This window comes from Schistocerca nitens, chromosome 9 (assembly GCF_023898315.1).
Source record: "Schistocerca nitens isolate TAMUIC-IGC-003100 chromosome 9, iqSchNite1.1, whole genome shotgun sequence".
Lineage (NCBI taxonomy): Eukaryota > Metazoa > Arthropoda > Insecta > Orthoptera > Acrididae > Schistocerca > Schistocerca nitens.
The window spans coordinates 259,639,155-259,882,947 of NC_064622.1; the positions used below are offsets into that span (position 1 = coordinate 259,639,155).

Consider the following 243,793-nt stretch of genomic DNA (forward strand, 5'->3'; position numbering starts at 1 on the left):
CGCAGCAGCTAGAAAATTTGATAAAGTCCTCTTGCATCCTCCTAGAGTCACTCAAAGATGACACCTTCCCATACGCCACAGCATCATCAGCGGACAAACTGCTGCAAGCTACATTCATTTGAACCTGCTTTACTGTATTCATCCCTTGGTCTCCATCGACAATCTGTCTTCTCCCCCCTCCCCGCCGTCCACCTGCTTCCCCTTCCTTTCACAAACCATACGTACTGATACTTTCCTCCGTTACCAAACTGGCGATAGATTAATGCTGCTGAATGTTTGCTACCAAGTGGTCCCTTCTTTTAGTCAAGTGATTCCTTTTTTCTCCTCATTTCTATGCAGAATCGTTAGTTACTGCATCTACGCGTGTAATCTGCAGCATTCTTCTGTAGCACAATATGTAAAGACCTTTTATTCTCTTCTTGTCTCAACCGCTAATTTTTCATGTTTCACTTCTCTGAAAGGCTACACTCCATACAAATTTCTTCAGAAAATACTTCATAATGCACAAATTTATGTTACATAAAAAAGTCCTCCCTTTCGTCAGTGCTTTACTTGCTGTAGCCAGTCTGCATTGTATATCCTCCCTACTTCGACCATAATCAGATGTGTAGCTACCCAAATAACGAACCTCATGTTCTCTCTTTACTGTGTCATTTCCTAATCTAATTCCCTCAGCATGAAGTACAAAATTCTGTTGACTACATCTGTGTGTTAATTCTCTGGAAAGTAATAACCATCGTCAGGAAAAAAGGAAATGAGGAGCACGAACAGAAAAACTGTACTGTTATTTCCCGAAATTGAATTGAAACAAATTGTACGAATACGGTATTTTAAGGGTAATTTCGTAAATAATTCAACCGATTCCGGCGAATAATGCGTAGTAATGCAGTGTGAGTTCAAATGTGTCGCGTATCTTTTTTTTTTTTTTTTTTAAGTACAGTAAATTTTAGACTCCGCCGAAAACATTAGTATCTTGCGATTGTTTGTGCATTTCGATAATCACTGCAATCTCAGGTCCGCATTAAACATTGTAATAGGGAGTTTGCTATAGTACAAACTTCATAAAAAGGTCGGTATTAAAAATATCCGCATTAAAAAAAATCTGCGTAGAAAATACTGAGTGAAAGTACCAAAATGATGTGAATCAAAACTATCCCATTTACATAAAGAGAGATACTGTTTCTTCTGAGTAAAACAAAAAAACCAGCATGAATAGACCAGACCAAACCGTGCATAATTTCACCTCATAAAAAAACTGTGCGCACAGCGCAATCCTGCACAAATAAACACTAAATTGCCAGATCTACAGAAGGAAATGATTCGTAAGTAAAGCCATTACCATACTATTTTATCCAAAATAAGGTTACGCAGGACCAGCCACACTAGCCGCTGACCAGAAATTGCATCACACTGGTAATTGTCGCAAGAACGTTAAAGTGCATTCTTTATTCACTTAAAAGATGCAGAACACACCCTCCTACACCTGGGGTTTTCAGGATATCCTACCACGCCGTACGTCATTGGTAGCGCGGAGACTTGACTCTGAACTGAACTATGCTTGAGGGTAGGAGACATGCTGCAGCTGACACCCTTAATTCCCACGTAAACAATAGCTTACGGATTACTTTTCGCTCATTACACTGGTCAGCCTTTCTCATTTTAATGCTTCCTCCGTTTAAGGACATCCTTTTACTCTGCTACGCGAGTCTATCTCAGTTCCAATTTGTCTCTGCCTGTAGGAACCGTGTTTGTGGTGCAGTCTTAAAAATAAAAGCATCTGCAGATGCAGTTGACATCATTTTCACTGAGCAACATAATCTTACGCAAAGTGATCGCTTTCCGCACTGTTATTCGTTATTCATGGCTGCTTCTGTGCTCACGGACACTGGACTTTTGTCTTCTTGCGGACCGCCTGCGTTTACTGCATTTGAGATTCTGTGTGTGCGGCCTTTGTTCGGTTGCGGCGAAGGTACAAGCGTATGTGACACGAAATCTGAAGTCTTAGCTTACTGACGAAAGGATCTGAACCCCTCGGCACGGCCTCTATTCTTACAAGAAAAGACAAAGAGGAGGAAAGTCTAGGGGTTTAATGTCCCGTCGACGACGAGGTCATTAGACCCAGAACACAAGCTCGAATTTGAGGGAAATGTGGGACACGTTCTTTTTCAGGGGAACCATCCAGGGGTTTTCTTTGAGTGGATTAAGGAAACCACGGCAACCACAAAATTTGGACGGGAATTAGAACCACGCTCTCCCCCATACGCAAGTCCAGTGTGTTAACCACTGCGCAAAGTAGCGTCGCGTGTCAGCTCACGTCGCCAAGACTGACAAAGAATAATAGGTCCTCATACATATTGGCTGTTGTGATTTAATTTAAACCTTTCTTACATTTTCACCATCTTTTCAAACCTTTTAATGATATTAATGTAGTTATCGAACTATATTGCCGACAGCTGAACAGTGATTTAAAATTATGTTACCGTACACTTACTTATCAGTATATATAAATAATTAAATCTGAAATGATGCCAGCTGTGTACAGAATGGAACATAAATAAAAACTCATTGGAGGTTCGAATACATACGCTTGAAGATTAAAGTATTGCGCTAATCACTGAGTGAATAACAAATTTCGTAAATTACTATCTCACATAACAGAAGAAGTGGATTCGACAGAGTGAAACAGGAGCACTTGTCCAAAGAGCACCTTCATTTCACAAGGTTTTGTGGCAAGCAGATTTGCTATGCTTCGAAGAAACTGCAGGAAAACGGAAGTGATTTACATTTCCTTCCTTCCGACAGCCGCAGAAAGGGATTATCCTTCATGCCTATCCGATGTAAGTGGGAGGGAGTTTGGTTAAACTCTAAGCAACATTTGTTTGTGTTTCAAATATTATCAAGGCACAAGACTAAAATTGTGAATCGCACAGCAAAATGCGAGCTCTGGGCAGCTGTAGTGGAGTCCCCGCAACAATACACTGTGTAAATGTACTCCAAAATTCCGAAGCACAAGATACAGTAGAATCAACGCAGTGAACAAATTTAAGTACTTACAGTAAATAATACAGCCACATGGTTTAGATAAAGAAGCAAATAAAAATGCAGCCCAGAGAATGGAAATGACTTGTCAGTTAACGGAGGATATTTACAATTAAAAATCACTCCCAGTGAAAACAAAAAATCCAACGCTACAACATACATAAATTTGGAGTGCCTTTCTGGAGCGGAATGTTCGGTCCTCAAAAAAATCTTAATCTAAGAGTTAGAGAAAAACAATAGAAAGTTACTACGAAAAATATTCGGTCCAAGAAAAGTTGATGACGGGAAGTAATGAAGAAATATACATCCAAACTGAAATACTATATGATACTCCTGAGGAAAAGCAGAATTTCGTTTTATGGTCAGTTGGTTCTCATGAGGCGGAAAAGACTGACTAAAAAGTATTTGACCGTTTCGACAGAAATCCCAAAATACAAATCAGTTGGCCCTGGACGGTGAAAAAGGACTTTGCAGAAATAAACGTTGCTAAAGCAGAAATTCTAGTTAGGCCAGTTTTTCGAATCAATATAAGAAAGTATGAGGGTTTTCAGGCAAAGATCGGAAAGCGCTTCGCTGTATGGACGGAAGAAAGTAGAAAAGAACACAGTGAAACAACGAAGAAATATTGGAAAGAATGAAAATCAGGAAAGAAGACCTCATAAGAAAGTTAACTTCACGTGCTGCATAGATGGACGAAGTCGGAGAAAGAAAATACACCCAAGTATTCTGTTACAATACAATTAAATATGGAACTGAAATACAGTGGAGAGTACATTCTTCAGTGTGCTCACCTTGTTTCTTAGCGGCAATTCGTACAGATTTTGTTAAAACTGAGTCAAACACTTAGCTATGTTAGTATATTGAAGGGTGTCTTAGCCAGTGCTACATCTTTCCTAAGGGCAGTGACATTTAACATTAAACATGATTCAGACAGGGACATTTGTTATCACAAAAATTAGTCCCATTAGCCCTAGAGGAAATTTTGAGATTCCTGAACGGAGAAGGTATTCGTGTTAATTTAACAGCCGGCCGGAGTGGCCGAGCGGTTCTAGGCGCTACACTCTGGAACCGCACGACCGCTACGGTCGCAGGTTCGAATCCTGCCTCGGGCATGGATGTGTGTGATGTCCTTAGGTTAGTTAGGTTTAAGTAGTTCTTAGTTCTAGGGGACTGATGACCTCAGAAGTCAAGTCCCGTAGTGCTCAGAGCCATTTAATTTAACATACATTAACCTTTCGTTTTCGAGGATGTCATTATATTTGCAGGTGAACTTTTAGCATCGAATGGAAGCGCTCTATAGAGAAACTTTGAATGAAGACGTATAAAACAGTTGTAATACGAGTAAAATACTGTAAAATCAATATATCGAAAAGAAAACAGCGAAACATAGAACTAGTTATTAATTTTTATTTTTTAAGGGAATTGTATCTTACGGCTGGTTGGGCAGAATAAGAAAGTAACAACAATAATGACATGGAGTGCTTTCCAGATTAAAAAGAATTTCCAAAACTTAAGATTCCGACATATCTAAAGCGTGAAGTTTAGTGTCTGGGCGTGTTGCCGTTTGTGTCTTAAGGGCAGTGAGAAAACGATTTAACTGGCGGTTAGTCGGCGAGTGATAGATACTTGCGTGTTGGATCACAAGAGGCGATAGGAAGAGAAACAAACAGATCAGGGACAGATTGGGTCTGAAGACTTAATTATGATTATCATGAAGTTAAATAGGAGGTGGGTGAAACGTGCAGCCGTGGAGTATACATGGTAGATCCACTAGCGATATTTCCAGTGAATCGCATGACTGAGCCAACTATCTAATGTCTAGAGAGTAGATGGCAACAAATTGGTTGAGCATATACCTGTTTGGTTAGTTGATTTGGGGGAAGGGGACCAAACAGCGAGGTCATCGGCCCCAATCGGATTAGGTAAGGATGGGGAAGAAAGTCGGCCGTGTCCTTTCAAAGGAACCAACCCGCCATTTGCCTGAAGCGATTTTGAGAAATCACGGTAAACCTACATCAAGATGGTCGGACGCTGGTTTGAACCGTCGTCCTCCCGGATGCGAGTCCAGTGTGCCAACCACTGTCCCACCACGCACTGTAATGCATATACCTGAATACCGTAATGCATGGTTGTGTCCAGCAGGGGCGTGAAAGGACTTTTGCTGCTGCTGCTGTTGCTGGTAATGATTATCAAATTTTCGGAAATCAGCTCTGGAAAAACTTAGCCCTAATGCCTATAAATTCGAAACATGATTTTATGTAACAGAAACCAATAAATGTTTAAAAGACGAGGTACAACGATGAAAAAAATGAAAACGGCAGATCATGCAAACACAAAGCAAGTAACAGAACACGAAAAAATACCGAAAGTTCCTTTAGAATAAAAAATGAATTTCTCACTTAAGGCGAAACTTCCCCTTGTAACCTCCCCACAAAAATGTAATAAATAATATGAATATGATTCTAATAAAGTGTAACCTCCCCACAAAATTCATTTACATTTAATCTCCCCACAAAATTCTTTCTGATTTAATCTAAGCTCAAAATTCATTCACATTTAGCGTAACCTCTAAACAGAAAAATTCCTAAACCTCTCAACAGTAAAAATTATAATTATGTCGGTCACATTCAGTGTAACGTCCCAATAAAAAAATAAATTCAGTAACCTGGTAATAAAACAATGTAACTAACCTCTCAATTAAATTGTCGCTCACTTATGATTTTTCAATAATTCACTGTGAATTTAACCTGGTAAATTTTGGACGACAGCAGTGCTGCGTCATGGCCCTGAAAGATCATTCTGAATAAAAAAAGGAAAAAATTCTTACCTCAATGAAGTCGCCGGATATATCTGCTCTTACAATAAATTTTTCCGGCACAGCTCTGTGCAATGCTGGCCGACCTATCTGTCATTTATGAAAGGAAGCAACTGATTTTTTCTATTGCAATAATCGGGATGATCATGGATGGGAGAAATTAGTAAATTCTTTAAATTGAAATAAATGGTTGTTAAAAGTTACTTTTTATGAGGAAGATGATTATTACGAGAGTTTTAAAACATTTACATGCGACTTGAGATAACATTACTACCTATGCGCGAGGCTGCTTTTCACCTTCTACAATAATACTCAGGCTCCGACATCGCTGCACCGCGACCGGGCCAGCCAACATGATACAACAGACCAGACCAGACCAGACTCCCGACTAGCAACAACTTACTGCTACAGCTACACAGTTCCTACTGCAGTCAACACTGCTCTCTGGTCAGAGATTCTCTTATACCTTGCCTATTGCAGGCAGCGCATGAGCAATACATCGAAATTACATCTGCTCGGACCTCTTACACCCTTTGTATGTAAAGAATGACAGTGCTGGAAAAACTCTTACGTTATTTGATTTTCAAACAGCTGAGCAAAGCTGAACGTACTCGGACAGTTCTCTCTTTACTTATTCTGATCATCACTAAACTGACACACAATATTTTTAGCGCAATATGCAGTCTGACTTTCAATATTCCCTACAAAAGAATGGCCCTGACTAACAATAGCCTATACCTTTCATGAATCACTTACCTCAAAAAAATCTTCGTTACTCGAACTACTGCAGTACAGCGAGCGCCAATACTGCCAGCTAAATAAGAGATTCTACCTACTGAAGGCACTAACTACTGATAGGCATAGTTAGCAAATGAAAGATTTTGATAGAGAACAAACAATTATTTACCTTAATAGTGTTCAAAAAATTATATATAATCAGTTCATGACATCCAGTCTTACAAATTTCCTTTTTCTGACGGACACATAGAGCACTACGTGGCGTTACCAACATAAAAACCTAAACAGCCTACTTACAAAGGTTTGCGGGATTAGATAAGTTGGTAAGAATGGTGCTCCTGAAAGATAAGTATTATGTTTCAGTGCCCAATCCGGCTCTGCAGTTTTATCTGGCAGGAAATTTCGGGTTCAACATGTTTCTACAATACGAATATATTTTGCAATGGAAGTAATACATGCCCCCCCCCCTTTTTTTTAATTCTACCGGTTTACGGCACTGTAGCATTAGAAATATCTGATGGTTCCAAAATAATTCGTATGTTAACAACGAACCGCTGCCGAACGATTTTTACTACAAAAGTTTCTTCTATCCTGAAATTCTAAAATGCCACACACGTAGTGATAATTGAAGATAAATTTCATGAGAAATTATTTTTTTTCGTGTGACCAACTAAGAAAGAATTCCCTGCCAGAAATCTGCCGATATTTCGTAGCATGGATATCACGACGGTTACTCCCTTTCTATTTCCAGTAGCAAATGTAACGCTTAAAGCTCGAGGACTAAGGGGCGGTTTAATGCTGTCCAAGGAGCAGCACGTAGGCCGTCTGAACAGCCCAATAAAACGCGGCTGGGGCGGTGCCGTATATAGGCCAGAACAGCCCCGGCGTGGCCTAAGCGTGCATAATGAGCCGGCGTCGTGCGGCACTGCCGCCGACCCACCTGTACGCCCACTGGGCTGAGGCACGTGCATCACGCGAATGTGTTGCTGCCGCCACTTGGCAGAAATCTCCACCTTTGAACACACTGGTTCTTCGCATGCCACCACAGAAGTTAGCACTGCGAGATGCGTACTGAAGTGGAAGTGACGACGGCGAAGGTGGCGCAGCGGTAACAGGCTGGAATGCTATAAGCAGGGATCGTGACTTGAATTCATGAGCTCATGCGCCGGTCCAGGTATCATACAGTTTGTCTTTGTCAGTTGTATCGAGTACCTGAATAAATTCGTAAGCTAGTCGAGCAACGATTGTTTTCTATTGTAACAAGCGAAGCTTTCGCATTCCATGAAACGGAACAGGGCTAAATGTTCAATTCTAGGTAATTTTCTTACTTCAGAAGTAGGTGATGTATATTCTTATGTAGAATTTCGCTGGACCATTTCTGAGCTTATATAGTAGGCTTTTCACAATAGTGAATTACACAGAAGCGCCAAAGAAACTGGTATAGGCATGCGTATTCAAATACAGATATATGTAAACAGGCAGAATACGGCACCGCGGACGGCAATGCCTATGTAAGACAGCGAGTGTCAATTGTTAGATCGGTTACTGCTGCTACAATAGCAAGTTATCAACTTTTACAAGCGATGGGTCACAGCATCTCCGAGGTAGCGACGAAGTAGGGATTTTCCCATACGACCTTTTCAAACGAGTGTGCCGGGAATATCAGGAATCCGGTAAAACATAAAATCTCAGACATCGATGCGGCCGGAGAAAGATACTACAGGAACGGGACCAACGACGACTGAAGAGAATCGTTCAACGTGAGAGAAGTGCAATCCTTTCGTAAATCGCTGCAATTTTCTCTTCTTTTATCGATTACGCTCTCATTTGACCTCGCGATACTGAGTGGGCCCCATTCCATTTTTTCCCACCGTAGAAAAATCGGAGATAGTAACCCGGAATGGAACACTTGTTTCCCGCATTCGTGTGTAGCAATCTAATCCGTAGATGATGTAGACGGTGGTGGTGGTGGTGGTGGTGGTGGTGGTGGTATTGTGGGGGATGGGCGCGACTTACCACTGCACAAGGGGATGATTTCCTTTCACCTATTGCTTTTTGAAGCCATTTCGCACCAGATGTGTCCCCAGCCCATGTGCAAGCATGAATACTTTCTTTTGTCGGCATCGTTAAACCCTTTCATGGATAAAATTCATTTTTTACAGATTTTTAAAATATTAAGCTGATAAGTTTCTTTTCAGTCCCATTATTATATTTTCACCACCAAAATATTTTTTAAGTTCTCCATTTTTTTACAACAGGAAGTGGGACACACATGTCCCATGAACCAACGCAAGATACCTTTTCTGCTGACTGACTGATTTTGTAATTTTTTTTTTAGCCATAAACAGGAATTTGCGGAGAATAAAATAACTACAAATTATACATGCATGTAATCTTTTTATTTGTGTAGAGCCAGTGTAAAAAAATAGTCATTACATTTCAGTTCTCATGATACATGATCAATACTTACAAAACTTTACATGCCATGAAACTTGGAAAAACATGGTGTGGCACAGATTGGTACACCACAAGCAGTGCAAACAACTTTTGTTCTCTTCTCTTTAGAGTTCGTGCTGCAGAATCTGCATCGCTTCCTAGTGCCACTGTCTTTCGCTACATGTTTGCCTACGTTCACGAGCCGGACGTCATCTGGCACACTAGAGACTCCTCTCTTTGCTGCGAAGAAAGTGGGCATTGATCCCCTCTTTTTTCCTGGATGAATACCCATTAATCAATTGTCTTGCTAATCTTTACAAATAATGTCTGCTGGGACACATGTGTCCCACTAATTTTATTTCGATTATAAGATAGTACAGTCGCTGAGAAGTACATTCCACAATGTATTTGTACTAAAAAATGATTATTAAGTTAATAATAAGATGAATTACTTACTTCAGACATCGCTGGAAAGTGAGAAATGATGAAAACTGAAGAATGACACAAGCAAGTGGCGTTGCAGCGACCATATACAAACATTCAACAGAAGTAGTCACCGCTTCTCTATTGCCTTTGCAGTGCTCAAATGGTTCAAATGGCTCTGAGCACTATGGGACTCAACTACTGAGGTCATTAGTCCCCTAGAACTTAGAACTAGTTAAACCTAACTAACCTAAGGACATCACAAACATCCATGCCCGAGGCAGGATTCGAACCTGCGACCGTAGCGGTCTTGCGGTTCCAGACTGCAGCGCCTTTAACCGCACGGCCACTTCGGCCGGCCTTTGCAGTGCAGTCCCGATTTTTTTTCTTAGGTTCAGTACAGTCGTCTCTAGATGGCAGCACCGTGCAGAGCTGTGTAACATATATCCCGACACTCGAGCTGGCGCTCAAAGTTAGTGGGACATATATGACCCATCAACCACGAAAGGGTTAACAGATGGAGTCCAATTCTCTAAATAGTGTGGTTTAGCGCTTGGGGTAGGTAAGGTTCCGAATTTCGGAAGAGCTTTTGGGATAGCCTGAAATTAAGAGAAATGTCAGTAACGTAATGGGAACACTTCTGCATACTCAAACGAAAAAAATGAGAAATTTGTCAGGACGTAGCACCAAGCAGAAAGAGAGAATTAGTGGAAAAAATGAGACAGAACCAATGGGACTAAGTATTACTGAACCAAAAACCTATTCAGTAACCTCATTACTTACTGACTCGCAAGGAACTCCTTGAATGAATGTGAAGTCGCGAAAGGCCAATGATGATTATAGTATTCGAAGCCGCACATATTGTGTAACGTGCAACCACAATATTGACTGCTAATGGCAACAGGGGTCGAGCCGGAGTTACCTGATGGTGAGCACGTCATCAGGTTATGAAGCGTTGTTGAACTGCTTAGTCGTTGAGTGACTCACAAGTGTACTGTTCTAGTGGTGTTGATACTAAGCAGAACAATGACAACGGCGAGAAAGAAATGGCAGGTGAAATATTAGCGTTTCTAAAAGATGAGTGAGTAGAATGTGTGGTTCGTATACGCTCGTGTGTGCGGACAATGTACATGAGGAGTGCACTGATGACGATACTTTACATCCTTAGGGAGTGAAAATGTGCTCTATACAGTTTGTAGCATGTACATAATAGTGACCTATTGCGTTATGCACAGCAAACTGCGCGTAACATAGGTTGCAGTAATTTCAAGGAAAGCAGTGGATGGTTACATAACTCCAAACAGTGCTACAGAATTGGAGCACGTAAGGTAACGAAATTTCAAACAGAGCGTCAAGGTGACGATGCACAGCAAACTGCGATATCAGCCTGAAAATTTGTAGGTGAGATAAACAAACTTATCCCATCGTTCAGTAAGGAATTTTAAACAACTCCGACCAATCGAGATTTGAAGTGAAGTGGAAATGCCTATGAAAGGAATCCTGCAAATTAGAGGTACCAAGATAGTCGTTACAAGATCAACTAACATCAATGCCTTGACGCATCCGTATTTAGTTATGCCGACTATTAATCCGGCAAATTGGCTGCGTGCTGCGAGAAGTTGGAGATGCTCTGCCCCTACGATTCTTTCTCGCGTGCGTAATCTTGCAAGGACCGTAGGGAATGTGTACGTCACAGCAAGCGAGAGTGAGAAAATGGGCGTAAGAGAACCACAGCTATGGTATGAGCACTGCTTTTGACCAATAGCTGATCAAAATAGCTTGGTTTTGCTGATTGCCGGTTTGCGTATAAAAGAGCAAACTATCCCACCTGAAAAACTTGTGACGTTGCAATTCGTACCATCTGGAACAACCGGACAAATTCAGCCCCTAGATGCTTTTTTCCGTGCCTATAAAACATATTATCGCTCTAACTGCAGCTACACCTTAAAAGACAGACAATTCCACCATAAGCTTCGCGACAGACGGTTTCGCATTCGGTTGCGTGCCATTATATTCCATCAGTTCTCATCACCTCTTTATAGCAATATGCATTCTGTAAGAGTAGATACCTAGCTGAACGTTCTGCACGCTTTGTAACTCCCAAGGAATTCACCTTCGATCTTGATGCTGCGAACCTTTCTGATCACTTGGCGCGCTATTTTTCATTCAGTGTTCGTGGTGCAAATTTGTTTTGAATATATCGTGAATGTTGACGATGTCTATTTTGGGAAATGTAATACATACATTCCATAAAATGTTGGCCTCTGCACCTGTCGCTCTCCTGATGCACATGGTGAGTCATTTGCCTTACTAAAGATTAGACGTGCGATCTTGTATTCAGGGGGTCCCTTGACAGAAGTCAAATGTTTAAGCTGGGCAAATAGAGATTACAGAACTACTTTTTGTTGTGTTTTATAATGACGTTTTATATACGAACTTTCTTTTTGTTGCAGGTAAGTGATCTCGAAACAGAAGATCTGTGTTTAATGTAAAGAGGGGAAGAACGTCTAACCCCAGAAGTAATGGTAATGAAGGTAACAGGTAAGTTTTACAATAAGGTATACGATTCAGCGGTTTCTTCATTTGTAGCCATTGGTTTTGTTATTGATTGAAAAATGTATAACAATGAAAATACTTAGATTAGGGGCACAATATGTAAAAAAATAAGGACATAATAAAAAGGTCGGATATCGGAAGTAATTCGTGTACTCGCAAATTTTTGTACAGTGGTAGGAGGATGTGCGATGAACAATGTACTAAAAATGCTGACCAGTGTGGGATGAGTGCGAGAGATAGGGGCTGGGAAGGGAGGGGATATTGAAAAATGTAGCGCGACGCGCATACACTGTAGCGTAGGCGGTTTCGCAGGCCGATTTGGGATGATTGGCCGTCTTGACAGACCGCAAGTAAAATTGGAAATTTGTGGTAAGATCTTAAGGGACCAAACTGCTGAGGTCATCTGTCGCAAAGCTTACACACTACTTAATCTAACTCGAACTAACTTACGCTAAGGACAACACACACGCACACACACCGACACACACACCCACGCCCCGGGAGGATTCGAACCGCCGACGGGGGAGGCCGCAGATGTTTTATATCAAATTGTTCGTCTCCACTTCTTCTACGCCACTGCTGTATGTAGTAAACAATTACCGTTTACATCCTCTGTACTGCACAAGCCGAACTACAAATTATTCGGGTGCTTTGTGTCCCACTGCTTGCTCCAGTCGCGGAAGGTTTGCGGAAAGAACGACTGCTGGTAGCCCTCTGTGTGAGATTGAATCTATTAAATATCATCTTTATGGTATTTTTGCGAGATGTACGGGGGAGGAAGCAGTATATTGGTTGGCTCTTTTAGGAGGTTACAACTTTAGTGTTAAAGCACACCGTAATGCAAAATGCGTCTTCTGCTGCGTCTGCCATTGATGTTGACTGAGAATCTCCGTAATAATTTGACGTTTACTAAATGAACCTGTAACGAAACGCGCTTCTCCTCTCTGGATCTTCTCTAATTCCCCTAGCAACCGCATTTGGTCGAGATGCCAGATTGCCAAGCGACGTTCAGGTATTGACAGAAAGAATGTTTTACAAACTACTTCCTCTGTGGGTGGACTAAAATTCATGAGGATTTGTCCAATGAAATCTCAGTCTTGACATCTGCCTTACCTGCGATTGCTTATATGTGGTCGTTCCATTTTAAATCGCTCCTAGATACACTATATGATCAAAAGAATCCGGACACCCCCAAAGTCGTACGTTTTTCGTATTAGGTGCTTTGTGCTGCCCCCTACTGCCAGGTACTCCGTATCAGCGACCACAGTAGTCATTAGACATCGTGAGAGAGCGGAAAGGGGCGCTCTGCGGAACTAACGGACTTCGAACGTGGTCAGGTGATTGGGTGTCACTTGTGTCATACGTCTGTACGCGAGATTTCCACAAACCTCCCTAGGTCCACTGTTTCTGATGTGATAGTGAAGTGGAAACGTGAAGGGACACGCACAGCACAAAAGCGTACAGGCTGACCTCGTCTATTGAATGACAGGGACCACGTACAGTTGAAGAGGGTCGTAATGTGTAATTTGGCAGATGTCTATCCAGACCATCACACAGGAATTCCAAACTACATCAGGGTCCACTGCAAGTACTATGACAGTTGGAGGTGAGAAAACTTGTATTTCATGGTCGAGCGGCTGCTCATAAGCCACACATCACGCCGGTAAATGCCAAACGACGCCTCGCTTGGTTTAAGGAGCGTAAACATTGGACGATTGAACAGTGGAAAAACGTTGTGTGGAGTGACGTATCACGGTACACAATGTGACGATCCGATGGCAGGATGTGGGTATGGTGAATGCCCGGTGAACTTCATCTGCCAGCGTGTGTAGTGCCAACATAAAATTCGGAGGCGGTAAGTGTTATGGTGTGGTCGTGTTTTTCACGGAGGGAGCTTGCACCCCTTGTTGTTTTGCGTGGCACTATCACAGCACAGGTCTACATTGATGTTTTAAGCACCTTCTTGCTTCCCACTATTGAACAGCAATTCGGAGATGGCGATTGCATCTTTCAACATGATCGAGCACCTGTTCATAATGCACGGCCTGTGGCAGAGTGGTTACACGACAGTAACATTCTTGTAATGGGCTGCCCTTCACAGATCCTCAATCCTATAGAACACGTTTGCGATGTTTTGGAACGCCGACATCGTGCCAGGCCTCACCGACCGACATCGATACCTTCAGATGGTTCAAATGGCTCTGAGCACTATGGGACTTAATTTCGGAGGTCATCAGTCCCCTAGAACTTAAAACTACTTAAACCTAACTAACCTAAGGACATCACACACATCCATGCCCGAGGCAGGATTCGAACCTGTGACCGTAGCGGTCGGGCGGTTCCAGACTGTAGTGCCTAGAACCGCTCGGCCACCCCAGCCGGCACATCGATACCTCTCCTCAGTGCAGCACTCCGTGAAGAATGGGCTGCCATTCCGCAAGAAACCTTCCAGCACCTGATTGAAGGTGTACCTGCGAGAGTGGAAGCTGTCATCAAGGTTAAGGCTGGTCCGAGACCATAATTAATTCCAGCATTACTGATGGAGGGCGCCACGAACTTGTAAGTCATTTTCAGCCAGGTCTTCGGATACTTTTGATCACATAGTGTATTTTATGGACGTGACTGTTTCGAGTGATCGTTCTCCAGTCGTGTAATCATCCAATAGTGGGTGTTACGCCTGCTTATGCGCAATACTTTAACATCTGAAGATTTCTCTCCGTTGGAATAGACATACTGTATCCTGTTTGGTATAAACTTTACAGTCCTGTCAGACAGCTGACCTGATATTGCGTACGCCCGTGTTTCATTCTGGTGGTGGCGGTACGAAACTGTATCAAACGTCATGCAAAAGTTAGTACACATGGTATGAACTTGGGCGCCGGTATCTATTGCTTTCTGGTATCTATTGCTTTCTGGTATCTATTGCTTTCTGGTATCTATTGCTTTCTGGTATCTATTGCTTTCTGGTATCTATTGCTTTCTGGTATCTATTGCTTTCTGGTATCTATTGCTTTCTGGTATCTATTGCTTTCTGGTATCTATTGCTTTCTGGTATCTATTGCTTTCTGGTATCTATTGCTTTCTGGTATCTATTGCTTTCTGGTATCTATTGCTTTCTGGTATCTATTGCTTTCTGGTATCTATTGCTTTCTGGTATCTATTGCTTTCTGGTATCTATTGCTTTCTGGTATCTACTGCTTTCCGGCCCTCCGGTACGAACAGAAACAGAGATGTTTTCGGAACCCATTTTAATTTCTACAAAGGAGATTCTTGGTTTCCAGAAATGTCATAACACGCGACCATAAAACATGTTCCAAAATTCTGCGACAGATCGACGTCAGAGATACAGGCCTATAGGCCTTTAGGTCTGTTGGACGACCCTTCTTGAAAACGAGAATGTCCTGTGGCTTTTCCCAATCAGTAGGAACGATTCATTCCTCTAGCGACGCGCAGTACACTACTGGTAGGAGAGGGGCAAGTTCTTTCGGACAAACTGTAGAATCGAAGTCGTATCCCCTCAGGCCCAGTTGCCTTTCCTCTGTTCAGCGATTTCAGTTGCTTTTCTCTGTTCCATTCTCGCTTATTTTGATAAATCATTTTGGTGTTTTTGTGACGATATAAAGGAAGAACTACGGTACGATCTTGCTCAGTGGAACGATTATGGAAAGAAGACGTTTAGAATTGAGGCTTGCTTGTGTCATCCTCTGTTTTAGTGGGATTATGGGTACAGTATCTGTGGGTAGAGGGCGTCAATCGGCTACTGATTTGACGTTAAGAGCAAACTACTAGCATTTTCTTTCAAGGCGGTAGACATAACTTTACTTTTGAATTGGTTGAACGCTTCACGCACAGCTAAAAAACAAGACAAATTCTTCTTTCAGTTTTTGTTGCCTATGAGGCTGTGGCTATATTTATATTTCCAGCGAAGCTTTCTTTTCACACTTAGCCTTGTTGAACACTGGTTCTTGCTCAAGTCGCCATGCAACACCGCCTTAGGTGGGTAGTTAAATCGATCCAGTAGTCATGTACTGTGCGACTGGTCCCGGCGGAAGTTCGAGTCCTCCGTCGGGCATGGGTGCGTGCGTTTGTCCTTAGGATAATTTAAGTTAAATAGTGTATAAGCTTAGCGACTGATGACCTTACCAGTTAAAACCCATAAGATCTCACACACATTTGAACATTTTTTGATCCAGCAGTGTCGCAGGCCGAATACAGTTGAGACGTGCTGTGTAGAAGCCACTGTAGTGGAAAGACAATCTATCACCCAAAGGAGACGCCGTCGCCTACAGCTACTCTTAGAGCCCGCGCGGCCACTGTCCGATCCACAAGGCGCCGCTTGTGCTGCGCACGCACAGTAAAGTCAGCCGAGCAAGAAGTGCGGCGGCGTGATCGGCGCACAAAAACCGGCGCCGGGCCGCCGCCGCCGCCGCCGCCGCCGCCGCCCATTACATGTAGCGCCGCCCCTGAACGCCGCTCTGTGTGTGCCGCCCCTGTCCGCCGATCCCGGCGTGGCGCTGCCGCCGCTCAATGAAAGCGCTTGTCTCCTGTCCCGGGAGGCTACCGCCCTAATCTGGCCGAATCGCATGCCGAATGCCGCTCACACTCCTCTATCTTCTGCCGCAGTCGGACATACACAGTCGCGCCATGCTCTGCTGTGACAGTCTCTGCTGTTACCGTCTCTCAGTTGGACAGACACTAGCGCCCCTAGCGGCGAGAAAGCCGACCGTTACTTACGGGGGGACGTTCATGAAACTGAACGAGAATGTCCGTTTGCAATTTATTTTTTATTTATTAGTACAATTCATGCTCGTTGAATTCCCAAATTTTCGATAATGAAATCCCTTCCGAAGTGCCTGAAAAATAATTAAATGTGTGACGCGACCTTCCTGCCCTGCACTTTTGAAAACAACACTTCAATACTAGCACGGTGAACAACGATTTCGTGGATTGCGCTGTTCAACCAGAACACTATGACCACCAACCTACTATAGATACAAAACCGTCCAGGCGATAGCAGCGTCACCTAGCGAGGAATGACTACTAGTCAGACACGCGCGCGGTGCACGTACGTGGTACCAGTGAGCGTGGTGTGCGTGTGTTGTGATGGACCAGAGGCTCGCCACGAACATTTCGGAAATTGCACGGCTTGTCGGGTGTTCGAGGAGTGCTGTGGTGTCTTCAAGAAGTGGCGAAACCTAGGTGAAACCACGTCCATACGTCGTGTGGTTGGGCGGCCAGGCCTCATTACAGATGTCGGACGTCGAAGGCTGGGCAGACTCTTAAAACAGGACAGGCGGCGAACTGTGGAGGAAGTAACATCACACGTTAATGCTGGCCAGAGTGCAAGTGTGTTTGAACACACAGTCACCGAACACTCCTAAAGCTGTCGGCACACGGACCGTGCATCCGAGCGTTGAGCGTGCCGAGTTTCTGACGTCATAGCGTGGAATAGCACGCTTGGGAGTCTTTCCGAACGTGCAGAGCAATATCTGGCATGTCAGATATTCTGAGCGTCCGTGTGAGCGTTGACCAATGAGATGGCACAACGCCACCTACGTCACAAACACACCGTCTCCCTTCAGTACAGAGTTGTGAGGCGCCATATTGGCATTCATTTCAAGCCTATATGTATGCCTTTTCTGAGCACCAGCAAATTGAGTATCACTGGAAAACACGATTGTTAACTCTGTGATTCGTTCCAATAAAACACTGAAGATCCACCCAAAACGCAATGTCCTTGGTACAATTTGTTACAATTAAATTTCAGTTAGTAACATATCTACGATTAAGGTTTCCAGGAAGGGTAAGATAATATGCTTAGAGCGTGATGTTGGTTTAGCGTAAAGAGTAGCGACACTGTCCTGTATAGAGTTGCTAGTTGGGGCGGTGGTTCGCGTCTACGTACAACCAAATTTTTTTCCCTAACATTCGCGTTTTTATTAGGTTTTGATACTTTATTATTAGTTTAATATAAATATATACTTTAGTATTTGATGTTATGTAAACCTTTTTTTGAGGGGTGACTTTGTTCGATTGGCTTAATCTACAGGACAGCTTGCGCTATTTGTATAAGAATATTTTGTTCCTTTTTCTTTTACGCTTCGTAATTCACATGTTGCAAAGATTCTGCTACAGTGATCAAGTAAGGCTGACCTTGGGGTTTTATTAAAATGTGGGAATGGTGAAATAATGGTTATCTTATGCGGAGAAATATTCCAAATTTGTAATGCGCTGTTTGCAATGGAACTTTTATTAGCCTGTGTCCTTATTGACTGGACATGGTACTTTCATTTTCGTGGACGGTGGAGGAAATGTGCGTTTTAATTGAGCTAGCGTGGGAATTTTACGCGCGCCCGTTGAGTAAACAGTATGGTGTACGAACTAGAAGCATCCCTCAACTGCCGCTGCAGTGCGTTGCGATCGTCTATACCACGTTGGGGCCCACGTACCGTATGTTCAAGTCGCATCGTTCCTGAGCGTTCAGCAGCACGTTGAACTTGGCACGCTCAACGTTAACGTTCGACAGCACGATCCGTGTGCCGACGGATTAACGATGGGCGTCCGCAGCCGACGACCCATGCATGTGCCAATGTTAACACCACGACATCGGCAACTACGACTGAAATGAGCACGTGACCATCGGCATTGGGCGTTGGCGTGGTGGCAGAGCGTTGCATCGTCTCGTCTGATAAATTCCGGTACGCCCTTCATCATGTAGATGCGAGGGCGCCAATCCGTCGTTCTTCCAGTGGAACAGCTCCTTAATACCTGTACTGCGGGACGGAGACAAACTGGTGGCGAGACCATTATGCTCTGGGGAACATTCCCGTGGACATCCATGGGTCCAGTGGAGCTTGTACTAGGCACCATGACGGCCAAGGAGGTTGCAGGTTACAGACCACGTATAGCTCTTCATGACGATCATGTTTCCCGACGGCAGTGGCATTTTTTCAACAAGATAATGCGCCATGTCACAAGGCCAGGAGTATGATGGAGTGGTTAGAGGAACACACTGACGAGTTTCAATTGATGTGCTGGTTCCTCGGCTCGTCAGATCTGAACCGCGTCGAACACATGTGGGACGTGATTGGACTTGTGTCAGAGCTCATCGCCACCTTCCCAGAACCTAAGGGAATTCGGCGACTTGTGTGTGCAGATGTGGTGCCAACTCCATCCAGCGACCTACCAAGGCCACATTGCTTCCATGTCACGACGCATCGACACTGTTATCCGTGCCAAAGCTGGAAGGCGGACATACCAGCTATTAGGTAGGTGGTCATAATGTTCTAGTTGATCAGTGTGCTTTCACAAGAAGAGGCTTCCAGACTGTATCGTGGATGTTTCGAAGCCCACTTACAGGTTTCTGACCGATCCTGAACTTCTAACAAAGTGTGTTCATGGCAAAAGCGAGAATCCATATGAGTCTAATTTTCACTCACGTGGGAGCGAGCCCTGAAACATCATTTTCATCTGCTACGTTGTCAGCATTGAAACTTATGATGCAGTTCTTGTTTTTAATGATGGGAAGGTAGGGAGGATGAAGGTATTAGAGAGAATGGGAAGATACGAAATTTCACTCAAGACATCAGAGAAAAATTAATTTACAGCGTCTCTTTGCAACTGAAAAGTCTGGTGAACACACAGGAAAGAAAAGAAGGAAGAAAACAAGAAACGACAAGAGAAGCCTTGAAGCGAAAGAGGAACCTGAGTACAAATCTGTGGCCTTCTGAAGAGTTGACATAAGAAAGAACGTTTGGTTGTAATTTTAATTGAATTTCCTAGAAATGTTTTTTTTTTAAGTTTATGTACCTCCTTCTCCTTTATTTCTATAGGCTCGTTAAATGTTCTCAAGAGTAAATTTTGAAATTCTGAGTGTAAGCTGAGATATGAGGCAAAGTGCTTCGAATTTTGCATCAATTTTATGTTATACTTACAGAATTATAATTAAAAATTTTAAAAATTCGTGTATTCTATATATTCAAAAAATCTCATCAGAGAAGGTTGCTATATGTAAAGAGATTAAACAGAGAAAATTTCGTAGTAATCTCTCGAACAGTTTCTGAGAAAGAAATGTATATATTTTTTTAAATAAAACTTTCAGTTCCATAATATATTTTCCAAGGAATTCAACAGTAGATGTGTTAATTTCATATAAATTACGGTACAAAATTTCATTGCCGTATCTTCAAAATTGTGGATTTGGTGCATGTTTTGAATAGTGTGTTTTTCATGAACGTCCCCCCTTAACGTCTTGCGTCTCATAAGATTAATACTTGTCTATCATTCTTTTTCTACTTAATTTACGAAATCGTTGCTATACAGGATTACTATAAAAATTCATTCGCTTTCAAAGTTCTATTTTCTCCAAAGTATTGCATGTACAAATACGGCTGATGCATGAACGCGACCGTAAACTCACTAAGTTTGCATTGTGCCACCAGTTGGCGTTATACGAGTGCAGTTGCTTTACAAAATTGCTACAAAGCAAGGAAGAGAGTTTTTTTGTTTATTTATTTTCAAAATGTTCCCTTACAAAAACTAGAACACTAGATGTTTGTATTGCCTGTGTGTGTTTGTAGAGGAGAGGAGTGGAGTCTAATGTGCGCGTTGTATGATCTTCATGATGATGAGAGAAGGGGGAGAGTGAAACTAGGTGCCGGCACATAGCTTACTTCTAGCTAGTAGCACGAAGGGGACCGCCAAGCTTAATGTCCTCTCTCCCCCCCCCCCCCCCCCCCAAGTGACAGATCAACATCAACAGTCTCGCATGCCCTCACTTGATGAGACACTGCGGAGAGGTTTGGTTTGTAAACCAGGACATGGGCGCAAAGTCTGGTGGTCAGGAACCTTGTACCAGTACCTCTACTCCCCTTGCCGGCCAAATACTGGCAGAGAAAATTTTTTCCAGTACCAGGATTCGCACCGGCTTACTCCCGGGTCGAGCCCCACCGCACAAACATGCGTGTGGGACATCGGCCACGGAGATGGGTGAAAAAAGTGTTTTTGTGTTGGAATATACATTAGTCATATTCGGACATGGAATACTTTGGAGAATTTAGAGCTTTGAAAATGAATGAGTCATTTATAGTAGGCCTGTATTTTTGCGTCACACTTGTTATGGAAATTGAGAGTCATCAACGATCGTAAAATAAATTTAAATCGAACCAAAACACTAGAATGAATGAACTGGCATTAGCTACAATGTCTTGATTAAGAAATATTCTCGAAATTGCACAAAACGGCAACTTAACGCTGCTGAGACAAAGACAATATAAACACGGTATTTCTAGCATAAGAAGCATACATTACTGTTGCTGACTGCTCGGGGTAGCCACTTCTTTAACACACCACATTTCTACACTGAATTCTGAGTACGACTGACACTTGCAACGTATTGAGGGTCCTGCACAGGTGCCGTTCCTGGTCAGATACAAAAGCGCAACATCCGTGCCTGATTAGCATATCCATTTATGTTCAAGCGTACATTTCTCGAGGGGTTTCCGTATTTTTGTCCAACCCTAGCAATAGATCCTGTTTTCTGTTATTTATGATCCATATGGTTCAAATGGCTCTTAACACTATGGGACTTAACTTCTAAGGTCATCAGTTGCCTACAACTTAGAACTAATTAAACCTAACTAACCTAAGGACATCACACACATCCATGCCCGAGGCAGGATTCGAACCTGCGACCGTAGCGGTCTCGCGGTTCCAGACTGTAGCGCCTAGAACCGCTCGGCCACCCCGGCCGGCTTTATGATCCATTTCTTATTCTTAAAAATAACGTTATTCCATAGTAAATTGTGTGTGCCACAAGAGAATCGTAACTAAACAGTCGCATAATGTTCTGTTCGCATCTGTCATGGGCCTTGTAGAATGTCAGCTGTGTGTGTGTGTGTGTGGTTTATTTATGTATTTATTTCTCCTACAGTTTATTGCGATACGTACGCTCTCTGTTGTACAAACCACGTTACAAATCAATATGAACGATAGTATTCGCATTCATTGTGTGTCGTCGCATTGTTCAGTGCAGCTTACTGGCCGTTGGCGCGATTCTTTCGCCAGTATGTAGCAGAAATAAGCAGGAGTGTCACGAGTCTACGTGTTAAAGCTAGTGTTTTAAAATTTCAGGAGGCTACCATGGCCTGTCACACGTACGCATGGACTAATTAGTTGTCGTGGTAGCTTTGGCCGGTTAGGGTCATACCTGGGTTACCTGTACGTTAGGTGTGTTGCATAACGAGTGGGCGTTACCTCATAGCGATCGCTTCCTTTACGTATGCAGTCAGTCTTACTAGATTCCTCAAGAAACCGAAACCGGAGAACCGTCAAGAAACTGAGTGAGAATATACAAACTGCTGCGCCATCTACGGAACATTTTTGTTCCACGTGGTTAACCTCCCGTCTGCTACTTAAAATAAACAGTATTTATAGCAAAATTGGAAATGCCAAGTGTTTCATTCAAGTTTTATTCAAAAATTGATTTGTGACATCGATCACTAGTACGTCGTAGTAAAAAACAAAGCCGGCCGGGGTGGCCGATCGGTTCTAGGCGCTACAAAATGGTTCAAATGGCTCTGAGCACTATGGGACTCAACTGCTGTGGTCATCAGTCCCCTAGAACTTAGAACTACTTAAACCTAACTAACCTAAGGACATCACACACATCCATGCCCGAGGCAGGATTCGAACCTGCGACCGTAGCAGTCGCACGGTTCCTGACTGCGCGCCTAGAACCGCGAGACCACCGCGTCTTGGCGCTACAGTCTGGAACCGCGCGACCGCTACGGTCGCAGGTTCGAATCCTGCCTAGGGCATGGATGTTTGTGATGTCCTTAGGTTAGTTAGGTTTAACTAGTTCTAAGTTCTAGGGGACTAATGACCTCAGCAGTTGAGTCCCATAGTGCTCAGAGCCATTTGAACCGGCGGCCGAACTTCCCCCGACGGGGCTTCCCGGCCAACAAGGCCACACGATTATTTTATTTCATTTCACAGCGTCACTTATGTCCTCGGCCAAAATATCAAACCGTTGTTTTGATAAAGCGCAAGTTTAGTGAAACACTGTGCTTCTTCTCTCGCCAGCAGGTTAGCAATTACTCGAGACGCAGCTCGCACCTACGGCGCGCGCATGCGCAAGGGCGTGTGTTTTATTTTGCAGACGTTTTCTTCTGGTGCAGCCGGCGTGCTGCTGATTTATAATCTCGGCCAGGCGGTACCGGCGCCGCCTCTCTTACGGAGCGCGTGTTTACAGCGCTCTGTAGCAAGCAGCAGCAGCAGCAGTAGCCGCCGCCTCGAGAGCGCCTCGGCGGTGTCGGCGATTCTTCTTCCTCTTCTTGTGCGCGTGCGCGCGCCCGCTCGCATTCCCCAGCGGCTCTTCTCGCCCTCGCTTGATGGCCGCCACGATCGCCCCGTTTCGAACGCCTGGAGCGTTGCCCTCTTAGTCCGGATGAACGTGCTAACTAATGAAGCCTCCATCAACTCACGTATTCCGGGCGAGTCGAAAAATAGAGCAGCAGCTACGATTGTGACTGGAGCGTCACGAAAATAAGGACGCACTTCACTGCCGGCTATGTTACGCACTTTTTTTAATTTCTTAGCTTTTATTTTTTCACTATTTTTGTGACCGATGAAAGTACTCTCGTGAATTTTTCTTCGTTTTGTAATAAATGTGAACGTATGTCTTGGGCCAGCAATCTCATTCCCAGCATACAGGACACTGCGAATAATACGGAGTGAGGCCAAACTCTACCGACTAAATTTTGGAAGTTGTTGAACTATATTTTATGAGTATTTTGGCAGAAGCAGACGCGGATCCAAAGCGGGAGCGGCGAGGTGCCTCACGAAGGTCATGACCACCCCTCCCTCAAACAGTGGTTCACGCAAAGCATTGATACTTTAATATTTCAGCCAACTTTCGAAGATAAATTAAGTAGCTTGAATACTGTGGTCATCAAAAATGACAAGGGATATGGAAAGACTACAAGTAGAACATTTAGTAAGATAGTCTAAGCGAGAAAGGGAAAAGCCCTACAGTAACAAAAAATGCCAAGTCTGACTTACCAAAAATACGTGTAAGACCGAAAGAAACAGCACTCCTTTCCATTCACGCGTTCGTTTAGACCTACTCAGCAGACTTGTATCCACAACCGTAGCACTAATTGGAAAAGCATGTAACACTGAGTGCACACTTCTATTTTACGTTATGTAAACTATCAGATCCTCAGAGTTATGCGAGTTCGTTGATGTTACAGTTCTTAAAGCACCTGATGATTGCAGTATGCTGCTGAAACCCGACGTTGCAAAATGCTACGTGCGTTTGAAATTGTTAACCTGACTCAGAAAGTTAATTGGGGGCCCAGACACACCTTTAAGATCCAAGCTGAGCTACTGTGCGCAGATTAACTAACACGATGAAATGTTACGGCCCTGGTTGTGGGTTCTGAAGTGGAGAATTGCATAATATCGAAAATCAGATTAATTAGAGGTGTCAACAGAAACCGGTTTTAATTGAACACATTAATTTGTACAACTGAAACACAAACATTATACGCATCCAACTATCTGCAGTACTAAGTTAGTAATACAAAATTTCACTATATTGTTCACACTAAATGAACCTGCTGATTCCCAGAGTTATTAGAAGGTTTCAGAACGTGCCACATAAAAGCAGCTGACATTCTAAAATGACACGCGCGTTTCTAACTAAAGGAACACATTGATTGTTAGCATGAGTGTTAAACTGAGAAACGCATGCATCTACCATGCACTGGTGGACGTAGAACAGATAAATGCTATGACCGTAAATTCGCTCCAAGGATTGTCCTAAGGTGCAGTGCTCCAAATAATGCTCGTCATAAACTAGCAGCGGGAGACGTGCCGAGTGTTGACGTCGTGAATGGTTCTCTAAAGTGCTGGGTGCGGGTCGTGCTTTCGTCGACACGAACTCTCGACCCCCCGGTGGAGACCACAGCCTACACGGGGGAAGGCTTGCATCGTGTATTGATGTGTGTGTTTGCGCACCCTTTACTATGAGGTGGGTATTTCATTTGGTCTGAATTTGTTACCATATACTCCTATAAGGGGCGTTCAAAAAGAAATGAGCCAGAGTCTGGAATGCGCAAACCGGTGACAGGAGGGTAAGACCTTGGCGTGTGTAACGAGGTGCGCTTCCGATCAGAGCGTCGAAGTTCACATCCCGTCGCTAGAGAGCACGCGTGCACGTCACGTGACTGTACAGAGCTAGCAGCAGCATGCATCAATCGTCCAACGCTGCCGGTCGCATTGCTAACAGTGACATTGAGGCGTCAAAAGAAGAGCAAAGAGGTGGTGCTCGTTTTCTGACAGCAGAAGGTGTAGGAGGAACGGACATACATCGACGAATGTCACAAGTGTACGGCGAACACTGCATGTCCCTTGCAAGGGTCAAGGCGTGGCAGAAGCGCTTCAGGGAAGGACTGGTGTCGCTAGCCGATGATGCACGGTCTGGAGCACCACACCGCATTAGCGATGACGTCGTCCAGCTGGTGGATGCACTCATTACCCAGTACCGCCGAGTGACAGTGAAATCCATAGCCGCCGTGGTCTGATTGAGCGTCGGAAGGGTTCAGACCATGATGAACGAACGACTGCACATGCGCAAAGTGTGCGCCCAATGGGTTCCCCACAGTCTTCAACCACACCAGGAAGAATGTCTAACGGCGTACTGTCTTGCTCATCTGCAGCGCTATGCTCGGGAAGGGAATGCGTTCCTGGCACGAGTGGTGGCTGGAGATGAGTCATGGTGTCATCACTTCGAACCAGAATCAAAACGACAAAGGCTCCAGTGGAAGCATCCAGGGTCACCACCACCAAAAAAAGCCAAGGCCATTCACACGAGTGCAGCAAAGGTTAGGCTGACGTTCTTCTTTGACCAAGCTGGGCCCCCTTCTGATTCACTTCCTGCAGCTCGGGACAACAGTGAATGCCCAGCGTTACACGCAAACCTTGACCACACTTCGCCAAGCGATCAAATCAAATCAAAACGACCAGGCAATCACACCTGTGGGGTCATTCTGTTCCATAAAAATGCAAAGCCTCATACGGCCAACACAGTCGCAGCACTCCTGCAGAAATTCAAATAGGAGGTTCTCGGCCACCCTCCCTCCATACAGTCCGGACCTCTCTCCCTGTGATTACACCATTTTTGGTCCCCTTAAAAAGGCTGAGGGGCAAACGATTCGCCTCGGACGACGACGTCGAACTGTACGTTGCGGAACCGGTTAAAAAAAAGTTCAAATGTGTGTGAAATCTTACGGGACTTAACTGCTAAGGTCATCAGTCCCTAAGCTTACACACTACTGAACCTAAATTATCATAAGGACAAACACACACACCCATGCCCGAGGGAGGACTCGAACCGGTTAACATCGCAGCCCCAGCAATTCTATGAGACAGCCATTCACCGCCTTGTGTCACAGTGAGGCAAGTGTCTCAACAGCCAGGGTCAGTACTTCTAATATACAGGTACTGGTTGCTGTAATTATGCCTCGGCTCGTTTCTTTTGGAACACCCCTTATACAATGGTGAACTACTTGCCACACCACTTGTCAATACACTGAGGTCACAAAAGTCATCGAATAGCCATATGCGCTCATCCCGATAGCGGTAGTATCGCATACACAAGGTATAAAAGGGCATTGCGTTGGCGGAGCTGTCATTTCTACTCAGGTGGTTTATGCGGAAACGTTTTCGGCGTGATTATGGTCGCAAGATGGGAATCAACACACTTTGAACGCGGAATGGTAATTCTAGCTACACGCATGGGACATTCCATTTCGGAAATCGTTGGGGAATTCAATCGTCTGAGATGCACAGCGTCAAGAGTGTGCCGAAAATACCACTTTTCAGGCATTACCTCTTACCTCGTCCGCCTGCTTAGCTGGGTGGCAACGTGCTCGCCTCCCATGCAAGCGGGCCCGGGTTCGATTCCCGGCTGCGGCGGAGATTTTCTCCGCTCAAGGACTGGGTGTTGTGTTGTCATCATCATTTCATCCTCGTCACAGCTGCGCAAGTCCCCCAATGTGGCGTCGAATGAAATAAGACTTGCACCTGGCGGCCGAACTTCCCCGAATAGGGGCCTCCGGGCCAACGATGCTATACGCTCAGTTTTTTACCTCTTACCTCGGACAACGCAGTGGCCAACGGCATTCACTTAACGACCGACAACTGCAACGTTTGTGTAGAGCTGTCAGTGCTAACACACAAGCAACCACAGAAATCAATGTGGAACGTACGACAAACGTGTCCGTTAGGACAGTGCGATGGAATTTGGCGTTTATGGGATACGGCAGCAAACGGCCCCCGTGAGTGCCTTTGCAAACAGCACAACCTCGCCTGCAGCGCATCTCCTGAGCTCGTGACCACATCGGTTGGACCCTATACGACTGGAAAACCGTGGCCTGGTCAGGTGTTCCCGATTTCAGTCGGTAAAAGTTGATGGTCAAGTGTGGCGCAGACCGCACGAAGCCATGGACCCAAGTTGTCAACAAGGCACAGTGCAAGCTGGTTCAAATGGCTCTGAGCACTATGCGACTTAACTTCTGAGGTCATCAGTCGCCTAGAACTTAGAACTAATTAAACCTAACTAACCTAAGGACATCACACACATCCATGTCCGAGGCAGGATTCGAACCTGCGACCGTAGCGGTCGCTCGGTTCCAGACTGCAGCGCCTAGAACCGCACGGCCACTCCGGCCGGAAAGCTGGTGTTGGCTCCATAATGGTGTGGGCTGCGTGTACTTGGAATGGACTGATTTCTCTATACGTTCAGCTTCTTGGACACTATTTGCAACCTTTCATGGACTTAACGTTCCCAAACAACGATTGACTTACGACTGACAATGTGCCAAGTCACCGGGCGACAATTGTTCACGATTGGTTTGAAAAAACATTCTGGACCGTTCGAGCGAATGATTTCGTTACCCATATCGCCCGACATGTATGTCTTCGAACGTTTAAGGGATGTAATGAGAGGTCAGTTCGTGCCAAAAATCCTGCACCGACAACGATTTCGTAATTAACGACCGCTATACAGGCAGCATGGCTCGGTATTTCTGTAGGGTTCTTCTAGCGACTTGTTGAGTCCATGCCACGTCTAGTTGCTGACTACACCGGGCAGAAGGAGGTGCGACACGATATAGAAGTATTCCTCGATTTTTGTTATCTCAATGTGTGCTCCTACAGTGATGAATTACCTGTAACATCAATAAAATGGTCTTGTACATGATTGTGTTGTATTTTCTATTTCCGGCAGTGTATGTGAGTGCTCGCACCTGGTGAGTGAAACCTGTCAAATAAATTAAATGATACCCGACCTGTGACGATTTACCTGTACATTAATTACAAGATCGCTGTCTTCCCTTGAGGCGATGTCGGCATTTGCCAAAAAATATCAAGTATCTCCAACAGAATGACCTCTATGCTAACCAGGATGGATTCGGAAAACTTCGCTCCTGCTAAACCCAAAACCCAACTTGCACCCTTTTTTTCCCCCACGGCATCCTGGAAGCCATAGATTAAGGCAGGTAGTCAAATTCATTATTTCTTGACTTTCGAATGGCATTAGACTTTGTACCAAACCAACCCTTATTAACGGAACTACGACCAAGAGCTTTATTTACAGGGATTCGAAGTCTGCTCCTTCAGAATGCGAGAGCCTTAACAAAGCAAAACGTCGCTTATTCAGTAAGCGTAAGGATCTCGGCATTGAAATTCCAGTGTTACTTTATCTAGACAACAATTATTTGTTTACAAAGTGTAAGTACCTCAGTAAATTGTTGGCTATGACGGACCATTATAAACTGATTAATAATATGCAAAATGTGCAGTGGTCTCCTTCGTATTTCCTTACTTCTTTTCGTACGTAATAATAAACTATAATTACGGAATGCAATTTGATCCTAGCGTTGGAGAGAGCTACCCCTCAGTAAATGGGATAAAATATTGGATACAAGAGTACCGTTCTAGTAATTAGTAAAAATAATGTATCGAGTGGTTAGTAAATTATTTACATCCCTGCATTTGATTCAGCCTTTAAAAGTATTGTGTGTTCGGTAGCGATCTGTAGTTTAAATACGATACCACACGAAGAAAATGTTGTAAAATTTTTATTCTTGTGAATATAATTCTTCAAATAACCGCATTTGAATATAATAATACAATAATCATAATAGAGAATAAACACTAGAAAAATCCAAGGGCCCAAAAAGCAGGAGAAGGCTACAAGTGCGGAGTAGACAAGAGACCGAACAGATATCTAATATAGCACATGGTATGAATAAACGTCGATAGAAGTTTTAAGGACATATCAAGAGAAAGCCGGAACCCGACAAAGTAAACAAATCTTTAAGAACACATATAACATTAAGAAAATGAAGTGGATCACCGAAGTCGGAGAAAAACCTGAAGGATGCTGCGACAACAGATTCAAATACAAGACACAAGCATTCATCCACGAAGTACTCTAGTTGGAATTGACCCTTTAAGATCAATAAATTCGAGTGGAAAAACTTGGCCGGGAAAAAAGAAGAAAATGTATAGTGAGAAGATGAAAGAAGTGTGGAGCCTGAGAAAATCTCACAGTAATAATAATGAAATGTATTAAAATCTGTTTTATATTTTGCAGTATGTTTATTATCTACTTTAAAGCACAAAGAAGAAATAAATACGTGTAGGGAAAGAACTACATTTAAAAGTAGACGCAAGTTTCTTGTAAATGGAGCGTTTCACATTAGTGTAGTAAAGATTAGTCTCCAAGTTACTTATTTCACGAAAAATGATGTAAAAACGTTATAAAGCGGCCAGAATCTTGAGTTCTTAGTGTGAATTGTGCTTATATAAGCTGTTACTAGACGTTGATATCAAAAGTTCTATGTCGCTGTTATATTTTGAGATGTAAAACTTGAATTGTCCACAAAAAATTTATTTACCTTTATGTCGATATATTGGACTTCAATTAATGATACGATGGTACAGTTATTACATCACGGCTATGAATCTGCTGAATAGCAGCATACATTGTTAAGTCAACTGTCGTTCTCTGAATATCGGTATGTAAGTAGATGTAAGAGGTACTACATTACGCTTGGAACAACACAGAAAACGTTCAAGATGACGTGGGTTTCGAGTCTTTCCTGCGGAAGCAGCTGCTATCCGGACGGACAATGCTGATTATGTTGTCGGTCGACGCTCCTACCCAACTTTATTGTGCCACCATCCTTCACCTATTTACGCTTTCCGTTGGCGTTGCTTCCTTTTGTATCCTTGCGTTCCATCGTTAAAACCCTGGTGTTATTTGCAGTTTTCTCCATTTGGAGAAATCGGCAGTTAACACTGTGATAGAATGATGTGTAGATGTAAGGGGCGTGTATTCGGTATCAGTGTCAGACAGGTGCTTACATTACTCGTAAACGTACGATATCTCTCCCTACATTCTAATCACTTCCTGAGCATGATCCCTGTCTTTAAAGCATTGTCGGCGGTGTTTAATATCGTCAACAAAAGAATTGCATAGTAAATGAGCATAAAGTTCGGCAAAATTTTTTAGATGTTCGTTCGTCTAGGATGAATAAAAATGATAGCTGGCCGGGGTGGCCGAGCGGTTCTAGGCGCTATAGTCCGGAACCACGCGACAGCTACGGCCGCAGGTTCGAATCCTGCCTCGGGCATGGATGTACGTATGTGATGTCCTTACGGTTAGTTAGGTTTACGTAGTTCTAAGTTCTAGGGGATTGATGACCTCAGCAGTTAAGTCCCATAGTGCTCAGAGCCATTTGAACCAATAAAAATAATAATGGACATTCTTATGTGTTATGAACAGTTAGGTTTCGAATTTAATGCATTCACGCCGATAAAACACACGAGATTCTTGTTTAGACGTGACTCTTGGTTTCTCTACAGGTATTTTCGGATCGTAGGTCTCGCATATAGTCACTCACTCTTTGCAAGTTGCCTGGGAGAGGGAGGGGTGAATAATGTTTTGTGGCGTATGCTTATTTGCAAGGGTCAGATTAATTTATATTTACGTAGTAGATGTAACCATCTTCCGCACAACTTCGAGTGTCATTTTCTGCGAACATAAAAAAGATTTGTACTGCTGTATCCTGGTTACTAGATGCTATGAATCGTTATCTTAGTATCCCGGTAGATAAAGAAGTTAACTGTCTTACGACTGAGTACTCGCCCCCCTTTTTCTTAATATTTCCTATTGAACACCTCGTTTCGTTATGTAAATATCGCCAAAGAGCTGCCTGCGTACTGTGCTACGTTTTGATTGAATTATAACAACTCAGATGAACACGCAAGCGATTCTATCGTGGTATAAAAAGAGATACAGAAATTGACTTGTTAAATTATCTACAACATTCTTGTCACCGACTGGTTGTTGCCACCTGAAAGCCGTGACGTTTGGTTTCTGTGGAGATATTTCCGGATTCCATGTAGTCTGTCACTCACTGCAAGTTGTCTTCATAGTCTGCCAAAACTGCTTAACTGTCCCTAAAGTGCTGGGGAGGGAAAGTCAGCGTGCTCTGGATGGATAGCTTGCTCAGGCAGTGTATCATGACTGCGGTCTCTCTCTCTCTCTCTCTCTGCTAGGCGGACTGTCATGCGTTATAAGCGTCTCCACCTGTGGTGACAGCATTCGTCCCTCTCGAATGCCATGTTGACACGTCATAAGGGTGCTGACGACCATGCTGTTCAGCGCTCCACGTCCATCATCATCATCATTATCGGCGTCATCATCAAAACTCCTGTAGCCAGTTACGGAGTTTCTGTTAAGTTTTATCAGTGTTAGCCGTTGCTTTATAGCAGTGTTTCCCAGCGTTTCTGAAACCATTTTCCTTGAGTGTAATCAGATATCAGATAAGGCCTCCCGCCACCTTCCTCAACATTAGCCCGTAACTTAACTTTAGAACGGAAAAGAATTTTCTTGGAACACTTTCATTTCTAAAATGACGAAAGACAAATGATACCTGCTCTTATTTATTGCGGCTGTTATATTAAAACATGAGCTAATGAGTCAGACCACTGGTACTGTTATTTTTATTTTTTTCCGTAGAATGATGAAGCAGGTCTAAGAGCGTTGCGAGTATTTCCTTCAGCTACCCCTCAGAAAAGGAAGCTAACTCCTCACAATGGGGTAGACACTTACTATAAATCTGCAATACTTCTCTCCTCAGCGGAATTTGCTTCAACACCACTTGCACTCAAGTTTAAAATGCGTGCGCATTTCTCAGACCTTGTGTTCGTAAATCACGTGACTGATGGACTTCATACATTCGCAGAAATTGGAAGGCTTCCGGCTGATAATGTATAATAATAATAATAATAATAATAATAATAATAATAATAATAATAATAAAACAGTGTAGGCTCTACAATAGTGTTAGGCCCCACCAATTACATAGTTACGGTTGGGTTGTGGTGTCAGTTCTTTTTTTGTGCGAAGTGAATTATGACGTAATTTCTGGTCAACTGCGAGAACTACCAACAATTCGGATAAGGTATTTTCATGAGTTATTTAAGCGTATGTTATGTACGTTTATCTTTCAGTTTTGATGTCATAAATGCATGGTCAAAGTATGTGTTTATTCGGTGGACTATGTGAGGAAGATGTTCATGCATTAGTTTCATGATGTGACCTCCACCACATTATGCCAAGTATTAATGACAGTATTTTTAAAAAAATATTGGTAACTTCAGCAGTCAGTATTGCGGCCTTACGAAATAGTGATAAGAACAATGATATTTTCAAAATAATTTAGTTTCTTGAATTATACACGATTGAACCTTTTGGTTTTTACCCCTCAAAAAATTACATCGTATCCCTTAGTGGGTAATTACTGCAAAGATTGGGGCGACTGCTTGATAGCGTCTTGTTAGTACGTAGTCCATGTAAATGTAAAAAAGTCTCGGTGATAAATGACGTTAGTTATTATTTCTTTCGATATACTCGACTGGTTTTGAGTCAGGGTCCTTGTCCTTTGATAGTCTCTTTCTTGCTGCTACTAGATGTTTTGGGTACATTCCTGTCTAGTACCTCGGGAAGTTTTTTCTTATTTAGATTGTTGAATGCTTATCTGTAAGAGCTAAGATGTTTTCAGCACTGTATTCTCTCTCCTCTCAAAATCGTTTCAGTGGCGAGTTTATTGCCTGTAAAAGATTCGCCCTTCATGAAACCAGTCTTTTCGTCTGATGTTAACGCATCAGCACATAAGCAGTGGAGATTAAAAAAAGAAAACAAACGATCCTCCTACAACCATTTCTTTCTTAGAACTGTGGTCAACAGCATTTATAAAATTATCGACTTAATTTTTTACAGAGTGGGTTGTATTTTTACTATTTGCTGATTTGGGCTTTTATGACTACTATCAAGTGATCAGTGTGTGTGACCAGATAGCTGCCTCACTGACATCTGTTCATTAGTTTAAGTTTTTAATGAATACGAAAATGCATTATTTACTGGTTAAATAAACTTAAGGTTTAGGTGCGAGTAACTGATTTCATTTGGTTTTTACGCACGATTTTTGTGAATTATCCGTACAATATTGAACATTTGATTATGCACATCGAGGCCTAAATCATGATAAGCTTTATAGACAAATAAAAACAAATAGGGGAAAATATTGTGTTACTTAATGGTTTCTTGCTGAGAAAGAAGGTAGCACCCTAAGAGGAGCTTACGCGCTTGCCCGTCAGCGAACCGTTACGCAGGAGAAGCGTAGAGTGAAGCGTCAGTGGCCTCGAGAGGCAAGCAGACCACAAGTATTGCGCCACATCCAAGTCTTCCGGCTCAGCTTCCGCCACTTTTAGCTGCCGGCTGAATCCCATCCGCATTACCCTTAGGCGTGTAACTGTACCATCCGGTGGAGAGCATCTGCTCTCTCTCTCTCTCTCTCTCTCTCTCTCTCTCTCTCTCTCTCCCCTCTCCCTCTCCCTGTCCCTCCTCTCAAGATAACGGCATTGTTTTTTTTTTTTTTTTTTTTTTTTTTTTTTTTTACCAGCATTCTCTTTTCTTGTGAGTTTAACATCTGCAGAGTGCAGGACGTGGAGCTTCCCTCTGCACTAACTCTTGCTTCTTTTGCATGTTAGTAGTTGGGCAAAATTACATATACAGGGTGAACCTAAAACCGCCTCGTTTCGGTGGCTGTTCAGTAATATTTTCTAACAAGGCCAGGCCACGACGTTGGAATCATAGATTTACTTCGAATTTTGTACACCTTTACTAGACCATTAAAACAATATCATGTGCAAGTAGTATAGTGCACTACTTGGGCAATTCCAAGAAAAACGAGAGAAGTTTTACGAGTCTTATGTAACTGAAGTATCTATGCGAAGGTGCCGGCAGTAAGTAGCCATTGTGAACAAGCTGTTAACGTTCGACGTTTGCATTGTGAAACATCTACATCATACTCCGCAAACCACCTAATGGTGTGTGGCGGAGGGTACTTACGGTACCACTATCTGATCCCTCCAACCCTGTTCCACTCGCGAATAGTGAATGGGAAGAATGATTGTCGGTAAGCCTCTGTACTGGCTCTAATTTGTTGATTTTTCTCCTCGTGGCCAATACGCGAGATGTATGCGGGGAAGTGATATGACTCCTCCTGAAGTGTCGTTCCGAAATTTCCGTAGTAAATCTCGCCGTGATGCACAACGTCTCTCTTGTAACGTCTGCCAGTGGAGTTTGTTTATCATCTCCGTAACGCTCTCTCCCCAGCTAAACGACCCCGTTACGATAAGCGTCGCTCTTCGTTTGATCTTCTCTATCTCATCTATCAGTCCTACCTGATACGGGTCACCGATAGATCAATAATAATCAAGAATCGGACGAACAAGTGCCGTGTAAGCCACTTCCTACGCGAATGAGTTACATTTCTTTAAGATTCTTCCGATTAATCTGAGTCTGGTGTCTGATTTTTCCAGTGTCTGTTTTATATGGTCATTCCACTTAAGGTCGCTCTAGATAGTTACGCCTAAATATTTTACGGCACACGCTGTTTGTCATCAATACTGTAGCTGTACCGTAGTGGAATTCTTTTCCTATGTATGTGCAATATATTACATTTATTTACGTTCAGAGTTAACTGCCAGAGTCTGCACTATTCATCAATTCTCTGGATGACGTTCTGCAAATTCTATGTATCTTCTGGCGTTGCTACTTTGGTATAGACAACTACACCATCCGCGAATAGCCTTAAAGAGCATCGGACGCTTTCTACTAGATCATTTATATATATATTGCGAACAGCAACAGTCCTATCACACTTCCCTGTGGTACTCCGGCCTGAGTGGCCGAGCGGTTCTATGCGCTTCAGTCTGGAACCGCGCGACCGCTACGGTCGCAGGTTCGAATCCTGCCTCGGGCGTGGATGTGTGTGATGTCCTTAGGTTCGTTGGGTTTAAGTAGTTCTAAGTTCTAGGGGACTGATGACCTCAGATGTTAAGTCCCATAGTGCTCAGAGCCATTTTTTTGTGGTACTCCGGATATCACATCTATCGATTTTGTTCCGTTAAAAGCGACGTGTTGAGTTCTGTCTGCTATAAAGTCTTGAATCCAGTCGCAGGTCTGCTCCGATACTTCGTAAGTTCGTTTTTTTTCTTCATTTAACGGCAATGCTGGACGATATCAAATACCTTACTGAAATCAAGGAACACGGCATCAACCGGAGCGCCGTTGTCCACTGCGCTGTGGATCTCATGGAGGAACAGAGCGAGCTGAGCTTCGCAGGAGCTCTGTTTGCGGAATCCATGTTGATTTTTATAGAGGAGCTGTTCATTTTCCAAGAGCATAAAACATGTTCCATAGTTCTACAACAGATTGACGTTAACGATATACGAGTAGGTCTGTAATTGTATGGATCTGTCTTACGGCCTTTCTTAAAAACGGGAGTGACCTGCGCTTTTTTTCCAGTCGTTAGGTACTTCGTTGCTCAAGCGATCTACGATAAATTACCGCTAGAAGGGGAGCAATTTCTTTCGCATAATCTTTATAGAATCTTGTAGGTATCTCATCTGGTCCTGAAGCCCATCCACTACTAAGCGATTGTAGCTGCTTTTCAGTTCCGCGATCTGTTATCTCAATATCTGCCATTTCGACGTTCGCACGACGATAGAAAGGAGGGACAGTGTTACGATCTTCCACGGTGAAACAACTTCGGAAGACGGCATTCAGTATTTCGGCCTTCTCTCTGTTGTCTTCCATTTCGGTGCCGGTTTGGTCACTGAAAGAATGAATAGATGGTTTTGACCCACTTACTGATTTTACATACGACCAAAACCTCTTAGGGTTTTTGCTCAGGTCGGTTGAAAACGTCTTACTTTCAAAATCATTGAACGCTTCTCTCATTGCTCTCCTTACGCTCATTTTCGCTTGGTTCAGCTTTTGTTTGTCAGTTACGTTTTTACTTCTCTTGAATATGAAATGAAGTGCTCTTTGTTTACGTAGCGCTTTCCCAACACGGCTATTAAACCAAGGTGGATCTTTCCCATCCCTTAAAACATTACTCTGAGCATATTTGTCTAGGGCTTATTGAACGAGCCCTTTGAATTTTTTTTCCATTTTTTCTCCACATCTTCGACCTCATTACCGAATATTTGATGCTGACTGCTGAGATACTCTGAAATTTGTATCCTGTCACCCTTGCTGAGCAACTATATTTTCCTACCTTTTTCAACATTCCTTGTACGACCCGTCGTCATAGATGCTGTCACAGCCTTATCATCACTGATACCGTCCTCTACGTTAACTGGTTCGATAAGTTCAGGTCTGTTTGTTGCCAGGAGGTCTAAGACGTTACCCTCACGTGTTGGTTCTCTGTCTGCTCAAGGTAATTTTCGGACAAGACATCCATAACAATTCCACATGATTCCCTGTCTCTGGCACTAGTTTTGATAGCCTAACACTCCCAATCTATACCTGGCAAGTTGCTGTCACCCCCTATTACAACGGCATGATCAGGAAAATTACTAACGATATTCTGCGAGCTCTGTCTGAAGCGTTCTACAACTACAGGTCCTGACCCAGGAGGTACATAGAAGCATCCGATCCCCCCCCCCTTTTTTTACTGTTCTTTGATACTCAATTTCATCCAGATTAATTCACATTCGGAATCCGTGATTACCTCGCTAGATTTTATCGAACTTTTCACTGCAATAAACACGCTGCCACCATTAGCGATTAACCTATCCTTACGATAAACATTCCAGTCTGAACGTAGGGTTTCGTTGTCATTGACGTCTGGCTTCAACCAGCTTTCTGTTCGCAATACTATCTGTGCATTATAACCTTCAATAAGCGGTACTAATTCTGGGACCTTTCCTTGGATGCTCCTGTAGTTTACTAAAATCGTATTAATCTTTTCTATCTCTGATCTGCGAAGACCGAGATTCTCTGAGGTCACTGTGGCTTTTTTAACAGACAAATCGTGTTTGCTCCCAAGGTAGGGGTCCTCCAACCTAAAAAATCTCCATGTACACGCCACACGTCCTCCGCTACCCTAGTAGCCGCTTCCTGCGTGTAGTGCACGCCTGACCCTATTAAGGGGAATCCTGCTGAACAATCAGGGCGGTTCACAAACAACTCAAGTACGCATGTTATTCCAAAACGTTATCGTGGAAGTAGGGGCCAGGAAGTAGACAACATTCCATTGGAACTACTGACAGCATTGGGAGAGCCAGTCCTGACAAAACTCTACCATCTGGTGAGCAAGATGTATGAGACAGGCGAAATACCCTCAGACTTCAAGAAGATTATAATAATTCCAATCCCAAACAAAGCAGGTGTTGACAAATGTGAAAATTACCGAACTATCAGTTTAATAAGTCACGGATGCAAAATACTAACACGGATTCTTTACAGACGAATGGAAAAACTGGTAGAAGCCAACCTCGGCGAAGATCAGTTTGGATTCCGCAGAAATATTGGAACACGTGAGGCAATACAGACCATACGACTTTTCTTAGAAAGTAGATTAAGGAAAGGCAAACCTTCATTTCTAGCATTTGTAGACTTAGAGAAAGCTTTTGACAATGTTGACTGGAATACTCTCTTTCAAATTCTGAAGGTGGCAGGGGTAAAATACAGGGAGCGAAAGACTATTTGCAATTTGACCAGGAACCAGATGGCAGTTATAAGAGTCGAGGGACATGAAAGGGAAGCAGTGGTTGGGAAAGGAGTGAGACAGGGTTGTAGCCTCTCCCCAATGTTGTTCAATCTGTATATTGAGCAAGCAGTAAAGGAAACAAAAGAAAAATTCGGAGTAGGTATTAAAGTCCATGGAGAAGAAATAAAAACGTTGAGGTTCGCCGATGACATTGTAATTCTGTCAGAGACAGCAAAGGACTTGGAAGAGCAGTTGAACGGAATGGACAGTGTCTTGAAAGGAGGATATAAGATGAACATCAACAAAAGCAAAACGAGGATAATGGAATGTAGTCGAATTAAGTCGGGTGATGTTGAGGGTGTTAGATTAGGAAATGAGACACTTAAAGTAGTAAATGAGTTCTGCTATTTGTTGAGCAAAATAACTGATGATGGTCGAAGTAGAGAGGATATAAAATGTAGACTGGCAATGGCAAGGAAAGCGTTTCTGAAGAAGAGAAATTTGTTAACATCGAGTATAGTTTTAAGTGGCAGGAAGTCGTTTCTGAAAGTATTTGTATGGAGTGTAGCCATGTATGGAAGTGAAACATGGACGATAAATAGTTTGGACAAGAAGAGAATAGAAGCTTTCGAAATATGGTGCTACAGAAGAATGCTGAAGATTAGATGGGTAGATCACATAACTAATGAGGAGGTATTGAATAGAATTGGGGAGAAGAGGAGTTAGTGGCACAGCTTGACAAAAAGAAGGGACCGGTTGGTAGGACATGTTCTGAGGCATCAAGGGATCACAAATTTAGCATTGGAGGGCACCGTGGAGGGTAAAAATCGTAGAGGGAGACCAAGAGATGAATACACTAAGCAGATTCAGAAGGATGTAGGTTGCAGTAAGTACTGGGAGATGAAGAAGCTTGCACAGGATAGAGTAGCATGGAGAGCTGCATCAAACCAGTCTCAGGACTGAAGACAACATCAACAACAACAACAACAACAACGGCCAGGAGGTGCTGGTGAAGTACCACACACTGCTAAAGATACCTTTTCATTTTAAAAACTTTCTGAATAATAAATTTTTAAGCGTGGCATTTTAAAAAAATTTCGAAAAAAATTTCCAATAGGTGACAAATGTTCTTTATGAAAAGGAGACTTCAAGGTATGACGTTAACAACTTCCCAATAATAAGATTTTAAACTTGACATTATATATATTATATAAAAGACAACAATTCAAAAAAAACTCTTAAAATAGCTCTATGTAAAGGCTGTTGCAAAGTTTGACGTTAACAATAAGAAGATTGTAAAGTTGTTATATAAAAAACGGAACAATTCCAAAAAAAAAAAAAAAACTTTAAGTAGCTTGCTTTTACTAAGCAAAAATAGATGTTTCGACAGTTACACAACTTATATTTGTTACAAGCGGCACACAAACCTTCACATTACAGGCAGTACCACGCTCTCCCCCCCCCCCCCCCCAAAAAAAAAAATCCTTAGCTCGGTGAGGGAGTGACATGTGTAAGGGGGCCCAAATCACAATAGGCGGAATAGTTACTGGTGGTCGACAGGGCCATAGCAGATCACACCTAAAACTTCCATTACAAACCCCACCTCCCCGAGTTACTCAAAACCAGAAGATGTAACAAGGGCAGTGCGTGCACAGACACCGAACCACAGAGAGCCGCGACACCGATCCTTAATCACCCAATCGAGATGTGAATGAAAATGGTCCGACCAAGAAGCAATTACCACATACCCGCGGACAGGCAAACGACAACTGTGGTGGGACGACCCCAACAAAACCACTGGTGAAGAAACTCAAATACTTCGCTAGAACTTGACAACCTTGTTACAAAAAGGTACGGCCAAACATTCAGGAAACATTCCTCACACACAAATAAAGAAAAGATGTTATGTGGACATGTGTCCGGAAACGCTTAATTTCCATGTTAGAGCTCATTTTAGTTTCGTCAATATGTACTGTACTTTCTCGATTCACCGCCATGATTTCATACGGGATACTCTACCCGAGCTGCTAGAACATGTGCCTTTACAAGTACGACACAACATGTGCTTCATGCACGATGGAGCTCCTGCACATTTCAGTCGAAGTGTTCGTACGCTTCTCAACAACAGATTCGGTGACCGATGGATTGGTAGAGGCGGACCAATTCCATGGCCTCCACGCTCTCCTGACCTCAACCCTCATGACTTTCATTTATGGGGGCATTTGAAAGCTCTTGTCTACGCAACCCCGGTACCAAATGTAGAGACTCTTCGTACTCTTATTGTGGACGGTTGTGATACAATACGCCATTCTGCAGGGCTGCATCAGCGCATCAGGGATTCCATGCGACGGAGGGTGGATGCATGTATCCTCGCTAACGGAGGATATTTTGAACATTTCCTGTAAGAAAGTGTTTGAAGTCACGCTGGTACGTTCTGTTGCTGTGTGTTTCCATTCCATGATTATGTGATTTGAAGAGAAGTAATAAAATGAGCTCTAACATGGAAAGTAAGCGTTTCCGGACACACGTCCACATAACATATTTTCTTTCTTTGTGTGTGAGGAATGTTTCCTGAAAGTTTGGCCGTACCTTTTCGTAATACCCTATATATATATATATATATATACACTCTGTTACATAAAACAGTACTCAACTTCTCACACACCACCCCAGCGCCGGGAACACGTCGCACTTCCAAATGCTCGTCAGAGCCAACCGCTGCCAGCGGCCGATAAGACGACAGAACGGTCAAACGCGCTGATCTCCTGCACCACGGCTTCTAAGCTTTATAATCCACGTACATGCGGGTAAGGCAGACTTAGCCCCTGACAGCCAAGAGGTCGGCCAAAGCCCGTGGCGAACAGTTGACGACCCCCAACAGCAGGGCCCCGTTCGCGCCACCACCTCTCTCGGTCACCGCCCAGTGCGTACTCCACGATTGTCACGCGACCGTCCACTTGCTCCACCTCCCGCCAGAGGGCGGTAGCGATCCAAACAGCGCGCCAACCGAAAGCGCCACCACATACTAGACACGAAGCGAAAGTACTCCGCCTGGCGCGCTTTTCGAAGACCCGGGCACAACTACGGCTCACTTACAATTCTGCACGCGATAACGGAGGTCGAGAAATCCGCATCCGATACCGTCGCAGAGCCGTCTGAGCCTCTGGTTTAGACCTTCCACTCTGCTCCAAACCAGAGGACCGCGATCAACCCTGGGTACGATGCTGCAAATATACAGCTTAACCTGCACCTCGCATGCGTTTGCTAGTTGCCTTCACCATATCAGCTAGCCGCCGAAAGGAGCCGAGGATTGCTTCAGAACCCAAGCAGTAGGTGTCATTCTTGCCGACATGTGCCACTACAGGCAGCCGGTTGCACCCACTGCGCTCGATAACCGCCGGCAGGGCCACTTCATATCATGGATGCGATCTCCCAGCAAACATAGCGAATGTACACTGGAATTATTTCCCGCCTTGCCTGCTATCTCCCTGAGGGGCTCCATCACCCGCCTAACATTGGAGCTCCCAATGACTAGCATAACCACCCTCTGTACTTTTCCGCGCTGGGCAGGAAAATCGACACCGCTGGCCCAACAGGAGAAGCATCCCGCGCTGTCTGAGAGTTGTCATCATCACTGGGAAGCACTTCGTAGCTGTTGCTAAGACGTCTGGAGCTTGCCGCACGGCCTGCTCCCTCTTTCGCCTTTCGCCTTCCGCCCAGTGACACGCGAACCCACCACTGTCTGCCACCCACTCTGGAGTGAGGACGGACGGGTAAGATGTTGCGTATCGGAAGCCGGAGCGCCGTCGGGGCCACCAGGGGATTCCAGTGGCACCAAAGTTGTCGAAGGTCTCGTCACTGGCGCCCCGACGTTACCACAACTTCGAGCGTTAGGTAGAAGCTTGTCGACGGTAGCCAACGCAGCTTCCAGCTGTTGACGGACAGCAGCTAGCTCTCCTTGTGTCCGCTTACAACAAGCGCAGTCCGTCGCCATATCTTACTGTGTATAAAACAGACATAATGTCTCAAAATGCGCTACTGAGTTTGAAAATATACCAAAGGAGAATAAAGTAACACTAAAATTTGGTGTGCAGATTTCTCACTGAACTCTGGGACCGCAAGCTATTAAACAGAAATAAATTTCTCTGCACGGAAAATTTACACTAGAGAGCCGCCCTACAAGAGGATATTCACAAGATTTACGCAAAAAGAAAGACTATGATTATACACACCTACAGTTAACCTCTTTGCAGAAGGACGTGAACAAAATATAATAATACATTACTCTTGTGGGTTGGCACATTGTGACTTACTATATTACTGCTAGTGAATAACGTCATTCACATAATTATTTATCGAGGTTTGACTCGAGCTTTCCAAGCCTGTCCTTCGTCCTTGAACATTTAATAACAAATAGTAAATAGTCACGTAACATATGACATTCGCTACAACTTCGTGAAAATGGACATGTTTTCTTGTTGTCGCCACTGCTGCCAACGGCACAATTACTCCCGTGAAAACGAGCAGGAAGATCGCCTCCGCCGGACTATGCATTTTGAAGTTACTGTGACGAAGTGTAACGCGTGACGCTCGCAGCTAACGTTACGCGCATCTGGCTGGAGGCTTCTCCATGGCGCACACCGACTACGTGAGCTGCGCGGCGAGTGGAGGGTTGCTCGCCGCTCGGGCACGTCTGCTCACTGTCTGATAAACTGTAAATTAATTTAGTCTTTGCTTTTTGTTCATTATAAATATAAATATAAATTCGTTGGATGTGCTCTCGACATCACACGTTGCAGGATGGTAGGGGAACTCTGGGCGGAACGGGATACTTAATGTTTAAGAATGTGTATAAAATAAGGGAACACAAGGAAACACTTCTTAAAGTTATAAAAAAACACCTTGTAGTGTAACCTAATGTACCTTATTTTAAAATCACTTAAAAAAATACATTTTGCATTTTTTACAATTTTTCAAAGAAAGTCTTGCATATTTCCTGTTCCGCCCCACCCACGGGGCAGAGTGGGATAAGGCTATTTTTGTTAAATTATTGCATAAACGTTGAATTTGAATTACGAATATCGTATTAAACTATGATAAAATGTTGTGTAAAAGGCAATTTAGACTAAGGAATGTGTAATTTAAACAACTGAAAAGTCATTCTGCAAAATAAGAAAATATTTTAATGACATTCTGAAAAATGTACAATACTTAATAACCACCAAACCACTAACTACTAGTCCTTTCGACGATAGTCACAAATCAGTGTTTTCTCTTCATCTTCACTGTCGATGCCAACACATGAATTGTGTGCCCACTCTGGCATGCGACACAGCCCTCATTAGAAACGGAGTACAAGTCCCCACAGTAGAGACACTCAGCACCCTCTCTCTCTCTGATTCTCTATTCTCCATCATCTACTTCCTTTTATTTTTCTTAAGGTCTTTGGTGTCCTCTTTTTTTTGGGGGGGGGGGTGTACAGTTTGATATTTTTGCCTTAAGCTGCATTGCACCTGACGTCTCTGTTCTGACATTGTTGATATTTGTGCATCCTCATCCTTTCTGTAGGCCTACTGTACGTGCGACAGCATTCTGCAGTTCCTTCTTATAACGAGGATCTGTTAATACGACGGTTTTTTCTTTTCGTCTTGTAGTCCGCCGAGTATTTTGACAGATTACTGGCATTGGAATGACAGCCTCGAGCGATATCTGGAAAGCTGAGTTGCTCGGCGAACATAGCTGATTGGGAGAGTTAAACTGTGAAAATGCTCCTTTGTTGAATCCCATTGCTCGAGCACCAGAAGTATTTTCTGGCTTGCTAATAGTGTAGGATGCCTAGTAATAAATCCTTTAACCCAGTCTTGTCCAGCTAGACAAGTTTGTCAAATCTGTGTGGTAAGCCATTTCTTTTGGCTAGTTGATAGGCTAGTGATCTGAGATCTTTCATTGTTAGACCAAAAAGTCTGCTTTGCATTGACTTCAGATATGTTACCAGCTCATGTTCTTGTTCTGCAGTGAACACCTTTTTAAATGTTCCATCTGATTTGTCAATTATTCGTAGCTTTAGGAACATATCTTTCCAATGTTGATTTCGGTACGTTGAACTGCTTAGATGCTTTTAAAAATCCCATTTGGGAAGATGAAACGGCTGAAACTGCCATTTCCATCGCTTTTACGTCCGATTGCTGTCTATCAGTCTTTTTCATGTACGTTAGCACCATCTGGAACAGCAAGGGGGAAAGAAAAATGAATACAGTTTGCTTTCTACTTGCATCAAAATATGACGGGACAGAACGGGACACTATCCCATTCTGCCCCGTCCCGTTCCGCCCCAAGAGCACTTTTGAGGTTAACAACTTTTATGGAGTGTAATAACTGAACTATTTAAACGCATTAAATAACTAAAGTATAACAAATGCCATGCAATTTAAGGGAATGTGTCATTTTAGGGTATACAATTAACGATTAACAGCTTACCTGGCGTTGAAATTCACCAAACATTAGAACAACGCAAGCGGTAACGTGACGGACAACAATTCACTTATATCTCGCACTTCAAACTAAATAAAAATGGCTGCCTTAACTTCCCTTCCATTCGGAGAAATAATTACATGCCCATACAACAGGTTGCAGCACTGTGTAGTCTAGACAAGAGCAATTTCCCATTGTGCCCCGCTATCCCGTTCTGCCCTGAGTTCCCTTATTTTTCATACAGACATGGGAAAATAACTGAAATTTCATTCAAATATTTCATGCAAATACGCGTGTTTTTTTCATTGTAATACCTCTCAAATGTCATAGAAATTAAATATGACCAGTGATGGGAAAACGTAGATTTCTAATTCAGTTTGAGGGGGAGTCGAGCCGTCGCCGCATACACGTTCATCTTACAAAGCTCGAATGCTAATGCCTTGACCACCATGAACTCCAACGTCCGACACCCAAGCACTGATACGTAAGCCACATAATAGACACGTAAAATTCCTCTTGCGATTTTCTCGAAACTGCCACAGGAGCGCACCTTACTATTTGTACATTATGTTCTTTCAATCGCCTACTAAAGGTGTACAAAGGTTGAAGTAAATCGATGATCCCAAAGTCGTGGCCTCCCCTTGTGTTTTGATATATGGAACCCGTGGTCTCCGGTGCACCATTGCAGAGTAATCGAATTTAGGTTGATTTCTTACCGCCATTTTCTTTGTATCTGTATTGCACTGATCGTATCTGCACAGTATTGCAAACACCGATTGTATGCGCTGTGTGTCTTGTTGGGGAACAAACTTACTCCCTTCTTTTACGGTACTTGCTGTTGAAAACAATAGTGTCCACTTCACTCTTCGTTTTCAAGCTGGTATTCAGTACTGCACGGTTCTGTCTCTGGTGTGTTTTTCCGGCGGTGTTAGTTTTCGTCAACAGTGGTACACAGCAGTGTGGATAGCTTTGCTGATGGAGTTTTGCCCGATATACACCTCTTCTATGGGTACACTAAATGCAGTGGTACAGCTCTACAACGACGCTACGCTATGCTCGACGTTCCCGTACCGACAGAAACCACATCACAGTTCTTCTGCATCTGAGGGTTGGGTGTTTTGTGGTGTACGTTCTGATGATTGCGTATTACGGACTTTGCACTGTAGTGGCCGTATTTTTTACAGAAACACAGGTAACTGGTGTAACAAATAGGATAAATCATGATATTGCGAGGCCGCGCTGAAAAGTAATGTCTCCGAATTTTGTGTGAAAACTCTTCAACGCTCTTTAAGTGAAACACATGTTTATTTTTCACGAATGCATATATATTTCTCAGCATGGTCACTCTGGCGACAAACACATTGCTCCCAACGAGAGACCAGTTTCCTGATACCGTCACTGTAGAATGTTCGTTGACGGAGCCACAACCTCACATCTACGTGCACCACTTCACCACTATCAAAGTTATTTGCACCATTCTTCACTATCGAAATGAAGTCCTCGAAAGTGCTCATTAAGTCTTGGAAAAAGATGAAAATGGGATGGTAACAAGTCGGGACAGTATTGAGGATGATCGATTCAGTGAACCTAAGGCGTGCGTCGTATGTTGCAGATGTCGCCTCGCTCAGGTGTGGTCTGGAATTTTCACGCTGATGGCGAGGGTGCTCCTTGTGTGGACGAAATCTTCAAATTCGAAACTCGATAACAGCACCCTGTTTTTGACGCGCCGACATTGTTACGTTACACACCGCCTTGTTGTTATACGCTAAAATTCGGAGCCCTTTAGCAGCAGAGGTTTGCAATTTGCGTCAGCGAGGCGGAAAATCGACCGAATAATATGCAAGACATGTGATACCTCAACCGATATTGAGGACAGAATAAAAAATTCGGAGGCATTACTTTTCAGGACGCTTATTTATTTATTTACTCGTTCGGCATCACAGAGGCATAATTTACAATATTCTTATGACTATATACTAAAACAGAAAACAATATAATTCTACACTATATTAGATATGTTTTTGAGCCACTGTATGGCTGAGTCACTGAGTCTATGTATGTCCATGAGTTCACCACCATAGCCATACACTTTGCACACGAGTAGATGGTCCATTGTCTGTATTTCTCCGCACTCACATACAGCGCTGTCTGCCAGGCCCCACTTGTTCATCAGGTGTTTACATCTCCCAACACTCGTTCTGACCCGGTTTAGAGCTGTCCACACTCTTCTTGGTAGGTTGAAGCCATCAATCTTCTTGTTCGGATCGTGTACTAAATTTTTGTTCTTAAATTCACTTGCCGACCATACTTCGTTCCAGGCCGTTCTCGGCTCAAAGGCTTGTAGTTCTTCACCGATTTTCCAAAAGGGTGATCTGGATTTAAGCCTGTTTGTCGGTGTCAGATCTTGGTGGATAGGGAGGTCCGGGTTGTCTATAATTTTCCTGTAGGTTTTTAGGGCTAGCTGTGATCGCCTGATTTCTGGAGGCTCTATGTTCGCTAGTACAGGAAGCCATGCACAGGGGGTGGCCCTGAGTGTTCCGGAGATTATTCGCATTGTCTCCCTCAGCTGGACATCCACTTTAGATACGTGTGCACTTCTCCTCCAGACTGGTGAACAGTATTCAGCTACACTGTAGACAAGGGCTAGTGCTGAAGTTCTCAAAGTGCTCGCTCCACATCCCCATGTTGTTCCAGCCAGTTTTGAAAGGATAGCATTGCGGGATTTTAGTTTTTGCTTTGTGTCTTCGAGGTGTGAGCTGTACGTTAGGGTCCGGTCTAGTTTCACTCCCAAATATTTAGGCTTAATCTCATGTCTTATGCTTTGGCCATTCGAAAAGATCTGTAATTTTCTGTGTGTCTCTCTGTTGTTGAGGTGCATTATAGTGCTGGTTGTTTTGTTAGGGTTGGGAAGTAGTTGCCACTTGGAGTAATAGGTGTTCAGGACTTCAAGGTCTGCATTCAGTGTTTCGTTGAGATCGTTGTAGTTTTTACTCTGATATGCGATGGCCAGGTCATCTGCATATGCAAATTTGCGTGATTTAGTTTCTGGCAAGTCAGCTATGTATAGATTGAAGAGAGCGGGTGCTAGTGCTGAACCCTGTGGCAGACCATTATTCAGAACCATGCTCTTACTGTTCGTGCCATGGAGTGAGACCTTGATTTTCCTGTTCGTTAGTATGTTCTTGAGTAGTTTGTAAGTCTGCTTGCAATTTATGATTCTAGTTAGCTTAAGCAGTAACCCTTCAATCCATACTGTGTCGTAAGCTGATGTGAGGTCTATGAGGACCAGGCCAGTTTTCATCTTGTTCTGGAAGCCTTTCTCAATATAGGTTGTGAGGGACAGCACTTGATCGCAGCAGTTTCTACCTGCTCGGAAACCCGCTTGGTATGTTGGGAGGTTGGCTTCGATGTATGGAGTTAATCTAGTCAGCAATATTCTCTCGAATAATTTATAGGAGGTACATAGCAGGGATATTGGTCTGTAATTCCTAGGATTATCTCCAGTCTTTCCGGGTTTCAGCACTGCGATGACTTTTGCTTCTTTCCATTCCTTCGGCACAACCCCCGTGCTTATGCATTCCGTACAAAGTTTGGCCAGCCACCTTCTTCCTAAAGTTCCCAATTCCTTTAAGAATTCTGGTAGGATGTTGTCAGGTCCGGCTGCTTTTCCTGTCTTCATTAGCTTCAAGGCCTGGGATATCTCTTCTGTCTCCACTTCTTTTACAATGCCCATGTTGGTTGGGTTATTAAGCAATAAACCGCTTAGCTCTTGGGAAATTTATCTCTTTTCGGCTGTTTTTAGCTGGATTTTGGAGGTCTGTTTCAGGACAGCTGCAATCTCAGATGCGCTGGTTCCAAGAGTCGGCCTGTTAGGCGCTGTGGCACCGCCTAATTTCCTCAGCAGGCCCCAGCTCTTCCTGCTGGAGTGGGTAAAATCTAGATTCTCCATCGCCTCCTTCCATCTACTCCTACGATCCTCATTCATGGCGTTGACCAGTTGGTCTGCAGTCTCCTCGTCCCCGGTCTTCTCATATTCCTCCAGTAGTGTTTCACACTCTTTCGTCCAGCAGGGGGTGTATTCCTTTCTCGATCCTCGTGGAATTGCATTTAGGGCCGCTTTTTGTACTAAGTTTACGAATCTTTTGTAGTTATCGGGTTTTGGTGGTATCCGGTTTATCGTTTTCTCAACATAGGATCGGTATTTATTCCAGTCAGCTTTCCTCAGGTTCCACCGGGGGATTGGGGGGCTTTTTATGACTGGGATTGATAGTCCGATCTCCACTATTACTGGATTGTGCTGGCTTCGGGGGAACGCCTCGAGGACCCTTCTTATAGCTCGCACGGGTGTACCTGTTGCTCCACGTGTGACGAAGGTCAGGTCAGGTGTTGACGTTGTGCCCCACGCCTTTGATTTGAAGGTCGCTGTGTCCTTGGGGTCGAAAAGGAGGTGTAGGTCCTGGTTGTCTGCCCAGTCACTTAGTCCAGTCCCTTCAGCTGTGGATCTCGGGTATCCCCATCTGGTGTGCTGAGAGTTAAAATCGCCAGCGTAAACTGCTGGGTGCTTAGCCTCGGGTAGGATACCTGTGGGCCATTTCTGTGATGGAGGTTTGTAGACATTATACAGTGTCATCTCTCCCAGTTTTATGCCTATCGCATGCTCTGCTGGTACCACATTGGTGTCCAAATTCCTTAGGAGTTCGTTCTTCACTAGGGTGGCTATGCCATGTTTGTCGTGTCCAGTGTAGCTCACAGCTGTAAATCCTGGTATTCTGAGTCGATTGATGGTTTCATCTGTGAGGTGGGTCTCTTGTAGGAGTACGACACTTACTCGTTCTCTCGTTAAGATCTTTTCGAGGATTTCTCTCTTGGTCCTCGTGTAGCCTTCTATGTTGAACTGGCATACGTTCAGCTTCTTCATGCTAAGACTCTGCTCTATTTGCCTCCGTGTGGGCCGGGAGGCATTGTCGCGTCCGGCCGCCGTGGATGTGTAGACTTTTCGCCGCTGTGCCATGTTACAGCGTTGCCCGGGGTACACCATCTAGGAGGTTGTCTACACTTCGTACCCCTTCAGGACGCTGTCGTACGTTAATACTCCGCAACGTAGCGCCGGAAACAAAGGGTCCGTCATATCAAAGTGGCTCTTGACAGGCAGCGAAATTTAGTCAGTGTATTTCGGTTTCAACCTGTTTGCAGTAACATAGCTACAAATTTTACAATTAAAAATATCGTACTACTGTAGCACCTCATATTTACAAATCTATGGCGGGATAGTAGCTAACAGCTTGAGCTTTAGCTTCCGTAGTAACAGCCCATTTTCGGGATACTTTTTGTTGGATGGACTGATGTGCTCGTCTTTTCCGATATTGCAGTTCTGGATTTGACGTTGTGTATCTGGAGCATATTTATGTGGCACCAAATCTTCAAGAATAGTCTCAGGCTTTGTAAGTGATACTGTGCGGTATTCGTTATCATTGAAAGGAAAGCTACGTTCGATTTCCATTTCTCTTTTCATACTTCCTCCAGCAGAAAGGGCCGACGCTGCAACTGGGCATTTTCTTTCAAGGAGTGGAATACCAACAAATTTTCCGTTGCAGATGAAGTCGATTACTGTATTTTAACGCACGTTGGAGTTGATGAGGTTTTAAAGTGGTGGTACAGAGATGAAAAGGGTCTGCAAGAGATGATCGCCGCTTCAAGACATATTTTATACCATACAGTCGCCGTCAGCTTCCGTAGGGTTGCTCGAAATCAAGCTGGTGGCCGCGGCTGGAATCCATGCTCTCTCGTTGATATGCAGCGCCTCTCTTGTCGATATGCATGGCCTACCACAAATTAAGTGACGTACTTCTCCACAGATTTAATTGGAAACGTTAATTGGTGAATGTAGATTATCTGCACTGTTACACATGTAAAATCATTTTAAGCGACGCTCGGCAGCCTCGCTTTGACCCGCGAAACAGAGCTACGTTTCTCACAATTCCATACTCAAGAAATAAAAGCTCTGTAGCTGTCTAAATACATCAAGAAAAAATTCCTAAATTCTTCCGCTAGCCTGGAATGTGTTCACCTCAAACTGTTCCGTACACCATCGGCACTTGGTTTCTATGATATCTCGCCCATAATCACCGCAAAAAAGACATGAATGTAGTTCAAAGTCAATAGGGAAAGACTCACACAAAAACGTGACACTCAGATTTGCAGGGGAGCATATAATTTTCATAATTCCAACAGTGTGTTGGTACTTAGGATTCCATCTGAGTTGAAAATAGTATTTTCAGTAGTGATTAGTTTAGAGCAGGGCTTCCCAACCTTTTCAACTGGCGGACCCCTTCTTCAGTCGAAAATCCACGGCGGACCCCTAGTCAGTCAAGAGCACAGTAACTTTAAATTTCAGAGCGAAAGCCATGGGAACTGGAAACTTCTTAATGCAAGTGCCATGTTCCAAATGACCCCCCCCCCCCCCCCGAATTATCAATAGTCTTCGGTTTAGAGATGAATGGAAAGAACTTGAAGGTCAAAAATCGACTTATGAAATAGGTAGTGCACTGGCAAAGCAAGTTTAACATTTAATGGTGCCTGGAGCACTGTGATTAGTCGACAAAGCTCGCTCCGCTCATGCGTAAAAGGTTTCAGCGCATCAAGCGCCGTGAGCCGGCGCGCAACGACCCCCATATTGTTGCGAAACAGTCGATCAGAGAAGCCGCATTCTCCGGCGCTAAACTGTGTATGCGTGCTCACTTAGGAACCGCAAAGGCTGCTTGGGAATACGACCTGAAGTAAAAGTACACATGTTTTTCACACGAAAAAGTGATTAATTTGGTTTTCACATTTTTATTCAATAATTTCACTCATTATTTTACACGATTTGGTGAAAGGTGGCCGCGGATCCCTTAGAAAGAGCCGGCGGACCCCGAAGGGGTCCGCCGACCACACGTTGGGAAGCCCTGGTTTAGAGCATTTTCTTTCATTCTCAAACTGTTGCCTATATTAGAGATTACGATGTTATCAACAAAACATGAAATACAGCGTTTCAAATATTTAGTGTGCACAGATCACGGAAGTGCAATAAATATTTTATGACACAACCGCATTTGTAATATATCCCTTTACATAATACATTTTTTACATCACATCAGCATAGAAATTATACAAGTGGCACCTAAAGAAACGAAGTTACACATACTTGAGGAATGGGAAATATATAAACAGTAGTTAAAGGAGCCGAACAAATTGATAAACAGTCCGAATTTAAATATAATAATTTTTTCGGTTTTTTATAAGGTTTCGTGCTTCATCGGTAATCTATAAAATAAAATCTCGAGAGAATATGAACACACAAAAAAAACGTAGGCGCCTGTCGCGTTTTTATGCATAAACAATTAAAGACACCTATGGCATTTTGAATGTATCAGGATATGGGAAAAACAATTTGTCTAAGGATTTAAATGCTTATACTGCAGTTGAAACTGACCACACATTTTTACAGCACGGCACGGTTTCCTTTTCTCGTTGTCAGTTTCAACAGATCCGGTAAGTTCTACCACACCAAGTGATTGGCCCTGTGCCTTGTTGATACAGCGAATGCAAGCCGCATGGGGAACTGCAGTCCCTTTAAATCGAAGGACATATTTCAATCACTGGGTGCCAACGGAATGCGTTAAACGAATACGTCTTCGCCTGTGGCATTCATAAAAATCCGATTCTAGGCTTCCGGTTCTGACTTTCGCAAATGTACACCAATTTCAAACCAAAAGTCTAGTAACAACAATTATATCATAGATTATGCCCTGATTCCATTTTAAATTACAAATTAAAATAATTTATCTGTAATGCGTAATGTACTTTAAAGATCTTTGGTAAGAACGTCTCTCCTTTGTACACTCATGTTCAGAAAAACCAGAACACCTTGAGCGACTAGAGATACGACGTTCATATTCACAGGATATGTGCATTAGTATGTTATGCAGAAATGATAAGCATTTCAGTCACCTCGGTTAGCGTGTGTCCTGTTGCCTAGCAGGGACAGGGTTCAAATTTTAGACAGTTGATAGTGGGTTCACAACCACAACCAAGTATACTGAGATAAGGAACCAATAGCCGCAAATGCATATTTGTTGTATTATGGACATACACCGCACAACAACAAGTAGCTCGTGGTAATTATTGTTGAAAGTGACGACCGCCACTCTTAATACATGTATTACAATGGCGCATCAGGCAGCAGGTGATCACGGCGTACATACTGACCTCCTGACAGATATACTGTACACAACTCAGTTCAAAAGACATGTGACGACCGCATGCATCGCACCGGCGCATTAACCTGTGCCGCGCGCGCACCACTATCTGTGGTGTCAGTTGTCTATTGCATCAGACAGCTTATGATGTGCCCATGTGGAGGTGTGATACTGTGTACAGTGCATGACTAGTCGTTAAATATGGAACGTTACTCAACACGATAGTTCGTAGACCTGAATTTAATGTACAGTGTGGCAGGATGTAACGCCCAAAAAGCAGCACGAATGTACGTAGAGTGTTTTCCCAACAGGCGTCATCCTAATTGGAAGTTGTTGTTAAGCGTTGTACGCTGTGTATGTACATAACAAAATAAATATGCATTTCCGGCCATAGTTCCTTATCTCAATGTAATCCATTGTGAACCCACGATCACTTGTTTCAATTTGACTCAAAAAGTTTGAGACACCCTGCACGAGGGAGCCACCTGCGCTTTTTTCCAGTCGCTTGGGACTTTGCACTGAGCAACTGATATATGTTATAAATGCAAGCTAAGTAAGTGGCGAATGCCGTAGGGTACTCTCTTAAAACCGGGCTGGGATTCCATCCGGAACTGGCGACTTATTTGTTTTCAACTCTTTTAGTTGTTTCTCTGCGCCAGGGATGCCTACAATGGGAGTCTGTGCGATGTTCGGTAGATGGTATCTGTATACGGTTCGTCCTGCGTGAATGATGTCTTAAACGCGAAATTTAAAAGTTCAGTTTTCCTTTTGCTGCCTCTTGCTGCCATACAAGATTGGCCGACGAGTGACTGGATACAAGCCTTCGATCGGCTTAGTGATTTTTAGTTGAGTCGCTTGATTCCAAAACATCTAGTAGAACAGCCTGGTCTCTCCTCCGAAAAGTAGGTTGAACTATCACATCATAACTGTCTAGGTATTTCTGCAAATAGGATTGCAGCTCACATACAGGCTACATCCGGGGCTCCAAGGGACAGAAACCACACAAGAACAATATGCTGTGAACTTAGTGCCCTTAAGAGTGCCCTTAAGACAAGCAGCACATCTTCGCATCAATATTCTTCCAAATTTACCACTGCTGAAATCAGAGACGTGCTGAAGAACGTCAAGGCAGGAAAGGCACCTGAACCGGATGTAATACACCCAAATTTTCTTCTTCACTGTGGGAAGTATTGCACAAAATGGCTTGCAGAATTTTATACAACTGTAAGGACAACAGGGAACATACCACAGAAAATGAAGAACTCAAAGATAATCGCACTGGTTAAGGCGGGAAAACCAAGCGACCAGACAAAGAGCTATAGACCAATCACACTACTCAGTGTCTTATGTAAGTTGCTTCAGAGACTCGTACATAACAGACTGAGTTCAAAAATACTGGAATCAGTTCCAGGCGAACAAGCAGGATTCCGAGTTAATAGAAGCTGCACGGATTAAGTGCTTTCCCTGACAACCAATATAGACCCAGGATATCAGAAAAAGAAAGAAAAAAAAACATGAACTGCATTCATAGATCTGGGCGCATCCTATGACACTGTCTGGAACAACGGCTGTTGTACAAATTAATTAAGATAAATCCATGCAGTAATACTATCAGACTGATCGATAACATGTCTGCTGTGAGAGGTTTTGAAGTGTTCACTGGAGAAGAAAAGAGCTCCAGTAACGGGATACAACAAAGGGATACGACAGGGCCCAGTTCTAGCCCCCCCCCCCCCCCCTGTTACTGTCTTTACATTCCAAACACACAATCAAGGAAGTTTGGCTACACGGACGACTGGGCCCTAGCTGTACAACACGGATCATTTGAGACCACTGAAAACATCGTGTGCTCCGATCGGAAATCGTTGTCTGGCTACTTTCGCAAATGGAGACTTCAGCCGAGTCCGCAACTCGGCAAGAAGAGACCTCAATGTTATGTGTGAAGGGAACGCCTTAACAATAACAACTACCCCAAATATTTAGAAGTTACGCTGGACAGGGTGCTGTCTCAAAAGGAGCCCTGAGAAACACTGCAGACAAAACGAAAACAACAAACATCATATCATCCATAAACTGTGCGGCACTACTCGGGGCTGTACAGCAAACACACTCCTCACATTACAGATGGGCTTGTGTACTCAGTGCCAAAATACTGCGTTCCAGTATGTGCACTATGTAATCAAAAGTATCCGCACATCCCCAAAAACATACGTTTTTCATATTAGGTGCATTGTGCTGCCACCTACTGCCAGGTACTCCATATCAGCGACCTCAGTAGTCATTAGACATCGTGAGAGAGCAGAATGGGGCGCTCCGCGGAACTCACGTACTTGGAAAGTGGTTCGGTGATTGGGTGTCATTTGTGTCATACGGCTGTACGCGAGATTTCCGCAGTACTAAACATCCCTAGGTCCTCTGTTATCCGATGTGATAGTGAAGTGGAAAGGTGAAGGGACACGTACAGCACAAAAGCGTTCAGGCCGACCTCGTCTGTTGACTGACAGAGACCGCCGACAGTTGAAGAGGGTCGTAATCTGTAATAGGTAGACATCTATCCAGACCATCTAACAGGAATTCCAAACTGTATCAGGACGCACTGCAAGTACTATGACAGTTAGGCGGGAGGTGAGAAAACTTTGATTGCGTGGTCGAGCGGCTGCTCAAAGTCACACATCACGCCGGTAAATACCAAACGACGCCTCGCTTGCTGTAAGGAGCGTAAACATTGGACGATTGAACAGTGGAAAAATGTTGTGTGGAGTGACGAATCACGGTACACAATGTAGCGATCCGATCGCAGAGTGTGGGTATGGCGAATGCCTGGTGAACGTCATTTGCCAGCTTGTGTAGTGCGAACAGTACAATTCGGAGGCGGTGGTGTTATGGTGTGGTCAGCCGGCCGCGGTGGTCTAGCGGTTCTGGCGCTGCAGTCCGGAACCGCGGGACTGCTACGGTCGCAGGTTCGAATCCTGCCTCGGGCATGGATGTGTGTGATGTCCTTAGGTTAGTTAGGTTTAAGTAGTTCTAAGTTCAAAATGGTTCAAATGGCTCTGAGCACTATGGGACTCAACTGCTGAGGTCATTAGTCCCCTAGAACTTAGAACTAGTTAAACCTAACTAACCTAAGGACATCACAAACATCCATGCCCGAGGCAGGATTCGAACCTGCGACCGTAGCGGTCTTGCGGTTCCAGACTGCAGCGCCTTTAACCGCACGGCCACTTCGGCCGGCGTAGTTCTAAGTTCTAGGGGACTTATGACCTAAGATGTTGAGTCCCATAGTGCTCAGAGCCATTTGAACCATTTTTTTATGGTGTGGTCATGTTTTTCATGGAGTGGGCTTGCACCCCTTATTGTTTTGCGTGGCACTATCACAGCACAGGCCTACATTGATATTTTAAGCACCTTCTTGCTTCCCACTGTTGGAGAGCAATTCGGGGATGGCGATTGCATCCTTCAACACCATCGAGCACCTGTTCATAATGCACGGCCTGTGGTGGAGTGGTTCACGAAAATAACATCCCTGTAATGGACTGTCCTGCACGGAGTCCTGACCTGAATCCTATAGAACACCTTTGGGATGGTTTGGAACGCCGACTGCGTGCCATGCCTCAACGACCGACATCGGTACCAACACGATATTGAATTCCAGCATTACCAATGGATGGCGCCAAGAATTTGTAAGTCATTTTCAGCCAGGTGTCTGGATACTTTTGATCATATAGTTCATTAATAGACCGCAGACAAACAGGATCGATGTGGTCTTAAAGGTCACCAGGCGCATCATCTGTGGCACAATGAAATCTACTCCTACCGTATGGCTGCCAACTCTGAGCCATATACCACCATGAGAGGTACGGCGGAAAAATGCTCCCCTCAGAGAACAAAACAAAATTATTAATAACCTTCAGCTGCTCGTATATAATGATACAGCTGACCCTGGAGCGCAGAAGGCTTAAATCGACAAGACCGCCACTACTCCAGCTTTGATATAAATGAAAAACCGCCCGGCTTCAATCAGTCACGGAAAATGTGGACAACGTTAAACTGAATACGCATTGGCCACGGAAGAAGTGCTAACGCCCTCTGCAAGTACGGAAAGATACCAACTCCGAATTGCGACTGCTGTGCTGAAAAACTAACAATCCAGCACATAGTGGGAGAATGGCCAGTTCGAGCTCAAAAGTGAACATTATCGATTTCCTAGCTGCAACAGAGGAGGCTATCGATTATATTCTCTGTCTGGATGTCAGTTTGTAATTGAATTGTATATAAAGCGTATAAGAATGGCGATGTATGTGATACGGTAAATTGATAAATAAGAACATAAATACGCGATTTTACCTAGGACCAGAATTTTTCTCGGGTTCTCGGCAAGATTGTTCGCTAAGGCATGACCGTGAAAGGGTTTAAACGCCGGTATGTCATTACGTGACATTTACTTACAAGAAATCGTACCAAAAATGTTCATGCTCCTTTTCTTTGAAACGGTCTAATTTCGTAACTCGTAAGTTACAGTTCAAATACGAGAAGCCTTTAACCATCGATACGTCGTTTCCCATCATTTTATTATAATAAACCATAGAAAAAAGGACACGTTTTAGAGTGTCCCTCGCTGTGCCGTGCTTTGGAACGGCATTCATTTGCAGCTTGTGAGTTATAATGTAGAAACCACCAAATAAAGCTGAAACTGCAGAGGACGTAATCCAAATATAGCATCTGCTGAGTTCTGCTTGTGACGTAAAGGAGATCTTACCTCTCATTAGCCACGGTACTCTCCATGTCGCAAAAATGTGACGCGTCTTATTCTGCCTTTCACGCTTGCAATGCTCCGTAACGTGAAATACCATATAGTGCTGCCACAAAAATAGCCCAGTTTCACATCCACGCCCACGTCCTCGTCGGCCTTCGCGTCCCTTGTGAGGGCGGCTCGAAAGAGTCACCTCGCCGCTGTCGGTCGCTGAATGCGACGCTGGTGCTGAAGGGCAGCTGGGATAGAGAAGGAAGCGGAGGAGGCGGGCAGTGGCAAGGCGGGCGCGCCCTGGCTTGAATAGCCAGACACGTCCTCTCCTCCTCTCATTGTCGGAGCGCTGCGTCAGCCGGGCCGGTCGATCGCCGATCGATAGCTGCAGCGACAGGGCCACCACGCCGAGCTATCGCGTTACGTAGAAAGCAGCCTCTCGCGGAGGCATCGAGCAACGATGCACTATGTCTGAAATTACTATTGTCAACCAGTAAGTGAAAACCATAACTGGTTGGAGCTTTATAGCCAGTCGCTGAGTGAGTCTGAAATACGTAATCGTAGTGCCCATGTATAAAAGTTTTGACAATGTTAACTGGAATACACGTTTTGAAAATCTGAAGGTATCAGGGATAAAATGTAGGCAGCCAAAGGCTATCTAAAACCTGTACAGAAACCAGACTGCAATTCTAATTGTCGGAGGACGGAAGGGAAGCTGTAGTTGAGAAGGGAGTGAGACACGGGTGTAGCCTATCGCCGATGTTGTTCAATCTGTTCATCAAACAAGTAGTAGAAGAGACTAAGGAGAAATCCGGAAAGGGAGAAGAAATAAAAACTATGAGACTTGTCCAAGACGCTGTAATTCCATCAGAGGTGGCAGATTATTTGGAAGAGCAGCTGAACGGAATGGGATAGTGTCTTGAAAAGTGGTTATATGTTGAGCATCAACAAAACAGAACGAAGGTATTGGAATGATTCGAAATTAATTAGGCAGTGTTGAGGGAACTGGATAAGGAAATGAGACACTAAAAGTAATGATGAGTTTTTATATTCGGGTAGCAAAATAACTGATAATGGCGGGACTAGAGAAGAAGTAAAATGCAGACTGGCAGTGGTAAGAAATGCACATCTGAGAAAGAGAAATTTGTGAAGATCGAATATAAATTTAAGTATTAGGGAGTCTTTTTCTGAAGGTAGTTGCCTGGAGTGTAGAATTGTACAGATTTGAAACGTAGGCGATAAATAGTTTGGACAAGGAGAGAATAGCAACTTTTGAAATGCAGCGTTACAGAAAAATACTGAATATTAGATGGGTGGATCTTATAACTAGCGAGATAGTGGATCTTAGTGAGTATAAATGTAATTTATGGCACAACTGGAATGAAAGGAGGACTCAGCTGATGGGTTCGTAATGGATGGTACTGTAGCCATTGTAAGCAAATTCAAATGGATGTAAATTGCAGTAATTACATAGTGACGAAGAAGCTTGCACGGGATAGACTATTGTGAACGGTAGCATCAACCATCCTTCAGACTGAAGAAGTTGACGACAGCATGAAAGAGGAGTCAAACAAATGACTGCGAATTATGTACTCATCTGCTTCCTGTACATATTCTTGGCCATTTTTGAAAAGATGGCTGCTAAGAGAATATTCATCCACTATAAACAGTTCTTGTGTGAAGAAGGTGCATGTTGTTGTTTCTTGTGCGTTGCCAGTACAACTCTCTCTCTCTCTCTCTCTCTCTCTCTCTCTCTCTCTTTCAAGGTGTTTTGAAGACAGGTATTTTCTAAGTGGATTATGTCTCCTTGTGTAATGATTCCTGCATTTGGGTATTCTGTTACTGAAATCTCAATATTTCTCTATTCTTCAGATTCCTTGTTTGGTCTTTTCCCCTTTTGTCTTTTGTCGGAGCTCCATTCACTTTCATCATATCGGTTGTATAATAAATTTTTGCTATTTTAATTCCAAGACAATTTGTTAGCGCTTGTTTACAAATTATAATGTTTTCTGTACTTACATATAGGCTATATTGTACGCTGATAGTTCTTTTTTTATGTGGACTAGCTGCATAACACGTCTTCGGTGTCAAAATGAAATGATCGTATGGCATTGTTAGCCGGGAGGTGCCAGTCGGTTTCGGCCACCAAGTAGAAGTCTAATTTCAGTCGGCGCCACATTGGGCGACTTGCGGCCGATGATGATGATGATGATGATGATGATGATGAGCACGACAACACAATACGCAGTTCCTGAGGGGAGAAAATCTCCAACCCGGCCCAGAATCGAACTCGGGCCCAATGCATGGGAGGCAAGCACGTTACCACCCAGCTAAGCAGGCGGACAGGTGACAAGAGAACAATGCATTTAGAGACAAGTAATCTCCAAGCAGTGGCGTCAGGAAGGCTGTCATATTGAAGTCGGATTTTGGAACTCGCGTATTGTTGAATGTTGAAGCATTTCTTCGAGCAGTTACATCGTTTATCTCCTTTACTTCCAGAAACATGCCTTCCTTTGTAGTCGATGTACATCTTTCCTTCTCTACGATTCATTGCTTGTTTGTTCCTGTCGCATGGTGATTCATTATGCTTATGCTTTCTTCATTTTTCTTTAGATGTTCTCTCACCTGAAATTAATATGGAAAATAGAATGTAATCTTATTATATTTTGCTGCTAGTGATGACACGGTACGCACCTTTGATTATGTTAATTGAAACAGTGGATTTCACAATAAATAAATTCTTATGTTTATCGAATTAATAATATAATTCAATATTTAAAACCCAGAGTAGATTACCTGGTTAATTTGGTTCCGCTGACACTGAAAAGTCAAGCTTTCTTGTAGCAGAAAATTTGTTGTTATTTTGTTAAGCAATTTCCTGAGGTTCTCGCACAAGCTGATGCGTAATTACAAATACACAGAACTACTAGTGGCCTCTGTGGAGTGAAAATGGAAACAGATGTGAACTATGTTATTTAGCAAATGATAACAGATGGCATTAGCAGCTACTCATTAGTGTTAACCCATTTTCTTAGAAAATGTGGGTTATCGGTTTCATACACCAGGCTACAGAATTATCTTTCAACAGTAGTTCAGTTTTGCCTCTGTTAGTAATTCTGTGCGTAGACGGAAATACATCTCTCTCACATGCCTGAAACAAGTAAACAAGGAAAATAGCCTTTTGTTGTTTTTTTTTGTGCTTTCGCTAAGTTATTCCCTGTACAGATCATAAATTCTATCAGGGAAACTAAAATTGTATCGCTTTAAAGGTATTCGCGTTGCATAACTGGAGTCATACGTTAGCAATAGAAAACAGAGTAACATTAACAAGTGGTACGACAGGAATAATACTAAATTCGAAGTTGGGAAAGATTGCATACGGCATGCTGGAAGATTCGGTGCTTGGCTTCCACCTGAATACTGAGCAGAATTAGTTGTATTTTCTGGAGCAAAACTGTATGATACGTTACCGGCACACACCAGGCAGGAAAAGAAAATGCCCAGCTATCCAAGAACTTAGGAATATCTCGTTAGTCATTCCTCCTACAATTTTTCAGACTATTTAGACTCAGGAATGTAGATTCAGAGTAACTCTTTTATATAAAATAAGCCTTGACTTTTCCAGAGTATAGACAGCTGATAGTGTAGTTACGTAAATGCTATGAAGTAGTAGAAAAAAACGCAGCTTACGGAATAAGATGTGTGATTTAATGAAAGAGTGCCAGCCTGGAAATTCATTATAGTCTTTCTCGGGAAGGTCAGCATCTATGAGTACTTCAGAAGGACTGTTTAATACATGGCGGACGCTGTTTCTTATCAATGTTAGTTACGTCTCACTCGGTTAAATTTTCACGTACGGAGCAAGTACGCTCCCTGAATTCTCTTACACTAGTCTTTTTGATCCCTGTGAGAGATAAACGACAGAGATAAATAGAACTACTTTTTATCATTCAGTAGCGGGGTAAAATGACCTTAAAAAAAAAAAAAAAGATTTTGAAGATCGGTTCATCAGTACCGTCTCCATTGGTTAAATTGATCGAAAGAAGGCGTTTTATATCCCTTCAGACGTCGAAATGGAATGATGTTCTTCCCTCATCCTGATCTTGGAAGACGGAATCAGTCTTTTCGAATTCGAATGCGCCGACGTTACGTAATACATCATGTTAAAGATGGCGACCAGTGTTCAGCATGGCGCCGCTTCCTCTCAAGGAAGGTCACTATGTTCAAAGTTACATGCTCCAGGATCCCGTAAAATGGATACTTCTGCAAAATTTTCCGGGATTTATTTTTTTCAAGGCGTAGTGCACTGCGCGCACTCAGCCAGTCGCCTAGCTTGATTTGCTGCACTGGAGATGCAGTGTATGTTAGCCTAAGGTAGAGGGTATTTGGGCCCCCATTGCTCTAGATAGTAATGATTCATCATATGCGGTAATGTTGTTTTTATGATTGAGGCCATTCTGGTGAAATGAAACGAAATGAAATGTCGTGTGGCTGGGGCCTCCCGTCGGACAGACCGGTCGCCTGGTGCAAGTCTTTCTAGTTGACGCTACTTCGGCGACTTGCACGTCGATGGGGAGGAGATGATGATGATGATGATGATGATGATGATGATGATGATGATGATGATGATGATGATGATGATGATGAAGACAACACAACACGGAGTCCCTGAGCGGAAAAACCTCCGACCAAGCCGGAATCGAACCCGGGCCCCTTTGCATGGCATTCTGTCGCGCTGACCATTCAGCTATCTAGGCGGACCTTTCTGATGAATTGTACATCTATATGCATATTCTGCAAGCCTCCGTGTGATGTGTAGTGGAGAGTCCCTTGCATCACTACTACTCATCTCATCTCCTTTCCTGTTCTTCCCGCAAATTGAGCGAGGTTCGCAGGATATCATGTGAAGAAAGGGCAGGCTGAGTTTTGCACGTGAAATGCTTTCTCGATGCGCGCTGGTTTTTGGACAGAATCTTTTCTGTATCTAGGAATTTTGTTATATTCGAGCTTAGAATATGATCAAAAATTCTGCAGCAAACCGATGTTAAGGATGTTGGTTTGTAATTTTGCGGGTCAGTTCTTTACCATTATTATACACGGGAGAAACCTGCTCTTTTTAAGAGAGTCTGCACCTCAGTCGGTAGAAACGGGACCCTTATAGGATCACTTTGTTGTCAGTCAGTCGGTCAGTCCGTCCGTCTGTTAAAAACCTTTTTTCTCACGAAAGGGTCGACGTGTGAACTTGAAATTTGTCACTTACTAAGACCTATGCTCCTTTGATGGTGTAAAAAATTTGAACCTTCTAAGCCAATGCAATCAAAAGATAGGGCCATTTATGTCACGTGTTTTGGTACTCGCAAACTCACTTATTGTAACCTATAGGGTTGTCCCAGACTCATGAAATTTGGCAAGAAGAAAGATTTCACATTACAAGTAAGCGAAAAAATCCGGAAAGTACTGTTTTGTAATTCTATCACAAGAAAAATATTTCTTTCGTCATTTATCATATTTTGGTTAAAACGTTCTTGAAAATATTGGAATCCCTGGGATCGATATCTTGCCAGTCGCAATGTCAGTAACAGGCAAAAAATTTCCGAAATTCTCGGTTCCCGGACTGGGTGAACTGTCTGTATACATAATTAAGTTTGTATGGAACCCTCAGTGCGCAAGTCGTACTAGCACCTGGCCAGTTTCGTTCAGTCCATAGAGACTTCGCTCTGAGCGAGAGATTGGCAACAAATGCAAGCTATATTAGTGCTATTAGATGAAGAGATCTACAAGACCTGGCGGGATGGTTCCTGCTAAAAGGCCACGGGCGAATACCTCTCCCATATTTGCCCAACTAGACCTGAAAAAATGTCACACACACACACACACACACACACACACACACACACAAAGAGAGAGAGAGAGAGAGCGAGCTCGTTCTTAAATTGTAATACCATGACGTCTCAAATATCCTTGTGAAAGTGCTCCACGGATTAATAAACAACAATTACTACTACTACAACTACATTTTACTATTACTTCTACATACAGTAATGAAAAGTGGTTATACCCTGTGCTTGTGGTGGATTAGAGACTTCGGCCGTTCTTCAGAGTGTCGACCTGACAATCACAGCGGAAAGACGTCACTTTTTCGTGCGTCTCTGTTCCGCGACAGCCTCTCCATTTTGGAAGTTTCAGTGCCCGTTATTTCTGCCGAACAGGGGACTGCAGTATTTCCACTGACGTCTTCCCCCACCGGTCGACCCACTTGGCAATGGTTATGCCGCCACTCGCAGTTGTCTGTTAAAGTCTGTCGTGTTTCCATGTGTGTTGGAAAGAAGACTTATTTTGCTGTCTTGAAATTTCAAATTACCTTCAGCTACATTTCTCGTTCATACAGAGTAATTTTCTTTCTTCCAAACTTGGACATACAGCTTTCTTGACGGAGAAACGAGGCACACAATGGAAGGTACTCGTGGTAAAAAGAAAGGTTTGTTGGGAATTACTGAATAGTTAGTGAGCATATGCGGCTGTGGATTCGGAGTTCGTAGACTTTCGAAAATGCTGACGGGTACTAAGGAAGAACACTAGTGTGGGATTTGCAGCGAGGTTTGTGACCGGATTCAGATCCTTTTGACACGTTGTACACAGCGCATTACCAGCGAAGGAGAGTGATCGTCAGATGCAAAAGTACTTCAACAACTCCATCTGTACTTCGCAGGTCACCGTACGAAGTACGGTGGAGGGACATCGTCCAATCAAAATTATTTATTTATTTATTTATTTATGCATTTATTTTACCTGGCAAGATTAGGGCCTTCAGGCCCTCTCTTACACCTAACCAGGCATACTCAGATTCAACAAATTTCAGTTTCTACAGAACATTAAGGACATATAACATGTTATACAGTATTTATGTTAAAGAAAAAATAGAGATTATAAACGTACTACAGTGATAATTACAACAATCAAAAATAATTATAACAATCAAGAATAATAATAATAATAATAATAATAGTAGTGACTATGTATATGAAAGTAAACATATTTTTCTTTTATGAATGTCAGTCCTATTGCTAGTTGGGAATTTTCTCGTTATATTCTTGCAGCTTGTGAGTTATTCTCATCAAGCAGAGTCGTAAGACGATAGAATGGGGTGAAAGAGATATAGAAGAGGTAGATAGGTTAGAGGAAGAGAAATAGAGTGGTAAAATTCGAAGCTATGATGGAGAGGAGAAAGAAAGAGATGAGAGGGGCACAACAATGGTGGCTATACCGTCCCTAATATGTAAGTCTTGAGTTCCCTCTTGAATGTTGAGTGGTTCTGGATAAGACGCAGATCACAGGGGAGCGCGTTTCATAGTCTTACGGCTGAGATGGAGAATGACACGGAGAAAGATTTTGTGTTATGTAAAGGTACAGCCAAGATGCTAGACGTATCCGATCTGGTATTGCGGTTGTGGAATGATGATAGGTATTTAATGTGAGAAGATAAGTATTGGGGGCACCAGCGGCTAAGCCTTTCTCATTCACAGAAAAAGTTTTCACTGCTCCCCTGTGCATATCGGAATTTTCTCATTTTGTCCTCGTGGTCATTACACTATATACACCTGGGTTGTCAGAATAAGTTTCTTGAGTCATACTGGAATGTGACGTGGTCTTACTTATTTTTTTTGTTAAGGCCCTCCACGATTCATAGCACTTCTCTCGTATTGTTCCCTACAGCAATGTTTTAGCATTTTTGTGCCGCGCGTGCACTGAGTTAACTAGCCCCGTGCCGAAGTGGCAAATATTGTCTTTGATTCTTCTCTGCCTCATCTGTTAATCCTAGTCGGTTGGTTAGCACCCCAAATCGACAACGACAAAAACGACTAAAGAGTTCATTGAACGACGGATTTGTAAGTGAATTGCGATTCTTTCAAGAAATCAGGGTCAGGTACATACACGGGTTCGACAAAAAATACGGAAACATCGTGAGCCGTTGAATTTTTCCACGAACTGCACCGGTGCATTGTCCTCAATACGATAAAAGTGTGAGCAGTGCTCAGAACACTGTTCTGCTCGGTTGTGAGTGTGTACAATGTTTGGTTCTTGTGCAGTAAATAATTGAAAGTGTTCCCGGACTTTATGTACACCCTGTATTTGATGCCTGAAAAAGGTATCGTGTCGAAATTTATACGGCTTACAGGGAATAAGGAGAATCATCTTTCGCTATGTCAGAACGCAAACGAAAATGTGTGTTGAGTGATTGTGACAGACGATAATTGAGGGGAATTGTGACATTTACAAAGAAGAAGAAGAAGAAGAAGAAGAAGAAGAAGACAACTGTAACAGTCACTGCAGAGCTGAATGTCGCACTCGCGAACCATGTCAGCACCAAAACAACACCAAGGGAGCTCCATAAGCTGGGAATTGTAGAGAGAGTGTGAATTCCAAAACCATACGTCAGTAACTCGGATGCCCGTAAAAGGAAGCCGAAGCCATAAACGTTTATTGTGGAGCAATGGAAGAACGTAATGTGACTTGATGAATCTTCTTTCACGCTGTTTTCAACTTCTGACCCAATCTGTCTGCTGTAAGCCACCCCAAGTCTACGATGCAGACTGCTTCGTGCCAAGTCTTAAACATGACGGGGGTTCGCTGATTATTTGAGAAGTGATATCGTGGTATTCCAAGATTGCACTGATGACATCGAGCGAGGTGGCGCAGTGGTTATCACACTGGACTCGCTTTCGGGAGGACGACGGTTCAAACCCGCGTCCGGCCATCCTGATTTAGGTTTTCCGTGAAAATGAAGTGTCGTGTGGCTAGGGCCTCCCATCGGGTAGACCGTTCGCCTGGTGCAAGTCTTTCGATTTGACGCCACTTCGGCGACTTGCGCGTCGATGGGGATGAAATGATGATGATTAGGACAACACAACACCCAGTCCCTGAGCGCAGAAAATCTTCGACCCAGCCGGGACCACTCAGCTACCGGGGGCGAACTAGGTTTTCCGTGATTTCCCTAAATGGCTTCAGGCAAATGCCGGGATAATTCCTCTGAAAGGACACGGCCGATTTTCTTCCCCACCCTTCCCTAATCCGATGGTACCGATGACTTCTCTGTTTGTCTCCCTCCCCCCTTCCCCCCCCCCCCCCGAAAAATCAAAATCAACCAACCAACCAATCATCACTGCGAAGGATTATGTGAACATTTTGGCGGATCAGGTCCATCTAATTTTACAATGTTTGTTCCTCAACGATGATTTGTTCCAAGACAGTAGGGTCCCTGTTCACACAGCTTGGCATCTTTCCTGGACTAATTTTGTGAGCACTAGGATGAATTGTCGCATCTTCCCCGGCCACCACAATCATCATTTCTCAAAATTATTGAGCTTTTGTCATAAGGGTGCGTGGTCGCCATCCATCTGAATTTGCCACTATTTTGCAGGAAGAATGGTTTTAAGAAACATACAGGACCTATATTTATTCATTCTGAGACGGCTGCCAGCTGTTCTGAACGCCAATGGTTTTCCTACACCGTATTAGGCATGGTAATGTCTTGCGTTTTTGGTGCATCCATACCTGGCTATAGAAAGAGATCCCGTTGACTAGTCGCATACTCAAAAAATATCGGATGTTTTCGGCTATTTTTGCGCATTACATAACACATATTTGTGGGCTGGTTGGATCTACCGATATCGTGCATCGGCTATGAGTTGTGACATAAGGGCGGTTTGACGTCATTCGTGCCCTAAGATAGAACGTCAAAACTCATGAATCACAGTCAGCTGTTTCCGAAAACCCGTATTATTGCTGCTGTTTTCGATTATTACTGATTATTAGGCACGAGAATTGTTTCCGTTACAGTAGACACGCGCATGACTTTCCATCCGACGCTACATAATGTCAAAAGCACGAAGTCGAAGTTCGTGATCTTGACGTTATGCAGAGTCGGATGGGTAGTCGTGTGCGTATCCACACAGATATTGTGATTGAATTATTCTTGTGCGTAAAAACTGGTAATAATCGAACCCAATAACAATGATAGAGTTTTCGTAACAGCTGACGATAACACAACACGGTACTTGGTACATATCTGCAAGGTGTGGGGCATCAAGTGCTGAAGAGAGACAGTTAGCAGTATTTATTTTGCTCCTGTATTAGTTGTTCGGAATGTATATTCTGATGACAAACTGATAAGTGGTGTAGACTGACGTCTAGGCTACAGTGGAAAATGAAAGTGATTTGGTGAAGCCAATAATCTGAATGCGTAATCTCAGATGTGGTGGCATACTGATATGATGTGAGAAAATTTTCGATTTTCATTATATATAATCATTACATTACATTACGGGTTTAGCATATCTGAACACGGTTTGTACTGATGCAATTTCATGTCGTTACATCTTCACCGATTCCATCCCCATTGATCCTCCGATTTCATTTAGGGCATTTTATTAATTTTATACATACTGATCTCTAGCATAGCTGTAGATCTAGGTCGTGAGTTCGTGAAGCTAGCAAATGTGAGGCCATGAGAGTAACTACACTACTTGTATGGCGCGTCTTGTGCGCATATTGCATGTCTGCCTTCTTGATAACGATTATGAGTCAAAGCAGATTGTCACACTCCTTATTTATATTGAGTTGCCTACGATGATCATCTTGAAGACATCATTCCTTTCGTAACGATATTCTAATGAGGTAACTTTACTCCTTGGGATCCATAGCACTGAAGACAACGGCGCTCAGTTTAATGCCGTGTTCCTTGACTGCAGGAAGGCATTTGACACCGTCCCACGCTGCCGGTTAGTTGAATAAATACGAACTTACGGCGTATCGGACCAGATTTGCTTCTGGACTCAAGACTTTGTTCCAGATAGAACTCAACACGTAGCTCGTAACGGAACAAAATCGACAGATGTACAGGTAATTTCCGAAGTACCCCAACGCATTGTTATGGGACATTTTCTGTTTACAGTGTATGTAAGTGGTCTACCAGAAAGTATCGGAAGCTCTTTGACTCTTAGCAGATGATGCTGTTGTCCATATGAAGGAAACAACGCCGGAAGAGTGTACCTATTTGCAGAATAACCTGCAGAGGAGTGATGAATGGACCATGTTTTGCCAGTTGACCCTGAACATAAATAAATGTAACATATTGGGCATACATAGGATAAGAAATCCACTACTGTACAACAACACTGTTGATGATAAACTGTTGGAAGCAATATAACCGTAAAATATCTTGAGTAACTGTACAGAGCGACGTTAAGTGGAATGATCACATAAAATAAATATTAGGAAAAGTGGATGGTAGACTGAGATTCACAGGAAGAATTTTAAGGGAATGTAACTCGTCCACGAAGGAAGTAGCTTACAAGGCGCTCGTTCGAGTTTCAAGTAGCGTTCGTCAACATGGGACCCTTGCGTGGTAGGTCTGATAGAAAAGAGAGAAAAAAAATTCAACGACGAGCGGTGCGTTTCGTCACTGGATCGTTTAGTCGACGCGAGAGCGTTACATGGTTGCTCAACAAACTCCAGTGACTGACACTGCAAGAGTGGCGTTGTGCATCACGGAGAAGTTTACTATTGAAATTTCGAAAGAGCACTTTCCGTAAAGAGTCTGACAACGTGTCGCTTCCTCCAACATACACCTCGCGAAATGACCACGACGAGAAAATTCGACAAATTAGAGTTAATGCAGAGGCTTACCAACATTCGTTCCTCCCACGGGCCATTCGCAAGTGCAGCAGGATAGGAGGATCAGTTAGTGATACTAGAAGTACCCTCCGCCACACACCGTTAGGTGGTTTGTGGAGTATGAGGTAGATGTACTGCGTATACCCATACTATCTGAGAACGATGTTAGCGACAAGAAGCTTTTATGTGCTATATACAACGTGAACTGAAAGTAACTCGGGATGTAACCAAGGCAAATGTGTTTGGGCTGTCATTATTCACTTTAGAGAATGTTATCCGATAAAAGGTGCAGGAATAGCCAAGTAGATCAAGAAAGAAGTTCTGTCCGATTCAGATGTTGACGATAGTCTTGATAAATCGTGCAGCTCCCGGTACGATAAATATTATAAACTAATAAAGGTGAAATTATGTCAGTTGTGTCCTGCAAGTATCGGGGAGTAACAATGTGTGACTATATAACGATATGAAATAGAACGACCACATGATCTCAGCTGTAGGTAAACAAAATGGAACATCACAATTCATTAGTAGAATAGTGGGATACTGCAGGTTTTGTAGCTAACAAATTGATTTATGGAATGTATGTATGACATTTATTGGGATTCTGATGTGTGTGGGATACATATAAGGTCAAAGTAACGAGAAACATCATAGATAACATTTAGATAAAATTATACAAGAAGCAATCTCATACAGCGACAAACAGTCCCGTTTGTCAACATCCGTCCTTTCGTGGTAGGAAAAAAGGAAGAAAAGAAAAAGAAAGTACCCTCTGCCGCGCAGTTGACATTGATTCGCCGATTTACGTATTACAGTGCTCGGGGTCCGCAAAATGAACTGAAACTGATTCACGTACATCTTTTATTTATCAGAAAGGAGGTCTAGTCGACAATCAAATACACGAAACACTGACTCAGTTTGAAAGGACATAAAAAAAAAGACTTCGTGGCCTTGTTGAATAAAGCATCACATTTGACGTCGGGGAGATACGGAAGAAGTAAATCATAATGGGCGAATGGGAATACTTTACCACTGTGGCGCATGGATCCGCTGTTGCTAGAAAGTGACCTAGCTGAAATGACCACAAATACCACCCAGCTTTTAGTTATTCCGTTCACTTAAGGAGAGCGTTTGAAAATCAGCTATATATTCCAAAGTGCTGGCTGCTTCCCTCACTGCGAATCACATCCGGAATTAACGTTCCGCGAAAACTCATCTCCTGCGAGTAGGGAGCACAGCCAGTTCTGCGTTCTCAGCTTCTCTCCGGCAGAGTTATGTGATCCCCCTGCGATGTGGCTCACCTCATACAAACGCGACCGCTGCAGACCGTGATGAATGCTGTAGAGTGAATTCTGCATATTTCAAGCGAACGTTCTTTGAAACTGCTTCGCTGATAATTGCGTCGCGCTAAGTGGCTGCAAAATGTGAATGGACAAAAGTTTATTCGAATAAGACCCAGCCGTTGTTTGGACATCGCCCTCCACATGAAAGACTTATAAAATGTTTCCTCACACCCTCCTGTGCTCGGTTGGACAACAGTGCGTCACTTCCTGAAGCAAGCCACGGCAAAATATCTCGCATAGTGGCCGGTGTCTCCTGAGTAACAATATCTATTTCTCTTGAGACATTGTATTGACGTATCTAATGATAAAAAAAATGGTTCAAATGGCTCTGAGCACTATGGGACTTAACATCTATGGTCATCAGTCCCCTAGAACTTAGAACTACTTAAACCTAACTAACCTAAGGACAGCACACAACACCCAGCCATCACGAGGCAGAGAAAATCCCTGACCCCGCCGGGAATCGAACCCGGGAACCCGGGCGTGGGAAGCGAGAACGCTACCGCACGACCACGAGATGCGGGCTATCTAATGATAACATCGAGGAATCCACCCTTAGGTGCATGGCAGTGTGTGCATAGAACCAATTCCAGACTATTTTTCTACTATTCCTCTCTCTAAAAAGCACATACGAAAAATTAAAATCCAAATCTTTACATGCAAACTGTAATTTCTCTTAATTTGTCACGATAGTTATTATTTCGGTGGCAGTCGACAAAATATTTTGGTATTTGATATTTTGTGAAAAAATGTCGCCACATCAAAAATCCTCTTTGTTTTAATTATTGCCCCCCCCCCCCCCCCCCCCAACTCGCTTATCATATGCGTGACTATCTCTCATGTTCGCGATAATACGAAATGAGCTGCTCTTCTTTGAACTTTTTAGACGCATACCGTCAATCCTATCTGGTAAGGATTCGATACCGCACACCAGCACTCTTGAAAAGAACAGAAACGTATAGGGTGGGCAGTCTCTTTGGTGGATTTGTTGCCCCTTATTAGTGGTCTGCCAATAAAACACAGTTTCCTGTTCCCTCCCTCCAAAACAATTCCTCTTTCATGATTCCAGTTTCAGTTGCTAGTAATTGTAATCTCTAGGTATTTTTCAAGACGATAACCTTTAAATTCGTGTGATTTATCGTGGAACCGAAATTTAAGGGAACCTTTTTAGTACTCATGTGGAGAACGTCACACTTTTTATGTTTAGGTTCAGTTGCCACTTTTTGCACCATTAGATTTCTTGCTGAATCGCTTTGCAATTCTTTTTGACCTTCTGATGACTTTACTAGACGTCAAATGACAGCGTCATCTGCAAACAATTTAAGAGGACTTCGCGGATAGTGTCCTAAATCTTTTACGCTCGTATATAGATTGGCAGCGTCAGAGAGCCTTTGGAGAACCTAGATATCATTTCAGTTTCACTAGATGCCTCCCTGTGTATTATTACGATCTCTGACGTCTGTGACAGGAAATCTAGTCCAGCCACACAGCTGAGTCGATACACCATGACGTAAAGGGTTTTCGGGAGAAACGGTTAAACTTGCATAAGCGAGAATCAAGGTAGCTACGAATTGTACCTGGTTGGCTAATCAATATCAGTCGAAAATTAGAAACAATCTGTGGTTTGTCTCAAAACTTCTTAATTAATTCGTCTGTTCGCAACCAAAACGCTTGAAATACACTGCAGTTCCCAAGGCATGTCTAAATAATGAAATCTCTCTTTACTTGAATGCGCAAGTGTAGAACAATAGACATATACCTAAAAATATTTAAAAATTCGGAACTTCGAAGGTAGAATATCTTCACATTTGTACTCCTTACCCGAGAGTTTAAGAATTTATCTGATTCTTTATAAATACTTACGATCAACATTCCCATATGTCTGATTAATTTGCAGCTTAACACCTACCGATAGAGACGACTTACCTTAAGATCATTTTAAACTGCTTTTATACACATAATTTTCTGATGTACTTTCTTTTATGGAGACATGTGTTTATATGTCTTTAAGAGTTTATACGTTTTCTTAAACAAGCGCAAGGTGTTTCTAAGGCAATAATGATTTTAAGACTTTGTAGCATTTTGTACATTCGACTTAACATTATAAATAATACATCAAATGAAAGAGCAACTGAAATAGTTTTTCTTAAGTGTTCAACGTGAGTACCATTTTCGTTACACATCGAACCAATAAGCAAGTTCTTCCCGATTCTTGATCATAGTGTCTGGGTCAGTTGTTCCAACAATACTCTTTCTAAACTCGGGTGGATCAGGTAATAGTGGCAGCATATACACATGATCATTTCTGAAACCCCAGAGCAAGAATTCGAATAGCGTCAGATCGTATGTGAATGTGGAGGTCATATAAAACAAGATCCGTCATCCAGCCCCTTGCGGCCAATCCAGTGGTCAGGTACAACGAACCAATTACGTACTGAGCTATGCCAACGAGATGACGCACCATCTTGTTGCCAAATAAAATTCTGTGGTTGATCTGCTTCCAATTGAGGGTTGAACCATAGTTCTTATGCATCAAGATAAGAAACACGTGTTACATTTGTGTCACCGAAAAAGAAAGGCCCCTAAACTTTCCGCCGGGATGCGGCCGCAAAAAAAAATTCAAGTTTAGGGGTGTCTCGTTGTAAACTGTATCATCTCCCCCAGATACGCACTTCATGTGTGTTCACATTTCCACTTAAGTGAAATGTCGATTCATCACTGAAGTCGACATGATCCAGAAAATCTTCGTCATGCTGCAACACTTCTTTTCCAAAGTTGGCACGGAAACCGTAGTATGTAGGCGTTAGAGCTTGTAACAACTGCAAAGAATAAGGACGTAACTGTAAGCTTCCTCATAGATTTCCACAAAGATTTCAGTGGAATTGCTAATTCACGACAAGCCTTCCGAACTGAATTCTTGGAGCTAAGCGTGAAAATCTCACTCATTCAACACGTTCTTCAGTCACTTGCGGTCGTTCCATACTCTCCTCATTCCGCATAGATATACAAACGAATCTGTTTGAGTTACTCTTTCATTTGACGTATTATTTATAATTACAAGCCGACGAAGTGGCCGTGCGGTTCTAGGCGCTGCAGTCTGGAACCGCGAGACCGCTACGGCCGCAGGTTCGAATCCTGCCTCGGGCATGGATGTGTGTGATGTCCTTAGGTTAGTTAGGTTTAACTAGTTCTAAGTTCTAGGGGACTAATGACCTCAGAAGTTGAGTCCCATAGTGCTCAGAGACATTTGAACCATTTTATAATTATAAGCTGAATGTATTAAATGCTACAAAGCCTTAAAATGCGTATATTCATTTTTAAACACTTTATTTAAACCCGTTACGCTGAGCATTTTTCCTTATCTGTTAGCGAATGACTCCTTGTGAGAAAACAAATTTCAGGATACACATTTTATCTGATACGTGACAACTGTGAATTCTCATGAGCTTTTTTACTGTGAATGGCGGGGGACGGAGGGGCCGGGAATAAAAGACACATTTCGCATCAAAACAACTTCGGCGTTGAATACTCTGTTTTCATTGTAATGGAGTTTGTATAGGTCCCGCGCCATGCTGATCGTGTTGCATGTCTCGTATTGATCGAGTGACTGAAAGCAGTTCACTTTTGAGCACAAGTCGTTATACATGGCTGCGGCTCCATTGTTAGCCACCGCCGGCTATTGTGATGTTGCTGCCATTCGTCCTGTCCCTAGGACCGCATTGCGGACTGGCTTATTATTAGAAAACAGCGCTTTAGAAACAGTGGCATTTAACGGAAAATCAGCTGCAGGTAGCGCAGTGGAATTGCAGAAGCTATCAATTTCTCATACAGGCGTTTCTCGATAGCATCAGCTGTTCTCTAGTACATACGGAGAAAGAACTTGAGTCTCCTTTTAAACACGAAATAAGTTTGCCTGTCGTATCGTATCTCTAGAGCGCATTTCGGAAGAGTCCGTCACCTTTCCCCAGTCGTCGTCGGATCCTCTTCTTTAGGGTAGCAGTCTCGAAGAGTGATGTCTTCAAACACGAGTAATTACGTATTATTGTATACATGTTAAGTCGGAACGTTCGATGTCCCCTTTTGTTTCGCGACTTACCGGGGGAGGGGAGTGGCATTATTTGCACTGGCGAGCTATATAGATTAGACGTGATTGCTTCTCAGCGTAACCTCGACTACTGCTATGTAACTTTCTTCTCACATGTTGACGCCAGAAACACTTTTTTTACACAGACTACGTAGTAAACAAGGATACACGTTCCAGGGAAGAAAAGGTGCCAGGCAACACAAGCTTAAACTTAGCTATTCGTTTTCGATTGAACACGAACTTACAAAGAAAGACAGTAGAAGTATTCAACGTTAACAGCAGCAGGCGTAGGTGCATGGCACTGCAACATACCGGGTTCTTCGTGCGTCTGTGATTACTTATTAGGGGCCGAGAAATAAAACAAAAAAATATAACACATCATCGCACCCCTTAATTTACGTTACAATTGTCATGACTCAAGTCAGTGCGTATGAATGCACCCTTACACTATTTGATGCGTTTGAACCCGATAACATTGTGTGGGAAGCCCATATTGTTCATTTGATATGGTCCTGCTGAAGGTGGTACGACATTACCTTCTTCGGAATTGCGGATCATGAATCAGATGTGTAACGGAATTCTGTGGATACCAGTGGGTATTCATGGAGTTTTGTGGAATCTGATATCGACACGCAGCCTGCTCCTCACGAATAGCAGGGAGATGATAGTCGAGCGCAATGTTATCCTCGGACGAACGTATCACAGTATCGTGTCACAATGACTTTGACCTGTGAGTGTACCGTGGTCAAATAAGTGGTCAGTACGCCCATGCAAGATTATGCCTCCCCAGACAGTAACATCTAGACGGCCGAAATGATCATATTCGACAGTGTTCCTGGATGCATCACGCGTTCCACCTCTCGCCATATGAGGCTACGTCCAACACGTTATCGTGACGCCGTACCCCTTCCCCAGGTGCGTCTTTCGAGGGATGCAGTCCACTCTTTCAGTTTAACGGATGACAGCGCGCGACTGCATCGAACAGCGCAGTGGAGCAGTGCTTTGAACGAGAGGATATTCGGCGAATGGACTGCTCTTCCCGTTCCCCGGACTTAAATCCCATGGAATACGTGTGGGATGCTTTGGGGGAACATTACAGCACGTCCACGTACACCAATGACCATCCAGCTGCTGGCGGAGGAATGAAACGTCCTACCACAAGAACGTGTAACCAAGCTTGTGGCCAGGATGGGAGCACGTTGCACGGCACGTATTGGCGTCCGTGGTGATCATACACCCTATTAAAAACGATGTCTTCCCTTTAGTAATATCCAGATGTGATTTCAGTGTAATTATTGAGTTTAAATAAAAGTGTCATTTCTGTTCGTCACATTGCGTATTTCTTTCAGTTATCTTGTGTACTGTATTATAGCAGTTCTTTCTGCGTATGGGCAAAGTTTCACTGATCTATGTTACTTGGCAGTGACAAGTCATGCGAAAGTTACTTTCGTTCGTAAGTTTTACCCACCAGTTTGTTTACAAGACAGCGGTTAGAGCAGGGTTAAGAATGTTGGACCATGCGCAAATCAGACGAACGGAAGCTCCCGTTTACGAGAACAACGGTGCTGCGCTGTCCTTGAGGAGCGGCCCTGAAAAACAGTAAGAAACGACCATATCCGTGGCTCGTTGCAGGTAGCAAACATAGCAGAAAGGCTTCCGGAAAATAGCCTCTGCTGGTACTGGCTAACCACGTGCTGTGGACCTGACCATATGACAAGAACAATTGACGTAAAATGACCGAAAAGAGGCCATTGGTGGTCAATGAATACATGAATTAGAACCTTAAATAATGATGTGAAATTACGCACATACGTTCATGATGATGACGTAACAACACTAGGAGGGCCGTCCCCCAAGAGACTTGGTAAATAAGGCGCGGAAGGAGAGGAGCTAGTTGCGACATCTGTTCAGTTCCGGTTAACATCAGGAACCGCCCATAACAGCTTGCTGGAGGCTGCCTAATACACTCATGAGCCAAAACATTATGACCACCTTTTTAATAGCGTATTGTTCCAATTTTCAAACACAGTTCGACAGCGGTTATGCTTAGTCCTTGACAGCATTTCAGAAGTATGTAGCACCGGATGTCTACACACATGTCAAGAAATTCCTACAAATTACGGGGTGGTGGTTTGTGGACACGCAGTTGGTGCCCGGTATGTGTTCCAGTCGGTGCAGATCAGGCACACTTCTGGCCAAGACGTCAGTGTGAGTCACTACAGTGCCCCTAAAACTTGCGTAGCACGATTCTGACCTTGCAACACGACAGTTATCCTGGTGGAAGATTGCATCGCCATAGGATGAGACTTCAAGCTTGAAGCGATACAGAAAGTCCGCAGTAATGTTCACGTAGTTCACTGCTGTCGTGATGCATGAGATTACCACCGCAGATGGCATGGAAACCCAACTCAATGTACTCCACTGCATAATTCCTTCTCACCGGCCTGCATCTGTGGCGCGGTGCACGTTTCAAGCAGCCATTCGCTTGGAATACGGCGTGTAATGACACAACCATCGATCTGGTACAACAAGAAATTCGATTCAGGCGACACGTTTCTATTGATCCATGGTGAAAACTCAGTGATGCCGTGTCCATTGCAATCGTAACCGACGATATCGTTGGGTCAACACAGGAACACGTAGGGGTGTGATGTTGAGCTCGCATGTTCAACAATGGCCTTTGAACAGTGTGCTCCGGAACACTTGTGCCGGCAGCAACATTGTACTCTGACGTCAGATCTGCCACAGATCACTGCCTGTCCTGGATTGCATTGTGGGTGATTCTCTCACCTCTACGTTTGTGATGAGACGTGGTCGTCTAATACCATATGGCGTTCTCGTTATTTCACCATCCTTCAACCAATTTGCGTAGGTGCTCACGACAGTAACACAACAGCAGGCGACCAGCTTCACCGTTTCAGAGATTCTCAATTCCAGCGCCACAACGATGCGTCGTTTATCAAAACCGCTTATATCAGTGGGTTTCTGCATTTGCCGCAAGTATCTTCGCTATAATGAGTAACCATTCGTCTCCCTTCCGCTTACATTCTTCTTTCCTTACTGCGTCACGTGCCCGTAGCAGCACCAGGAGGCGTTCAGTTTCGTGGTGGGCAGTGTGTATGATGTTTTGTCTCGTCAGTGTATTAGTGTCACATTATTCTGATAGTCTCGCCATATACTGATCGTCTCGTATTCGACAGAGGCTCTCTGCATCCATCATGCGCGGAGGTCCCTCGGGCTGCTTCTAAAGGAGACGGCCACCCGTGCGGTCTTCGGACTCGGTGGCGAGGCAATAAAAGAAAAAGGATACTCGAAAGACGGCAGGGTCGGTGAAAGAAGAGAACGAGGAGTCCGACAGTGGACGTGCCGTAGATGGAGTCGACTGTATCGGATTGCATCTGCGGTTCCCGAATTGATATCTTGCCTATGGCTGAGGCAACTGGTACCTACAGATAGACCGCCGGATACGTGCCGTGTGTAGCACATTGGATTCCCCCGAAAACGATAATGAAACGACACAGGGGTCGTACCTCGTTTCTGGAATTAGTTGCGCCTTTCGATATTGCTGCCTTGTGCCTATGGCCAAAGTTGCTTACGTTTGTGCCAGATGGGTTGGTAATTTGTCTAGAAAACCTGCAATTATGAGAGAAAGAGATTTGCTTTAAGAAGTCAGGGTGATCAAGACTCCAGAAGTCGTGAAAAATTCCGATCAGTGCACGGTCCCAATTGGAGGTTGGTTGTCTAACGACTTCCAGAGAAAACAGAAATTTGATTTTCAGTATTTCGTATACTTATTGACCAAATTTAAAATTTAAATTTTTTATGATCTTCCCGTTAACAAGTACAATATTCCGTTGAAATTTTAACAAAATAAGTATTAATGTTACAAACGGTGTCTGTCGTCGGGCACTGTAACTCATGCCGCGCAAATTATCCAGACCATATTCGTCCAGTATTTGCGAACAGAACACTTATCGACTTCCAGCAAACCTTAAACATAATTTCAAACCTTCTAGAATATTTTATCGCCGAAACTACTCCTAAATAATGAAAGGAGAACAGTTTATCGCTTACTATATTTCCGCTGTTCATGTAGTAAAACTGCAGGCTCGGGCACGACGTTTTGATTCAGTACTTCTAACTCTGTTCACAACACATTTTGCACACAGTAGCCACGTATACGTACGTGCGAAAATATATCATCGTACGGCACGTAGTTCATGAGATATCACGTTTGATACATGGGAGTTGGATTCTTTAAAGAATCACGCTGGAGGGCTTACAGGTTTGAATTGTTCCCTGATTGAAACCGATATATTGAGTAGTTTTATTACAAATGACTTGGTCAGATTTATCGTTGCAGAACTGTCAGTTACGGAATCGTCACGTAAATAACGACGTAAGCATTGCAGTGCGTTTTGTTTTGTTGCTCACTCGAAGCATCCTCCATGCATTCATCCTACCTTGGAAGTCTTTGTTATTGTCCGTAGATTGTAGGGCTGCGTTGACACTTCACTGCTTTAGCTGGGTTTGATACGGGAGGGAATCTGTCATATAACTGCGATCGTGAATACTATGATTTTGTTTGTATGCAACTGTGTTACCGTTGCCGAAAGACTGCCATATACTGAATGACGAAATATTGCGTATTGTATCTCTAATTTGAGTTTTCACAATGGAAATATTATTTACTGTATTACAAAGAAATTTTAAGTTTTCTGCAATAATTTCGTCACCAATTCTTGCGACAGAACATTATTTTTTGAACAACAAAAGTAACCTGTTTCCAAGATGGAAGCTGAAATGTCAGTAATAAATGGGAATTCAAATGTGTTAAAAAATAAAAAATTGCGGCGGTGACCTCTCACATGCAACAAAAATCGTTTCACAGAAATTTGTGTTCATGGCCTGGAGGAACCCAAAAATCTTTAAAAATGACTTGTTATGTTTAACTTTTTGTGTTGTGGCTTAATAAAAGATTGTGGATTCACACATTTATCGATGCGTTTTTGTCTTATCAGCTCAATCATGCAGACTGAGTGCTATTTATCATGGTGCAGAAACCTGGACATTGAGGAAGGAAGATTAAAGAAGATTGAAGGCACTAGAGATGTGGATATGGAGAAGAATGGAAAAAGTGAAATGGGGAGACCGATTAAGGAATGAAGAAGTATTAAGAAGAGTTGGAGAAGAAAGAAACACTCTGAATGTCATCAGAAAGAGAAAACGGAACTGGATTGGACGTTGTTTGAGGAGGGACTGTTTATTGAAGGAAGGAATAGAAGGGATGGTGGAAGGAAAAAGGGGAAGAGGAAAAAGAAGATATCAAATGCTGGACAATATCAAAGGAGGCAAATATTCAGAAATGAAAAGACTGGCTATGGACAGACAAAAGTGGAAGAGGCTTAACCCATGACAAGGCCTGCCGTAAGGCAGAATACCATACTACCACTACTATCATGCCTTCACTTTGGCTCGCTATAGTTAAATTCAGTGTTTATTATTTATATGACCTGTTATTTTCTTTTGCGGTCGATTTTAATAATTATTTCGCCTTTTTAAATACATGTGGCTCATGAGCCATCATTGGTTCCTTATAGATCTGACGCAAATAAAGAAAAATACAGTAGCTTTGCATTTTTAGCTGTGACACCTTGTCATAAAGATCTGTATGACCTAAATTTCAAAATAGATTTACAATAAGATACGTATTGAATTTTATAGAGCTCCCAGCGCCATGAGGTGCAGCATACGCTTCTAATTTCGAGGAGAACAGAAATCTTGTGACCAAACAAATAAGATGATAAACCAGCAAATGGTGACTGTGAAACTCTCAAGTTTCGTAATGGTGGTACCTTCATAAGTTGTTATAACGTGATGGTAGATTATTACCAAATATTTATAACAGATATGGTTATGCTATACAAACGGCGTAATGTATTTGAATCGTAAAGCATATGGGTAATTGAGATATTTCGTGTGGCTGCTGTTTCCAGTGTAAGCAAACGCTTTTCCGCGAGGAATATCATATGTAACGAGCAAACAGGTGCTGTAGTAATACATTGGGCTTAAGTTCTGGACGACGACGACGGTTCGAATCCCCGCCTGCCCATTCAGAGTTAGATTTTCTTTGATTTCCAAAAGAAAGCCCTTATTTCGAATGTAATTCGAGGTTCATCTGCATCTGCGAGTACATAGATAATACGCAAACCGCTCTGCGGTGACTACTAGCCCTTTCCTTTCTTGCTGCACTAGCAAATACAGCGATGGAAAAAGGACTGCGTGTAAGCCTCCGTACGAGCTCTAATTTTGTCGCATCTCATCTTCGTGGGCCTTACATGAAATCTATGTTGATGGCAGTTTAATGGTTCTGCAGTCTGCCTCAAATGCAGGTTCTCTTAATTTCCGCGATAGTGCCTCGCGAAAAGGGCGTCGACTTTCCCCCAGAGATTCCCATTTCAGTTCACGAAGCATCTCTGTAATACTTGCGTAGTTATAGAATCTACCAATAACAAATCTTGTAGCACACCAAAATGCTTCAGTATCTTCCTTTAATCCGACCTGGTGGGAATCCCAAACGCTCGAGCTGTATTCAAGAATAAGTCGCACTAGCATCTTATACGCCGGCTTCTTTACAGATGAGCTACATTTTTGCGAAATCCTCCCAATGAAACAAAGTCGAGCATATCGCTTTGTAATGTTACGTCTAGGTATACAGCCGATGTGACTGTGTCAAGCAGCACACTGCTAACGCTGTATTCGAACTTTACAGGATTGTTTTTTCTACTTATCTGTATTAACTTACATTTTTCTGCCTTTAGAGCAAGCTGCCATTCATCACACCAAGTAGAAATTCTGCCGTCTGGTATGCTTCTACATCAGTCAACGACGATACCTTCCCGTACGCTGTCAGTGTCATCAGCAAACAGCCGCAGATTGCTGTACACTCTATCCGCCATATCATTTATTTATATTAAGAGCGGACATTTTACTCTTCTCTCGGCCACTCCTGACGATACCATTCTCGCTGATGAACCATCGCCGACGAGGACAACTACTGGGTTCTTTACTCAGAAAGTCTTAGGGCCACCCACATATCTGGAAGTGCGATCCTTAGGCTCGGACCTTCGCCAACAGTCTGTAGTGGGGCACCGTGTCAAACGGTTTCCGGAAGTGCCCGTCTCTAACGACAACGATGTCGACTGGGTGTTAAATCATAATCTTCCTTCTTTTTCAGATATAAAATTTGACACCGAAACGAATAATTTCGTAAGTTATCGAGAAACGTTACAGAAAAAAATTGTCTGTAATTTTTATATGTGATAAAGCGGATTACTTTTTTTTTTTTTACTCTATATATCCGTATATCACTTTTCGTCACTGCACCCATTCATGCTATCAATGCCTCGTGTTAGGTTGCGGAGAGTAAATGTCTAGAATGTTTTCTTGAGTAGTTGGGCTTGAATTTTAGTTCTGATATCAAGTCACTTTTTTTTTGTAATGCTTCGTGAGATTATCCCCCTGTGATTATCAGCAGGTCCCAAACGTCAATAGAAGATAGTGCTCAGCAGCTGTCACGTTGTTCCATCATGTTCAGTCGCCTGTTGTTTTTATAATTTCCTAAAACGTTATAATATATTACGATATAATTTATACAGGGTGTTCGGAAATTCCAGTTACAAACTTCTTCGACTTACAGAGGAGAACGAGTACATAATATTTTGAATAGGAACCCATGTCTCGGAATTGTACCGTTACCGTGCTACAGCCGTTTGAAAACGTGTTTGCTAGATAGTTACGCAACAGGGCAGTCATAGTGGGACGTGGTTACGTCGGAACGGCTGATGTCATTTGACGTGGATCCTATCTCTCTGACCTCAGTCGATCCTCATTCACGTGTCAATGTCAAAGCGACATGGTTGAGTACACGTTACCAGGATACACCGACCTCATCCTTCTCAATGGCGAAGCTGATCGTGGTGGAAGAGCTGCTCGCCGGCTCAATCACTATCATTGTCCACAACGTCCGACTCCCTTTTCGCCACAGTTACCCAACGACTTCGAGAAAGGGTACCTTCACCGTCAGCAGGCGTGACTGTAGTTCCCCAAGGAGACGCTGTGCGTGCGAATTGGAAGACGTCGTCCTGCATCATGCTGAACAGAACCTGTCAACGAGTATACCAGCAATTTATTTGGCTATTAATGAGTAGAATTGTAAAACAAGTGTGACGCCTAATTAATTACTTGTAAAAGTGGTCGCCTTCCCGACCTGTTTTCGAATGGCACGGGAATGGTACGTTTCCGGACGTGGGTTCCAATTCAAAGTAGTATCCACTCACTCCTCTCCACAAGTCCTAGAAGTTTGTAACGGGAATTTACGAACACGTTGTGTAATATTCCGTCGCTGCTGGACGAACATATACAAATTGTTCCACAATAATATGTATTTTATAGGCAGTGGAGAAAAAACAGCATTCGAAATCTGTCGTTTTGTTACAGCAGATCTAGATTTCAGCTATTACATAGACCTCTTCAGTGCATATAACAACAGGTGATATTAGTCCAATATTGTTTACTACGTGACACTTTGGACTAATGTCACCTGTTGTTACAGACACTGAAGATGACTGTGTAATAGATTGAAATGTAGATCTGCTGTAATAAAACGACGGATTTCGCGATCGGTAGCCGTTCTTTTCTCCATTGTCTACATTCAACTATTGCTAAGCGTAACGGAATCATATGGATTTCAATCTGATTATTTTATAGTTCTTTGTGAAACGTCTTTCTACTTTCTTTGCCGTTCTCACACGATTTAAAATGAAACAGATAGTCCACAAAGTTGTAGATGTACAAAGTTTTTCCGAATATATGCGAACTTCTACGACTATGTATATCTATAAAAGAAAAACACGAGCTTATTGAAATACACGAAGAAACAGTTTAACACAAAGAAGCTATGAACAAATAAACCTTACATTATATTACCCTGGAAGATTGGAAGTATAACAGCCTAATATTAAAAGAGTGCACAAGTAAATAATAGCACAGACTACCATCTTACATTCACAAAAAACTGATTGTGTTGAGCAGGCGAAGAAGGGGTGGGGAGGCAGAGGGGAAAAAGGAGTCAGTGGAACGTGCGGGGTTGGGGGGGGGGGGAGGGGGCTGCTGTTCTATTCATTACTAGCTTGTTATTTTATGGTGTGAAAAATCTTAACTGGCTGCTATTTTAACAAGGATGAATAATGTAACTCTAATCATTAAGAATAAAGTCGGGATTCTGTGGTTTGTGTTTATTGATACCCAGAATTTCAAGAAATGTTACTTGTATGCCTTTATTTGCTTTATGGAGAACATTGCATTTATTTATTTATTTTTATTTTTCATTTATATATATATATATATATTTTTTTTTGTACCACTCTGATCAGTTATACAAACGTTCATACGAGTTGTTCTTATTCACTAATACAGTTCAGTTCAATAATAGTTCGACAATTTAATAGTGCAGTATTCATACAAGGATTATTATAATTCATTCTTTCAGACATTTTCTTTCTTCCTTCATCTGAGATCACTCTTCTTGTAGTCCTTTTATCGATGTCCTTTTGTAGTCTGGTTTGTGTGTCTTGCGGTATTCTAGTTTTCTCTGTTTTGTTTTTTAGGTCATCGACTGTAATTTGGAGCTCCCTTGTATCTTCTTTAATTTCTCTGATCCACTTGATGTTGCTCTTACTATCCCAAAATTTTTCTATTATTTCCGTACTAATTCTGTTTTTTGACGTTCTCATCAGATGCCCAAAGAATGAGATACGTTTCTTCTTGATGGTGCTCATTACTGGTTCTATTTTCTTGTATACTGTTACATTTGAAGCTATTCTTCTTCTTTCTATCGTTGGTATTTTTTCAGTTTCTGCTGTGTTAGTTGTTTCGAAGATGATTTCAGCTGATACGTTATTTCTGACTGTGTAACTGTTCTATAATGTTTTAATTTTACATATATGGGTAACCTTTTTTGATGTGTGTATTTTTGGTAATGTAATTTGCTTTGTTTAGTTTTTATTATATTTTGCCATGGTGATTTCTCATTTAGATTGTGTGTTACGATTTCAGCTAAAAATTTAAATCTATCAACGATTGTGGTTTCTTGTTCTTCGGTTGTAATTCTGTTTGCCAGTGGTGAGTCAGTTAACATAGCATCTGTTATTCTTCAAATGATATTCTAAGGCTAATTTTCTGTGCTATTTCTTATAGTGATTTAACGTGTTATGTGGTTTCTTCAGTTTTTCGCACTTCCAGTTCTTACATTTTGTGGGTTATCGTTGTACCATTCTCTCATTAAGTATTCCAGTGCACAGCTGACTAGTAATGTTGATAGACAGTCGCCTTGTCTTAAGCCTGTTTTTATGAGACTGCTTTAGAAATTTCTCCTCTAAACTTCACTTTCGATTTGGTTTAGGGTAGATTAAGTCCTAGTAGTTTTTTAGTTTTTAGCGGGATGCGAGATTCCTTAAAATTTTTGATACTGAAGATCTATGGAGACACTCATATGCCTTCTTAAAATCTAGAAATGTTATTGCCAGAGGTTTGCTCCGTTTCCTGTAGTATGCCGTAGTATGTTTTAAACTAATTATCTGCTTTGCACATCTTATCCACGGTCTGAAGCGTCCCTGCTACTTCCCTAAATCCTATTTTAGATGTTCCTTGATTCTTCCATGTAGGATCTTGGATAAAATCTTGTATGTGCAGTAGTTAGTTTTAAACTAATGATCTGCTTTGCACATCTTCTCCACGGTCTGAAGCGTCCTTGCTACTTCCCTAACTTCTATTCTACCTGTTCCTTGATTCTTCCATGTAGGGTCTTGGATAAAATCTTGTATGTGCAGTCTAGGAGAGAGATTCCTCTACAGTTGTCCGGCTTACTCTTATCTCCCTTCTTGTGTAGTTGGAGGATGATGGCTATAGTCCAATGTTCAGAGAATTGTTCTGTTATCCAGATTTTTCTTAGAGCCTTGTGTAAAGAGTTCTGAAATGCGTCACTTTAATATTTCCACATTTCAACAAAAACCTGATTTTCTCCACATGCCTTAAACTTTTTTGTAAGTTCTTAGAAAGTGTGAGGGTCTAATTTGTTAGGTTCGATTTTTAAGGGGTGTTTACGTCGATTTGTGAGAGTTCTTTGGGTTGTTCACAATGCAGAAATTTATTAAATGCTTTTGTCATGATATAAAAATTTTATTTGATATTGTGTGCCATTCTTCCATCTTCATCTTTCAGTATTAGTGTGGGGGGGCTCATACTGTTGTTGTTTCCCAAAGATTTTATAGTAGTTCCTGGAATTTGTCTTGTGGTAATTATCTTCTATGGAGTTTATTATGTCTTTATGGAATCCTCTCCTAATTCTTCTAATATTTTGTGTGTTCTGAAACTTTAACCGTGCTTCATGTCTTTTTTCGTGGAATTTGTCACGTTCTTGTGACCACCATGCGTGTTTTCTTGGTGTATTCATGGTAGCTAGTTTCTCGGCTTGTTTCTTGAGACTTGGTACCAGTTCTTATAAATCATCTATTATTTTAATAGTTTTTGTTGATGGTTGGTATTTGTCATTTGTAATTTGCGGATGCGGTTCATACCTCCTTTTTGTTTTATTAGTGTTTCCATTTTTTCCCTTAATGGATTGAACTTGATTTAAATTTTAAGTAAGTACTGGTCTGAGCCTGCCTGCTTCTCTCAGTACTGTAACATTGTAGATTTCCGTATGAAAATTTTTGTCACTACAGACATGGTCTGGCTGCCACTGCCGTTTCCTCCAGTCTGGATGTTGCCATGTTTTAAATTAATTGGGCTTACTCGTGAAGTATGTTGATTGAGATGTAAGTTAGTCTTTGGCCATTCTTGTTTGTAAAATTATGTGGAGTAAATTTTCCAATTATATCTTTACATTTCCTTTATTTTCCCTGCTGGGCATTGAAGCATTTAAGAAAGATTCTTACATTCTTTTTATTTGTTCTGTTCTCACTTTGTTCGAGTAACAGCGTAAGCATTCATAATTTTTATTCGTTTTGTGTAAAAATCAGAGTTGCAGTTCTTGGCGATTTTCCTTGAAAATAAGTTATTGAATGTGTTATTTCTGTATTGACTATAAATCCTGTTCCAGGTTGGGGACATTGCTTTAGAAGCCTCTGTTCTGGTTTCCCGTTATACATTTTATATCCTCGTGATTCCAAATGGTCCTCTATCGTGTTTCCCATTTCCTGGAGCCCCGCTATTAAAATTTTTTCTTTATTTAATTCATATGTGAAATTCTTGAGTTTTCCGGTCTTAAATAGTTTCGTTGCGGTTTGCTGTATAATTTATTTGCGCATGTTGGATCTTATTTAGTGTGTCAGTGTGCGTTTCAGTGATTGCACAGACTGCGATTCGTTGGTGTCTTCTACTGTGGCATTTACCTGCCATTTTGGGCAGGACAGCAGTATTTTTTTTCCTACAAGACCTTTCCATATTTGACTTTCAAAGGTAATTAACCTTGGCTGGAGGGAGCTCCGTTTTACAACTACGGTTGTTTAGCGCAGAGGGCTAATTTGCTCCCTCAAGTCCCTGGTAAACCACTGAGGACTCCAGCTATCCCCCACCCAGGACGCGCCACGTAGGAGTATCACCTTTCCTCCTACTACGACAGCCCGGTAGATTCGACACATCACTTTTGATACCATAAGAATGGCATTCATCAAATGGTTCAAATGGCTCTGAGCACTATGGGACTGAACATCTGTGGTCATCAGTCCCCTAGAACTTAGAACTACTTAAACCTAACTAACCTAAGGACATCACACACATCCATGCCCCAGGCAGGATTCGAACCTGCGACCGTAGCAGTCGCGCGGTTCCGGACTGAGCGCCTAGAACAGCAAGACCACCGCGGCCGGCTGGCATTCATCCAGAGCATGTTCAGCGAAGGTAGAATCACTCTTTTTTTTCAGTCTCCAACTTCTTTCATGTTCAGTCAGTCTAGCGTGTTTGGCATCAACTCGACACTTCCGCATGATAGCTCAGAATAGTTCTTTATGTTGTTACATTTATGTTGTTACATTTGTTGATACAGATGTGCGTAGCTCCAGCGCCGGCATAAGTGCAAGGGACGGAAGTCCCACTTAGGGGCGCCAAGCTGGAAGGGGCGACCAAGTGCGAGATTGATACACAGTGCGTATCACAGTATTGGAAACTGATAAATGAGGAGGAGGAGGAGGGGGAGGGAAGCGTCGAATTTAAGTCCTTTGTGTTCAAAATACGTTCTCGAACCGGTCCTGCAAAGCCCACAAAGCACCTAATGAAGACTTCAAGTTTTGCAGTCCTGTCTTCACAGCACTAGGAACTGGACAGAAAATATAATATCAAAACAAGTGTCCAGTTCCTACTGCTGTGAAGTCTGAAAACTAAATTTCAAATGGTAATTGTAAGACGAAGAACAGCAATGGCAGTGGAACAAAAACACAACATGTAGAAGAACCACCGCGAAACGTGCCGCTGTAAATGCCTTGCAAAGAATAAACGGGAAACACGTGTGGCACAAAAATTGGTACGTTCAGTCGTAATTAGATGGTCCAAAAGAAAAAAATCCCGTAAAGTTGTAGCTATTCACAACCGCGGCAGCAATGCATTAGCAGACACTGGTAAACGTCAGTGGTAGGGTTTGGGCTCTTATTCGCCCAGATGTGAACTTCATGAACGTAACAAAAAAAGGCTGTTTCTGCCATAAAATTGACAAGAAGCATCAGTATCTCGCCAAATTACGAACGCTTGCACCATCTATATTTAGTGTGTTAAGATTTGGCGACAGTTCGAAGGCATACAAAGCGCTATTCATAGTTAAACTAAAGGGTAGTGTGTTAATTCGATTCAAGCTAATATTACCGCTGACACTTAAAAAAAACTGCTCCTGGACGTGTTGCTCATTTGAGCAATGTGATGAGCAAGAAAAAGTTTCAATCATAAGACCTAGTACTTGTCATGCCCGATAGAGCCTCCGTTTAATAAGTCTGATAGGAATATCGATCGATGGGTGCGGCCGTCTATCGGGGTTTTTAATTAGACACGCTAACGAGGCCGGTCGTGTAGCGTGCTTGTTAGAGGCGCGGGCCAATCTGCCAGATTTTTACGAGGCCGCCGCCGCCGCCGCATTGACGGTGGCGCCACCTGGGCGCTGTGCCGGTGAGTCTCTTTCGGTTCCTCCCCTCCGCCCCGCGACCTGCAGTCAGTGCTCGCGATAAAGCGCGATTTATGGCGGGCTGCGGCCACCTCTAATTTTTCATACACGCTGGGCTAGCAGGCTACCAATGGTTTTGTTTGTTTTGTCGTAATTTATGGCCCACCTGCGTGGCATGGCGTGGCGTTGTCTAGTTGCGCTTCGGCTCTCAGCTGGAAGACTTGCGAACAGGTGCATTAGTCTCCATCAGCTGCCGCTCGGTTATTGCCAGAGTGCGGCCCGAGTATAATTTCTGTGCATGCACCATTCGCTTCTCACGATTTCTTCCTCATAGCTTTGTACTTGTTTATACAGTGTCCTGGAAGATGAAGAACTGTAGCATTTCCTTACTGACTTTGCAAGTTACAAAAGTCTGACAAAAACCTTTGTGCTAACCACTTTTACGAAATGAAGAAAACCGCAACAGTTGTTGAACCTATAACTAATAAAATATTATCGGTTCAAATGAAATGGTTCAAATGGCTCTGAGCACTACGGGACTTAACTTCTGAGGTCATCAGTCCCATAGACTTAGAACTACTTAAACCTAACTAACCTAAGGACATCACATACATCCATGCCCGAGGCAGGATTCGAACCTGCGACCGAGCGAGGTGGCGCAGTGGTTAGCACACTGGACTCGCATTCGGGAGGACGACGGTTCAATCCCGTCTCCGGCCATCCTGATTTAGGTTTTCCGTGATTTCCCTAAATCGCTTCAGGCAAATGCCGGGATGGTTCCTTTGAAAGGGCACGGCCGATTTCCTTCCCCATCCTTCCCTCATCCGAGCTTGCGCTCCGTCTCTAATGACCTCGTTGTCGACGGGACGTTAAACACTAGTCTCCTCCTCCTCCTCCTCCTCGAACCTGCGACCGTAGCGGTCGCGTGGTTCCAGACTGTAGCGCCTAGAACCGCTCAGCCATATTGGTTCAACAACTGTTGCGGTTTTCTTCATTTCGTAAAAAATGGGCATGTACAGTTGGACTATATTTGAGCTTGCGGTTGCGCTACGAAAAGAACGCTTTTTATTACCAGATGTAACAACTTCTCTATTCAGCGTGTAATTATACGATGATGATTAGAAGGAAAGATGAGATTAAAAACCAGCGCCGATACGAACCGACCGCTGTGGAGCAGCTCCAACAGGTGAACCTTGACTGCTCACCAATGTCACAGGCTTTCTATATCAGTGGTTCCCAATCTTCTGAGACCTTTGCTCATCAGTGTAACCAGAAACTGGCTGGTATCTCGCCCCCCCCCCCCCCCGTCCCCCTCCCGCCGCCATCGTCAACATTAGCGCTTTAGTAAACTTTTCTACCAAGTGCCTGCAGTGTATACACTGCAGAGTTGGTTCCCAAATCGTACGTCAAATCCCAGGCCACGGCGAACTTTCTGATCTGTAGTGGTTCAATGAGTTGCTCAAAAGGCGTAACCCTGTGCTATCCCAAAATTCTTTGGGTCACCATCATCCAGGACCTACTGGTTGACCTCTATAGCTCTGGAAAGACAGTGACCATCTTCTGGACACGGAACCACATAGGCATTACAGGAAAAAACTTGCACAGTCTAGCTAAAGACGCGACTACAGGAGATCAACTTGACGTCGGGATACCGGACACAGACTAACAATTACAACTTCGACACAATATTTCGAGGCTCTGGAAATTGGAATGGCAAGCTACTACGATCCCAGAACAAGTTGGGAGAGATTAAAGGGTCCGCTAAGGTGTGGCATACATCTGTCCCGGCCTTCCGGAAAGATGCCATTGCATTGTGTCGACTACGCATCGGCCACAAGAGACTCATCCACAAGTTGCTTCTGCGTTGGTACGATCCTCCTCACTGCAGCTGCGATAGTCTACTGGCGATAGCGCGTGTTCTTGTTGAGTGCGCTCTGCTGGTCGATCTGCGGCACGCTCTCAGCTTGCCTATCTCACTACCTCAGATGCTTGCGGATGACGAAATAGCCACTATCAAAGGAGTTGCATTTGCTGAGGGAGAGCAGTTTTTAGAGTAAACTATAATATTCCTCCGCTTCCAACGTTAGAGGCAGTTGTGGAGGGGGGCAACCTCGCCCTGTGGCGGGTACACCCTATGCGGCCGCAGGTTATTTTCTTCACCCCTCCTTTTCTTGTGCCTTTAGACCATCTCGTGCAAGATGCTGCCTGGATTATCTGTGTTTTCTTTTACCTATCGTGATTCAACTACTGTCACGCCATTTTAAATTCTTTGATTTGCTTATATAGTTGGAGCAACCAAGGACCCATTTTTTTCGATTTTTACCTTTTTGTGTGTTTACCTCATGATAAGGATGGACTGATGACCCAGTATTTACTTTCCTTTAAATACATAATCATCATCATCATCATTTATGTAAGTCGTGGCCGTGGCCACTAAATTTAAAATCTTCTGGGATGTAAGGCCGCGTCATATTTCTTCATATGACCGGCGTTTCGACCCCTCTGCTGGGATCGTCTTCACAGTCTTGTAGTGTCCACAAGAGGACTGTGAGACCAGTGTCGCCTTCTCTTATAGAGGGAAGTTTCCTAATGAGCGATTGAGTTGGACAAGTAGGTTTATTGGGTAAAAAATCTTTGGCTACTGTTGGTGAGCCATGGTCATTGGGTAGTACCTAAGAGAAGTTTCCCCGCTCTGGTGCCGAAGAGGGGGGTGGTTGCTGGGTAAAACTCTTGTGGCTACCTTTCGTGGGCTAACCTCATCGGTTAGAAAGTGATTTTCCCCCAGTAGCAGGAGGAATAATTTGAACCCTATCAGACCTGAATTTTTTCAGGAGGAAGAAAAATTTTTCTTCGAGCTCTAATGCTCTTAAGTGATTTTTTAATGATTTTAGTTGCGTGATTTATACTTGCTCTGAATATGCGGCTTCTTTAATGGACAAAAATAAATAATTTTGAAATATTCACTGTTGTAATAAATAAATTGATAATTGAAGAATTACCATGCAAAAAACACTAATAATATTCAATTATACCGTGGAGTATAATTACCGAACAACTTCCTTGAATTCTGATAGTCACAAGATGATGCGGACTACTACATACACTTGTTGATATTTTTGCAGTGATGCCCAACAGGCGGGTGCACTTGTGCATGATGAAAAGACTGAACATTCATAGATGTCTGCATGAGGTTTCCATTGAGGAAAAATACTTACGTTGCAGCTAATACACGCTAAATGTTAATGTACACAATTATAGCCAGAGGGTCTGAAAGGGTTAACCAATAGCTCTTCTCAAGAGTAAGTGTGGGAAAAATTCCATTCTAACCAAAAATGTTGGCCCACCGATGATAGCCACAAGAGTTTTAGCCAATAACCCTCTCCCTCGGCATTAGTGCGGGAATACTTCTCTTGCTAACCAATGATGATGATGATGACCCACCAACTGTAGCCACAAGATTTTTTTTTTACCCAATAACCCCACTTCCCCAGCAAAAGCGCGTTGAAACACTCTTTTATAAGAGGAGGCGACACTGGTCTCTGACAATGCTCAATTTTAATATGTACACCACAAAATCCTGAAGAAATCCCAGCAGAAGGGTCGAAACGGCGATCGTTTGAAGAAATATGATGCGGCCTAATAACCCAGAAGATATTAACTTAAGAAGAATTTTCTTCGAACACTACAAAAGGACGAATGATAAATGAATATTCAGCTTTTTTCGGTCTTTTATTAAACCGAGAATTAATGAGTCAATGAGACAACACATACTGATTGTTTCTAACACCCTTTTCTTGTAGAATGATTAAACAAGCTCAGTGCATGGCGAAAGCTAACTATCAACATGAGGCTAGACGCTTGGTATAAAACACACCTTTTCTGCACCTCTCTTCTCCCTAGCGACACTTTCATCAACCGTACCAAACACTCCCATTTAAAAGTAACCAGTTAAAATGTGTCCACTACACTTACTGTTCGTACATCGCTTGATTATTGGCCTCCTTTCTTTCGAACGGACAAAAACTGGAACACTTTAGGCCTCTGTTGCTTTGTGCCCGATGACTACCACTAATAATAATAATAATAATAATAATAAAGTGTAAGACCTACAGTAGTGTACTAGCTATTGCTTAGCAACTGTTGGGTTGCCACTTAATTCGTATATCTGTTGCCACGTGATATTGAAGCAATACCTGGTCCATTGCTGGAACTACCTATTCTCGGAGTAGGCATTTTCGTGAGATACTTAAGCACATGTCTCAGTTTTACTGTCGTAGGCGCATGGTACAAAGTAGAAAATACATGTGTAATAGGTGGACTACGTGAGGAAGATATTCATAGATTCGTTCCACAAGCTGTCAGTTCCACCACATTGTGTCACTTATTAATGCCTGTGTTCGAAAAAAATATTCGATCCGAGTTACAGTTCTTATGAAATTGTAATGATCTTTGAAGTGTAATTTAGTTTCTTTGCGGAAATAAAGGCGAATCCTTTTGTTTTTATCCCTCAGAAAATTCAATTTTACCCCTCTGGGTTTAATTACTATCTGGTTTCGAATCCTGCTCTAGATCTGCTATCCGCAAGTCACTTAGGGTAAATAGCGGAAGGTAGGGTATACTTACAAGGGAAACTTCCCCTGACACCTTCCTTCAGATTTGGTGGTAAAATAGCCCGTCAAACACTGAACACAAATCAAGCATAAAAACAGGTAGGAGGTGTATTGAACTGTGACAAAGAAACATAATAGAAACAGTGAGCAGTCCAAGCGCAAGATATGCAACATCCAGCTCACTGCAGTAACCTTAGCGTGGTGGTTATGTTGTTGAACTGCAAAGCGGGAGATCCGTGTTCAAATTTCCCTCATACCCCGCATTTTTTCTTTTCCACAAAATTATTAACTCTCCGTATGATCAGAGAGGTGTCTGTTCTCAATCTGTAGTATTGGCAATTGTCATACTGTACAGTCTTAGACACAAAAACTGACCGCCGACCGGCCGCCATAGAGACTAAGTCCGAGTCGTTCACTTAAGGTGGCCAACGAAACCGACCGCCCCTGACAACGCTAAGTCCGGCCATCTGCACGATCTGACAACACTGCTAGGTGTGGAAGTGTCAGGAGGAAGTGTTATGTACTTCCGAGTAGTAGTGGTGTTGGGTGAGTCCGTGACTAGTGGTAATCGTCGCGAATTCTAAACTTATAGTCGCGTGCGCATCCAACTGTATTTTTTTTACCACATTTCGACCCCCTCGTCTAAATTTATGGGTCTGATTGAACACCGAAGATAACTCGCTTCACATTATACCCACCAGCAATAACAAGTACCTCCAGAAACAATTCCGCAGGACAGCTTACGCTCGAGCGTTACCTCGCGCAGCAGCGGCTACCGGCCACCGGCTACCAGCCGCCTGAAATCCGACGCCACCCAGGTGAACGCGGCGCGACGCTGTCAGTGTGTGTATCAGCTGTCATTTTCGAATTTGAAGTTCTAGTTATCATCTTGCAGTTAAGCATTGGATTTTGCGTACTTGAAAATCATGAACTACGGTTAAACGTTGTAAAATTGAGTCGCAAGTGGAAAAAGGTGTTAACATCTGCAACACAATATTTACTTTTGGTATAACAGAGAGGTGAATACAGAGGAGGCAGCTAGGAAGATTTGAATTGTGTGTGGAGCGAGTACGTTTGGGGAAAATACGCCAGAAAAAGATATTCTTGTTTCAAAAAAGATCGTTCTGGCATGAATGATTTTCCACATCAAGGAAGTCGACTACTGATATATGTGATGGACCACCATTGAACCGTCATGCGACATTTGCATTCAACAGGCATAGTTCAGAAGTCTGGTATAGGAGTACTGCATGCTCTAATTCGAAACAACAAAAATCAACGAAGTGACTATTATTTAACGCCATCAGATGGCTCATTGAGCATTCCTATGCAGTACCGTTACTGGTGGCCGGCCGAAGTGGCCGTGCGGTTAAAGGCGCTGCAGCCTGGAACCGCAAGTCCGCTACGGTCGCAGGTTCGAATCCTGCCTCGGGCATGGATGTTTGTGATGTCCTTAGGTTAGTTAGGTTTAACTAGTTCTAAGTTCTAGGGGACTAATGACCTCAGAAGTTGAGTCCCATAGTGCTCAGAGCCATTTGAACCATTTTTACCGTTACTGGTGACGAGTTATGATGCCTTTATCGTTAACTTCCTAAGAAGAAATGAAAGGCTGAGCCCCACCAAAAGACGTAAACTCGAACAAAGAGTAGTGTGAACATAATATTTTACATCCGATAGCTCCAAAAGTGTGTTTTGCGCTTCGATTTCAGCCCCAAGGGTGTGTGCAACACAACTGGAATTTGCTGCCAACAACTGAGACACCTTGCAGTTGCAGTGTAAGAAAATCGACCGACAATACTACATCACGTTTGCTACTGCATGATAAGGCACTAAGGGGCACTAAAATTAGCATGACGAATTTTGCTCGATCGTTGTCTTACGATTCAGTTATTGAGTTTGTATCTGCCTGCATGTAGCTTTGCTACAAAAGAATTAATAATCTGGCTTCCATCGAGTCTCGAAAGACGAACGAAAGCAGCTTGCACCTGGTAACCAAGCACGTTACTCAGGAGCTAGCTGACAGGTGGCTTTTTTTTTTTTTTTTTTTTTTTTTGTCTTACTTACTGGCCCAGTAGCCGCGATGGCAGATAAATCGCAACATAAGAGACGAGAGTAGTTGTATTTCCCGCGTGGAATAACTTTCGTTGACGCAAAAGGATTAACTGATATTCTTATGTCACATCTCAAAAGAAACTCACATTATTCAATTGAAATGACACGATAATATCAAGTGAATTTAGCAGGATAGTTCTGTGCTATCAAGGTCACAGAGTTGCCAAACATATTCTGCGCTGTTGCCAAGTTTCAGATGTAGTGTCAGGAAGGATACCAGCTGATGTGTTCTGTGAGTGACCTCGGAAGTGACTAGCTTCGTCTCAAAGTTGGGGTGGCAAGGGCCGCAATATCCTCATTATATTTCAATGAGTCTTATTCGCATTGCTGTAACTAGGTTTAGGGGCTAGAGTGTAATTACTTGTAATACATCGATGCCCTGAGTTCAAACTAAATGTCATAAATTAATAACTGCGACAATTATTTGTGTTTTACTGTCTTAATCGGACCGAAACCTTGAAAGCGTATGCACCAGACGCGATTCACAATTTTGGAGCTTCGCCAGTGGTTGAGTTGGCAGCTTATCTTTGCTGTACAATATTGTTATTGAGATCATTGTCATTGACACATCCGCCAGAAGACAGGCATCTTTTCTGACGGTTATTCTGCCTTTGTTCGAAACGTGAAGACTTATGGTGAATTCGAATATTCAATATGGCGAAAATCTGATGTTTCTGTTCTTCCAGCTCTAACATTCAAAAAACAGTTACAATAAGCAGCAGAAAAGCTTACAATAAGCAGCAGAAAAGCGCCTGTGAACCAACAATTAATAATGCAGTCATAATTAGTGGAATATGACAAATTACATCATTCATCTGATAATTGTGAAAAACTACTTTTTTCATTTGCACAGCACCGCAGTATGAACTCAAAGGTTTCGTAGGATTCCTATACTTAATTTCGTTGTGATCGTTTTCAATGACAGTAGGGGAGGAGCAAACCATCTGACTTAAACATATTTTTCCAGCGGGATTTGAATCTTTGGCTAAAGTTCAGTAGCACGTTCTAGTATGATAAAAAAAAGTTATTACTATTAAATATATTTCAATTCTTTCAATTTAAATCTGAGTTTCATACTAGAATGTCGTGTTCCCAGTTTGGCACAGCTTTGCCACAGGAGACACGAAAGCGGTCGAAGACGTCCGTCTTCTGGTCGGCTCCTGATCGTTGTCAGAAGGAGGCTAGTTTTTGATTACGCAAAGACTTCTATTACTTGGAAAAGAACAACCCGGATTTCTTTACGTAATCAGTATGAATTTTATAATTACCTAAGGGACCTTTAACAATGAACAGTAAAAAATATGCATTTGCAAATGAAATCATTCATAAATGGGGCAGCTATGAGTTGTATAGAAGACAAGGAGCGGCCTTCTGTCTACGACCAGGATGCCGCAGTATTCTCTGCTGTAGTAAAAGCTGTTTGACATTCATAAAAATAATATGGCATGGAGATTAAAAAAGTATAAAGGAAAAAAAAAACAGAATAAGAAGTCTGGTAAACACTAAATATATTCTAATAATTCTCACAAGCAATTAGAGCTACTTTATAGACAGCATAACTTACATAAGTAATTATCTAACTCCATGGTGCGAGCAGATTTCAGTCTGTCCTGTACTAGCTCCTATGTTCGCGTTTTTGTCACAAATTACAGTCACTTTTCCTCCTTCGTTAAAGACAATTCTTGCACTGTTCAACACCTCTGATAACAATAGCTTGCCGAGTTACAGTTTCGAACATAAATTACTTGAATGTTATTAATTAAGAATGTTGTCTGCACGCTGGCAAGACCGCTCACTTTGTTAGCTTAAAGTCGACCTCCTTTACGTTTTCACATCACAAGCAGAAGTACATTTAAAAAAATCTGAAGATCTACCAAAGTTTTTTTTACTGTCATCTTTTTTTTAGATCGAAGCGGAACGTCGTTCAGCTTCTGTTAAAATGCTTCTTTGACTGCGCAATCGATGTATTAGCGTCCGCGCTAGATGCGCATCTTTACAGTTATGTAAATTATACAAAACAAATGTCTTTCAAAGAATACTCAAAGCTTTCATAGGACGGAAATACCAATAATATTACAACGTCCAATAAGGTACCAAGAATGTGAGCAATCACTCATTGCTGTAGTATAGGCTAGGGCAGAAAGAAGCAGGTTTCCGACAAAGTAAACGATAAAAGACACTGTCGCTGTCACTTATTAAACAGGAACTGTTCAGAAAATTACAACTATAAACAATACCACCGAGATGCCAAACATTTTCCGAATAGATGATTTCTTTCTGTTTATGGCGAAGCGTCTGCTGCAGTGTCCACGCTCAGCGATCATAAACAAATAGCGGCGGCATTAGGCACTGTTAATAACTGCACTTGTCGCGAGCCGCGACAACTAGAGCGCACTTTCTCTGCTAACGATATTATTGAGTTAATACATCTTAGTTACTTAGCGTAATATGCAGCACATGGGTTGGGCAAAAATTCAATTTGCAACTTCAAAAATGGTTCAAATGGCTCTGAGCACTATGGGACTTAACTTCTGCGGTCATCAGCCCCCAAGAATTTAGAACTACTTAAACCTAACTAACCTAAGAACATCACACACATCCATGCCCGAGGCAGGATTCGAACCTGCGACCGTAGCGGTCGCGCGGTTCCAGACTGTAGCGCCTAGAACTGCTCGGCCACCTAGGCCGGCTTGCAACTTCCCATCGCATTAAAATACTTTACAGTCATATTTGATGCAATATTTATTGTTGGTTGTCTCTCTTATGTTAATAGTGTTAATTCAGATTGTGGGTGAACACGAAAACACACACACACACACACACACACACACACACACACACACACACACACACACACACACACACAGTCATTGATTCCAGTGAGGGTGACGACTGCTGTGTGTTGAACAACACATGCACCAATCAATTCCTCAGTTGGCGTCAAGTGGATGAGATTTTTCAATTACCTTGCATTGCAAGAATTGTAAGGAGAATACTGAAAGAAAATGGACTTGTATGCTAAATAGATGCGACGAAGCAAAGCTTGACCGATTAACAGATGATTGTCCTTTAGTAACCAACCCACCCACCATCATTACGTAAGATTTCTCGAAGGCGTAGGGGCATTGATTTCATTAAGTCGTGTGTAGTGTTTCCTGATGGTTTACTTCCCACCATACGTTTTCTATACTCCTCCAAAGATCGCTTTCATTTGTAGGTCCACATGGCAATGACCTTGTTACCTCTGCCCACACATTCTCTATCTGGTTGATGTTCGGTGATCGTGGAACAAACGGCAACAGCTTTATCCTCTCTTGGCCCTGAAATCAATCTTGCACTGCTCTGCTCTGCTATGATGGGCGGGGCTCTGCTCTTGTAAATAAACTGTTATCTCGTTACTTCATGTATTTAAATAACGTATTTGTAATAAGCACATTGTATTAGTATTTTCCATAGTGTTTAAGTATTCAGGCCATGTCATAGATAAGTGATCTAGATTCAACAGTCCGAGTAAGAATGTGGTTTATCTGGTTTATCATACGATGAGAGCCGTAGTCGAATATCGACATTAAGACTGACTTGATGAATCCGATTAGAACGATCTGGTATCGAAATGAAATTACAGAAATCGGATAATTTGAACGTCTGTATTGCAACAATGCTGCGCACATAAATTCCTTTGATGGAGTAACAGGTAGCAACAGTCTAAGAAAAAGTGAGGAATTTGTCTACTAGGAGCAATTAACGTAGTTATAACCCATATTTATGTGGTGTCACCGCCGGACACCACACTTGCTAGGTGGTAGCTTTAAATCGGCCGCGGTCCATTAGTACATGTCGGACCCGCGTGTCGCCACTGTCAGTGATCGCAGACCGAGCGCCACCACACGGCAGGTCTCGAGAGACTTACGAGCACTCGCCCCAGTTGTACGGACGACGTAGCTAGCGATGCACACTGACGAAGCCTCGCTCATTTGCAGAGCAGATAGTTAGAATAGCCTTCAGCTAAGTCCATGGCTACGACCTAGCAAGGCGCCATTAGCCTTACATAGCTTGTATCTAAAGAGTCTCACTTGTATCGTCAAGAGCCATGTACCACAAGGATGGATTAAAGTTAAGTATTCCAGGAGCTACGTACTTTTCTTTATAGCATTCATTACGTATCCTGTTTCAGACCTATCTCTAGCCTGCGTCATTAACGCGTGTCTTTCGGCTACTTCAGAGTGGCGTGGTTGTCTTACTACGCCACAACAATTTATGTGATGGAAATATTGAATCGAACAATACACATCTATTTCAGTAGTGGGAAGATACACCATATCGGATTTGCTGAGGACATAATAATAATAATAATAATAATAATAATAATAATAATAATGTTCTGCCAGTCGTAAAAGGCGACGAAAAGAACAAACCACTAATAGGGCTAACCCCCCTTTTAGTGTGATTACTTGGTTCAGGACAGAACTAAAGAAGCCTCGGACAAGTGCCGTCATGGTCGGGGACGACGCTTGAACCCTATGCCCGCCCACAATGGTAACGACACCGCTAGCCAACTGGATAATGATTTAAATCCAAATAGAGGTGTTTTGCAGGATATGCTTCCTGCAACCACCCTAGAAGGAAAACAAAGACAGAGGATGAGATGGTCAGATGAAGTTAATCGACACCTCATGTTCTGTTATTACCAAGCAACAAACCTAGGAACCAACACAACTGGATACAGATCACAAGTATACACAACATTTATTACCAGATACCCAGAATTAAAATTTTTAACAGAACAACGACTAGCTGATCAGATCCGTGTAATAATAAAAAATAACAGGATACTCCAGTCAGAATTAGAAAACATCAAACAACAAGTACAACAAATACTAGAACAAAATAATGTGCTATCAGAAGAAGAAGAAGAAGAAGAAAATACAGTAATGGACTCAAACATCCCAGAGCAAACAAACAAAGAACAACACACATCAATTAAACAATCAGAGGAAAACGACATCTTAAGACAGCCACCAGAACAAGCACAAATAGAACACGAAGTGACACACATGTTAGATATAGAAGAGAAATTTCAGCTGACATATATAGAATACAAAGACACAAATACAGACATTAGACCATTCTTGCATACACCACCAAATAACCCACAAGTCGAAACAACAATAACAACTATCAACACAATCATACACAACAAAATAAATGAAAATACAACAATGGAAGAGTTACAACTACTGGTTTATGTAGGAGCACTCACTACACTAAATATACACACTAGGCAGAGATCAGAACCAACCAACACACAGAAGAAACCCACAAAACCAGCATGGCAACACAGGCTACAGATCAGAATAGAAAAACTGAGAAAAGACATCGGACAGCTAACACAATTTATAAGAAATGAAATATCAGACAAAAAACGAAAAAGGTTAGGTAAAATCTCACAACAAGAAGCAATAGAGCAATTAGATGAAAAGAAGCAGAAATTACAAGCATTGGCCAAACGACTTAGAAGATACAAAAAAAGTGAAAATAGAAGGAAACAAAACCAAACATTCAACACAAACCAAAAGAAATTTTACCAGACAATAGATAACACACACATTAAAATAGACAATCCACCAAACATAACAGACATGGAACACTTCTGGAGCAACATATGGTCAAACCCGGTACAACATAACAGGCATGCATGGTGGATACAAGCAGAAACAGACTCATACAAGATGCTACCACAAATGCCTGAAGTGATAATTTTGCAACGTGAAGTCACCCGAGCAATTAATTCTACGCACAATTGGAAAGCCCCTGGAAATGATAAAATAGCAAATTTCTGGCTAAAGAAGTTCACCTCAACACATTCACATCTAACTAAATTATTTAACAGTTACATTGCAGACCCATACAAATTCCCTGATACACTTACACATGGAATAACCTATCTGAAACCTAAAGATCAAGCAGACACAGCAAACCCAGCTAAATATCGCCCCATAACATGCCTACCAACAATCTACAAAATATTAACCTCAGTCATTGCACAGAAATTAAAGACACATACAACACAGAACAAAATTATAAATGAAGAACAAAAAGGCTGCTGCAAAGGAGCACGAGGATGTAAAGAGCAACTGATAATAGATGCAGAGGTGACATATCAAGCTAAAACTAAACAAAGGTCGCTACACTACGCATACATTGATTACCAAAAAGCTTTTGACAGTGTACCCCACTCATGGTTACTACAGATATTGGAAATATACAAAGTAGATCCTAAATTGATACAGTTCCTAAACATAGTTATGAAAAACTGGAAAACCACACTTAATATCCAAACTAACTCTAATAATATCACATCACAGCCAATACAGATTAAGCGTGGAATATACCAAGGAGACTCATTAAGTCCTTTCTGGTTCTGTCTTGCTCTGAACCCACTATCCAACATGCTAAATAATACAAATTATGGATATAATATTACTGGAACATACCCACACAAAATCACACATTTGCTATACATGGATGATCTAAAACTACTGGCAGCAACCAATCAACAACTCAACCAATTACTAAAGATAACAGAAGTATTCAGCAATGATATAAATATGGCTTTTGGAACAGACAAATGTAAGAAAAACAGCATAGTCAAGGGAAAACACACTAAACAAGAAGATTACATATTGAATAACCACAGTGACTCCATAGAAGCGATGGAAAAAACAGATGCCTATAAATATCTAGGATACAGACAAAAAATAGGAATAGATAATACAAATATTAAAGAAGAACTAAAAGAAAAATATAGACAAAGACTAACAAAAATACTGAAAACAGAATTGACAGCAAGAAACAAGACAAAAGCTATAAATACTTACGCTATACCAGTATTGACCTACTCATTTGGAGTAGTGAAATGGAGTAACACAGACCTAGAAGCACTCAATACACTTACACGTTCACAATGCCACAAATATAGAATACATCACATACATTCAGCAACTGAAAGATTCACATTAAGCAGAAAGGAAGGAGGAAGGGGATTCATCGACATAAAAGACCTACATTATGGACAGGTAGACAATTTAAGAAAATTCTTTCTAGAACGAGCAGAAACTAGCAAAATACACAAAGCAATCACTCATATAAATACATCGGCTACACCACTGCAATTTCATAACCACTTCTACAACCCTTTAGATCACATAAAATCAACAGATACGAAGAAAGTAAATTGGAAAAAGAAAACACTACATGGCAAGCACCCGTATCATCTAACACAACCACACATCGATCATGACGCATCCAACACATGGCTAAGAAAAGGCAATATATACAGTGAGACAGAAGGATTCATGATTGCAATACAGGATCAAACAATAAACACCAGGTATTACAGCAAGCATATTATTAAAGATCCCAATACCACAACAGATAAATGCAGACTTTGTAAACAACAAATAGAAACAGTAGATCACATCACAAGCGGATGTACAATACTAGCAAATACAGAATACCCCAGAAGACATGACAATGTCGCAAAAATAATACATCAACAGCTTGCCTTACAACATAAACTTATAAAACAACACGTTCCTACATACAAGTATGCACCACAAAATGTACTGGAGAATGATGAATACAAATTATACTGGAACAGAACCATTATAACAGATAAAACAACGCCACATAACAAACCTGACATCATACTCACCAATAAAAAGAAGAAATTAACACAATTAATCGAAATATCCATACCCAATACAACAAATATACAAAAGAAAACAGGAGAAAAAATTGAAAAATACATCCAACTGGCTGAGGAAGTCAAAGACATGTGGCATCAGGATAAAGTTGACATCATACCAATTATACTATCAACTACAGGAGTCATACCACACAATATCCACCAATACATCAATGCAATACAGCTACATCCAAACATATATATACAATTACAGAAATCCGTAATTATTGATACATGTTCAATTACCCGAAAGTTCCTAAATGCAATATAACATGTACCGTACAGCAAAAAGGAAGTGACGCTTGATAAAGGTCCGCGTCACTCCATTCTTAACCAGACTTCTAAAAAGTCTGAGAAAGTAATCAAATAATAATAATAATAATACCCGTGGAGGCCCGGGAAAAGAATAGGCCTCCGGTATGTTCTGCCAGTCGTAAAAGGCGACGAAAAGAACAAACCACTAATAGGGCTAACCCCCCTTTAGTGTGATTAGTTGGTTCAGGACAGAACTAAAGAAGCCTCGGACAAGCGCCGTCATGGTCGGGGACGACGCTTGAACCCTATGCCCGCCCACAATGGTAACGACACTGCTAGCCAACTGGAAAATGATTTAAATCCAAATACAGGTGTTTTGCAGGATATGCTTCCTGCAACCACCCTAGAAGGAAAACAAAGACAGAGGATGAGATGGTCAGATGAAGTTAATCGACACCTCATGTTCTGTTATTACCAAGCAACAAACCTAGGAACCAACACAACTGGATACAGATCACAAGTATACAGAACATTTATTACCAGATACCCAGAATTAAAATTTTTAACAGAACAACGACTAGCTGATCAGATCCGTGTAATAATAAAAAATAACAGGATACCCCAGTCAGAATTAGAAAACATCAAACAACAAGTACAACAAATACTGGAACAAAATAATGTGCAATCAGAAGAAGAAGAAAATACAGTAATGGACTCAAATATCCCAGAGCAAAAAAACAAAGAACAACACGCACCAATTAAACAATCAGAGGAAAACGAAATCTTAAGACAGCCACCAGAACAAGCACAAATAGAACGCGAAGTGACACACATGTTAGATATAGAAGAAAAATTTCAGCTGACATATATAGAATACAAAGACACAAATACAGACATAAGACCATTCTTGCATAGACCACCAAATAACCCACAAGTCGAAACAACAATAAAAACTATCAACACAATCATACACAACAAAATAAATGAAAACACAACTATGGAAGAGTTACAACTACTGGTTTATATAGGAGCACTCACTACACTAAATATACACACTAGACAGAGATCAGAACCAACCAACACACAGAAGAAACCCACAAAACCAGCATGGCAACACAGGCTACAGATCAGAATAGAAAAACTGAGAAAAGACATCGGACAGCTAACACAATTTATAAGAAATGAAATCTCGGAAAAAAAACGAAAAAGGTTAGGTAAAATCTCACAACAAGAAGCGACAGAGCAATTAGACGAAAAGAAGCAGAAATTACAAGCATTAGCCAAACGACTCAGAAGATACAAAAAAAGTGAAAATAGAAGGAAACAAAACCAAACATTCAACACAAACCAAAAGAAATTTTACCAGACAATAGATAACACACACATTAAAATAAACAATCCACCAAACATAACAGACATGGAACACTTCTGGAGCAACATATGGTCAAACCCGGTACAACATAACAGGCATGCACGGTGGATACAAGCAGAAACAGATACATACAAGATGATACCACAAATGCCTGAAGTGATAATTTTGCAACATGAAGTCACCCGAGCAATTAATTCTACGCACAATTGGAAAGCCCCTGGAAATGATAAAATAGCAAATTTCTGGCTAAAGAAGTTCACCTCAACACATTCACATCTAACTAAATTATTTAACAGTTACATTGCAGACCCATACATATTCCCTGATACACTTACACATGGAATAACTTATCTGAAACCTAAAGATCAAGCAGACACAGCGAACCCAGCTAAATATCGCCCCATAACATGCCTACCAACAATATACAAAATATTAACTTCAATCATTAAACAGAAATTAATGACACATACAACACAGAACAAAATTATAAATGAAGAACAAAAAGGCTGTTGCAAAGGAGCACGAGGATGTAAAGAGCAACTGATAATAGATGCAGAGGTGACATATCAAGCTAAAACTAAACAAAGGTCGCTACACTACGCATACATTGATTACCAAAAAGCTTTTGATAGTGTACCCCACTCATGGTTACTACAAATATTGGAAATATACAAAGTAGATCCTAAATTGATACAGTTCCTAAACATAGTAATGAAAAATTGGAAAACCACACTTAATATCCAAACAAATTCAAATAATATCACATCACAGCCAATACAGATTAAGCGTGGAATATACCAAGGAGACTCATTAAGTCCTTTCTGGTTCTGCCTTGCTCTGAACCCACTATCCAACATGCTAAATAATACAAATTATGGATACAATATTACTGGAACATACCCACACAAAATCACACATTTGCTATACATGGATGATCTAAAACTACTGGCAGCAACAAATCAACAACTCAACCAATTACTAAAGATAACAGAAGTATTCAGCAATGATATAAGTATGGCTTTTGGAACAGACAAATGTAAGAAAAATAGCATAGTCAAGGGAAAACACACTAAACAAGAAGATTACATATTGGATAACCACAGCGACTGCATAGAAGCGATGGAAAAAACGGATGCCTATAAATATCTAGGATACAGACAAAAAATAGGAATAGATAATACAAATATTAAAGAAGAACTAAAAGAAAAATATAGACAAAGACTAACAAAAATACTGAAAACAGAATTGACAGCAAGAAACAAGACCAAAGCTATAAATACTTATGCCATACCAATATTGACCTACTCATTTGGAGTAGTGAAATGGAGTAACACAGACCTAGAAGCACTCAATACACTTACACGATCACAATGCCATAAATATAGAATACATCACATACATTCAGCAACAGAAAGATTCACATTAAGCAGAAAGGAAGGAGGAAGGGGATTTATCGATATAAAAAACCTACTTTATGGACAGGTAGACAATTTAAGAAAATTCTTTCTAGAACGAGCAGAAACTAGCAAAATACACAAAGCAATCACTCATATAAATACATCGGCTACACCACTACAATTTCATAACCACCTCTACAACCCTTTAGACCACATAACATCAACAGATACGAAGAAAGTAAATTGGAAAAAGAAAACACTTCATGGCAAGCACCCGTATCATCTAACACAGCCACACATCGATCAAGACGCATCCAACACATGGCTAAGAAAAGGCAATATATACAGTGAGACAGAAGGATTCATGATTGCAATACAGGATCAAACAATAAACACCAGGTATTACAGCAAGCATATTATTAAAGATCCCAATACCACAACAGATAAATGCAGACTTTGTAAACAACAAATAGAAACAGTAGATCACATCACAAGCGGATGTACAATACTAGCAAATACAGAATACTCCAGAAGACATGACAAGGTCGCAAAAATAATACATCAACAGCTTGCTTTACAACATAAACTTTTAAAACAACAAGTTCCTACATACAAGTATGCACCACAAAATGTACTGGAGAATGATGAATACAAATTATACTGGAACAGAACCATTATAACAGATAAAACAACGCCACATAACAAACCTGACATCATACTCACCAATAAAAAGAAGAAATTAACACAACTAATCGAAATATCCATACCCAATACAACAAATATACAAAAGAAAACAGGAGAAAAAATTGAAAAATACATCCAACTGGCTGAGGAAGTCAAAGACATGTGGCATCAGGATAAAGTTGACATCATACCAATTATAGTATCAACTACAGGAGTCATACCACACAATATCCACCAGTACATCAATGCAATACAGCTACATCCAAACACATATATACAACTACAGAAATCCGTAATTATTGATACATGTTCAATTACCCGAAAGTTCCTAAATGCAATATAACACATACCGTACAGTTAATAGGAAGTGACGCTTGATCAAGGTCCGCGTGACTTTCCATTCTCAACCAGACTTAACGTCTGAGAAAGTAAAGAAATAATAATAATAATGCAATACAGGATCAAACAATAAACACCAGGTATTTCAGCAAGCATATTATTAAAGATCCCAATACCACAACAGATAAATGCAGACTTTGTAAACAACAAATAGAAACAGTAGATCACATCACAAGCGGATGTACAATACTAGCAAATACAGAATACCCCAGAAGACATGACAATGTCGCAAAAATAATACATCAACAGCTTGCCTTACAACATAAACTTATAAAACAACACGTTCCTACATACAAGTATGCACCACAAAATGTACTGGAGAATGATGAATACAAATTATACTGGAACAGAACCATTATAACAGATAAAACAACGCCACATAACAAACCTGACATCATACTCACCAATAAAAAGAAGAAATTAACACAACTAATCGAAATATCCATACCCAATACAACAAATATACAAAAGAAAACAGGAGAAAAAATTGAAAAATACATCCAACTGGCTGAGGAAGTCAAAGACATGTGGCATCAGGATAAAGTTGACATTATACCAATTATACTATCAACTACAGGAGTCATACCACACAATATACACCGGTACATCAACACAATACAGCTGCATCCAAACGTATGTATACAACTACAGAAATCTATAATTATTGATATGTGTTCAATTACCCGAAAGTTCCTAAATGCAATGTAACATATACCGTACAGCAAAAAGGAAGTGACGCTTGATAAAGGTCCGCGTCACTCCATTCCTAACCAGACTTAACGTCTGAGAAAGTAAAGATAATAATAATAATCCGGTGTGGCGCATAGGTGAAAGCCTCCCACATATGGGTGATACCGAGGAAATGAAATGCTTGGGGTGAACCAAATACTAACCCAATCTTGAACGACTAATCAACCTGTTGAACCCAAAATCCAGACACGTCTGAGTGAAAATCACCGGTACTCTGGTCACTGTTTGTTAGCTCAATGAGCTCGGCTGAAAATATTTGCTTCCAAAGGCTTCAACACCCTCGGGTCCTGTCCGGTCCTGGTACCACCCAGGCCAAACCAATGAAACACAAGCAAACATGAATTGTGCAAGCAAAGCCAACTTTACCACAGGTGGAACACAACCCGCCCGTCGACAGGTGGCAGCTGGATTTTCGGATTCTGGGGAGTCCAGGCTAGCAGGGCAGAGAATATCGAAGCTCTCTGGTAAATTTCATTACAAGTAGAAAACATGCATTTGAAAATTAAACATCGATACATTGATGCAAACACGAAAACTAAATAATCTCTGATAAAAAATTGACCGACAAAATATTCTAATCCTTGCTCTTCAAGAACCACGACTAACTGACAATGAAGCTTTGCATTACGGAAACTATCACATCTTCAAGAGCAAAACACAACAAAAAGTAGCGAAAGTCGCACATAGATCTATCATCAACTCTGTCAAAGAAATCACACCAGTCAACTATCGATTTATGACTAGGCTCAATCAAAGCCCTAATAAAAAATATACACTCATCGATCCACATGTTCCCACCAACATCGAAAATAAGAAAAGCACCAAAAATGTCGGAAAATTCAGGAACACAATCGAAAACACCATGATCAAAATTCAAGATGACGTGAAAATACTAATGGGAGACTTCAACTCTCTATTTGGGACAGAAAAAAACCTATAGATAAATCATTGGCACAAATTCCACACACCGAAACACACCAACGGCACACGTCTGACATTTGCCAACAATTAACCTCAAAATTATGTCTACCCACTTTAGTTAAAAACCAGTTCCCAGGTAACATGCTTGGTTACCAGATGAAAGCTGCTTTCGTTCGCCTTTCGAGACTCGATGGAAGCCAGATTATTAATTCTTTTGTGGCAGAGCTACATGCAGGCAGATACAAACTCATTAACGGAATCGTAAGACCACGCTCGAACAAAATTCGTCTTGCTAATTTTAGTACCCCTTAGTGCCTTATCATGCAGTAGCAAACGTGATGTAGTATTGTCGGTTGATTTTCTTACGCTGCAACTGCAAGGTGTCTCAGTTGTTGGCAGCAAATTCCAGTTGTGATGCACGCACCCTTGGGGCTGAAATCGAAGCGCAAAACACACTTTTGGAGCTATCGGATGTAAAATATTATGTTCACACTACTCTTTGTTCGAGTTTACGTCTTTTGGTGGGGCTCAGCCTTTCATTTCTTCTTAGGAAGTTAACGATAAAGGCATCATAACTCGTCACCAGTAACGGTACTGCATAGGAATGCTCAATGAGCCATCTGATGGCGTTAAATAATAGTCACTTCGTTGATTTTTGTTGTTTCGAATTAGAGCATGCAGTACTCCTATACCAGACTTCTGAACTATGCCTGTTGAATGCAAATGTCGCATGACGGTTCAATGGTGGTCCATCACATATATCAGTAGTCGACTTCCTTGATGTGGAAAATCATTCATGCCAGAACGATCTTTTTTGAAACAAGAATATCTTTTTCTGGCGTATTTTCCCCAAACGTACTCGCTCCACACACAATTCAAATCTTCCTAGCTGCCTCCTCTGCATTCACCTCTCTGTTATACCAAAAGTAAATATTGTGTTGCAGATGTTAACACCTTTTTCCACTTGCGACTCAATTTTACAACGTTTAACCGTAGTTCATGATTTTCAAGTACGCAAAATCCAATGCTTAACTGCAAGATGATAACTAGAACTTCAAATTCGAAAATGACAACTGATACACACACTGACAGCGTCGCGCCGCGTTCACCTGGATGGCGCCGGATTTCAGGCGGCTGGTAGCCGGTGGCCGGTAGCCGCTGCAGCGCGAGGAAACGCTCGAGCGGAAGCTGTTCTGAATGCGATGCAGCCACGAGCTGTCCTGCGGAATTGTTTCTGGAGGTACTTATTATTGCTGGTGGGTATAATGTGAAGCGAATTATCTTCGGTGTTCAATCAGACTCGTAAGTTTAGACGAGGGGGCCGAAATGTGGTAAAAAAAAAAAATACAGTTGGATGCGAACACGCGACTATAAGTTTAGAATTCGCGACGATTACCACTATACCACGGACTCACCCAACACAACTACTACTCGGAAGTACATAACACTTTTCTCTGCCTCGTGATGACTGGGTGTTCTGTGATGTCCTTACGTTAGTTAGGTTTAAGTAGTTCTATGTTCTAAGGGACTGATGACCATAGATGTTAAGTCCCATAGTGCTCAGAGCCATTACATAACACTTCCTCCTGACACTTCCACATCCAGCAGTGTTGCCAGATCGTACAGATGGCCGGACTTAACGTTGTCAGGGGCGGTCGGTTTTATTGGCCACCTTAAGTGAACGACTCGGACTTAGTCTCTGTGGCGACCGACCGGCGGTCAGTTTTTATGTCTAAGACTGTACTTTGGTTATAGAATGTGAGTCATGCGTTAGTAATATACAGTGAAGAGCCAGAGAAACTGGTACACCCGCGTAATATCGTGTAGGGCCTCCGCCAGCACGCAGAAGTGCCGCAACACGACGTGGCATGGACGCGACTAATGTCTAAAGTAGAGCTGGATGGAACTGACACTATGAATTCTACAGGGCTGTCCATAAATTCGTAAGAGTACGAGGGGTGGAAATTTCATCTGAGCAGCACGTTGCAAGGCATCCCAGATACGCTCAACTCCTTTGAACACACTAAAATTTTGCATATAATTATGTTTTTTACCCTTTATACCTCGCCCACCTGCCAGCTTCTCCTCTCGTTAGTTTGTCCTTCAGTGTGTGTGTGTGTGTGTGTGTGTGTGTGTGTGTGTGTGTGTGTGTGTGTGTGTGTGTTTGTGTGTACGCTTCTTACATGCAGCAGGCAACTCGTCCTTTTGCGTTTCTTGTCAGTTCGTGCACACCGCTGTAAATCATATTCGTGTCTCGATGCAGTGCTAAATGCCTCCTCGCCGTCTTCAGGTTCTTCCTCTCGTGTGCATGACGGCACATCATCGAATCACTGCGGAACATCGTCATTTTTCGTAAAGCGCAGCAAGACCAACAAGTTAGAAACTTACATAAATAGAAACTTCTGAGGTCAACGTATTGGTCGGGAGTTTAGAGAAACCGCTGTTACTCTCTCCGTAAGAAAGCACCGTTGTAGTACCTCCTGAAAGTGTGTGATTAGAAGTCAGGTTCAACAGTCATACTCACAGGGTATCGGTTTCGTAAATTTTAGATCGTGAGCTCAATCACACTTACAGAAATTCACCTGTATACCTGCATGCAGCATATCGCTATAAGTTGCGTGGCAAATGGTAGTTTTGATATTCCCTACATTGAAGCTCTCTTTCTGTTCTATTAACGAATTTATTTTATCGTCATCTTTATGGGAACGACATGTAAGAGGACTAAAAATAGCCTGTCAGTCCAAAATGTTTCAAGACTGGATAAATAAAAAGATAATGGTTTTAATGCATCAGATATTCTACATAGTATCCCTCCACGTAAGTACAACGCACATAACGTACATACAACCGTGTGAAACTGCCAAACAAGTTTTTCTTTCGGATGTTCTTCAACACTCGCGTCACAGTGATTTGATTGGCGGCTATGTCGTCAAAGCGTTGACTTTTCATGTGAATTTCTGCACTTCGTTATTTTGTGGTACGTTCGTATTGATAACAGCAAGTATCGTCACATCTGTGATCAATTTTTTGCAGAACTGAATTGCCCACGTTTTGCATTTCATCAGGTGACGGCAGGCGCCCCGCGTAGTATTTTCCGGCGGGGTCAAGGTATGCGGGACAGACTGTACACAACTTTTCTCTTCTACAAACATTGTAGAGAACGCCCTGAAGACATGTCTTAGAGATGTCGGTCCATTGCTATTTGTGACGGAACAACACTGACACACCACGGTTGCACGTCCACTGCTTAACACTGCCTGCTCACAACTGAATGGTCGAACGCATGTTTGTTGTTTACAGTTGTTAGTTAAAGCTGCGAGCGCAGTTACAGAGCTGACGTCGCTTATACCCCAGGAATAAAGTAATCTCGAAACTTTTTGGACGGGCAGTGTATGAGCGGATTTCAGCCTGAAAACCATTTACGTAAATTTTCTAGCAGAGTGACCTCACGGCTGGGCCCTTTGAGATTTCCTTCATACTTTTAGGATTTCAAGGTCAGTTCCCGGACATGAATTTCCTGAGGCAGTACGACGTATTTCTTGAAGAAAAATAAAAAAAACTTAGAGGATTTCCGAACACTGTCAAGTGTAAAACATTTCTAACATTTTAACAAAGCAGTAGTCTGTGTAGTGCTCCAGTTTTGAAATAGCATTGATTCGAATCTCACTGGCAACAACCTTTTTCTCCTTACTTTTATTTGATTTCGTAACTTATCATGAAACTGAAATGTTAATTAACAGATATTGAATGATAATTTTTGATAAAAAAACCTTTTACTTTCAATTTCCAATTGCTAATCTATGAAAATGCAAGTATTCACAATAAATTAATATGCTAGGCAGGAGAGGCACACTACAGCAGTTGCTTAAGAGTAATCAAGTAAATGTACCAAGACTCCTAAACTGCCATTACCAGGGAATAAAATGTTGAAGTGACACAAATTTAGGCTTGCGACCAGGAAGCAATTCTTCTCCGATATTTTTTTAATATCTGTGTTCATGATACGTTGAGATAATTGCTAGTTTTAAAGAGAGTTTTGCGCCCAAAACCTTAACCAACTAAATTATCTTCTCACAATACTCTTTGGTGATGACAATATTCTTACAGTAGCATACATTTCTGAAAACCATTAGATGTAACTGCCGAAACCCGAAAAACAAAAACCATGGTTTTTAATTGTTTGGATTCGAACACAAGCAAAATTATCAGAAAATACAGACAATAGATTCAGCTTCTTGGGAAACATCACCTCCTTCACAAATGGAAACGACATACTCGCTGTTGCAGAGAATGCAGTATGGAATTTGCGGAGAAACAAAGACTACGGGCTTGTGTGTGTGTGTGTGTGTGTGTGTGTGTGTGTGTGTGTGTGTGCGCGCGCGCGCTTGCGTGTGTGACTGGATTCGTAATTTCCTGTCAGAAAGGTCACAGTACGTAGTAATTGACGGAAAGTTATCTAATAAAACAACCTGATATCTGGCGTACCCCCAAGCAAGTGTTACAGGAACTCTGCTGTTCCTAATTTGTGTAAACGATTTGGGAGACAATCTGAGTAGCCTTTTGGACTTGCTTGCAGATGATGCTGTCATCTACAATCTAGTAAACTCATCAAAAGATCACAACTGATTGCAAAATTATGTAGACTGGATATCTTTATGGTGCGAAAAGTTCCAATTTATTTTTAATAATGAGAAGTGTGAAGTTATCAAATGGCTCTGAGCACTATGCGACGTAACTTCTGAGGTCATCAGTCGCCTAGGACTTAGAACTAATTAAACCTAACTAACCTAAGGACATCACACACATCCATGGCCGAGGCAGGATTCGAACCTGCGACCGTAGCGGTCTCTCAGTTCCACACTGTAGCGCCTAGAACCACACGGCCACTCCGGCCGGCTGTGAAGTTATCCACACGGGTACTAAAAAAAAATCTGTTAAATTTCGGTTACACGATAAATCATATGAATCCTAAGTCTGTTAATCCAACTAAATACCCAGGAACGACAATTGCAAACAACTTAAATTGGAGCAATCACGTAATAATATTGTGGGGAAAGCGAACCAAAGACTGTGTTTTGTTGGCGGAACACTTAAAAGATGCGACAGGTGCGCTAAAGAGACAGCCTGTACCTCCTCTTCTGTAGAAATGCTTTATGAATTCGATCCATACTAGACAGAATTAGCAGAGGACATTGAAAACTTCTAAAGGAGGTCAGCTCGTTTTGTATCGCGAAACAGGGGAGAGTGTCTCACGGATATGATAAGCGAGTTGAAATGGCATTCATCAAAACAAAGGTGTTTTTCATTTTGGCGAAATCTTTTGAGCGATTTTCAATCAGCAACTTTCTCTTCCGAATGCGAAAGTATTTTGTTGACGCCCACGTACATAGGAAAGAATGAACATCGTAACAAAATAAGAGAAGGCAGAGCTCGCACGCAAAAAGTGTTCGTTTTTCTCGCGCGCTGTTCGAGAGTGGAACGGTAGAGAAATAGTTTCAAGGTGGTTCGATGCCAGACACTTGAGTATGAATTGGAGAGTAGTCATGTAGATGTAATATATATGAAGATTAAGAAAAGCATCTTCTAAATAGTAAAATTTGTTTCGCGTCATATTGGCACCTGAAGTTGCTTCGACGCAATTTATTTGCAAACAGCTTCAATCCGCGTAAGATCGTACTCATGAGCCTCAAAAAATTTCAACATTGCGGTGTTTTTGGATTACAGTAGTGACGTCAAAATCTGTACAAATACTTAGGTTTTACCAAATTTAACATAAGCCAACAAATACATCAAACACAAATTTTTGCTCACACTTAGACGTTGTGTTTGAAATGGACAAGACATGAAATGTCGAATTTGAGACAGCTACTAATCTCATGGGGTTTAAAGTAATTGCAAATAAAACATTTTGTCGAACTGATGCCAAATACACACACAAAAAAAAATTGCATCACCTCGGCTCCGAGAGTTCCGGAACCTGTACAGAAAATTGGAATAGAGATTAAGATAATCATTTCCGTTCTTTTTATTGCTTATGAAAACCATACATTGCATGTTGCACGACCATACAGCGAAACCTTCAGAGGTGGTATCCCAGATTGCTGTACACACTGGTACCTCTAATACCCCGTAGCACGTCCTCTTGCATTGATGCATGCCTGCATTCGTCGTGGCATACTATCCTCAAGTTCATCAAGCCACTGTTAGTCCACATTTTCCACTCCTCAACGGCGGTACGGCGTAGGTCCCTCAGAGTGGTTGGTGGTTCACTTCGTCTATAAACAGCCCTTTCAAATCTATCCCAGGCATGTTCTATAGGGTTCATTTTTGGAGAACATACTGGCCACTCTAGTCAAGCGACGTCGTTATGCTTAAGGAAGTCATTCACAAGATGTGCGCGAATTGTCGTCCAAGAAGACGAATGTCTCGCCAATATGCTGCCGATAAAGTTGCACTGTCGGTCGGAGGATGGCATTCACGTATCGTACAGCCGTTACGGCGCCCTCCATGACCATCAGCGGCGTGCGTCGGCCCCACGTAATGCCACCCCAAAACAGCAGAGTACTTCCACATTGCTGCACTCGCTAGACAGTCTGTCTCAGGCGTTCAGTCTGATCGGGTTGCCTCCAAACACGTCTCCGACGATTGTCTGGTTGAAGGCATATGCGACACTCATCGGTGAAGAGAACGTGATGGCAATCCTGAGTGGCCCATTCGGCACGTTGTTGGGCCCATCTGTACCGCACTGCATGGTGTCGTGGTGGCTAAGATGGACGTCGTCATGGACGACGGGAGTGAAGTTGCGCATCATGCAGCCTATTGCGCACAGTTTGAGTCGTAACACGACGTCCTGTGGCTGCACGAAAAGCAATTATTCAACATGGTAGCGTTGCTGTCAGGGTTCCTCCGAGCCATAATCCTTAGGTAGCGATCATCCACTGCAGTAGTAGCACTTGAGCGGCCTGAGCGAGGCATGTAATCGAAAGTTCCTGTCTCTCTGTATCTCCTCCATGTCCGAACAACATCGCTTTGGTTCACTCCGAGACGCCTGGACACTTCCCTTATTGAGAGCCCTTCCTGGCACAAAGTAACAAAGCAGACGCGATCGAACTGCGGTACTGACCGTCTAGGCATGGTTGAACTACAAACAATACGAGCCGTGTACCTCCTTTCTGGTGGAATGACTGGAACTGATCGGCTGTCGGACCCCCTCCGTCTAATAGGCGCTGCTCATGTATGGTTGTTTACATCTTTGGGTGGGTTTAGAGACGTCTGTGGACAGTCAACGTCTATTTTCAGGAGTTCTGGAACCGGGGTGATGCAAAACTTTTTTTGGTGTCGGTAAATACGAAAAAATGTAGGGTAGCATCTACAACGAATAGTAAAAGGTGAATCATATTACCGATTAGCATTAGCAGTATAGCGCTGCGTAAAAATTCGTGCAGGGAAGAAAAGCTCGCGCTCTCTGCTTCCTTTCTCTTGTGCATTTATTTACAGTAAAGAACGTTTCACTTTTACACGTGAAGAAATTACGCAGCTTATTTAGTCGTCAGACAAATCGTGTAATCAACCCATAGCTGGCAGGATTTAAGTATGAGTGCAGCATAGCCTGGAACTGAACTATGTGGTTTATTTGTGGCGAATGGAGGCAGTGTTTTCCTGCGGAGATGTTGTTCTTGTTGGAGAATGCGCAGGCGCGGCGTCAGCCGTTGCGTGTTGAGAAAACAAGGGTGTCGGATGACTGGAGGGTGAGTAGGCGGGGCATGCCTCTTATAACAGCTCCGACGCCTTCCACCCGTTTCGATACGGCTGCCAGAAGGGGAGCGAAGGGCGAGAAAATGAAGCCCTTGTTTGGTCCGCCAACAGCTCCGACTGTTCTCATAGCATTCCTGCCCTCTTTTCTTTTTGCTGCTCGCGTGAATTCCTCGTCGAGTCTCACATCAGAACTTCCAACCTATGAAATTCCGTCGTTCTCATTTGGTACGTAAGGTGGCTGACATCCGAATGCCCCAGAAATCTGGATGTTTCACTATTCGACCAGGCGGCTAAATGGAGACCTACAATAACGCCCCTTTCAAACACTGTCAGGCACTGTCTCACACGAGTACGCGGCATTTTCGTATCCTTTACAATGATCACTCAGCATGCGATACTGTTCACGCCTGTTATATCCCATTCCAGGCTCAGTAACAACCTCGAAAACGAACAACACTAATGCACTCTGGTGGCCGTTTTAGTTGTTAGAGAGCACTGCAACTGTGTTCATTTACGTACACGCCGCTTGTGTGTACGTGCTCGAAGTTACATTGACGTTTGGCCATGTCTTCTGGAGCCTCAATTTTTTTCTCGATTTCTAGTTGTATGAAGTAAGGATGCAATAATATAAATTTGTCAACGGACCGTTTCGCCAAGTGTGTTCATGCAAAATTTAATTTTTGGATGTATGTTATCGTCACCTGGTACGCTTTTTTACGGTTTCCTGGAAACAGCTTTCACCACTGTTTCGTTTTTATATCTTGAAAAAGACATAGTTTTTAGCGTTGTGACATGGCAGGGTTGAAACTGACTAGAAGGGTTGTTCTCAACCTGCGGATGTTCAAAAGTTACCGGCCGGGGTGGCCAAGCGGTTCTAGGCGCTACAGTCTGGAACCGCGCGACCGCTACGGTCGCAGGTTCGAATCCTGCCTCGGGCATGGATGTATGTGAAGTCCTTAGGTTAGTTAGGTTTAAGTAGTTCTAAGTCCTAGGGGACTGATGACCCCAGAAGTTAAGTCTCATAGTACTCAGAGCCATTTGAACAATTTTTGTTCAAAAGTTCTAAAAACAGGACTGCTTTGCTTCATGTTATTACCGGCTTTTCAGTGAGCATAGACGATTGAAGGTACATGTTCATAGCGCACAGGTAATGCATTAGTGCGGTGTCTATTTGACGATCTCTGTAAAGTTCGATGTAATGTTCCTTCGGACAGCCATGCATGCATAGTTTATTGTAGACAGATGAAAATTTGTGACGGGCCGGGACTCGAGCCCGGATTTCCCTCTACGCGAGCTGTCCCCTTACTCGCTTCGGCAATCCGAACAACGCTTCATATTTCCCACTATGTGTTACCCATAGCAGTTCACTTGCTTATTTTCCTTTCTGGTATAAAACGAAAGGCGTGGGATTGGCGAATTAATAACTGAAAACATTTTTAATGCAGTTGAGCAGCATTTGACGAAAACAGGAATGTTGGAGATACGATCAGGCAAACAAACACACAAAAGAAATCTATGAGGATGGGTGATCGCGCCCATATGCCGGAATAGCGTACCAATTAGTAAAACACTTTTAAAAAAGTGTCAATTTTAGTTGCTGGTAAGATACTACGTAGACGTAATAGGTAACAAAAAACTTCGCTGAACGTTTATAGTTTTTCATTTTGTTATCTCACCTTGACTGCATTTAAATCATTGACAAGAGGCGACCATAACCTCCAATCCATTTTAAGAATTAGCTGCTTTCGAGTTGCAGTTCTAAGTGACATCTATCTCGAACAGATGACGTCAACACTGCCTCTAAACGCTTTAGACGCAAGTCACCACGTATAGAGTGTCTTGTCCTTTCTTATTCTGTAACGTACTAGCATGGGGGACATGTTATGTTCGAGCAGTAGGTGTGGCGCGTATGACCATACGATGGCTTTGGAATCAGTAAACAGCCGAATTCCTGGAGGGATGTGACGAGAAGATAAAACGCACTGAAATCCGATCTGCTGCATGAAGACTGTAGCTTTCTTGTACGTACACAACTGAGGTAGCGCACGAAGGATTAATGTTTCTGGGACTCAGAATAGTGCGAGTCAGTGCTGCAGTTTTCAAATATTGTAAAAGTTCAATAGTCACTGTTTGGTTCAAATGGCTCTGAGCACTATGGGACTTTACATCTGAGGTCATCAGTCCCCTAGAACTTAGAACTACTTAAACCTAACTAACCTAAGGACATCACACACATCCATGCCCGAGGCAGGACTCGAACCTGCGACCGTAGCGGTCGCGCGGTTCCAGACTGAAGCGCCTAGAACCGCTCGTCCACTCCGGTCGGCTCACTGTTTGGTTTATTGACCAAAAATACTTACGTTTTTCAACTCAGTGGTATCTTAGATCTGTGCACTCTGTCTTTTTTTTTCTGTTCATTCCATCCCTCAAGTGTGTTGTGGAAATTTTGCAAAATATGCGGCTGCGAAAGCTTCGTAAATATCAATGTTAATGAAAACCAGTACAGCTGTATTTCAAGTACACACACCATTTGCGTTCTAAATCTGCGGTTCCCAACATTTCTGACGCCATTACGCAGGAGTGCAATCAGATACTATCTACAACTTCCTCCCCTTATCACCAGCATTAGCGCCTAACTAAACTTTAAAACCAAAAGGGAGATTCTGACTTTTTGAATAACGTAAGATAAATGATACGTATTTGTTGTGGGTATTTTATTAAACCAGGCATTGGTTAGTGAGTGAGCGTGTTCGTACTGCTTATTTCTAACGAAGCAATTATAAGCGCATCGCGAGTGCTACCTACAGCTCCTTGCCAGAAAAGAAATCCAACTATCCACTATTTACGGTAGAGACTTGTTACAAAATATGCTTCCTCTGCCACACTGCTCTCCCTTTAAACGCTTGCTTCTCTGACTCACTAAATCTCCATTTGAAATCAACCAAGCTAAAATGTGTGCACTATATTTACTGTTTGCAAGTCATATGATTGCTGAAATCGTCACTTCTGGAATGGTGAAAATTGAAAGATTTCGGGCTGCCAATGCTTTTTAGTGATCACTGCCACTATTAATAATAATAATGGTGGTGGTGTTTGTGGTGGTGGTGGTGGTGGTGGTGGTGGTGGTGGTGGTGGTGGTGGTGGTGGTGGTGGTGATGATGATGTGTAGGCCCTACAGTAGCATACTAGCCATTACGCAGGTACCGTTATATTATGCTGTCGGTTAGTTTCGTTGTGGCCGAGCGGTTCTAGCCCCTTCAGTCTGGAACCGCGCGATCGCTACGGTCGCAGGTTCGAATCCTGCCTCGGACATGGATATGTGTGATGTCCTTACGTTAGTTAGGTTTAAATAGTTCTCCGTTGTAGGGGACTGATGACCTCAGATGTTAAGTCCCATAGTGCTCAGAGCCAATTGAACAATTTGTGTCGGTTAGTTTATTGTTGTGGAGCCAGTAATGAAGCAATATGTGGCCTATTGCTGGAACTACCTGCAACTCATTTTCGTGAAATATTTTAGCATATGTGATATATGCCTCAATTTTACTTTCATGGTGATTAGGATGTTCATACATGCGTTTCGCAAGCTTCGTACATGCGTTTCGCAAGCTTTAACCTCTACCATATTGTGTCACGGATTAATACTAGTATCTGGAAAAATGTAGTTATTGGTGATATATGTAATTAGTTTTACATGCTTGCGAAAGAGTGGTAAATTAATGATCTTTTAAAATGGTTTAGTCTCGTGACCAAAACACAATCGAACCTTTTTGTTTTTAAGCCTCGGAAAATTTAATTATATCCCGTTGGCGATAATTACCTAAAATTGGGAAGCACTGGTCTAAATGAACTTCTTTTGATGACCTGGAGTTCAACAAGATGTTCATTAAGATAAAGAGTGAGATAAAAGCCATTAAAACATACACCTAATATCGTACACAAATAATATATGATAACGCAACTCACACTGATCGTCCTCCAGCAATGGTCATGAAAAATTACACTTTTGCATTCATGCAAGAGGTGCTGATTCACGATAGTGAATAGGATAACAAAGTTAGATTCCATGGGACTGTTGTGCAAAGCGACTGTGGTACATTTCAACAAGGAAAAGGAATTCAGTAAACATTCACAAATCCAGTCTATATTTTTGTTACAGCTCTAGATTTCATCAATTGAATAGCTATCTTTAGTGTCTTTAACAGTCATGTAGACTCGTCAATTTTGTGACAATACATTATAGTACACGATTTTAAAGACCAGATTGATAGAATCTGGCCATATACGTCTTTGAAGTGGTGTAGTAAGTAACATATGTTGTCATAAGCTTGCCTAGCCTACACGACCCCGTTAGCTGGACTAAAGATAGCTATTCAATAGCTGAAATACCGATCTGCACTAAAAATATAGGATTGCGACTAATCTCCTTTTTGGTAAATAGTGTAAAAGCAATTTTGTATTTTACTAGCCGGCCGGTGTAGGCGCTTCAGTCCGGAACCGCGCTGCTGCTACGGCCGCAGGTTCGAATCCTGCTTCGGGCATGGATGTGTGTGATGTCCTTAGGTTAGTTAGGTTTAAGTAGTTCTAAGTCTAGGGGACTGATGACCTCAGATGTTAAATCCCATAGTGCTCAGAGCCATTAGACAATTTTTTTGTATTTTACTTTTAGCTGGATCTAGTATCTACACTCCTGGAAATTGAAATAAGAACACCGTGAATTCATTGTCCCAGGAAGGGGAAACTTTATTGACACATTCCTGGGGTCAGATACATCACATGATCACACTGACAGAACCACAGGCACATAGACACAGGCAACAGAGCATGCACAATGTCGGCACTAGTACAGTGTATATCCACCTTTCGCAGCAATGCAGGCTGCTATTCTCCCATGGAGACGATCGTAGAGATGCTGGATGTAGTCCTGTGGAACGGCTTGCCATGCCATTTCCACCTGGCGCCTCAGTTGGACCAGCGTTCGTGCTGGATGTGCAGACCGCGTGAGACGACGCTTCATCCAGTCCCAAACATGCTCAATGGGGGACAGATCCGGAGATCTTGCTGGCCAGGGTAGTTGACTTACACCTTCTAGAGCACGTTGGGTGGCACGGGATACATGCGGACGTGCATTGTCCTGTTGGAACAGCAAGTTCCCTTGCCGGTCTAGGAATGGTAGAACGATGGGTTCGATGACGGTTTGGATGTACCGTGCACTATTCAGTGTCCCCTCGACGATCACCAGTGGTGTACGGCCAGTGTAGGAGATCGCTCCCCACACCATGATGCCGGGTGTTGGCCCTGTGTGCCTCGGTCGTATGCAGTCCTGATTGTGGCGCTCACCTACACGGCGCCAAACACGCATACGACCATCATTGGCACCAAGGCAGAAGCGACTCTCATCGCTGAAGACGACACGTCTCCATTCGTCCCTCCATTCACGCCTGTCGCGACACCACTGGAGGCGGGCTGCACGATGTTGGGGTGTGAGCGGAAGACGGCCTAACGGTGTGCGGGACCGTAGCCCAGCTTCATGGAGACGGTTGCGAATGGTCCTCGCCGATACCCCAGGAGCAACAGTGTCCCTAATTTGCTGGGAAGTGGCGGTGCGGTCCCCTACGGCACTGCGTAGGATCCTACGGTCTTGGCGTGCATCCGTGCGTCGCTGCGGTCCGGTCCCAGGTCGACGGGCACGTGCACCTTCTGCCGACCACTGGCGACAACATCGATGTACTGTGGAGAACTCACGCCCCACGTGTTGAGCCATTCGGCGGTACGTCCACCCGGCCTCCCGCATGCCCACTATACGCCCTCGCTCAAAGTCCGTCAACTGCACATACGGTTCACGTCCACGCTGTCGCGGCATGCTACCAGTGTTAAAGACTGCGATGGAGCTCCGTATGCCACGGCAAACTGGCTGACACTGACGGCGGCGGTGCACAAATGCTGCGCAGCTAGCGCCATTCGACGGCCAACACCGCGGTTCCTGGTGTGTCCGCTGTGCCGTGCGTGTGATCATTGCTTGTACAGCCCTCTCGCAGTGTCCGGAGCAAGTATGGTGGGTCTGACACACCGGTGTCAATGTGTTCTTTTTTCCATTTCCAGGAGTGTATATTGCCGGCCGCGGTGGTCTCGCGGTTCTAGGCGCGCAGTCCGGAACCGAACGAATGCTACGGTCGCAAGTTCGAATCCTGCCTCGGGCATGGATGTGTGTGATGTCCTTAGGTTAGTTAGGTTTAAGTAGTTCTAAGTTCTAGGGGACTAATGACCACAGCAGTTGAGTCCCATAGTGCTCAGAGCCATTTGAACCTAGTATCTATATTCATTTCTTAGGTTTCACTCTGAGGTATTTAGATAATTACCTTTGTCTGACTCAATTGTGATATCCTAAAAATCGATGTACCACACGAGGTAGATGGCCGAGTAGGATGGTTACACGTTTACTTCTTTCGTAACATTCCAATATAGCACAGCCGTCACGTTCCCTGCATGTAATCAGTTTCAGAATGTGCTTTTTACTATTGGTATGGCGATTTGAGACATTTGAATCATGACATCGACACATTCATGCCACTTTGTGAGAATTAGTTACGAAGAGTATTACTTTCGATGTGAGTTACATATACACAAGATGTGTACTCGCGTTATTTGCATATTTTAGTGGCTTGTAGCATAATCTTTATCTCCTTGAACTGCAGGTCACCTGAAGTAGTTCATGTAGAGCGAAACCAGCCCTGGCCTAAAATACAGCTGCGGTGGTTTTTATTAATTTATTTATTCAGCTGCGGAGCTCAAGACGAATAAGCTTAATTCTTCACTCGCCTCCCAAGTGTTTTACAGCCACAAAGTCCTTTAGCTGTGTGAATAGATGGAAGTGAGAGGGTATCAACGGTAGAAATAGTAAGACTCTTTGTTTAAAACTGTCCAAACATCTGTTTTACGTTTGATTTTCTATTGGAAAACACTGAGCAGATAGGACATCCAAAGCATTCTCACTGTTATCACCTCGAGTAAAATCCAGGAATGATTAACTTTACAGAGGAAGGTGAAATAGAAGGGGAGAAAATACTACGACAGATAAAGACTAGAATATGCGTAACAGATTGTAGATGATATTGAGCACGTCGGGATGGGAAGGTTAGAATAAGATAGTAAACGACTGAAAACTAGATCGAAACCAGTCAAAAACGTATAACATGAAAACAAAACAGAAAATGCAGTGCAATGTTCCTTTCAATAACACTGAGTTTGAGCTACCTGGAGGGAACTTAGAACATTATTGAAAGGTACCTGAAAGCTTTTATCATAAAAGTTACACAAGATTGTATGTGCGAGCATGTAAAAGATACACCCTTGTGAATTCGGATGCTTCTTCTGAAAAGAAAAACATCCAAGTGCTATGCGTAAGTTAAAATTCATCCCAACTTTCTATCTTCATTTCTGTATGGTCGAAGTCTTCTGAAATCGGATGAATCTTTCTGAATCACGCAGAATTTTGGCTACTGGTTACATCGCTTCGGGATTCCATTATTAAAGGGTCCGTGGGGATAGGCATGCCGGCAAACTGTATTTACCGGGGCAGCGGCTGTGAGTAATTGGATAATGCATGGAATCCCATTATTTCCGCAGTCCGCTCTCGGCGAAGATGAGAGAATACGCTGAGGGCAACGGCGAACGGTAACCCACGGGATAACTGAAGTTCGCACTTGCAACATCGTGGGGTGCGCGAAATGCAACGTGGCACTCCAATCTCACTCTTCAACGGCTCGCAGGAAGATTTCTGGCAGGTGCCCGATGAAATATCGTGTTTGGTAGTAGAGACGGCCAACTGCAATTCCTAAACACCATCGCGATAGATGTCAAAGCAATTGATTTTGAAACTGTTTGCATTTGCCGCAGTACATTGAAAATTTACAAGCACCGTCAGTTGAAAATACTTCCGATCGTCCTGTACTACCTTGAAATGATCGTACGTAGTGGCTATTTTGAGACTTACTTCCAGTGAATCACCTTCGAAAGACGTACATCATGATTGGATGCAACCATCCATTTCTCAGTTGTCCAACCTGAAGTTGTCTTGTAACATTGTGCAAGGCCCACAATATTTCATCGAGAGAACGGTTCGACATCTTCAGGTGGTGATCGTTGGTGTGTTCGTCTCTGAAAGATACGCGCAGTGGCGATAGTTAATCGGGCCCAGGAGCAGGAATTATCGTTACGCACGCGCAGGAGCTGCACTCGCAGATGTGTAAAGTAGCGAACATAGTGCTGGGAGCCGAAGAGAGGGCTTGCCTTGGAGCAAGGTTTTAAGGGATGGGAAAGACACACTGCGGTTCAGTATTCAGTAGTTGCGTTAGGAAGTTACTATGAAAGCAAAGAGAGCTTCATAACAAGGTGAACGGGAATTCAAAGCGTAGCTGCCAAACAAAAGCTGAACGTAGCGAAAATGAGCGCCAGGAGAGCGATGCGAGAAGCGCTCAATGAATTTGGAAGTAAAATATGCCGACGACCTAACTATCTTCAAGCCTTAAGAAATTTTGGTCTAATGTAAAGTCAGATAACGGTTGGAAATAATCTATTCGGTCGCTCGGTGACCGTACTGGCGCCGAAACAGGGGATGGCAGAGAGAAGGCCGTTGTACTGAACTCGGTGTTTCGAAACTGTCTCACCGCGAAAGATTGTAATTCGTCCCCTCTCTTCAATCATTTCACAAACGCCGGAATGACACTATTGAAATACGTTTTCTCAGAACAGAAAAACAACTGAATCGGTTAGTAATCCACTACTGTATGATTACACTATTGTCGACAAATCACTGGAAACAATAAGAACCGTAAAATATCAAGAAGTAACAATCTAGAGCGACCTAAAGTGAAATGACCGTGTAAAACAAACTCTAGGAACAGCAGATTCTAGGCTGAGGTTTATTTTGGAAGAATCTTACGGGAACGTAATTCTCCAACAAAAGAAATGCCTTGCAAAAAAACTTGTTGGTCCGATTCCTGAATATTGCTCAACAGTCTGGGATACGGATGGCGGATATCGCTGAAACAACCGGTTTTTGTTTACACAATTCTTTTTCACCTCCAGATTAAATTGACTGTTAAAACGATTCAAAATAACTGTTTTTTCAATAACCATTTTTGTTTTTTAATTATTATTATTATTATTATTATTGCCGGTTATAAATGTAGACGTCGAAGAAAGGCTGAAAAATTCTGACACTCCCTCAGACTTTTGCGGTATTCGTATCAAGATAAGTGGAATCAAGTTATCAGGTAAAATAGTCAAGTAAAATAAAATTTAGTCCGTCCACCGTTCGCTGCCTTTTTCGAAGAGTAATGCGGGACTGAATAGTACAAAAAATCAGTGGTATTCCCCTAATGATTTTAATGTTTTGAAACTCTGCTCCTAAGTCATGTTGTAATCCAGGATAATATAACTATTTTGGACATTACGAATAGTTGGTGCTGAAGGGTGAAAGCTGAGATTGGAGAACTCAAGTTTTCGTGTTCAGTTGTCCGTTTCCACGGGCTACAAGCAGATACAGGCACATTCTGTAGACATAGCAGACCAGCTACTTTCTGTCTTTATAATAAACTATGAATGAATTTTTAAGTTTTTAATTAATATTTTTACCATAATTTCCTTCCTCTTTTATTATTTCTTAGAAATGACAAACAATTATAAGCTTTTGTGTAAAATTTGTAGCGTTCTTTTTCTTCAGTTATTTCCGGTGAAAATATAGTTTTGTAGTCAAATTTACTTTTCAACTGAAATTTGAATACAGTTATTTTTTTGCTAAAAAACTAAAAGTTCTCTTTCAAAAAATTCAGATGAACATTTTAGATAACGTGCAAAATTCTTCACCACGAACAATTACATGACAGTAATTAAAATTTCGTTAATTAATTAATCCATTGACCACTATTTATTGTTCAGTCTGTTCTTAAATATTTGATTATAATGTGTTGTTCTGTAACTCGACTCCTTTCGTCAGAAACAGTATCATTCAAATCGAACCATTGTTTCAGAGGCCACAGAACTTCCTACCAAAGGTAAAAAATTTTACGCTACAAATGAAGAGAAGCTTGGCATACACCGTTTACTCTGACCCTAAAGAGCGAAAGATCACTACTGTTTCTGGACAGTAAAAATGCTGAAACTAAAGCTCTGTTTCCTGCCGAGACAAACTTTCACGATGTTGTGTAGACACCTTTCCAGTCCTCCCAGGAAAGGAAAAAGGCCCTGGCTGTACCAGGAATCGAACACAGGTTCTCCGTATGGCAGTGAGACGGGCTGACCACCTCAGCTACGGAGGCGGACCAGTACCCGACTAATGTAGCTCGAAAAGCTTAGTTAGTTACTTTCATGTTTCACAGATCATTCTTCATGGTAAATCGTAAAGATGTGCAACGAGTCATTCTACATTCACGTCGCACATATATCTTTAAATACAGGGTACCGTTTCCATGCTACAGCCGTTTGAAAACATGTCTGCAAGGTAGGTATGCAACTGGATAGTCACTGTGTGTGTGTGTGTGTGTGTGTGTGTGTGTGTGTGTGTGTGTGTGTGGGTTGGGGGGGGGGGTGATTACATCGTATCGGCTAATGTCACTGGACCTCTGTCCAACCCGTCTCACCTGGTTCGAGCCTCATTCAAGTGTCTGTCAGTGTCAGAGCAACATGGTTAAGTACGCGTTAGCAGAATGATTCTCCTGTATGGCGAAGCTCGCGGTTCTAGAAGAGCCGTTCGTCACCTTTATCAAGATCGTTCTTCACAACGTCCGACTCCACCGCACACCCTTTTCGCCACAATTACTCAACAGCTTCGAGAAAGAGTACCTTCACGTCACCAGCCGTCGCTCTGGTAAGCCAAGAAGATACCGCGCACACCAATTGGAAGGTGCCGTACTGCACCACGCGGAAGACAACCAGTCAACGAGTACACCAGCAATTTCTATGGCTACTGTGTGGAATCATAAAACAAGTTCAAATGTTCAAATGTGTGTGAAATCGTATGGGGCTTAACTGCTAAGGTCATCAGTCCATAAGCTTACACACTACTTAACCTAAATTATCCTAAGGACAAACACACACACGCATGCCCGAGGGAGGACTCGAACCTCCGCCGGGACCAGCCGTACACACAAAACAAGTGATGTGCTGCATCACACCTAATTAATTACTTGAAGTAGTCGCGTTTCCAACATGTTTTAAAATTGTTGTGGCACGGAAGCGGTACGTTTCCGGACATGCGTTCCAGTTCAAAATATTATCTACTCACTCCCCTGTACAGGCCCTAGGAGTTCGTAACGGGAACTGTCGAATACCCTGTATAGCTACATGCTTAACATTTATAACGTTTATATATACAGGGTGGTCCATTGATAGTGACCGGGCCAAATATCTAACGAAATAAGCGTCAAACGAAAAACTACAAAGAACGAAACTTGTCTAGCTTGATGGGAGAAACCAGATGGCGATATGGTTGGCCCGCTAGATGGCGCTGCCATAGGTCAACCGGATATCAACTGCTTTTTTTAAAAAAAGGAACCCCCATTTTTTATTACACATTCGTGTAGCACGTAAAGAAATATGAATGTTTTAGTTGGACCACTTTTTTCGCTTTGTGATTGATGGCGCTGTAATAGTCACAAACGTATACGTATGTGGTATCACATAACATTCCGCCAGTGCGGACGGTATTTACTTCGTGATACATTACCCGTGTTAAAATGGACCGTTTACCAATTGCGGAAAAGGTCGATATCGTGTTGATGTGTGGTTATTGTGATCAAAATGCCCTACGGGCGTGTGCTATGTATGCTGCTCGGTATCCTGGACGACAACATCTAAGTGTCCGGACCGTTCGCCGGATAGTTACGTTATTTAAGGAAACAGGAAGTGTTCAGCCACGTGTGAAACGTCAATCACGACCTGTAACAAATGATGATGCCCAAGTAGGTGTTTTAGCTGCTGTCGCGGCTAATCCGCACATCAGTAGCAGACAAATTGCGTGAGAATCGGGAATCCCAAAACCGTCGGTGTTGAGAATGCTATATCAACATATTTCTGTGCACCAGGAATTGCATGGCGACGACGTTGAACGTCGTGTACAGTTCTGCCACAGGGCACAAGAGAAATTACGGGACGATGACAGATTTTTGCACGCGTTCTATTTAGCGACGAAGCGTCATTCGCCAACAGCGGTAACGTAAACCGGAATAATATGCACTATTGGGAAACGGAAAATCCACGATGGCTGCGGCAACTGGAACATCAGCGACCTTGGCGGGTTAATGTATGGTGCGGCATTATGGGAGGAAGGATAATTGGCCCTCATTTTATCGATGGCAATCTAAATGGTGCAATGTACGCTGATTTCCTACGTAATGTTCTACCGATGTTACTACAAGGTGTTTCACTGCATGACAGAATGGCGATGTACTTCCAACAAGGTGGGTGCCTGGCACATAGCTCGCGTGCGGTTGAACCGGTTTTGAATAGCATATTTCATGACAGGTGGACTGGTCGTCGAAGCACCATACCATGGCCCGCAAGTTCACCGGATCTGACGTCCCGGATTTCTTTCTGGGGGAAAGGTGAAGGGTAATTGCTATCGTGAGCCACCGACAACGCCTGACAACATGCGTCAGCACATTGTCAACGCAAGTGCGAACATTACGGAAGGCGAACTACTCGCTGTTGAGAAGAATGTCGTTACACGTATTGCCAAATGGATTGACGTTGACGGATATCATTTTCAGCATTTATTGCATTAATGTGGTATTTACAGGTAATCTTAAGTCCCATAGTGCTCAGAGCCATTTACAGGTAATCACGCTGTAACAGCATGAGTTCTCAGAAATAAGTTCTCCAAGGTACATGTATCACATTGGAACAACCGAAATAAAATGTTCAAACGTACCTACGTTCTGTATTTTAATTTTGCAAAACCTGCCTGTTACCAACTGTTCGTCTAAAATTGTGAGCCATATGTTTGTGACTATTACAGCGCCATCTATTACAAAGCGAAAAAAGTGGTCCAACTGAAACATTCTTATTTCTTTACGTACTACACGAATATGTAACAAAAAATGGGGGTTCCTACTTGAAAAAAAAAAAAAACGCAGTTGATATCCGTTTGACCTACGGCAGCGCCATCTAGTGGGCCAACCATAGCGCCATCTGGTTTCCCCTTTCAAGCTAGAGAAGCTTCGTTCTTTGTAGTTTTTTCGTTTGACGCTTATTTCGTGGGATATTTGGCCCGGTCACGATTAATGGACCACCCTGTATATATAAGTGTGTGTGAGATATATATAGTAATTCCTACCCGACATCTTTTACAATAAAAGAAATTTTTCTGTGGAATAGAAGGAACTGTCAGCCAGAAACTTTCAGCTTGTTTTCAAATTACCTTTGTAAGAGGTATGCGCTGCCTGCAATAGGCAAGGCATAGGAGAGTCTCTGACCAGAGAGCACTATGTTGTTAGGTGTCGCTTGTCGCTAGTCTGCGCGTGTCTGTGCTTGTGTGCAGTTTGCTCTGGTCGGGACTCTGGAGGATGAGTATTACTGTATAAGGTAAAGAAGCAGCCTTGCGCATATCTAGTAATGTATGTGAACTGTCATCCAATTTTTTTAAAAAAAAATGCCCTAATAATATTTTTTTTAAAAAAGCATTCATTTCAATTTAAAGAATTTATCCAATGCATGATCATTCCTTTCACGAATCACAAATGTATAGGCCAGCATTGCACGGAGCTGTGCCGAAAATTTTTTAGGTAAGAGCAGACATATTCGCCGTTTTTATTGAGGTAAGAATTTTTGCTTTTTTTATTCAGAATACAGGGCCGTGGCGCAGCGCTGCTGTCGTCCTAAAATTTACCAGGTTACTGAATTTTTTTTATTTCGGGGTTTATGAATTTTTCTGTTTCGAACTTAACATTAAATGAGAAAAGAATTTTGTGGGTACGTCAGATGTGAATGCATTTTTGCACGGAGATAATAAATGGGAACCAATTTTGTTCAGAGGTTACATTAAATTAGAATCGCGTTCATTTATTCATATTTAAAATTTCACTTTTTATTATTACGTGTGGGGAGGTTACACTTGGCGACATCCGGCCAGGATCGTATTTCTTTGTGAATCTCTGAGAAGTAGTCATATATGTGCTCTTATTTATTTAAACGTAGTTTGCATCTGGCGCAACGTATTTACTAATTTGTCACTCTTGCTTTCACAGATCATCGGCAATTTATTGCTCTTTGTTGTAATTGTTTGTTCTATTTCGCTTTGTTTTTGTTTCATTTGTGCTTAATTTTGATTTGTGAAAAATGCCGCGAAAAACTGTTAACAGTACATCGCGATGTGTAATGAGTGAAATAGCCGACTCTAATAATTTGACCGATAATACTTGCGTCACTCTGTGTAATAGCGATAGTCTTCCATTGACAGACAATCAGTGCGTACCGATCACTAACATTGATTTTGATCCTAATGATGAGGGAACAAATGCAATTATGTCCAGAGTAAATGTAACAATTGATGACGCGGCACGTTCTGTTACAATGAACGCTGCCCAGTTTGACACACCCGGTTTGCAAAATTTATGTAACGGACAGACAAATTTTTCTAACGAAAATGAACAGTGTACTCAAAGTACGACAGATTTATTTGATTCCGAGGTAGTGACTAACAGTGCACATCCGATTGGCAAACCTTTTCGAGAATCACAGAATGACCTAATGGTTACACAAAGCGTGACAATTGCAGATACACCATCACACAGCACACGGAATAGAGCCGCTAATTTTGGCTGGGATCAAGTTATGGCATTATTGCTACAAATTAATGAATCGTACAAACAACGTAATAAAATTCTCGAACAGTGGATTGAAAAACTAGACAACAATTCCAAACAGTTGAATGAAAGTTTCAAACAGTCAAATGAAAAACACGACAACCTTAATGAACAGAATAAACAACTTAGTGAACAGATTACAGCCGTTACCGTGCAACGCCATGATACTAAAGAACAATTATGTGAGGAAATTAAGGCTTGTGCTAGTAACAGTAGTGAAGAAACTAGATCTGTTGCGCAAGAACTAAGTAATACAGATGCAGCGACAACAGAATCACTTAGAGATGAAAGTAGTGCAGTCGCTGAACAATGTTCTGAAAATGCGAGACAGTTACGCGACGAGTTTAATTTAAAGTCCCCAGAACGTTCACACACTCTGGATACGGAAGTCGATAAGAAATGTGAACAACCGAACAGTCAAATTGACGAACGTTTTAAAGTGACAGAAATGAAAAATGTTTCGGTCACTAACACTTCACAGCATACGGCACATTCCGAACATTTGTCACACACACACACACACACACACACACACAGCCAGTATAACTTAAGTAATTTACAGAGACCATGCGACTTAGAATCCGAAGAGACACAGACAAACAGATTCTCATTCAATCCTGAACCTATTCACACATTCAGAGACGATAACGTTGATTATAAGCAATTTTTATCCGTAAAAAAATCTAAGGTATTTATAAATGACAGAACACAAATACATCGTTTGGACTGGATACGACAATTTACTTTTGTATTTTCATCAGCTTGGCCTGTAATGCAGAAACTAGAATTGGCATGGAAACAACAATTTGCTTTTGAATTTTCACCGGCATTGCCTGTAACGCAGAAACTAAAATTTATTTGCAGCGCGTAATAAACCTCAGGGGATTCATTACGCTTCTATGAATATGTGCCGTAGCACGCACAGGGCCCCGAGCCGTAGTAGTGCTATTTCATCTTTAGTTTTCTGCACTGCTGCCTTCTCTTCTACTATCCTTTATATCTATTAAAACAGCTCTTCAACTATCGATCTATCTAGGATTAAGAATGAGTAAAGAAAACCTGATACGACAAGTTTTACGGAAAGTGACAATTTTTTATTAGACACTCCCGAAATGGCAAGAACTACAAGCATAATTTTAATAACAAACAAAATTTTAATTATCAGTATCGTCAAAATTATCAGCAACAGGTACCACATTTCAGTAACAATAGAGGCTTTTCTCCGCAACAGCAACAAAACCAACCGGTTAGCATACCTAACCAACAATGTAATGTACAAGGTCAACCAAGCTTTAATGTTTCGCCGCCTGCACGCATAGCATCAGCTCCAACAAATAGTAACGCACAGCAACAAGGAAATCAGTACGTACAGAAAACACACAATTTCAATTCCTGTCGCAATGCACCGTATAGAAATGACTAACATGACAGACGTAAAAGTAATGAGCTCAATTTTCAGCGTACGTTTAATAACAGTCGGTCTTACCAGCAGCAAAATCATCCGCAACAACATATTATCATGAATGAAGCAGACAGTAGATATCATCGCGAACGTAATACGTCAGGAAGAAATAACAGAACAGTACAAATAGTGGAAATGCCACAGCATCGTCGTGATAATAATAGCACGTCAGATAGAATTTGACTAGATACAGTACAGGTTGCATCTTCCAGCAACGCAAGCAATACTTTTGACACGCAGAATCTTGTTCACGAAAATGTTATTACTTTTGACGACATCCGACACACACTTTTGCATGAAAGACAGAATCACAACGTATGTAGACGACATTCTTATTGCAGAAACTAACTGTTCTGAACACAATCTGATTCTTGAACAACTGTTACGAACTTATCGTGCACAAGGACTCACAGTTAATCTCAGTAAATCGCACTGTGGCAAAACTTCTATAAAATTTCTTGGACATGTAAATTCAGCAGAAGGCATTGCGCCTGACCCGGAAAAACTTCAAGCTTTACGTGACATTACTGTTCCTACGACGAAGAAACAACTACGCAGCTTTTTGGGTTTAATTAACTTTTTTCGTAAATTTATTCATTACTCTGCTTTAGACACCCCTAGATTATGTCAATTGACAGGTAAAAACACTATTTGGTCCTGGGATAGCCAAGCACATTCTGAATTTGTGAACCTGAAAGAAGCTTTGTTGAATGCACCACATTTATCACATCCAGATCTTACTAGAAATTTTTCCATTGCCACCGACAGTTCTAACACCGCTTTAGGCGTACATATTTTTCAGGAAACAGAAGAAGATGGCACTACAGTAATTAAAAACATCGCCTTTGCGACTCGTATTCTGTCACCTGCTGAACCCAATTATTCTGTTACAGAACTTGAAACATTGTGTTGTATGGGCATTTACCAGATTTAGGCATTTTCTTTATGGAAGACATACGACCGTTTACACAGATCATAGAGCTATACAGTTTTTACTTTACGCTAAATTTACACACAATAGATTAAGCAGATGGAAACTTTATTTACAGGAATTTAATTTTACAATTGTTCACATTCTCGGTACACAAAATATTGTAGCAGACGCACTATCCCGTTCTCTCAGCAACAATCAGCAAGACATCGCAACCAACTTCTGCAAAGCAAATTTCAGCGTCATGTATATTCAAGAAGTTGCATTTGAGAATTTCATTTCGTAGTCATTACGAGACATAGCGCAAGAGCAGAGTAAAGATAACGTGTGGAAAGAAATTAAACACCTTTGGCAAGATAGGAATAATGTTACCATTAGAAACCATTACACTGTACGCAATAATATTCTGTTTCGCTGCTCTCACCCTGACAGCAACAATTGGTTATTATGCATTCCTGACGAGCTTGTTAAGAAATTAATCTGGTACACTCATTTAAGTTACGCACATTACGGAGCCAGAAAATGTTTTCTTATACTGAGACAGAACTGTTATTTTACCAACATGGAGAAACGTATTCGACGAGTTTTAGCGTCATGTAAAATCTGCCAGAAAGCTAAGTCAGATACGACTTCACATATTCCTCCATTACATCCCATTGTACCTGTTAAATTGAGACACATGGCCGCTGTAGACATTTTTGGTCCGATTCCCAGAACTAATAGAGGTTTTTGCTACATCTTTGTCGCTGTTGAACTCACTTCGAAATTTGTTACCTTCACTCCGTTACGCAAAGCTACTGCTAAAACTGTTTCGAAAGCATTTGTAAAACATTTTCTATTTCATGTAGGGCATGTGTTGAAAGTAATTTCTCACAATGGATAACAGTTTCGAGCTGCTATATGCACACGTATGTTACGAGCAGGAAACATTTCTCCGGTCTATATATCAAGGTATCATGCTTCTTCGAACCCTTGTGAACGATTAATGAAAGAAATTGGTAAACTGTGTAGAATATACTGCCATAAAAAACATATTGATTGGGACACACACATACTCTCATTCCAGGATGTAATTAATTCCATACCAAATGAATTTACTATGCTATCTCCGACTGTTATACTGAAAAATGTTGAACCACCTAACAAAATTAAAGAATTAGTAACCTTTCCTACATCTCGTCGACTACGACACCATGAAATAATTGATATTGCGTTGAACAACATCAAACGTGCCGCAGAGCGCCGAAGAAGACAGCAAAAACAGGTTTGTACACGCTGTGACTTTCACATTGGACAGAAGATATTAGTACGCACACATTATTTATCCAACAGAGGAAAGAGTAGATACAGTAAATTTGAGCTTCTATACTCAGGTCCATATCGAATTCGCAGCATTCCTCACCCCAATGTAGTACACGTCGAAACTCTGAGAACCAGAAAAAGTAAAGGCAATCATCATGTCTCCAATATTAAACCCTTTATTGAATGAACATACTTTATGATTTGTCACACTGTAATGCCATTTCCTGATTTTTTTTGACCACTTATGCTATTATATTTACATGAACACTTATGATTATCGTATTTTTTCTTGGCAAGTGCCCGGCAAGGTGAGATTAGCAGGTCGCTTTTCTTGTCGTTACATATCAGACCGTGCACATTTTTCATGTATGTATGATTGTTTTACTGTTTTGTTTGTATGCACTATGAAATATTTAAGATATAACAAACACCAGTTGACTTTGACATTTTGCCTTATGATATCTCAACATCTTGACTATTTTACTTTTGTTTTGCTGCTACATTGTGATACTCTGTGTACATTTTAGCACCTGCAGACTGTCTATGTTTTTGACATATTATGTTTTCTGTCATGCTATGCTGTATGCTCAATTATATCACTAGAAACCAGTTTTTATTTAATGGGTATATGATTTAAATGCAAGACATTTATCATTGTTCATCATTTTCAGAAAGCAATAACGTGTCAAAGAAATAAATTAAACAAACCACAGTGGATTACTGTGAAATGGGAATTTCACCTTCCGAATGAACGAAAGAAGATGCAATACCTCGTCACGAAGAGTAAATGGATCAGAATTAACAAGCATTAACAAGAATATACTATACACATCGTATGATAGCGGTCTTAACTAATTTTTTTCTTTCAGAATACGAGGCGATTGATGCAGGCTGTCAGACAGAACTACACATCTTAGTTTTAGTGATGAAATATGCTAGAAATAAGAAACTCTATACTATGGATAGTTGTATAATGAATGATGAAGTGTCTTTTTGCAGATGATAATGAATGTTGATGAATAGTGATGAAGAATATAGTAATATGAATAATGAAGTTTTTCTTTACATGCGATGATAATAATGGAGTTATGGTGATATGAATAATGAAGTTTTTGTTTACAGGTGTTGATAGTGATAAACTTTATATGGGCCACTAAACGCACCACTTTTAAGTTTTTCTTTGCAGATGAGGATAATGTTGAAGTTTATGTATTTATGCTATGTAGTTATCTAAGTATTTGTTGCAGTTCGTCTTGACAGTATGTCTTACGTCGCATGGTATGATGACTGAAGGTTTTGGAAAGGACAGCTAGAGAACGTATATATTTAATACACATTTCATTACCTGTTAATTCGAAGTTCACTACTTTTCAGCATAATATGCGTCTCTTCTTTCAGCTTAATAATCCATTTTGTATTTTTTTCAGGAGAAGCTATTCATGACATTAATGTGTTATAAGCAGTTGGTCATTAAACCTGTTCTAGTACTTGCATTTTTTTTTACCCATTTGTGTGTATCATTCATGAATGTGATCACATATACTTTATTTGTTTCATAACCTTGCTACAGCTGACTCATGACGAATGACGTTACCTATCTTGATTTGCAGCAATAAGTCAAAAGCAAATATTGTTATGCCCCAGCAAATAATTATCGATCCCAACGCAATGCATTGCTAGCACAAAAAAATGTATTACCAGTCCCAAATAATGCTACCAGTTTAAGAGAGTTCTGAGTAATACTGAATGATGTTTTTCTAATCACAGACCTTGAGTAATAGTTACAGTGTATTACATTTTAAATACGTCATATGTCACTTGAATGATGAGTTCTGAGTAATAGTGAATGATATTTTGTAATAATGCATGCATGCTCTACACTCATTAGCTCCTGTTTTGAATGAAGACTTCTGATGATTTGTAACTGATCAATGAGTGCCAATAATTATTTTTAAATATGTCATATGTCACTTGAATGATGAAAAATGTTTTGTAATATTCAATACTTGCTGGTTAATGAATGCCACTGTTTCTTATATTTTAAATTTATATTATGTCACTTACATGCTATGTATATGAATACCAGTAGCTTGATGCTACACTCATTAGCTCCTGTTTTGAATGATGACTTCTGATGGTTTGTAACTGGTCAATGAGTGCCAATGTTCTCTGTAATCAAATGACTTATGAACATTATTCTGTAATATTTCATACATGGTACAGAAATGTTCAGTAACTGGGCGATGAGTGCCACCAATTACTCAAATCAGTTGATAGACTGGTGTAATTATCAATGATGACTGGCATAAGACTTAATGTCCTTCAGCTTCTGACCTAATTACCAGAAATTACTGCAATATCCGTTTGTCCTGTCTATCCTCATGATCATGGAGCACTATATTTGGTTTTTGCACTAATTCTACGTTAGTGTACCTTACAAGAACGTGGTGTTGACACGACATGTTGTCCACCACCTTGAGCGATGGAGATGTTATTATGGTCCCACTGTTTGGTGTACCTAATGTACTACCAAAATGATAACATGGAATATTAATACGACATTTCAGTGTCTTGGCTACACCGATTAATAATTCAGGGAAGAGAACTTCAGATTGTCTCATTTGGTGTTGTGCTTCTGTAGAAAGATATGGACTTTCAGTGCAGCTACGTGAAACCTACTGTGCTACAACCATGATGCAATCCTTCCCTTTCCTTTCCTAGTTCTTGTAAAATGGTAGAGACATATACAGTGCGTGTGCACGTTGTCATTTATTAATATGTTTTGTACTCATTGCGTATCCTAATTCTTGTAAAATGGTAAAAAAATATATACAGTGCGTGTGCAGTTTATGTCATTTGTTAATGTGTTTTGTACTCATTGCGTATACATTTTGTGATTTCCTGATATGTTCTGTACTACAGTGCGTGTGCACTTATGTCATTTGTTAATATGTTTTGTACTCATTGCGTATACGTTTTGTCATTGCTTGATATGTTCTGTACTCAGTGCATGTGCACTATATTTTATTTCATGTTCTGCACTTATATATATGTATATATTCTGTGATTGTAAACTTAGTTAATTAAGAAAAATTTGTTGCTCATGGCAAGTCCAATTGACTCACCATAGCTGCCAAATTTTTGCCCCCCCCCCCCCCCTCCCAGTGGAGGGTTATGTAAGAGGTATGCGCTGCCTGCAATAGGCAAGGCATAGGAGAGTCTCTGTCCAGAGAGCACTATGTTGTTAGTTGTCGCTTGTGGCTAGTCTGCGCGTGTCTGCAGTAGTCTGCAGTTGTCTGCGCGTGTCTGTGCTTGTGTGCAGTCTGCTCTGGTCGGGACTCTGGAGGATGAGTATTATTGTGTAAGGTAAAGAAGCAGTCCTGCGCATATCTAGTAATGTATGTGAACTGTCATCCATTTTTTTTAAAAAACGCCCTAATAATAATTTTTATAATATAAAGGATTTTTTTTAAAAAACCATTCATTTCAATTTAAAGAATTTATCCAATGCATGATCATTCCTTTCACGAATCACAAATGTATAGGCCAGCATTGCATGGAGCTGTGCCGAAAATGTTTTAGGTAAGAGCAGATATATTCGCCGTTTTTATTGAAGTAAGAATTTTTGCTTTTTTTATTCAGAATACAGGGCCGTGGCGCAGCGCTGCTGTCGTCCTAAAATTTACCAGGTTACTGAATTTTTTTTTTATTTCGGGGTTTATGAATTTTTCTGTTTCGAACTTAACAATAAATTAGAAAAGAATTTTGTGGGTACATCAAATGTGAATGCATTTTTGCACGGAGATAATAAATGGGAACCAATTTTGTTCAGAGGTTACATTAAATTAGAATCACATTCATTTATTCATATTTCAAATTTCATTTTTTTATTTTACGTGTGGGGAGGTTACACCTTTCTCTCTCTCAGACTTTCATATCGCTGGGCAAGTGCTCAAAAATTTTAGTTCCATCATTGTGCACCTCTTTTTGTGCTAAAGAAAACCTTCATGTGGAGTAATGAATGTCATTTTTCCTTCTGGTATTGTAATTATGTTCATCGCTGTTCCTTTTAAAATTACAGAGGATTATTTACAACAAACTTCCATAAGGAATAAATAAACTGTGAAGAAGTAGTCGGAATGCTCGAATCCTTAAACATATGTCTACAAAATGACAGTGGGTGCGCACCACATATTATTCGTAAAGCATGTTTTTGAGCAATGAAGACTTTCTTTCTTAAAGATGGGTTACCCCAGAACATCATTCAGTATGACATTATTGGATGAAAATATGCAAAATACATCAACTTACTGATTTGTATCTCCCCAAGATCTGCAATGATTCTAACTTCAAATGTCGCCGAACGAAGTTGTTTTAGGAATTCAAAAATGTGCCTTTTCCACTTTTAATTCTCATCAGAATGGACAATTAAGAATTTTGAAGTTTCTACCCTATTTATTATTTTCTGTATATTCATTGTGGATGACGAACTGCGTCTGTGATTTAAATTGTCGATTTATCTGTAATAAATATGCAACCAGTCGCTTTTTTTACGATTTATTCAACCATCAACTTGTTTTGGAGCTCCTGCAAGCTCATCATCAGATGGAGGTTCAAGAACATTATGTTGCAGACCAAGTGTAGCTAGATGCAGTGCTGGTGAGTGCACTGCGTTGTGGAATCCAAATCAGATCTCTTCCTATAATGCACATTATTAAGCTATGTGCACAAATATACACAGAATTTAGCTGCACTTGGTTTTACCCAGTGTAAATTGGAATTGGGGAAATGAATTGATAATATCTTTTTCGAAGCAATGACTCACACATTTGCATTACACCATTTAGGCAAATCATGGAGAACCTAGCTTTGGATGGTCGCTTGGCTGTTTGAACCCCATTTCTCTAACACCGACATTTGTGTCATAGCCTTTGTGCTATCTCGCTCGCTTACAATAAATGCCGTAAGATAAAAAGATAACTGATGTCCTGCATAAACGTAGAATTTTGTCACGTTGTAGACGAGACACTGGAGCAGAAAAGAATTTTTCTTCCGTGGAAAAATAAATAAAGAAAGGTTTTATCCAATTAATGCATAATGTACAGTAAGATAAGTTTCCTTGATACAATGCTGATTTTCACACTGTGTAGGTATGATGGCAAATTTTTGCGATCTAGAATAGAATGTGGGTCTCTCAACAAACACATGTTACTGCTTTATCATAACGTCGTAAAGAAGTATGATATCGATCGCATATATGAACAGTCTGTAATTAAGTTCAACAAATCCAGCGCGATCCATAGTGGTTTTGCTCAAGAACAAGTATGTAAACGCCAATTCACAGTTCACAAAAAAAAAAAGATCGATTTTTGCTCTTGAGTCAGGTAAAAGCCAAGACCGATGCTATCGCTAACTCCGATGAGCAGAAGTATTTTATAGGCGCTGTGTAATGGCATGAGAAACTACGATTATATTTACGGCTCGCACACGTTACTGGTACTTCTTCCCAGTGTCTGTCAGACCAAGTGCACGAAACTATAAATTTATGGAGACTGTCCTGCCCGAAATCTAGATGAGTAGATGCATTCCCCGATAGGCTTTATGCTGATAATACACCGTCCATGTGTGTGTCGGAACGCTCGGCCGTAAACGGACCAGCGAACAGTGCTGTGCGCTACAGTTTTACTGGTGCCGTAAATTTCCGTTGGGCGTATCTGATGCGGAATAAGGCGCATTAAGACACAGTGAATGGAATTCCTTGATAACAGCGGCGAAACTTCCAACAAATGACCACGCTGATTAATATATGGGCAGTTAAGAGGCTACTCCATAGCGATAACACACAATGAAGCGACTGTGACGTCGGTAGCACAGTTCGCCGAGGGGTCACAAGGTCGCCGTGGATGGTTGATTTGTGACAAAGCAATTGATGAAAGAGGACAATCTTTTACATTCTGTTCACTTTCTATCACTACCCCGCACTCCGTGCCTGGTCCGTCGTTTTCTGCAGAGTGTTTGATGAGCTTAGCGGTGGAGAAGTAATCTTCCCGTGTTGCTACAGGTATAAAATGTCGCAGCCCAGCACTCGTGATAATTTAATTCAAATTGAAACAGATATTTGCTCATGTACAACACTTAGGATACATTGATGTACGCGATCGCTCCATAAAAATTGAGGCAGCTTAGAGTTTAAGATGTGGTTAACTTCAGGATCAAATGGTTCAAATGGCTCTGAGCACTGTGGGACTTAACATCTATGGTCATCTGTACCCTAGAACTTAGAAATACTTAAACCTAACTAACCTAAGGATCAAATGGTTCAAATGGCTCTGAGCACTATGGGACTTAACATCTATGGTCATCTGTACCCTAGAACTTAGAAATACTTAAACCTAACTAACCTAAGGACATCACACAACATCCAGTAATCACGAGGCAGAGAAAATCCCTGACCCCGCCGGGAATCGAACCCGGGCGCGGGAAGCAACTTCAGGATCATTAGTTAGGAGTGGGTAAGGATGGAATGAGGAATTTATACTTACCACTCTGCATACCACGTTACGTGTGTGGCGGAGGGTAATTCTGATACCACAAAATTTTCCCCCCTTCCCCATTCCATTCCCAAAAGAAACATGGGAAGTCTGTAAATCTCGATATAAGCCCCAACAGCCATGTTTTTCTCCTTGTGGTCATTTCGTGAGACCGGTGTGTTGGAGAAAGTGCCATTTTCCCCGACACTACCAAGTTCGGAATTTCAACAGCAGACTTTAGGTGGTTGTTCAGTGAGAAGTAGCGACTCTAAAGTCTGGAAAGCCGACAACGGCCGGGAGAGCGGTGTGTTCACCCCATGCTCGTAAATACCGCATCCAGATGTCGATAACACGGCGGCCGTCTGGCATCTCGCGGTCGTCTTGTCCTGATGGTGGAGTTCAGTTCAGGTCAATCAGTGGGGCACTGATGGTGGTACTGCGTGTTTTGTATGACGTGGTGCTCCATTCTAATATATTTTGATATGGTTTTCCGTGTGTTATTTCATGTAGGTAACATGGCAGCGATGGCTCTGTGATTAAGCGCCAGTTTCCGGATCGAAATTTTTGGGATTCGATTCTCGGACAGTCCTAGGATTTTCATCCGTGACTTACCACTTCATTCTTTGACACTGTTTGTTAAGGTTAAAAATGCTCAGTCAGACTATGGTTCGGCGTCCACGTTAAACTGTAGGTCCCGCTATAACTGGCTGCCTAAGTCACTTCTAGTGTGGTTCTAGGCGCTACAGTCTGGAACCGCGAGACTGCTACGGTCACAGGTTCGAATCCTGCCTCGGGCATGGATGTGTGTGATGTCCTTCGGTTAGTTAGGTTTAAGTAGTTCTAGGTTCTAGGGGACTGATGACCTCAGAAGTTAAGTCCCATAGTGCTCAGAGCCATTTGAACCAAGTCACTTCTATGGTCGGAGAAATGCATTGGTATTATGACTAGTAAAGCAATTCGATGTTCAAATCAGCCATCTGATTGATGGCATCTTTACCTTTTACCAAACCCCACCGTGTGTGAATGTGAAATCGTACCGGCATGGTGTAACTGCCCAGACTCCGCACACACTCCTTACGACCCGATGTTAAATTTTAATTGCTTGATGGAATCGCTGTCTCGAAAATGACGCTAACATTGAATCATATGGTAGAGAATTGCTATAAAGTCTACTGAATGACTATTTTTACTCAGTCGACAAATTACAACAATAATAATAAATAATGAACTGAAGGAAACCACAAGTTACTTCAAATGAAATACAGATAAAAGTAAACTGATGTTTTATTACATGAAAAGGAATGAGATGACATAAGACTCGGAGACATTGAGATTGCAATAAAGGTATGAAGAAACTGGGAGAAGCATTACCATATCCTAGCTACTCATTGAGTCACTAATATGAATGCAACACACCAAATGTTTTAGTTGCTCCAGTGGTTGATTGAATAATAAATGAAAACAATACTGTCATTGGAACCAGGATTAACAGTACTGTGGCAACGATACGTCCCATTTGCAAACATCAGTTCCCACGTACCGCCAGTACTGATTCAAATTGTCGCCAGTCTGCTGTGGCGGTAAGTCAGCCGTGCGCTGTCGCATGTGAAGAACCAGAATCTCGCTTGTCAGGACTCTGACGGCGTGAAGTCCCATCCACTCGACGTCTAAAACCAGCCACCTTTCGCCTTCCGCATACAAACCAAGAGTGTCGATCTCCAGGTGTCCCTAATGCCGAGTCTGCTGTTTGCGCTATTCCGGCCGCAACCGCAAGTTAAAAAAAAACGTTACTGTTTTCCGCCAATGGCGTGAAAACTGCCACGTTTAATAAATTCTCACCACAGAATTTGTCCAGATGCAGGCTAATCAGAGCACCTCTTCCTCGCCAATTTACTCTAGAAATTCCCGTCTGACGTCAGTAGGCGATGGGCAAATCATAGCGATGTTTACACACTTCTGAATTTCCAGAATCGTAACCAACATGACGGTACCTCCGCGAGGGTGCTTCCCCCATCGCATAGACCCAGACTTTCCGACTTGACATTTCTCACCTGGGGCGGGGATTTTCTCCGCTCGGGGACTGAGTGTTGTGTTGTCTTCATCATAATTTCATCCCCATCTGGCGCGCAGGTCGCCCACTGTGGCGTGGAATGTAATAAGACCTGCACCAAGGCGGCCGGACCTGCCCCGTAAGGGGCCTCCTGGCCATTGACGCCAGTCGCTCATTTCCTTTACCATAAAATGTGAGATTTCAGCCAGCACTTGAGACTACAGCCTTCTATAGACCCGGGCACCGCGAACCCAGTCTTAGCTTGATTGACAGGGGAGTTCCGTGAGCCCAGTCAGGTGGCTGCTTGAGCATGCATAAGCCGGAATTAAGCCTCTGAAAGTCGTGTCGTCTCCCCTGTCGCTCTCAGAGTTGAGTGCAAACTGAGCGGTTCTCACTCATTCGTAGACTGGAATTTGCAAGCTTTGATCGACAACCGCTGCAGTTTTATAAAATACATTCTCCCGCATTCAATAACGTCAGGAGACTTCTACCGTGATGAAACTAGAGTGCCCTGCCTAGCTCCAGTTGTGACAAGAAGGAGATGAATTTAGCATACAAATGGGAGGAGGGATTGTATATTTGGGACATTTTCACTCGTCGTAGTTTCTTCACAGATGTGATCAACGTGATAACGTGAAACTCGTCATCTGTGGTGATTGATTGTTAAAGTATGTTTCTGTCAGAACAAAACGAGGGTACCAATAGTTTCATCCAGCGTCGAACAGAGCTGGTGATGAATCCTCCTGTTGTGTTGTCGGCGTTGGCAGAGGTTTTGAAAGAAGCCGCGTGGAATCTTGCTGTCCACGTCGTGAATATGGCCAGACTCGTAGTAAATATGCAGGTAAGCGTGCCTGGCTACTTTTCCAGGATTCTGCGCATGCGCGCGCGGACGGTAGACGCGCCCTTGTCAGAGCCGCCTCCGCCGCGACCACCACCGCGAGTACGAGCACTCGTGCCGGTATCCCCCGCAGCGGCGGCCGCCGGAAGTCACGTCCCCCAGCCTGTGTTGCACCTCACTCCACTCCACCCCCGCCCTGGACAGAGGCCAGGCGGCGCACCACCACTTTGCATACAGCGCTCATTCGTATGCCGGTCGCACAATACCCTCCTGCTCCTTCTGGTTCTTTCCCAGCGGACGCTTGCGGGCGGATATCTGTTTACAACAGCGAGGTCAGCTCTCCTACAAGGTAGCGAACAATATTAACACTGGATTGTCTCAGTTTGCAGCCAGTTAATGTCATTTATTCCTTCCAGGATGTTTCGACAATTTGCCGGCCGGTGTGGCCGAGCGGTTCTAGGCACTTCAGTCTGCAACCGCGCGACCGCTACGGCACGGGTTCGAATCCTGCCTCGGGCATGGATGTGTGTGATGTCCTTAGGTTAGTTAGGTTTAAGTAGTTCTAAGTTCTAGGGGACTGGTGACCTCAGATGTTAAGTCCCATAGTGCTCAGAGCCATTTGAACCATTTTTTCCCTCGTTGTTGTTGTTGTTGTTGTTGTTTTTGTTCTTTAGTGACTCGACAGTTCGGTGCGAGCCGTAATCTCGTATATAATTCTCCGCCAGTTACCACGATCCAAAAATGGTTCAAATGGTTCAAATGGCTCTGCGCATGCGCGCGCGGACGGTAGACGCGCCCTTGTCAGAGCCGCCTCCGCCGCGACCACCACCGCGAGTACGAGCACTCGTGCCGGTATCCCCCGCTGCGGCGGGCACTATGGGACTTAACATCTGAGGTCACCAGTCCCCTAGAACTTAGAACTACTTAAACCTAACTAACCTAAGGACATCACACACATCCATGCCCGAGGCAGGATTCGAACCTGCGACCGTAGCGATCCCGCGGTTTCAGACTGTAGCGCCTAGAACCGCTCGGCCACCCCGGCCGGCTACCACGATCCAAAGCTCCAGTTATCCATCCCCTACAGATTATTTTCTGGAGGTCTTCCATGCTACTATCTAACAAGACTGGCAGACAAAAAAAAAAAAAAATGAAACACACAAAAACATGGGTGCAAGTCAACGTAACTTCGTACACATCGGCGGGTATGGAAACGTCCACCAGAGCGCTTCAGTGTTGCTCCTATATAGTGTTGTTACCAGGCCTTGTAGGGTATATAAGAAGCGTGAACAGCGTCAGATGTTGAATGATCACTGTCAAAGACGAGGACAGGTCATGTACTCGTGAGACACTGCGTTGTTAGTACATGAAAGAGTTTGAAAGAGCGCTGATTGTTAGTCTCCATTTGGCCGGCCGATCAAGTAGGGCAATATCCTAATTTGTTGAGCGAAGGCCCGATGTTGGTCTGAATGGGAACGTTAGGGCAAATATACTCGTCGTCAAGGTTCCGGTCGAAAACGTGCGGCCACAATGGGGGACTCGCGATATTGTGCACCAAGCTCACCGTAGCCCCTTCACATCTGCGTCCTCCATCCTAGAGCAAGTAATGGACTCCCTGCACCCTGCAGTAGCCTGTCATCCCGCATCATTGACCAGAGACAAGTAGCAACCGGACCAGGGAATTACTGTCCCACACGTAAGCCGTATTAACACCACGATACAAACGGCTGCGTTCGGAGTGGTGCCGAGACCGGAAACCGTGGACTGCTGATTGATAGCATCGCTCTGTTTTCAGCGACGAATGACGGTATGCATTACCCCAGATGATCGGTTGGAAGTGATTTAAAGTACTAAGACGCCACAACGGTTCGTCACGTACATTCAGTATCCCTGCGTATTATCCCTCATGTGACAGTATCGTGGTGCCCATTTTCAACTGTCCACACATGGTATGTGGTCCTATGAACAGTCTACTTGATGCCGTGGCCAGCGAGATCGCCAGACCTGTCACCGATAGAACATGTATGGGACCAGCTCGGACGTAAACTTCGCCCAATGCCAGTATCTAGGGTATCAGGGACCAGTCACAACAGTTGCGGGCCAGTTCGCCTCAGGAGGGAATACAAAAGCTTTATGACACTCCTCCCAGTGCAATCAGTGCATGCTTCCAGACCAGAGGGAGTGCAGTGAAATTTCATACTGATAAGTGGGCTCATACTTTAAATTTCTCTGTAAATCTGACTCGATATTGTAGTCACCGAAATAACAACGCATACTCTCTCAAGCCCGTGAAGTCTCATTCCGTTTCCTCCTCCCTTTCTGGCTGCTTCACTTCTTTTGTCAAGCATGCATGTGGTTCTCGGCCGACTTCGTCATCTGTGACCCCGTAGATTTCCGTCTAACATCGTTTTAGCTATGTCAGTATTACGCATCCGTACAACATGCCCTGCCCACCTCAATCTGGCTGCTATCATACCTTAAATATATAAAAGCGCTGGTCTTTTAAGGGGGGTAGAACGTCAAACGGGACGACTTGGAGCAGGAGAGACACCACAGGATTTTTTAACTTCCATTGTCTATACTTTCAAAGATAAATTCATAAAACTTTGTCAGAATGACCAGAAAGGATTCAGGATTTACACTTAGAGTGGTGGAAGTTCAAAAATATAAGAAAATAATTTATTTTTTACATTTGTATTTCACCTTTTTTTCACTTACCATTGGCTGCATTTGTTGCTATAGTTACAATTTTCTTCACAAGTAAGGGAGATTCTTCGATTAATTTTGCACAGCATACAAACCATACTTACAGGTGTATGAAACTAGAATTTTCCAAATATATTAAAAACTGTGGTAAAAATTGAGATAATTAACTATAATATTTGAGTTTTTTCTAAACATAAAGTTTAAAATGTAACAGCACATTCATATTTTCATAAATTAAATAGTTTCTAGAGTTTCATACACCTGTAAGTATGGTTTGTATGCTGTGCAAAATTCATCGAAGAATCTCTCTTACTTATGAAGAAACGTGCACCTATAGCAACAAACGCAGCCAATAGAAGTGAAAAAATGAACTGTCACATGTAAAAAAAAACTAGTTGTTTTAACTTCCAATGCTATGATTGTGAATCCTGAATCCTTCCTGGTCATGCTGACAAGGTTTTATGAATTTATTCGTAAAAGTATAGACAGTGGAAATTAAAATGTCCTGTGGTGTCTCTCCTGCTCCAAGACGGCCCGTTTGACGTCCTGCCCCCTTAAATGTTTTACAAAGATTTAATGTGGTGATACGATATAGAGCTTCGTCATTCTCCAAAGCCTTAACAATTTCAATTACTTCCTATTTCAGTCAATGCCCGGTGCAGTTGTTGTTGGTCAAAGAATAAAAGTTTCACGAAAATGTAAGACCCACTTAAAGGTTACCCCAAACTATAAAGAAGTTAATCTAAGGAAACCGTCGTAAGTCAGTAACCCTCACATATGAAAAGAGACAGTGGTATGGGGAGGAACAAATCAATACTTGCTTCTCTCTCTCTCTCTCTCTCTCTCTCTGTGTGTGTGTGTGTGTGTGTGTGTGTGTGTGTGTGTGTGTGTGTGTGTGTTTATAGTTACATTCTGACCTGGATTTTCCACTGTTTGATAGCTCTATACACATCATATAAGTTGCACATATGCACAGGATGAACCCGGACTCCACCAACAAAATTTCAGAGGTTGGGGGGAATGTTTTCCAAGTAATTTAATACAAAGAACTTTCATTTCCTTTTCGAATATTTCTCAGTTTGAAATAGCTCCTTATACAGAAACGTTCAACAGCTGATTAATACTTAGTCCTGTAAATGCCGTGCAGCCGTCTGATAATTAACAAAATGTTCTAGACTGGAAATGCCAAAAAAGAATAAAATACTGTTAAAATATTTCATCAGTTTAGTGTGGCTAGTAGCTGTTTTAAAACACACCTTGCCATAGAACTATAGTATCATTAACTGCCATCTATGACAAAAAAGCTTGTGATCTAGGAAATACGAAGTGTTTTACACTTACAAAAACGGAAAACCTAAATATTTACGTAAGAAAAAATCTCGTCAGTATTTTCCTAAGTTAACCAACAGCTCTGTTTGTTGATGCTGCAGACTAATGTCGCAGATGTAGAATCACTACATTGAAATAGTTTACTAACGACTTCAGACGTAGTAAAGAAAGCGGTTTTTCCTCCAGTTCAAATGGCTCTGACCACTATGGGACTTAACTGCTGAGGTCATCAGTCCCCTAGAACTTAGAACTACTTAAACCTAACTAACCTTAGGACATCACACACATCCATGCCCGAGGCGGGATTCGAACCTGCGACCGCAGCGGCCGCGGGGTTCCAGATTGTAGCGCCTAGAACCGCTCGGCCACTCCGGCCGATTTTTCCTCCAGTCTCGTGTATAAAACATGCCTGTATCTTACCAGTATACAGTACTTCAGTTACCAATTCAACTTACAGGAATTCTTTTAAGCGACATGGCACAGTGATTATGGCAGAGGTCTCTCATATTGGAAGAAGCGGGACTCCAAACCTCAATCTGCCCCTCCAGATATAGACCTTTCATGAATTCCTCAAATAACTTTCTTGGGACGCTATAATATGTAACGTTCTCGGTCACTTGTCATTAACTCAGGTCGTGTTCCCAGCCAGGCTGAAACAGGTCACTGTTAGGCCTCTGTAAAAGGAGGATAATTCCGCAGAGGTCAATAAATATTACAGTGTGTCACTCTCCACATCATTTTCTTTAAAAAAAAAAAAAACACACACACACACTTTTGGTACGATAATGTACTCTAGGCCTGTCATCCATCTGTGTAGTGATGGGAGACTTCCCCAGTCACAGTTTGAATTTCATAAGAGCCACTCTGCTGATGCAGCTATTTATACATTTTCTCAGCGGATAATGCAATCATTAAATGAAAAAAATATCGCCAGTTAGGATGTTCGGTGATTTGCCGAAAGAATTTCATTTTGCCTGTCATACACAATACACTGACACTGAAGCGCCAAAGAATCTGGTGTAGGCATGCGTACTCAAAACAGAGATACGTGCCGGCCGATGTGGCCGAGCGGCTGTAGGCGCTTCAGTCTGGAACCCCGCGACCGCTACGGTCGCAGGTTCGAATCCTGCCTCGGGCATGGATGTGTGTGATGTCTTTAGGTTAGTTATGTTTAAGTATTTCTAAGTTCTAGGGGACTGATGACCTCAGTTGTTAAGTCCCATAGTGCCCAGAGCCCTTTGAACTCCTCACTTAGTCAAAAACTGTTTATTGCACAAAAGAAAGTGATTAGAATATGTGTGCGGTTGACACCTGTAGTTGTTGCGGACATCTCTTTAAGCTACTAGGAGTGTGAAACTTCACTGTAGTGATCATCAGCTTTTTATTTTTATGCCCAATGTTACTGGTTTCGTTGAGTACACAATTCAAGCAGAAGCAAAGCGTAACCATCTTGTCACTAAAACATTTGAAGCGAACAACTTCAGTGTAGATAGAAAAACATAGCTTCTGTTACAGTAAATAATATCCAGAAGACCCAGATATAATAGGAGACGCACGCAAGACTATCATACTTTTCATAGCTTCGCAGTACATTTGTTCGCTTCTGAAATTGCTATCAGCAATCTATCTGACTTTGTTTGTAACAGAAATTCAGAAGTAGGATACTGAACGGAAAAGTGACGTACATTACCATTTACTGAACCTAATTTTGGCACAGAAAGGGGTGAAATATTCAGCTGTATAACTCTTCGACGACCTATTGGTGGAAATAAAATCTTTGACAGATAGAAGTGTTTTGAAATGTATATTAAAGAAGTTTCCCCACAATTCCTCCTATACCACGGAGAAATTCTTCAATAAAAGTGACTAAACATTTATACAGCAAAAAGAAGACTACATAATACAGGTACTCCTTTCGTTGTTCAGCGTTTGCCTGACCCACAAGCTGGATTTGGAACGTGATTCAGATTGCTGACAGCCAGTGGGTTTTGACATGGGTCTGTTTAGAGCTTCCGTGTTGGTCTTCCTGTTGCATCACTGGCCACATGGTGAAAGACAAGCATTCACTTCATGAGAGCGCTGTCTCCATCGTGCTTGGGGTAAAGGAGAAACTGTTGAGTTATTCTTGCGATTAGTTTCTGCTTCATGAAGTCAGCACCGTAAATCAATTACTTCGACGGCGTGCTGAAAACTAATAGCTCCTCATTTTGTATGTGTAACGCTTAAAGCGTTTTAAATAAAACAAACTTTATTAACATTCTACATCTCTGTTCTTCTTACCTACATACTTATTTCTCAACATAATTATCCTCGTGACGAACACATTTCTCGCAACGAGAGACCAGTTTGTTAATACCGTCATCGTTGATTTTATTTTTTTTTTATTTTCTTTTACGGAGTCACAGGCTCACGTCCGTATACACCGTTTCATCACTATCAAAGTGATTCTGTAAGCAGATTAAAATCGGATGGGATCAAGTCGGATGATCGATGAAAGTGAACCCAAGCCGTCGGATTCATGTTTTCGGAAACTCGATTACAGTACGCTGTTTCTAACGTACTGACTTAACGTTACACACCGCAACTTAGCTGTAGTGTCTACATCGTCTCACATATACTTTCTTATATACCCGGCAATACGCTGTACGGATCATGGCCGAGGGTAGATCATATGAATAATATCATTTTTCTTTCCTATGCAGTATCGAGCGAGGGAAACATTATAAGCATGCATGGCTAATCTCTCTCCACTTTGTTTCATTACCCCTACACGGAATATACGTTGGTGACAGCATAACGGGCGAGTAGTCATATTCGAATACAGGGTTTCTTAGATTACCCAACTGCGTTTTGTGACGACTACAGAGTGTATCAAAAGAGAATCATCTTATTTAACAAAAATCATAACTATTATGTTGTTTGAGATATGTACCTGAACAAAATACTGTTGGAAAGAGCAAACACTCCACTTTCACATGGTTCCCACTAGGTAGCAGCAGCATGCGCCCACGTCAATTCTAGTAAGAATGGTGTCGGGACAACAGAAAGCGTTTTGTGTTCTACGTTTTGCGCAGTGCGCGTCAGTAATAACGGTTCAGCATGACTTTCGTACTGGGTATGGCGTGGATCCTCCTACAGCACAGAGCATTAGACGATGTAATGAACAATTCTGAGAAACAGGTTGTTTATGTCAAGGCAAATCGCCGGGCCGTCCCCCAGTGTCTGACACAGACGTCAAACGCATCCGCCGTAGTTTGGCAAGGAGCCTGCAGAAATCCGTTCGCCATGCAGCTCGACAGCTGAGCATGCCCCCGATGTCCGTCTGGCATGTGTTGCGTCTCCGCTTACACATGATACCATAAAAAATTCAACTACTGCAAGGTCTTAGTGAAGGTGACAAACAACAGCTTTGGGAGCTCTGTAATTTCGTTCTTGGCAAGATGGAGGATGACAGTTTTCTTCCACGCTTAGTGTTTAGTGACTAGGCAAAATTTCATTTAAATGGAAAGGTGAATCGTCATAATGTGAGAATATGGGGTATGGAACAACCACACGAAATTGTACAACATGAGAGTGACTCTCCAAAATGTAATGTGTTTTGTGCAGTTTCACGGGAAAATGTGTATGGTTCATTTTTCTTTGCCGAGAACACTGTTGCAGGAAGCACGTATCTCGATATGCTTGAGAACTTTCTTTTTCCACAGTTAGAAACTTCATTTACCAACACGATGGGGCACCGCCACACTGGGAGTGAGGGAATTTTTAAATCAAAGGATTACTGAACGATGGATCGGTCGCAGTGGACCAAATGATTCAGCCCTACGTTACTGACCTCCAAGGTCACCGTACATGACTGTATGTTATTATTTCTTGTGGGTGTTTATAAAAGACTCTGTTTATGTGCCTCCATTAGCAACAACAATAAATGAACTGAGACATCGCATAACAGCAGCTGTGGGAGCTGTAACTCGAGACATGCTCGCTGCAGTGTGGGAACAATTTGAATACCGCACTGGCATATGCCGTGCATCTCAAGGAGAGCATATTGAACACCTGTGAAAATGTATGAAAAAAGCTTTTTGAGTTTCGAGTTCATCAAAAAAACAAAATTCATTTTATACTTTTATTAGTTTCAGAAATACAGACGTGTCAAATCGGGTGACTCTTTTTTTTAAACACCCTGTATATCGTCTTCCTTCCACAGGTACCCGTTAACTTCCACGAGCATTTGTTGCCCTTTCTTGTGGACTATACTGGTCTGTCATGATCTTGACCGCACGCTTCTTAATTCGAACGATGTCTGGTGTCATGCCTATAAGATACGTACTCTGGAACTGTACTCTAGAACTGCTCGCATTAGTGTCTTTTACGCAATTTCCTTTGCACATGATTGCATTTTCCCAGAACCTTCCAAAAAATTTAAGTCTTCGATTTGCCTTTCCTAATGCTGATACTTCATACCGCTTCTTAAGCTACCCCTAACTACAAGGGGCAGTCAAATGAAAGCGAGACACACGGAAACAGTCCTTACACTGTTTATAATTGCAAAATTAATCGGCATAACTATCAGTACGTTTATCCTCCCACTGTAAGACAAGACAGTCAGTGCCATCATGGAAAAATGTTTACGATGCCTGAGGAACCGTGATTGTACCCAGCCGCGCACCCCTTCGTCCGAAGCAAATCGACATTTCTTCAGGGCTCCAAAAATATGGAAATCGCACGAGGAGAGATCGGGACTTCATGGAAGATATGTAAGCGCTTCCCAGCGGAACTTCTGCATCGTAATAGAAACAACCATGGTAACATGTGGAGTTACGCTGGGAAGTCGTTACACTTCTTCTATACCGTCCCGATCTCTCCTTATGTGATTTCCACAGTTTTGGAGCTTGACGAAGAGGTTCATACCTGGGTAGAATCATTTTTCCATAGGCAGCCGCTAACATTTTTCCATGAAGGCATTCACCGTCATGTCTCACAGCGAGATAAATGTATTTTTGCAATAACAAACAGTTCACTTACTGTTTTTTCATCCGTCTCGTTTTCGTTTGACTACCCCTTACACTTTCACGATGTGACATACTAAAGACGTGCACCACTTATCGAATACTATTGAATTCTATCTTTGTATTTTAGGCATTATCTAACGTATATTCACACTTAAAGAGATCCACTTTTCTTTACACCAAGTGAAAGTTTTGTCAAAATCTTTTGCAGTTCCTTACGATCCTCTAACAACGATCCCTTCCTGTGTACAACTGCTTAGTCGTCGATCAGTGTCATAGTGCTGCTTATCCTGTCTGATAAATCGTTTGTTTATAATAGTGAACAGTAATACCGAGGGAGAAAGCTGAAGAAAGCCATTTTCAAATTTACGTAGCGTCGGTAATACCCAGTTTCCAGTGTTCATTTGTTGCGCTTGAGAATAGATGACGCCACTGTATTCCTCACGGTGCAGGCATTCACGGCGGAGTACTGGCAGATAATAGAGGATTCGTTAGTGCCTACCTACGAAAGTACCCGGCGTACAAAAGCAGACTAGTTTCCATGAGGTAGGAAGGCATGTGAAGCATCAGGCCGTTATTATTGATCGCCACATGCTTTACTAGCATAGTTTGTTCCGTTCTCCCCTACTTCATCTAATCGGAATAGCAGGACTTGGCCTGCCGTCTCTGTGAAAGACGTGTAGCCCCTTACACCATGCCCCTGCGGGACTTCCCAAGGCACCTGCGCTGGTTGGCGTGGACCACACGTTATGCGATAATGCGTGTAGGCTGAATCCGCTCCAGACCTGCGCGCCTTTCGAGGTCTTAATAAGCACCCTTGGAGGCCATAGTTAGCAAGAATTGCCGCCCAGTGCAAAGGACCTCCAAAGACGGGGGCTTTAATTGTAGCATTCTGCGTCTGCCGTACGGTAATTACAGAGTCTTTAGGCGTAACTGTCGTGTTTGTACGCCATACAGCGGTACTTAACAAAGCGGACGCACATTCGGTTACGGAAGTAGCCGAATCGTAACGCGTAACTTCATAATACTACTGCGGTTCGTTCTAAACGCATTCTGGCAACTGTATAACTTAGTCGCTGCAATTTGCTTAGGCACTTGGCGCGACGGTTGCGTACCATTTTTCTTATTGTCCTTTTATTAACTTTTAATCTAAATATCTCGCCCATTGGCTTGCAGTTCGAGATAATCTTCATTAAGATGGTCTAAACTGGGCGTTGCAGGAATCGCGAGAATCAAACCTGTCTGTATAGCTGCATACTTAATTCGGCTAATTCCGTACTTTGACGATTGTGGAGTTTCACACGTTGCAAGATGAAATCACCACTGTTCATCGGCGTAAGTGCGTACGTAAGCATCTCGGAGGTGGTCTTCCCTACAGCCACACACTGCCAGAGATCTACATACGAGCTTACGTAGGTCTGTGCGGCCACCACGACATTGTACCATCTCTCTCACTGCTTTGCTCAAAAACATCATCCGCAGATGCTAGAGGGCTGAGAATGAGTTCCGTATTTTCGCCAGATCGAAATTGTCTCCTGTCACTTAACACACCGAACTAGGACTCAATTGTGAAGAGCGTGATCCTTTAACACATGAATAGGCGGAGCGCCGTCTGTAGCTCCACAAGGTTAACTGTGGACTACCCGATTCCATACGAGGCAAGTAATTATTGCTGTAATCAGGCTGTAAATAAAGTCAACAGATGGTTTGGGGTGAAGTCACATGATTTGACCGACTAGAAAAATGAGCTCAGTGAGAAAAAGAAACCACTTACGCCGGCTGTTGTGACCGAGCGGTTCTAGGCGCTTCAGTCCGGAACCGCGCTGCTGCTGCGGTCGCAGGTTCGAATCCTGCCTCGGACATGGATGTGTGTGATGTCCTTGGGTTTGTTAGGGTTAAGTAGTTCTAAATCTAGGGGACTGATGACCTCAGATGTTAAGTCCCATTGTGCTTAGAGCCATTTCAACCATTTTTTGAAACCACTTACACTGGGATGGTATTACAAATAAATTAGTGTAAGTTTTGAAATAATTATGGTCTAATTTTCCGTGCAGTAGGAACCAGTACTTAGGGCCAGTTTTCCTCAATATGGCCAGTTGATATACTAATTTTTGTTAGCAAAGTCGGAGCACCGGGGAATTTGAAACTATGGCGACATGAAAGAAAAACTTTGTATGTTCGCAACACACGGGACAACAAATATATTAACGGGAAATACGTGTTCGCATTACCCTGAAACTGTGACTTAACTATTTTTAAACCAAAGTACAAAGGAGCGTTCAAATGAAACAGTACGAAAAGTCGTTACAACCGAACCAGTTGAAATTAGCATATACCTCTTTCGGATAACATAGTGAAACATCTTCGCGAATCCAGTGTCGTTATCGTTCCCTGAAGCATTCAAGGCTGTACCCGCAACAGGCAAGGTGATGCTCACCATCTTTTTCTACGTCCGAGGTCCGACTTTCATGGAATTCCTCGATCACGGAAAAACCATTAACAGTGGCGAGTACTGTAAGACACATCGCAGCCTACGCAAGTCCGTCAAGAGCAAACGACCGGAGATGCTCACGGAGGGGGTGATCCTGTGTCCACACGCCTCTGAGATCACTCGAAGTGTAATGGCCAAGTTGTCAAGTGGGAGCGACGTGAGCATCCACCCTACAGCACGGACATATCGCCTTGCTAGTTCCATGTGTTTAGCCCGCGAAAGGAGCGCGTCAGTTCGGACGACGAACTGAAGGACACGGTAGAGGACTGGTTCCTGTCACAAACACAGGAATTCTGGGAACAGGGGATCCTTCGGCTTCTTAAATAGTGGGATAGTTGTGCTCGTGAATCTGGTATTACTTACGAATAAAGACTTAAAATATACCCATAGTGTTATTTCGTACCTTTTCTTTTGAACGCCCCTCATGCAACTGCGGCCTACCTGAAGAACATTTGTTTTAAATATTAACGGAATGCGCCTCAGGTATCAAGGATTCGCTATAATGCATCACGCGGAAAGGCAGTATCTTTAAGTGGTAATTCTGTAGCTATTGCATTAAATGGCTGCTCCAACGAGCTTAATATACATATTTCGGTAGAAACTGCTGAAGCTACTTATGTAACTCCAAAATGATGTATTGAGAAAGGACGCAGTGAATGTTGTCGTAGCTTTTGATTTATCCTATGGCTGATCTCCCGATAAAAGGCGTCACTAAGACGACTTGCGTCTCAGATTTGCCAGTTACGTAATTCCATACTGTCAGGAACTGTGGTAAGTGACTGTATGCTGCAATGTTCTGTTTCTGTTGTTCACGGAGGCTGTGGAGAATAGAAAACATCTACCGCCAGCCCTGTCGATTAACACCGAGGGGACAATAGAGCTTAAAGTTCTCAATGTCACAACTCTGTCTAAGGTTCCAGCGAGATCTAGAATTTAACCACAGAGTGATAAGAAAGTGTACATCGCCCTCCTGTTCCCCTTGCAGGTCAAAGTCTGGCGCCAAAAATGTATTGCAAAACCAAGATTTCACTCGCTCGGTTACTACCCCAACATCGAACGTGTCTACGCTGGCGTGCCTTAAGGACCTCGACCACACAGGCGGACATAATTTTGTAGCCCGTCTGTTAACAGTATATCCGAATAGAATATTAGTCACGCCGTTAAAAGAACAAACCGGTCATTTTGGAGCGCTGTAAATATGTAACATTGGTACCAGCCAATCATGAGACTCTCTACCACAGACGGGAGTGATGTGTATGTATCTATCGGTTGTATGTAGTCACCACAGTAAGAGGGTCAGCGAGGAGACATTACGGAGTGGTAGAAAGGGGCTTTGTGTTTGGACACGCCCACGACCACACGTTGATTCAAGTTGCCCGATTTATAGATGTATTAACGCAGTCCGTCCAGCGCATCTACAAGGAACGGTGTAGCACTCGCAGCCATACAACACGGCGTAAGAATTGTGGTCACTCCTTATCAGTAACAGTTGGTTTCAAATCAAACAGGAACTGCTGCTGTCAATGAATACAGGTCCATCTGCCTAGTTTTCAAGCGAAAGTAGCGAAGGGGACTGCATGCAATGGACATTACTATTCGGGTAACTCGGAAAAGCCGAGCGTTCATCCAGCCCTGAGATATCCTTTATACAACCAATCCAAAAAATGTGGCTTTTAAAACACATTTGATTCGGTTTTAGTTACAACAGGAAACATTTGAAGAAGAAATGCAGTAAATCCATTAACGTGATCAGATGTGAAATTTCGTAAGCAGACAAGGTGTCGTAGATAACATCAAACTTCAACAAGTGTTTGTTCAAGTTTATTTCCGTTTCTTCACTGCGTTCAAAATTAAAGTCGAATTTTTCTGTTAGTTACGTTTTTGAAATCCAACAGGATTTTCTGAGACGTCCTGAAAGTTTCTTTATACCTATATTCGTAATTCATTGGTTACCCTGATGACATAATTTCAGATTGTTGATTAAAAATGGTAGAATTTATATATTTATATTAATAGTATCAGAAAACTACCTGCGTTATTTAAATATGCATGTCGTTTAGGTACCGAAGTAATCTACCTTAAAATTACGTTGCGTTCTCAAACTCTCTGAATCAGCTGCATGAAAAACGGCAATTTTAGAATTCACTCCCTCTTGGAGAAATTTACGCGGACGCCCATGACCTCTAATTTCTTTTGTAGTCACTGTGCACATCATAGACAGGTTTCAGAAGAAAACATTTCTTCTTTTGTATGGTTCCAACCCAACACAGCGACGAGAATCCACTTTAACTGATTTAGAGCACAATTAAAGAAAATAATTAGCAAGAAACATTTACAAACCTGCAGCTGATAACTCTGAAGCGATTGACATGACGCTGCACAAGTAAAGGCAACTGCAGAAGACTGCGTGAAACGATCTGCGCGTTCTAAAAATTCGCGATGCTTTTATGTAGCAGGCACTTGAAAAAGATAATAGATTGCCTAGGTGAAAATAATGGGGAAGAGGGTGACGAAGGTACCAATATTGTCCCACACAGCTCATCAGAAGGAAGTGGGACTCGTTATGGCAACAGAATCTGTCCGTAATACCTGATTAGGTTGCAATTTAAAGATTTAAGATTTACCGCGAACGACACATCTACGTACAGTACTCGATTATAAGCTTACGTGTTTCAGTGTGTACGTAATACGTATTTAATGACCTGCAAGCATGTCCTATAATCCGCTAATATTTCTCCCGTCTTAATGTTCTGAAACTGAGTGTACCTGCAATAAAATCTGTCAGTGGTGGTGTGATAACTACATGAAGGAACACTTAAGAGTCCCAGCACTTAGGTGAGACGAATTACACTTTATCGATGCAAGCAGTGATAGGCAGTGCCATCACCATGCGCTATATGCACGGGGAAGGTGTAGCAATAGGTGATACTATCTATGGAGTTAATGTTGAAAACTATGCTACAGTTTCAGTCGTCTGTAAATCCTGGCTTTTAAGTACAGCATCTAGAAACAAATGAAGTAAGATTTTATGACTTAAGTGACATCATCTCCGAAATTAATTCGTCATTTGAAATTTCAGAATAAGAATATAAAAGCATGAGCGTCCACCAACGAATATTGCAGGGAGTTTATTGTGGTTGTTTGAGTCCTGCCGTAGCAAGATCAAGAGAGGGAAGATGTGATTTCTAAAAGAAAAATCTGTGTAACGATCTTTCCAGAGTACATTATTCCCTTCTCTCCCCCCCCCCCCCCCGCCCCCTCCACCTTACATTTACTGTCAGAACTTACCGCACATTTGCGTTTTTGAAGTTACCACTGATCCACGCAATACGGTACTGTCACGCATTTCATCTGTAAATCTGTGCGACTTTCTCGTACATGACGTTACAATTACCCCAAAAACCTCATGCCTCCAGAATACTGTTTATTAGACGTTCTGACTATTTTTTATTGCGAGGGAGCGGTAATGTTAACTCCCACTCAGCAGGAACCGTACACTTGCTTCCCTCCGCACAGCTCATCCTGATACAGACTTTTCCGAGTTATCGACCCACGTTAATAGTGCTGTAGAAGTAGGCCAGAGCCAACCAATTATATTTCAGTTCCAATCCCGTGCAGGAACCGAACGGCGAGGGTTGCGTGCTTGGTGCCCTCAAAAATTCTCTTCAGCCTGGTTCCGATGGGAATGTCGCGGATGCCATCACAGACATCCTCATCCAGCGAAATTTTTGAGTCTGGGGTAATCAGGCTGGGGTAAGATAATTGTAGGAGTGCGTTCGCTGTTCTATACTGTATATAAATAAATTTGCAGGTTGACTCAGAAGTATAGCTTGTTTATTTATTTCACGAGTTTAATCTCACGATTACATAATACACACCTACGTTTGCTTACCGCCAGTGGTGTACGACGAATGGTGGCTACCATTACCAGTACTAATTTACCCCTTTCAATTGAATTCTAAAATATCGCGCGGAAAGAATAACTTTGGGCATTCATTCCTACAAATTTATGTATAAATTCTGCAAACCACTGCTGCAAAGTCTGTAGCGGAGTTTACTTCATACCAAAATGATCTATTTTTGTCCTATCGCAGTCGCAAATATTTAACGAGGAAAGAAACACTATCTTCGCGCACCAACCTCTCTTGCCCAAGTTTCGTGAGTCCTATGCAAGGCGTAGGCAGCAGAATTGTAGACATCCTCGAATACCAGTTCTCTAAAATGAGCCAACAGTTCTTCGCTCATCCTTTTTACATTTTAGTATTGAGTATACCAGTCTGTGTAAGTTGCACTTCCGTGATTTCGGTATTTTACTGCCATGCTTAGTTGATTGGAACAGTGCTCTAGAATTGGCAAAGCACCGCCGCCCATGCATTTTCCATTGCAGTTACATTTTCCCATAATCCTTGCATGAAATCTATTTTCCAGCCATCTTCCATACTGCATATTTAACTTGTTCTCTCCATTTAATTTCTACAGTTAGTATTATCCCTAAATACGAGGGCTTGCTGGAAACTAATGTCTCCGAATTTTTATGTGAAAACGCTTAAAGCTCATTAAAACAAACGTTATTAACATTCTGCATCTTCGTTCCTCGTGTCTACATATTTATTTCTCAACGTAGACATCCTGGGAACGAACACATTTCTCCCAACGAGAGACCAGTTTGTTGATACCGTCACTGCGGAATGTTTGACTTCTTTGACGGAGCCACAGTTTCACCGCTGCTTGCACCGCTCAAAGTAAAGTTGTCGAAGATGCCCTTTAACTTTTGAATACAAATGAAAATCGGGTGGGCGAAGTCGGAAATGCATGGAGGATGATAGATAGTGAACCCAAGGCTTTGGATTGTTGGAGATGTCACATCGCTGCTGTGCGGTTTGGCATTGTCATACTAAAGGAGACGTTTGCTGCGGTTAGAAATACCATTACAGCACGCTGTGTCTCACGCACCGACATGGTATTTAAGCGAGTATTGTGGCCAGTGCCATCCTTTGTTTCTATACCTGATTTCCGGCACATTTCCTAGGCATCTTCATGTCCTAGTACGAGGCGTGTTTTTTAAGTACCGTTTTGAAATTAAAAAATGACGTTCCAAGATCTCAATAATTTTATTTTTACATGAAAGTCTGTACCTTAACCTACTTTTCTACATAATTTCCGTCAATATTGAGGCACTTGTCATAACGTTGTACCAGTTTTTGAATACCCTCCTCATAGAAGTCTGCCGCCTGACTCGTTAACCACTGCATCACCACTGTTTTGACTTCGTCATCGTCCTGAAGACGCTGACCGCCCAGGTGTTTCTTCAAGATGAAACATGCGTGGCCTACGTCACACCAGAATCAAAGCAACAGTCCATGGAATGGCGGCATTCAGATTCACCCAGAAAAGTGAAGTTTAAGCAAACAATTTCTGCCCGGAAAATCATGTGCACAGTGTTTTGGGACAGAAAAGGAGTATTGTTTCTGGAATTTCTTCCTCGTAATGAGACAATCAATGCAGCAGCTTACTGTAAGACATTGCACAATCTGCGCCGTTCAGTTCAGAACAAAAGAGGTGGCAAGTTGAGCAAGGGCATTGTTTTGCTGCAAGACAGTGCCTGTCCGCATGTGGCGAATCAAACCAAAGATCTCATCACATCCTTTCGATGGGAAACTCGAGATCATCCTCCGTACAGCCCCGATCTAGTGACTACCATCTGTTCCTGCACTTGAAGAAACACCTGGGCGGTCAGCGTCTTCAAGACGATGACGGAGTCAAAACAGTGATGATGCAGTGGCTAACAAGCCAGGCGGCAGACTTCTATGAGGAGGGTATTCAAAAACTGGTACAACGTTATGACAAGTGCTTCAGCATTGACGGAAATTAAGTAGAAAATTAGATTAAGGTACAGGCTTTCATGTAAAAATAAAATTATTGAGATATCTTAGCACGTCATTTTTTAATTTCAAAACGGTTCTTACTTTAAAAAAAAAACACACCTCGTATCTGAAAGATACCAAGCGGATGCAGCAGACCGTTTCCAATCGGACTTCCGAATTAGGCCAAATAGAACAGAACAGAGACGTTTCTGAATAATATAACTTAATTAAAACAAAAATACAAAAGGATAGAACGGTGGATGACAGTTCTGTATATAAAAGGATTTAGAAGTTAGTTTTATCTGTTGTGTTATGCGCATTTTTGGAAGTGACTAACTTGTTGGGGTCGACATCCTGGCCACTTTTCCCAACGAATAATGTGGCCACCTTTCCTTACCAAATGCAATGTCGGCAATAGTGATCCATAGAAGAAACTATCAAACTTAAATAAATCACAAAGAACTACAACCTATTGTGGCCTAAAAATGTTCAAACTTTGACATTGTAGGAAGTTATAACTCTTCACACACCTGATGTGACAAGAACAATATAAATGACTTATCTTACATCAGACAACTCAAAAGGCGTGGTAGAGTGGTCGGCGCAGTTTTAATCATCACTGTGTCAGGATGGCTTATGGTCAAAGCATCTGCCAAGTGAGCCGGAGACCCGGGTTCGAATTCAGGTCAGACACAAAGTTTCAACAAAAAGGTTTAATTGGCGATATACTGAAGGATACTTCACAAATTACAATTGTGTTTTAATTGACACTTAATCTAACACTTAGCTGTTAAATAGCAGAGTCCGAAAGTCATGTGTACAATTTAAACTGTGATGTGCACTTCCTAAAGAAAGTAAATCAAATGCGCTGATTATCCGACTTCGGGGTAAGAGCACGTTTCCAGTGGTGTTGCGCGTAGTTATTAAAATGAGAACATACGTGGCATTCAATTCTTCTTCTTTATTTAATTTGTGGCACATATACACATAAGATACCTTGCTTCTGAGTATATAATAGTTACTGTTAACACAATATTTGATTTAATAGACAATTCTGGGGTTTGTGAACAAAACACTGTGAAAATGTTCCAATCAGAGGAAATGCTGTTTAACAGATATTACAAATGAAGTGTCCAGAACCTTCATGACAAGAGAAGTATTCATGCCACCACTGCTCGCAAATTAGATATTGAATCCAGTATTCTGTGGTTGGTTTATTATACTTTTCAGCACAGCCTGCACAGTGAAAGTTTGTGGATTTTCCGTCGATGTATTTTAAGTTTTGCTTTGTTTTCTTTTTGTTGGCTTCATCAGAATCAGTTTTCTCTTTTGTTTCTTTGTTTCTTCTTCTCTTAATTGTAGGTTCAGTTGCTCCTTGCAAAGGTCTCTGATACTGTTTCTGACTTCTTCCGTTTCTCCCCTTCTCCCCTTTCCCTTTCTTCCCTCTTCCCCTTTCGATGCTTTAAAACACTGGTATCAGGCGATTCATCTGCCAGCAGACTAGATTTTCCGTTGCCGATATCGGCTCGCAGTACTTCTTTGAAATATGGACCCAACACTTCGTTCGATGTAATTGCTGGTTTGTGGTGTATTTAGAGTCAGAAAATATATTTTTACACAATTCTCCCAGATGTTCTATAGTCATAACCGAACACTGTTCAGCAATGAAAAATGCAAGTGATGCTTCTGCTTTATTGGAAGGTCTAATATTGTCCATTCTTCGTACTGGCAATTTTTTTCTGTACCGATTTTATGTGAAGTCTCATTTTATGCCTTTTAGTTTCAGCGTGTTCTTTTATATCGCCACTTCAGCATGAAATTCAGTTTGGAAGTAGGAACACATTCCTTTAATATTTTCGGAACGGGTGTCAGCTGTCCATTAAATGCAGTTTTATACCCTTCTTTTTTCTCTCCTTGAGTGTAGCACTTTTTCTTCACCGGTAATTCCATTACACCCCATTGTATTAGCTCACCATACAAGACGCAACACAAAGAAACGAATATGTGCAAAAATACACTAGAACCTAGCCTTAGCGAACAATGCCACTCCAAGCTACGCGAACACTTCCGAAATGACACGAGACAGCTAACGATTCCAAGCTACCCGAACAGTTTCGAAGTGGCACGAGACAAATGCCGATTTCAAAGTGCCTTACTGTAGCTTTTTGAAGTATCAGACAGCTGTTCTTTTTGGGTTTGGTTAGCGTTTTCCGGTTGAACTAAGAGTTACGGCGTATGTATTCTCAAGATAAGTTGCATGTGGTAGTTGAAGCAACGTAGTTCAAAAAGTCGCAAGAGAAGTTGCTAAATAAATTTAGTCGCTAAACAACTTCAAAATGTCGCTTTTGATGTCAAAATATCGATTAATCAAGTGAGAAAGTAGCTAAATTGGCAACGCCGCAACCAAACTCAACAACAAAGAGTCGGCTGAAGTTCCCTGCAGAGTAGCCGACTGCTAGATTATTAAAACTGAGATGTAGGCGTTGCACAGTCTTACGCGCTGCACGGACTTAATCCAGTCCATGAATGCCACCACTTTGAGTGTACTTCTGGCACTGCTAACTGATCGCCTCTTCCCTGTTCCACTTATCATTGAAGCGTGAAAAGGATGATTGTCGGTAAGCCTCGGTGTCAGCTCTAATTTCTCGAATTTTTTCGTTGTGGTCATTTCACGAAATGTATGTGGGAGGAAGTAATACGAGGGTTGGAACTTAAATAGTGGCAAGAATTTATTCACATCCGATACAAAAGAGATACATGTTTGCACCTGTTACTGTCCTTCAAAGTAGTCACCAGCGTTGTGTAGAACGCTCTCGAATGTCTGGAACAGTTCTGAAGCGAATGCCACGAAATGGTTCCTTCATCTTCGGAATCAAATCAAAGCCACAAGGACTTAAGTCCGGGGAGTATGGTGGATGGTACAGTACTTCCCAGTCCCATCGACCGAACAGGGTAGCCACAGCTTGGGTGCATGCGCCCGCGTATTGTCGTGCAAAATGATGGATGGGTTGCGCAGAAAGTGTCGCCGCTTCTTTCGCAAAGCTGGTCGAAGATGATGATCCAAAAACGAACAGTAATTCTGTGCATTGACGGTGGCATTCGCTTCAGAACTGTTCCAGAGATTCGACAAGCAGTAGACCGCTCCATTCACCCCACCAACAGAACAGGCTGTGCTAACGGTATACTACGCCTTCCACATCGCTGGCAACGGGTTATACACAACGCTGGTGACTACTTAGGACAGTAAAGGCACAAACGTGTAACTCTTTTGTATCGGTTGTGAATATACACTGCTGGCCATTAAAACTGCTACACCACGAAGATGACATGCCACAGACGCGAAATTTATCCGACAGGAAGATGATGCTGTGATATGCAAATGATTAGCTTTTCAGAGCATTCACACAGGGTTGACGCCGGTGGCGACACCTACAACGTGCTGACGTGACGAAAGTTTCCAAAAGATTTCTCATATACAAACAACAGTTGACCGGCGTTGCCTGGTGAAACGTTGTGATGCCTCGTGTAAGGAGGAGAAATGCGTACCATCACGTTGCCGACTTTGATAAAGGTCGGATTGTAGCCTATCGCGATTGCGGTTTACAGTATCGCGACCTTGCTGCTCGCGTTGGTGGAGATCCAATGACTGTTAGCAGAATATGGAATCGGTGGGTTCAGGAGGGTAATACGGAACGCCGTGCTGGATCCCAACGGCCTCGTATCACTAGCAGTCGAGATGACAGGCATCTTATCCGCATGGCTGTAACGGATCGTGCAGCCACGTCTCGATCCCTGAGTCAACAGATGGGGACGTTTGCAAGACAACAACCATCTGCACGAACAGTTCCATGCAGCAGCATGGACTATCAGCTCAGAGACCATGGCTGCGGTTACCCTTGACGCTGCATCACTGGCAGGAGCGCCTGCGATGGTGTACTCAACGACGAACCTGGGTGCACGAATAGCAAAACGTCATTTTTTCGGATGAATCCAGCTTCTGTTTACAGTTAGATGATGGTCGCATCCGTGTTTGGCGACATCGCGGTGAACGCACATTGGAAACATGTATTCGTCGTCGCCATACTGGCGTATCACCTAGCGTGATGGTACGTGGTGCTATTGGTTACACGTCTCGGTCACCTCTTGTTCGCATTGACGGCACTTTTAACTGTGGACGCTAAATTTCAGAAGTGTTACGACCCGTGGCTCTACCTTTCATTCGATCCCTGTAAAACCCTACATTTCAGCAGGATAATGCACGACCGCATGTTGCAGGTCTTTTACGGGCCTTTCTGGATACAGAAAATGTTCAACTGCTGCCCTGGCCAGCACATTCTCTTGATCTCTCACCAATTGAAAACGTCTGGTCACTGGTGGCCGAGCAACTGGCTCGTCACTATACGCCAGTCACTACTCTTGATGAACTGTGGTATCGTGTTGAAGCCGCATGGGCAGCTGTACCTGTACACGCCATCCAAGCTCTGTTTGACTCAATGCGCAGGCGTATCAAGGCCATTATAACGGCCAGAGGTGGTTGTTCTGGGTACTGATTTCTGAGGATCTACGCACCCAAATTGCATGTAAATGTAATCACATGTCAGTTTTAGTATAATATATTTTCCAATGAATGTCCGCTTATCATCTGCATTTCTTCTTAGTGTAGCAATTTTAATGGTCAGTAGTGTAGTTGCCACTATTTAAGTTCCAACCCTCGGATGCTGACCGACTCTTCCCTGAAAGTGTTACCTCGAAAATTTAATAACAAACGTCTCCTTTACGCACAACCCCTATTTCGTAACGTCTGCCACTGGGCCTCATTGAACGTCTCTGTTAACGGTCTCGCGCCAACTAAAAGATCCCGTTACAAAACGTGCCGCTCTTCGTTGGATCTTGTCTCTCTCTCTCTCTCTCTCTCTCTCTCTCTCTCTCTCTCTCTCTCCCTCCCTCCCTCAACCTTCTCCCTCCCCCCTCCATCCCCCCGCCCGTGTCAGTCCTATCTGGTAAAGCTCTCAGACTGAAGCCCAGTACTCAAAAATCGCTCGAACAAGCGCCGTGTAAGCCACGTCCTTTGTGAACGAGGTTGTGTCTATGGCTTTTTCCACCATCTGTTTTTCGTACTATTCGTTTTATGTGGTCATTCAACTTAGGGTCACTCCGAATAGTTGCTCCCAGATATTATACGGTAGATACTGTTTCCAGCAAGTCTCCATCAGTAATTCTTTTTTATTTTTTCTTAAGTATGCGCAATATGTTGCATTTATTCACGCCCAGAGTCAATTGCACAGGGACTGCAGCACTCATCAGTCCTCTGCATGTCATTCTGAAAATCGATACTGCCTTCTGGTGTTGCCACTTTGTTATCACCTGCCAACAGTCTTAAAGATGTTCCAATGTTTTCAGCTAGATAATCTGTTACGCTGTAAAAAAAGTGGCGGATCTATCTACGTTTTACTTAACTAAGAAAGTACAATTCGAAACCAAGAAAATTTGGAAAGAGGATTGTAGTTCTGCCAGAGACGGCGAAGGACCTGAAAGAGCAGTTGAACAAAAGGTTCAGTGTCTTGAAAAGGGTTTGTTAAATAAATACCAAGAAAAATAAAACAAGGATAATGGAATGGAACGAAATGAAATCAGATGATGCTTAGGGAATTAGATTAGAAAAAGAATCATTAAAAGAAGTAGACGAGTTGTGCTATTTGGGCAGCAAACTGCACGTACGTGACGATGGTTGGAGTAGAGAGGAATGCAGACTTTTAATTGTAAGAAGACCCTTATGAAAAATGTTAGCTCTGAATGTAAATTTGTTAGAAAATATTTTGTGAAGGTGTCTGTCTGGAATACAGCCCTATCGGGAGCGATACGTAGACGTTTGTTTAACGTTTGCTTAGACAAAATAGAAGCTTTTGAAACATACTGTCACAAGAAAATACTGAAGATTATGTGGGTACTTCTGATAACTAACGAGGGGGTACGTAATAGGATTAGGCAGAAAAAAAAATGGCGTAACTTAACTAAAAGAAGAAATAGGTTGATAACAGATATCGTGATCCCAATAAGCAGGTTCGAATGCTTATAGGTTGCAGGAGTTAACACAGAGAGATGAAGGGGCTTGCACAGAATAGACTTGCGTTAAGAACTGCAGCAAATCAGTCTGTAGACCTGAAGAAGGAGAGGAAGAATGCTGCTGCTGCTGCTGCTGCTGCTGCAGAATTTGAAAGACGTAAAATGTGGCTAGTGTATTACACAGTAAAAAGTTTCCTGTGCCATGCACATCACATATTATGAGGCAAAATCTTAAACGCGATTCTGCGTTGCATGCACTTGATAAATGTTTGGTAGGTATAGAGTACCAAATCTCTTTACAGAGGTCACACAATTCGCGCAGATTACGGGCCGGTGGTTTGTAGGCACGTAGCCGGGGCCCGATACAGCGCCATATGTATTCATTCGCTATCAGATGATGCAACTTTAGTAGCCAAGATATCAACGTGAGTTCACCATTATGCTGCTCAAACCACCGTAAGACGATTCTGACCTTGTTACGCGGACAGTTATCCTGCTAGCAGCTGCTACAGCTGTCGTGCAAACCACCAAGCATGAAGTGATGCAGGTGGTCTGCAGTAATGTTCACCTAGTCCTCAGCTTTCATGGTGTCTTCGATTACTGCCTCAGGTCCCTTAGAATTCCAGGTGAATGTTCGCCATAGCATAATGGGTCTTCGTCTCGCTGACAGAGTATCTGGACACGATAATCGACTTGGTGAAATGTGATTCCTCCTACCAGGCATCACGTTTACAGTGATTCGAGGTCCAATCTCGATGACCTCGTGCCCAGTGCATCCTTAATTGACGAACTCATTGGGCCAGCATGAGTACACGTAGGATTCTTCTCCTGCGGAACATCGTGTTCAGCAGTGTGCGGTGAATACTTGTGCCTGCAGCTGCGCTGTACTCTGTCGTGAGATCTGTTACACACCGAAGCCAATCCTGCATTATAATGCAGACAAGCCTCCAACATCCACGGTCTGTGATGCTTGGACGCCCAACATATTCCCGCCGGAAGGTGCGTTTACGCCTGTAGGCCTAGTCGCCGTGCGATTGTACTTGCCCACGCGCAAGTAGAGGCACGCGTGTAGGTTGTATGCCTCTTCCTGAACATGTACGGGCGAGCGATTCCATTCACACCTGTGTTCACAGTGGACGCCTCTACTTCCGCCTGGGGCAAGCTACAGCCGCTCGGCGACTAGCCGCAAGGCGCACGGTAAATATACACCTTAATAGTGGTTTCACTGCATTCAACCGGTTGCTATACATGCTCACGACTGTAGCACACGAACAGCTGACCAGCTTCGCCGTTTCAGAGATGCTCGTTCCCAAGCGCGGGGCCGTAGCAACCTGTCCTTTGTCAAAGTCGCTTACATTAGTGGATTTACCTATTTGCGGGCTTCATATCTGCCCATTCGCGTCTGCTCTGTTTATATACTACTCCTTTCCTTTCCGCGTCAGGTGTCAGCAACTCCACCAGGCGGCCTCGAAAACCGTGGTGGGACCAGTCATAATGTTTCGGCTCATAACTGCATGGCATTGGTTCCCAACCACTGCCCTGGAAGAATTAAAGTATGGTTCACGAATGATCTAAAATTTTAAACTTTTTAATGTTAAACTAATAATCAATCGTAGCGTCGTTTGAGTAATCGAAACTGACAGCACAATCAAAAACAGCTTCGCTCTATAGCAGAAACACTCGTGAATCATCAAGTTGTCGGAGAAGTTTCAGAGGTGAAGGGAGAAAAAAAAAAAAAAAATCTCTGCCGAACAACACGGTTAAAGTTCGAATTGAACTAATGTCAAGTGATATCGAGTATCAACTTGTTCCAAAAATTTAAAAAACTGCCATGTTTCGGTTTGCAGTGTGATGAACAGGCTGGCAATTCTAATTATTGGCAGTTCTTCGTGTTTCTCCGCTTTTCAGATGACAGCAACATAGTCAAGGCAGAATTATTGATTTCGCGTGAAATGGAAACGACATCAAAAGGAACGGACATAATGGAAATAAGTACGGAACATTCTCAGAAACATAACATTATATGGAAAGCTCGTCGGTTTCTGGAGGGATGGCGACCCAGCTATGTTAGGATCAAGCTCGAGTCTAGCGATGTTAGTAAATCTGAAGAATCCTTCGGCATTAACGACGCATTGTATCATACTTCACCCGAGCGTTACCGTCTGAGTCTGTTCCTGAATGCCTAATTCAGTGTAATTGGACATAAATGTGGTAAATGTTATCAAAAGCAGCGCCTTAAATACATGACTTTGTTAATAAGTAAATAAATAGAATTGTGCGCTAAAATGGACTTAGTTGAGTTGTTTCCAGGCTAGAAAAAAAGTGAAAGACTTAGTAGAGTAGTTTTCCGTCGACACCTCAGATGCATTTGGTTTATCTTGTGGGTATTTTCACGTATTCGAGTAAGTTGAACTTGCAGCTGCAAGGTTCCGCCAACGTTCAGAAGGCGTCGGAAATATGTTTATATTTGAAGATAGATTTCGTGTCTTAATTTACATACTTCAATTATGGGTAGTGACATTGAAAGCACTCGTTGGTGGTAAAAAGCATGACACGTTAAGGATAAACATAGAAGGAAAAATGAACAGTGATCTGCAAATGTTGCCTGATGAATTCAACAGTACTTTCCAGAATATAACAAAACAGGAGTTAAAGCTGATTAAAAACTGATTCGCAACCAATTTTAGCACTCATGCTGGGGAAGTTGCAGAAGAAATCTAGCAAGAGCTCAGTGAATTCGAAAAGACAAAAACTACAAGGACGCATTTGAATCTGATTCTTTGGAGCAGTTTTAGGTCTAAAAAAAAGCAGTTCCATACACTAAAATTCGAGAAATCGCCTTCCGACATCTTATGCTTTTCTCCACAACTTATTTATACCAACATGAGTTTTCTGCTTTGCTGGCAATTAAAGGCAAGTGTAGGAATCGACTGAAGGTGAGTGGCGATAAGCGTGTAGCTTTGAGCAACAATATTGACCTCAGGAATACCGAACTTGTGCAGAAGATGCTAGCTCAGATATCTCACTGTTTCAAACTGAATTTTATTTTCTATTACAAATGTTGTGTTTTCTTTTATAGTAGTACTGTTAATGCATGTTGCTTTAAATGAATACATTGAAGTGACAAGAGTCTTGGCATAGCGATATACTCACATACAGATGGTGGTAGTATTGCGTACACAAGGTACAGAAGGAAAGCGCATTGGTGGAGCTGTCATTTCTATTCAGGTGCTTCATGTGAAAAGGTTTTCTACGTGATTATGATCACATAACGATAACTAAGACTTCGAACGCAAAATGGTAGTTGGAGCTAGATGGATGGGACGTTACATTTCGGGAATTCAGTATCCCGAAATCCACAGTGTCAAGAGTGTGCCTAGAAATCTCACCACGGCCAACACAGTGTCCGACGGCGTTCACTTAACGACCAAGAGCAGCTTGCATACAGTTGTTAGTGCTGACAGACAAGCAACACTGCGTGAAATAACCGCAGAAACCAATGTAGGACGTACGGGGAACGTATGCGTTGGGACAGTGCAGCGGAATGTGCCGTAATGGGCTATGGCGGCAGAAGACCGATGCTATTGCCTTTGTTAACAGGACGACATCGCCTACCGTGCCACTGCTGGGGTTTTGATCATATCGGTTGATCCCTAGACGATTGGAATACCGTGGCCTTATCAGATGAGACCCGATTTCAATTGGTAAGAGCTGATAGTAGGGTTCGAGTGTGGCGCAGACCCCACGAAGCCATGGACCCAAGTTGTCAACAAGGGACTGTGCAAGACGATGGTGGCTCCATTATGGTGTCGGCTGGTTTACGTGGAATCGACTTGTCCTCTGGTCCAACTGAACCGATCATTGACTGTAAATGGTTATGTTCGGCTATCTGTATACCATTTGAAGCCATTCATGGGCTTCGTGTTCCCAAACAACGATCGAATTTTGATGGATGACAATGCAACATGTCACCAGGCCACGATTTTTCGCGATTGGTCTGAAGAGCACTATGGATGATTCGAGGGAATGATTTGGCCACCATTACTGCCCGAGATGTGACATAATTGGGAGGTCAGTTCGTGCACGGAATCCTGCACCAGCAACACTTCTGCAGTTGTGGACGTCTTTAGAGACAGCATGATTCACTATTTCTGTAGGGGACTTCCAACGACTTGTTGAGCCCATGCCAAACTGAGTTTCCCCAGTATGCTGGGCAAAAGAAGGTCTGACACAATATTCGGAGGTACCCCATGACTTTTGTTACCTCAGTGTTCATTGAAGGTTTGATCAAAGTTTATTTTTCGTGAACTTTGTACTCCCTGCTAACAACAAAGAACTGAGTGGTCGCTGGTTAAAAAAAGCTTGGGAACTGCTGGTGTATGTAAAGAGAGGTGCGCTCTTTCCCAGTGTTGTGCTCACGTTTGGTGCCCAGTGACTGCCATCAGGGTGTGTATGTGTGTGCGAGACGAAATGCTGTTGTTGCAGGCGGAGCTGGTGCATCTGCGCGCGGAACTGGTGGAGGCGGTGGCGCGGCGCGGCTCGCTGGAGGAGGAGCTGCACGCGCTGCTGCTGCGGCTGCACGCCATCCAGCTCCAGAGGCTACCCGGCGCCGCGCCGCTGGACGCCGACGCAGAGCGCATCCGCCGCCGCCTCGAGGAGGAGCTGCAGAGGTCGCCCTCCCGCCAGCAGCGCTCCAGTCAGTATCACTTGTTTCCTTTTGTAACCTGCCGACTAGTGACTTAAGCAGGTAGTGTTTGACAATCCAAAACACCTGACCACATTGTTAGATAAGCTCACCAGACGAAGTACGTTTCCTGTCAAAAGTGGGACACCCAGCAGGGGAGGAGTAAACGAAATGAAACTGTACAGTTTGAGAGGGTACGGAGTGTTATTTCGGTAATAACAAAGTTGAGTCAGATTTACAAACAACTTGGCAGTCTGAGCCCACTTACCACTATGACATTCCAGTCCGTCTACCTTGAATCTGTCACAGATTTGAGCTGTTTTTTAGGTTAGAGAGTCCAGTGAAAACACAAGAAGGGCTTCAGTCACAAAGAACAAAGAGTGCAGGTCTGACACAGGTATAACGTTGATACATGAGCCATCGGTATAACAGGTGTAAACTGTCGTAGCTATGTTGGAAAAGTACCAGAGCTCCAAGCGCTAATAGAAAGCACTGATGATCAAATCGTTTTAGGCACTGAAAGCTGGCTAAAGCCGGAGATAAGCCCAGCCGAAATTTTTGCGAAGAACCTAACGGTGTTCCGAAAGGAGATGCTTAACACCTTTGGCGGTGGCGAGTTTGTTGCTGTCAGAACTTAACTTGTCACGAAATTGAAGTAGGTAGTTCCTGTGAGTTAGTATGGGCGGAGATCATTGATGGCAACCGGAATAAAATAGTAATTGGATCATTTTACCGATCTCCCAATTCAGATGATAGAGTTACTGAAAGGTTCAAAGAAAACTTCAGTTTGATTTCAAACACGTACTCGACTCGTACGATTATAGTTGGTGGTGACTGTAATTTACCCTCGATATGTTGGAGAAAATACATGTTTAATTCCGCAGGTACGCATAAAACATCATCCGAAATTGTGCTAAACGAATTCTCTGAAAATTATTTCGAGCAGTTAGTTCATGAGCCCACGCGCATAGTAAACGATTGTGAAGACAGACTTGACCTCTTAGCAACAAATAATCCTGAGTTAATAACGGGCCTCAAAACGGATACAGGGATTAGTGAACACGGAGCTGTCGTAGCCAGATTGTAAACCCCAGATCTTCCAGAAATAAACGAAAAATATACCTATTCAAAAAAGCAGATAAAAATTCACTTGACGCCTACCTGGGAGACAATCTCCATTCCATCCAAAGTAATAATACAAGTGTGGACCAGATGTGGCTTGAATTCAAAGAAATAGTATCGGCAGCAATTGAGAGATTTATACCAAATAAATTAACAAACGACGGAGCTGATCCTCCTTGATACACAAAACGGGCCAGAACACTCTTGTAGAAACAACGAAAGAAACATGCCAAATTTAAACATACGTAAAATCCCCAAGATTGGCGATCTTTTACAGAAGATAGAAATTTACTGCGCACGTCAATGCGAGATGCTTACAACAGTTTCTACAACGAAACTTTGTCTCGAAACCTGGCAGAAAATCCAGAGAGATTCTGGTCGTATGTGAAGTATTTTAGCGGCAAGAAACAATCAGTGCCTTCTCTGCGCGATAGCAATTGAGATACTATCGAAGACAGAGATACCAAAGCAGAGTTACTAAAGACAGCCTTCCGAAATGCCTTCACAAAAGAAGACGAAGTAAATATTCCAGAAATCGAATCAAGAACAGCTGCCATCAGTAACGTAGAAGTAAATATCCTCGGAGCAGTGAAGGAGCTTAAATCACTTAACAAAAGCAAGTCTTCTGGTCCAGATTGTATACCAGTTAGGTTACTTTCAGAGTATGCTGATGCATTAGCTCCGTACTTAACAATCATAACCAACCGTTCGCTCGACGAATTTATCCGTACCCAAAGACTGGAAAGTTGCACAGGTCACACCAATATTCAAGAAAGGTTAGGAGTAATCCACTTAATTACAGGCTCATATCAGTATATTGTGTTCGTACATTATGAATTACCTTGAAGAAAACTGTCTACTGACACGCAGTCGCCGGCCAGAGTGGCCGTGCGGTTCTAGGCGCTACAGTCTGGAACCGCGTGACCGCTCCGGTCGCAGGTTCGAATCCTGCCTCGGGCATGGATGTGTGTGGTGTCCTTAGGTTAGTTAGGTTTAAGTAGTTCTAAGTTCTAGGGGACTTATGACCACAGCAGTTGAGTCCCATAGTGCTCAGAGCCATTTGAACCATTTGACACGCAGTCAACATGGGTTTACAAAAGATCGTTCTTGTGAATCACAACTAGCTCTTTATTCACATAAAGTGTTGAGTGCTATTGACAAGGGATTTCAGATCTATTCCGCATTTCTGGATTTCCGGCAGACTTTTGACACTGTACCACACAAGCGGCTTGTAGTGAAATTGCGTGCTTACGGAATATCGTCTCAGTTATGTGACTAGATTTGTGATTTCCTGTCAGAGGGGTCACAGTTCGTAGTAACTGACGGAAAGTCATGGAGTAAAACAGAAGTGATTTCTGACGTTCCCCAAGATACTGTTATAGGCCATGTGCTGTTCCTTATCTATATAAACGATTTGGGAGACAATCTGAGCAGCCGTCCTCGGTTGTTTGCAGATGACGCTGTCTTTATCGACTAATAAAGTCATCAGAAGATAAAAACAAACTGCAAAAAAATTTAGAAAAGGTTTTTGAATTGTGCGAAAATTGGCAGTTGACCCTAAATAACGAAAAGTGTGAGGTCATTCATGTGAGCGCTAAAAGGAATTCGTTAAACTTCGGTTACACGATAAATCAGTCAAATATAAAGGCCGTAAATCCAACTAAATACCTAGAAATTACAATTACAACTTAAATTGGAAGGAACACACAGAAAATGTTTTGGGGAAGACTGCTTTTTATTGGCAGGACACCTAGAAAATGTAACAGATTCACTAAGCAGACTGCCTACACTACAATTGTCTGTCCTATTTTAGAATACTGCTGCGCGGTGTGGGAGTACATCGAAAAAGTTTCATAGAAGGGCAGCACGTTTTGCATTATCGCGAAATATGGGAGAGAGTGTCAATGAAATAGTACAGGATTTGGGCTGGAAATCATTAACAGAAAGGCGTTTGTCGTAGCGACGGAATCTTCTCACGAAATTCCAATCACCAACTTTCTCTTCCGAATGCGAAAATATTTTGCTGACACCGACCTACATAGGGAGAAATGATCACCACGATAAATTAAGGGAAATAAGAGCTCGTACGGAAAGATATAGGTGTTCGTTCTCTCCACGCGCTGTATGAGGTTGTAATAATAGAGAATTGTGAAGGTGGTTCGATGAACCCTCTGCCAGACACTTAAATGTGATTTGCAGAGTATCGATGTAGATGTAGATAAAGCTGTTTTATCCTCTCCTGAGGCATATTATCACACAAATGTTGTAACTAGTCCTTGATATCCTAGATACTTGTCCTGGGATGCAGATGACATCAGATCTGGTCATATACATGTTCCAGTGGGGCAGATCTGGGCACCTTTCTGGCCGCAGGATTACCTCTACATCATGCAAACAATTCGTAGAGAAATGAACCGTGAACATCATTCTGTTGAAAAATGTCACCACGATATTGTCGCCTAAGAGATAACACATCAGGGTGCAGGATGTCTGTGATGTACTGTTGGACCTTCAGAGCTCCATCAGTCACTACTAGGCGTGAGTTGAAGTCATACCCGATGACTCCCCACACCATGACGCCAGGAATAACACCTCTCTGCCTCTGTAAAACATTGGAAGAATAGGACAGCTGCCAAGGTTGCCGCCATACTCACCACCAGTCGTCATAAAGAGTAGTGCAGAATCCTGATCCAACACTGAATGCAAAGTGACACCATTCTTCAGCAGTCCATGAATCCCGTTCATAGCACAACTCCAGATGCAGCCTATTTTGCTGCGGTGTTAATGCCAGCCTACACATCTGACAGTGATTCCGTGGTCTGACTGTGTGGAATGATGCGAACACTTACAAAGAGTTCATAGCTTATTCTTGGATGGCAAGCATAGATGTGAAAGGGTTAGAATGTGCTTAGTTCACAGTAGGGTCGTGCTCCATGGTGGTGGTCACATATTGTCTGCCAGAGCCTTGATGATGAGTATGCCTGCCCTCTTATTTACACACAGTCCAAAATCGCGTCATTTCGCACGACTCGACCAGTCAGCCAAATACAGACACTCACTGAAGCCCCTTTCAAACTCCAGAAGGTGCTGATAATGTTGTCTCACATGAGTACACAGCATCTCCGTGTCTTTCAGTGATCACTCAACATCTGACGCTGTTGCATCTCTTATATGTAGTTTACATACCCACCAATAGTATGCTCATGTACAAAGTTACATTTAGAGCTGATCGTTTCTTCAGGGTGCTTCATGTTTTTAGTCGGGTGGTGTATGAGTCACCACTTTGTAAAAGCACACTGGTTGCTGTTGAGAGCTGTAGATGATGCAGACCTCGTACCAGGTGCTCATGTTATGCTCCACCACTGGTGTAAGTCATGGCAGTCCCGTAGTATGTGCCAAGCGGCTGTATGGAATCAGTGTAATAAAGTGAGGTCAGCATTGAGATTTGGTAGATTGGCGAAAAGAAGCTATCATGTTCTGTCAGGTTTCTCAGCATAATTGGTTAATTGTGGTCCTCTGGTTATTAGGCCGATTTTTTGTTTCCATTTTATGCTCGGTGTTTTGATAACTGACGCTATTATCTTCTCTGGGTGCTAGTGGTTATGTACGTAGTGTCTGGACTCCACCACTCAGAAGAACACATCAGGGTCACTCATTGAAATGTTGTGTGTAAAATGGAAACAACTACTCTGCTGAATAGCTGAAATGTCATGTGGCTAGGGCCTCCCGTCGGGTAGACCGGTCGCCTGGTGCATGACTTTTGAGTTCAGGCCACTTCGGCGACTTGCGTGTCGATGTGGATGAGATGATGATGATGATGATGATGATGATGATGATGATGATGATGATAAAGACAGCACAACACCCAGTCCTTGAGCGGAGAAAATTTCAGAAACCGGACCCCTTAGAATGGCATTCTGTTGCACTGGCCATTCTGCTATCAAGGCGGACGTCTGAATAGCTGGCAGACCAACAGTTAAAAAAAAAAAAAAATTTGAATGTGCCCACAAGCACGCCTTGAATAAAGTAAACGGTGTACCAACACAGTGTGTCCACACACAAGGTGTGGTGTACCACAACATATGTGGTCACAGGAAGATCCTAACCAACATAAAACTGACCCAAGTCTCACGCCTTGCCAATGACAATTGAGTTAAAAGTTGACAAGAATCTCTGCTGTTAGTCAGTGCAGGTTCATCTCGACCAGTTTCTGAGAGAACATTTCGACTTGAACTGCATACAGTCGAAATTTGGTATCGATTTTCATGCAAAAGACCACTGCTTGCAGTGGCACATAAATCAGCACATCTTGAAAGGGCAAAACAACACAGAAACTGGACAGTAGATGACTGGAGGCAGTGTTAACTAACATTTCTTGATTTAACCATTTTTCAAATGTTACAAGGCATTGAGGGCACACATGAAACAATCTGTGTTGTATCTAGTGCGCAGTTGAGGCCAGATGTGGTTGTGTGATGTTTCAGGGGGGGGGGGGGTTTGTATCTTGGCTTGGACCCACTCACGCTGATTACTGTGAATATGAAGCAGGCTGTTTATTTCAACATTCTTACTTCTACGTCTTCATGACAAGATGAGAAAGACTGTGCTGACAGAGGTGCATGCATACATTCTTGGTTTCATGAACACTCGGGCATCCTTTCACACTTCAACTGGCACACTCAATCACCCAATATTAGTTCCAGACATTTACTGTAATATTACTGGGACCATGGATGCATTGTAGTAATCATCATCCCCACAGTTTGGTAGCAGTGGCTTCAGCTGGATGTGGCATACCTGAAGAAAGAATGCCATTATCATGACTAGAGGTAGTGTTAAGAGATAATACTCTGATGTCTCCCAGTGTTAATAAATTTTTTGTTTTGAATGCATATAATGCATGAGGGTGAAATATCTATAAATTGTGAATCATTGATTTTCTCTAATTCTCGGTGCTTCCATGGCCTCTCAAAAAGTCTATTTCATGACCACATGCAGAATCCACATACTCCCACCTCGTGAGACACGTTACATGTCTATTTGCTCTTACAATTAACTCAAATGTTTGTTGGCGGGCCTAGGTTAGTCTTGCTCTAGCACACGTACACTGGTGGTGTTACGCTTTAGCTAAGTAGTTTTTATTTCAAAAATCGTGTACAGTCACAGCCTGTGCACAGTTGTGCTCTGATTGTCACACTGTTAATACGTGGTATGAAAATGGCTGAGGCTGCTTTATGTTTCGTAGTGAAACACGCGTGTGGAACATGGTTAAAAAGCGTGGAGAAATAGGTAGTTCTTAATATTTTTCAAAGGTACATACTGCACATGAAATTCCTGTTTGTGTAAATTATTTATTATCAATATTGTATGAAAGACATTTAATAAAAGCTGCTTAAGTTAAGAAAACACAAGTTTAATTTTTTAAGGCAAAAATGAAAAACCAAGTACTCGTCATTGTACCACAGAAACATGAAAAACAATCATTTTCACAGCATTGAGCACACCAAACATATGCTGCATTTTTACATTTTCCACTGTACGATTATAATATGAACCAAACAGAACTGATCAGGAGCCAATTTAAGGGGTTTGACCCGAGAAATAACAAGACTGTTTGTTGCCAGAATACTGGAACTAACGCACGCAGCTTTTTCAAAAGAAGAAAATGCGGCACTTGGTTGGCTTCGTGGTTTTATTGTTATCAACGTAGCAGAAAACAGTTCCAGAACTGCAATGTATTTCTTGGATTTGGATAAGGAAGGAGCTAAGAGATTGACAGACGACTGACTGTAATAAATACCTTCAGTGGCTTCAGTATTCAACAGTAAGGTGAAATCCTTCCAGTATGCTTTTGCATCACACTTGGCTTGCTGAGAAAAATTATCTTGTGTTTAAGTTAGGAATTTTCATTACTCTTGTTTTTAATTAGAATGCTATGTCAGGTAAGAACGAGAGCATTTTATGCTTTCCGTCTGGTCACCTAAGAAGCGTGCGGTAGTGCTGAAGTTTTGCCAAATATTATTTCACTATCTGTAAATTTAAATGACATTCGAAGCTATATTGTTTCTTTGCTGGTTAGTTGGACCGCTGGCTGGCCAGTGCTGTCCTTGTTTAATGCACCGGTAAAGCTGAGCATTATCGCTCAGTTTATGTCCATGTAACACAGCACACAACGATCCTTATGGTCGTACATGGCTGTAAGGAGCTTGGCTTCCGCTCCACGTGAAAAGAAATCCAATGAAATTCAAGCAGACATGTAAGAGTACATGGCTTAATGTATACATCAGGTTTATTCTTATGATGAACAGAGTATAATATTCTGTAGGTATCTAATTACATTCAGAAGGATTTAGAGATGCCACCATTGGATTAGAAAAAATACAGCCTTAACAATAAATACACCACCTCCAGTTGGTTCCTAGCAACTTTAATAATTTCCGCAAAGTGAAACTTCACACCTAAAGTTTGATTAGATTTCATTATGTTCAAGAGTCGGTCACAATTTTATTACGACAGTAAAATTCATATATATGAGAAGTGATGTACACTAAAAATCACAGGTGGTTGGTGTGACATACCTTTTACCAGACGTCCCTGTTAATGAAATAGCTGTACGCCTTAACTGTACGCCTTAACTGCATTCATGGCCAAGGTTTTTCTGCTTGATAGAGACAATGTTATTGCATGTCAAGGTGAGTATGAAAAATAAAATAAATAAACAATAAATATTGAGGAGCTATCTTGTTGAATGACTGAAAAATTGATATCAACACCGAATGTGCATTAGTTTGATTTTGGTTAAAGATACACACATTCACCCAACAGCTACACAGACATGCATTGAGGTGAGGTGACCTGAGGTTCCACACAAGCACTCACAGGCCTGTGGAGCTTTCTTCAAATAATGGGAGTAGTCTTGCTCAAGTTACAGGACACTCACAATTTGTTGCAGATGAACAAAGGGTTCATGTGATCAGAATTTAGGTTGCTGTGTCCTGATGGCAGAAATATCAAGGCTGTGATTTTATCCAATATAAACCTCCCCCACATAAACACTGAAGAGTCAAAGAAACTGGTACACTCGACTAATGTCGTGTAAGACCCCCATGAGCACGCAGAAGTGCCTCAACATGACGTGACATGGACTTGACTAATGTCTGAGTGGTGCTGGAGGGAATTTGTGCCATGAATCCTGCTGGGCTGTCCATGAATCCATCAGAGTACGAGGGGATGGAGATCTCTTCTGAACAGCATGTTGCAAGGCATCCCAGATATGCTCAGTAATGTTAGTGTCTGGGGAGTTTAGTGGCCAGCCAAAGTTTTTAAACTCAGAAGAGTGTTATTGGAGTCACTCTGTTGCAATTATGGATGTGTGGGGTGTCTCATTGTCCTGCTGGATTCGCCCAGTGGATGCAGCTGATCAGACAGGATGTTTACATACGTGTCACTTGTCAGGGGCATTTTCTAGATGTGTCATGGGTCCCACATCACTCCAACATGCCTTACCATTACAGAGCCCCACCAGCTTGAACAGTCCCCTGCTGAAATGCAGGGTCCATGGATTCATGGCATTGTCTCCATACCCATACACGTCCATCTGCTCGATACAATTTGTAACGAGACTCATCCAACCACGCAACATGTTTCCAGTTGTCAATAGTCCAATGTCAGTGTTGACAGGCCCAGGTGAGGTGTAAAGCTTTGTGTCATGCAGTCATCAATGGTACATGAGTGGCCTTTGGCTCTGAAGGCCCATATGGATGATGATTCATTGAATGGTTTGCACTCTGACACTTCTTGATGGCCCAACATTGAAATCTGCAGCAGTTTGCAGAAGGGGTGCACTTGTGTTGTGTGGAACTATTCTCTTGGATCGTAGTTGCTGAGTTAGAGAGCAAACACTCTTGCCACCATTGTGAATGTAACAGTTTGGCATCTCTTATGACTGGGACTTACCAGAACTTAAACTGGCGATCTAACAACTGCTCCAGACAGTTGTCTTACGTAGGCATTGCCTACCGCAGTGTCGTATTCTGCCTGTTTACGTTTCCCTGTATTTGATTATGCATGCCTATACCACTTTCTTTGGTGCTTTGATGTAGATTACCTTCACTACCTGCTGTTAGCAAGTGATAGGTGTCATGTCAAGCAATTTTTTATTTACCCGTACACTGCCATTGGCAGTTCACAACCGGTCAATCTTTATTCTATTGTCATGGCTCTTTACTCATCGTCATTGACTAATATTGAAATGGCCAGTTATTTACTGCACTGTGGCCCATTTATCCTCCATTGAAATTCATGACGGTCAGTGCATGCCCTTTCATTAATATGTTGTAGCCATGGAACAAAAAGTCCAATGCGTGAATGATCATGTAACATGCAAGATAATCTGACAATTATAAAATACTCTCTTAATTCATATCCTGCCCTCAGCTGTCATTCTGATGGCCAGTTGAAGTTCTGGTAAGATCCCAGTCACAATAGATGCCAAACTATTAAATTAACAATGGTGACACAAGTGTTTGTTCTCTAACTCAGCAACTATCTCTAATTTAGTGTGTAGGTATATCTGAGAAATAAATGTTGCCTCATAATCATCCTGCTTTGCAGCTTTTCCATGCCTTTAAGGTTGCTGATGCCATTCAGGATAAAAGCAAAACAAGCTTCCTGATACCCTACAGAAAAAATACATTCTGTGGACTGTAACCATTTTTACGCTATCCGTGTGACCTTATCATCACCTGCTAACTTTTGACCAAGCAGGCATTCTTTCAAAGAGCCAAACAAGTGATGATCTGGTGTTGCTGTGTCTGGTCTGTATTGTGGATATTTCCACATCTCAAACTTCAGATCACATAGGACATCCATAGTTTCCACATCTGTATGAGTGTGTGGCTTGTTGTGGAGCAGCAGTACTCCCTACGGTACCAGGCCCCAACTGTCTTACCAGCAAGTTATTTGCAAGAAACACTGGTCACTGTTTCGCTAATTGTTCTGGAAACACACAAGGGTAGGGTGCCTTACAACCCAAAAAACTGAGTGGGGTTGTGCAGTGGTTAGTACACTGGACTTGCATTTGGGAGGACGACCATTCAATCCTGTGTCCGGCCATCCTGATTTAGGTTTTCCATGATTTCCCTGAATCACTTAAGGCAAATGTTGGGATGGTTCTTTTGAAAGAGCCCAGATGATTTCCTTCTCCATCCTTCTGTAATCCAAGCTTGTGCTCCATTTCCAGTGACCTCATCTCCTCCTACAACCCAGAAGTTCATCAGTATAACTTTGTAGTGGATGCCTGCACCTCTGATTGTTTCCCGAATGGAGATGATGCATATTGATTCAATATATTCAATACATTCATTAGCCAAGGTCGTAAACAATGACTTTATGTAGAGTGTTTTTGGAATTTAGACTTCACAAACCGTTACTTTAACGGTTTTCTGAGCATTTTAAAAGTGTGAATACAGCATTTGTTCTGGTAAAAGATAAGTTTTATCTTTATCTTTTGTTGCATGTTTTATTGATGAAGTTAATATTATTTCTCAATTTAAGATTTGTTACAAAAAAGAAATTTCAGTAAGATGAACACGTGTAAACTGTCCAAAGCTTTGAAAGGTTTTCTTTGTATGTTCCTCTACTCTCTCTTTCCTTCTTGTTAGTGCCCACAGTGGAATACCATCCATGAAGCAGTAAATATTCTGCTTACCTTGTAGGGTCAAAACACATCAGTGATGGGCCATTCAGCTTCAGAAAAAGTAGTGAAGGAACTGTTTTTGTTGACAGAGAGGCTCTATCATCAGTAATGGTCAGAATCATTTGGGGAAAACCCTCCTTCACGTTCACTGGACAGCAATGAAATTTTCTTGATGTTAGTTGTCTACAGAAGCAAATTTGTGAGATACTTTGTTTTGTTTTCAAAATTTCCACCAAAGCTCTCACACTTTACAAAAAGCTACTCATGAAATGGTTTAATTATATATTGTTTGTTCAGCTGAAAGGCATAGTTATTACATTGCTTCAACTGCAGCAAATGTTCTATTAAATCACATCTCAAAATTTGCAGTTCTGATTTGTTTTCATCCGAGGCACTGATATTGGCTACTGGTGCGTCCATTACAAATCCAGCATTGCCCCACACTACTGCTTACGAGACAGGGTGGTGAGCCAGACACCTACCAGCATGAGTGTCATTTGTACACAGTTTCCTAAGCACTGAAAATGTTGGACTGGTACCCAGTCTCTGCCTTAGAAACCACTTTTCACAAAAAATTAAAATAAGGTAACCAGAAAACAAACTTCAGATGATTCACAGACAAGTGGCCCACACGATGTAGCTCCCTTAGTTAAACTGACAATTTCTGGCAGGGAGGGCATTAGGCTGCGGAGGAGGAAAAAAGATGATTCTGTTCCATTACTTGATATCGAGAAGTAGCCGAGGAACTCTTCTGCTGTTTCCAAAAAACGTCTGCAATCATTCATTTTTTATCCATTCTGTTAGTTCACTCATGTTCCCCCCAGTTACACTCTATGATCTCACGTGTCTTACCTCTGTTTCCTGTTTGGAGCAAACCAGTGTCACTGTGTCACATCATACTTAGATTTACTGAGTAGAGGCCAAGAAACAGTTGCAGAACTGTTGCAGATGTTGTTTTGTACTTCCCAGTGAGCCTGAGAAATATATTCTACTATGTTTTATTTTGGAATACATATTTGTAAAAGTTTGTATGCCAGTGTGTGTGTCCTTCAAAACCATCAATATTGCCAAGGTCTGCCTTTTGATATGTATATAAATCTTGAAGTAGCCTAAATTTCTTGAAGATTGTGTGGGCCAACTCGCACTCAACTAGGTTTCATTTTCATTGTTGTTGTAGACATGTCTTCCTCTTTAGTTTGTTCCTTGATCAGTTTGGTTGTTTTTTTGTCTGCCTGGTAATTTCAAACATGCATTTCTCCTTTGCTCCCTGAAGAACTCTCATTTCATGTCTCACTTCTGTGAGTTGCACTGATTGATAACTTTCCTGTTCAGACACATTGAAAGCTACATTTTGAGACCTCTAATTGGTTTACCAGATTGAATCATGACAATTTTCCCAAACTGTGTGAATCTTATGCATACTTCAGACAGTTTTCTCACCTTATCATGGTGATCAGATTGTGGAAAGGCCACCTGAAACACATTAAGCTGCTGTTCATTTTATTTGCTATTGTGCGATTGGTTTCAGTCAAAGACTAATGTCCAGCATGGATTTTTGTTAACAGCAAGAGTTACGTATATACGTTAAAAAACACAGTATCAGAATTGCGGTATTTATAAATAAAGTTTACGTGTACATAGAAGTGTATATGTAACTCTTGCTGTTAACAAAAATTTGTGGTGGAAAAATGCTCTTTGACCAAAACTGGTCACAAAATAAGTGGAACATCATGTCATGCCTACAATTTATAAAGGCTGTGTAACATAATAAACAATAAGTTTTCAAATTTCAATTAACAATTCATCTTATAAAAATATTGAGGACTATATAGAAATCAGGTAGTGATAGACTCGTCAAGAAACATTTTTATATACAACAGTAGACATTTGAATAACTATATGTTTACCAGAGCTCTACAAATAAACATACTTAGTCAAAGGTATTTTCTTTACTTTGTCACAACAATAATAGGAAAGCTATCATACCAAAGTGTACAGTTAACCTATACAGTCAATAAAATTTCCATATTTGTGCTTACATTTATAAATCAGTAATCTTCAGTTATTTTATTTAATAGATAAGGATGGCAGTCTTCAACTGGGCTTAGCCGAAGTAGCAACATTACAGAGTGAAGCAGTACAACTGAGACGAGAGAATACTGCTCTGCGCAACACACTTCTTGCACTCCACTCCGAGCTCTATGGTGCTAAATTAGCTGCCAAGTATCTTGATAAGGAACTGGCTGGCAGGTGAGTGAGGCAAACGTCCTTTTTCTTAACATGATACTAACGTACTTTGTGTAAAGTATGTATTTTAGATTACCTCTTTTATTGTTATTTTATTTTACCTATATGTTTACATGTTCTCTGAATAGATAAGTTTCATGATCAGTTGTGATTATGAGTGTCTACTTTCAAGCAGTAGTATTGAACCAGTAAGATTGTTGTAGACTCGGCATTACATTTAGTGCAGTTGATAGTAATCATGTCTCATAAAATAATGCATGTGCAACCAACATTGACGTATGAAAAGAGGTATTGTTAACTGTTAACAGTTTATCTTCTGTGCTATCAAACATTTCAATACATTAACAAATTAATTTTCCTGTTTATTATTGTTAATAGTAATTCTATATTTTTATTGATAAGTTATTTTATTGTATGGTATCTTGTATTTTATATGTTTCATTGTGATTTCTCTTTTTGATTATTTTCAGGATCCAGCAGCTCCAATTGTTGGGACGAGAGATGCGTGGTGAAATACGGGATAAGCTGTGGAGGCAGCTTGAGGCAGAGATACTACTTCATAGGCACAAAACGGTTGTAAGGGCATGTCGAAGTCGGAATGCTGGATCAGGTTCCTCTGGTCCACCACTGAATACCTCCCAGTCGCATTCTCAGCCACAGCAGCATCAGCCATCATCACCACAACAACAAGAACAGAACCAGCATCAGCAACAACACCAGCAGCAAGAACAGCAGGAACAGCAGCAGTCCAGTGCATCAGAGAAGGCTGCTGCAGAAGTAGCCAGCACTAGCTGTGGGTCACAGGGAATTGGTGAGCCACGGACTGTTACTGTGCGGAGGGAGCCAGGTGAAGGCCTTGGGATATCCATCACGGTTAGCATTTTGATCATTTCAGTCAGTTGATGATAATGCACTAGTTGTTGTTTGTTGTGGTCTGTATGCTGTAAAACTGTTAGCAAAAATGAACATCAATAATTGATGTTGTTCCCCTTTGCAATATGTCAATTCTAAAAGAAATAATTTGAAAGTAATCTTTCTGTAAAATCGATTTATTTTTAAAATGTTTTCGATTAATTTTGCTCGGTTCATATCTTCATGTTTCTTTAAGTACTTGGTATTACAGTACTTGATTGCAACTATGCAGTTCATGAAGACAATGTGTAATGCATGTGCAAATTTTTCTTACAGAATTCTCTTAATTTTGGATAAGGCTCTGCTTCTCAATGCTACTTTCAACTAAATGGGAAAATATTATATCAATAAATCTCATAATGTGTAAATGGATACCTCATAAATTTCTTGATGGCTATGACGATCCTTTGCTAGGCTAGTTAACTTATATTTGCAACTTACAAAATGTTTCCCTTGCCTTACCTTGCCTGAAAATAATTAACCATCCTGCCATTTCCTGCTTTGCCCCATCAACATCATGCTGTCAAATTCACCATTTTTTGTGAAGTATTCAGCCATTTTCCAACTGCTCAAAACCTGTCCACCTCCAGTCTTATGGTCATGCTTGTGTGTTTGACATCAGTCCATTCCTTGAACCATTCATTTGTTTTCTTGCATCTCATACTTGCCAACATGCACCTCTCTGAACGGTTTTATCATTAACCCAGTCACATTGAATGATGAGCAGTAGTCACAGAGGAAAGATGTGAAAGTGAATGGCAGTGTAAAATGTGTGGTGTTGCTCTACTTTTAAAATACTATTTTGAGTTCTACCGTACTAGTTGGTATGTAAAGCAGTTGTTCTACTGATACGCATTGAATCTGATTTCACAGCAACCAAGGCTGTATTTAAATGTGATGCCATTGGGTTATAAGTGTATGCCTCACTGTTATACGTCACACTGATGGTAAATTATTTAATTTATTACATTATGAGCTTTATTTTGAGAGCTATTTGGTTTTCCAAAAGTACTACAATTTTTGATTTTTCTGTGTATTTGTTTTGTTGTTCATTGAGTATTCGTCTTCAACTTTATCAAATACAAAAACTTGTCAACTAGTTGTGTGACCTCACTTGTAATTCGTAATCAGGGTTGCCACAGGTTCTGGAAATCAGGGCATTTCAAGTGCCAGGGAAATCAGGGAAATATCAGGGAAATTTGAAAAAAACACTGGAAAAATCTCTTTTTGTCTCAGTAGATGAAATAGTTCGTTTACTAAGGTGTTGTGCATCATCGCTGGCTGGTTGCAGCTGAGTACATTCACTGCTTCCCTACTCCCTCATTACTACTGCTTCTCCCCTCCCTACCACTCCCCTCAGCTTGCAGTCAATGCTCCCAGCATGTCTTGCCACAAGCGTAGCTGCTCCCGACAAGATGTAGGGAGGCATCAAGAGGGGTTTGTTTGGGTCTGATTCTCGGACTGTAGTGGCAGTGGATGGAGACGGCGGTCATGTGTGCATGAGTTGTGTCTGAGTGATTTTGTGAATGTGTGTGTGTTCTCATGTTCTAACAAAAGCTATGGCTGAAAATTTAGTTGTGAGAGTATGATTGTCTTTTCTATGTGCCTGTCTGTGGCTCAGCAATCATCTTTACAGTGAGTTGCTACCTATCCTCATTATTATTGATTCTCAGGGTATTTGAATAAGTTATCTGTTGAATTAATTGATCACCATGGTCTCATGTCATCAACATGCTGTCTGTGGCTCCTCAATAGCTGGCCAAACAAGTGGATTTCCACGATGGGCCAGAACTGCAGGCCATTTCTGTGGGTGTCTGTAATGGATCGGGCCTGCCGATCTGAAGCTGTTCAGTTCCCACAAATGTTTGGGCCCTACCTGTCAGATCTAGTCCCACCGATGTACCCACAGGCCGGGTCTGTTTGTGTGTGGTATAATGCAGCGGACTTTCATGGCTTATCTGTTGCAGCTATCTCACCACAAGTGAATTGTACAGTGTGGCATTTTATAGCCATTTTATTTGTTCTAGTACATTTTGGCACTTCATATGTTTGAAAGTATGGATGATAAGAAGAAGAAAACTGTGTCAGTTTCTGGCAGTTTGTACGCTATGTACACGTATGACTACGAAGGCTTTCCCGGCATGATAATTGATAATATTCTTCTCGGGTATGCAGCCGGGTCATGACGTCTTCATGACACAATATTTCCGTGGTCCAACTGGCCGCCATCTTCAGGTGAGAGCGCTGACGTCATGATCCGGCTGCATACCCGAGAAGAATATTATGTACACATATATTTATGAAAGAAAAATCACACAATACCAGTAAAATAATTAATAACACAGTGGGTGATAACCAACAATAACAAACATAGTAGAATCATCATTTTATTGACAGTCACCTACAGTGCTGGTTTGCAAAATTCTTCTCTGCCTTATACACTTCTTTCAAGAGGCCTACTTTTTCTGAGGTTATTTCTGAAATTGGTGAAAGTATTTTAAATATGTCTTGGGACTCCAAGGAAGGGCGTATTTTTGTCACCAAATTTGTTTAGTTTTATTGAAATAAAATAACATCAGTGGTCTTAACGGAACACGTACACCATTTGGCTTGCTTTCTGCACTTAATAACAGTTCATTACAAAAGACTTTGATGCTAGTACTTAAGATTTTCGATCACATCACGAAACGCCGTTTGCTTTCAGGCTTTTTTTTTTTTTTTCCACTATCGTTTCTTGTACCTTACCTGCAAAGACAGATTGTCAACTTACGTCTTAACTCACCTGTGAGATTTCAAAATTTGTCAGGGAAAAATGCTAAGACTTGTCTGGAAATTAGGAAAATATCATGGAATTTCGCTTGGGGAAACCTGCGGCAACCTGGATAATGAATTCTTTAAGTTTGTTGTTTATACATTGTTTTAGCCTTAATATAATTGGTTCCAGACCATTTCAGACTTGTTCTGTTATGTTCTTCCATTCATTGTTAAAGTTTATTTGCACTATAGACAAGCAGTGTGATGTCATTAGCAAATAATAGAGAACTTGATATGTTACAAAGACACACACACACTATCTAATCTAAAAAGTATTTGGACACCCCTATGCAATGCATAATTGACCACTAGATATCACAGCGTGCAGATCCACCACTACAACAAGAGGTGGAGAGTACTTATGTGGTGTTAGTAGAGAAGCACTAGCAGCAGAATGCTTCAGTCAGGAGAACTCAGTGACTTCAGACATGGACTGGATGTCACCTAAATATCAGATCCATTTCAGCCTTTCTAGAACAGCACACTTCAACTGTTAATTACTTGATTGTGAAGTGGAAAACATGGAGAACAACCACAGTTAAACAAAATCCAAGCAGACCTCATGTGCTGATGGAAAGACACCATTGATCATAGCAGAGAATAGTTGCAAAAAAAAAAAAAAAAAAAAAAAGTATGAAATAAGACGAGGGTATCACTTGAGAGTTCCAAGGAGCTGCCAGCAGTCCAGTTAGTGCAGCATAAGGAATTAAAAAGAATAGAGTTCAGTGGTTCAGCAGCTATTCATAAGCCACACATTTCTGTAGTCAGTGCCACATGGTACTTGAGATGGTTTAATGAGTGATGCCACTGGACAGTGGATGACTGGAAATGAGTGATTTTGTGTAATGAATCACTCTATACAATGTGGCAATCTGATGTGGAATAGTCTGGGTTTATTGAATTCCTTGAGAATATTACCTGCCAACGTGGGTAGTGCCAACAGTAAAGTACAGAGGAGGTTATTGTTATGGTATGGCAGTGTTCTTTGTGGTTGCAGTGTGTTCTCCTTATTGCTCTTAAGAAAAACACTAAATATGGAAGAATATAGCTCGTTTGTATCACTGTGACATTCCCTGTCATAAAACAGTATCTGTGAGGCCATGGTTTGTTACACTTCTGAAATGGAGTGGCCTGTGCAAAGTCCTGGCCTGAACGTAATGGAACACATTTAGGAAGAGTTAGAATATTGATTTTGCTCCAGATTGAGCATATAACATTACTCCCTTCTCTATTTTGGCCCTTCAGAAAGAATGTGTTGTCATTCCTTTACAGATGTTCAGACATCTCATTGAAAGTGTCCCCAGTAGAGTCCAAGTTGTCATAACGGCAGAGGTTGGGACTTCCCATATTAATACCCACTAATAGGTGTGATCAGATAATGTATTCCTTCTTCATTTTCCCAGTTTTAGGATCTGAAAACTTGCCCTAGGACTGCTGCTAATAGTATGGTAATATGAAATCTCCTTTCCAGATTCCTCCTTCAATTCTGAATTCTGTCATGATGAAATCTAATAAAAGCTATTGTACTGAGATATAGTATTCAGCACATCCTTTGCTGAAAATGCTGTCAAGAAGAGAGCCTGAAAGAATGTGGAAGGAGTTTAAGTTATACATTATCCATTGTCTAGGCTGAAGAAGCCACAGCAAGCTACTTCTGTAATATATACATTATGACTACAGCTAATCTACTCACACTTATAATTGTTGAAATTAAATATTAAGATATCTGGTATGGAAACTTAGAATAGGGTCATTGGCTTATTTGTTTTCTCTATTGAGATAAATAACTTCAGCAAATTTCAGCATTTTGTCTTTGTTTTTTAATGTTATGGTACTTTACAGTTTGGAAGTTTTGTCATTTTTAACACTGTAATGGCTCAAAACAACATTTGATAAAAATTTTTAAATAAATTGCTTTTTTTATGCTTAATAATCCAAACAATGTGAAACTTGGAGTTTGTGTACTCCTATAGTGTAAGGACTGCAGAAAACAATATGTTGTACATTTAAGTAAAAGCATCAAGACAGGAAAAAAATGTATACTGACATTTTTGTATTTTAATTTGCAAAAAACTACAGTCCACAATTACATTGACTGTCATAAAGGGAAAGAAATAACCTCAAAGTTTTTTTTAAAGATAATCCTTAAACCATGGGCTATGACTTGGAAAAAGGAAGTGAATGGTGTTTTGTTCCTTTGCTTTTACAACAAATAATAGTTTTTCATTGCTTCTTGAACATAAAATATAACATTAAAATTTTTAAGTCTCCCACATGATACACTTTTGACTGTGCTGATATTTTAAGTGGTTAAACTTATAAAAGAAACTGGCTCAGCAAGAAGTCTAAATTAATCCAGTTTTTGAACAATACTATGTACAGTAGAAACAACAATATTTTCTGACTAGAGCACATACACTCTTCAGAAAACTGACAAGTTCTTCCGGTTGCTGATTTAGGACTCTAAATGACAGAAAGCAAATGGGCAATGGAAGCTGGGCAAATGTCCTTGGATTTGGTCAATGCAATGATGGTGAAAGTCCTGAAGGATGCATGTATTGTACGATAACATAAACGTTTATTGTATTTAGTTAAATTATTTATCCTAAAGGACCACAGATGTAAATGTTATAAAAGGTACATGCCTTGATGGGATATGGACAGGCTGGTTAATAACATAAGGAACAATAGGCCTTTGTTTGAAGGAAAAAGTTTAAGTTCCTGACTATCCCTATCTCTCTGAAATGGTCTCGGCAAAAAATTCAAAATAAAATGAATACTCAATATGTCAATCACAAAATATTTTTAAAGAAAAAATGGTTTCTTTGCAAAATGAAGCCTGAAATGAGGGAAGAAACTGAAAATTGAAGTAACTGATTTAGTAACAAATTTCTAGCAAACAAATGAGCACGAACATCAGATCACTGAAATTGTGTCCCTTGGTCTCCAGCACCTTGGGTAGCATTCCAGACAATGTCTCCATAAATATCCAACTGGCTAACATTCTATTGCCACTTTGGGACACCACTATCCAGCTCCTATCCTACCCACAATATTGTCTTCATCAAACCCTCATACAACCTAGATCCTGTCAATCTCATCTTTTCAACTTGCTGCGTCCCCCAACATTCCCTACCAACACTCCACTAAATCCAGAGCCAAAAGATTCCCAGAACACTGTTGTTAACCCTTCCACCAAAATCTTCAGCTCCATAGAAGTTTGTCCTATCCAAAGGCTTCACCTTTAGCCGTACACACAACTATCCTTGTTGGACTTGTCAGAGACGCACTGTCCTCCTCCTGATCCCTGCAAGGGAATCACTTCTTGGCCACCAATACCTCCAACCAAAGTCAACCTAATCCCAACACTGAACCATGCCTCTCAGAATTCATACCACCACCAAACTGTGATACTTCCCCTCCCCCTTTCCCCAACCACTCCCTGGTTCCTTCCAGAAATTCCTTACCTCCACCATGGCCTCACCATCCTTCCCCAGGTCCTCTCCTAAGAAAACCAATTTTTCAGTAGAAGAAGGGAAAGCCCTGCACAGCCTCAAAACAAATCCTGACCTTATCATCCTACTTGCAGACAAAGTTTTCCACCACTGTCCTTATGAATCTCAGTGAGTACCTGGTGGAAGACCTATGCCAGTTGACTGACACCTCCATGTACAAGGGGCATTCAAATGAAACCCGGCCACTAGTGTAAAGTAATGGTAACGATTTTATTAACTCAAAAATGTAGTTATACACAGTACACATACTCAAAAATAGTCACCAAAACTGTTGGCCTATTTATCCCATTGCGACACTAGCTGGTCGATTCCATCCTAGTAGGCTGCTGTTGGATCCAGGCCTGGACCCAGTCACACACTTCATCATCTGTTGCAAATCAGTGTCCGCAAATAGCTTGTTTTAGAGGGCCAAACACATGAAAGTCACTTGGTGAAAGGTCAGACTGTATGGTGGATGTTCCAGCATTTCCCACTGAAACTGCTAGTGTCATCTTCACCGCTTTGGCTGTGTGGGTGGGTATTATCATACAGGAGGATAACACCATTGGACAACATGCCTCGGCGTTGTGACTTGATGGCTCTTCTAAGATACTGTAAAGCAACTCGATACCGCTGGGCATTGATAGTGGTTTCCCATTCCAGGAACTCGACAAGCAATCGGCCCTTGTGGTCAGAAAAGGAGGACATCATGACCTTACCAGAACTGGTGTGCATGGCCTTTGATTTCTTTAGAGGTGGTGAAGTCACATGTTTCCACTGCTTGCTCTGATGCTTGCTTTCCAGTTCAAAATGGTGATGCCATGTTTCATCACCTGTGACTATACATGACAGAAAGCCATATTCCTCCTCATCATAACATTGCAGATGACTCAAAGACAGCGCCATTCGAGTATTGCACTGTTCAGCAGTCAGTTGGTGGGGAACCCACTGGGGCACAGAATTTTCAAAAGTTCAAGTGTTGATGCATTATGGTGTGGGCGATGCCCACGCTAATACCCAGTAACCAGTGGATCTCATCCACAGTGATTCTGATGTTGTCCAAAACTAAAGCATTCACTTCCACAACCATTTCCAGTGTGATGACATGACGAGCCTATCCAGGACGAGAATCATCTTCCAATGACTCATGCCCCTCAAGAAATTGTTTGCACCATTCCACAACACTTGAATGACTCGGACTGTACTAACCATACACAGCCTTCATCTGTCAATACAATTCACAGCCTCCAACTCCCTCCACCACAAAAAATCGAATCAGTCCTCATTGTTCCTGCTTGCTTGCTTGCACATTCAGTAGTGGACAATAGTTTGTGTGACCACCTTCTCTTGAGCTTGAAACCACACTGGCACTATGCAACATCAAACGGTATGCACGCGTCAGTCTCTCTACCAATAGATGGCGCCACCATACCCGCAGTTATATGTTGCCACCTTTCCTATAAGGCAAATGTAGATGCACTGACCAGGTTTCATTTGAATGAACCGCATATAAACTCGCCCGAGTGATACCATCCCAGAAGGCTAACATAAGCTCCAGTCTGTGGTTAAAACCTTAGGCCCTTCTCAGAACCTCTCCCCTGAATCCATTTCCCTCCTTACCCCTATGACACGCCACACACCCGCGTTCAACATGCTCCCCAAAATCTGCAAACCCAACAATCCTGGATGCTTTATTGTAGCTGGTTATTGTGCCCCCATTGAAAGAATTTCAGCCTTCATTGACCAACTGCCTGACATATAGCCTCTCATATCAAAGATGCCAACCTCTTCCTTCACCATTGCCATCCCTTGACCTCCTGGATCCCTAATTGTCACTGGTGACCACAATTTCCTAACACCAACATCCCTCATACCTATGGTCCTGCCACTACTGAACACCTCCTCTCCCTCTCCCATTGTCCTTTTGCCTCCAACCCATTATCTCATTCCCAATACACTTTACTAACTGTATCCTAACATAAACTACATCTCCTGTGAAGGGAAGCTATACAAAGAAGTCCACAGCGCAACCGTGGGCACCCGCATGGCACACTTGTATGCCACCTGTTTATGGGCCTTCCAGAGAAAACCTTCCTAGCCTTCCAAAACCACAAACCCCTGGTTAGTTCAGAGTTACCGATGATATCTTCATGATTTGGGTGCAGGGCCAGGACACCCTATCCTCAATCCTTTACAACTCACACCTTTTCTCCTGTTCACTTCACTGGTCCTCCTCAATCTTGTGTGCTACCTTCCTGGACACTGACCTCCCCCTCTCTGATGGCACCATCCACATCTCTGTCCACATTAAACCCACCTACTAGAAGTACCTGCATTTTGATAGCTACCATCCCTTTCATGCCAAAAAATTTCTCTCATACAGCCTGGGCACATAGGGTGATGTATCTGCAGTGACAGAGCTCTCTTGCCCAGTATGCTGAAGGTCTCGCCCAGGGTTTCACAGATGGGCACTGTCCACCAGACCTAGTCCATAAACTCCCATGCCATTTTCCCACACATCGCCAATCTTCCCGCCACCCCCAGGAGCCAACTACAAATTAGTGCTCCCTTCATCACCCAGGACTGAAACAAATGAACCACATTCTTCATCAGGGCTTTGATTGTGTATCATGGTGCTCTAAAATGAGGGAGGTGATACCCAAGATGCTTCCCACCAACCATACCACTCTAAATCCCAACCTGTTGACACAGGGATCAAATTCTTGTGGAAGATGAGGTGCAAGACATGTCCAATCCACACACCCAGCACTTCCTATTCCATTCCTGTCACAGGCTTGTCCTACCCCTTAAGAGGCCAGGCCACCTGTGAAAGCAGGCACGTCACATACCAGCTCTACTGCAATCACTGCACAGCTTCTTGTACTAGTATGACTACCATCTAGCTGTCCACTAGCATGAGCATGGTAGACCACACTGTGGCACAACATGCACCTGAACAAAACATGCTAGATTTCAATGGCTGCTTGAAGCCCAGGCCATCTGGATCCTCCCCTCCACCACCTGCTTTTCTGAACTGTGCAGATGTGAGTTATACTTAGAACACATTCCCCCACTCCTGAAATTGTTCTGTTGTCAACCTACAGTAACATACCCTCCCTGCACCCTCTGCCCAACAGTTCCTGCCCCCTCTGTCCTATCCTCTCCTCCCTGTTCACATCCACTCAATCTAATGGTGCATCATCCTCTGCTGACACACCTGCCTGTCTTTCCCCTTTTCTGCTCCTCATTGCACCCATTCCCACCACTCCCCTCCACCTACCTGCCTCACAGCCTCCCAACACTGCACCTAGCAGGATTGTCATGCCTTCATGTAGCTCTTGCATTTGCCACCAGACGGCTCTTCTCTCCTTCTACATGTACCCTGATAACCCTCTCCCTTCCTGGCCCCATTCCAGATTGCTACTTTCATTTAATGTGACAGTTATACACCAGTCCAGGCTGCCAGAGATGGCAGTTGTGTGTGTGTGTGTGTATGTGTGTGTGTGTGTGTGTGTGTGTGTGTGAAGTGTGCTTGCTCAGATGAATGTGTGTGTGTGTGTGTTTTCTGTTCTCAAGAAGGCTGTGACTGAAAGCTTAATGTGTAACAGTCTTTTCATTGTAGCTGTCTGCATCTCAGTGGGTCACCTTTCTGGTGGTTTCCTAATATTGTTGTGCCACATTCTTACATTTGTAAGTCTCAATCGAAATAAAATAAAACAATTAAAGAATTATATGTTACAAGTGTTACCATAGAAATAATGGACTTCAGTGAAAATCACTCTTTTTACTATCCACAGTGAAGCTCAGCGATACCATTAGACACATTGAATTGTACATACTGTTATAATTAATGTGGGAATAAAAAAAAAACTGAATGTGATAGATTACTAAGTGTCTTTGCATTATATCTAATGACATGAAACATGTCTCCATGGTTCACAAAATTCAAGAAATTGTGACTGGATTCATCAAACATACACATTAAAATGATTTTAAACAAAATTTTGATGGTTTTTCAGGCCAATTAAAATCAACTTTTACGAAAATGATTTTAATACCAGTGCTGGGTGGTTATTCTTTGCGACTAGCCACAGAAAAACTGAGTGTGGTGGTATAGGACCAACAGTTATAAGCAGTTAACACAAAAGGAAATTTTACAAAGATCCTTAGGAAATCAAATTTTATCTGCAGCAGATTACTTTGTTTTGTAATGTTAACGTCACCAAAGTTAACATTTATTTAATTTCTGAAGAGGCTGTTAATCATTCACTTCTAACCTTGCACAACACTTTGCAGAACTTCAAACAACTCCTGGAACCAGAAGTATTCATTGTATTAAACCAGTTAACAGATGGAGCATTCAGTGCATTATTATTTTGCAAGTTCACCCACTGAAACCTCTATGTGCATGTAGAGGAGCTTACCAATAAGGAGATTATTTATGTGCTAGCTTGCTGTAGCAAGTCTAGTCTGCAGTTTTTGTTTGTGCCATGTGACACAATTTTTCTCAGGCAAGGCTGCAAAGATGCAGAGGTTTACTGCCATTGGATACTGCCATTCACATTTATGTAGTACATGCTTACTTTTCTATTCTTTCTCTTCCACAGCCCTTCATCCTACAATTAACTGACTACAAAAGCTTATTGCTAGAAGTGCTCTGTAATTTGAACCTTGGCTTGTAGTTAATTATTATTTCCTTAGCATTCTCTCTCTCTCTCTCTCTCTCTCTCTCTCTCTCTCTCTCTGATGAAGGCATGGAATATTTTTTTTTTTTTTTTTCTGTGTACCGGCCACTGTGACCGACAAGTTCTAGGCACTTAAGTCTGGAACCACACTGCTGCTGCGGTCACAGGTTCGAATACTGCCTCAGGCATGGATGTGTGTGTGATGTCCTTAGGTTGGTTAGTTCTAAGTGTAGGGGACTGATGACCTCAGATGATAAGTTCCATAGTGCTTAGAGCAATTTTTCTCTGTGTCATTCATTGTATGATTACCATATAAATACATAAATGACTCCTGCACTTGATTTGTTAAAAGTGATTCTGTGGATGGCAAAATAGTTTATCAGTAACATAAACTCAAACTAATTAAAAAGTTGTTTGACTGGTTTCTTGCAGGGTGGTAGGGAGCATGGAGTTCCAATTCTCATATCTGAACTAGACCCTGATGGACCTGCAGCAAGATGTGGCAACCTATATGTAGGTGATGCAGTGCTGTGTGTTAATAGTATTGATCTCAGACAGGTATGTCTACGCCATATTTTTTATTGAGAAAGAGCTTTTAATAGAGAAAAATGATTTTATGTTTAAATGTGATAGTCTAGAAACTGAGACACTATTATTGTCACTCTCTCATACTTTGCTGTATTTTCATTCCTTATAAATTGCTAGAAGTGGAAATTTTACGTATGAGTAATGGCAGATGAAAGGGTTGTTCAGTCATAATTAGTAACTACTGTTCATTGGAAATAACAATACAATTTTGTCATCACTACTGTCATGGTTTTCAGGTGCCTTCTATAGATCTCCATTGATGTCAGTTTCATGAGTCATGCACCTAATACTGAATTTGCTATACATACCAATTAAATGTTTGCTTATGTGGGTACCCCAATAATGAGAGGACATAGCATAGAATGTATTTTTAAGAGGTGTAACACTTTTGCTACCATTACCAAATATTAAAAATTTTCAAAGTGTGATTTTTAATTTCATATTACACCAAAATAATGGTTGTATTGCAGTGTTTTAAAAGTTATGTGAGAACAAGAAGCACAATATGCCTTTTACTTATCTTTTATATTGGGGTTGTTTTTCTCGAAGCTTAATTGCAGGGTGATGATTTGTAGTTTCCATTCTTGTCCTGGATTTTTCTTAATTTGTATATGCTTCAAGTGAAATTAGTGATGTTATAGTTTTGTTGGAAATTAATTTCTTCAGAATTTTTGATATTGGCATTATTTTATTTAATGTGAGCTAAAAATTTTGGTTTCTTAACCACACAATTTAACTTTATAATTACACTTGTATGTCTTCGTTCTAGAACTGTGTGGCTTTTTGATGCAGGGTCCCACCAAAATTTGTCACAGATATTTATAGTTACCAATACATAACAAAAATTGTATATAAGACAATGAGAACCCCAGGTAGGAATATCAGTAATGTAGGAAGAGAGAGATTGCTACTTATTGTAAACATTACACATTAAGTTGTGGGCAGACACAATTAAAAGACACTTACACATAAGCTTTAGTACCCAGCATTTGTTGGAAAAAGAGAAACACACACTATTCATTCACACTAGCAAGCAAACCCGCACATACATAACTGCCATAGGCTGTCTTATTAATCTGTGTTCAAATGTACATAAATAACAATGAAATAATTACTTGGAACATTTCATATTATGATTGGAAAAGTATTCTTTATTCTTTTGTCAACAGCTTTTTGGGTGTGGTACAGACACTTGCATGAGCATTATGTATACAACTGCTACTCAAGAATGGACAGCATAATAATATAAACAAACTCTACACATGAAAATGATGAAATTAGCTGATAAATATCACTTTGCTTTGACAAATGGAGGGTCTGATACCTAACAAAATGAACTCCCATACCTCGAACGGACACCTCTAGAAACATTACTGAGGGCTATCTATGAAGGAATCTTTGTTTGGCTGCAATAAAGTAACTTATGCGATAAGTCTTCTTTTAACACTCTTGTATAACTTTTCTATGTAATCACCATTCAGACTTAACTACTTGTCACTCCCTCAATGTAGTTATCTAAGCTCTTTGCATAAAATTCTAAGTTCCATGAATTTTTTGTCACTTACCTATATGAAATCATTGCTGGCTACTGAATGACAACCACAAAACATTTTTCCATTCATTCTTAAACTCATCATTTATGTAAAACATCTTCATTTATCACCTTTGAGCTATATACCCCACAGATTTTGTGGTGAACGTTAACAGGTTGAGATTCTTTGGCCACTAAACGTGGTATTAAGGAATGAATTTCACATTTGGTGGAATTTTCAATTGCGGTGTTCATTTAGAACAACTGTTGTAGTTGAACCAGCATTCATGTGACTTTATTGCTACCACAACTCTATTGTCCCCCCACTGTCTCCTCCTCCTCCTCCTCCTCCTCCTCCTCCTCCACAGCTTCACACCCTACGTCAAAATGGAGGTGTTGCTTTCCAGATGGTTCTCATATGTTTTTGAGAGGCTTGGCAATGCGTGCTAGACACAAACGCACATAATTGTGTATGAGACGTATTAACCACTGACCCTCCTGAACGGCTGAAAGCAAGGGGAAACTACAGCCGTAATTTTTCCCGAGGACATGCAGCTTTACTGTATGATTAAATGCGGATGGCGTCCTCTTGGGTAAAATATTCCGGAGGTAAAATAGTCCCCCATTCGGATCTCCGGGCGGGGACTACTCAAGAGGACGTCGTTATCAGGAGAAAGAAAACTGGCATTCTACGGATCGGAGCGTGGAATGTCAGATCCCTTAATCGGGCAGGTAGGTTAGAAAATTTAAAAAGGGAAATGGATAGGTTAAAGTTAGATATAGTGGGAATTAGTGAAGTTCGGTGGCAGGAGGAACAAGACTTTTGGTCAGGTGATTACAGGGTTATAAATACAAAATCAAATAGGGGTAATGCAGGAGTAGGTTTAATAATGAATAAAAAAATAGGAGTGCGGGTTAGCTACTACAAACAGCACAGTGAACGCATTATTGTGGCCAAGATAGACACAAAGCCCATGCCTACTACAGTAGTACAAGTTTATATGCCAACTAGCTCTGCAGATGATGAAGAAATTGATGAAATGTATGACGAGATAAAAGAAATTATTCAGGTAGTGAAGGGAGACGAAAATTTAATAGTCATGGGTGACTGGAATTCGTCAGTAGGAAAAGGGAGAGAAGGAAACATGGTAGGTGAATATGGATTGGGGGGAAGAAATGAAAGAGGAAGCCGCCTTGTAGAATTTTGCACAGAGCATGGCTTAATCATAGCTAACACTTGGTTCAAGAATCATAAAAGAAGGTTGTATACCTGGAAGAATCCTGGAGATACTAATAGGTATCAGATAGATTATATAATGGTAAGACAGAGATTTAGGAACCAGGTTTTAAATTGTAAGACATTTCCAGGGGCAGATGTGGATTCTGACCACAATCTATTGGTTATGAACTGCAGATTGAAACTGAAGAAACTGCAAAAAGGTGGGAATTTAAGGAGATGGGACCTGGAAAAACTGAAAAAACCAGAGGTTGTAGAGAGTTTCAGGGAGAGCATAAGGGAACAATTGACAGGAATGGGGGAAAGAAATACAGTAGAAGAAGAATGGGTAGCTCTGAGGGATGAAGTAGTGAAGGCAGCAGAGGATCAAGTAGGTAAAAAGACGAGGGCTAATAGAAATCCGTGGGTAACAGACGAAATATTGAATTTAATTGATGAAAGGAGAAAATATAAAAATGCAGTAAATGAAGCAGGCAAAAGGGAATACAAACGTCTCAAAAATGAGATCGACAGAAACTGCAAAATGGCTAAGCAGGGATGGCTAGAGGACAAATGTAAGGATTTAGAGGCTTGTCTCACTAGGGGTAAGATAGATACTGCCTACAGGAAAATTCAAGAGACCTTTGGAGAGAAGAGAACCACTTGTATGAATATCAAGAGCTCAGATGGCAACCCAGTTCTAAGCAAAGAAGGGAAGGCAGAAAGGTGGAAGGAGTATATAGAGGGTTTATACAAGGGCGATGTACTTGAGGACAGTATTATGGAAATGGAAGAGGATGTAGATGAAGATGAAATGGGAGATAAGATACTGTGTGAAGAGTTTGACAGAGCACTGAAAGACCTGAGTCGAAACAAGGCCCCGGGAGTAGACAACATTCCATTAGAACTACTGATGGCCTTGGGAGAGCCAGTCGAGACAAAACTCTACCATCTGTTGAGCAAGATGTATGAGACAGGCGAAATATCCACAGACTTCAAGAAGAATATAATAATTCCAATACCAAAGAAAGCAGGTGTTGACAGATGTGAAAATTACCGAACTATCAGTTTAATAAGTCACAGCTGCAAAATACTAACGCTAATTCTTTACAGACGAATGGAAAAACTGGTAGAAGCCGACCTCGGGGAAGATCAGTTTGGATTCCGTAGAAATGTTGGAACACGTGAGGCAATACTAACCTTACGACTTATCTTAGAAGAAAGATTAAGAAAAGGCAAACCTACGTTTCTAGCATTTGTAGACTTAGAGAAAGCTTTTGACAACGTTAACTGGAATACTCTCTTTCAAATTCTGAAGGTGGCAGGGGTAAAATACAGGGAGCGAAAGGCTATTTACAGTTTGTACAGAAACCAGATGGCAGTTATAAAGAATCGAGGGGCATGAAAGTGAAGCAGTGGTTGGGAAAGGAGTGAGACAGGGTTGTAGCCTCTCCCCGATGTTATTCAATCTGTATATTGAGCAAGCAGTAAAGGAAACAAAAGAAAAATTCGGAGTAGGTATTAAAATTCATGGAGAAGAAGTAAAAACTTTGAGGTTCGCCGATGACAATGTAATTCTGTCAGAGACAGCAAAGGACTTGGAAGAGCAGTTGAACGGAATGGACAGGGTCTTGAAAGGAGGATATAAGATGAACATCAACAAAAGCAAAATGAGGATAATGGAATGTAGTCAAATTAAATCCGGTGATGCTGAGGGAATTAGATTAGGAAATGAGACACTTAAAGTAGTAAATGAGTTTTGCTATTTAGGGAGTAAAATAACTGATGATGGTCGAAGTAGAGAGGATATAAAATGTAGACTGGCAATGGCAAGGAAATCGTTTGTGAAGAAGAGAAATTTGTTAACATCGAGTATAGATTTAAGTGTCAGGAAGTCGTTTCTTAAAGTATTTGTATGGAGTGTAGCCATGTATGGAAGTGAAACATGGACGATAACCAGTTTGGACAAGAAGAGAATAGAAGCTTTCGAAATGTGGTGCTACAGAAGAATGCTGAAGATAAGGTGGGTAGATCACGTAACTAATGAGGAGGTATTGAATAGGATTGGGGAGAAGAGAAGTTTGTAGCACAACTTGACTAAAAGAAGGGATCGGTTGGTAGGACATGTTCTGAGGCATCAAGGGATCAAAAATTTAGCATTGGAGGGCAGCGTGGAGGGTAAAAATTGTGGAGGGAGACCAAGAGATCAATACACTAAGCAGGTTCAGAAGGATGTAGGTTGCAGTAGGTACTGGGAGATGAAGAAGCTTGCACAGGATAGAGTAGCATGGAGAGCTGCATCAAACCAGTCTCAGGACTGAAGACCACAACAACAACAACTGGAAACAAATGGTGTCCAATACTAATTGTTATCTTGCAGTGGAAAAAAATTCTGATAATGACTCATTACTATTTAAACACTGTTTTATTTATGTTCTATACAGGCTGACTTTTAGTTCCTGAATTCATTGTCAGTTGCTGTGATAGTATAATCAACAATCTCCAGAATGATGGGGTCAGTAAGCTCCAGTATGTGATATTTCTTAGTAGACAGGTACCATATCTGAAAGTCCATGAAAAGTCATTGACCTATTTAGGAGGGTGAGTTAGGAGGAACATGTAGAAAACACTGGAAGAGAGCATTTTTGTGGACAATAAAACTGTTAGGTGAAAGGTTCAGTAATAATTCAGGTCCAGTTATTGTGTCCATGAACAGTAAGCCTGTTTTTAACAAATAACTGGAACCATTAGTTAAACAGAGACTGTAACTTCATTAAGAAATTAACATCATGGCAATGTGTGCCATAAATTTGGACCTGTTTTTTGGCAATGTTTTGGTTCTTTGACATTTGAATACCATCATATAAAAGTCAGCTGTCTCACCATAATCTGTGGCATTTATGGTACTGGATTAACCATTAATTAATTAATTAATTATGTGGCATTATTTCATTATAAGCATTGCATTGCTTTATGACCTATTGATTTTTGTCCATACTATCACTTTGCCACTGTGTCAGTGAAATGACTCGTGGAAAGGTGTTTGTCTGTTTCGTGTTCTCTCCACTTTCTGGGCATATATGTATGAAAGTAAATCAAAGCAAAACAAAAGTAATGAGAATTAGCAGAAATGAGAACAGTAAGAAACTTAACATCAAAACTGGTGACCATGAAGTAGTTGAAGTTACAGAATTCTGCTACCTACACAGCAAAACAACCCATGACAGACGGAGCAAGGACGACATAAAAAGCAGATTAGCAGTGGCAAAATGGGCATTTCTGGCTAAGAGAAAGCTTTTAGTATCAAACATAGGCCTTAATTTTTCTCCACAGACTTGGTGAGGAAAGGAATACATGGAAAACACTGACTGGAAGAAGTGACAGGATGATGGGAAATCTGTTAAAGCATCAGGGAATAACTTACATGGTACTAGAGGGAGCTGTAGAGGGTAAAAACTGTAGAGGTAGGCAGATACTGAAATACATCCAGCAAATAATTGAGGACAGTGGTTGAGAAGAAAAGGTTGGCACAGGAGTGGAATTCATGGGGGCTGCACCAAACCAGTCAAAAGACTGATGACTCAAAAAAAAACCACTTCTTCATCCATGATGATGTGTTTTGACATGGTGGAGTTACATTGCTGATTGGACAGTCAGTACTGGCTTGTGTATACATAAGTCACCTCCAGAGAAGCAACTGCTTTTGGTTTGGGTTGATATTCCGAGCCATGTTGCTGCTAGCAGGGCAGTAAACAAGAGGTAATATCTGCCACAGTTTATTTGTAAAATTTTTCAAATAAAATCAGAAAATAACACACTAAACTATTTAATTCCAGAACAAATATAAAGTTAAACAATATAAATTTGCCCAAGGAAAGGGGACAATATTTACCATGTCTTACTCGTAGAAACTATCCCAGAATTTTCAAAGAGTGATTCTGGAAAACAGTAGAAAACCAAAATCGGACAATTGTGTCAAATGAACCATGAATCCTTTATACAAGGAAAGATTTTTCTATCTTTGATTTCATTTTGGTGGGTTACAATTGTAACATCATCAGCAAATAGACCTAAAGTACTTGTACTTGTACATGGACAATACATTCTACTATTTCATTCATTCTAGTAAATTACTTTCCAGTAACACAGTGAAATGTGTCTAAAATATCACAACAGGGAAAAGAATCTTATCAGGAGAAAAGTCTAAAAATCCTGTGGTTTCTCATAAGCTGTTTCGTAGATGTCCTTGGAAAATAATGGTCCCAGTGTAATGCACACTATTTTGGATATATTTCAAAATGTGCTCATCACATAAAACATCGATCATCTGTGCCATTATTCTTTTTGAGCACTGCTGTTTATCTGAAACAAGTACACATTGTCAGACATGCATCTCATGAGTTGGTAGGTGTACTTTGGTACCAGTGAAAGACCATTAGCTTGTTAAACAGAGGCCTACGGTAAGGCCTGTGAATTATCACCACAAATGGCCTGCTTTTGGTCTAAAATTTTTCTTTGTGTATGAAAGGATTTACTTCGATATTATCTCCTAAGTATTTGAATTTCAGCTCTTGCAATGGCTTCTAAATGTGTCCCTCTACAAAAGAGCCTTTGCAACTTGCCTTGATCTTTTCAGAATTCCTGCTCGTCTTGATAAGTTGGTGCTCAGTCGAAAAATTGCACTCCACTGGCATTTTGGTTTTACTCATTCTTTGACTGACCTATGAATGTCCGAACAGTGACTGTTCATGCCTTGGATTTTCACTGTATGTGTTTCTGGAAACCCTGCTGGCTTTTTCCTGCACAAATGTAGGAAAATGATATGCTTTTCTTAATGCTGAAATGTGTTGATTTACTATAAATGTGTGTATTTGGTTCATATAGCATGGTTTATGAATGAACTTGATTAATGAAAAATTTCTTTGATAGGCTTGCCACCAAGAGGCCGTGGAAATCCTATCAGCCCAAACAGGTGATATCACTCTTGAAGTACAATATGTATCAACTGAGGACAGTGATGAAGACAACTCGCTGGGAGAAGATTTATATGGATTTCGGTAAATAACTTACTTAAAATATGTGAACTCTGTTGAAGGATAACAGATATGTTTAGTAGATTATGTACAACAGCCATAGAAAATATTTTGACTGTATTTCTGAAACTATCTACATGTTTTTAATAAATTTAGTATTTTGTCTCTCCCCTCATAACGAAATATTGTAATATAATGACAAAATTGACCATGTATTATGCAGTAAATTTTTTAGAAGCCAGTCTCAATTATTGCCTGCTCTTCTAATTGTGGATAAATTAAATTAACTGTCAAGTACACAAACTGCATACTACTGAAATCAAATTAGTAACACAGTAGAATATGTACCCCACCAAAATAATCGTAGACGGGCCCACTGGTAAAGATAAAAATTAGACATTTCTTAATTAATGATTCAAACAGCACTATTTCACAAATTTTATTTATACTGTTTCTTTACTGTAAAATATTGACACTTCTAATTTACCTTTCTTTTTGTGAGTTCCACCATGCATTCTGTTAGGCAGCACATGATCTGTAGCTGCATGCATTGCTGACCAGTACTTGCCTTAAGGAGGCAAAACATTTAGCACTGCAGATACACAGATTTAAAAGTAATAGTACACAAAACAATCGTAGCTTTTGGAGCTGTTAGTTCCTTCTGTGGTAAAGAAGAAGGGATAAGTTCTGGAAGATTAAACAGGAATGACAGAGCCTTATTTTTTTCAACTTTCAAAAAGTTCAGTTTCCATGCCATTATTTTGTTCCAATGTAAAATGTGTGCAGCATTTTAGCCAAATCAAACAACTGAGTGACAATCTACAATGACCCTGAAGTTCTGAATTTTTCACTCTGAACATCATTTCCAGATAACTGTCTATTTCAGGTAATTGTTTTTTCACTTTTATTTGAAATTAGTTTTAGACACCAGTAATGGATAATAATGTGAGTTTTCATTAACTTAATTAACAAGTGAGCTTTGTTTCCAGTGGTACATGATTTTTCTGTTACTAAGATAACATGGAAAAAATACCAAATATTCTCCATATGAACTATGTTAACTGTTTTTTCATAAATAATTGTAGGTTAACTTACACTTTTGTAGCCTAAATGTTCAGTAACAATAGAGTGTAAGACAGATCTTGAAACATCCGGAATTTCCATAGACAAAGCAGTTATGGTGAACTTACAATTTTCTGTAACCATTCTATCAACTTCTTCAACAAGGTTGGCTGTAACGACAGACTTGCATCCTCGGCCCCTTCATCGTGCGAGTCATTTCGGCCATCTTTAAACTTTCAGCACCGTTCATGCACAACACCATCAGTCATGAAGTTATCACTGTACACTCAGCTCATTCTCCGATGAATTTCTGCTGCACTATTCCCTTCTGCTTGCAGAAACTGAATCACACTTCTTAATTCACACTTGGCGGGAGCAACAATAACGGCAGCCATGTTTACGTTGCTGTAGTGCAACGCAGACTGTTGCCTTGAGGTCGACAGTGGTGGAGTATGTAGTGCGAGAGTTGCGCAGTAGCCTACAGTGCATGTCCACTTTCGACTGCACGCATAGCTTCTGTACTAAACAGTCGGAGGCCCTCGTATTATTATTATTATTATTATTATTATTATGTTCTCTTTGTGGGTGATTTTTCAGTTGTTGTACCAAACAATTTGTGTTGCTGACGCAAAGTGACATCTGTGGTGTGTCCTTTCTAGATTTATAAAATAGCATTAGCTTATTCTGGTAGTTCATCACAGAAATTAAGAAATCATTTTTGTATCTCTGTTAATAGCTGTATTTCCAAACAAATCATTGTAGTTAAAGTACTTTCAAATCAGAAAATTGTAAACTTTTTCCTACAACTTAAGAGCCATAAATCTACAAAAAAAGGCAGCACAGTATTAGTGACCCAAAGAGTTTCTGTTTCATGGCAAAAAGCACAGTTTCCTAATAAAAGGAATTACACTGGCATTGATAAGTTAGTCAAACTCTATGATGAAAAGTAAGGTTTATAAATATATTGGACCTGAACTTCAGACAAGAAAAACTGAAATGAAAGAGAGATTTTGTGAAGATGAGGGACCATCTCTTTTACATAGCTGTCTGGCTCCTGTGGAATAGAGGAAATTCTTATTATCGTTTTTTTCTTCACAACATTTACACATCAAAAAGATTGAGTGACCTCCATGGTTGGTGCAGATATAAAACACAAGGAAGACAGATTATTGAAGTCCACAGCACTGTAAACTGCCAGGAGCAATAGGACTTATGAAGAAATGGAGCAGCATTTTACCATTCATCTGCTTGTTCCAGCAAAAACAAATAATTCAACCTCAGCGACTGTAAAGAGTTAGTGTTGCAGTATGATGGAAATCTGCTCCCACCATACGGAGGTGTTGAAAAGATTGATAGATGCAGTAATATCATCTTCAGGAGAAGAGCTTACTGAACAGTCGAAAATTGGGTTATAATCCACAAAATTTTGAAGCTTTTGTGGCAACTTGTTGCCAATTCCAAGGTGAAAGCCCTGCTTTAGGTACTGTATTGAGATTAATCAGCAAGCAATTCAGGTTGACTAAATAGTACCGTTGTAGAGAAAAAAATGTTTGGTCATGATCTCTTGTACTTTCCTTACTGTCACCACATTTTAGTTATTTTAGAGAAGCTTTTTTCGATGCTCTGGTCCTGACATGATGCTTTCCAAAAGATTCAGAAAAAACCTTGGCAGAACACAACAGTTATATTTACATAACTGGCAGCATTGTAGTATATGATGTTGTCTGCTTTGTTGTTCTTGGATTGCTTGAACACTACTTTCCCACACTGAAATAACAGAAAAATGGTTACAGAGAACTTTTGGAGCTAAATAACTGTTTCTAGAACAACAGGATATTGTTCTGCATTTCATTAGTTGTAAGCCTATCCTGTTGTATGGCAAAGACATTCAAGATATTGATCTATTTCAAGATCATTTTCAGTTATGGGAGGAATAACTCTTTAAGAAAAATGTATATTTTTCTTGCTCAGATTTATGTACACACTTCATCATGAGGCCCTGTTAATGAGTCAACAGAAAACCATCAGAATATTGATTGGATAATTGATAAGGTTGCTGTGATAAGATTTTACAACTATCTCTGGTACGTAGTTCATGAATCTGGGACTCTGTTCTTAGGTATGTTGTGGCAATAATAATTACGGTAAATATAATAAAAGCTATGCAGCAAGCAGATGAAGCTGAACAAGATGGAAGGAAGAAAAAGTTGGCTGAACACACATAGTCTGCTTTAAAGAGATTTTTTATTTTGTACAGACTGAGTTCTCATCTTTTGCCACATTTGGTACAAAATCTTTCTTGAGGAGATTGTGCATCATAACTGACTTCTGCAACAAAATCCCTTTAGCTCCTGCTTGTAACAGTGGAATTCGAAAAAATCAGAAAAGAGAGTCATACTCAACCAAGATTACAGGAGTAATCTCACAAAAGATGAAACTGAGGCATAATTTGTTTCCCAAACGGTTGCCAGAGAATGTATAAAGTATACAACTGCTACCATATTCTTTCTTAGGAAAAAAAAATCTTCAATATCTGTTTGCTCACATCATGTTTTGGTTCAATAGAAGTTGTAAATAAAAATACATTTCTGTTACAGAAATATTGCTTATTATTAAATAATACAAAATTTTCTTGAATTTTTCACATTTTCAGGAAATTTTGGAAGATATTATGTGGTAAACTGTGTTCAGCTTTTTTTTATTTTTATTTATTTATTTTTTTTTTTTTTTTTAAGAATTGCTGCAATGGCCTTGATGTGTTCCCATCTATTCATCTAACAAGTAGAGGGCCACAGGCACAGAACTGACTTTTCAACCATTAAACTATGCTGCCAGTCTCTAACCTACTTGAGGTGGGGGTGGTAGTATGGAAGACTTATGTGTCAATTATAAATATAGAGCGTTTGGAACAGTTTCAACCAGAATTGGTGCACACATGTATATCCACCTTAAAAAAACTTGCTGTCCGACACCCCAGCACTCTTAGGGATGAAACTGAGAGTAGGAAAGGGAGGGCAGATGTGGGGAGGGAGGGGGGTGGTTGGGGAGGCACATGTGATTGTAACTCTGGAATACATGGAGAAATAGGTACACATATTAGTACCACTAGATAATTACTGTGAGGGTAACACAGCCCTAAAATCCCTGTTTATGTGTTTGGTGTGAACAAATAGTGACATGTAAGCTGAAACCAAAGGCTCCATTAAATTATCATTCACTTACTTCCCATGTTACCACATATATTCACTGAAAAGGAGTCCATTAGTCCCGAACACACCCTGTTTAGATAGTCAAATGTTATATTATGTTAATACTGCAGTGAATTTGCAAAAGTCTTTTGTGTATAATTTATATACTGAATTTGTATGTTTTAAATGATCTAAATAAACTAAATTTGGTTTTGCAATATATAGACAGGTTTCATTGCTATTCCTAACTAATATAAGATCAAGACAAATAAATAACTGGGCAGTGGCATGTAACCAGCTAATTTTATTTAATAATCAATCAAAATGTTGTTTTCTTGCACTTACACCACTCATAGAAATAATGTCAATGATTCATTATGCGTTGATTTTATTTTACTTTATTGGTGTTAAGCCAAATTTGTGTGTATTGAAAGTTTATGAAAATTGAATCAAAATTGTCATAAATTTTGAGCATATTCTCCTCTTACACTGTTCACAATTAAAGTGCATTTTCAGATTACTGAAAATACTTGTGCAAAATGAAATGTTTGGTGTACTTGTCATTTTAGATAGATAGCGAACATGTATCACATAAAGAAGGATCACGAATTTCAGCTGCACAACAGATGTTGACATTGACCAGATAAATTATTAAACATGCATCTGAGACAAGATTATGTAACTGAGACCAAATAATCATAAGAAAATTGGTATAACAGTTAATGAAACCTCCTGGCAGATTAAAACTGTATGTTAGACTGAGACACAGACTTGGGAACTTTGCCTTTCATGGCAAGTGCTCTGTTGATTCAGCTACCCAAGCACAACTCATGACCCATTACTTAATGTCTGCCCAAGGTTTGTTGAGGTTGTTTTGGGGGAAGAGACCAAACTGCAAGGTCATTGGTCTCATCGGATTAGGGAAGGACGCGGAAGGAAGCCAGCCGTGCCCTTTCAAAGGAACCATCCCGGCATTTGCCTGGAGCAATTTAGGGAAATCACGGAAAACCTAAATCAGGATGGCCGGACGGGGGATTGAACTGTCTGCCCAAGGGCCCAGAGAGTTGTAGGTAGAAAATTTTTCACTCTTGGCTACATTTTTGTTGGGAGTCATGAACCAGAAGTTGCAACAAAGTCGCCAGTTTAGTAGAACAAGACAATAATGTTATCAGGATACATTGTTTAGAAAAGTGAGATCCCACATCCGGATTTATTATAGGTTAACAAGAGCTAGTTACAACACAATTTACAACAAATTGTCCATGATGATGCATCATATCTTTTATATAAGTTTCCTACAAAATCATGAATGATAGAATGCAAACATTGGAATAAGTTTTGCAGTCTTCAATACCAGAAGATGGCACATACATAAAAACAAGGAAGCGGAAGCTGTTGTCATTGAGGTTCTGTATTCAATTATCCTTATAGAGGGTGAATATACACAAAGTTTTAGATAGTAATTTGATGGCACTGGTTTTATCTGTGGAGAAAATACTTGTGAGTAATTTGCACTGATACAAGTTTCTTGCACTTACATATTTATCAGTTACATTTATTTCTTTTCATCTTTCTACCAGTATAAGGAAACAGGGTCATTTTGTAATGTCAGTGTAAACATTATTTGTGAATGAAATAAGTTTTGCTGCGCAGAATATGTTTAAAGTCTGTAATCTCCTGCAACAGCCCTCTATAGGCAGACATACTCATTGTATTTAATTATAAAAAATTAATGGGACAAGTCAATAAAGTTCCACACAGTATGTTTCATCATTTGATAATTGCAACAGAAATGAAATAACTTGAAAAATACCTTGTTGCAGGTACAGATTTTTTGATGATGAGGTTCTAGATGGAAGCGATCCTGTCACCCTGCATCCATTACAGAATGGTTATATCAGCTATAAAAATAATACTGATTGTGCATTAATAACAACACCTACTGCACCAAGGACACCAGAATCACCAAATGAACAAAACAGGTGAATGCATTTACTGGCAGAAGGTTAATAACTGCATTTTCATACTTACTAAAGAATAAAAGGAGGCACTGAGAATGACTGTTATACGGTAAAACTTTGTTTATATGCTTTTCAATGACTATAGGAAAAAAATGTATAAGTGTGAAAAATGTATATATGAAATATAGCACCATACTATCAAATTAATTCGTAACACAAATGAAAAATCCAGTAAATAAAAAGTTACATTCTACATAACTTTATATAGGCTTACTAGGTACCATACTGAACAAAGATATAAAGAAAAACGTAAACCTCTACACAGAAGAAAACATAATTTTGTAAAACAAAAAGTCCATAATATTTCTTGTTTTTTCTTTGATGTGGCAATAGCTTACACTGTCCCCTCAAAATGGGATAACTCTGTCATTATTTTATCAGAAACAGTGTGGTGCATCACAAATTGTTTAATTATTTATAATGCATTTACTGCATTGTTAAACATCTTGGAGGAATGCTGAGGCTCTTCTGTGTCATCCTCATCATCAGTTTCGTCCTTTTCCAGGTCCTGTGATGACATTGAACTATCTCAGCGATAGTTGTGGGTTCTGTAGTGATGAGGTTTTCATCAATGTTCACATAATCCTCAAATGATGCCTGCTCTTAAAGTCGATTCCATTCTTCATCTTTCAGTAAATATACTCAGTATGATCATTTCCACCAAGATCATGGACTTCATTTTCAAATCAGGTTTTTTGGAAACCGTTCCGAATGGTATAGTCTGAAACTGTGCCATGAAGCTGCAGTGTAGTACAGTGCCTATCAGAAGAAGCAAATTCATTAATAATTTCTCAAAGTGTTCTTTGGCTCTGGTAGCACAACATGAAATAAATGGCAAGTAAAACTCTTACCTGTAAAATGTTTATTTTCTTTTCTTCCTGTTTTTCAATGTTTACACACCTGATGGCATGCTGCACAATCATTTTGCAAATATGCAACTTGAAATTATGTATTACTCCAAGGTCAAGTGGCTGGGGCTTACTCGTGCAATTCGCTGGAAAGAATTCTGTGGTGACGTTTCTCAAACAGGAAGTAAGGAGAGGATGTGCTGCACACCTGTCTGCAAACAATAATACTTCTGGCCTGCTGCACCCATTTTCACATCGACATGTCGAAGCCAGCTTTCGAAAACATTTGTCGTAATCCATAATATCTTGTTACTAGTGTATTTTGTGGGAAACATGACAGTGTCCTTAAAACAATGGGGCTTGGCAAATTTGCTAATCGTAAGTGGGGGGAGCTTCTCGCTCCCATCACTGTTAGCACATAACAGCACTGTTACATGTTGTTTACATTGTTTGTCTCCGTAGCAATTCTCGGCTTTGAATGCCATTGTGGGGTCAGGCATTATATTGTAAAACAAGCCTGTCTCACCTGCATTGAAAATGTTTTTAGGAGCATATTGGGATGTCTGTTCTTTCAAACGGGTTTCCTTCCAGTCTCACACTGTTTTGGGATCGACACTTTTGCTTTCGCCACATACCTTCTGACAGCTGATGCCATGTCTTACCTTAAATTTGTACAGCTAACCTGATGGAGCAGTAAAATTTTCCACACTGAGTCAAATTGCAAATTCTTTTGCTTTTTCACAAAGCATTGGGCTACTAATAGGAAAGCCTTCTGCTCTATGTTGTCTGAACCATTGCAACAAACAGTCTTCCATGTCCTCATATTTCCTGCCCTGAATGCAGGTTTGCTTACTAGTAGAAATTCCGAACACACATGCACTCTCTTCAATCTCCTTTGCCTTTGTTACTATAGAATTTAAAGTAGATGCAGAAATTCCTAATTCCTTAGCAATGTCCACTTGCTTTCAATTACTGTTTTCCTTCACAACTCTCAAAATTTGTAGCTTTACATCAATAGTAATGCTTTTCCTTTTTCTTCCACTCATATTACCAGTTCTCAAAATAATTAGAAATACAGTACTATAGCCTATACAGTTGCTGTTGTTGTTGTTGTTGTTGTTGTTGTTGTTGTTGTGGTCTTCAGTCCTGAGACTGGTTTGTTGCAGCTCTCCATGTTACTCCATCCTATGCAAGCTTCTTCATCTCCCAGTACCTACTGCAACCTACATCCTTCTGTATTTGCTTAGTGTATTCATCTCTTGGTCTCCCTCTACGATTTTTACCCTCCACACTGCCCTCCAATACTAAATGGGTGATCCCTTGATGCCTCAACACATGTCCTACCAACCATCCCTTATTCTAGTCAAGTTGTGCCACAACTTCTCTTCTCCCCAATCTTATTCAATACTTCCTCATTAGTTATGTGGTCTACCCATCTAATCTTCAGCATTCTTCTGTAGCACCACATTTCAAAAGCTTCTATTCTCTTCTTGTCCAAACTATTTATCGTCTATGTTTCACTTCCATACATGGCTACACTCCATATAAATACTTCCAGAAATGACTTACTGACACTTAAATCTGTACTCAATGTTAACAAATTTCTCTTCTTCAGAAACACTTTCCTTGCCATTGCCAGTCTACATTTTATATCCTCTCTACTTCGACCATCATCAGTTATTTTGCTCCCCAAATAGCAAAATTCCTTTACTACTTTAAGTGTCTCATTTCCTAATCTAATTCCTTCAGCATCACCCGACTTAATTTGACTACATTCCATTATCCTCGTTTTGCTTTTGTTGATGTTCATCTTATACCCTCCTTTCAAGACACTATCCATTCCACTCAACTGCTCTTCCAAGTCCTTTGCTCTCTCTGACAGAATTACAATGTCATCGGCGAACCTCAAAGTTTCTATTTCTTCTCCATGGATTTTTATACCTACTCCGAATTTTTCTTTTGTTTCTTACACTGCTTGCTCAATATACAGATTGAATAACATCGGGGAGAGACTACAACCTTGTCTCACTCCCTTTCCCGACCAAGCGAGGTGGCGCAGTGGTTAGCACACTGGACTCGCATTCAGGACGGTTCAATCCCGTCTCCAGCCATCCTGATTTAGGTTTTCCGTGATTTCCCTAAATTGTTTCAGGTAAATGCTGGGATGGTTCCTTTGAAAGGGCACAGCCGATTTCCTTCCCCATCCTTCCCTAACCCGAGCTTGCGCTCTGTCTCTAATGACCTCGTTGTCGACGGGACGTTAAACACTAAACTCCTCCTCCTCCTCCTCACTCCCTTCCCAACCACTGCTTCCCTTTCATGTCCCTCGACTCTTATAACTGCCATCTGTTTTCTGTACAAATTGTAAATAGCCTTTTGCTCCTTGTATTTTACCCCTGCCACCTTCAGAATTTGAAAGAGAGCATTCCAGTTAACGTTGTCAAAAGCTTTCTCTAAGTCTACAAATGCTAGAAACGTAGGTTTGCCTTTTCTTAATCTAGCTTCTAAGATAAGTCGTAGGGTCAGTATTGCCTCACGTGTTCCAACATTTCTACGGAATCCAAACTGATCTTCCCCGAGGTCGGCTTCTACTAGTTTTTCCATTCGTCTGTAAAGAATCCGCGTTAGTATTTTGCAGCCGTGACTTACTAAACTGATAGTTCGGTAATTTTCATATTTGTCAACACCTGCTTTCTTTTGGATTGGAATTATTATATTCTTCTTGAAGTCTGAGGGTATTTCGCCTGTTTCATACATCTTGCTCACCAGATGGTAGAGTTTTGTCAGGACTGGCTCTCCCAATGCTATCAGTAATTCTAATGGAATGTTGTCTACTCCCGGGGCCTTGTCTCGACTCAGTCTTTCAGTGCTCTGTCAAAGTCTTCACGCAGTATTATATCTCCCATTTCATCTTCATCTACATCCTCTTCCATTTCCATAATATTGTCCTCAAGTACATCGCCTTTGTGTAGACCCTCTATATACTCCTACCACGTTTCTGCTTTCCCTTCTTTGCTTAGAACTGGGTTGCCATCTGAGCTTTTGATATTCATCCAAGTGGTTCCCTTTTCTCCAAAGGTCTCTTTAATTTTCCTGTAGGCTGTATCTATCTTACCCCTAGTGAGATAAGCCTCTACATCCTTACATTTGTCCTCTAGCCATCCCTGCTTAGCCATTTTACACTTCCTGTCGTTCTCATTTTTGAGACGTTTGTATTCCTTTTTGCCTGCTTCATTTACTGCATTTTTATATTTTCTCCATTCATCAATTAAATTCAGTATTTCTTCTGTCACCCAAGGATTTCTACTACTTCTTCCTCTGCTGCCTTCACTACTTCATCCCTCAAAGCTACCCATTCTTCTTCTACTGTATTTCTTCCCCCCATTCCTGTCAATTGTTCCCTTATGCTCTCCCTGAAACTCTGTACAACCTCTGGTTTAGTCAGTTTATCCAGGTTCCATCTCCTTAAATTCCCATCTTTTTGCAGTTTCTTCAATTTTAATCTACAGGTTGTGGTCAGAATCCACATCTGCCACTGGTAATGTCTTACAGTATGAGGTGTGATGTGTTTCGGGATTCCCGAGTGACATGCAACAATTCTTGTCCAGTTGTGCCATAGTTCAGCAGAAGTCATGTAATTTTGGGAAAACAAATGAGTGCTATACCTACTACCAGCCTTCCCTAAGGCTGTCACCATTACTGTAATAGTAAGTTTCATACATTATACTGTACTTCCCAATACTGTACAGTCTCTGTATAACATCTGGTTTTTGTGATGACTCTATATTTGCAGTTTATACTGTTGTGTATCTGTAAAACAATGTCAAGTGTGTCACATTAAAAATTAAGTGTTAGTTGGATTCGGATGCTTGCAACAAAGTGATTTTCTAGTTGGCAACTGTGGTGGTGTGTCAATAGATGGAGCTTAGGCCAGTATTATACTATCAAATTTTCTTTCACAGTGATCTTTGACGTGGCACAAAAGGGGGCATTTCACTGTCATCAAATATTTACTCAAAGTTCCTTCATAATGGCCTATAACAACTTAATACTATTCTCTGCAGTTCAATTTTACTTACGGCATCGGCAGTGTAGTGTGCTGATGTTGGCAACACCATCTTCATATAATTCAAATGTTTTCTTATGAAATGTTCATTTTATGAGTACAACTAATTTACTGAGCGGACAAGAGTCCATACAAGAATCTGTCAAGCATAGAGCAAGAACAGCTTCAATTATTTACTTTGTGGTGAAATGAATCGCCAGCAATGAATGGTCATTGCAACCATCAACACACTAAGCCACCGATGCCGTAAGTAAAATTATACCTAGTCTGCAGTTGCATTGTGATTGCATTTGCAAGAGAAACAGAAGAAAAGGAAACATACTTGGGTGAAGCTGTGGACTTCATGGCGAGATGAAAAAGATAAACAAAAAAAAATTTGCTACAGAAGCTGCAAGCCGAGGATGTAAAGTTGCATGAAAATCCCTTTGGGAATGGACGAGAGTACATTTCAATATGTGCTCAAGAAAGAGGCTCCTCATATTATGAAGCTGAACACACTCCTCAGAAATGCTACATCCGCAAAAGACAGACTTAACATAACACTGTGATTTCTAGCTACTCTAGTTTACAGTACCAGTATAGCACTCTAATGTTGCAGTGCACATTGATGAACACAATACCAGAAATGTTTGAAGCTATTTATAATGCACTAGATACGTGAAGGCAAATAAATTCAATACGTACTGCAGTCATGAAAAATTTTTATTTCCACAGAAGTTGCAGATTTTCTCTTTTATATTCTCAGGAGTATATCTTGGCTGTACTTCACGGCTAATAGCATCAGCAATTTTTTTATAGTTCTCACTTTATATTCCTTTTTTTGTACTCGGGATGTCATAAGCGACACAGTGCTTCATCTGCCTCAAATATTTCTATTAATTTCGTTATATATGTGATGCACCATGTAAATCTAGGAGTCATATTGATAAAAATTGTGTGTCAGACAGCTGCAGTGATGCTAGTGCTCCAAGTGGTTGATTTCTCCATGCAGTAAACATAAGGTGAACGCTTCCTTTGATAAGAACTCTAATGCGAGGCGCTAGAGTTGATCAAAGAAAATTTGACCAATGCCTAACTTCGTCAAAGTTCCTTATTACACTATCAAATTTTATTGTAGTCTAATATCGGCCTTACCAATCCACTTCTCGGCAACCAACTCTGAAACACTGCACCATAACTTGTCCACACTGTGATAATTCATCTTGGGGGGGAGGGGGGGGGTATAGGGTATAAGTGAGGAAAACATATAAGTGAAAAATGTATAAATGAAGTTTTACTTTATATGGATTTATTATTACTGTTATTGGCAGTGAACTAATGCAGGGTATTATTCTTGTCACATAAGTAAGATTGTATGATTTATGATTTTTGTTTTGGCAGGTCATGACCACAAGTATTCAGCTATACATAGCAGGAGTAATGTAATAGTATCTTGAAATATTATTGGCACTGTGATTGCGTGGAACTAACTTAAAAGCTATTATAAATTTTTGTCTTTTGTAGTCCTTTTACATAGCTTGAATACAAAGATTTAGTGAGACATTGGCAAGATTTTTTGCTTTCAGTTGGTGTAATTATATAATACTTCGATCTACTCCATTATTCCGCTGTCAACTGAACCCTCACCTAATTGTGCCACATCACAAAAATAGTGACAGGAAATCACAATGAACAACTGTTTGTTGATTATACATTCCAGTTTCACACAATATATTATAATCTTGCAGTGACCAGATAAGACTGCAGTTTAGAGTTAACTTAGATAATGAAACTAAACTTTATTTGAAATGGAATTACTCAGAAACAAGTGTGGAGAATCCTTATCCAGGTGTACTTGAAGGCAGTTGTGTGTTACTTGTAGTGATACAAGGGACGAGGATTAAGGGTTATGTTTAATGGCAACACAGTAAACAGGCAAATTGTGGAATTTATTGTGACTGTTCTGGGGAGCTTGTGTATGAGGTGGTAGGAATGGAGGGGAACAGGTTGGATTCATGTGAAAATGTCAGAGATGAGCCTAAGGATGTGACCAGTTATTGGTGTTTGTAAGTGAAGGTGTTGACAAAGACTGTTCACTCACTAACCACTGCAGTTCATCACAACAGTGGTGGGGGCTTTATCTGCAAGTAAGGTGTAAGAAATGATCTTTGACAAGTAATCAAAATGTCATGGGTCCTGGGTATGAACCTTGCTTAAATTTTGAATACAAATCTCCAGCAGTGGCGGCCAAAGACTTCCAGCGGAAGAAGCCACCCTCATTCTGCCAAAGGCATTGTCAAAAAGGGTGGAGGAGCAGATAGAGGTTCAGGTCACTATCTTGCCCTTGCAGTGGCAAAATGCCCTGAAAAGGTGGAAAAGTCAGCAGTTACCTATGGCATGAGGATGTAGAAGGTAACGGAAACCACTACATTAAATACGCGCAGTTAATATGCACAGGATATGTGGCTGGTAATTGAAAAAGTGTCATGATTATCTCTCCATTGGAACAAAAATCCCCCCATTTGGATTTCTGGGAGGGGACTGCCAAGGAGGAGATGACCATGAGAAAAAGGTGAAATAACCAATGAAACAGTTACGTTCTGTGAGGCAGGGCATGGAATGTCAGAAGTTTGAATTTGGTAGGTAAGCTAGTAAACCTGAAAAGGGAGATTCTAAGGCTCGATCTGGATATAGTGGGGGGTCAGTGAGGTGAAATGGAAAGAAGACAAGGATTTTTGGTCAGACAAGTATAGGATAATATCAACAGCAGCAGAAAATGGTATAATGGGAGTAGGATTTGTTATGAATAGGAATGTAGAGCAGAGAGTGAGTTACCATGAAAAGTTCAGTGATAGAGTTGTTTTCATTAGAATCGACAACAAACCAACACTGACAGCAATAGTTCAGGTATATATGCTGACATCATTAGGAAAAGATGATAGAGAGAGAGAGAGAGAGAGAGAGAGAGAGAGAGAGAGAGTGAGCATGTGTATGAGGATATTGAACAGGTAATTCAGTATGTAAGGGAAGGTAAAAATCTAATATTCATGGGGGATTGGAATGCAGTTGTAAGGAAAGTAGCAGAACTAATGTGTACAAGAGAATATGGGCTTAGTAGTAGCAATAAGAGAGGAGATAGACGAAGTGAGTTCTGCAATAAATTTTCAGGAATCACAAGGGGATGGGGAAGGCCAGGGGACATAGGAAAATTTCAATTGGATTACATGGTCAGTCAGAGGTTGCGAAATCAAATATTGGATTGTAAGATGTACCTAGGAGGTGGTATGGAGCATAATTTGACTTTGATTAAGAGTAGCATGAAGTGTAAGAGACTAGTCAGGGAGAATAAGTGCACAAAGATGTGGGTGACAGGAGTAGTTTGGAGTGATGGGATGTGCTTGAAGTTCTCTGAGACTATAGATACTGTACTAATGATAGTTCAGCAGGCAGTTCAGTTGAAGAGGAATGGACATCTGTAAAATGGACAATCACAGAAGTTGGAAAGAAAAACAGATAAAAAGAAATAACTATGAAAAACCATCAGTAACAGAAGGAATACTTCAGTTGATAGAGGAAGGAAAGAAGTACAAAAATGTTCAGGGAAATTGAAGAACACAGAAGTACAAGTGACTTATAAACAAAATAAATAGGGAGTGCAGGGAAGCTTAGGCAAATTGGCTGCATGAAAAAAGTGAACGAATAAAAAAAGAAGTGATTGTCCAGAAGACTGACTCAGAATAAAGAAAAGTCAAAATGAATTAAAAGCAAGGGCAGAAACATTAAGAGAGTGCTGTGGAAATTGCAATGTTGTATGCAGAGGAGAGAGAGGATAGGTGGAAAGAGTACATTGGAGGCCTCTGAGGGAGGGGACTTGTCTGTTGATATGACAGAAGTAGAAATAGGAGTCGATAGGGAAGAGACAGGGTATCCAGTAATAGAATTGGAATTTAAAAAGAGTTTTGGAACATTTAAGATCAAATAAAGCAGAAGAGATAGACAACATTTCAATGGGATTTCTAAAATCATTAGGGGAACTTGCAACAAAACAACTATTCACATTTGGGTGTAGGGTTATGAGACTGCTGATATACCAGCAGACATCCATGCATGCAATTCCCAAGATTGTAAGAGCGACAAGTGTGGGAGTTGTCACACAGTCAACTTAACAACTCCAGCTCAGTTGCTGACAAGAATAACATACAGAAAAATGGAGAAGAAAATTGAGGATCTGTTGGATGAAGATCAGTTTGGCTTTAAGAAAGATAAAAGCAACAGAGAGGCATTTCTGATGTTGGGATTGATAATGGAAGCAAGACTGAAGAGTAACCAAACACGTTGAGAGGATTAGTCGACCTGTAAAAAATGTTCACTAATGTAAAATGGTGTACGAGATGTTTGAAATTCTGGGAGAAATAGGGATAAACAATAGGGAGAGATGGGTAATCTGTACTAAAGACAATTAATTGTTTAATGTTGTTACCAAAAATCTCAAAAAGTTCTTGACTGATTTACTTCAACCTTGTCTTGACTGATTTACTTCAACCTTGTCTTTTTTTCCCTTTCATTTCAGTGACCCCCACTATATCTAGACTAAACCATAGCATTTCCCTTTCCAAATTTTCTAGCTTCCCTGTAATAAACAATTGAATGGACATAAGCTACAGATTTTTCAAATATATGTAATACATATATGTCATATAGCAGGGAAACTTTGTTAGCAAAAATCTTGAAAAGTTCTTGAGTGATTAACTCTGAATATTGATGTGATGCTCTGATAAACGTTCAGACAGACATAAGCTTCATATTTTAAAATACATGTAGTATATAAACATATGTATAATATGAAAAGGGGAAAATTGTTAACAAAAATCTCAGAAAGTCCTTTATCACTTTACTTCAAATTTTTACATGATGCTCTATAAATATTCATATGAACATAGACTGCATATCTTTTTAATAAAAAATATACAGGTTTTCTGTTAAAACTGGCTGTGAGAAACAAAACGCTGTGCTGTGAACCGATAAAGTAACTGTGTTATCAGGGCATTAGACAAATCATTTTTTTCTGTAAATGTTCTTTGTGTGTTTGTGTAAAATTTTAAACAAAAATTGTATACACAACAATATACGGTTTGTTTTCTTCCTCACAATCGGGTTTAAAAGAAAACAAGAAAATTGCATTTATGGCTTATGTTTAGAATACTACTACAGAATCTGAATCATCTGAAACTTTGTAATCTTAGCTGTTCACAGATTAAAACTGTGCAAAATACTGTCATAGAAGCTACTATCCTCATAGATCCAGCTGCTGGAGAGGTCTCTCTCATAAGTTGTATATCGGTGATCCTAGCTGATTTACCCACTCATTTTAAGTAACTAAAATTCCCAATCAAAGTTTTGTTTGGTTTTAATAACAATACTTAAGGCTAAAAGTTAGAGAGAGGGTTGAAGAGGAGATGAACAGAGAAGAGGAAGGAGGAAAAGGACATAGAAAGCGAGATGGGGGGATGGTGAGAGCTGTGCAGGAGGAGGCAGATAGAGGGAGGGTAGAGGAGGAGATTAAAACATGTGTCCAATTCCAGTACTTACTGAGCAGTTGTGAAGCAATGCCAGGTTCGCCAGTATACAATATGTGCAGGAACCAAGAGTGAACAACAAGACTGGAAGACCAAGAATGAAGTGCTTTAGTTAACAAGGGGTAAGACAGTGGTGTAGTGTTTTGCCCCTACTGTTTAATCTGTACATCAAAGAAGTGAGGATGGAAATAAAAGAAAAGTTCAAGAGTGGCATTAATTTTCAAGGTGAAAGGATATCAATAATAATATCTGCTGATGACATGGTTAACCTCGGTGAATGCGAAGAAGAATTACAGGGGCTGTTGAATGAAATGAAGAATCTAATGAGTGCCGAATACGCACTGAGAATAAATTGAAGAAAGACAAAAGTAATTAGAAGTAGCAGAAATGAGAAACTTAACAGTGTTGGTGATCATGAAGTAGATGACGTTAAGGAATGCTACCTAAGCAGAAGATTAGCCCATGATGGTCAGAGCAAGATAGACATAAAAACAGACTAGCACTTCCGAAAAGGGCATTCCTGGCCAAGAGAAATGTACATGTATCAAACATAGGCTTTAATTTAGGAAGGCATTTGTAAGAATGTATGTTTGGAGCACAGCTTTGTATGTATGTTGTAATCTTACCCTCCCACACATCACCATTAAAGTTCTCATTTTTTGCATAAATTTTTGAAAATTATGAGAGGAGTAAGATTACAAAAGAACTACTTTTTACTTATCTTGTTTTTGTAGATGACTCAAGTCTTGTCTAAGAATACTTTCTTGCAGCTGAAAATTTCGATTCCTTACGTTTGTGATGACATAATAACTATTGAAGAATTGCCTGTTGCTATGAACATCCTTTTATTTTATCCCATTCTTCTAAGTCACACTAACTTTACAATTTCCACATTCAAAAACCAATAATTACATTGTTGTTGAAAAGTTTAGCAAAGTATAGGCATGCCCACCACCACTTACATTTTGCAGTACTCACACTTTCCAAAGAGTTTACAAAGCAAATGATTTTACAAACTTTCTCCCAAATTATATCATTATTTCATAAATTAATCCAGAAACAAATTTAATAATTAGTGTTTGATTGTGCAATTAATAATATGAATTTCAAATATGCAACAAATTTTGTAATTTCAAATATTTTTAAAAGAGGAGTAATTTTAACTGTTAGTACTTATCAATGTTATACATTAATTTCTTTTTATACCTTTTAGCCTGAAATATAATGCATTGTATACAAAATCATATGAATTCTTTTAATGAAACTGCTGAGATAATTTTAACCTATACAAGATTCTAGAGTATACATGGTATCGGTTGTTTCTCTCTAAAAAAAAAAGTGTGGGAGCACGCAGACGAATAGTTGCGTGTGCACAGTACAGGGGCAGCGGCAAATACTCTTTGATTTGTGTTTGTTTTTGCCTTAGATGTTCTATGTTAATGTCTGGCTCATAGCTTCACAATAAAGTTGAACATTAAGAATATAAACGAGTCTATGATTAATAGAAAGGAGCTACATAGTGGGTACAAAGTGGTGACCCCAAAGTCAAAAGAACACATACAGCAAGAGGCAGAGGAGGACAACGAAGGTACACTGCAACATACGCCAAATGGCAGAAGCTCTACAGCACGATCAGTACACCGGCAAGGTACTCTGCACGGTCAGGTTCAGGAATTATGGAACGACGTTCAACACCATGGAATGGATTCAGCGGAGTGGGACAGTGATATTACCAGGACAAAATCCGCAGCCAGAACACGTATACGAGAGGAAGATTTGCTGGGACAATGCATGAAAGTACGCCCGCAGCCATTCCTGGCTGATAAACAAGAACTTTGGTTCTCCATGTTAGAACTGGCATTCATGCATAATCGGGTAACTGACGACCGGGAAAAGTTCATGATAGCGGCAAACAGTCAGGATGCCAGGGCAGCGGTATTGGTTGAAGAGATAATTAGATGGCTGCCGGGAATGCAACAATATACAACAATGAAGGGCGTTTTAATAAGCCGGCTTACTATACCGCTAGATCGAAGAATCTGCCAGGTGTTGCGAGGTGAATGTAGAGGTGACAGAATTCCCTCCGAATATTGGAGGCATTTGCATGGAATCATGACAGAAAATGAATTTTCGAACATCACACGTCATTCCGTTTGGGCAGCACAGCTTCCACCTGCAGTAAGAGCAGCTGTGGCAGCAAATGATGGATACAATATACAAGCACTACTCTAACTCACCAACAGGGTTCATGCCATGGTTGAACCAACAAATTCTCTCAGTATAGCAAAGGTTGAGGCGATGACGGAAGAATACGAAGCGGCAGCCATTAATAAACAGTGGTGCACTGTTACTGGTACACAACTTCAAAACCTCAAGGAGCAGCTAGACAGGCTGCAGAAGCAGATGGAGGCATTGAGAGCTACCGGTTCGGAGGTCCTGCCAACACATAAGGACAGCAGAGATTCCTGGAAGGAGCAGTTGTGTTGGTATCATCGATGATTCGGGGAGCGAGCCTCAAAGTGCATTCTACCGTCCAGTCACGCTCGCCGCATAAATAACATGGAGATGTTTCTTTATTAACGGTATCTTGGTGACTTTATGTTTGGGATGTGATGGCTTCGTGTTATTATTTGATAGACACGTGGCCAAAGGGGAAATGTACTTCCCTCAGTGACAGCACATCGTTTTGCCTCAAGGCTGCAAATAAACAGCCCATAATGACATATGGCAGTTGTGTCAAGGAAGTGAATTTAGGACCTAGTATTATTTGTCATTAGACTTTTGTCATTGCAGATGTGGCAGAGTGCATATGAGGAGCAGATTTTCTATATGCATTCGGTATTGCGGTGGACATTCAGTTATCGCAGCTTAGAAGGGGCAAAGAGGTGGTGCATGGTCATGAAGGAATAATCACAGAGTTAAAAAACACTGCACAGATATGGAAACATTTCATCGATGAGGTGCTGCGACGGCTAGATTTCACTTTCGCCTATTTAGACGATATACTGGTGTTCTCAGCGACAGCAGCCCTCCGCAAAGAGCACCTCTGGACAGTTTTCGAGAGGCTACGTACTTATGGTGTAGTGGTGAATGACACCAAATGCAGTTTGCGTAAAGATCAGGTGACTTACCTGGGTCACACAGTCTCAGCAGCTGGCATTCGTCCTTTGGAGGAGACGGTCGAGGTTATATAGAAGATGCCTCGCCCGTTAGATTTGCAACAGTTGTGGAGGTTCCTAGGTGTTTTAAATTTTTACTGCAGACATCTGCCAGGAGCTGCGGCTTTTCAAGTGCCACTCACGGAGGCTTTGGCGGGCATGAACACCGGGAAAAATCAGAAGCTACAACGGACATCAAGCATGAAGCGGGCGTTCGAGCGGATCAAGGAAAGTCTAAAGCAAGCGGTTTTACTAGCTCACCCAGAGAAAGATGCGAAGCTAGCTAGTCTTCTCCAAGAAACTCACAGCAGAATTGGTGTGCATATGATAGAGAGCTGCTGGCTGCTTATGAAGTCATAAGGTATTTCCAGCCTTATGTGGAAGCCAGACCATTTACATTGTTTACAGAACGCAAACTTCTCACTTTCGCATTCTGCAAGCATACGGATACTTTGTCACCTAAACAATTCAGGCAACTGGAATATATAAGCCTGTTCACTACTGATTTACGACATATTAACGTGGCAGAGAATATGGTGGCAGGTTACTTCTTACGAGTTGCGGCAATAAAGTATTCAGTGAACTATGCTACAATGGCAAGAGAGCAGAAAGATGATGCACAACTGCAAGTTTTTCGGCAGAGCACGCCCACCGGGTTGAAGTTAAGAAAACTGTGTCCGGAAGGTGAGACAATACAGTTATGGTGCGATACCTCACAGGGACGGCCTTGACCTTTTGTGCTGGAGAGTTTGCGCCAGAAAGTATTCGAAGGATTACATGGTTTGGCTCATCCGGGACCTCAAGCGAGTGTAAATTTAATGACGGAGCATTTCGTGTGGCCAGGAATTAAGAGAGACTGTCGGAAGTCTGTGCCAGATGTGCCTGGATTGTCAGCGATGTGAAGTGGGACGCCATGTGAAGAAGCCAGTGGGTAAAGTTGACGGGCCAACTGGTCGTTTTGAACATGTGCATCTGGATATTGTTGGAATGTTGCCAATGTCCGAAGGCTATCGGTACCTATTGACGGCAATTGACAGATTTTTGAGATGGCCAGAAGCAATCCCCATTTCAGACATATCAGCAGAGACAGTCAGTCAGGCGTTCTTGACGACGTGGATAGCACGGTTCGGATGTCCGGTACATGTCACGATGGATCAAGGATGTCAGTTTGAATCATCCTTTTTCCTGGAGCTGGCAAACATGAGCGGGTTCCGCTGTCACTGTACCGCAAGTTATCATCTGTAAAGCAACGGCATGGTAGAGCGGTGGCACCGAACACTTAAGGCCGCATTAATGTGCCGTGGTGAGAATTGGTCAGCAGCATTGCCACTAGTGTTACTAGGATTATGCACTGTTTTCAAACCTGACCTTGGAGCATCTACAGCGGAATTAGTATATGGGGAAACCTTGCGCCTACCTGGAGAGTTTTTTCAGAAGAGTACAGGCGAGATTGACTTGTTAATGAGAGCAAGGGCTCAACTGGCTGAGCTTAGGCCACAACCAGGGACACGGCATGGTGTTAGGCCGTCGTTCGTACATCGAGAATTGAGCAAATGCTCGCATGTAATATTGCAAACCGACGCAGTCAGAACTCCATTGCAGCCACCATATACGGCACCTTATAAAGTACTACACCGTACGGACCAGGCCATGACTATCCTAGTTCACGATAAGAGTGTTACTGTGTCAATAGACTGGGTGAAGCCGGCTCACTTACTGCTGGAAGATGTAATACAAGAAGAGAAGGCGGGCCTGCAGCAAGACGAGGGGTCCCTACAGAGTGCAGCAGATGGTAGGACAGCAAGCCGGATGAAGCCGTGAGAGGATACGACAATGGAGGAAGTACAGCCGGAAATTCGCACAAGAGCTGGGCGAAGGGTCCGGTACAAGTTTCCGCACATTCCTGGAGCTCCGATCTTCAGGGAGGGGGCTGTGTGGGAGCACGCAGATGAATAGTTGGCGTGTGCACAGTACAGGGGCAGTGGCAAAGACTCTAGTGCGCACATAATCATTTACTCTTTGCTTTGTGTTTGTTTTTGTCTTAGATGTTCTATGTTAATGTATGGCTCATTGCTTCACAATAAAGTTGAACATTAAGAATACGAACGAGTCTATCATTAATAGAATGGAGCTACATAGTGGCTACAAAGATAATGTTAGAGGAGGATGTATCATTATAATGTGAAACACGAACTGTGGAAAACCAGAGCAGAACAGAATAGAAGCATTTGAGATGTTGTGCTACAGAAGAATGTTGAAACTTAGGTGGCCTGAGGATGTAAGGAATGAGGGGGTTCTCCACAGAATTGGTGAGGAACTCAACCGAAGGATAACAGTGACAAAGAGGGACAGGATGATAGGGCATGTGTTAAAACATCGTGGCATAACTTGTGTGATACAAGGGAGTCTGTAGAGGGTAAAAACTGTAGAGGAAGACAGATAATGGAATATATCCAGTAAATAATTGAGGATGTAGACTACAAGTGATACTCTGATATTAAAAAGTTGGCGCATGAGAGGAATTCATGGTAGACTACTCAAACAGTCAGTAGACTGATGACTTAAAGACAGTCAGGTTGGAAACAGTTTTGGGCCTGTGAATGGCTGTACTTTCACTGTCCACAAATTGTGTAGGGAATGAAGACAACAAAAGTTTGGAGGTGAGGAATTTCTGGAAGGCTACAAAAGTATGGTACTATGGAAATGCAGGAAGGTCATAGACATTGGGTGTGTTTCAGATATCAGGGTGGGTGGGAAAGCAGTAGTTCAGCTGCACAGAGTGAATGAAGGAGAATACGTTTTTTATTTCACAATGTCTAAATTGAATATATAGTCTTCTTTTTAAGTCAATAAGAGCCTGGTTTGTATTTCTGAGAAATTGCTAAGAGATTTTTGGTTTGACTTCTAGAAGAAAAACAGAAAACCATGAGTTATAAGTGAATTACTGCCAATAATGGAAAAACAAAAAATATATTGCTCACTTATTAGTTTATTTATCTTCAATACTTAATGTATCAAATGCATAAAACTGCTGTTCACAGCAGTATTGGTGGAGGCCATCAGCATATTAATGAAGAGTTCAAACATGACACCAAGCAGTAGTAAGACATTAGAATCACATTGAGGAGGATTGTGCTTCAGATCCTAGTCTGGCCATCCACATTTAGGTTTTTTCTAAATTGCTTAAAGCAGATTACTCCTTTGAAAGGACACAGCCAATTGCCTTCCCTAACTTAAGCTTGTGCTCTGTCTCTAAAGGTCTCATTATCAATGTGATTTTAAAAACCAGTTCCTTCCTTTTCTAAGGAATCACCTTCAGAGGACGTCATGTTTCCAAGTAGAGAAGGAATTAGCATATTACAGATAAAGTTAGTGAACTGCTTATAGATGTTGACTCTGAAATTATTGGTATATTGGAGTACCACTTAAATAATTTGACAATTCAGAGGCTTCTTTTACCAGGATAAAGATTAGCTGGCTGTTTTTCAAAGGGTTCTTTGCAGAGAGGGGGAGTGGCCATGTATGTAAAAAATGGTATTCCATTTGAGCCCATAGGCAAATCATGGCACTACGTTTAACATATATTTGAATATTGTGCAGGGGTAGTTGAATTTAGTGAAACTAAACTTCTAATTTTTGTTGTTTATAAGTCTCCTAACTCTGACTTCAGAGCATTTCTGCTCAAGCTAAAGAGGGTTCTTGATTCAGTTTATAGGAAGTAATCAGAAATTAGTAATATATGGTGGCTTCAATATTAATTTTGTATATGATTGCGCAAAAAAACGAATGTTGGTAGATCTAAATTAATATGATCTGATGCAGATTGTGTTTTTTCCAACTATGGTGCAAAGGAACAGTAGCACAGCCATAGACAATATTTTTATTCATTCTTCATTACTAGATGGGCATTCTGTTAGTAAAAGGCTGAATGGCCTTTCAGACCATGATGCACAAATGTTAACACTAAAAGGATTTTTCACTCAACCAAATGTCACATATAATTACTATGTAGGAAAGTTAATCGGCCTTAGAAGTCGTTTAACAACTGAAAATGCTATATTCTCTTTTCTCTGTGAGGTACTAGATTGGTTAAACAAAAGGTTTGAATGCTAGGCATATTTTTTGATTTAACTAAGGCATTTTATAGTGTTGATCACAAAATTTTCTCCAGAAGTTGGTCCATTACAGAATATGGGGAGGAGCTCACAACTGGTTCACCTCTTACTTTAACAACAAACAGCAAAAGGTCATTATTCACAGTGTTGAGAATGGCCTGTGATGTGGGGTCTGAGTGGGGTATGGTCAAATGGAGAGTGCCCCAGGGATCAGTGTTGGGGCCACTCCCGTTACTTATTTATATGAATGATATGCTCTCCAGTGTTACGGGTGACTCTCAAATGTTTCTGTTTGCTGATGACACTAAGCTAGGTGGTAAAGGAAGTTGTGTGCAACATTGGCTTCATTTCAAATAATGCAGTTCATCGCTTGTAGAAAATAAACTGACGTTAAATCACAGTAAGACTCAGTTTTACTAACACGCAATTCAATAAAACCAACATTTTAATTTTACAGAATGGGCATATGATGAGTGAAACTGAACAGTTCAAATTTCTAGGTGTTCAGATAGACAGTAAACTGTCATGGAGAGTCCACATTAAGGATCTTGTTCAAACACTTAATACTGTCATTTTTACTATTCGAACGGTATCTGAAGTAAGTGATCGTTCGACACGAAAATTAGTCTACTTTGCTTATTTTCATTTGCTTATGTTGTATGGTATTATATTTTGGGGCAACTCTTCTCATTCTAAAAGGATATTTTTGGCTCAGAAATGGGTGGTTCGGGCAATAAGTGGTGTAAGTTTGAACCTCTTGTCAACCCCTGTTCACTAGTCTGGGTATTTTGACATTGGCCCCTCTCTCTCTCTCTCTCTCTCTCTCTCTCTCTCTCTCTCTCTCTCTCTCTCTCTCTCTCTCTCTCTCTCTCTCTTACTGTTGTTTCTTGTTAACAATATCAGCTCATTCCCAAGAATAAGTTGCTTTCACTCAGTTAATACTTGGCAGAAATCCAACCTGCATTGTATCGGACTTCCTTAACTCTTGTGCGGTAAGGTGTGCAGTATACTGCTGCATCCATTTTCAATGAACTACCACAAGAAATCAAAAATTTTAGCAGTAATCCACGTGCTTTCGAATTGAAACTGAAGAGTTTCCTCATGGGTCACTCCTTCTATTCTGTTGAGGAGTTCCTTGAAAATTTAATCTGATTCTTATGTTATATCGTTGATGGTGTTTACTTAAACATAGGTCTGACTTTTTTTGGGTTTATAAACATTTTATTTTTAGTTGTTATTACTTTTATGTTGTAATTTCATATACCGAGACGTTCCATGACTTGGTCCTATGGAACTTGACGTGAAAATAAAAAACAGCAACCTACAAGACGATTGCAGAACATGTCTAAAACTTATTTAAAAATTACATGTAATATACTTTTTATGGTTAATGAACCTTGAGTGCAGGTACTTCAGTGCAGGTTATTGACAAACACCAAATGAAACACAACTTGGAAGGATTTCTTGTTATTCTGGTAGACAAAAGCTTAAACTGAAGCAGTATATTAACAATTTAATCAAAAAATTCGTGTCATCATGCTTAAAAACATTACTTACATTATTGATCTGAAGACAAAATTAATAGCTCACTGTGTACACTTTCTCTCTTTGCTGTTTGCAGGAATTATCCTCTAGAGTTATGCAACGCTACAGGAAAATCGTATAGATAGCTCTTTAATAATGCCAAAAAACTGTAATGTTTTATAATAGAAAACAAAAGTAATTACCTTTTATACTGTTTTTTCCCTGTCTAGGATTCAGAATGGGGGATTCATTTTATTAGGTGCAAAAGACTCTGACAGTTGGCTATAGACTTAATGCAGTAAATTAGGAACCTATATACATGTAAAAGTAAGTTAAAAACATCTCATACTAGCCATCTGAATATTTTTATTTGAGGATTAAACATCCAATTCTTTACACTCTGGGATTCCCAGGTAGTAATAATACCACCAGATTTTCAGTGTGCAAGTTTGCTGTTACTCGTTGATGATTGTGCAGTTATATGATTGTTAAGGAAGCAATAGTGAATTAACAGCAGCTATGGAAATAATTAAGAAACAGTAGTCTGTTAAAAATGCATCTTTGTGGGTAATTGTATAAATGTCCATTTGTAGGGTCTTTTCAAGCAGGAGTCCAACATAGTATGTTACCATTAAACTTGCAAGGAAATGGTCCAACCTAACATGAAATTTTTCACTGAAAGAAATGCACTGGCAAAATTTTAGCCGCTAAGACACAATGCAAGCATTTAAAAAAAAATTAATGTTGCCCAGTTTTGCCACACAAAGAACTGATTATAACAGAATTTTGTGCAGCCCTTGCTGCCTAGTGCATGGGTCAATGAATAAGCAGACTAGACAACAAAATGCCGTGTAGCGTAAGTAAAAAATGTACATATGTGAATATTAAGCACTTAAAACATACCTAAAATGTCTCACATTGTTAACTTTTTGTAATTAGTTGCAGTTCATTTTCGCAGCTAAACTGCTGCAGATATGATTATTACACAAGTGATCAGCAGAAGAGACAAAACTGACGCACTGTATTAATTAGACTTTAATTTGTTGACATGAAAAATTTATAACAATTCCTGTAGTACAATTCTTATAATGATTTTCGAATAATGTATATTTTACTGAATATGTAACAGTTCCTTATTGATTCCCTGAGATAGTCTCAAAAATACAAAGCATCTATTGGATGACTAAACCAGACATTTTCTCTACACAAAGCACACTTGATAAAAGAAAAATTAATGCATTCAGGCACTTCAAAGTAATTACAAGTGTTATTTAGACGGAATTGGGATGGAGAAAGAAACAGTTTTGGCTGTTCTTATGCATATTGTGCTGCGTACTAGGTATATTTGGTAAAATTCATAAAATGTCATCAAGTTTGCACCATTTGTTGGGCCTTCAAGGCCAGTTTGAATGCAATTTAGTTTGAGATTGATGATGCAGACTAACAGTGCACAAATGTTGGAAGTTTAACAGCACTCTTCTGTTGATAATCTGTAATGACAAAGACCTTTTGGAAATTATATTGTCCAAAACTTTTCTGAAGAATGGTTAATGCTGTCAAAAAATTTCATTATGGAGGGCTGAATCTGAATTACATTAACAGTTTTGTCTTTATCGTCCTAAAGAATCCAACAAAAGCAATGACTATTCTCTGCAACTGGTAAGTAGATGCTTTAGATGTAAAATGGAAAATTATTCCTCTAATTTTTTCAAAGTTTGCTAAGTAGATTACAAGATTTTTGCAACTAAGCAGTCTTTTTTTGAATTGTTGGCCCCAAGATGCCTTGAGGTTCTTGAAGACAGATATAAACCTGCAGAGACAGTAATCTTCTGATACATCCATTGACTGCACAAGTGAAACTGTCTTTTTTTGTGCAAGAACTGTGAGCAAATTGGAGGGAAAAAATGACTGGCTGGCTTTATACACAGCTTTTTAAGGAATAACAAAAAGCTATGAATTTGTCTGTAGTAATGCCTATTAATGACATCCCCTGTACATCTTTGCAGTTCATAATTTTGCAACTACCTTTTCTGTTTAATTTTCTGAATCTGCTTAACCATGTCAAAGAATCCTGGACATCAGTACTTTTCATCTCACTTGCAATTTAGAGTGCCTGGTCTTATAGAATTGTTTTAGGAATGGTGCATTGACTCTCATAATCAGTTCTAAAACTTTCACACCTTTGAAAGTTTCATTTTGTCGCATCTATCATACTGTCTGCACATCTTTCTTCTATTTATACAATTTACATTCAGATTTTATGAAATGGAACCAACTTTTCAAACAGCTTAACTTTAAGCATTTTCTCCCTCCTTTGTTTAATGGAAAAATTTACAGCCATTTCTTGGTCACCAAAAGCTATTGCTGTCCATGTTTTCTTTGTGTTAGGAAGCTACTGTATTGTTGCTCTGGACTTTTATTAGAACACAATCACTGTTCGAACCATGATTCATGGAACTGTCAGAGTTATTTCCTCTGTCTCCTAATGTTTTCGCAATTTCTAAAGAAATGTCTACTTCATTTTAATGACTATCCAAGAAATTCTTATTTTATCTTTGTAATGTTGGAAACATTAATTGGATACCACTCTGGAACCTGCATAACAACAGATGCTATTAGCAACCATATATGAATAAAACAAAAAGAATTAATTCAGTTTTACGTCCATTGTTAACACTTAGCGATGTTGCAGAGACAAGTGCTAATTATTATGAATATTAAATGAGTTGCAAATTTGAGTGAATAGTAACTGTGCATGACTGTGACAGTACAAAAATCAGTGGAAATTGAAACTCACTTTACAAATTATGATCACATTGTGAAGTGTATGTGCCCACTGTCTGGTGGATGTGCACTATTGGCTATAGCTACAGCAGGCGTATACTTCCCCAGCCACCAGGTGAGCTGTGAATTTGACAATATTCAACATAAAAAGCAAATAAAATAAAAAAGAACAAAAACTTAGTGTGCCTTAGCAGTGAGAATTTTGACAGTGCATTCCTTTCAGTGTATTTTTCCCGTGTGAAAAATTTCAGTGCAGGTTTCAAAATGTCAGATTGGACCATTCCCTTATTAGTGAATAATTAATGTAGCTTCCATGAGTAGTTTGACAGCTACTTCTCCCTGTCTAATATACAGCTTCACTTATGTCACATCCTTAAATGTTTCATCTCATGATGATTCCTTTGGAACACAATGAATAAACCTAAAAAAACTGTCAACAGTGAACTACGAACAAAATTTGTTAAAAGTGCTGTCATTCATTGCAGCTGCAGAAGTAGCTTTTGTGATAATAAACAGTTTATGTATCATTTTTACTTAAATAACTGAAACTTCAGTTGTGCCAGCTTGATAAGGGGAATTAATTATGTTTCCAGGAATTACTCAGACTGCAGCATCCCGGGAAGTCCATTGATGAATGAAAAGGAACAGCTTGAGCCACATTCTGCTGGAGAGCATGAAGCTGGCTTTGCAGAACAGCTTTCATCTTCTTTTGCTGTTAGCTGTTCCACAAATTCTCCTAGCCACTCAGATACAAATTTCTCTGCTGTGAACATGGATCCTTCTCCATATTCACCAATGCAAGTTTCAACAGATGGCAGGTCGTCTGTGAGTGAAGATTCATTGGTCAGGAGTCCTATTAAAGACCACACAGGCCAAAATTACTACAAAGATAGTGACACAAGCATCTCTGTTCCATCAACTCCAAACAACAACAATAATAACAGACAGTCTGTCACTAATGAAGATGACAAGTACAATTTGATGAACATTGGTGTCACCACATTACAAAATATATTTGGAAACACATTCCCTAATCCCTCTGCATCACCAGACACAAAAAACCACATTTCATCTGATGCAGTAGACAGTGTTTCACTAGGAAGTGTTATTCTTGATTCAAATAAGAACAGTTTAGAGAATACTGCTACCACTGGTGCCAAACTTGATGATGTGCAGAGACATTTTGCAAAAATTAAGAAGACCTCTAGTATAGATTCAACAAGTGATCAATCTCCAGGTGAAACATCAAGTTTGATATCTGAAAAGTGCCGAAGCAAATCTAGGGAAAGTCAAAAGACTCGAGGGCACAAAAAGCGTTCAGCAGGGACTTCTGTTGTGGAAACCCATGGACAAAGAACTGGTCGGAGTAGTACAGGGGTGACAAAGTTTGCAGATACTGGCCACAGAAGTGGGAGGGCACGCCGCCTTGCACAAGACATCTCTCCTCCTTCAGTTAGTGGGTCTTCTCGCTCTGTGGGTACTGACAGCTTTGGTGACCCTGATTTTGGTACTCCAGTCTGACACAACTCACAGAAATGTGAATTTTGACTGAGCATAGCATATGCTACACCCCGTCCATGGTGTCCATCCACTGCCACGTCTACCCTGCTGAACCTATGGAGGGTGCGGTGAATCTAGTTTCAGAACTTCGTTCTGTAGAATAACATATGCTGTGTGCTAGCAACTATTTGAAAATGCATTCCTCCCTCCATTTCAAGCAGCTGAACCTTATTTTCCATGACATTTTTGAAAAACATAGTAGTACATATTACCACAGTATGTTAGGATTATAATACTTATTTTCATTCCATTTGTCTCACTTGAAGGCAATTTTTGAAGTACAACTGCTTTAGAAGCTTCTCTGATTAAATATATTTTGGATACAGTCATAACAAGATTAAGAATTGTAACTCTGTGGGATGTACAATAATGTGTTTGCACACTTAATATCTACACATTTTGTACTTTTACTCTTGTGTTACGTATGTCATTAGCCTTTAAATGATCCTTGAGGAACTAGAAACTAAGCAGACCTTTTGAATAAAGTGTTAATGTTGTTTCATCAACTGCAGTTGTTTTAAGGTTGCAGTTATTCATTTTATATCTTCTGTGGTTTCTACTGAATGGAGCAATTTTAGCAATACCTTTGTTCTTCATTGTGAAGTAAATGTAAGTAAATGCAAGTTGTGTAACTCTCAGTTTCTATTTCTCACATGATACAAATTTTTGAGTGAACATTTTCTTGGTCAAACTTTCTTGCAAAGCATTTGCATTCAATGCATTTGGCAAAAGCCACTGTATCAGTTAAATAACAGGTTAAGTCATTGAAAAATAAATCAAGTTTTGCTATTTGATTGAGAAATAGTGTTTGAGATTTGCATATAGCGCATTATATAAAACTATGCAATATGTCTCATGTAATTCTTCTCTTAAATATAAACATCTATCTTTCTCTCTTGTAGGTAAAATGATGTAAGGTGTGATTATACAGCACTAAATTTTGTAAATAGGATATATTTGTTAATTTTTATTTAAGAGAGGTTATTGTGTATCTCCTGTAGCTCATGTGTATTGAATAGTGTTCTTACTTTATTTTCATATGGACACTGAAAGAGTGATTACTTGGTGCTCTGTTACTGGTCAGTACCATTGCCCTTACAGAAATGTCTGTATAACAATTACAAGGTGGTAAAGTTCATTCTGTTTTTAGCAGCTCTTTGTGTGCCTCCACCACAGCTTTAGCTTGTCAGGTAAATGATGAAATCTGATTGGATGGCCAATACATCTAAAGGTTACGTTAATTTGTTAGATACATAAAATTTTAATAAACAATAAATTCCCTAGTGAACAGAAATGGGAACTGGGAATGAAGTCTTACTTAATGACAAATTATCACTTACATGACAACTGAAACTGTGTGTTTAGTTGTTTCAGTTGATTTTTAAAGCCAGTAGTAAGATTTTTTGACTTAAGTGTGGGGGTTTTCAAAACTTACTAAGGAGAATTACAACAGGAAGACACAGGTAGTCCTGAGTGAAAGGTTATTTGTCAGACATAGCTATCAGGTTCAGTGTGTTGCAGGAAAAGACATGGCACAATAAAATGCCAAGTGAATGGAGAAATATATTGTTTCTCTTTGGGGTATATATTGTTTGGGATATACAGCTGAAAAGGTATTAACTGTAATCGCAAACTCTTGGTGTAAAGCCCAGAAAAAATTTGAAATGAAAAGAGCCTAAAAAGGTCATAGAAGAGATTTGTAGTAACACTGCAAGAGACTGCAAACAGAAATTTTGATGTGCAAACAAAGATTACCAACAAAGGCCTAAACAAGGAAATGCATTAGAGAGTTTTTCACATTGTCAGAATGCACATAGATTATTGAAATTTAATGAACAAATTGCCATGTCATAAGAAAATTACATTATTTAATGTCACTATGCTATTAAGTACACTACAAATTAGCACCTTTTGTTGATTTTCCTATGTGAAATGTGACTGAGAAACTACATACACAGCACTAGAAGATGTGAGTGCCCTCTCATAAATAACTCTTCTGAACAATGTCCTTTTTATTACTAATTTTGTATTTGGATTGTCTAAGTAGCAATAATGTTGATTAAATACCATAAGTGGAAGCATTATGACAGCTCAGTCTTATTGGTGAATGCCCCAGTTTATTTTCTTTCCACCACAGTGTGGCACATTATAACAGTAACAACTTGGATCTGTCCGTCATCAGATACAAAACTGTCTCTCTCTCTCTCTCTCTCATGAATAAATAATGTCCTTGCCATAATACAACAGTAAATTTTCACTTACAACATTTCTGACATCTGCTGTTTAGAAATCTCTCTCTCTCTCTCTCTCTGTATCTGTTTATTGATACTTGCCAACTCCTTCATTTTTTATTAGAAAATACCTCACAGAAAATGTACAGCACTTGATGTGACTACTGCAATTACTTTTCTGCTCTTGGCAGTTTAAATGCACAATTCATGTTATCTTTTGAGAACTAATTTCATTCTAAGTCAGCATTAAAAAACTCAAATAATTACAATTCTACTTAGAAATTCAAAATCTGAAGTCTGACAGTCAGTTCCCTCACAAGCTTTACACATACTACTGTGCTCTTGTACTGAGCAAGAAGTTGGCCCAAAACCTAAGACTCAAATTTAAATAAAAAATCTGATATTGGTTGAAGGAAATGCACTGCATGAAATCCTGGCAGCTACAGTAAATTTCAATTTTTGCATTAAATTCCACTTTCTCAATATACTTTTAATATGTAAATTACAATAAATTGTTATTAAATTTTGCTTTCGATTAGGGAAAACAGATGTTTATCATAAAGAGAATGATTTTATTTGATATATTTCACAAAATTATTGTAACGAAAATCCTGACCTGATCCTTGTTTTATGCTGTTGTTGATAAACAGAAACTGAATTAACAAAACACAGATTTGATTCAGTTTTTAAAATCCTGTTGCTGACCTGCAACATAAATATTTGTATATATTATTTACTTGTATTATAAATTTATAACTGCATGTATTAAGTTTTATTTGTTATTTATCAGAACTTTATTTATGTATATGCATAGTTGCAAGTGCACACGAATCAGAATTGTGTGAACAAAACTGTTTCATAGTCATTTTAGCCTTGACTGTACATCACAATTAAGTTCTCAATCCATTGAGTAGTCTGTCATTTTTGTTCTCTCTCTCTCTCTCTCTCTCTCTCGAAATAAATTATTTATTATTCATCTGAAACACTGCTGTGAAATTCACAACTATCAATTTCCCATGTAAAATAAGTTGTAATGTGCAGTCACATGTACTCGAAAGTTCATTCCATTAGTGAACTGACAATGATTTGTTAAAACATATTGGTATCTCCATCATAGCTTTGAAAATCGTGAGACTAAACATAGTTTTGACAGTTTCATTTCTAACCAGTATCTGCTACATAAAATTACCTGAAACATTCTTCACATATTTCACACATTGTGTGCTTTTCTTCCAGTTGCCCATATTTCTCATCTGTCTAAATTCTGACATGGTTCTAAAATCATGAAATGTATATGCTTTATGCCACACTGTTATGAGTAATAAGACAGTTTATTTCTTTTAGTGGCTAGTATATATTCACCTCTCTAGTCTTTGTTTAAAGACACTATAACTTTATATTTTTTCCTGTTTCTTAGGGTATTGTTGCTGGATTTAGTATTAAATGTTCAAAAGAATAGACTTTTACATCTTCCCAGTGGGTCCACTATTGAAATCATGGTTGCTAGATATTTGAAATTTATTTAGAAAAAATTTCACAATTGCACAGAGTGTCTTGTTCTGGTTTCAGACTATCATGCCTGTTACGGCATTTGCATATCTTATGGATTGAGTTATACCTCTTTAAATCCCCTAGTTAGTAGTCCATTGCAACCTATTAATGCAAAGAAAAAAAAAATCTGTGGATTACGTTTGTCCACCAACAGATTTTTTTAATGAGAGAGAAGACAAATGTATATTGTGATGATAACTTTTATTCATTTGTAAACAAAAATATGTTGCCCATTAGTGGACTTTTTTCTTAAAAATGGATGCAGTTTCTTTTTTCACTGTCTTCTAAGTGAAATGCAGTTGATTTAGTTGTAACTGCTTGTGGTGCTAAACTGCTGCTTTGTAAAGTGAGGAATGAAAGCTTCCTGTGAATAAAGAATTACATGTTGTAATGTGGAACAGCAAAAGTTTTATTAAGAAAGAATCAAATATATAATACTCTTTAGGAAATTTACTGAAATATTAAAATTTGTTACAACTGCATGCAATAATTAGAAGCAAAGCTTCAAAAGTAAATTAAATTAAATAGTGTGTTAGTATTTTTATTTATCTCCTCAAATACCAGAGATATTATTCTTTCTTATTGACTGTAACAACGTACAATTTACTTTCAATTGATGTACAATCACATCCATTTACTGATGCAGCTTCATGCCAACTCTCACATATTGTCAATTTTTTATTCTCTGATAGCTGAAAGCACAGGGTGTCTCACATACAGCCAAAGTGATATGGCCGCATACACATTTTGTTAGGCATTATATTGGTTTTAGCTAAACTAGGTGAAATAGGAGCAACCTTGGAAAGAATTGAGAGAATATTGTTGCAATATTCAGCATTTTAAATCAGAGTATTAGCAGCATCTGCTAACGGAACTGCACACCTACTAAAACTGTACAAAGTAATGCTTAGGGACCTGAAAAATTCACAATATTACTATGAAATAGCATTTATTAGGTAAATAGTATCCAGATAAACTTTTTTGTCCAAGATAGTTTAAAATAGCTTTATTTTTTATGTATAAATACTGAAAATTTACTCAGTTTTTGGTTACTGGTATTGAGAATCATCTAGTGAAGCACAGTTTCTAGGGATCATGTGTGTAAGAACATGTTTCCAAAATAAAAAGTGCACATGCAATTTTGTACTAGTGCACTCAATGCTCTGGTGTCATGCCAGTTGTGGGCTGTTGAATGGTCTGTACAAAATACATGCCACATAATGCAACATAGGAATCAACCATGGGGGCTAGCATCTCAGTACAAAGGAACCTTTAAAATTAGGTAAGTGGATAGATAATAAAGATGTACTCACCAAGCGGTGACAGAACACACACACACACAATTAAACAAGCTTTCGGAGCCAGTGACTCCTTCAGGCAGAAGGGTTGAAGGGGAAGTAAGAGGGGTGATGGAAAAGGACTGGAGAGGTCTAGGAAAACGGATAAATTTGACAAAGTCATCCAGAACTGCAGGTCAGGGGAGACTTACTGGTTGGGATAAGAAGGAAAGACAGACTGTTGGAGACTGCATTGGATGAGATTTGAAAACCTGAGAGCTCAAAGGTGGAAGACAGGGTAATATGCAAGGCAGAGATTACTGCTTAATATGTTAACACTTACCGTGCGGCTGCCATAATATTACGTCGCGGGCGGAAACGAAGAAAATGCGGCCGCCGTAATATTACGTCCCGCCGCATTCCACATTGTTTTAGTGTTTCAAACACATTGTTAGCGTTCTCGCTACAACCTGTAGGTCCTGTAATGCTTGTAGTTCATCACATTGGCGCTAGATCGCAACACCTATTGAGGTAATGCGATATATCCGTATATATTTCCGAACGAATTCACGTGTCGATTTTGGCGCTAGTATTTTGGTTTTAGCTTGTTTATCTTCTTTTTACTCACAATGGCGAGTGATGAGGATGCAAAACTTCAAAAAATGATTGAAGAAGTACTTGCTGAACCTGCTGAACTTGGTAAGGAATTTCAAAGAAAGTTATCAGCCAGGTGAAGCGCTAACCCTTGATGAAGGTATGTGTCCTTTCAGAGGGCGTGTAGGTTTCAAAGTTTATATGGCTGTTACGTTCTGTATTATTTCAGACACAGATTTGTCGTCAGATGAAGGTGAGCCACCGCCTGTGTTCCCCCCCACTCATCATCGAAAGAGGCCAAGATTGAGTGACATTGCACAGGATGACTGGACTATAGTGGATCAAACACCAAACATTTTGTTATTTACAGTGTCTCATGGTGTGCTAAATAATGTAGGACTCGGTCAGTCTAGTGAATATTTATATTTTTTTCTCATTTTATAAATGCCAGGGTTATTTCAGTTATGAAGGAACAAACAAACTTATATGCTAGACAGAAGCTGGCCACACTGAGAGCACAAAACAAATTAGGGCCCAATTCTAGATTCAAGCAGTGGAGGACACTAACAATTGCTGAAACAAAGACGTTTCTGGCTATTATCCTCCACATGTCAATCAGTGAGAGGCCAAGTATGGCCAGTCACTGCGGTAGTGATCGAGTGGTTAGCTGCAATTTTTGCCCCAATATTATGCCAAGGGACAGATTTCTGAATATTTTGTCTATGTTCCACATAAATGACAATTCAAAGCAAAAAAAAGAAAGGTGAAGTAGACTTTGATGCCCTTCATAAGGTCAGGCCTCTTCTGGATGACTTGGTAAGGAATTTCAAAGAAAGTTATCAGCCAGGTGAAGCGCTAACCCTTGCCGAAGGTATGTGTCCTTTCAGAGGGCGTGTAGGTTTCAAAGTTTATATGGCTAATAAGCCAAAGAAATATGGCATGAAGCTATACATTCTTGCAGAATCCAAAACTGGGTACATTTACAACTTTGAAGTTTACCACGGAAGGGACGATAAACTGGACAACAGTGCTTCTGCAGTGGTAAAGGGATTGCTCGGCTCACTCCAAGGTAAGGGCCACACTGTATATGTTGACAGAATTTACATCAGTGTTCAGCTAGCCGAAGAACTGGCTAGAGCCAACACTGGTCTTGTAGGGACTGTAATGCCAAACAGAAAAGGATTGCCCAAGGCTCTCAAAGAGGGTAAACTCAAAAAGGGTGAACAAATATTTCGCCGCAAGAACGATGTGCTAGCATTGCGATGGAAAGACAAGAGGGATGTGTGGATGATAAACTGGAAGAGAAGGCAATGAGAAGTTGAAACCAGTGGCAGTGCTGGATTACAGCAAACATAAAGCAGGTTTAGACCTTTTTGATCAGCGTCTTTCATATGGAGCACTTGATCACAAAACAGTGAAGTGGTGGAGAAAGCTTGCCTTCCACTGTATAATTATGGCAGTTTCCAATGGTTGTATTTTGCACAATTGCATCAATGAGAAGAAACTGAGCACTCCTAAGGTGATACAGGAGGTCTGCACTGCGTTAGTGTTACAGAGAGGAGAGAGAATTGAGGATTCTCATGGATCTGCAACGATTGCTCGATTGTCGCAGAAACATTTTCCGAACTGTGTGGAAATGGCAGAAGGGAAGAAGAAAGCACAAAGACGTTGTGTAGTGTGTAGTGGAAAACAAAAGAACGTCACTGGGAAAGCTGGGAGGAAAGATACTTCTTATGAGTGCAGTGAGTGTAATGTAGGTTTGTGTGTCACCCCGTGCTTCAAGTTTTATCACACTGTGGTTCACTATGCAAAATAGCTTATGTGTATGTAGCTATGCTTTATGTGCAAATGGGTTAACAAATCTCTTTTCAGTGTCAAATGATCACATTCCAAAACTTATT

General features: G+C 41.3%; 1 protein-coding gene across 1 annotated transcript; it reads left to right on the forward strand.

The window, feature by feature from the left end:
- The first annotated feature begins 116,817 nt into the window (after positions 1–116,817).
- On the forward strand, positions 116,818–240,497 carry LOC126204174 (uncharacterized). Its single transcript, XM_049938580.1, has 9 exons — positions 116,818–116,898; positions 144,906–145,208; positions 172,821–173,031; positions 185,917–186,088; positions 186,556–186,958; positions 198,423–198,548; positions 206,255–206,382; positions 212,432–212,590; positions 235,273–240,497. Exons 1-9 carry the CDS (start codon positions 116,818–116,820, stop codon positions 236,198–236,200), a joined length of 2,511 nt encoding a protein of 836 aa, XP_049794537.1. The 3' UTR covers positions 236,201–240,497.
- The last annotated feature ends 3,296 nt before the right edge of the window (positions 240,498–243,793 follow it).

Coding starts and splice junctions, on each gene's coding strand:
- LOC126204174 (XM_049938580.1), top strand. CDS start 116,818: ATGTTGTTCTTGTTGGAGAATGCGCAGGCGCGGCGTCAGCCGTTGCGT. Junction 116,899..144,905: donor GGGTGTCGGATGACTGGAGG/GTGAGTAGGCGG, acceptor CTACTTTTCCAG/GATTCTGCGCATGCGCGCGC. Junction 198,549..206,254: donor ATAGTATTGATCTCAGACAG/GTATGTCTACGC, acceptor TTTCTTTGATAG/GCTTGCCACCAAGAGGCCGT.